The sequence below is a fragment of the Giraffa tippelskirchi genome, chromosome 2, assembly GCF_054371585.1.
Source record: "Giraffa tippelskirchi isolate mGirTip1 chromosome 2, T2T-mGirTip1v1.2.pri, whole genome shotgun sequence".
Classification (NCBI taxonomy): Eukaryota; Metazoa; Chordata; class Mammalia; order Artiodactyla; family Giraffidae; genus Giraffa; species Giraffa tippelskirchi.
In genome coordinates this window covers 219,701,314-219,989,671 of record NC_137276.1, presented here as the reverse complement: position 1 = coordinate 219,989,671, position 288,358 = coordinate 219,701,314, and the positions used below count along the sequence as shown (strand labels likewise).

Genomic DNA, 288,358 nt, shown 5'->3' with positions numbered 1-288,358 from the left:
TCTATAGATCCTAGTTTTATTTTGGGTCATCCCAACCTTCTAGGTTCTGAAGACTCCTCTGTGTAACACATTCAACAGAGAAAGTTTAGAAATACTTAGCAAATAAACCAGAACAAATTTGAAAGTGTTTTCAAGTTTTACATTGTTTTCATGTAATATATGCTTGACAATGTTATAGAAAAGTGTTCTCTTGCCTAAAATTCTCTTTGCATGTAAATTTGGTATCTATATAAGTGACATTAGTCCTTTTTTAGTTCTAGAGTCAGGAAAGGGAATGCGTTTTTTAAAAGATAATATTTATTACCAAGTTTCTTCCTCATTATGGTATGATTTAGATATTTCAAAAGGATACCTTTATTGATATTTTGGTTCTAATTGCTACAAGAAGTGAAAACATTATTTTAACCTTTACCATGATATGGTTTATGTCCAAGCTATCAAATTCATTTTCCTACTGAGTCACATGTTTCTCTGCTCCATTTGCAACACAAAGTGAAGTTTCCCCACTGCCTCATTAGTTTCAATTATCAGTCAAATATGTTTATGAGAGCTAAGCAAAGAAACATAATTTTGATCCTGATATGAGTGTCACTGGGCTTTTTTCCCCTAAGAGAACATACGCCCAACCTTGTCATCGATGTTTTAAATATGAAGTTCTTACAATTTCAGGTTGAATGATTCCTCCATACTTCATTTTCTTTTTGTGGTAGTTTTTAAACTGCTTGAACCTGTTTTCACTGGTGCCACTCTTAACATGTAGAAATAATAGAATTCTCAGTGTCCTATTTTAAGCTGAGAGAGGAAAAAACTGTATTTCTTAGAGATATAAGCAGAAATAGGCTTAAGGATCGGGTAACCTTACACTCATCCAGGTAATCCGCTAACAAAACACTGTTCAGAGCTTGTGTACTTAGAATAGTCTTTACTTGAGCCATCCTGTGACTTAGGGGGATAACATTCCATCATCCTCTGATTGCCCAACTGTGACAGTAAGAATGTTCCTATGATATTTGTTGGCAAACAGGAGTGTTGAAACAGCAAACAATGAGATCAACAACAGTGTAAGATAGCCAAGCTTCCTGGGCATTTGTGTCTTACAAACTGAAGTCCAGAACAGAAGTGCCACAGTTGTTAGGTCATTAATTTCTGAGGCTGTTTTCTGGATGGAATCTGCTAGGGGCTTAAAATGCCCTACCCTGAGAACATCAGGTTGAAGAAAAGTTTAAAGTGGAGGTCTGTGACCTCGTGAGGATGATGATGGACTTAGACTCCTCTGCTACAGTTATTGCTACAGTGAGTGTTTAGTCGTGTCTGACTCTTGCGACCCCATGGACCATAGCCCTCCAGGCTACTCTGCCTATGGGATTTTTCAGGCAAGAATACTGGAGTGGGTTAACATTTCCTTCTCCAAGGGATCTTCCCGACCCAGGGATCGAACCTGGGTCTTTCGCATTGCAGGCAGACGCTTTACTGTCTGAGCCACCAGGGAATCTGACCTGTTCCTAAACATATTGTATGCGCGCGTGCACACACACTCACACATACACACACACATACACCCGCCCACCCACACCCACACACACCCACACACACACACACACACACAGATATCTGTGTCTTCCTACAACCTATTCTTCACAGGTCAGTGACGAGTCCACAGTCCCTATATCTAGGTTTCTCGGTAGTTTTCTATTCTACTAAATTGGGAAATTCTCATTAGATTTTTGAGCTGGTATCTATGTAGGTGAGGTTCTATTTTCCTGGTTTCTTTGAGCATTTTTTTCCACAGAAATTTGGGGGAACTGAGAATTCTTTTCTTGATATTTCTTGTTGGAAATGAGGTCATCCAATCAAAGGTAACAGGACTTCTGGGAACTGTTTTGAGAAGTCTATTTAATTACAACAAATATGATTACTTATGATTTTATACAACTGGTAATTTTATTTCAAACAGAAAAAAGAAACAAAACAGGAGGGGAGAATCCTTGACACTGGTTTTACAGTTTCAAAGCTGCTAGTTTTTTTCTAGTGACCACAAAAATACTATTCATGGTTAACAATTCACTTATTTTTTTAAATGTAGCAAAAAGCAGAATATAGCACATCAGAGAATAGGATAGGAGTAAAAAACAAAGAAGAAAAATCTTAAAATGTAGAGGGATTTTCATATGCTGTTTACTCTGTCAATGGAGCAAATACCCTAACACATTTTAATAGATTTTAATAGGTAACAAACAGTTTTATAATATTTTTTTAACTTCTTGGAATTCTTATTGTTCATGAACTATATATCCAAAAGGCTCTTAATCTTTTTGCAGAATCCCTCCAATCTTTTTTATTACACTTTATTTACAAGTGTACTACTTAAATAAAATCTAATATTTTATTTTTCAATTAATTTTAATATAATTTTAAAGGTTATACTCCATTTACTGCTATTAAAAATAATGACTACATTCCTTGTGTTGTACAGTACATCATACATCATTGTAGCCTATGTACACCCAATAACTTGTAGCTCCCACTATTTTAAGTTGATAGAAGAGACTCATGAGGATAAAGGGTGAAAATGTAGCTTCTTTGGTGGAATAAGCAATAGGATCTTCCTAGCTATAATTTTTGTTGATACTTAGAATGCTGAGCATTTATTATAATTTACATGGAATTATTCAATTCAATGTTATGTTGGAATCTTTATAAGACAGCATACTTGTTAGGTATGCTTTCATCATAATTGGGGAAAATGCTTGTAATTTTAATTGGCTATTCCTATACTGGGAGGAAGAAAGAGAGAGAGAAGAGGAATGAAAGAAGGAAGGGAGAAATGGACGGAGGAACAAAGAATGAGAGGGAGGGAAAATCGAAACACATATAGTTAACCCTTGCCAGGCAAGGGTTTTATATATTTTATCTTAATTAATCATTGGAGCAACCCTATGAGATGGTCTCATCTTCTTTTTTCAGATGGAAAAACTGAGAAACAGCAAGTTTCAATAATTTTTCTAGCTAGTAAGTGACATTAGATCCATTTTACTTTATTAAAGAATGTGCAATGCTCATCTTCTGTTTATCGATGACATAGGTAAACATGGCTTAATATTGACTAAAGGGAATATTAGTATTAACTAAACCTTGATAAACTGAACCCCTCTCCTCTTCGATCATTATTGTTTCAAAGAGAATAAAGTCTTTGGTGACATAAACATATATTGTATTTCAGAAAAAAAAAATGTGATTATGGAGAAATGGATCCAAAAATTGATAAAATTGACAAACTGATGATATTAGCTATCAATACTGCTGTAGTTTAATATTTATTCCTTTATTTAACTTAAAGAAATTTAACTTAACATAAAATATCAGTCTCCAAAAACAACTGACACCAAGAGAAATAATTTTACACATATTCCCTTAAGATTTTCAATATTATTTCTCTTCACTGCATCAACATTTATGAAGAGGACTTATGTCAGCCCACAGAACCTGAGAATGAAGACCATTTTAATTGCTAAGTCAGCACCACACTCTGGGATTTCAAATGAAGCTGAATGAGTGAAAGTCAGTATATAAATCTACACAAAAGACTTACAGCCTATGATTTTCACATAGTTAAAAATACTGAAGAAAAGTTATAAATTCTTGTAATCTATTTGGACTGTTATAGCAAAGTACTACCAGTTGTGTGGCTTATGTTGCTGTTCAGTTGCTCAGTCATGTCCAACTCATTGTGACCCCATGGACTGCAGCATACCAGGCTTCCCTGTCCTACATTATCTCCCACTGTTTGCTCAAACTCGTGTCCATTGAGCTGGTGATGTTATCCAACCATCTCCTCTGTCACCCCCTTCTCCTCCTGTGCTGTGCTAAGTTGCTTTCAGTCATATCTGACTCTTTGCGACACCACAAACTGTAGCCCGCCAGGCTCCCCTATCCCTGGGCTTCTCCAGGCAAGAATATTGGAGTGAGTTGCCATGCCCTTCTCCAGGGGATCTTCTCAACCCAGGGATTGAACCCTGGTCTCTTACATCTCCTGCATTGACAGGCAGGTTCTTTACCACTAGCGCCACCTGGGAACTCTCAGTCTTCCCCAGCCTCATGGTTTTTTCCAACAAATCAGCTCTTTGCATCGGGTGGTCAAAGTATTGGAGTTTCAGCATCAGTCCTTCCAATGAACACTCAAGGTTGATTTCCTTTAGGATTGATTGGTTTGATCTCACTGAGATCAAAAGGATTCTCAAGAGTCTTATACAACAGAAGTTTATTTCTCATAGTTCTGGAAGCTGAAAATCAAACATCAGTGTGCCAACATATGTGCATCCAGTTGCAGACTGCAGTTGTCTCACTGTGTCCTTATATGGCAGAAGGGTAAAGGAGCTCTCTGCGGTCCCTTTTATAAAGACATTAATCTCATTCATGAGGATTCCATCCCATGACTTAATGCTTCCTCAAGGCCCCACTTCCTAATATCATCACATTGAGGGTCTGGATTTCAACACAGATTTTGAGAGAATATAACCTTTCAGTCTCTAACAGATGGATACCAGAAAACTGACACTCAAGTAGAATACAATGTGTCCTGGCACATAGAATAGTATGAGTTCTGATACCCAACTGCCTAAGTTCCAAGTTCAGCTCTGCCACTTACTATCAATGTGACCTTAGGCCTTTTCATACTGAAAAGAGGAGAAGGGGATGACAGAGGATGAGATGGTTGGATGGCATCACCGACTCAATGGGCATGAGTTAGAGCAAGCTCTGGGAGTTGGTGATGGACAGGGAAGCCTGGTGTGCTGCAGTCCATGGGGTTGCAAAGGGTCAGACTTGACTGAGCGACTGAACTGAACTGAACTGACCTTAGGTCACTATATAATTTCTTCATGCCTCAGTTTCCTTGTCTCTGGAGTCTGACCCTGTTTGTCCCTATTATCTTTCCATTGTTTCTGACTTCTCTCTCTTGACCAAGAGCGTAACTTCCAAGATATATTCTAGATAGATGAGGGGGCTCTTAGTAACCTAGGGCAAATCTCAAAAGGTGTAGCTGAGAGCTGTTAGTAGCCAACATGAACAAATGGGATATGGGTGCACTGGCTCCTTCATAATTTCATGCATTTTTTTCTTAATATTTTTTAAATATTTTTTTATTTGGCTGTGCTGGGTCTTAGTTGTGGCATGAGCGATCTTTAGTTGCCACATGTGGGATCTAGTTCTCAGACCAAGAATTGAACCTGGGCCTCTATATTGGGAGTGAAGCATGTTAGCCGCTGAGTCACCAGGGAAGTCCATACTGAATGAATCCCTTAAACAAAACTTATCTGTTACAGTCCTATCCTAAAGTAGCCTTGGAAGCTTTGGCCTTAGAATTTACAGATGGGAGAAATATATTAGATAAGGGCACCTGCTGACATCAGTGAACCCCTTAAAGTTTGGAATCTTATAAATGGGTGAAAAAATATACCAAATTTTAAGTAAGTTTTAAATATGAAAATTTACATTAAACACCTAAAATTAAAGGTGGATTTCTTATATTTTAGAAAACCAACCCAAACTCTCACTTTTGAAGGAATAGCCTTTAGAGATAATTAGCTGCTTCTAAGGTTTTTCCTGGGTCAGGAAGATCCCCTGGAGAAGGAAATGGCAACCCACTCCAGTATTCTTGCCTGGAGAATCCCATGAACAGAGAAGCCTGGCAAGCTACAGTCTATGGGGTCACAAGAGTTGGACACAACTGAGCAACTAAGCACACACACACACACACACACACACAGGTTTTTCCTATTATTTCTGTTGGATTTCACCACTGACTTGTCACCCACCCTTCTATATCTGGAGTAGTTTAAAGTCAGACTGATAGCCAGAACATGGAAGCAGCCTAGATGTCCATCAGCATATGAATGGATAAGGAAGCTGTGGTATACAATGGAATATTACTCAGGCGTTAAAAAGAATGCATTCGAATCCGTTCTAATGAGGTGGATGAAACTGGAGCCTATTATACAGAGTGAAGTAAGCCAGAAAGAAAAACACCAATACAGTATACTAACACATACATATGGTATTTAGTCAATCGGTAAAGATAACCCTGTACGCGAGACATCAAAAGAGGCACAGATAAATAGAACAGTATTATGGACTCTAGGGGAGAGGGCGAGGGTGGGATGATATGGGAGAATGGCATGGAAGCATATGTGAAACGAATCGCCAGTCCAGTTTCAATACATGATACAGGGTGCTCGGGGCTGGTGCACCGGGATGACCTGGAGGGATGGGATGGGGAGGGAAGTGGGAGGGGGGTTCTGGAAGGGAAAAACATGTACACCCATGGTGTATTCATGTCAATGTATGGCAAAACAAATACAATATTGTAAAGTTAAAAAATAGAAAATAAACTAATTAAAAAAAAAAAAGTCAGACTGAAGACTCAATTCTACCTTTTGTCCCATGATTTTGGTAAGACCATTCAGACTAATGAAAGTTCGGCTGTTCTACCATGAGGTACTCTTGCTGCTCATCTGATAGTTCCCATTCTCCACCTAAGGAAACTTCTTCATTGCAATAAAAATAGCAATAATTTTTACATGGTAGTAATTATCAATGGTGTACTTTTGCATAAAAACTTTCTACAAGCATTGCTGGTGGCATTTTTTCAGTCCCATAATATAAAATTTGGAATGGATCTGCACATTATCCAACCACTCTCCCGTTGACAAATAAGAACATTAAGGTTTATAGAAATGTAATGAGTTTTCCAAATTATTAATGCTACTTAAGGGTGGAATGGGAACCAAACATGAGCTCTCCTGTGAAGTAGTTTATTAGTCTTTCCACTGCACCACATCACTCTATAATTCTTTTTATTATAGACAAAATTTGAAATGATCTATTATCTATTTGCTTATCTATCATTTATCTGTCTGATTTATTTACACACTGGCTTGCTTCAGAAAGGGTTCAAATTGGCTCGCCACAAAAGACACAACATAAAAAGATTTGAGACATATATGAAGTGGAAGAAACATTAATTTGGAAAAAATAAGCTAAAGTCATGATTCAAGGTAATGGACAAAATACAAGTTGTGAGACGTTTTCACTGATGGAAGGTAAGATGTTCATTAGGATCTGAGATTTCTAGTCTGCAAAGAAAGAAACACAGATCACATGATCCCATCAGTGCAGCTGGAGTACTGGTTGCAATGGATCACAGTGACCACAAAGTAAGAATAAGCCAGGTACTTAAGAAAACAGTCAATACTTTCTGACACAATTGCTAAACTGTTTTCTTGAGGAAAATGGCACCTGTACAAAGAAATAAATTGCAAGTAAAATCATCTTGGTGCCATTGTTCTTTTCTGACCATGAATTCTGGCAGAATCTAAAAGAAAATTGAGAAGGACAATTTTTTTCATTATAGCTTTGCAAAATTATAAAGAGATCTTTTGTAACATTCTAATTTAAAATGCAAATATAATTAAACTCCACCTTACTATGACTTGTTATTGTTCAGTAGCTAAGTCGTGTCCAACTCTTGTGACTTCAGGGACTGCGGCACGCCAGGTTCCCCTGTCCTCCACCATCTCCCAGAGTTTGCTCAAATTCATGTCCATTGAGTTGGTGATGCTATCTAACCATCTCATCCTCTGCAACCCCCTCTCCTTTTTGCCTTCAATCTTTCCCAGCATCAGGTTCTTTTCCAATGAGTCGACTCTTCGTATCAGGTGGTGAAACATTAGAGCTTCAGTGTCATCATCAGTCCTTCCAATAAATATTCAAGGTTGATTTCCTTTAGGATTGATTGGTTTGACCTCCTTGCCATCCAAGAGTCTTCTCCAGTACAACTTGAAAAATCAGTTCTTTGACCCACAGCCTTCTTTATGGTTCAACTCTCACATCCATACATGACTACTCGACAAACCATAGGTTTGACTATATGGAGCTTTTTTGGCAAAGTGATGTCTCTGCTTTTTAATATGCTGTCTAGGTTTGTCATAGTGTTTCTTCCAAGCAGCAAGTATAGTTTAGTTTCACAGCTTCAGTCACCATCATAGTGATTTTGCAGCTCAAGAAAATAAAATCTGTCACTGCTTCCACTTACTATCTCTATACCAATATATTTAAGAGTAGTTTAGTGTAAAGTCACAATAGGTAGTAAAATTCCTGCCCCATGATATCATTTGCCTACTAAAGACTGAAACTCTGCCATTTTACTATGAGAAGTCAAGTATTTGGGATATTCTTAAGGAGTAAGGAGCATCAACAGTCCCAAAGATCACTGGTTAAGTCTGTAGTCACAGAGAATAGTCATCTAAAGATTATACATTTTAGAAATAAGCCCAAATTATTCATAAAATTCTGCCTAGTTTCTTTAACCATTCTTTTAATATAATTATACCTCCAAAAATCACTGAGAAATTTATAGAAAAAGAAATAATTCCAATTAAATCTGTACCATTTCTAGGTCAAGCTCACTAATGCTAAGTATGAAAGAAGATTGTCTCATTATTTATTGTGAAAACACCACTGTTTTATGAAAGCAAAGAGCCTTTAGCTTTGATTGCTCAGAAACTCAACATTATCGTTCCACCAAGAGATTGATTCAAATCAGCCAAGTTGTCATTTTGTTATATATTAGCTGTGGCTTTCCCTAGGTCTAGATTCATGTTTGAGTTTTTTAAGTTTATTTTGTCTCATATTTCATTTAAATAGTCCTTTTGGTCAGCTAAGCAAACTTTCTGTCAAACATGTTCTCTCAGAACTCATGAGATGGACTAGTGCATTCAAAAGGTACTCATGTAGGAATCATAAATTATAGATCAAGAAGTCAAACTCTGTTTTCACATCGACCTTGTAGGAAGTTATTCATTTTTCATGAGAGATAAAGGTAAATGATTTCCTTGCTGCCTCAGTCATCAATGGTCTTCCCAAGATTCCAATTTCCTTAAAATTTCCAGTTCATTCTGATGATAGAACTTGTTTCTATGTCAATTACACATGGGAGTTTTAATGAGCTGGTTAGTTCTCAAGAGTTTCTTTACAACCTTGTTGTTTAGTCGCTAAGTCATGTCCTACTTTTTGCCACCCCATGGACTGTAGCTCACCAGGCTCCTCTGTCCATGAGATTTCCCAGGCAAGTACACTGGAGTGGGTTGTCATTTCCTTCTCCAGAAGATCTTCCTGACCCAGCGATCAAAACCCAGTCTCCTACATTGCAGATGGATTCTTTACCACTGAGCCATCAGGGAATTCCTCTTTACTGCATATCAGACACTTATAGTGAGAGACAGGCAATCTGTGAAATATTCTTTACCACTTCCCCACCTTAGAAAATGATCAGTAACCATAGTCCTCTGTTTCCTGAGAAATCAGAATTATCCTTACTCCACCTATCAAGTTGTCCTCTTTGCTCCCTGCAGCTTTGGGGACTACTGCTTAAGCTGCTCTGGAATTACCCCCCTTAAAATATTGCTTCCCGGGGTAGGAGGAGCACTAGTGGTAAAGAATCTGCCTGCCAATGCAGGAGACTTAAAAGATGAGAGTTTGATCCCTGGGTCAGGAAAATCCCCTGAAGAAGGGCATGGCAATCCACTCCAGTATTCTTGCCTGGAGAATCCCATGAACAGAGAAGCCTGGCAGGCTATAGTCCACAAGGTCGCACAGAGTTGGACATGACTGAAGCGACTTCCAATGCATGCATTATTTAGAATAGTATAGAACTTAAAAAATAGTTCTTCTTTTAAGAATTTAAAATACTTTTTATTTACTAACCTCTTGGTGATGGTCTTGATACAGCTCCCCTTCTTCAAAAATTTCCTCTTTTTGGCATTCTTCTTGAATTATTATTTTTTCTTTCTCTCTAGCACTTTATTATTCTTACTAATGAAATAGAAAGAAGAGAGGTGATCCTTATACTCTTTCACCTAGTGCTAAAAGAGATTATCCCATCTGTTCTCATCACACCAGTAACTGGAAAATATTTTGGTCAAGATCTCAAACAACACAGTACATATCTGCATGTTACTAAAAGAGTTTCCATACTAACTACTGGAACTCAGATAAATTATAATTCTCTTTGCCTATCCTTTGTACACACACACACACACACACACACACACACACACACACACACACACATCTTATCTACTATTTTTAAAAACCCAGAAAATCATTACAAATGTATATGGCAAACTGCCTATTTTAAACACTTATCCTACCGTGATTGCAGAAGCCAGGAAGCATTCCCAGAAATGGAAACATGAAGTCAGTCTGTCATCTGAATCTTTTTCATTGAATCTCTGCTAATCAGGAAAAATGTGAACAATGTCAGCCTGGCTCCTTTCTGCAATCATTAAGTATTCGAAAAGTCATGAACCAAGTATCTAAAGTCACAGTAACATTTGTGCTTTGTTTGTTTGTTTGTTTGTTTTTATCATAGGACCCTTGGATTGTAATACTACAATTCTACATTTTTCCTGGTAAGAAAAGATGCCACACTGAAGTTGAGCAATTGAAGAGAGACTAATAAAGGAGTGATTACTGTGCCTTAACCTGAGGCTAGCAACAAAGAGCTGCTATCCCTAGGTCAGAAGGAAGCAGAGACTCAACCTAGAACTTAAAAAGGCCATGGTCTGGAGAAGGACTGCTGAGAGCAATTTTGGGCTCCAGTAGAGGGAAGAAGCCAAAACTCAAGAAGGAAGTCTGAGAAATACATCGCCTAATCTCACTTTCGCAGCTGTTTCTCATTGCTTGAACATAACCTGAAATCAGAGGACAGGGCTTCTGTGGTCCAGAATCAGCATCCAGGGACATAGAGTAGGATGAAAAGAGGGTAGAAAGCAGTGCTAGGTCGAATAAATGGCAACTATTCAGCACAGTCCCTACCCTTGACCATGGTGCTCATATGAGGCAACACAGCAGGCACCATAAGACACATTCTCCAGGCCAAAGCAGAAAATTTTAAGCTCTAAAATGGCATTCTAGAAGTACAAGGCTGGGAGCAGTGTCTTTGGGATTCAACTTGCAAAATCTATAATGATGCCTTTATATCAGTTTCCAAAGTGATCTGTCTTTGTATCTCCCATATGGCCGCATATAGTCACATGAATAGTAAATTCTCACTGAACTTTCATGCAGTCACTGAATAGCTTTCTTCTCATGTTACCTCCCATCGCTGCTCGCCTCTCACCTTACATGAGTTTCTGTCGGCAACGTTTCAAAATTCCAAAACACAATCATGTATCCACCTGCAGTGGTATGCCAAACTTGACCAAATAATACAGAGTGCTGTACTTTAACAGTTGTGATCAGGCAGCGCGATTGCCATTATATCCAAGAGAAGTGAGGTCGGCAGCAAATCACCTCTGTCAAATGAATTCATTTAGAAAAGCCTTGTGGAATAGTTTGCAGTTTTATTCTGGCACTGTCTGGGAGCTAAAATGATATAGATGGAAATGTTCAGGAGAATTTCAGTAGCTTTCCTTCTCAATTTGTCTGTGGAAAAAAAAAAGGTAGTATTTCCTGCCAGTTTCAGGAGGATATAGATGCAAGAACATCTTTTTCTGCTACACAAAGATGAATTACCTACAACGATTGCTGTTTGAAAACTGTGACCTCAAATATTAAGCATCCACATGGCACTTTAGAAGGCAGGTAAGTCCTGGGAAATGCACATGCTTCACCCTTCTGCAGAATATATTGCATCCAAGAAAAGAGTATATTTTTCTCTAAAATTTTAGTGCCTGCATGCTAAGTCACCTCAGTCATGTACTACTCTTTGTGACCCTATGCACTGTAGCCTGCCAGGCTCCTCTTTCCAAGGGATTCTCCAGGCAGGAATACTGGAGTGGGTTGCCATGCCCTCCTCCAGGGGATCTTCCCAACCCAGGGATCGAACCCACGACTCTTGCATTGCATGTAATTCTTTACCTCTGAGCCACCAAGAAAGCCCCAAATCTCTGTATCTCTGGTGATCTATGGGGGGAAAAAATCTGTATTAGCTAGTGCAATAGAGGCTACACATAAGTATGCAGCTGTATTACTCCTGAGACACAGAAGCAAACTCTTTTAAGTTGTAGTAGCTAATTAAGATAAAGATTTGCTTGGCATGCAATTTTGCTTCCTTAACATCTTTTATATTGAAGTCATTCTGACTCACAGAGCGTCATACATTTTAGTCGCTGACCCGAAAAGTACAAATGAGAGCTAGTTAAAAGGATAACAAAGTGCACTTGGAATAACTTGCTGGGAAATGCCTCAAACTTGAAAGACATTTTAATAATAATCACCAACTGATTCCATTAAAGACTAGAGAAGCACAAAGAGAAAATTTGAATTACACAGCTTCTCTTGCTGTAATTTAAAGATATTTCAAGCTAAATTTAAGCCTCTTGGATGTGATACCATTTTTTGAGCCAACAAATACAAGATACTAATAATAAAACCCAATTAATGATAAAGTATATTTCCATACTTCACATTTTGCTTCCAGTAAATGTCATTTATATATCAACACTAAATTTTACAATCTCTCTTCATTTAAAGAAACATACCAAGCAAAGATAATTTACACTAGTTTTATGATACAATGATGACATCTATTTTTTTGAAGAAATAAAAATCACTTTTATTTGCAAGAAATATACTTGATCACATACATAGTAAACATTAAGCAATCTTCAAAAAACAACAACTGTTGAGCTAACAAGTTAATTCAATAAAGTAACAGTACATGAGGCCAACTTAGAAAAATTGATAGTATTTCTATAAACAAGTAACAATTTTTTTAAAACTTCAAGGTATAATATAATTTGCAATTTTATATTTATTTACAAAGCATCCACACAAAAAACAATGAATGGGGATAAGTTTAACAAAAGATATTCAAATATTCCAGTCTAGTGAGCCAAAAACTAAAACATATTGCTAAAAAAATTAAAGAAGACCTAAAATAAAGCATGGAGAGGTATGCCACATTCATAGTTTAGAATATTCATTGTTGACTTAGATATTACTTCTCACCTAGTTAAGCTATAGATTCACTGCAGTCTCAATACAAATTTCAGAAACTTTTAAAACTCACAAGCTTATTACAAAATTTATATGGAAATACAAACTAAGCAAAAAGCACCTAAAAATACTGATAGACTCACACCACAGTACTTTAAGACATTATAAAGTCACAGTACTCAAAACAGTGATATTATAAGAACAGATATTTTTTAAATAAGGTTTTTAAAAAAATTGCATCAACTTCAGCCTTTTTGTCAATATCTCCTGTGGCCTACATTTTTGTTCCATCTGTGCTACATATCATGAGTTTGAGCAAGCTCCAGGAGTTGGTGATGGACTGGGAAGCCTGACGTGCTGCAGTCTATGGGGTCGCAAAGAGACTAACTGTGCTACACATACAACGCTAGCATGATCTGTGAATAAATTCATTTGTTTCTGAACATTTTTTCAAATTATAGATTTAGTTTTTGCTTTTTCATATTTTGGGGTTTCACATATATGCTAATTTCCCAGGACTTCATAACAAAGTACCACAAACTAACAATCAGTGGCTTAACCAATAGAGATTTATTGCTTGCTCATAAATTCTATAGGCTAGAAGTTTTAGTTAAAAATGTCTGCACAGCCGGTTCTTTCTGAGTGCTGTGGGGAAAAATTGGTTTCATACTTTTTCTCCAGGTTTCTGGCATTCCTTTTGGGTTGTAGATGTATTACCTCAATTTTTGTCTTTATCTTCACAGGGCATAATCCCTAGGTGTCTGTGTCCAAATTTCTCTCTTTTATAAGGACATCAATCATATGAAATTGGAGATCCACTCTAAAACCAAGGTGATCTCTTTTCAACTTAACTGATTATCTCTGCAATGATTCTAATTTCCAAATAAAGTCACAATCTGAGATTGTGGGAGTTAATACTTCAACATGTGATTATTTGGAGTGAAAGTGAAAAAAGTGTTAGTCACTCACTTTTTTTACGTCCGGTTCTTTGCGACCCCATGGACTGTAGCCCACCAGTTGCCTCTGTCCATGGAATTCTCCAGGCAAGAATACTGGGGAGGGTTGCCATTCCCTTCTCCAGGGGATCTTCCCAACCCAGGAATCAAGCCCGAGTCTCCAGCATTGAAGACAGATTCTTTACCATCTGAGCTACCAGGGAAGCAGGTGATTTGATGTGGGCAGAGCACAGTTCATTCTCTGACAGAATGTCTGATCATCAATTAATTTCTGTCTTTTTTGTCTTTTTTTGCCTAAGTCCCTATACTTTTAATTACTTTACTTTCCAGTTTATTAGTGAATATCTACAATGTTGTCCACTTTCAAGCCCATTCACTGAGTTGATTCTTGTTCTTTGTGTTACATGTTCTTATCTCTATATGTTCTTTGCTTTATCTTCTTTCTTTTCTCATTATGTTCATTTCCCTTTAAACACTTGAACACTTTGAGAACAATTATAGAAGTTTTCTTAATGTCTTTAACTACTGATTCCATCTTTTTTGCCATTTATGTCTTTTCCTTTTGCCTATTTTTTCTCCTGTTAATGGGTTACATTCTTCTTCTTTCTCTTCATAGGTCTTTGCACCTCTAGTAATTTCAGACATGGCAAATTTATAATGAAGAGGGCTGGATTTTATAGTCTTTCTTTCAAGAGTCTTAAAGTTTGTTCTGTCAAGTTTTAAAATTAATTGCAGAGCTGCTTGATCTTTTCATGGTTTGTCTAGAGAAACCATTATTCTGGGGTGTAGCCACATTACAGAAGCATGGCCCTTCCACCATCCTCATTTGATGCCCTGGATGTGGAATGACCACATTCACTCTCTCTGGTTAGAATATAGTGTCTTCCAGCCTTATTTGTGGTCTGAGGACTGTTCAGATTACATTTTCCTGGCTATTCTCTTCCCAGTCTCATGACATTTTATCGTGCATATATGAGGCTTGATACTCATCAACCTATGGGCTTCCAGGGTGGCTCAGCTGGTAAAGAGTCCATTTGCACTGCAGGAGACCCCTTTCAATTCCTGGCTTGGGACATTCCCCTGGAGAAGGGATAGGCTACCCACTCCAGTATTCTTGGGCTTCCCTGGTGGCTCAGACAGTAAAGAACCAGCCTGCAACATGGGAAACCTAGGTTCGATCCCTGGGTTGGGAAGATCCACTGGAGGAGGGCAGGGCAACCCACTCTAGTATTCTTGCCTGGAGAATCCCCATGCACAGAGGAGCCTGGCAGGCTACAGTCCATGGGGTTGCAAAGAGTTGGACAAGATTGAAAGAGTGCAGGATTGACAGGACTAAGCAAAGCACAGCCCAGCCTTCATCAACACAATCAAGGACTCCCTATGTGGATTTCTAGAGCTTTCTCCATGCAGTGCTATCCTCCCTAGTACTCTTCCTCACATGTTACAGCTACTTCATTCTTTCAAAACTGGACTCCATCTCCTCAAATCCTGGGGACCACCATACTCTCCTTATGGTTTTACTCCCTTCACCATGATCCAGAAAGTGCTTTCACCCAGAAAACCAGTGCATTCTTCCAACTCCCTTCTTTGGTTTCCCTTGTCTCAGGGACCACAGTTCTTGTGTTTTGAGTTCTGAAACTATTACATTATTTTGCAATTATTCTAATTTTTTATGACAGGAGAAAAAAATCTGGATCCAGTTACTGCGTCATGAACATAGCAGAAGACTTAGTATGTATTTCCATAAACAATATCTTTGATGGAATTTCTTTAATGTGTGTGTGCTTTGTTGCTCAGTCATGTCTGATTCTGCAACCCCATGGATGCAGCCCACCAGGCTCTTCTGTTCATGGGGATTCTCCAGGCAAGAATACTGGTGTGGGTTGCCATGCTCTCCTCCAGGGGATCTTCCTGATCCAGGGATCAAACCCAGGTCTCTCACATTGCAGATGGATTCTTTACCCTCTGAACCACCATGCTCTTTCGTCCTATTTAGTCAAAATGATGAAGGTAATCATGTTTTCCTCTAATATCTTTATTGTTTCACTTTTAACAATTAGAGCTGCAATTCATCTGATAATTTATTTTTATCAGAATTGGGTGAGTTAGATGAGTTTGGGTCAAGATCTTTTTCCCATTTGAGTATCAAATGGGATATTTGTAAAAACACTTACCATTTATTAATGAGCTATATCTGCTCTGGTGGCTCAGATGGTGAAGAATCTGCCTGCAAAGCAGGAGACCTAGGTTCTATCTGTGGGCTGGGAAGATTCCCTGGAGAAAGGAAGGGCTACCCACTCCAGTATTTTTGCCTGGAAAATTCCATGGACAGAGGAGGCTGGCAGGCTACCCTCAATGGAGTTGCAAAGAGTCTGACATGATTGACCAACTTTCACTTTCATGTCTGCTTTTACAAATAATGTGACTATATATATGTGTGTGTATATATATATAACAGATATTTGGAACTCTATTCCATAGACTTGTCTATCGGTGTATCACCACCACACTACAAATTACTATAGCTCTATAATAATCTAGATATATAGTGTAAGTTTTTCAGTTTTGTTTTTTTTACAAGATTGCATTGACCATCCTTGGCCGTTGACATTTTCCAATGCATTTTTAAATTCATCTCAGTGACTTCTGAAACAAATAGATAAATCCTGATGCTGTTTTTTATTGTGATCTTATTGGATCTTAGATTTGTGTGAGGATAATTTAAATCTTTAGCATAATGAGGCTTCTAAAACCTCATAAAATATTTTAAAATTGTATAGGTGTCCTTTCATTTCTCATTGGTTCTTGCATTTTAGGAAAAAGATTTTACACATCATTTTGATATATTCTGATGTGTCTGATTTTTTATATTATTATAACTTTATGTTATTATATTTTGTACAAGTTTTTCCCTATACATGCGTTGCTGATTTGTTTATAATCATCAGTATAATCACATTGTTCAATTTACTATGAATTCAGTAGTTTTATTGGAATTTCTATGTACATATCATCCTGTTCTACATAATGGCATCTTTATTTCCCTCTTAATTATACTTACATTTTTCTTGTCTTATCGGATAGAGACTAAATTAAAATATTGAATAAAAGAGGTGTCATCTTCCAGTTTTTAAGCTTTAGAGGATATTTTCATTATTTCACCACAATGTATAAACATACATTCTTCCTATAGGTTGCTCACTGATACTCTTTTTCTGATTAAGAAAATTCTTTTCCATTTCTTCTAATTTATAAGAGGCTTTTTGTTTGCTTGTTTTTATCAAAATTAATTGTTGAATTTAATGAAATGTTTTTTCTGTATCTTTCAATATGATTGATTATATGACCTTTACTTTGTATTCAATTGTGTAGTTTCATTCAATATGTTGATTAATTTTTTAAAAAAATATGTATTTATCTACCTGGAATTAACTCCAGTCAGCCTTGAGACAGAATGTTTTAATGTTTGTTAAAAATTCTTCTCAAATTGGTTATGAACAATTGATTATGTTGGAATTTGTCTTGAAATTTGCTACAAAGAAAGGAGCTTTTGAACATGTCAATTTATATAGTTCCTCTGGGACATACATCTTATAGAGAAAATGGCTATATAACAGTTGTTGGATTCAGTAAAATATAATGTGACAGCTAATTAAATGACATTAGGCTCTTCCTAAGATTGAACACTGTTGGAATTTTAGGAGGGGCTCTTATGTTTTTTAATGTCTATCAGAGAATTGCTGGTGAATTTTATCAGTAATGGTAATTACTTCCAGAAGGAATACTTAATCACATTACACCATAAAATTCTTCCAAGTTTTGGATGATTCTTTTAAATGTCAAACAAAAGATCTGTTTATTAACTAAGAGGGTCATGAGCAGCTATGAAATCTGCCTAAGATTTCATCCAGTTGTCTAACAAAAGAGCTGATTCACAATGGAAGTTTAAGGGATAGTGGTGGAAAGAATGAAGCTATTGTTTGCTGTGCCCTGAGTTGAGCTGATCTCTACACCATGGCACATACCCTTTGATCCATTAGTTATATTTCTAGTTATTTGATATGAAAGGATAATCATGTATGGATCACATATATAGCTACTAAGATTTTCATTGTAACGTGACATGCCAAAAATAAGTAAGAAATGAGAGTAGGTGGGAGAGGTGAAAAAGAAAGAAAATACTTCAGTGCTTTCAGTGATGAAATTACTGTGTAATTGGGATCCATCAGTAAAACTATATAATTCTCAGCAACTGCTCAAATGACTATTATTGAATGTTTCAATTAATATTAATATTAACCATACATTGTTAAATGAACAACAATAAAGCAGACTTCAGTATCATATATTCTCATTAAAAATAATGTATACACAAAGAGTATATATAAAAATCTTGTATATAGTAATGTGGAAAGGCTATATTAACTTATTTCTGGAAAGTTAGATTATTTTTGTTTTCTTCTTTTTGATGCTTTTATATCTTTCTTAAATATGCTTTAATAAGAAGAAAAATAAGTCTTATAATAATGTACTTTGTTGAGTTAGACACAAATACAACCTTCCCATATTATTTCATAAAAGTCTCTAAAACCATTTTAAAAAGGAGTTTCCTCGATATAAAGTAATTCTTTTTTCTTTTTTTAGGGAAGTGACTTTTAATATTTTTAAATTAATTTTTATTAAAGTATAGTTGATTTACAAAGTTGAGTTACTTTCTGCTGTATAGCAAAGTGAATGTCATACATATGCATATATCCACTCTTTTTTAGATTCTTTTCATATATATATATATAATTACAAAGTACTCAGTAGAGTTCCCTGTATAAAGCAATTCTTTAACATGCTTTACTGAATGTATACTAAAAGGCCAAGAGAGATATTCTATTTAATTTCTGTCTTATTTCCTGCATTGTGTACTCAGTCACTTCAGTCCAACTCTCTGTGATCCTATGAACTGTATCTTGCCAGGCTCCTCTGTCAATGGGATTCTCTGTCAGTAGGCAAGAATACTGAAGTGGGTTGCTGCTTGCTCCTCCAGGGAATCTTCCCCACCCAGTGATCAAACCTGCGTCTCCAGCACCTCCTGAATTGCAGGTGGATTCTTTACTGCTGAGCCACCAGGGAAGCCCAGTCCCTACATTGCCTTATTGAGAATAGAGTTTAGTGTGTTTTTATTTCAAGCATGCCTGCCACAAGTAGCACACATTATTTCATCATAGCCCATGGCATCCTTTGTGCAAATCTGTTGTCAAATAACCCACCAAATGCAATTTATCCAGTCCTCTTTATAGCTGCTGGAGGTTCTAGAATTATTAAGTCACTGGTCCTATTCTCCAGAGCAATACATTGTTACTTAGAATTTGCCTGTACAAAAAGGGACAGGCGTAAGAATGCAGTGGACCTAAGCGTCATCTAGTCGATGATGACAGCAGTCTGAAAAGCAGAGGAAACAACAAGTGGGCAAGTGCTTGAATGAGTCAATCAGATTCCTGCAATATGTTTGAAAAATGTGGCACCAAAACATAGTAGCCAGCTTCCCATCTGAAAACAATAGCTTCTACAGCATGCTGGATGTCCTCCACTTCTTTCATTCTGGTAGGAATCTGATTAGAAAAATTATTGCTGACATGTTCATTAAGAAAAAGATTCAGTTCAGTTCAGTGGCTCAATCGTGTCCGACTCTTTGCGACCGCATGGACTGCAGCACGCAAGGCCTCCCTGTCCATCACCAACTCTTGGTGTTTACTCAAACTCATGTCCATTGAGTCGCTGATGCCATCCAATCTCATCCTCTATCATCCCCTTCTCCTCCCACCTTCAGTCTTTCTCAGCATCAGGGTCTTTCCAAATGAGTCAGTTCTTCACATCAGGTGACCAAAGTATTAGAGTTTCAGCTTCAGCATCAGTCCTTCCAATAAATATTCAGGTCTGATTTCCTTTAGGATAGACTGGTTGGATCTCCTTGCTGAAAGAAAAAGATTAAGAATACAATAAAAAATAAATGAGTGAAACACTTGAACAGAGATTTCTCAAATGACCAGTAAGCATATAAAAAAGGTGTGAGCACTGGGCTCACGCCAGTCAGAATGGCTATCATTAGAAAGTCCACAGGCAACGAATGCTGGAGAGGATGTGGAGAAAAGAGAAATCTCCTATTCGGCTAGTAGGAATGTAAACTGGTACAACCACAGTGGAAAACAGTATGGAGGTTCCTCAGTAAAGCTGAAAATAGCATTGCCCTATGACCCAGCAATCCCACTCCTGGGCATAACTATGATTCAAAAAGATACATGAACCCTTGTGTTCGTAGCAGCACTATTGACAGTAATCAAGACATGGAAACAACCTAAATGTCCATCAATAGATGAATAGATAAAGAAGATATAGTACATAAGTACAATCAAGTATTCCTCAGCCACAAAAAAAATGAAAAAAAAAACAAACCCATTTCCAGCAACATGGATGGAGGTAGATTGTCACACTAAGTGAAATAAGTCAAAAGAGAAAGACAAATACCAGATGATATCACTTGCATGTGGAACCTAACCTAAAATATGACATAAATGAATTTATCCGTGAAACAGACTCACAGACTCATAGAGAACAAACTTGTGGTTGCCAAGAGGGAGGGGCTAGGAGAGGGATGGACTGAGAGTTTGGGATTAGCAGATGCAATTGTATACAGAATAGATAAACCACAAGATCCTACTGTATTAGCACAGGGAAGTATATTCAAGATCCTGTGATAAACCGTGCAAGAAAAGAATATCAAAAAGATTGTAGATATACATATAACTGAATCACTTTTCTATACAGTAGAAATTAACACAACATTTTAAATCAACTATGCTTGAGGAAAATAAACTTTTTAAAAAGTATTTTGGCCTCACCAATACCAATGAAATAAATATTTACTAAATGCTACTCTTACCAGCGCAAAACTAGGAAGTCAAGAGATACCTGGAGTAATAGCCAAATTTAGCTTTGGAGTACAAAATGAAGCAGGGCAAAGACTAACAGAGTTTTGCCAAGAGAACACACTGGTCATAGCAAACACCCTCTTCCAACAGCACAAGAGAAGACTCTACACATGGACATCACCAGATGGTCAATACTGAAATCAGAATGACTATATTCTTTGCAGCCAGAGATGGAGAAGCTCTATACAGTCAGCAAAAACAAGATCAGGAGCAGACTGTGGCTCAGATCATGAACCCCTTATTGCCAAATTCAGACTTAAATTGAAGAAAGTAGGGAAAACCACTAGAACATTCAGGAAATCAATTCCCTTGCAATTATACACTGGAAGTGATAATAGATTCAAGGGATTAGATCTGATAGACAGAGTGCCTAAAGAACTATGGATGGAGGTTTGTGACATTGTACAGAGGCAGGGATCAAGAGCATCCCCAAGAAAAAGAAATGCAAAAAGGCAAAATGGCTGTCTGAGGAGGCCTTACAAATAGCTGTGAAAAGAGAGAAGCTAAAGGCAAAGGAGAAAAGGAAATATATACCCATTTGAATGCAGAGTTCCAAAGAATAACAAGGAGAGATAAGAAAGCCTTCCTCAGTGATCAATGCAAAGACATAGAGGAAAACAATAGAACGGGAAAGACTAGAGATGTCTTCAAGAAAATACACCAAAGGATACCAAGGGAACATTTCATGCAAAGATGGGCACAATAAAGGACAGAAATGGTATGGACCTAAGAGAAACAGAATATATTAAGAAGAGGTGGCAAGAATACACAGAAAAACTATACAAAGAAGATCTTCATGACCCAAATAACCACGATGATGTGATCACTCACCTAGAGCCAGACATCCTGAAATGCAAAGTCAAGTGGGCCTTAGGAAGCAACTCCCAACTCCTGGAGTTTACTCAAATCCATGTCCATTGAGTCGGTGATGCCATCCAACCATTTCATCCTCTGTCGTCCCCTTCTCCTCCCTCCTTCAATCTTTCCCAGAATCAGGGTCTTTTCCAATGAGTCAGTTCTTCATATCGGGTGGCCAAAGTATTGGAGTTTGAGCTTCAACATCAGTCTTTCCAATGAACACTCAGGACTGCTCTTGTTTAGGACAGACTGATTGGATCTCCTTGTAGTCCAAGGGACTCTCAAGAGTCTTCTCCAGTACCACAGTTTAAAAGCATGAATTCTTTGGCATTCAGCTTTCTTTATAGTTCAACTCTCACATCCATACATGACTACTGGAAAAACCATAGTTTTGACTTTGCATTTATTGGCAAAGCGATGTCTCTGCTTTTCATGTGCTGTCTAGGTTGGTCATAACTTTTCTTCCATGGAGCAAGTGTCTTTTAATTTCATGGCTGCAGTCACCATCTGCAGTGATTTTGGAATCCAACAAAATAAAGTCTGTCACTGTTTCCATTGTTTTCCCATCTATTTACTATGAAGTGATGGGACCAGATGCCATGATCATAGTTTTCTGAATGTTGAATTCAAAATTTCTGAATTCAAAATTCAATCAGTTCAGTTCAGTCCCTCAGTCATGTCTGACTGTTTGTGACCCCATGAATTGCAGCACGCCAGGCCTCCCTGTCCATCACCAACTCCCGGAGTTTACCCAAACTCATGTCCATCAAGTCAGTGATGACATCCAGCCATCTCATCCTCTGTCATCCCTTCCCCTCCTGCCCCCAATCCTTCCCAGCATCAGGGTCTTTTCCAATGAGTCAACTCTTCGCATGAGGTGGCCAAAGCACTGGAGTTTCAGCTTCAACATCAGTCCTTCCAATGAACACCCAGGACTAATCTCCTTTAGGATGGACTGGTTGGAGCTCCTTGCAGTCCACGGGACTCTCAAGAGTCTTCTCCAACACCACAGTTCAAAAGCATTAATTCTTCTGTGTTCAGCTTTATTCACCATCCAACTCTCACATCCATACATGACCACTGGAAAAACCATAGCCTTGACTAGACGGACCGTGTGAGAAGTAAGAATAATATGTATCTTCTAGTTGGGGGCAGAATTTCTGGAAGGTGGTATGAAGGGGCTTCTGGGATATCTTTGTTCATAGATTTGGTCACCTTATGAAAGTTTTTATTCTGTGCACCTTACTGAACATATTGCCTTAAGTCAAAAATTTATTCAAAACATTTTTAAACATGCAAAATTCAGTATCAATGATACTAAAAACCAGAAAAGTAATGATGTTTGTTGGGAGATCTAGGCACCACTGAGGAGCAGGTCTGAAGGGAGTACCTAGAATGGATTAATGCTCTATTTCAGAACCTGAATCATGTTTACTTTAGTGTTTTCACTGTGATTTGTGATATTTTATATCTATTTCTATTAAAACACTTATTAATAATTAAGATATACATGAATTTGGGGAATTTTGTGTGTGTGTTATATTTTGTACTTCCCTGGTGGCTCAGACAGTAAAGACTCCACCTGCAATGCAAGAGATTTAGGTTTGATCCCTGGGTCTGGAAGATCCCCTGGAGAAGGGAATTGCTACCCACTCCAGTATTCTTGCCAGTAGAATTCCATGGTCAGGGAAGCCTGGCAGGGTACAATCCATGGGGTCACAAAGAATCAGACATGACTGAATGTTATATTTCACATTTTTAAACTGCTTGGAAACAATCTCACCTTAGTCCTATTTTTCATGTTGATAGTCAAGAATATATTAACTACACAATCAATATTAAATATTATCTGTGCTAGGCTAACTCTAAATATGTATATGTATAGCAACAGAAAGAGATTCTGTAGCAGAAAATATATGCATCTTTATGCAAATAATACTGAAGGTGTGATACGATGTGGTAATCTCTGGCATCTGAAATCAGAGATGAAATTTGAGCCCAAGAAATTGAGCTATTTACATTTCTATGGCTTGAAAATAAGTTTTGTAGTCTGTGACTCTGAAAGAAGGAACAGAGTCTTAATTTTTCAAACAATATGCGTGTAGCTGGATGGGGTAATTAACGGCTAAAGTCTAAATTGTAGTTTAGTGTATCTTGGTCTGCCTGGAATACTGGCGAGTGAGGCCAGCAGAGGGTCAGAGGACTCTCCCAGGGAGTAACAATCTAACTAAAAAGATCATTAACACAGGTTATTCAGATTCACATTTTCTTCTGGCCCAGTGTCCCTCATTTCTCAGATGACTAGCCAAGCTATAAAAACAAAAATTGAGTAAATATCCGTACACAAACACATACTGCAACAGAGATCCAAAATTGCCCTCTTTCTGGAACAGAGTGGGGGCTTCCCAGGTGGCACCAGAGATAAAGAACCAGCCTGCCAATGCAGGAGTCATAAGAGACATGGATTAGATCCCAAGGTTGAGGAGATCCCCTGGAGAAAGGCATGGCAACCCACTCTAGTATTCTTGCCTGGAGAATCCCATGGACAGAGTAGCCTGGCAAGCTATGGTCCATAGGATCACAAGTAGTCATGACTGAAGCGAGAGCATGCACGCATGATGTTCAGTTCAGTTCAGTTCAGTCCCTCAGTCCTGTTGGACTCTTTGTGACCCCATGGACTGCAGCATGCCAGGCCTCCATATCTATCACCAACTCCTGGAGTTTACCCAAACCCATGTCCATTGAGTCGGTGATGCCATCCAACCATCTCATCCTCTGTCGTCCCCTTCTCCTCCTGCCCTCAATCTTTCCCAGCATCGGGATCTTATCAAATGAGATTGGTGAGAAGAAATTTCTCTTTCTTTGAAACAGAGACACTGGCATGCTGAAACTCTGTCAGATGAAGACAGAAGGAAGCAGCAATATGATGAGCATTGCTGATGAATCATTATTAGCAATAGCAGCTAAAGGTGACAGCACCAGCAAAAGCTGAACATCACTGTGTTTGGAAGTCTTGATTAAACTTAGAGAGTGGTCAGAGCTTCAGCCTCCATCAGAGACAGTACTGCTGTCAGTACTTCAGCCTGCAGAGACAGCAGAGGCCACAGGAAGAGACTCAACAAGGGTTCCTTGTACATATTGACTAAATGCAAGAGATGCATGCCATTTTTATAGAGGTTGAGAGGACTTGAGTATATGAAGCTCATGTATGATGATGGGGCACTTTGAAAAAGAAAAAAAAATATGGAAAGAAATTATTTTATGAAAGTAACTCTAAAGTCTCTTAGAAATAGGTGGGGGACAATGAAATGATAGAGAAGACTTTGGAAATTCCTTAACTGTGGAGAGCTGGAAGGAAGTTAAGATTGTTAATATTAATTTAACCTTATTGAATCCTAAGGGTTACAGACTTTATTTTGGGGAGCTCAAAAATCACTGCAGATGGTGACTGCAGCCATGAAATTAAAAGACATTTACTCCTTGGAAGGAAAGTTATGACCAACCTAGACAGCATATTAAAAAGCAAAGACATTACTTTGCCAACAAAGGTCCATCTAGTCAAGGCTATGGTTTTCCCATTGGTCATGTATGGATGTGAGAGTTGGACTATAAAGAAAGCTGAGCATCGAAGAATTGATGCTTTTGAACTGTGGTGCTGGAGAAGACTCTTGAGAGTCCCTTGGACTGCAAGGAGATCCAACTGGTCCATCCTAAAGGAGATCAGTCCTGGGTGTTCATTGGAAGGACTGATGTTGAAGCTGAAGCTCCAATACCTTGGCCACTTGATTCAAAGAACTGACTCATTGGAAAAGACCCTGATTCTGGGAAAGATTGAAGGCGGGAGGAGAAGGGGATGACAGAGCATGAGATGGTAGGATGGCATCACTGACTCAATGGACATGAATTTAGGTAAACCCCAGGAGCTGGAGATGGACAGGGAAGCCTAGAGTGTTGCAGTCCATGGGGTCACAAAGAGTTGGACATGACTAAGTGACTGAACTGAACTGAACTGAACTTAGGGCTAATAGGAAAAAACAGATTATATTACTAATGAAAATGAGCGATTTGATTTTATAGATTTTCCCTGTTATCTAAACTTTACCTATTTTCTAATCATATAAATATACATTTTAACTCACCTTTCTCTTAGATATTACTCCCAATATAGTAGAATTCTTAAGCTGAAGCTTTTTAGACCTTTCTTCATTGAAATTCTTGTCAACTTTTTAAAGCTTAACAGCACAAAATAATATCAGATGTCACGTGCTCAGCATGCCAGAGCAAAGGAAGGGACTGTGTAATCCCTTCTCCAATGTACTGTTCAGATCAAACCAGAGTCAGAAATCTGTGACATAGTGGAAGCTTGGAATAAGCTATTACTCCAGAATTTGAAAACACATAAAATCTAATTAATGTCTGGGTTCCTTTGCTTTTGTTTTTGCTAACTTGGAAATCTTTTATCTTTTTATTGTTAAGTAGGCACTCCCATCTTTGAGGAGCTCTGCATGCTCAGTTGCTTCAGTTGTGTCCAACTCTTTGCGACCCCATGGACTGTAGCCTGCTAGACTCCTCTGTCCATGGGATTCTCCAGGCAAGAATACTGGAGTGGGTTGCCATTACCTTCTCCAGGTGATCTTCCCTAACCAGGGACCTAACCCAGTCTTGATGGATTCTTTACCACTGACACACCAGAAATAGGTGCCTAAACTCTAAACTTACACTTCAGTGGTTGCTCAGTTGTGTCCGACTCTGCAATCCATGGTCTGCAGCATGCCAGGCCTCCCTATCACCAACTCCCAGAGCTTGCTAAATCTCGCGGCCATCGAGTCGGTGATGCCATCCAACCATCTCATCCTCTGTCATCCCCTTCTCCTCTCATCTTCAATCTTTCCCAGCACCAAGGTCTTTTCCAATGAGTCAGTTTTTCACACCAGATGGCCAAAGGATTGGAGTTTCACTTCAGCATCAGTCCTTCCAATGAATATTTAGCACTGATTTCCTTTAAGATGGACTGGTTGGATCTCCTTGCAGTCCAAGGGACTCTCAAGAGTCTTCTCCAACACCACAGTTTAAAAGCATCAATTCTTTGGCGTTCAGCTTTCTTTACAGACCACCTCTCACATCCATACATGACTACTGGAAAAACCATAGCTTTGACTAGACAGATGTTTGTTGGCAAAGTAATGTCTCTGCTTCTTAATATGCTGTCTAGGTTGGTGATAGCTTTTATTCCAAGGAGCAAGTGTCTTTTAATTGCATGGCAGCAGTCACCATCTGCAGTGATTTTTAGAGCCCCCCAAAATAGAGTCTGTCACTGTTTCCATTGTTTCCCCATCTATTTTCCATGATGTAATGGGACCAGATGCCATGATGTTAGCTTTTTGAATGATGAGTTTTAAGCCAAGTTTTTCACTCTCCTCTTTCACTTTCATCAAGAGGCTCTTTAGTTCCTCTTTGCTTTCTGCCATAAGGATGGTGTCATCTGCATATCTGAGGTTATTGATATATCTCCCAGTAATCTTGACTCCAGCTTATACTTCATCCAGCTCGGCATTTCACATGATGTACTCTGCATAGAAGTTAAATAAACAGAGTGACAATGTATAGCCTTGACGTACTCCTTTCCCTACTTGTAACCAGTCCATTGTTCTATGTCCAGTTTTAGCTTTTGCTTCTTGACCTGCATACAGATTTCTCAGGAGGCAGGTAAGGTGGCCTGGTATTCCCATCTCTTGAAGAATTTCCACAATTTGTTGTGATCTACACAGTCAAAAGATTTGGTGTAATCAATAAAGTGGATGTGTTTCTGGAATTCTCTTGCTTTTTCTATGATCCAATGGATGTTGGCAATTTGATCTCTGGTTCCTCTGTCTTTTCTAAATCCAGCTTGAACATCTGGAAGTTCTTGGTTCATGTACTGTTGAAGCCTGACTTGGAGAATTTTAAGCATTACTTTCCTAGCATGTGAGATCAGTGCAACTGTGCAGTAGTTTGAACATTCTTTGACATTGTCTTCCTTTGGGATTGGAATGAAAGCTGACCTTCTCCAGTCCTGTGGCCACTGCTGAGTTTTTCAAATTTGCTGGCATATTGAGTGCAGCACTTTCACAGCATCATCTTTTAGGATTTGAAATAGTTCAGCTGGAATTCCATCACCTCCACTAGCTTTGTTTGTAGTGATGCTTCCTAAGACCCACTTGACTTCACATTCCAGGATGTCTGACTCTAGGTGAGTGATCACATCATTGTGGTTATCTGGGTCTTGAAGATCTTTTTTGTATAGTTCTTCTGTGTATTCTTGCCACCTCTTCTTAATATCTTCTGCTTCTCTTAGGTCCATACCGTTTGTGTCCTTTATTGTGCCCATCTTCGCATGAAATGTTCCCTTGGTTTCTCTAATTTTCTTGAAGAGATCTCTAGTCTTTCCCATTCTATTGTTTTCCTCTGTATCTTTGCACTGATCCCTGAGGAAGGCTTTCTTATCTCTCCTTGCTTTTCTTTGGAACTCTGCATGCAAATAGGTATATCTTTCCTGCATGCAAATAGGTATATCTTTCCTTTCCTCCTTTTCCTTTAGCTTTCCTTTTTTTCTCAACTATTTGTAAGGCCTTATCAGGCAAACATTTTGCCTTTTTGCATTTCTTTTTCTTGGAAATGGTGTTGATCACTGACTCCTGTATAATGTCACAAACCTCTTTCCATAGTTCTTCAGGCACTCCGTCTAACAGATCTAATCCCTTTGATTCTTTTTGTCACTTCCACTGTATAATCGTAAGAAATTTGATTTAGGTCGTATCCTATTGGTCTAGTGGTTTTCCCTACTTTCTTCAATTTAAGCCTGAATTTGACAGTAAGGGTTTGGTGATCTGAGCCACAGTCAGCTCCTGGTCTTCTTTTTGCTAACTGTATACAGTGTCTCCATCTTTGGCTGCGAAGAATATAATCAATCTGATTTCGGTATTTACCATCTGGTGATTTCCATGTATAGAGGGTCTTGTGTTGTTGGAAGAGGGTGTTTGCTATGACCAGTGCTTTTTCTTAGCAAAACTCTGTTAGCCTTTGCCCTACTTCATTCTTTACTCCACGGCCAAACTTGCCTGTTACTCCAGGTATCTCTTGACTTTCTAGTTTTGCATTCTAAACTTACAAAGAAATATAAAAGAAAACAAAATTTTGAGTAAAGCATACATCTGAGTAAGACCAGAGGTATAATATTGGCATCTAAAATTTCCCTCCCAGAACTAAATGAAAAGGAAAGAAAAAAACACATTAAAGAAGTGGAAACTTTACATTGGCATAAGAAATGACGGAAGCATCCCAATGACACGCTATGAAATGAGAGGTATATCTAGTAGAAGTAATCCAATTAGGGCTAGATTAAAAGTTTTGCCTAAAAGCCAACTCCTAACTCTCTCTCCCAAGAAAGCAAAGGAGTGAGATGACTAGTGGGATACCTGGTCAGAACTGTGGCACTTCCTAAAACATGGAGAGAAGGCTGGAGATGAGAGTGGCTGACAATGCAGTGGAGGAAAATGTAGTGCATCTTTTCCACATCGTGGATCCAAACAATCAGAAAGGGATGCCATGTGAGGTCAACTGTGGCCATGGCCATCACAGTCAATGGCAACAGGACTGTCTCCTGATACAGTAGAACCTCATCTGACAACAAGGGTCACCACTGATTGCCCCAGGAGGGAAGAAGACAGAGCCTCAGTATAAAATAAAAATGTTCCCTGGCCTTGTGCCAGATGCCCTAACGGCTCACGCTTCCAGCTTCTTCTCTATTCCAAGTTATAGACTCACAGAATTGGTCATATAAATTTACATTAATGGGTGTTCACAAAAACACTGACACCAGAATACAGCAATGTTATCCATAACAGTCCCCAACGGAAACAGTCTAAAGTGCTCATCAAATGAAAATAGATAAAGAAATGTGTTATATTCATCCAATAAAATGAAGTTCATTGAATGAATATTGACAAGAAAAATATGAACACATCCAGCATGGAAGCATAAATGAAAATATAAGCTTTATCTTATAAAAATCTACAAGCCAAAGGATGCATTTTTATGAGAATATCCATTTTTATGAGGTTCAAGGGCAAGAGGAACTAACCAAGGGTGATAGATATCAGAACAATGATTGTGTATGGGGAACTGCTTGAATAGGAGTATGAGAGAATTTGGGAGGTGACGGTAATGTCTTATGTCATGCTATTTACAAGGGTAGGTCCATTTGTCAAAACTCATTGAATTTAATCCTTAATATATGTGCACTTCAAAATATGTAAATTTCACCTCAATTTAAAAAATTACCTAAATACTATGACTCAATTTTACACCTTTCATTGCTTTAAAAATCCATGTGTGGCAACCCTCTAGTAAAATGATATTTATTAAATAGCATGTATTTTACTGTGTGCTTAAGTTTACCCTACTGGTCTCATATCCTTATTTTTATTGGATAAATTTCTTCTTTATTTTATTCTGGTGTGTGTAGAACTAAAGGGATGATTCTGGATCCATTTTATGATAAGAGACTCTTTTCCCTTTTGTTTTTCCAAAAGCAACTCTTTTACTCTTTAATCTCAGTTAGAAACACACTACAGGGAAATTACCAAATATGAACAAAAGTGGCTTTTTTGTTGACTGCACCTATCCAAAACAAGGCTGCTTCCTTTGGGCTAGACTAAAATCGCAAGATAAGAATTGTTAATTTAACTGCTTCAGTGAATTTTCATGAAATGAATTTTTAATAAACTTAGGAAGAAAAAGAATCTCTTATCTTACTATTATCTTGTTCTTGGCATTCTAAGAGACCCATTTATATGATGACTTCATGCTAAAGAAAAGAGTAAAGTAATAATTTCAATCCTATCAACCTCAAGATAAATGGGGAAAAAAGTTCCTTATTTCTTGCTCTCATTTTATCATATTAAAAGTTTTGCCCATCTTGATATCACTCTGGTAACAAATTCTGCAAGATACACATCTTCTAAAAGTAGATATCAAGAGAAAAAAATTTATGGAAAGAAGAGATATGAGTCATACTTATTGAATTTTTATGTTTAAAGAAAAATATGTCAGTAAAAATTGCCTAAAAGATCTAATATCATAAAACTAAACAGTTCCACGAAAGTTTTTCTAACCTTTATTCAGTCTTTCTGGGTCCGTTTCTAAAATATCTATAAAGTGTAAGGTAGAGTTACTATTGACTTGTCCCTCTCTGTCCCCAGAACATTCAATCAGTTGCTGTTTCCTATAATCATACTTTTGACATCTTCCAATATTCACCCCATTTTGTCCATCCCCAAAGTTGTCACCTAGTTCACATCCACTTTTCTTCTCCCCTAGATTAATTTAAAACTTCCTAGCTGGTCTCCACAGTTCTAATTCTCTTATGGCTACAGCACTAATTTGCTAAACCTTGTGCTTTAGTCTATTCGGGCTGAGATAAAATAACACAGACTGGGTGGCTTATAGAAAACATGAATTGGTTTCTCACAATTACGGAGATTGGAAAGTCAAAATCAGGGTGCCAAAAGATTCGCTGTCTGGTGAGGTCCCACTTCCTGGTTCACAGAGGGCAGCACCCACCTTTTTGCTGAATCTCTACCTAGTGAAAGGGGTGAGGAATCGCTGGGATCTCTTATACAGACACTAACTCCATTCTGAGGGCTCTTTGTTCATAATCTAATCCCCTCCCAAAGGTCCTACCTCCAATATTCCATCCTAATTGTGGTTAGGGTCAACATATTAATTTTGGAGAGACGCAAATCTTCAACCTGGAGCACATGGACAGGACAACACTGAACTCACTTTCCTGCTCAAAAATCTTCAGAAGTTCCTCTACTGGTCAATAAACTTCATCTAGTCTCCTATGACAGACGCACAATTGGCCCAAATTTACCCAACCACCTCCACACATCAAAACCCTTAAAACTCCTAATTAGAAAAGTAATATATTCTGGCCATTAAAAAGTCAAACTATAGAGCTCTGTAAAGAGACATGATAGAGTGAGTGGTTTTCCCCTTTCCTTCACCCCTGTTTAAAATGGCTGTTGTCACTACTTCACGTCTGACTCTTTGTGACCACATAGACTGCCACACCACAGGCTTCCCTGTCCTTCACTATCTCCGAGAGTTTAATCCAATTCATTTTAATCAAAATCAAATTTGAAGTAGAGGATTTCTTTGGCAAAAACAAAACTAATTCAGCAACATAGTTTCATATAAAGTTATTTGTATGAAATACAATAATTGTTTTTCATACAAAGTTAAAAAGCACATTATAGTTCATCCTGACCACCTGCCCAGTCCCCATCTCTTTGAGAGAGATAAGCGTCATCTAAATTATTTCATCTAATTGATGATTGTCATTTATGACTTTATCACTATTTATGTCTCAGGTATTCCTTTGAAAAAGCCGCATGGATTCATTATATATTCTAATACATTGTCTATAGATTATAAGATAAAGTCAAACAGGTATTTGTTGATACTTTTTAAGTTGATCTGTCTTTATATTTAGAAATGTCTCTTAATAGTAGGATTCCCAGGGTGGCTCAGATGGTAAAGAATCTGCCTGCAATGCAGGAGACCTGTGTTTGATCCCTGGGTCAGGAAGATCCCCTGGAGAAAGAAATGGGAACCCACTCCAGTATTCTTGCCTGGAGAATTCTGTGGACAAAGGAGCCTGGCAGGCTACAGTCCATGGGGTCATAAAGAGTCGAACACAACTGAGTGACTATCACTCACACACTCATGTCCATTGAGTCAGTGATGCCATCCAACCATCTCATCCTCTGTCGCCCCCTTCTTCTCCTGCCCTCAATCTTTCTTAGCATCAGGATTTTTTCCAACGAGTCAGCTTTTTGCATCAGGTGGCCAAAGTATTGGAGCTTTAGCTTCAGTGTCAGTCCTTTCAGTGAATATTCAGGATTGATTTCCTTGAGGATTGAGTGATTTGATCTCCTTGCTGTCCAAGGTTAAGTGATTAGCTGCTGTTAACATTTCAGTGTGTATTATTCCACATTTTCATAAACAAAATATACCTGAATATTGTATAGGGATTGAAATATAAACGTAGATTTACATTTGGGAACTTTCCTATCTTCCCATACAAATTTGTTACATAAATACTTGTTCAATCACTTGTGATTTACCTTATTCTTTTCATGATTGTCTTTATTCTATTAATAGATTATGGCATAATTTACTAGGTTCTTGTTAGTGAACAGTTGAACTGCTTCCATTTTTAACACTTTAATACAATACTAGACTGAGTATCTTATTATCTATATCTTAAATCCACTTGTGTAAAATTATCTGTAGAGAAATTTTCTCAAAGTGAAATAATTTAATCAAATGCCATGCTCATGTTTATTTTGAAAAATATCACCTAATTCATATTTTAAACAACCTGCACCAATTTATGCCCATTTTCCACCTTCCACCTTGACAACAATGGTTAATATAAATTAATTTAATTTAATCTCTCTAATGGGAAAGGACTGGCATGTCCTCTTTTAGTTTCCATTTTAAAAATCATGAGGGAATATGAGTATCTTTGCTAATATCAATAGGTCATTCAGTTCAGTTCAGTTCAGTCGCTCAGTCATGTCCGACTCTTTGAGACCCCATGAATTGCAGCACGCCAGGCCTCTCTGTCCATCACCAACTCCAGGAGTCTACCCAAACTCATGTCGATTGAGTTGGTGATGCCATCCAACCATCTCATCCTCTGTCGTCCCCTTCTCCTCCTGCCCCCAATCCGACCCAGCATTAGGGTCTTTTCCAATGAGTCAACTCTTCGCATGAGGTGGCCAAAGTTTGGAGTTTCATCTTCAACATCAGTCCTTCCAATGAACACCCAGGATTGATCTCCTTTAGGATGGATTGATTGGATCTCCTTGCAGTCCAAGGGACTCTCAAGAGTCTTCTCCAACACCACAGTTCAAAAGCATCAATTCTGCAGCATTCAGCTTTCTTCACCGTCCAACTCTCACTTCCATACATGACCACTGGAAAAACCATAGCCTTGACTAGACGGACTTTTGTTGGCAAAGTAATGTCTCTGCTTTTAAATATGCTATCTAGGTTGGCCATAACCTTCCTGCCAAGGAGTAAGCGTCTTTTAATTTCATGGCTGCAATCACCATCAGCAGTGATTTGGGAGCCCCCAAAAATAAAGTCTGACACTGTTTCCACTGTTTCCCCATCTATTTCCCATGAAGTGATGGGACCAGATGCCATGATCTTAGCTTTCTGAACATTGAGCTTTAAGCCAACTTTTTCACTCTCCTCTTTCACTTTCATCAAGAGGCTCTTTAGTTCTTCACTTTCTGCCATAAGGGTGGTGTCATCTGCATTTCTGAGGTTATTGATATTTCTCCCGGCAATCTTGATTCCAGCTTGTGTTTCTTCCAGCCCAGCCTTTCTCATGATGTACTCTGTATATAAGTTAAATAAACAGGGTGACAATATACAGCCTTAATGTACTCCTTTTCCTATTTAGAACCAGTCTGTTGTTCCATGTCCAGTTCTAACTGTTGCTTCCTGACCTGCATACAGGTTTCTCAAGAGACAGGTCAGATGGTCTGGTATTCCCATCTCTTCAAGAATTTTCCACAGTTTATTGTGATCCACACAGTCAAAGGCTTTGGCATAGTCAATAAAGCAGAAATAGATGTTTTTCTGGAACTCTCTTGCTTTTTCGATGATCCAGCAGATATTGGCAATTTGATCTCTGGTTCCTCTGCCTTTTCTAAAACCAGCTTGAATATCGGGAAGTTCATGGTTCACGTATTGCTGACGCCTGGCTTGGAGAATTTTGAGCATTACTTTACCAGCATGTGAGATGAGTTCAGTTGTGCGGTAGCTTGAGCATTCTTTGGCATTGGAACGAAACTGACCTTTTCCAGTCCTGTGGCCACTGCTGAGTTTTCCAAATTTGCTGGCATATCGAGTGTAGCACTTTCACAGCATCATCTTTCAGGATTCGAAATAGCTCAACTGGAATTCCATCACTTCCACTAGCTTTGTTCATAGTGATGCTTTCTAAGGCCCACTTGACTTCACATTCCAGGATGTCTGGGTCTAGGTGAGTGATCACACCATCGTGATTATCTGGGTCATGAAGATCTTTTGTTGTACAGTTCCTCTGTGTATTCTTGCCACCTCTTCTTAGTATCTTCTGCTTCTGTTAGGTCCATACCATTTCTGTCCTTTATCGAGCCTATCTTTACTTAAATGACTCTTTTTTGAACTGCTTTTTTATAGTCTGCCAGAACTTATGGAGTTGTCAGATTTTTGATTTCTATGAACTTCTTGTGAGTTAATCAATGTCACCATTTTTATATCATGTCAGATACAAATAATTTTCCTCTTGTGTGTACATTTACACTCAAATGATTTTTTGTTTGTTGTTTCCATAAAAATAGTTTCATGTCATCAGAGTTATTTTATCATTAGTTAATGGAAGTGATTCTCAATCCAGTGTACATAGGAAGCAGATATTGAGAGAGTTAGTTCTTTGGTAGGTTGATAAGGAGTCTGGGGCCCTTGAGGAGAAGAGAAGAACATTATTTTTTTCTACACCTCTTCGTCTTAGTCACATAAGACCATTTTTCTTAAGCTCTGAGTTGTAATGGCAACAATCTGTTTCTTCTAAGACTAAGTTTTGTTTGTTTGTTTGTTTGTTTTTTTATAAATTTATTTATTTTAGTTGGGGGCTAATTACTTTACAATATTGTAATAGCTTTTGCCATACATTGACATGAATCAGCCATGGGTTTACATGTGTTCCCCTTCCTGGACCCCCCACCCACCTCCCTCCCCATCCCATCCCTCTGGGTCATCCCATTGCCCCGGCCCTGAGCCTTTGTCTCATGCATCGAACATGGAATGGTGTTCTGTTTCACATATGATAATATACATGTTTCAATGCTATTCTCCCAGAACGTCCCACCCTCACCTTTTCCCTCAGAGTCTATAAAATTGTTCTATGCATCTGTGTCTCTTATTCTGTCTCGCATATAGGGTTATCGTTACCATCTTTCAAATTCCATATATATGCATTAGTATACTGTATTGTTGTTTTTCTTTCTGGCTTACTTCACTCTGTATAATGGGCTCCAGTTTCATCCATCTCAGTAGAACCGATTCAAATGTATTTTTTTAATGGCTGAGTAATATTCCATTGTGTATATGTACCACAGCTTCCTTATCCATTCGTCTGCTGATGGACATCTAGGTTGCTTCCATGTCCTGGCTATTGTAAACAGTGCTGCGATGAACATTGGGGTACACGCGCCTCTTTCAATTCTGGTTTCCTCGGTGTATATGCCCAGCAGTGGGATTGCTGGGTCATATGGCAGTTCTATTCCCAGTTTTTTAAGGAATCTCCACACTGTTCTCCATAGTGGCTGTCCTAGTTTGCATTCCCACCAACAGTGTAAGAGGGTTCCCTTTTCTCCATACCCTCTCCAGCATTTATTGCTTGTAGACTTTTGGATAGCAGCCATTCTGACTGGTGTGAAATGATACCTCATTGTGGTTTTGATTTGCATTTCTCTAATAATGAGTGATGTTGAGCATCTTTTCATGTGTTTGTTAGCCATCTGTATGTCTTCTTTGGAGAAATGTCTGTTTAGTTCTTTGGCCCATGTTTTGATTGGGTCGTTTATTTTTCTGGAATTCAGCTGCAGAAGTTGCTTGTATATTTTTGAGATTAATTGTTTGTCTGTTGCTTCATTTGCTATTATTTTCTCCCATTCTGAAGGCTGTCTTTTCACCTTGCTTATAGTTTCCTTTGTTGTGCAAAAGCTTTTAATTTTAATTAGGTCCCATTTGTTTATTTTTGCTTTTATTTCCAATATTCTGGGAGGTGGGTCATGGAGGATCCTGCTGTGATTTATGTCGGAGAGTGTTTTGCCTATGTTTTCCTCTAGGAGTTTTATAGTTTCTGGTCTTACGTTTAGATCTTTAATCCATTTTGAGTTTATTTTTGTGTACGGTGTTAGGAAGTGTTCTAGTTTCATTCTTTTACAAGTGGTAAGACTAAGTTTTTTAAAGCCCAGAACTAAATATCACACAACTAAACAACTCATTGTGCTCAAGGGTATGTTTTTCCTTAAGCTCTGTACTAATGATTATATAACAACAATGTATCTTGCTTGAGGACATGCTTTTCCTTTTTAACAGAAATTTTTCGACTAATCCTGTTATCTTAAAATGTATGTTGTGGGAGTGGGTCTGGTAAAACCTTTCTGTTGTTAGTAATGGAAAGATTATATAAGGCCTTGATAAGACTAGTGAGTGGGGCAGTCTCTGCCCTTTCTGATGTCTATATCAGAAGCTTTCTTTATCCCTTTTTCACTGTAATAAACCTTTTGCCACATGAAGCTCTGAGTGACTGAAGCCATGTCTTTGGTCCCAAAATGAAATTCTCTCCTTTGGAGATCACAAATCTGACACTGTTCACCATAAGCTATCAGGAGGATGGCTATAATGCAGGTTCCAAGAAAAGAAGAAATCAGGGTTATGCTAATTACATGAAATAATTGGAAAACTTTACATCTTACTCTAGGTTCTGGAATAGTTTAAATAGATTCAGAAGGATCTTCTCTTTAATGCTGAGAAAAAATATTCTTCTAAAATTCTTCAATACTGAGAAAGAATTCTCTTATAAAAATATCTAGTCATTATTTTCTCATTGTGTGTATTAGCTGTTTGACAAGTGTCTCATTTTCTTTTATTTCTAAGTTATTTTTACTCCTATCTGATCTCAATATCGATAGTTTGCATTTTTCTGAAAAAGCATATTTCATAAGTTTTAAATTTGTTTTCAAAGCTTTGTCTTAATTACTTTATTTTAATGTATAATGTTATATTTTATGTGTGTTTTAATGTGTGTTTTATTTTATTTACTCTCATATCTTATCTGAATATAACTGAAATACGATACCACCATTTTGCATCCCCACATATAAGAGATGAAAGTTCCAAAAGTTAAGGGTGAAAACGGACCTCTAAACTAGAGAAATAAATGACTCCATAAAAGTGGGGGCAGTTCCCCAGAGTGAAAGCATTTTAAGGTACTTCAATTGTTCAGAAAAAAAGATAAAGATGATAATAAATTTTATAAATTTTAAGCCAATATACAAGCTACAGTTTCAAGACTTACTTCCTAAAATTTAGAAATGCATATATTTCAGATTATAAAAATAGAAAAAGAATAGAATAAAAAAATTTTACTAACCCAATCGAGGTCTAGAAAAAGAATAATAAATGCATGCAAAATCAAAATAGAGAAAAAAAAAGGTAAGATGGTAAAAATAACTGCAAATATATAAATAATTATAGTGATATATATGGACTAAATGGCTTTTAAAAGCTAGATATTTTATTATTTATTTATTTATATTGAAGTATAGATGATGTACGGAGTTGTGCATATATATATATATGTATTTATATATATTCTTTTTCATAATCTTTTCCCCTGTGAACTATTACAAGATATTGATTATAGCTGCCTGTGTTATATAGTAGGTTCTTTTTGTTTATTTTATATATAATATTTTGTATCTGTTCATTGAAAACTCCCATTTTATCCCTCCCTCCTACCTTTCCCCTTTGGTAACTTAAAGTTTGTTTTCTATGTCTGTGAGTCTACTTCTATTTTGTAAATAAATTCATTTGTATCATAAATTACACATACAAGTGATATGATGATAATTGTCTTTCTGAGATATTTTAAGTATAATTTAAAAATCCAACTGTACACTATGAAACTCACATCTAGAATTTAATGACACACAAAGGTTAAAAGAAATGATTCACCTATAATATCTGATAAAAATAAATCAATAGAGTAAATAAAACTAACTCACAGTTGTAAAATTAATATATAAGACCAAATAGCAGCTATAAACTTATGTACACATGCTAAAGCCTTTGTGTTAGTGTGCGTTAGTCGCTCAGTCGTGCCCGACTCTCTGCGACCCCATGGACTGGAGCCTACCAGGCTCCTTGGTCCGTACGATTTTCCAGGCAAGCGTACTGGAGTGGGTTGCCATTTCCTTCTCCAGGGGATCTTCCCAACCCAGAGATCAAACCTAGGTCTCCCACATTGTAGGCAGACGTTTTACCGTCTGAGCCACAAGGGAAGCCCAACTAAAGCCTTTAAAATGCAGCAAATAAACTTTTACAGAATTAGCGAGAATATGTCAATCCGCATAATAGGGATTTTGCACAAGTCTCCTAGCAATTAATAAATCGAGAAAAAAATACTGGAAAAATACAGAACAGTATAGTTAACAAATTATGTCATATAAGAAGTTGCATCTTATAATTACAGAATACACATGAAATTTTAAAACTGGACAGGCAATTTAGAATTCAAGGCATATTTAAGCAAAGAAAAAAACATTGCCATAATGTAGAACATGATATTGAATTTAAAATCCATAACAAAAAATACTGTGAAAAAATGTAAAACATTTTGAAATTACAAAATATAATTACATAAATTTTGAGTTGAGGAGAGTCATAGTAAAAATCATAAAATATTTCACAATAAAAAAGTGAAGATATTCTCAACAAAATTTGTGGAATTTAGGTAACTTGATTCTTAGAAAAGTATAATAATAAATTTTTATAGAAATACAGAAAACTATCAACAAAACAATTGAAGAGATTAGAAAAAGAAGAACATGGACAAGTGTAAGAGCATAATTTCTTTAAAAATACAGAAGGAAAATAAGATCAACTCAGTAAACATTCCCAAACCCTGTTCGTTTGAAACAGCTATTTAAATAAATATACTTCTAACAAAACTTCCTAAGAAAACAAAAGCAAAGACACAAATAAACAATAATGAGTAAAAATAAAACACTGACAAAATAATACATTCAGCAATTTTATACTGATATATTGAAAATATAAGTGAATTGTAACATTTCCTAAAAAATAAAACCTGTCAAATCTGGTTGATCACTTAAAACACTCCATTGCTTATAAATTATATTTTATCACTGTCAGCTTGGGTAGTAAGACAAGATGAAGAAATAATGATTAAATGAGAAAAAATCACATCTCACAAAGATATGAATAGCTACATAGAAAATCTAAGACAAACAGAAAAATTATTAGAAATAACAAGAATCAGTGAGTTTGCCGAAAATAAAAATCTTACAAAAATTACTTGCCTCTCAGTTAATAACCAATACACATTAACAAATAACATAAGTTTTCTGGGAATAAGTGTACGAAACTCTGGAGTAGAGCAATATAGAAAATACTACAAAATTTTATTGAAGACATTTTTAAAACCTTGTAGATTAAGTGGAAACATACAGCCATGGAAAATAAGATGCAACATTGGATAAATTGAATATAGCTACAATAAAAATTATAACAAGATTTTATATAATTTAAAGAATTTATATTTTTTAATCAGGTCAAATTTATACAATACTGAAGAAATACTAATTTTGACTAGTCCAGAGGTGATTCCCTACTGAATAGCAAGGCTCACCATGAAACTGTAGTAAAACAGACTAATATAGTATTGACATATTAATAAACAAATAGACTGGTTGCACAAAATTGAGGTCCCAGAAAAAAAATGAGACTTAATAAATATTAATATTTAATGTAAGCCAGAGATTATATTAAAATTAGAAATGAAGAGGATATAATGTGACCATTCAATATATGGTGTCTGGACAACAGATTATTGAAATGGAGCAAAATAAATTCTTATAATAGTTTACACAAATGCATGCATGAATATAAAGGCTCCCCTAACGGCTCAGAAGGTAAAGAATCTGCCTGCAAAGTGGGAGACCAGGGTTTGATCCCTGGGTGGGGAAGATTCCCTGAAGAGGGGAATGGCCACCCACTTCAGTATTCTTGCTTGAAGAATTCCATGGACAGAGGAGTCTGGTGGGCTACCGTCCATGGGGTTGCAAAGAGGTTGGACATAACTGAACAACTAGCAAACACACGCATGAATATTCACATGCCCTTCCAGATGGATTAAGATTTAAAGTGAAAAACCAAGGTATGAAAATGTCTTAAAATACAAAAGAAGCCAAGATATGAGTGGATTATTTTAAGTAAAAAATGTGAAAAGACAAATTGTGAACTGTAAGGGATAAATTAGACTACATTAAAATTAAAAGCTTCTATATATCAAAAGATGCCATTTAAAAAGCAAACCTGCAAGCCCATGGCATAAAGATATTTGCAATGCAGATAACTGACAAAAGTATTTAAATATAGTGTATCAAAAATAGAAAAATTAGTAAGAAAAGTACAAACAACCCATCAGAAAAAATAGCTAAGCATGTGAAAAGAATATTCTGAAGTATGTGTTTGAAATTACACTTAATTTTACAAAACTTTGAAAAACAAATTTGAACAAGATTGAGATAACATGCAACCTGATCATCAGATAAGCAAACTTAAAAAGAGAAAAATAATTAGAAATACCTCATGAGCTCACTTACATGTAGAATCTAAAAAATTTTGAAAAAAAAAAAAAGCTCTGAGCCACAGTCTGCTCCTGGTCTTGTTTTTGCTGACTGTATACAGCTTCTCCATCTTTGGCTGCAAAGAATATAATCAATCTAATTTCGGTATTGACCATCTGGTGATGTCCACGTGTAAGGGACTAGATCTGATAGACAGAGTGCCTGATGAACTATGGACAGAGGTTCGTGACATTGTACAGGAGACAGGGATCAAGACCATCCCCATGGAAAAGAAATGCAAAAAAGCAAAATGGCTGTCTGAGGAGGCCTTACAGATAGCTGGGAAGAGAAGAGAAGTGAAAAGCAAAGGAGAAAAGGAAAGATAATCCCATCTGAATGCAGAGCTCCAAAGAATAACAAGGAGAGATAAGAAAGCCTTCCTCAGTGATCAATGCAAAGAAATAGAGGAAAACAACAGATTGGAAAAGACTACAGATCTCTTCAAGAAAATTAGAGATACCAAAGGAATATTTCATGCAAAGATAGGCTCGATAAAGGACAGAAATGGTATGGACCTAACAGAAGCAGAAGATATTAAGAAGAGGTGGCAAGAATAGACAGAAGAACTGTACAAAAAAAGATCTTCACGACCCAGATAATCAGGATGGTGTGATCACTCACCTAGATCCAGACATCCTGGAATGTGAAGTCAAGTGGGCCTTAGAAAGCATCACCACGAACAAAGCTAGTGGAAGTGATGGAATTCCAGTTGAGCTATTTCGAATCCTGAAAGATGATGCTGTGAAAGTGCTACACTCGATATGCCAGCAAATTTGGAAAACTCAGCAGTAGCTACAGGACTGGAAAAGGTCAATTTTCATTCCAATCCCAAAGAAAGACAATGGCAAAGAATGCTCAAGCTACCGCACAATTGCACTCATCTCACACGCTAGTAAAGTAATGCTCAAAATTCTCCAAGTCAGGCTTCAGCAATACGTGAACCGTGAACTTCCAGATGTTCAAGCTGGTTTTAGAAAAGGCAGAGGAACCAGAGATCAAATTGCCAACATCCTCTGGATCATCAAAAAAGCAAGCGAGTTCCAGAAAAACGTCTATTTCTGCTTTATTGACTATGCCGAAGCCTTTGACTGTGTAGATCACAATAAACTGTGGAAAATTCCATAAGAGATGGGAATACCAGACCATCTGACCTATCTCTTGAGAAACCTGTATGCAGGTCAGCAAGCAACAGTTAGAACTGGACATGGAACAACAGACTGGTTCCAAATAAGAAAAGGAGTACATCAAGGCTGTATATTGTCACCCTGCTTATTTAACTTATATGCAGAGTACATCATGAGAAATGCTGGGCTGGAAGAAACACAAGCTGGAATCAAGATTGCCGGGAGAAATATCAATAACCTCAGAAATGCAGATGACACCACCCTTATGGCAGAAAGTGAAGAAGAACTAAAGAGCCTCTTGATGAAAGTGAAAGAGGAGAGTGAAAAAGTTGGCTTAAAGCTCAACATTCAGAAAGCTAAGATCATGGCATCTGGTCCCATCACTTCATGGGCAATAGATGGGGAAACAGTGGAAACAGTGTCAGACTTTATTTTTTGGGGCTCCAAGATCACTGCTGATGGTGATTGCAGCCATGAAATTAAAAGACGCTTACTCTTTGGAAGGAAGGTTATGGCCAACCTAGATAGCATATTTAAAAGCAGAGACATTACTTTGCCAACAAAAGTCCATCTAGTCAAGGCTATGGTTTTTCCAGTGGTCATGTATGGAAGTGAGAGTTGGACGGTGAAGAAAGCTGAGCACCACAGAATTGATGCTTTTAAACTGTGGTGTTGGGGAATACTCTTGAGAGTCCCTTGGACTGCAAGGAGATCCAATCAATCCATCCTAAAGGAGATCAATCCTGGGTGTTCATTGGAAGGACTGACATTGAAGCTGATACTCCAATACTTTGGCCACCTCATGCGAAGAGTTGACTCATTGGAAAAGACCCTAATGCTGGGTCGGATTGGGGGCAGGAGGAGAAGGGGACGACAGAGGATGAGATGGTTGGATGGCATCACCGACTCGATGGACATGGGTTTGGGTAGACTCCTGGAGTTGGTGATGTACAGAGAGGCCTGGCATGCTGCAATTCATGGCGTCGCAAAGAGTCGGACAAGACTGAGAGACTGAACTGAACTGAATACTGTATTGAGTCTTTGAAATTTGCTAAGAGAGCAAATTTAAAATTTCTCATCATAAGAAAAGAAGTTATGTAAGTACATATGGTGATGGAAATTAACTAGACTTATTGTGGTATTGACTTACAATACACAAAAATATTGAATCATTATTTTTTACACCTAAAATTCATAAGCTGTTTTATGTCAGTTATATCTTAATTTTTTAAATGTTAAATAAAATAAAAAAAAAAAAATCTAATCATCGCAGCCGGGCCAGACTGTGGAGCAACTGGGATCCTCATACACTCTTGATGGGAGAGCAAATAGCCTCAGGCAACTTGGCATGCATTTTGGCAATATTTTATAACATTAAACATGTATATAGCCTGCCCTATAGTCTAACAATTCTACCTTAGCTTATATGACCTGGAGAAAGTGTGACACCTATTCATAAGGATTATTAGATTGTTCATTGTGTCACTGTTTCTAGCAAGCAAACAGAAACTAGAACTGAATATTTCACCAGCAGATAAATTAATAAACAAGTTAGGATATGTTCACACACTAAAATAATGTAAAATAGTAATCAAAAACACATGAACTGTAATGATAACTATCGATGCAGGTTACTGTCAAAATGTAATCACACCCTCCTAAAGTTAATAATCATTATTTCAAGGTTAGTATTTTGTGAGATAAAGCCATTTGATTTTATTTTGCCACTTCTGAACCAAATAACAACGTGGGTTGATATCAACCAAATATATTGATCTGGTGATTTACCTCTAAGACTGAGGCAGAAAGGAAAATTCCATATGCATACATTCTACTTTTCAATTTTATTTTGAAGTCTTAAATATCAAAGTCCCCTAACAGAGCATTGCTAAAAATTGGTATGCAGTTGAATGCTTACTGATAAAATTTTAACAGGAGATGATCTGAATTACTTCCATGTCATTAGCATTCTCTTTGCCTCTGTAATGATTCTGCATAATTTTATGTGCAGTAGCACAATTGCAAAGACTATAAATACAAATTGATAAGGAAATGCACTATAGAAAAAGTCTGCTATTTCCAATGAACAAGGTTATGGTTGTTTTTCAAGCTGAAAACACACTTTTAAAAAATGTAGCATACAAAGTAATGATTTTTGTTTTCTGTTATATGTTATCCTATTCAGAAACAATGAAAAACTAAAATAATTATTTAAGATGGAAAGTGCAGGATAATTGGCACAGCGTCTTCCTTCTATGGGTTTCTAGGTTCTAAAACTGCCAGATGCACTTTTAGCTTGGAGCTTTAACAAGCATGAAAGGTCATTAATCCAAGGTCATAATAGCAAACTTCCATGGGAGAATAATAAGTCATGTAGAAATTGTTTAAATGACCACAGAAGCACAAGCCAATTTAGCTTGGTGTTTTGCATGATCCCTGTTGACCACTTTTCTACACATGACAGCAATATTTTCAGAAAGTTCACCTCTGGAGGAGGGGAGAAACATTTTATTTTTCAAACTCTTGTTAGGTAAAAAAAATGAGGGAACCACCAAGACTACCACTAGCCACATACAACTCCTGAAAGTTGTGTGCCTGCCTTAGTTTAAAAGGCTTGAGCTTGAGATTGTCTTACTCCATTTGAGGTTATATTGTGGAGGATTTAGCTCTGTATATGTTTTTAAATTGTCCCTTATTAGGTGTATGATATTATACTTTTTCCCCTCTCTGCTCTAAGATGGAAGCAAAGATAATTACCTTTGACAGCTTTGTGATGGGAAGAAAAGCTTAATCTTTCTCCTGTAGCATATATGGAAACAATATTACATGCCCCCCAAATGGTAACCTTTTTTGTTAGAGATTGTACAAAACACTAACATGGATTGATAAATATTAACCAAATATTTTTGCTTCTTTAAACTTAGTTCAGGGCTTCCCAGGTGTCACTAATTGTAAAGAACCTGCCTGATAATGCAAGAAATGTAAGTGATACAGTTTCGATCCCTGGGTCAGGAAGATCCCCTGGAGGAGGGCATGACAACCCACTTCAGTACTCTTGTCTGGAGAATCCCATGGACAGAGGAGACTGGAGGGCTCCAGGCCATAGGGTCACAAAGAATTAAACATGACCGAGTGGCTTAGCATGCGCAAACTTAGTTCAATTTTTAAGAAATTTACTTAGGCACTGTGATCAATGAATAAGAAAGAGTTTGGGCCCTCAAAAAATTCAGTGTCTAGCAGGAATGATAAAAGTAAACATATTTGTAATATAATATAATAAATGATAAGATATAGGAATTTCCAACAGCAGGGAAACTTACTCCAGTTCAGTTCAGTTCAGACATTCATTTGTGTCCAACTCTTTGCAACCCCATGGACTGCAGCACACCAGGCCTCCCTATCCATCACCAACTCCCGGAGTTTACTCAAACTCCTGTCCATTGAGGGATGATGCCATCTAACCATCTCATCTTCTGTCATCCCCTTCTCCTCCCACCTTCAATCTTTCCCAACATCAGGGTCTTTTCAAATGAGTCACTTCCTCATATCAGATGACCAAAGTATTCGAGTTGCAGTTTCAGCATCAATCCTTCCAATGAATATTCAGGACTGATTTCCTTTAGGATGGACTGGTTGGATCTCCTTGAAGTCCAAGGGACTCTCAAGAGTCTTCTCCAACACCACAGTTCAAAAGCAGCAATTCTTCTGCACTTAGCTTTCTTTATAGTCCAACTCACACTTCCATACATGACTACTGAAAAAAACATAGCCTTGAATATACGGACCTTTGTTGGCAAAGTAATGTCTCTGCTTTTTATTATGCTGTCTAGGTTGGTCGTAACTTTGCTTCCAAGGAGTAAGCATCTTTTAATTTCATGGCTGCAGTCATCATCAGCAGTGATTTTGAAGCCTCCCCAAAAAATAGTCTGACACTGTTTCCACTGTTTCCCCATCTATCTGCCATGAAGTGATGGGACCAGATGCCATGATCTTAGTTTTCTGAATGTTGAGCTTTAAACCAACTTTTTCACTCTCCTCTTTCACTTTCATCAAGAGGCTCTTTAGTTCTTCTTCACTTTCTGCCATAAGGGTGGTGTCATCCGCATATCTGAGGTTATTGATATTTCTCCTGGCAATCTTAATTCCAGCTTGTGCTTCTTCCAGCCCAGCCTTTCTCATGATGTACTCTGCATATAAGTTAAATAAGCAGGGTGACAATATACAGCCTTGAAATACTCCTTTCCCAATTTGGAACCAGTGTTTTTACCTGTCCAGTTCTAACTGTTGCTTCCTGACCTGCATACAGATTTCTCAAGAGGCAGATCAGATGGTCTGGTATTCCCATCTCTCTCAGAATTTTCCACAGTTTATTGTGATCCACACAGTCAAAGGCTTTGGCATAGTAAATAAAGCAGAAATAGATGTTTTTCTGGAACTCTCTTGCTTTTTTGATGATCCAGAGGATGTTGGCAATTTGACCTCTGGTTCCTCTGTCTTTTCTAAAACCAGCTTGAACATCTGAAAGTTCATGGTTCATGTACTGTTGAAGCCTGGCTTGGAGAATTTTGAGCATTATTTGCTAGTGTGTGAGATGAGTGCAATTGTGCGGTAGTATGAGAATTCTTTGGCATTGCCTTTCTTTGGGAATGGAATGAAAATTGATCTTTTCCAGTCCTGTGGCCACTGCTACATTTTCCAAATTTTTTGGCATATTGAGTGCAGCACTTTCACAGCATCATCTTTCAGGATTTGAAATAGCTCAACTGGAATTCCATCACCTCCACTAGCTTTGTTTGTAGTGATACTTCCGAAGGCCCACTTGACTTCACATTCCAGGATGTCTGGTTCTAGGTGAGTGAGCAAACCATTGTGATTATCTGGGTCATGAAGATCTTTTTGTACTTAATCGAACAAAGTGATAAGTGGAAGATTTCAGAAAGTAATACTTTGCTGAGTATTGAGGGATAAATTAGAATAATCCAGATATTTTTTAAATTGATAAAGACATTCCAGGTAGAGAAAACAAGTTGAACATACATGTATGAGAAATATAAACTCTTTAGTTGAGTAACAAGTGCAAATGGTAAAACCTCAGGTATAGATAAGAGGAACAAAGCTCTTGAGATGGGCAAGGACTGGGTCAAAGTGACATTACACAATAGGGGTAGAAACAGAACATTCTTAGAAAATAATTTTTAAAGGTCAGATTTACTTGAGAGAGCTTTTTCTGGTGGGTGGATAGACTTGAAAAAAGCCAAGCCTGAAAAATGGGGGACCGGTCAGGAGTTATCATGAAAGTTCAGGTGAGAAAGACAATGAGAGTTTCAAAGAGATGTTGAGGAAGGACAAGAGTTTAGGAACCTTTAGGAAGTCTAATTGGGAGGACTTGGATGAGTGGATTAAGGGAGAAGATGAACCTAGAATGACTCTCAGATTTCATGCTTGGTGGCTGGAGATTTCTTAAGCAAAGATCTGGAGTGCAGATGGGAGAGAGAGCGAGAGATAAAGGGTTGATTTGGGCAGAGAAGATGTTGAAGTTTTAGGAGCCTGCAGAGAATCAGGATCGCAGAGTCTGAAGAAAAACAAAGAAAGAAAAATGGATGCCGTACTTAAAAAAAGAGCTCAGAGTTAGAAAAGAAACAATTTTGAGCAGAACTCTGGGGAAATTCTGTGCTGAGAAGAGATAAAACATGAAAATGGATGAAGACAAAACAAGAAGTTCTCTTATAAATTCTGAGGAATAAGAATTTTAAGAACTCAACAACATATGTTAATTTCACCCTAAAACAATTAGCATCCACGCCCTACCACTGGGCTTGCCTGATGGCTCAGACAGTAAAGAATCCACTGACAATGCGGGAGACCTGGGTTCCATCCCTGGGTTGGGAAGATCCCCAGGAGAAGGGCATGGCAACCCACTCCAGTATTCTTGCCTGCAGAATCCCCATCAACAGAGGAGCCTGGGGGGCTACAGTCCATGCGATCACAAAGAGTCAGACATGACTGCGTGACTAAATACAGCACTCCTACCATATACTTTTTCTTTAAGATTTTCTAAAGTCATTTTAATTTACCTGAAGACAAACTGTACTTAGTTGTCCTTTAATGCATCTCTTCCACGGCATATATAGCGCCATATTAGAAGTGTAAGGAGATCAAACTGGTTAATTCTACAAGAAATCAACCCTGAATATTCACTGGAAGGACTGATGCTGAAGCTGAAGCTTGAATACTTTGGCCACCTTATGCAAAGAGCCGACTCATTGGAAAAAACCCTGATGCTGGGAAAGACTGAAGGCAGGAAGAGAAAGGGGCAGCAGACAATAAGATAGTTAGAGATGGGCAGGGGCTAGGTTACTGACTAGCATCACCAACTCAGTAAACCTAAATTTGAGCAAACTCCAGGAGCTAATGGAGGACAGAATGAGCCTGGCGTGCTGGAATCCAAGGGGTTGCAAAGAGTCAGATATAACTTTGCAACTAAATGACAGAAACAAAAGTGTAAAGGATATTTTCTGTACTCCCAAGATAGTTTTTTGCTTTTGATTTCTTTTTACTAGTTTTAAATTTCTTACAGAAGTAAAACTTAAGTGAAATGTTCTCTTAATTACCTTTCCAATCCCTGAAATATTATAGGAAATATTAGGCAGTCTCACTGGGCAGGTAAATTCATTCTGTAAATAAGGAAAGAAACTGAGAGTTTAAGGTGCACATTCAACTCAACACCAGAAACAAGCATTTTAAAAAGAGCTTTCAAAAAAATCAGAAGATAAGAATTCACCGAATCTTCGGTACATGACTTGATTCATGTTCATTCAATAAAGACTGAGTGCCTCTACCCCCACCGCCCATTTTCCAGGCACTATGCAAGTGTTCTGGGGACAGAAGTTCAATGAGAACACAGGTCCAACATCTCACAGAAAGGAGGAGACATAAATAAGGAAGCCACTCATTACCATCATGGGCCAGTGGTCTAAGACATGTACAAGACACTATGAGGGCTTAGGAGAAAATGCTCAGTGATATTTTTTGTTTTGAAATATTTACTTATTTTATTTATTTGGCTGCACCAGGTCTTAGTTGTGGCACACAGTTGGGGCTGAGTCTCCTGCATTGCAAGGTGGATTCTTAACCACTGGACCACAGGGAAGTCCCTCAGTGATATTTTTATATGAATCAAAAGGGACAACATGGTAAAACTGAACACTTCATAAAGTAGGATGCTATATGAAAACAGTCAAGGAAAGGTATTTTCCTTTCTCTCAAATTGGTCATCAGTGTCTTTATAATTGAAGAAAGAGGTTCTATTTGGGGAGGTTTGGTTCTGAGTTTTGCTCTCATTTTCCTAAGTGATACAACCTGGGATGCAGAACACAGGAAGTGAAGTTGGTGTTTGTTTATGGAAGCAAATAACAGGACATCTGTTATTGCTGTAAAATTTAAAGAAAAAAATGTTATTGAGAAAATTTAATTCAGAGTATGCCATAATTTTTGTAAACTAACAGATCAAATTAACATGTTTGAATATTATTTATGCAGTAGTATTTTCACATAAATGCTGTTAAAAAGCAGAAAAATAATTTTCAAACTTCTTATGCTTTTTCTCCTTTTACGCCATGTGCACAGCAAGCATGAAAAGTTATTTTTATGAATATTCTCCATTCAATGTGTAAATGCATTCTTTTCCTTGAAAATGCCGATGTCTTATCTCCATATTTTCTACTTTGCTATGAAAAAAGATGACTGCCCTACAGATTTACATGCCTTGTTCTGCTGCCCTAGAGATGCATATTCAACAAGAAACAAAAAGATTTAGAGAATGAGAAACAGCCTTAATTCATGGGCAGTCAGAACCAGAAGAACGTGGCTAACATCAGTTTCATCGGGATTCATAAAGCCAGTCTCCATAGCAACATCATTTTCGCAAGGCGCAGAAATGCTGCATTTTATTTTATTTTTTAATGGAAAAGCCAAAGGTCAGATTATCATTTTTTTCTCATATCCCATTTATCCTCTACCCTCAAACAGGTACGGCTGCATTCAAAATGAGCTTTATGGACATAAAAGATGACTCCATATTTAAGTGGAATAATACACTTAACAGAATTTCTTATAGAAATATAGTATTAGAGGATTTGGGATACATATGAAGGGAACTACTCCTGAAATTAAGAACATATTTCTTGACTCTTACTCTGAGAGCTTGGGAGCTGGTTATTGAAACCTTACTTTGTAAACCCGACAAAGGAACTGCCTTAAGAGTCACATAAAATCCAATTCATATGACTAAACAGCTTAGGGAAACATTTGGCCTCTTTGTGTTGTTCCACTTACTTTGAGGATTAAGTTTAGAAGGAGAATGATTGTGGCTTTAATAATTTTCATTAATAACAATCTATTTATATTATCCTTCCCAGTATTGTTGCTTTTAGAGTGCATATCTTTTTTTTTCTTCATGAAAGATAATGGAGGAAGAAAAAATGGAGAGAATATTTGGGGATATTCATTTGCAGGCTATTTAAGGGATTATTTCTAGAAAAAAATAAAATTCCTTATTAATTAAGATGGTCTCTTTATAGTATTCAAACACTAAATAGCTAACATCTCTTCAGTTTCAATGTGAAACCACATTATAAAATTGCAACTGTATTACAATTTTACAAGCACATTTCAAAACTTTTTTTGGACAATTCTAAAACAAACTTTCACTCAAGAGACAGGAATAACTCCATCATCAATAAGTACCTATTTACTCAATAAACTAGAATGAGTCTCTTTGGAGCTTTCATGGTCCACTGACTAAATGCATAATTAGGTGAAAGTTTTCTGGTTTTTAAACTATTCACGCCTTGCATCAGGCAAACCACAGTGATGCTAGTGAAAATATTTTACACTAGCATATTAACAACTAATTTGAGTGCTATCCTCATTTGAATATGGACTATTCATATATAGCAACACTTGTTATTTTATTAAAGGATCAAAAATAATCAACTATTATTTATCTTAATGTATCCATTGAATGAGTGTAATCTGTGTACTGCTTAAATCATTGTAGGATAATTTTACCAGTGTAGCTTAATAATTCTAATTTTTCTTATGCCTTTATACATGTTTGCTATTTAAAACCCTCTAAGCACTTTCTTATCTTTCTTGGCAAGGAATCAAATAGAAACCTTTTTTTGTATCAAAGAGAAACTTTTTATTGCACTTACTTTTCTCTGCTGATATTTCTCACCTTATCTGTCTATTCCAACATCTATCATTTTTCTAACCCCCAGACACCATCAGTACCAGCCCAGTTTGCTGTGGGTCTTCTGCACACATTTCTCTGTCCTTCACCTATCAGCTTCTGTGTCCCTCTGAGCCCCATGTGACTTGAAACAGTATTTTTCATCCTGTCATTAGCATCCCTCTCTTCCTTTCAACAGTAATGTACATCTTATGTCTTCTGAAAAACTTTTCCCAAATAACCTTACTCTTTCTTAAATTTAGCAGCAGAGTATCCATCTATGGGACTTCTGTAATTATTGTTCATCTATATTTCTTAAGCCTTCATACACGCCTTCTCCTTCCTTTAATATTGCTAATTCTTGAGGACAGGGAGAATAAATTTATCTTGGACAGGATATGACCTCTAACAAATTTAATGTATTTAAATCATCATGGAAATTACTAATTTATAAAGTATTTCTAAATTTCCTGCAAAAGGCTGATTACTGTAATTTATAGTCTATGTAATTTTATAAATGAATTTTACCTTGAGGTTATATTCAATGAACAATTTGATTAGGCAAAAATTATCACTGGTGAAAGCTCAAGCTTATGTTTGACTGGCACATGAATTATGAATCAAAATTTTTTGTAGGATGTATATCCCAAAGATAAATTCTCTTACTCATTTTTCCACACAGATGAAAAGGAGAAAAAATAAAAACAGCTTTCTTAGACTGGAAATGATGTAAAAAACAGGGAGAAAAGAGAGAAAGAAAACTCTACTGATGATATATATAGCTGAAAAAAGGAAGTTCAGGAACAGAAAAATCTTAGGATAGCCCAAAATAGAAAGTATTTTCTGATGAAACAATGTAGATAAATAGATAGATGCATACCAAAAAGAAATATGAATACATCTTTCTTAAATTAGTGATATTAAGATATAAAACATTTAATATTTGCTATCATGGTAGTCCTCTTGTGAAGAATTGTCTTCAGATATCCAACTGAATCTTCAGAATTTATCTATGACTACTTAACCAAGGGATTTGTGTATAGAATTCAGAGGACATTGACTTTGGAAGGGTAAAAATAAATTTTTATTTTCACTAACTTCTAACTATACAAATTAGCATTACTTTTGATTATGAACATAGGTAACAAACCACAATAGTTTTAGCAATATTTATGCTTGTGTCACCAAAAAATTACTGATACTTTCCTATACTACAACTGTTTACAGTTGCTTAAAAGTAACTTCAGATTACAGCAAGCAACACACTGCTAGAACATATTATTTTATGCATTACTAGAAAGCACATTGGGCTTCCCTGATAGCTCAGTTGGTAAAGAATCCCCCTGCAATGCGAGAGACCTGGGTTCGATCCCTGTTTGGGAAGATCCCCTGGAGAAGGGAATAGCTACCCACTCCAGCATTCTGGGCCTAGAGAATGCCATGGACTGTATGGTCCATGGGGTCACAAAGAGTCCGACATGACTGAGCGACTTTCACTTTCAGAAAGCACATATATCACTATCTCAAACTACTAAAAGCTGATTATTTTGATAATTGCATTGTAAATGGTTGATCCTCTTTGTGATTCTATTTATTTTTATTTTGTGAATTTTGAAACATACTGAGCAGAGTTTCAGAGGTTTCACCAGAGAGCCAAAGGTGTTCATGGTCTACGAAAGGCTGAGGACCCCTGAACTCAACCTAATATGCAGAAGCCTGTCTTATAGTCAGTTACATTTAGCATGAAAGAATCAAACTGTAACATACACTCAGGAAAATTCACTTCCCTGTGTTCTTTCAGAAGCCCATTCAATCTATTTAGAGGAAATCTTTTTGTGATGAAGTGATTCTCATACTTCCGTAAGAGTGAACAGGATACAATGAGATTATGCCCTACACTAAATATGGTGCTATGTGCAGTATATAGTGTACATGAGACCAGGCAAAGGGCATCCACAGCCTTGTCCAGGAGACACCATTTTATATAGTTATAAAATGTAAATAGGTGATGCCTGGTCATCACAGTACAACTCGTAGTTAATGGAGCAGATGGCACTGGCAGGCATAGTTAGAGATCGTACCTGGAACCGGACTGCTAGAGCCCAGCAACCTTGCTTAGTAAATGCAGGTTTGCATCCATATTAAGCTAGTTATTTAAATGTTACTTGGTGAGGGTGATGAGCAGCTTGGTAGGCCCCAACTCAGCCTCTTGCAATCTGACAGGAATTCACTGTGGTCAGAGGGAATGCTGTAACCAGCTCCTCTCAAATGAAGACCAGGGAAAGCTCAAGGGGCTCTGATCACCGAGCATCTCCAGCCCAAAAGCCACTTTGATGCTTTGCGTCAAATCTGTCCTTTGAACTTATCAGCCAAGACTATAAATGTGTCACAGTTATTATTGGCACCAAACCCAATCATCTGCAAGATTGCTATCTCTCTCTAGCTCTGTCAGGATTCCATTCTGATATTCTTTGATGTTTAATCTAAATGACATTTTAAGCACAAAGGTGGAGGTATGTATGCATTAAATATATACAAATACATGCTGTGCTGAGTCGCTTCAGTTGTATTCAACTTTTTGCAATCCTATGGACCATAGCCCACCAGGATCCTCTGTTCATGGGATTCTCCAGGCAAGAATACTGGAGTGGTTGCCACTTCCTCCTCCAGGGAATCTTCCTGATCCAGAGATCATAGCTGTGTCTCCTGCATCTCCCACATTGCTGGTGGATTCTTTACCACTGAGCCACTGCAGAAGCCCACAAACATGCTACATAGCAAATAAAGAGATATAGACACATACCCCAATTCTAGTTCCCTTTGATAGGATAAATCACCCCAGGAATCACTACCATTTCTTTTCTCCTTCTCCTCTTTCTCCTCCTTCTTTGGATGTCATCCAGTGGCTGTAAAATCTGAAGCCGGAAATGGCCAGTCTCAATTTGAAGAAACTCTTGTGTTTCATAATAAAGTCATTTATTCCTTGATCCCTAAAATCTCCCAACAAAATTATCTCAGAGTCTAGGGACAGAAGGAACATTTTGCATGCCTGTGTAAATATGAGAATTACCATTTTCTCTTCTACCACCTCGAGGTAAGACTTGTGAATCTTATGAGCCTCAGCCCACACCTTTTTTTTTTAAATTATAAAATGAGTTATTTGGTTAGTAGCAAAGTTACATATGCTACTATGATGAAGCTTATAGATATTCAATAAGTTCAAGGATGAAGATGTTCACGGCATGAGAAGAAGCAATAGAAAATCTAAATCTAGGATGACAGCGTAAGTCAGGAAAAATAAATTATTTTCTTTAATAATGGAAGGAGCCCAAAGTCATCAACTTGGAGCCTGGGAAATTGCTGGTACACCCCCTATATATATTAAAATGGGTACCCATTAGAAAGTTTTCAGATACAAGTGACAGAGTACACAATATGATAGGCTGAGTAATGGCCCCCAATGTTACCCAAATCCTAACACCTAGAACCTGAAAATGTTACCTTTTATGCAAAAAGGGACTTTACAGATGTGATTGGAGAAGGAAATGGCAACCCACTGCAGTATTCTTGCCTGGAGAATCCCACGGACAGAGGAGTCTGGTGGGCTACAGTCCATGGGGTCACAAAGAGTCAGACACAACTAAAGGGACTTCATGCACGCAGATGTGATTTAGTTTAGAATCTTGACATGGCAGATTATTCTATATTATCCAGGCAGGTTTTAACTATAATATGATGGAGAACAGTGAGAAGGCTAGCTTTCTTCCTCTTTTCTATTTTCTAATTTTTATTTTTTGGCCGCCCCAAGCAGCATGCAGGTTTTTAGTTTCCCAACCAGGGATCAAACTCATGCACCCTGCAGTGGAAGCCTGGAGTCTTAACCACTGGACCACCAGGGAAGTCCCTTTTCCTCTTTTTATAAGGACACTATTTTCATCATGAAGGCTCCACTTCTGTGACCTAATTACCCACAAAAATCCTTACCACCAAACAAAATCACACTAGTACTTCAACATTTGAGTTTGGAAGGGACATGAAGTCCATGAAAGTGAAAGTGTTAGCCGCTCAGTCATGTCCGACTCTTTGTGACTTCATGTACTGTAGCCCCCTTGGCTCCTCTGCCCATGGGATTCTTCAGGCAGGAATACTGGAGTCGGTTGCCATGTGCTCCTCCAGGGGATCTTCCTGACCCAGGGATCAAACCCAGGTATCTTGCATTGCAGGAAGGTAGATTCTTTATCCCTCAGCCACCAGAGAAGCCTGGATCAATCAGTACCCAACTCCATATATGCCACTTCCATTTGATGACATGGTGGTGCTGGGCAGGTCCTACTTTTCAGATATGTGGATCAGATAAAATCCAGCTCATGAAGAACAAAATAGTCCTCTGGTATTAACAATCAGGGACCTTGTCACCGCCATCCAGTTTCCAGTACCAAGCCAAGAGCTGTTTCTTGAAACAAGTTATCTAACCAAGCAGGCATGACTTTGCTCAAATATTTAGAGAAGTAGCTTCCAAAAACTGTGGCCATATGATTCAGTAAGAAATGCATTTTAATTTGTAATACAGTACAACGCACTCAAATTAAAAGATGCTTGCTCCTTGGAAGAAAAGCTATGACCAACCTAGACAGCACATTAAAAAGCAGAGACATTACTTTGCCAACAATGGTCTGTCTAGTCAAAGCTATGGTTTTTCCAGTAGTCATGTATGGATGTGAGAATTGGACCATAAAGAAAGCTAAGCACTGAAGAACTGATGCTTTTAAACTGTGGTGTTGGAGAAGACTCTTGAGAGTTCCTTGGACTGCAAGGAGATCCAACCAGTCCATCCTAAAGGAAATCAGTCCTGAATATTCATTGGAAGGACTGATGCTAAAGCTGAAACTCCAATACATTGGCCACCTGATGCGAACAGCTGACTCATTGGAAAAGACCCTGATGTTGGGAAAGATTGAAGGTGGGAGGAGAAGGGGATGACAGAAGATGAGATGGTTGGATGGCATCACTGAGGTGATGGACATGGGTTTGAGTAGGCTCCAGGAGTTGGTGACGGACAGGCAGGCCTGGTGTGCTGCAGTTCATGGGGTCTCAAAGAGTCAGAGACGACTGAGTAACTGAACTGAACTGAACAATGCACTCAGAAGACCCTGAACAAAAATAAAGAAGTTTCAATAAATGTCGCCTTACTATAGGCTATGTACTCTGATATTTTCCTTTCTATTCTACCCTCTTTCATATCTTTTCAAACGCTGCTCCAGACCTGTTGAACAGATCTTACACAACTCACTAAAGGGTCACAACACACAGTGTGAAACACGCTGCCCTAGAGGGCTCAGTTATCCCCCTCCTGGGATCTGTTATAGGAACCACAGAACAATCCAATCAGCTAAAGAAAGTTTAAGTAAAATTGATTCTGCTGATTCAAAATGTCCAAACAGCAGAGCTGCTTGCCCTGCAAGACCTGCTGAAGAAGCTTCCCTTCTTCTGGACCACAGGGAAGCACAGTAGCCCACAGGGTCACCCAGGAAGTGAATTAGAGCGGTATCCCAATGTGATATCCATTGCCATCAACACTGAAGGGGCCCACGAAGCATTTTTCCTTCTCCTTAATACAAGATGCAACAACTGGTCTTTCCATTTTGAGGGGATTTAACTCCATGCAGTGAGAAAGATATGTTTCTTTTCAATACTACCTAAAGTACCATTCTTATTGGTAATCATCTTACCTCCAGGGCAGATGGGAAATGAATCCCACTTTGGGAAGTTAGAGGACAGAACTAACACAGGAGAAGTTGCTACTAGACAAAAAAAGGAAGTGACACAAAATTTCTAGGTCCCAGGTGGGGCCTAGGAAAGAGGAGGGGGAAAAAAAATGTACAGAAGGTCAGACATTCATGTTCAGGCTTATGTAATAGATTTGTTAAAATATGCTAAAAGCAGCCAGGTAAGTTGAGGAATCCTAGAGCAGTGTGATTTTGTCCCCAATGTGTCCTAGTATATTTTCATGGTAACTCAAGATGAGGGCCATATATGTCAGTGTGACTTCCAGGCTGAAAATGGCTGATTGGCATAATGAGCTGGAAGAAGATGAAAATCATCAAATTGATTTCTCTTAAATTTGAGATCAGCGTGGCTGAAATTGCTGGTATTACATGGGCCTAGAGAAGGAAGCAGGGGATTGCTCCCACAGAGGCCAACTCACCGGACTCTCAAAAAAATCTCCCAGGAAGGCCAAAGAATCCCACAGAGGGGCAATTATTTATTCCCATTCAAATGATTGGGAGGATCAGGTAGAAATCAGGCTCCACTGGATCCTCAGCTTCAAGATGCTGCAGAAAAAAAGCCTGAAGACTGTCAATGGAACCAGGGACCAGAAGTCATAGGTGCAGAAACCAGAAAGATGGAGCCCACAGAGAAACTTCCCCATGGTAGACATCAGCAGAGGAGAAACACACAGTTCACAACATAACCAGGGAAACCAGCTGTACTCGGGAAGACACAGAGTAGGTGCCCAGCTAGACAAGAGACCCATGAGAGTTCTGAGGACACACAGCAATCCATACATAGGTCTGGGGCCCTCCCCCTTCTTCATGGGAACATGTGAACTATCTTCTCACTTGCAACCTAAGATGGGGAGCAGAGAAACAGACCTGAAGGGGCATTTGAATTTTTCTTGTACTCAGTGACAATGGAAGGTTGTTAAGAATTTTTGATCAGTTATGAAAAATAATGAAACTATTGCATTTTTTATACCATAAGAGTTTATAGCTATAGATTGACCCTACTACAGCTTTGGATAGATTTGCGTTTATGAAACCAAGTGAAAGTATGTTTGGAATTTAATGTGCACCAAAATGATCTGTGGAAGTAGAGCTATAGTGAATAAGGCAAGATTCATTTTCTTTGGGAAAAAACTGAACATTGTGAATAGATAGAAAAATTCTGTCTATCCATTTAACAGACAGTGAAATGGGAGTGAGCAGTGTCATTAAAAACAATGCAATTGAAATGGGATGGAGAGCAAGGCTTAAGAGGGAGGGGATATATATATATGTGTATATATATATATATATATATATATACATATATATGTGTGTGTATATATATATATATATATATATATAACTATGACTGAGTCACACGGATGTATGGCAGAGACTACCATACATTTTAAAGTAATTATCCTGAGACAATCATAATCAAAAATGACACATGTATTTCAATGTTCATAGCAGACTGTTTACAATAGCCAGGGCATAGAAGCAACCTAGATGTCCATCAACAGAAGAATGGATAAAGAAGATGTGGTAAATATATACAATGGAATATTACTCAACCATAAAAAGGAATGAATTTGAGTCAGTTCTAGTGAGGTGGATGAACCTAGAGCCTATTATACTGAGTGAAGTAAGTCAGAAAAAAAAATATATATAGTATATTGACACATATATATGGAATCCAGAAAAATACTGATGAACCCATTTGCAATGGGGGGCATAGAATGAGGATGCAGATTTAGATAATGGACTTGTGGACATGGTGGGGGAGGCAGAGAGTGGGACAAATGGAGAAGGTAGCATCAACATATATAAACTATCAAGGGTAAGGTGGATATTGGTGAGAAGTTGCTGTGTAACACAGGGAGCCCAGCCTGGAGCTCTGTGATGACCTGGAGAGATGGGAAGAGGGGAGAGGAGGGAGGCTAGGGAGGGAGGTGATGTATGTATAATTATGGCTAAATTACATTCCAAGCATCTTTTCCGACCACAGCGCAGTAAGATTAGATGTCAATTACAGGAGAAAAACTATTAAAAACACCAACATATGGAGGCTGAACAACATACTGCTGAATAACCAACAAATCACAGAAGAAATCAAAAAAGAAATCAAAATATGCATAGAAATGAATGAAAATGAAAATACAACAACCCAAAACCTATGGGACGCTGTAAAAGCAGTGCTAAGGGGAAGATTCATAGCAATACAGGCTCACCTCAAGAAACAAGAAAAAAGCCAAATAAATAACCTAACTCTACACCTAAAGCAACTAGAAAAGCAAGAAATGAAGAACCCCAGGGTTAGTAGAAGGAAAGAAATCTTAAAAACTAGGGCAGAAATAAATGCAAAAGAAACAAAAGAGACCATAGCAAAAATCAACAAAGCCGAAAGCTGGTTCTTTGAGAAGATAAATAACATTGACAAGCCATTAGCCAGACTCATCAAGAAACAAAGGGAGAAGAATCAAATCAACAAAATTAGATGTGAAAACGGAGAGATCACAACAGACAACACAGAAATACAAAGGATCATAAGAGACTATTATCAGCAACTATATACAAATAAATTGGGCAACTTGGAAGAAATGGATAAATTCTTAGAAAAGTACGACTTCCCAAAACTGAACCAGGAAGAAATAGAAAATCTCAACAGACCCATCACAAGCACAGAAATTGAAACTGTAATCAGAAATCTCCAGCAAACAAAAGCCCAAGACCAGATGGCTTCACAGCGGAATTCTACCAAAAATTTAGAGAAGAGCTAACACCTATCCTACTCAAACTCTTCCAGAAAATTGCAGAGAAAGGTAAACTTCCAAACTCATTCTATGAGGCCACCATCACCCTAATACCAACACCTGACAAAGATGCCACAAAAAAAGAAAACTACAGGCCAATATCACTGATGAACATAGATGCAAAAATCCTTAACAAAATCCTAGCAAACAGAATCCAACAGCATATTAAAAAGATCATACATCACAACCAAGTGGGCTTTATCCCAGGGACGCAAGGATCCTTCAATATCCGCGAATCAATCAATGTAATACACCACATAAACAAATTGAAAAATAAAAACCATATGATTATTTCAATAGATGCAGAGAAAGCCTTTGACAAAATTCAATATCTATTTATGATAAAAACCCTTCAAAAAGCAGGAATAGAAGGAACATACCTCAACATAATAAAAGCTATATATGACAAACCCACAGCAAACATTATCCTAAATGGTGAAAAACTGAAAGTATTTCCCCCAAAGTCAGGAACAAGACAAGGGTGCCCACTCTCACCACTATTATTCAACATAGTTTTGGAAGTTTTGGCCACAGCAATCAGAGCAGAAAAAGAAATAAAAGGAATCCAGATTGGAAAAGAAGACGTAAAACTCTCACTGTTTGCAGATGACATGATTCTCTACATAGAAAACCCTAAAGACTCCACCAGAAAATTACTAGAGCTAATCAATGGATATAGTAAAGTTGCGGGATATAAAATTAACACACAGAAATCCCTTGCATTCCTATACACGAACAACAAGAAAACAGAAAGAGAAATTAAGGAAACAATTCCATTCACCATCACAATGAAAAGAATAAAATACTTAAGAATATATCTACCTAAAGAAACAAAAGACCTATATATAGAAAACTATAAAACACTGGTGAAAGAAATCAAAGAGGACACAAATAGATGGAGAATTATACCATGTTCATGGATCGAAAGAATCAATATAGTGAAAATGAGTATGCTACCCAAAGCAATCTATAGATTCAATGCAATCCCTATCAAACTTCCAACGGTATTCTTCAGAGAACTAGAACAAATAATTTCACAATTTGTATGGAAATACAAAAAACCTCGAATAGCCAAAGCAATCTTGAGAAAGAAGAATGGAACTGGGGGAATCAACCTGCCTGACTTCAGGCTCTACTACAAAGCCACAATCATGAAGACAGTATGGTACTGGCACAAGGACAGAAATACATATCAATGGAACAAAACAGAAAGCCCAGAGATAAATCCATGCACCTATGGACACCTTATCTTCGACAAAGGAGGCAAGAATATACAATGGAGAAAAGACAATCTCTTTAACAAGTGGTGCTGGGAAAACTGGTTAACCACTTGTAAAAGAATGAAACTAGAACACTTTCTAACACCATACACAAAAATAAACTCAGAATGGATTAAAGATCTACACGTAAGACCAGAAACTATAAAACTCCTAGAGGAAAACATAGGCAAAACACTCTCTGACATAAACCACAGCAGGATCCTCTATGACCCACCTCCCAGAATATTGGAAATAAAAGCAAAAATAAACAAATGGGGCCTAATTAAACTTAAAAGCTTTTGCACAATGAAGGAAACTATAAGCAAGGTGAAAAGACAGCTTTCAGAATGGGAGAAAATAATAGCAAACGAAGCAACAAACAAACAATTAATCTCAAAAATATACAAGCAACTCCTGCAGCTCAATTCCAGAAAAATAAACGACCCAATTAAAAAGTGGGCCAAAGAACTAAAAAGACACTTCTCCAAAGAAGATATACAGATGGCTAACAAACACATGTAAAGATGTTCAACATCACTCATTACCATAGACGGAGGAGCCTGGTAGGCTGCAGTCCATGGGGTCGCTACTGGTCGGACACGACTGAGCGACTTCACTTTCACTTTTCACTTTTGTGCATTGGAGAAGGAAATGGCAACCCACTCCAGTGTTCTTGCCTGGAGAATCCCAGGGACGGGGGAGCCTGGTGGGCTGCCATCTATGGGGTCACACAGAGTCGGGCACAACTGAAGTGACTTAGCATCAGCAGTAGCAGCAGCAGCATTATCAGAGAAATGCAAATCAAAACCGCAATGAGGTACCATTTCATGCCTGTCAGAATGGCTGCTATCCAAAAGACTACAAGCAATAAATGCTGGAGAGGGTGTGGAGAAAAGGGAGCCCTCTCACACTGTCGGTGGGAATGCAAACTAGGACAGCCACTATGGAGAACAGTATAGAGATTCCTCAAAAAACTGGAAATAGAACTGCCATATGACCCAGCAATCCCACTGCTGGGCATACACACTGAGGAAACCAGAATTGAAAGAGACACGTGTACCCCAATGTTCATCGCAGCACTGTTTATAATAGCCAGGACATGGAAGCAGCCTAGATGCCCATCAGCAGACGAATGGATAAGGAAGCTGTGGTATATATACACAATGGAATATTACGTAGCCATTAAGAAGAATACATTCGAATCAGTTCTAATGAGGTGGATGAAACTGGAGCCTATTATACAGAGTGAAGTAAGCCAGAAAGAAAAACACCAATACAGTATATTAACTCAAATATATGGTATTTAGTTAATTGGTAAAGATAACCCTGTATGCGAGACATCAAAAGAGACACAGATAAATAGAATAGTATTATGGACTCTATGGGAGAGGAAAGGGCAGGATGATGTGAGAGGATGGCATTGGAGCATGTAAATTATCATATGTGAAACAAATCTCCAGTCCAGGTTCAATGCATGATACAGGGTGCTCAGGGCTGGTGCACCAGGATGACCCGGAGGGATGGGATGGGGAGGCGTGTGGGAGGGGGGTTCTGGAAGGGGAAAACATGTACCCCCATGGTGTATTCATGTCAATGTATGGCAAAACAAATACAATATTGTAAAGTTAAAAAATAGATAAATAAACTAATTTAAAATTAAAAAAATAAATAAAAATAAAACTAATCAATTCTTTACCATTAATATTTTCATAAATGAAGCCACAAAGACACTCAGGCAAAAACAAGAAGTATGCTAATGTGTCTTCAGTATGAAATTGCCAGATAAATAACGGATACCCAGATGAGTTTAAATTTTAAGTAAATAACACATTTTTTAGTATGTGTCCCAAATATTGCATGATATATATTTATATTCCAAAAAATTTATATGTATAAAAAATAAAAAAAATAAAGAAGTGATATGCTAAAAAAATTTTTAAATAGTTAAATAAGAAATAAATAAAAGCAAAAACCAATGGAAAAAATAAATAAAAATAATGCAGTCCGAAACTGTATTTTGCAAATACTAAATGAGATCAAGAGAAATAAAACTGTGTGGACCACGTCCCACACATAGTTAATAGCAGAACAAACACCAGAATCCAATTTAGTTTATTGTTTATTTCAAAAGTTAACCGACTCCCTTAAACACTCTTTTCTGTACACACAACCTAGATTTGTAATTGGGGCATAAAAGATGGGAAGAAACACCTGTATATTAAATCTCTACTCACTACACATAAGCTGCAAAAGTGATCGCAGGAGATAAGTGAAATACTTCAATAACCTACTTCTGTATTATTCATGCATTATGCATGAGCAAAAAGGATGTATAATTGCCACATAACCTCCAAGAGGAGAATAGAGGGTAAAGAAAATTTTTCATTAAGAATCTGTGATACACAAATAAAACATGCTTTAGAAGTATAGATAATTATCATAATAATAGCTACAAGTATAAAAGCAGAAAGTTACATTAAAGTAACAGATTTTATATAAAATGGCATTTGTTTCAAAAACAGTGATAAGTTGTGTTTATAACATATATTGAACGACACAAGTGAAACAAAGATCTTAGACTAACACCACAACTTGAAATAATGCCATACATAGGAACTCTCATTGGGGAAAACCTGTCAAACATAGAAATATAGTGCCAGATTCCAACCCACTTATGTTCTGTGAAAGAGCATACCTACCTTCCTCTGCTTCATCTAATTCCCTCTTTCCTATCTCACTTTCTGCATCCCTTTAATTCCCGGATAGGGCTTCCCAGGTGGAGCTAGTGGTAAAGAACCCACCTGCCGACGGAGGAGACATAAGAGACTTGGGTTCAATTCCTGGGTCTGGAAGATCTGAAGGAGGCCATGGCAACCCACTCCAGTATTCTTGCCTGGAGAATCCCACTGACAGAGGAGCCTGGCGGGCTACAGCCCATAGAGTCGCACAGAGCCCAACGTGAGTGAAGAGACTTAGCACGCACGCACAGCCTGTCTTGACCTCTCAACTCTCTCCCTCTAGTGGGCGCTCTGGTTTGGGTCATGGATCCCTCTTCCTGGATTGATGTGCTCCTTTCCCAATACTGAGCTTTCCTTCCCCCACCCCTCTAGGTGATTGCCCTCTGCAGAAGAGATCCACCTTGATGTAAGTCACAACCCCTTTAAGGGTGTGGCCTGTTTTGCCTCTTGAGTATCACTCATGGATTTTTGCTTCAGTTGTATCTGACTGGACCCCATGGTAGTTCTGAGGGGCATGAAGGTTTGATTTTTTTTTAATTTTTTTACTGCTTTCAATTTTGATCATACCCCATGTAATTTATACTCATATCAGACCATTCATTAAAGGAGGAAGCATAAGAAGTAACAATTTTGAATTGAAGATAATAGTAATAAAGAATGTCCCTTTCAATTTTGATGATGCAGGAGATGCAAGAGACCTGGGTTCAATCTCTGGGCTACGAAGATCTTTTGGTGTGGAAATGGCAATTCACTCAATATTCTTGTCTGGAAAATTCTATGGACAGAGGAGCCTGCTGGGCTACAGTCCATGAGGCTGCAAAGAGTCGGACACACCTGAGCACCAACCACACAAGTTCAGTTCAGTTGAGTCGCTCAGTCGTGTCCCACTCTTTGCGACCTCATGAACCGCAGCACACCAGGCCTCACTGTCCATTACCAACTCCTGGAGTACACTCAAACCCATGTCCTTTGAGTCGGCGATGCATTACAACCATCTCAGCCTCTGTTGTCCCTTTCTCCTCCCGCCCTCAATCTTTCCAGGCATCAGGATCTTTTCAAATGAGTCAGCTCTTCGCATCAGGTGGCCAAAGTATTGGAGTTTCAGCTTCAACATCAGTCCTTCCAATGAACACCCAGAACTGATCTCCTTTTGGATGGACTGGTTGGAGCACCTTGCAGTCCAAGGAACTCTCAAGAGTCTTCTCCAACACCACAGTTCGAAAGCATCAATTCATCGGCACTCAGCTTTCTTTATAGTCCAATTCTCACATCCAAGCATGACCACTAGAAAAAACATAGCCTTGACTAAAAGCCTTTTCTAAAACCAGCTTGAACATCTGGAAGTTCACGGTTCACGTATTGCTGAAGCCTGGCTTGGAGAATTTTGAGCATTACTTTACTAGTGTGTAAGATGAGTGCAATTGTGCAGTTTTGAGCATTCTTTGGCATTGCCTTTCTTTGGGATTGGAATGAAAACTGACCTTTTCCAGTCCTGTGGCCACTGCTGAGTTTTCCAAATTTTCAGGCATATTGAGTGGAGTACTTTCACAGCATCATCTTTCAGGATTTGAATTAGCTCAACTGGAATTCCATCACCTCCACTAGCTTTGTTCATAGTGATGCTTCCTAAGGGCCATTTGACTTCACATTCCAGGACGTCTGGGTCTAGGTGAGTGATCACACCATCGTGATTATCTGGGTTGTGAAGATCTTTTTGTACAATTCTTCTGTGTATTCTTGCCACCTCTTCTTAATATCTTCTGCTTCTGTTAGGCCCATACCATTTCTGTCCTTCATTGAGCCCATCTTTGCATGAAATGTTCCCTTGGTATTTCTAATTGTCTTGAAGAGATCTTTAGTCTTTCCCATTCTATTGTTTTCCTCTATTTCTTTCCATTGATCGCTGAGGAAGGCTTTCTTATCTCTCCTTGCTATTCTTTGGAACTCTGCATTCAAATGGGAATATATTTCCTTTTCTCCTTTGCTTTTTGCTTCCCTTCTTTTCACAGCTATTTGTAAGGCCTCCTCAGACAGTCATTTTGCTTTTTTGCATTTCTTTTTCTTGAGAATGGTCTTGATCCCTGTCTCCTGTACAATGTCACGAACCTCTGTCCATAGTTCATCAGGCACTCTATCTGATCTAGTCCCTTAAATTTGTTTCTCACTTCCACTGTGTAGTCATAAGGGATTTGATTTAGGCAATACCTGAATGGTCTAGTGGTTTTCTCCACTTTCTTCAATTTCAGTCTGAATTTGGCAATAAGCAGCTCCCAGTCTTGTTTTTGCTGACTGTATAGAGCTTCTCCATCTTTGGCTGCAAAAAATATAATCAATCTGATTTTGGTGTCAACCATCTGGTGATGTCCACGTGTAGAGTCTTCTCTTGTGTTGTTGGAAGAGGGTGTTTGCTATGACCAGTGCGTTCTCTTAGCAGAACTCTGTTAGACTTTGCCCTGCTTCATTCTGTACTCCAAGGCCAAATTTGCCTGTTACTCCAGGTGTTTCTTGACTTCCTACTTTTGCATTCCAGTCCCCTATCATGAAAAGGACATCTTTTTTTGGGTGTTAGTTCTAGAAGGTCTTGTATGTCTTCATAGAACCGTTCAACCTCAGCTTCTTCAGCATTACTGGTCTGGGCATAGATTGGGATTATCGTGATATTGAATGGTTTGCCTTGGAAACAAACAGAGATCATTCTGTCATTTTTGAGATTGCATCCAAGAACTGCATTTTGGACTCTTTTGTTGAGCATGATGGCTACTCCATTTCTTCTAAGGGATTCCTGCCCACAGTAGTAGATATAATGGTCATCTGAGTTAAATTCACTCATTCCAGCCCATTTTAGTTTGCTGATTCCTATACTGTCGATGTTCACTCTTGCCATCTCCTGTTTGACCACTTCCAATTTGCCTTAATTCATGGACCTAACATTCCAGGATAGGCATACATAGGATGGAAGTCTAAAATTTCACTTCAGGGTAATCGTTACTAGGTCAAAATTCTTAACTAACGTCTTAAAGCGATTCTTTGAAGTTAAAAATTGATGCCCAAAGACAGAACACAAAATGGAATATCTTTATTTTGACTCTTAGCTGTTTGGAAATAGGTTTCTTAAACTAGCAAAGTGTATTGACCATGCATAATCGAATAATTTTAAGTGGCAGCTCCTGTGTTCATCTAAAAACAAACACAAAATTACCACAAAAAAAAAAATTACAAAAAGCAAGATTTTCCAACAGTATATAATAAAAGCTGATGCTATATGTTTTCATACCATAGTTCTTAATGATCCACATGTATTTGACTTCAAATATAAATTATATCTCTTTTATTATTTATTTTTAAATCACACTTTTCCTATGTAATCAAGTTAAAATAAATTAACCAGTGAATATCATTTATCATTTGAAAAACAAAGCTAAAACTTGCTTCTGTATCTTAAGAATAGTCATAAAAGTACACTAAAATTTAACCTATTATGCCAGTGTGTCTCAGGAGACACTGTTTCCTGGTATATCTCAGCAAAGAGAAGACATTTAGATGAAGCACCAGTGTGACATCAAAGAGAAAATGGAAGGCAATTTAAAGTTTTATTGCTGCTTTCGGAAAACAAAGAGAAACTATATTTTTAACTCTGAGCAAAATGTGTTAAAGTCTTTTTATCTAAGAATCTCTTTCTGTATCTTTCACAATATGGCAAGGTAGTTGCTCCCAGTCTCACTTCCCCTTCCAACCCACACCCTCAAATTTTTCTCCCTAAATCTTTGCAGTTGCTTCCATTGTCCTGATTAAGTTAGAGATTTAAAATAATAATAAAACAAGAAGGCAATGCTGAATGCTGCTAAAGCAAGAAAGGAGTCTTTCTCTCAATGTGGAGATGGGGAAAAGGCTGTGAATACTCATAGTTAATATTTTTTCTTTTATCGTTGAACTTCTATTTTCTTCCAGTATTCTTAAAAATGATGTATGATTTACATTCTATAAAGTGCACAGATCTTAAATGTACAGTTGGATAAATTTTGACAAATATATACACTTGTGTAGCCAATACTCAATGCTCAAACTATATGAAACATCTCCATTAGCCCAGAAAGTTCCTTTGCAGCCTTGTCAACAAATAATTTCCCTGTAATTAATACAGCTGTCCAATATGATAATTTCTATTTTTGTTTTGTGATTTATTCATGTTTTTCATGTAGCTGTATTGCATTCCTTTTTATTGATCCATTCTCTTTTTGAGATACATTTGGTTATTCCAGTTTTTGTCTTTCCTGCTATACTGTGTTTAGTAATATACAGATCTAACAAGTATTTACTTAAAACTAGTTTGTTAATTTCTCATCCATCATACTAGCCAACACTGAAGTCTAACAAGAACACATTTATGGGAGATTATGGAGTAGCCAAATTGCCAACATCCACTGGATCATTGAAAAAAGCAAGAGAGTTCCAGAAAAACATCTATTTCTGCTTTATTGACTATGCCAAAGCCTTTGACTGTGTGGATCACAATAAACTGTGGAAAATTCTGAAAGAGATGAGAATACCAGACCACCTGACCTGCCTCTTGAGAAACCTGTATGCAGGTCGGGAAGCAACAGTTAGAACTGGACATGGAACAACAGACTGGTTCCAAATAGGAAAAGGAGTACATCAAGGCTGTATATTGTCACCCTGCTTATTTAACTTATATGCAGAGTACATCATGAGAAACACTGGGCTGGAGGAAGCACAAGCTGGAATCAAGATTACCGGGAGAAATATCAATAACCTCAGATATGCGGATGACACCACCCTTATGGCAGAAAGTGAAGAAGAACTAAAGCGCCTCTTGATGAAAGTGAAAGAGGAGAGTGAGAAAGTTGGCTTAAAGCTCAATATTCAGAAAACTAAGATGATGGCATCTGGTCCCATCACTTCATGGGAAATAGATGGGGAAACAGTGGAAACAGTGGCTGACTTTATTTTTCTGGGCTCCAAAACCACTTCAGATGGTGACTGCAGCCATGAAATTAAAAGATGCTTACTCCTTGGAAGGAAAGTTATGACCAACCTAGACAGCATGTTAAAACGCAGAGACATTACTTTGCCAACAAAGGTCCATCTAGTCAAGGCTATGATTTTTCCAGTGATCATGCTTGGATGTGAGAGTTGGACTATAAAGAAAGCTGAGCACCGAAGAATTGATGCTTTTGAACTGTGGTGTTGACGAAGACTCTTGAGAGTCCCTTGGACTGCAAGGAGCTCCAACCAGTCCATCCTAAAGGAGATAAGTCCTGGTTGTTCATTGGAAGCACTGATGTTGATGCTGAAACTCCAATACTTTGGCCACCTGATGCAAAGAGCTAACTCATTGGAAAAGACCCTGATGGTGGGAAAGATTGAGGGTAGGAGAAGAAGGGGATGACAAAGGATGAGATGGCTGGATGGCATCACCAACTCAATGGACATGGGTTTGGGTGGACTCCGGGAGCTGGTGATGGACAGTGAGGCCTGGCGTGCTTTGGTTCATGGGGTCGCAAAGAGTGGAACACGACTGAGCGACTGAACTGAACTGAACTGAACTGAACTGATGGAGTAGCCAGAACTCATATATCCTGCTGGATGAAATGCAAATTATTATAATTACTTTGGAGACCAATTTGGCAATATTTAAGAAAGCTGTAGAGATGCATTTTCCATTATTCAGTAATTCCACTTCTACTTACATGTTCTAAAGAAATTCTCAGAAATGTGTATAAGTAGGCACTGACAAAAATGTTCATAGCAGCATTTTTTATAAAACCAAAAATTTCAAAACAGCATAAATGTGTTGTCAGCAGAAGAATGGATAGATTGTAATATATATATATATATATGTATGCTGCTGCTGCTGTTAAGTCGCTTCAGTCGTGGCCGACTCTGTGCGACCCCATAGACGGCAGCCCACCAGGCTCCCCTGTTCCTGGGATTCTCCAGGCAAGGACACTGGAGTAGGTTGCCATTTCCTTCTCCAATGCATGAAAGTGAAAATTGAAAGTAAAGTCGCTCAGTCATGTCCGACTCTTGGCGACCCCATGGACTGCAGCCTACCAGGCTCCGCCGTCCATGGGATTTTCCAGGCAAGAGTACTGGAGTGGGGTGCCATTGCCTTCTCCAATATATGTATATGTATCCTTAAACCAAATACTATTGGCAATGAAAATAACTTGGACAATTCTCACAAATATAATATTGAGCAAAAAGTTTCAAAGAACTTTATGATACCTTAAATATATATTTAAAACAATAAGATAGCACGTATATATAAAATTTATCAAGAAATATGTAAAAATGTTGATCATCATACAGATAATAACAGTTACCTCTGCGGAAACTAGAGTGAGTTTAGGTGTAAGACAGGAAGCTTCTTATTCTATGAAGGAATATTATATAGCAATGCAAAAGAATGAACTATAGCCAAACATAATAATACGTGGCATTTACAAATTTAATGTAGAGTAGAAAAAGCAAATCCCAGAGTATTATATACAGTCTAATATTTGTATAAAGTTCAAAAAAGAAAAATAAAACAATATACTGGTTATGTATTAAGGAAAAGAGAGACAGGAAGCTTCAAATAATTTCATTTAAGCTTGACTGTGGATACATGGTCACTATAATATTCCTCGTATCTTCTATTATGTTTAAAATATTTAAGTAATAACAGATTATCTTTTATGATACTAAACCACTCAGAAGTAAACACATGATTCAACATATTCTTAAGAGGACCTTTCAGAAAGTATGTTAAAGAGTTTATGCAAGAGTTTTTGGGAAACACTGAAGGGGCTGAAATTCCATGTTACTGATTCTTCAAATCAGCATTGAAAACAGTCCAATGTGATGTGTGAGGGACTGGGTAGCTACTGAATAGAATCTGGTATCTTCTCAGGATGTGAAGGTTGCTTTGAAAAGACATTTTCAGATGGATCCTTTTTACTATCTATGCTAAAGCATAACATTGGAATATACCAGAATGTATCTGCTCATATGGATAATTTGGAGACGGTGGTATGCTGGTAAATGTTGAACCACCAGCTTAGAGAAAGGAGGGCTGATTTGTAGCAGTGGTTATTGCCAAAGCTGTAAACATCCCCACCATTGTTGATTTACACTACCAATTTGCCTTTGATGAATGCAAAGTTGGGAAGAGATATGCACATCAACTGGTATGAGCTAGCCCTGGCACTTCATGGTGGGAGACAGGTGTCAGAGAAGACTTCCTCTGAGATGGGAAAGGTCTAACACAGTGGGAGTCACCACCCCTGACCTAAAATGACACTGGGATTTTCCCAATGATCAAATTAATGCTAAGTGATCCAAAAATACATTGAAGAAAGGGTAAAAGTGGAAAAGAGAACTTTATAGGAAAAGTAAACAGTATTTCTCATGTGAAGCTAAAAGTAAAAATTTGCAACCTTTGCTGCATTTCAGAAGCTAAGTCTTAATCTTCTGGAAAGCAGATCTATTTCTAATAAAATTCTCCAATGTCTTGAATACTCTGAGTTGGTGGTAGTGCATTGTTTTCACAATGAAATGATGGTGTCTGTGATAGAAAAAAAAAGTCAACAAATGCAAGTACAAGAGCTCATGTGAAGAGAAAAGATATCAAGATGTATGGACTTGGTTACATAAGGAGATTACACAGTTCATCAGTTCCCAGAACTATGGTGGGCAGAGGCAGTATGCACAGCTGTGCGTGATTTCATCCAGGAGGAGAAGGAATAAAACTAGGTGAGAGAAGCTTCTAGTGTACTCACTTACTGATTTTAGATCCTCTTGCTCTGCTTCTCACCACTGACCCGTGGTAAAGAATCTGACTACAACTGCACCTACTTAACAGGTGCATGAATCACCTGCAAGGCAACCCCCAGCAGAAGTCGGTTTTCCAGGCTATTCCCTAAGCCCATCCAGACATCGGGCCTCCCAGAGGTTCACTCCTGGAGGCAGATTAAGAAGTACCTTGTGATCAAATTAAAATCTCAAATAATGTAGGACATTCTGTGATTAAACCCTATTTTCTTTGGCCATCAATATGTTCAGCTCAGCACATTAGACACCTTAAATGATTAAGTCGTTAAATGATTCAATATGCAGTTTTTTCTTTAACCCTAGATTAAAACTGGAAAGATAATCGAATCTCAAAAGTTTATTTTTTAAAAAAGTAAAACAGGATGAAAGCCTGAACAATGTGATTTTCCTAGAGGGACTGAAGAACATGACTATATCAGCTACTTAGTTAAAGATTTAACATCAGATAAAAATTTCTAAAATTTTCAATTGGGAATGTTCTGTAAGTGGAGCTGGCTTAAAGTAAATATTGTTACACATACAGATTTTTAAAAACACTTTCATTATTTCCAGAGAGCCATAAAAATAAATTTTGCTGTTCTCACTGTTTAATAATAGATTTTTAATTACTGCTTATGTTTTCCTTGGGAATTGGGAGGTTTGTTTAATTTTCTGTCTCCTTTACAAAAAAAATAATATATTCAAAAATTTATTTTTTCAAGGATTTGTGAAAACATTCAAGAACTTGTTCCTTGTGTTTATGTGAAGGCCTCTCCATCTATCGAGGCTTTATTTAAGGAGTGCATAACACAAATAGTAATTCAAAATAGATCTGCTTTAGTCATTTTTCTCAGATGTCAACCAGTTGAGTGTTAGGTTATTTTCTTAATCTATCTTTATGCCTTCAATTGAAATATGTTTAAGAATGTATTTTTTTTTCATAAATTTGAACAGATGCCTAAAATTTTTGGAAAAAAAGAGAAGTTCTTCCCCCTAATCTTTTGGTGTGTAAACACTACTTGAAATGTCATCAAGACTAATCAACTAAAAAGTAGCCCCGGTGTAAAAATTACTTTTTTGAAAAAAAAAAAATGTGCCCCTTTAAATAATCCTTTTTTGATTCACTCAGTAATTTACCTGCAATGGGAAACTTTTGATTAATATTATAACAGCTACTTGAATTTCAAAGAGGACAAGTTGTCTGAATTGACCCAGGTTAATTAGATAGATGGAGATAATTTCTCCCAAAACAACTGGATCAGCCTAAACCTTCCATCAAAATTTATTTTTTCTGCAGTAGTCTAAAGGGGGAGGTTTTGGTCTTTCAGACCTTTATTTAAAAGAAATTTTGCTCTTTGTATCCTTCTGTATTGTTTTTCTAGATGCAAAGAGAACATGATGTTTCTGGAACAGGAAATATATATATATATATAATGTTCCTACATAGGCTAATCTTTAAGCGGCTGTCAGCTAATATCTTGATGGTGACAAATTGACAGCTGGTTGAGAACTTTATAGGTACCTTTCAAGGCACAAGTGAGACAGAAATAAAGGAGGAAGATTGTAGGGAGAAAGGCAGAGCACAAAGATTTATTCTCCTTTCGCTCAAAACACTGTCTCCAGGACATCTGTTTCAGATGCATTTTCTCATGCTGCCTTCAAGAATCTAACCAAAATGACAGTAAAGAGAGAAAAAAGGTAAAAGTCATAATCCTATAAGGATAAAGAAAGCTGTAGAAGAGAAGAGAGCGGATAGGTCCAAAAAACCTTGAGAAATGGAAAAAGAGACAGATGAGTGATAAAGGATTTAGCTGGTTGGGGAAAGCTGAAAGTCACCTCCCTTCCCAACAAGCAAATCTGTCAATCCTAAAGGAAATCAAGCCTGAATATTTCATTGGAAGGACTGATGCTGATTTTGAAGCTCCAATACTTTGGCCACCTGATGTGAAGAGCTGACTCATTGGAAAAGACCCTGATGCTGGGAAAGATTGAGGGCAGGAGGAGAAGGGGACAACAGAGGGTAAGATGGTTGGATGGCATCACTGACTCAATGGACATGAGTTTGAGCAAACTCCAGGACACAGTGGAGAACAGGGAAGCCTGGTGTACTGGTCCATGGGGTTGCAAAGAGTCAGACATGACTGAGCAGCTGAATAACAAAAGCTTTGGATTGAAAATGAATGTTGGATTGAGAATTCTTACCATAATCCATCCCCAGTTCAGTTCAGTTCAATCACTCAGTCATGTCCGCTTCTTCTTACCATAGTCCATCCCCAGGCCCAGACAAGAAAGAAGGAAGGAGAGGAGGCAAAACAATTTTACTTCCTTTTACACCCACACATGGTATAATGATGAAGTACTGAGCTCTGCACTTGGATTGAAAAAGACATATCTCTTGGGAAGCAATGGCACATAACTTGGATGAGCCCATAATTAAAACATCATTTCTCTTTAGCTTTGAACTGCATTATGAGGATAGCAGCTTTTAAATTTTTTATACATTTTCTTAATTATGTTTGCTTTGTGCAATATTAAAATTAGTTTTAATTTCCTACTGATTTTTCAACTGAGAGTGGGGAGATACAGTCTGGAAGTGGAGTGGATGCTTAAAAATGTTGCAGGCACAGAAATGGATACCTGGTAAGCACATTTCCTTCAAAAAAATGTCAGTTACCCTCAATTTATACTGGATATCAAAGTCTAACTAATAAAATCCCAGCCATCTTAAGAATCAATAACAATCAGCAGTAGTTCTAGGAATCAAGATGATCACTTAGGGTATATTTATTCCAAGTGAATAAAGCCCACTTAAATTGAGTCCACAGGAAAACAGTCATGGGCAAACTTAAATGCAAGGAATGATGTCATCTAAACCAGCTTCTTTGCCTAGATTAGTGGCAAAACTCAGGAGTGTAATCAGCAATATATACAAAATGTACGAAATGCTTTATCCCTAGTCTCGTCACTTGACAGATTAAAAGATGCACATCCCCACACATATGGCTCCATAGGTCTGATGTGATTTTTCATTATTAAAAAGCAAACAAACAGAAAAGCAGGCTGCCAAATTTTGCAAAATTATCTGTAATGGTTATCTGTCCCAAGTGGATTTTCATCTGTTCCTGTGAACTGCCAGATACGGTTGGCCATTTGCATGTTTCCATGAGCTCTTTCTCACAAAGACTTCTAAAATGTATGATTTCAAAAATTACTTTATCCCAAACCAGCTTATTTCAAGAGAGAATTCATTTATCTCCCTCTCATACCCCTTTGTCTGTGTGTGTGTCTTTACATCCCAGTTGATAGGAAGATGTTCATAGTGTGCGTGCGTGCATTAGTTGCTCAGTCATGTCTGACTCTTTGCAACCCCATAGACTGTAGCCCACCAGGCTCCTCTGTCCATGGGATTCTCCAGGCAAGAATACTGGAGTGGATTCTCATTCCCTTCTCCAGAGGATCTTCCTGACCCAGGGACCGAACCCGGTATCCCGCATTGAGGGGAGATTCTTTACCATCTGAGCCACCACAGAAACCCCTTTAAATATAAGTACCCTGGAGATAGATTAAACTTCCTATAATATAGGGTTGCCTCCATATCCTTTTCTCAGACATCTTCCTTTCAAGGATAATTCTCTAAGTTATACCTAAAGAAATAAAATATTTTATGAAGAAAGATATTATGAAAATTTTCAAATAAAATCATTACACTTTTCTTGACATTAAAGTTTGACATATCAGTGATTTAGAGATTATTTTTCTTGCTATATTATATATACTATTAGTTTCCATTTCTTTCTTTTAGAGTCACTGTTAGCTTGTTATTACTATACATATATGATGCATACACTTCTATATATATATCTGGGTTTTAAAACATGAATGAAAAACTGTAGGTAAGAAGTAAAAAACATGAAAAAAGAAAAAGGACACCAAACAGAAAACAGTGACAAATAATGTTAAATATTAATCCAACTATATCAATAATCATTTTGCATGCCAATGGTCTAAATGCACCAAATAAAAAGAGATTATTGGGGTGGATACAAAACCACAACCCTAATATTTGTTGTCTACAAAAAACCCACTTTAAATATAAAGATATATACAGATTAAAGTTAATGGATGGAGAAATAACAGTCATGCTAATGCTGATCAAAAGATATCAAGGATGGGTAGCTATGTTAATTTTTTAAAAAGTAAACTTCAAAACAAGGAACATTATAAGGGATAAAGAATGGTATCACCTAATGTTAAGGAAGTCAGTTCTCTAAGAAGACATAACAATCTTTATTGTGTACATGTCTAACAATAGGGTGTCAAACTCCAAGAAGCTGAAACTGATAGAACTGCAAGGAGAAATAGATAGATGCATGTACTTTCACAGTTGGAAACTTCAAAACTACTCTATCGGAAACAGACAGAGTAGCAGGCAGAAAATGAGGAATAACATGGTTGAATTAAGCAACAACATCATCAATCAATTATATACAACTGATATCTATAGGCTACTTTAACAACAGCAAAATACTCATTCCTCTCTAGCTCACGTGGGATATTCTCCAAGACAGACCACATGCCTGGCCATAAAACACACCTTATTAAATTTAAAAATTAGAAAACATACAATATCTGCTTTCAAACCACAGTGGAATTAAACCAGAAGTCAATAACAGAAAGACAACTGCAAAATCCCAACATACATGGGCATTAAGCAGCACACCTCTAAATAACACATGGGTCAAAGAAGAAAGCTCAAGGGAAGTTTTAAAATATTTTGAACTAAGTGAACATAAAAATGCAACTTATCGATATTTGGAGGGTATAGATAAAGCAGTGCTTAGAGGGAAAATATAAAATTCAATGTATAGAGGAGAAAAAAAGATGCAAAATCAAGCATCTAAGTTTCCACCTTAGGAAATTAGGAGGGAAAAAAAGAGCTAATTAAACCCAAAGTAAGCAGAAAGAAAGTAATAATGAGAATTAGAGCAAAAATCAATGAAACTGAATAAAAGAAATCAATAAAGAGAACCAACTAAATCAAAACTTGGTCATTAGAAATACTGCGATTAAGAAAGTCAATAAGCCTCTAGTTAGGCTTAGAGACCTAAATCTGAATCTTACCACTGGAGAAAAAGACACCCAAAAGGCAGTAGTCCCAGGCTTTCATAGAGATGGTCAGACCCATCTCTGAGTGGAAAAGGTGCCAAGGGACTTTCTCAATTTACCTTAAGGATGGTCCAGTGGTTAAGATTCTGAGCTTCCATTTAGTTCCCTGGTCAGGATCAGGAAACTAAAATTCCTACCTGTGTTGTGGTCAAAAAATGCATATTATGTGTGCTCAGTCATTTTTGACTCTTTGTGATCCCATGGACTGTAATCTGTCAGGCTCATCTTTCCATGGGATTCTCCAGGCAAGAATACTGGAGTGGGTTTGCCATTTCCTGCTCCAGGGAATCTTCCTGACACAGGGATTGAACCCATGTCTCCTGTATTGGAAGGTGAATTCTTTACCACTGTGCCACCTGGTAAGCCCTGTATTATGTATGTGTGTGTGTGTGTGTGTACATATATATATTTATTATTGGTTATTGATATAGTTAGATTAATATTATATATCTATATCTATATAAGGCTTCCCTTATAGCTCAGTCGGTAAAGAATCTACCTGCAATGCAGAACTGATTTCTATTCCTTGGTAGGGAAGATCCCCTGGAGAAGGAAATGGCAACCCACTCCAGTATTCTTGCCTGGAGAATCCCATGGACAAAGAAGCCTGGCTAGCGACAGTCCATGGGGTTGTAAGAGTCGGACACGACTTAGTGATTAAACCACCACCACCATATCTGTATATCTCAGGGGAGAAGAAGAAAAAGAATAGAGCAGGATGAAGACACTCTGGGGGCACGGATCTGATTCAATACACCCCATTCTGCTGCTGGGAACAAGGGGCTGATGAGAAAGCCATATTCCTTTGTGCAGCCACTAAATGCAATTTCACTTGCCCGCTCAAAAAAGTGTCCCCGTTATGGTCATATAATCTGACCAATCACATGAATAACCCATCTTCCTTGAGCAGGGAAGAAGGAGAGTTTCTTTGAGAGTTTTCTTTCCATCCTACCCCCAACACCCTCAACTTCACCAAACCACTCATCCTCTCATCCTGAACCAGCACCCAGCAGAGAACCATTTATGCTTTAAAGATACAAAGGAATTTGGTCTTTGCTAATGTAACTCCTTCATTTTGCCACTGTGAATGCTGAGGGTCAAAGAGATGAAGCAACCTCCCCAACCAGCAGTTTGCTGCCAATATCACCTTTACTTATTAACACTGAGGTAGCCATCTGTATTATACTTTGTATCACAATTAGAAAATCCCTTGAGGCTTCCCTGGTGGCTCAGTGGTAAAGAATCCACCTGCCAATGCAGGAGACATGGGTTCGATCCCTGACCTGGGAAGGTACCACATGGTGTGGAGCAACTAAGCCCATGTACCACAACAATTGAGCCTGTACTCTAGAGCCCAGAGACCACAGCTATTGAGCCCACGAACTGCAACTACTGAAGTCCATGCGTCTGGAGCCTGTGCTCCACAATATGAGAGGTCCCCCACAATGAGAAGCCCATGCACAGCAACTGGATGGTAGCTTCTGCTTGCCACAACTAGAGAAAAGCCTGCACAGCAAAGGACCCATTACAGCCAAAATTAACTAAATAAAATAATTTTTTTAAAAAAGAAAATTCCTGACATGGCCTCTGTTCATATGGGTTCATATAAAATCTTGAACCTTGATAATAATAAATGCAATAATGTTTAATAACCCATATCTTAGTATTATGAATTATGTTTTTATACTAAGTAATTAATCACAGTCAACACTTTTATACCTGGGATTGAAACATAAAGTATTTTTTATAAATCAATAATTTTCTGTAATTAAGCTGCATCCAGAAAGAAAATAAAGGAACCAGTTAATTATTCTTTTTATTGCCATTAGCTTGGACTGGGATTTTAATTTACCGCTGTACACTGCTAATATACTTTAGATTTTGCTGATTTTCATTTGTTTTAGGAAAATGTCTTATGATAGTGTTGTGGTCTGAACTGTGTACCCTCAAAGTTCAGATGTTGAAACCATATCCCACAACATGACTGTGTGTGGAGATAAGGCCTTTATAGAGGTAATTAAGATTATATGAGGTGCTCACTTCGGCAGCACATATACTAAAACATTGGAACGATATAGAGAAGATTAGCACGGCCCCTGCGCAAGGATGACATGCAAATTCGTGAAGCGTTTCATATTAAAAAAAAAAGATTATATGAGGTCATAAGGGTAGGGCCATAATCCCAAACGACTGGTGTCCTTATAAGAAAAGAAAGAGTCACCAGAGATGTGTGCACAGTGCAAAGGCCATGTGAGGACACTCACAGCAGGAAGGTGGCTGTCTGCAAGCCAAGGAGAGAGGCCACAGGAGAAACCAACTCTGCCAACACTTTGATCTTGGATTTTCAATGTTCAGAAGGGTGAGAAAATAAAATTTTGTTGTTTAAGCCACCAGGTCTGTGGTATTTTGTTACAGCAGCCCAAGAAGACTGATACAAAGAACTATTTTTATGTACTTATAACCACTTCCTGGTCTTCCCAGGTGGCTCAGTGGTAAAGAATCCACTTGCCAATGCAAGAGATGTGGGTTTGATCCCCGTGTCAGGAAGATCCCCTGGAGAAGGAAATGACAACCAATTCCAGGATTCTTGCCTGCAGAATCCCGTGGACAGAGGAGCCTGGCGAGTGGGTTACAGTCCATGAGCACACACACACACATGCAAAAGTTCATCACGTGGTACAAATAATGACTTAGGAGTGTATATTATATGTCTTACATATGTTATTTTATTTTACTCTTACTATTATTCAAGTAAGCAGAGAAGGTAAGAGTGCTCCTACTCCATTGTCCAGAAAATGAAAGCTCAGAGGGATAAAGGGTTAGCCATAAAGACTCACTGCAAGTGAGCATTATTCAGAATTAGAATGCTGATCTTTTGATGTATACTCTGCTGTTTTTCCTATCACAACATATTGATGTTCATTTCACTCTGCTTTATTTCTAACAAAAAAACTTACCTAAAATTATTTTCCAAATATGGTTAAATATAGACGTCCAATTTATAGCCTCTGGAGTTATTCATTAATTAAATGCTATATTTCTTCATCTTGTCTCTGGTAAATTCATCATTCCCCATGGATCACTAAGAGCACAACCATTATGTTTCACGGCATATTCTCAGGATTAGAGGAAAGACATTTGTTTTTGCAATAGAGGAGGGGAAATGAAGAAGTATTGAAGGTAATGTTTTATTATCTAGGCTTGAAGGTCACATGTCTATGAATGCCCCCAAAGTGCCTTAACTCTGAGCCTGTATACATTCTTCTAATTATATCTGCGAGTCTCCTGCGATCCTTTATTGAAATACACTGGCCTTCTCATGAAGTTGGCCACCTCCGTCCTGGTATGAGATTGCCACCTGCCAAGCTCAGCCTTCTGGGACTGGTGCTCATCACTGCTGTCACCATGCTAAGTGTGTCTGACCACATCTTCAGCCATAGAACCAAGACCAGGCTGGATTTTGAATGCCTTACTGAAGATTCAGTGATAATGGGGAAAATTACAATACAGAGAGTAATTATCAACCTCCGCTGTATATACGCGGTCTCAGATCCCCCAGGTTCACACCCATCTTCAGGGTCATACAGTATTCCTAGCCTCTGGTCACACACATACATACATGATGGCACCAACTCACACCTCTGTTCAGTGTCCTGTCTACCATCACAACTCTGAATATAGTCGCTCCTATTCCAGGACCTCAACAGAAAGAAAACATTCCTTTCCATCCCACCATGAGCTTTAACTTCTTGTCACAGCATCCCCATTTTTCCTGGTTGATTCACTGCGAGCCTATTTTCTCCCTTAAGGAGAGACCCCTCCCCACCTTCACAGAGACATAGCCTTTTCCACTGGCCCCAGGAGAAACATTTTATCTGAACACAGTAATCCTGTATCAAGTCATCTCTCAACATCCTTGTCATTCACTTAGACAACACCACTGATTAGAAATCAAAGACGTTTACACTCAGAAACAAATGTCTTTCCTTTTTCTAATTTCTTTCCAGTATGTCTAAAATTATGTCTGTGTCTTTCCTGAAATCCTCTACATCTGAGATCCTCATTCCAGAAAGCAGCTGCCCAAGCAGGAATATACACAATCTCAGGAAATAAATTACAGCATACAAGCAGACTACTTTATAAATATATTCATAAAGCAGAAGCGCATCTCTCAAAGAAGCAGCAAAATCTGTAGAGACACGGGTTTGCCAAAAACTTATGCACGCCAGTTAAAATCACCAAAGAGACTACAGAGTTTCTCAGTTTATAACATCTGCAGTTATGTTTACACATTGAGGAAAACGGCTAGGAAGAAAGAAAGAGATGTTAAAATGCAGAATAAGAGACCCAAGCAGAAAAAACTTATCTTAGAAGGACTATAACTATGAGATGGAAGTCAGAACACAAGTGGATGGAATAACCTCAGATAGGAAGAGATGCTGGTTAAGCCTTGGGAATAGAGGTTTGGGAAAAGACTCTAAACCAAAAATGAAACCTCTAATATGATCTTGGGATGGATAGGCTAAAACATTAGATTTATTTAATTCATCTTTAGCTCTTAAGCAGTTAGTAAAAAAGCTCCTTTAGTTTCCTACGTTTGAATTAACCTTATAAAAGAGAGGTATTGTTGCACCCCTGCTTACTTCTCAAATTAAGAAACAAATTGAAAATCTGTGATCATAGAGAAATGGAAGATGGCAGACCTTCAGTAAAGTATATAATATCTTGTTCATAATCAAGAGGGAATATATACAAGAAGCCTGGTATGATAGCTGTATAATTATAGATCCTAATTATAAAAATATAGGGTCATTCATTCCAGTGGACATAAGGTAGGACTTCCTCCTCATTGGCTTGAATGTCTCATAATGAAGGTAGGTTAGTCATCTGGTCTACGACATGGAACACTCCGATGTTGTGAAGCAGGGTCTGTGCATCCATTGAAGCAGAACATCACCATGTCCCTAATGTCAAGGCTGCCTGCTCTCAGGATGGTTATAACAGGTGATGGTGAAAAGAGAGTGAGTTCTGAAATCTTCGGAGCCTAGTATTCTGGATCATTTGTTTATTAGCAGTGAATTCAACATATCCATAAACTCCTTTAACATATGGTAATGAACGTGGTACTTCACAAGTTTGCCAGCTTTTCTGTCTCTTGTCTTAGTAAGGCAGCACTGGTATGAGTCACTCTAAAAGACAGAACAACAAAATCGAGGGAAACCATGATCAAAATGTCTGGAGGACCTAGATAGGATATCTTAAGCTTGTCTACGTGGGAGGAAGCACTTGGTTACCACTGGAATTAGAAATCAAAAAAAAAAAAAAAAAGAAATCAGTCAGAAACTGGGACAATGACATAGAACCTCTCACTTGGAGTGCCTCATGACTCAGTTCTTCGCCCTCTATTCTATGTATTTTCTCTCCCTGAATGTTTCCATGGAAGTCCTTGACTTTAAATTCCATCTTATTAGTTTCCTGGGGCTACAATAGCCTAGTACCACCAACTAGGCAACTTAACAGCAGTTTGTTGTCTCACAGTTCTGGAGGCTAGAAGTTCAAAGTCAGGGTGTCAGCAGGGCCATGTTCCCTCTGAAACCTGTAGGAGAATCCTTCCTTGCCTCGACTCAGGTTCTGATGGTTTGCTGGCCATTCTTGGCTTTCCTTGGTTTACAGCTACATCACTCCAGTCTCTGCCTTGTCGTCCCACGGTCCTCTCTTCTTGTGTGCCTGTATCTCTGAGTCTCCTGTTGGATTTAGGGCCCGACCCACTTCATTATGATCTCATCTTAACTTGACTAATTATACCTACAATGACCATATTTCCAAAAAAGTTTATATTCTAAGGTACTGAAGGTTAAAACATCAAAGTATCTTTTTAAAGGGCACAGTTCAATCTATAACACCACTAATATATGTGATTCCCAAATTCATGGCTTTAATATTGACCCTGAGCAATCTCTCAGTTGCCTACTTGGTATTTCCATTTGGATATCTAAATAGGCATCTGACATAGGCAAACTTTATCAACTGTCCCAATGCCCCCTGTCCCAGCTTTAAACCTTTCCTTTCTCAGTCTTCTTCATCTCAGTGAATGGGGCTAACGTCTACCTCATTGTTCAATATAAAAATCTAAAAGTCATCTCTTGCTCCTTCCTTACCCTCATCTCTTACATGTATCCTATCAACAGTTCTTTCTCACTCTTTAACCTCCATGATGGAAGTAGGGTCATCCATTTCTCTTATCTATTCTTCTACCACACAGGTCCAAATTACCATGAAATACAAATCTAGTCTCCAAAATTGTCTCCTTATATCATTGTTTTTCTAGAATCTATGTTCTATACTAGCAATCAGAGTAATTTTCTAAAAAGGTAAATCAAATCATGACAACTCTCTTCTTGAAATTCTCAAAGTCTTCCTGCCATATTTAGAACTATTTTGAACTTGCTATGGTCTACCAGGACTAACAAGTCTTGAGTCCAACACCATCTTCTCATACCACTAGCCACTTGCTTGGCTCACTCATGCTTGGGGGTCATTGATTCCAGAAACTCTCTTGTTCAAATTGTCCAGGGTCCAAATGTGGGTAGATGGGAATGAGGATGGGCATGATGGTTGGAGGGAGTGAAGCAGGAGGGAGAAGAGAAGGAAAGTGTAGTAACTGGCATTTCATGGTTGCAGAGGAGACAGGAAGTCGAACCAGTTTTAAACTTTAAACCAATCCTTCTTGTTTCATTCTTCTCCCTACTGCTGCTTTCCAAGTTACCTGATACTTCCAAGTTCTGGGCATTGCAATTGGATTATCTTTTGCTGATACTTAAGCTCTTGCCTGGGAAATCCCACGGACAGAGGAGCCTGGTGGGCTGCAGTCCATGGGGTCGCTAAGAGTTGGACACGACTGAGCGACTTCACTTTCACTTTTCACTTTCATGCATTGGAGAAGGAAATGGCAACCCACTCCAGTGTTCTTGCCTGGAGAATCCCAAAGGTGGGGGAGCCTGGTGGGCTGCCATCTATGGGGTTGCACAGAGTTGGACACGACTGAAGTGGCAGCAGCAGCAGCAGCAAGCTGAGGTATCTTTTCCCTTTACCAGGCCAGGTACTTCTCCTCAACTGACTTTCTGGCTCCCAAAATTCATAGCCATCTCTTGCCCACATGGGTCTTGTTTCTTATTCTCTTTGACCTTATGAACTGATACACTTTTAATTCTTCTTTAGTGAAGTTTGAGAGAGAGGGTACATACATGCATGTAATCGATCTACCTGGTTAATGGGAAGTATCCTTAATGGTGACTTCTCTATTTCAACTCTTCTATTAAGCGACAGAAAACCCTTCAATTTGGGACAAAGTAAACAAGTAAACACTATATCATCTAAATAAGATAAATGAATGAGATGATCATTTACAGCAATGTTTCTCAACCTCAGCACTGTTCTCGTTTGGGAATACAGAACTCTTTCTTGTGGGGAGCTGTCCTGTGCATTAGTAGGGTGTTTACAGCATCCCTGTTCACTACCCACCCTCCCAGTCATGACAGCAAAATGTCTCCAGAGGTTATCAGATGTCTTCTGTGGTGAAAGGAGATAGGGAGATTTCTCCTGGTTGAGAACCTCTTATTTAGAGATAAATTAAACTACTATTACCAGGGTAAGGAAGAGGGGGGTGAAGTACAAGAAAGATACCCTATTCTTTAATTTAAAACACAAAAAACTTGGAAAATGTTACAGAGAGACATATCCCAATATTTTGACCCTGTCAAAAATTACAAACTTTTACCTATAAAATAAATAAGACTTGCTGATGCCATACACAGGGGCTTCCCTGGTGGCTCATTGGTAAAGAACCCACCTGCCAGTGCAGGAGACATGGGTTCAATCTCTGGGTTGGGAAGATCCCCTGGAAAAGGAAATGGCAAGCCATTCCAGTATTCCTGCCTGTGAAATCCCATGGGCAGAGGAGCCTGCCAGTCTACAGTCCATAGGGTTGCAAAGAGCAGGACATGATTTAATGACTAAACAACAATGCCACCTACAGAATGATGACTATAGTTAATAATACTTATTGCATATCTGAAAGTTGCTAGAAAAGTGAATCTTAAAAGTTCCCATCACAAGCAAAACATGTTTGTAATTATGTAGGGTGATAGACGTCACTTGATTTATTGTGGTGATCATTTTCCAATGTACACAAACACCGAATTATTATGCTATACACCTGAAACTAACATGATGTTACATGTCAATCACACTTCAATTAAAAAAAATACTTTTCAGTACCATTTTTCTAGATTTGCATGGCAGGAATAGAGACACAGACACGGAGAATGGACATGTGGACCCGAATGTGGGGAAGGGAAGGGTGGAACGAATTGAGAGGGTAGCATGGACATATTTACCATGTGTAAAATAGATAGCTAGTGGGAAGCTACTGTATAACACAGGGAGCTCAGCTCAGTGCTCTGTGATGACCTAGGTGGGTGGGTTGTGGGAAGAGAGTGAGATTCAAGCAGTAAGGGATATATGTATACATATAACTGATTCATGCAATTATACAGCAGAAACTAACATAACATTGTAAAGCAATTATACTCCAATTTGAAAAAATACTTTTGACCCTAAATTATACTATGATCTCAGTAAAAACAAATCAGACTTCAGGAGAGGTGAGAAATGGAAGGAGCCAAGGAGGCTCTGAGGAACTCAGTGGTAAAAGCCCTTGATCTTCACACAAGTATTTCACTATTTATAGCATTCAGTGTCTCTCCAGCAATCACATTATACCTGTCATTATCAATTTATACTTATTGCATATTTTTTTAGCAAATATCTATATCTCACCCACAACATGTCAGGGATCATTGGGGACATGGCACATACAATAGTGTATGTGATATTTAGAGTCTTTACCTTCATGGCATTTATAGTCACATGGAGTAGTTGACAGAAAATAGTAAGTCAATCAATAAATAAGTTAACTTTGGTGGTGAAATGTGTTAGAAATGAATGGTGGGGTGGGAGGAAGAAGCACAGAATGCAAGATTTCACTGGCAAGTCAGGGAAATTCCACTGTAGAGATGACCCTGACTCAAAACCCAAAAGATAATTTGACATTAAACCTAAGCTAAATTAAAGTTTTCTCATATGAAGTTCTGAAAAGATGACTCAAGGAGAAGAAAAGAACTAGCACCATATATATGTGTGTGTGTGTGTGTGTGTGTGTGTGTGTGTGCATGCTCAGTCATGTCTGACTCTTTGCGCTCCCATGAACTATCACTCACCAGGCTCCTCTGTCCCTGGGATTTCCCAGTTAAGAATACTGGAGTGGGTTGCCAACTCTTCCTGCAGGAGATTTTCCCACCTCGGGGATAAAACCTGCATCTCTGGGATCTCCTGCACTGGTGGGTGGAGTGACTCTTTACCACTGAGCCACCAGGAAAGATCTGTGTTTCTCTGTGCTATGGTCTAAGTGATTGTGTTCCCCCAAATTTTCTATGTTGAAATCCTAATCCCTAAAAGAAATGATACTAGGAGGTGGGGTCTCTGGGAGGTGATTAGGTCATCTGGATGGAGCCTTCATGACTGGTATTAGTGCCCTCATAAAAGAGACTCCATGTACAAGGAACGTCATATGATATTTATCCATGCCTTGGCTATTATAAATAGTGCTGGCCTTATATGCAGAACCTAAAAAGAAATGATACAAATGAACTTATTTACAAAACAGAGACTCACAGACTTAGAGAACAAACTATGGCTGCCAAGGTGAAGGATGAGGGGAAGGGATAGTTAGGGAGTTTGGGATGGACATGTGCATACTGCTATATTTTAAATTGATAATCAACAAGGACCTACTTGTTGATTACTTGTGTTACTGTATAACACATGGAACTCTGCTCAATGTTGAGGCAGCCTGGATGGGAAGGGAGTTTGGGGGAGAACTATATTTAGGGCTGTCTTTGACTTCCCAGCCTCCAGGACCCTAAGAAATAAATTTCTGTTTTTTAAGAAACCACTCAGCCTATCATATTTTTGTTATAGCATTCTGAACAGACTAAGACAGTATGCACACACCTGTACAATTAAGTTTGCTTTTTCTCTACCTCCTTCCTCCTGTTTATTCATAGTTGTTCCTCCCTTGCTAACTTAGGCCAGTAAGTGGTTCATTCTACTCATCTGCTGTCTCCGAGCATCACCCTCCTCCATTTTCAGCTCCCACTATTACCTGTCTCATTATTTTGGTATTTCCTAATTTGAATTCATCTAGTGGACTAAAATTACCTTTCGATTCCAAGTAATGCCATACACTGCTTGCTAATATATGGATTCACTACTTTTGGTTCAGATGCCTTTTCTTAATCCAATCAAAAAGTCTATGGTGGGTAAAAGTCAGTTAGTACTGAAATACTTGCCTGCAGTTTCCCTTGAGCAGTATTGCAGTTAAATCAGTTTCTCTTTAAAGAGTCTGTGGGCTGGCAAGCTTCCTGACTGACATATCTCCCCAAATCACCAGGTAAATCACTCTTTGGTATGTACTCAAGGTCATTCTACCCTTCAGCTCTGCTATCATCCATGTTCCATTTATAATTTATCATCTGGAGAAATCCCTGGAAGATATCAGAAAAATCATCCTAGCAGTAACAGATGTTAAAAGCAAATAGATAAGTATACGTCTCCCTCACAAGAGTGTAAGATTAAAACTGATTTTCCCCAGACACAGAAATGAACTTGTGTTTTATATTTGTTAACTGACATTTTCTGATATGAATCAAATGACTGAACAGCCATGTGAGCCAAATCATGTTTAAAGCTTTGGATAAAATAGCCATGAATGGAACAGATGTTGCTCCTACCTTTGAGAGCTTACACTCTAGTGGGCTGTACAGTGGATATTCACCATACCTCTCTGACTGTCCAGCACTCTCTTAGCACTTCTCCAGTGTTTTGCAAATTTTCCACCTAAGCAAACCTACCTCCTCAAGGAAGATCCCCCAAACTCAATATTCTAGTCTCTCTTGCAATGAAATCACAGGCCTATGACTATAGCTCTGCTGATCACATATACTGTTGATATTAAATACAAAAGAAAATGCCAGAAAGATGAAGTCAAACACAGAACTTACTTTTTCTGAGGGTGGCATAAACCTTGCAAAGTCTTCCAGGTCAGAAAAGGATCATTAATATAATACTTGGTGCCCAAGGTGTAGAGTCAGTTAAACAGCCTCATGGTATCATTCAGGTATATTCTACATTTGTGAGATCCAGTATGGTAGCTAATACCCATATGTATCTATTGGACCCTTGTGCTGTGGCTACGTGTAACTGATAAACTACATTTTTTAATTAAAATTTCCAAACAGCCATTTCATTCCATTATTGGAAAACTTTTAAGCATATTTGGAACAACTTTGTTACGTGCATTTAGTTTTTCAACTGGAAATTTTATGAAGTAAAAAATCAGATCAGGTTTTCTGATGGAAAGTTAGTACACAAATCTAGATGGATTGTTATATAAAATACACACAGGATTTTGAAGACTTCAAATAAATAGTAATGTAAAATATCTCATTAATGATATCTTCATTACATGTTCTAATTATATTTTAGAATGATCAAAGTAAATACAATATATCCTTAAATTAATTTCACTTCTTTCATTTTTCTAAACGTGGCTATGGAAAATTTTACATATGTGGCTCATGTTATATTTTTATTGGACAGCAATTTTCTAGACCAGTGGTCCTCAAATTTTAATTTGCATCCAAATTAACTCAAAGGCACGTTAATTAGTGTTTTAATTGACAGGAACAGAGGGTGAATCAAGGAAGGAGTCTGAAGAAGTAACCTTTCAGGTGAGGTCTGAAGGTGAAGACATGGGGAGAAACCTGCTACAGAGTGAGGGACTAGAGTGAGCTAGTATTCTGATTCAAGAAACTGACTGGTACTTCTGGGAAGATCCGAGAGGCTCTTCTGCAAATCACAGTGAGAAAGAATGAAAAGGTTGTAAGAAGTGAGAAAGGCAGATGGGGACCAACTGGTGTGTGGTTCTGCAGGTCTTCATAAGGAATCTGAATTTTATTCAAAGTGCAAAGGAAACAGATGAAATACTTTCAGGGGGATCTGATACAATTTCTAAAAGATTACTCAGGCCAATGTCTGGAAAAGTGATTGAATATGATTCAAGTGGAAATGAAGGGACCAGTACAAAGGCTATGAGAACAATAAGGCGAGGTCTAAGTGAAATACGCTAAAATCAGCTAACAGAATTCTGAATAGTTACTGACAACAATGATGATGAAGACTGTACAAATCCAAAAAAGTTTAGGATACAATATTAACTGAAAAGAGAAGAACATAACATTGAAGAGATGTTATGCTTCACCTATGTGAGGTTTTGTATGCATACAAAGACTTAAATGAGACTACACCCCAACTACCTCAAAAAAGAAAAATAAACATTGGAAATATGGATAATTTTTTTTCTTTTTTATTGATATTTTCCTCCAAAATTTTAAAATAATGTAATATTATTTTACAACATAAATTGGGAAATTTTCTTTAGTTAATTGAAAGATTTCTCTTGCTTTTTCTCTTAGTAGGGTGACATATTTTTATCAGCCCAGAAGATAACATTGTTGACAATATAAGTCACATTGGCATTTACATTTATCACTGAAGAGTGAGTTTCAGTTTATTTTTTTAATACAAAGAGTCATTCTATTAGTTTTCCTACATCATTCTTTGCATTACAAGCACAAAAAAGATATCTGTTTGAAGAATTTCTAATTATGTTAAAATAAATGCATCAGATCTCCAACTGGAAAACAATGGTATCTGATTTAAACCTCCCCGTATAATATTTCAGCAACAAAAGAACATACCTTCCAAATACTTATGACTTGTGTAGTTAAATGCTTAATGATTTTTGCATGCTAATTCTATATCCTGTTACCCTTTATGCTACAAAAAGAGCATAAGTGTATAGAAACTATACAAGTATTATTATTGAAAGTGAATTTCTCTATAACCTTGGAATAGGAAAAAGGCTTTCTAATGATGACTCCCAAATCCAGATATCCACTATCTGAAATCTATCTTCTTCATTGAAGTTTTATTGTCTCTCTCCCTCAACTAGAAGGTAAACTCTATAAGATCAGCTGGACTCTCACTCATTTTCTTCATTATTAACTACTGGTTTATAGTAGATGTTCAATAAATGTCTGATGAGGAAAGGGAAAAAAATCCAAAAATTACCAAAAAATAAAATTTAAAAATCTGACTTCTGACAAATTAAAATCATTTGCACAGCATAAACACATAGCAAAATCAGAAGGGAAATGAAAAACTGGGAGAAAATAATTGAAATATATATCACTTTTTTGAAAAAGCTGGCTTAAACCTCAACATTCAAAAAACCTAGATCATGGCATCTGAGCCCATCATTTCATTGCAAATAGATGGGGAAAAAATGGAAGCAGTGACATATTTTTTCTTGGTTTCCAAAGTCACTGCAGATGGTGACTGCAGCCATGAAATTAAAAGATGCTCGCTCCTTGGAAGGAAAGCTATGACAAACCTAGACAGCATATTAGAAAGCAGAGACATCACTTTGCTGACAAAGGTCGTATAGTCAAAGCTACAGTTTTTCCAGTGAAAAGTGAAAGTGTAAGTGGCTCAGCAGTGTCCAACACTTTGTGACCCCATGGATTGTACCACACCAGGCTCCTCTGTTCATGGAATTCTCCAGGCAAGATTACTGGGGTGTAGCCATTCCCTTTTCCAGGGAATCTCCCTGACCCAAGGAATAAACCCAGGTCTCCTGCATTGCAGGAGAATTCTTTACTGTCTGAACCACGAGGGAAGCCCAGTGGTTTTTCCAGTAGTCATGTATGGATGTGAGAGTTGGACTGTAAATAAGGAAGACAGCTGAGTGCCAAAGAATTGATGTTTTTGCATTGTGGTGCTGGAGAAGATTCTTGAGAGTCCTTTGGACTACAAGGAGATCAAACCAGTCAATCCCAAAGGAAATCAACCCTGAATATTCATTGGAAGGACTGATGCTGAAACCAAAGCTCCAAAACTTTGACCACCTAATGTGAAGAGCTGATTCATTGAAAAAGACCTTGATGCTGGGAAAGACTGAGGGCAGGAGGAGAAGGGGGCAACAGAGGATGAGATGGTTAGATAGCATCACTGATTCAATGTACATGATTTTGAGCAAACTCTGGGAGACAGTGAAGAGCAAAGTGTAAGATACAGTTCGGGCCAAGGCAGAAAAGAAGGAGATGACCTCAACAGAGGTAGGTTACCTTTGTTTAGGCAAGGAGGGGCAACAGTAGGCCTAACGACCAGTCTGAGCACAAGAGGGATCAGGGAGGCTTCATATTGAAAGGGACGTTTGTGGAAGCGATAAGGGAAACATTAGTCAGGTGGGACGTTTGGGGTAATCTTTAGTTGAGATGGCATTTGTAGTTGAACAGGGGGTGGGAGGTTTCTGGACAGGGGGTGATAAGTCCCAGGTAGATGCAACTGGTTTGGAGCATCAGGGCAGGACTTAAAGTTCAGTTTTGTTTTCCCTGAAGTTAGATGATTCACCAACGGCCTTTGAGACTGTTGTTTTCTTTTCTAGGCCCCAAGACTCCTTCATTCCAGACCCTGAAATCATAAAAAAGGGGAAAGGGGGCACCCTATCTCTCTGGCTACTTCCTGCTGGAAAGGGGTGATGGTTCTGGGTCTAGAACAGAGGATTATCCTAGGGCCCAGGGTCTCCTTTTCCTAAGGTTGGGGTGAGGCTCTCGAGAAGAAGGATGGTCTTGACCTGGTCTCAAGAGATGGCCCGAATCCGTTCTTGGAGAAACATTTGAAAGAGATTGAAGAGACAGGGTCCAAATAAGAGGAATAAAATGGTAAATACCAATGATCCCAAGAAAGGGAGCAACCAAGGGAGGGCCAGTTGGAACAGGTTTTGAGGAGGTTTTGTAACTCTTATCTGCACCGTCGGATTCTGTCTCTAAGTTCTTTGACTCTGCCCTGGACTATGCCTGTTTCATTAACAAAATAGAAGCAGTCCTCTCCTAGGAAAAGGCAGGTCTCTCCTTTTTCTGCAGTGGTTCATGGGGTCGCAAAGAGTCGGACACAACTGAGCAACTGAACTGAACTGAGGAAGGTAAGAGAGAGAAAGTGGCTCCAGTGTCTACTATAAAGGAGGTCTTTTTCCCAGCCACTAGCCTGTCTACCCTAAGTTCCGAGCTCGTGTCTGGGACATGGGCCGGAGGGCTGGAACCTGGGTCCCGTCATTGGAGCAACTCTTGTAGGGTTGGACTGGGGTTCCAGGAAGAAGTGGGGATCTCTCCAGGGGCACCAGGGCATCCCTGTAGATATTCCACCCTCCAGGTCTGGGAAGTGGGGACCTCCCCGGGGGTGCCAGGGCATCCCTGGGGACAGTCCAACTTCCAGTGTTCCCATTGACCACAGATTGGGCATGCTTTTGTGGGGGGCCATGGGTTCAGGCATGCCTTTGCCCAGTGTCCTGACTGGTTGCCGGGTCCAGGGGGGCAGGGGGGTCTTAAGCCCCGGTCTGGGATAACTTGGGCCAGGATGATCTCTTCCCTTAATTGCTGCCGCCAAAAAGGCATATTTAGCTTTTCTCTCCGGAGAAGGCAATTGGCACCCTACTCCAGTACTCTTGCCTGGAAAATACCATGGACGGAGGAGCCTGGTGGGCTGCAGTCCATGGGGTCGCTAAGAGTCGGACATGACTGAGCGACTTCACTTTCACTTTTCACTTTCATGCATTGGAGAAGGAAATGGCAACCCACTCCAGTGTTCTTGCCTGGAGAATCCCAGGGACAGGGGAGCCTGGTGGGCTGCCGTCTATGGGGCCGCACAGAGTTGGACACGACTGAAGTGACTTAGCAGCAGCAGCAGCTTTTCTCTCACGGTCTTTTTCTCTCTTAGCCTCCTCCCCTCTGTTATTGAACACCTTGAAGGTTACTTCTAGAAGGGCTCTTTGGGGGGTCTCAGGGCCCTTCTCCAGTTGTTGTCTAATGTCAGGGGCGGACTGGCTAATGAATTGAACATGAAGGTAGAGTGACCCAGCAGGGGTGGTGATATCTAGGTTGGTATACTTCTGGACTGCCTCTGTGGGGCGTGCCAAGAATAAGGCTGAATTTTCATCTGCTCCTTGGGTGATTTCCCTGACTTTATCATAATTGACATGGATATGAGTATTTTTCTGCATTCCTTCTAGAAGGCAGGTAATCATATGATTGAGTCTCCTGATACCTGGGTCACTGGGCTGGTATGTCCAGTGGGGATCTAATTGAGGCAGTGCCTCATCAGCAACTGGGCTATCCCACTCTTGGTTATGTAAGTGATCAGCATGGGCTTTCGCCACTTGCCAGACACGGTCTTTTTCATCTGGGTTGAGAGTGGCATTTAGGATATACTATACGTCACTCCACATGAGGTTACAGGCTTGAGAAAGTCTCAGGAATTCTTTTCTGTATCTGGTAGGATTTTCAGAAAATGATCCTAACTTTCTTCTATCTGGCTCATGTCTGACAATGAAAATGGCACGTGGACTCAGGTGGGGCCCTCTGGTCCTGCCACCTCTCTCAGGGGAAATACGTGGCAGGGGAGGGAAGGAGGGAAGGGGATTCGGGGAGATGGGGTGGCAGGGTTGAGGAAGAGTCGGGAGAGGTTTCGGAGTCAGTAGATGAGTAGGATGAGGGGGAAGCAGAGGGCTGGCGGTGTGGCTGGTAGGGTCAAACTCCGGGGTTGCGGAAGGTCACGATCGGTGGTTAGTTGAAGAAGAAGAGCCCTTTTGCTTGGGAGGCAAGGTGCAAGAAAGACCTCATGGGTGGAGCAGACCCTGCATAGGGAGGGCCTGCTCCAAAGGGCCCAAAAGGCTTGGGCATACGGGACCTCCGACCACTTGCCATTCCGCTTAAGGAAGTTGGTGAGTTTTGAAGAATGTTCAAGTCAAATGTGCCAAATTCAAGCCAGCCGTCTTGATTGTTCAATTGGTATTGAAGCCAGATCTGTATACCCAGTTGTTTAAGTGGTTAGCTTTGAGTTCAGTGAGTAAGAGCGGTTTGAGATTTTTGAGAACACAGGCCAGAGGGGAATCTTTTGAGACAGATTGGCCAGACCCCACAGTCAAAAGGCAAGCAGAGGCTCCTATTAGGAGTTCGAGTCATCCATCACCCGTAGTCACAATACGAGTTATGAGAAGAGAGCTCTGTGTCTCTGTGTCAAGGTGGAGTGTCCCTCACCAACGCTTACAGAGTGGCCTTAGGCCGGGGGTCCCTGGGACCTTGAGAGGACTGGGTTCTAGGGCGCCTCTAGAACACCTTCCGGATGTTACCTTAATCTAGGGGCCGGCTTGAGTGGAGTGTTGCATGTAGAGAGGTCGAAGGGCAAGAGTTCCCTATTCTGGAGGTTGTCAGAGAGAGAGAGAGAGAAAAGGGGATAGAGCCTGAGGTCTGGGGGTACCTAAAGCATGTAAAGCATGAAGGCACTAGGCGTCCCAGAGGGGAACTTATGAGCCCTGGCAGAAAGTGAGCTCGGCGGGTGTTCACATTCCCAGATTCCAGGAAAAGGGAAAACAATGAGAGGGAGAGAGAGCAAGAGCGAGAGAGCCAGAGAGAGAAGAGTGCCTCGCCCTCTCCGGTATAGTTCAGGCCGAGGCAGAAAAGCAGGAGAGATGACCTCAACAGAGGTAGGTTACCTTTGTTTAGGCTAGGAGAGGTGACAGTCAGCCTAACGACCAGGCTTAGCGCGAGAGGGATCAGGGAGGCTTCATATTGATAGGGAGGTTTGTGGAAGCGATAAGGGAAACGTTAGTCAGGTGGGACGTTTTGGGTAATCTTTAGTTGAGATGGCATTTGTAATTGAACCGGGGGTGATAAGTCCCCTGGGCAGGGAGCGATAAGTCCCGGGCAGATGTAGGGGGTGGGAGGTTTCTGGGTAGGGACTGATAAGTCCCAGGTAGATGCAACTGGCCCGGAGTGTCAGGGCAGGACTTAAAGTTCGATTTTATTTTCCCCGAAGTTAGATGATTCAGCAAGGGCCTTGGAGACCATCGTTTTCTTTTCTAGGCCCAAGGACTCCTTCACAGAGGAGCCTGGAGTGCTACAGTCTGTGGGGTCACAGAGTTGGACATGACTTTGTGATTGAAAAACAGCAACATCACTTTAAAAGATCTCATATATTATAGACAAAAACTTTTAATTGAAAAAAAAAACACCAAAATGCTACAGACTTGAACATATAATTCACAGAAAGATGAAAAATTAGAGCTTATGAGTAGATGTTCAATTTCATGATAAGAAAAATGCAAGAGATACTTCCTGTCACGTCAAATTGACAGGGGCTTCCCTCATAGCTCAGTTGGTAAAAAATCTGCCTGCAATGCAAGAGACCCGGGTTCAATCCCTGGGTTAGGAAGATCTCCTGGGGAAGGAAATGGCAACCCACTCCAGTATTCTTGTCTGGAGAACCCCATGGACAGAGGAGCCTGGCATGCTACAGTCCATGGGGTCTCAAGAGTCAGACATGACTTAGCGGCTAAACCACCACCATCAAATTGACAAAACAGATAAAAATAAAATACTTGACAGTATGTTTTGTTGGTAGAGATGTGGGAAACAGGCACTAACATGCACTTCTGGGAGGAGTCCAAAGTGGTATATTCCCTTTATAAGAGAATTTGACAGTATTTAACAACCTAGCAATTTCACTTCTTCTAATTTACCCTGAAAATATAATGCCAACAATACATATTCTCAATCTATCACCCCAGATTTCTCCCCTTCCATTTCCAATTCAACAGTCCTATAATACATCTAAAATTTCTTTGCCCACTACAAAAAAGAAACTGCTCCTCTTTGCAAACAAAAAGAAACTCTCAAGAGACAAGCTAGGAAAAAATGAAGCTGGTGCCATTCAAGGCGTGGGGAGACTGAGATGAAAGGCATATGGGAAGGATCAACCTTCTCTGAATATATCTTTCTGTTTGTTTTTGACTTCGAGAAGCTCTACATATTCAAAAAACAAAATTAAATCAGCAAAGATGGGGGGAACCCAAAACAACAGTGACAACAGTAACAACCTCAAAAAACTAACATTGCAAACAAATGGAAATAAATGAATCCAACTACACAATTAAAGTTGGGGCTGGAGAGGGAGAGTTTGACTAATTCAAGTATATTGCGTGCAAAGTTGCTTCAGTTGTGTCCGATTCTGCTGAAAAGCAGGATGTTTGTAAGGTTATACATATTCCCACAGAATGCGTGTTTCTAGGGAAGGAAAAAGCAGTAACTGTATAGTAGAAATTTCCAATAAATGGACCTACACAATGAAGTATTTAGGGAGAGAGAGATATGGTGTGTGCAAATTTCAATGGTTCAGAAAAACAATAATGCATACACATTTATAGCAAAAGAGCAAATGATAAATGGGGCAAAATGTTAACAATTGGTGAATCTGGGTAAAGGGTACATGGATGTTTTTGTGCTACTCTTACAAATTTTCTGTTTGACATCATTTCCAAATAGAAAACAAAGCAAAAAATAAATTGTACACAAATGTCACTTTTCCATCATCCTCTGAGTAAATGCAAGTGCCACAAATGATAAACAGGAAAATATCCAAACAGTAATGTTTCTATCTCTCTTTGAATTAAGGGCAGATTGTTGGGTATTTTACACAAACTTAAAGAAATGATGAAACATCTGATTTAAATAGTTAAATAGGTACATTATGTACTTAGTAGCAATACTAGTATATTTCCTCTAAAATGTGAATTTCTTACACTGCAGTCTTTTAAGAACCAAGCATTTAATGCCACATAAGATAGATTATAAGAATAAAATTACTTCCCAATGGATACACTGTTAAGACTAAATTGATACGTCAAAGCATATGGCTATTGCATGAATTTCTCCCAAATTTCTTTTGCAAAGCTGGTATGGTCATATTGAGAGGGTAAAAATTCATCAGACTCAAATATCACTTTTAATCAGAAATTCTTGTGAGGCAAGGAAATGAGAATGTTTAAAAGGTGATTTGTAGGGCTGCTAATAGTCAACCATGGCGAAAAGGAGAAGATGAGAAAGAGGAGTATCTTAAAATAGGCATGAGAGCTAGAAAACAGAAACCTGGATTTAAAGCCTGCTTCTTCCTCTTAGAAGTCACTTAAGGCAAGGGGCAAAATTCTCTAAGTTAGGATTTTCTAAATCAGTGATTTGGTTCTCATTGTGGTACCTGACCAACACCATCCTCATTAACCAGCAACTTGTTATAAATGCAAATTCTCAGGTACCAACCATAACCTATAGAGTTGAGATATATCTACTGACCTGTGTTTTTAAAGGACCCTGCAAGTTTTTCTGATACTAAACTTTTGGAACCATAAGTCTAAACTACAATAAAATAATAGTAATAAAAAACCAACAATAGTAATATAGTCCATCCTAGGATTATGACAATGATTAAATGACATATTACCCATGAGGAAGTGATTTCTAAACTGTTACAAAAACTCTCATCATTAGTGGTACATTATTACTGTGTGGAATACAAGCTGGAATCAAGATTGCTGGGAGAAATATCAATAACCTCAGATATGCGGATGACACCACCCTTATGGCAGAAAGTGAAGAAGAACTAAAGAGCCTCTTGATGAAGGTGAAGGAGGAGAGTGAAAAAGTTGGCTTAAAGCTCAACGTTCAGAAAACTAAGATCATGGCATCTGGTCCCATCACTCCATGGGAAATAGATGGGGAAACAGTGGAAACAGTGTCAGACTTTACTTTTTTGGGCTCCAGAATCACTGCTGATGGTGACTGCAGCCATGAAATTAAAAGACGCTTACTCCTTGGAAGGAAGGTTATGGCCAACCTAGATAGCATGTTTAAAAGCAGAGACATTACTTTGCCAACAAAAGTCCGTCTAGTCAAGGCTATGGTTTTTCCAGTGGTCGTGTATGGATGTGAGAGTTGGACGGTGAAGAAAGCTGAGCGCCGCAGAATTGATGCTTTTGAACTGTGGTGTTGGAGAAGACTCTTGAGAGTCCCTTGGACTGCAAGGAGATCCAATCAATCCATCCTAAAGGAGATCAATCCTGGGTGTTCATTGGAAGGTCTGATGTTGAAGCTGAAGCTCCAATACTTTGGCCACCTCATGCGAAGTGTTGACTCATTGGAAAAGACCCTAATGCTGGGTAGGATTGGGGGCGGGAGGAGAAGGGGACGACAGAGGATGAGATGGTTGGATGGCATCACCGACTCGATGAACATGGGTTTGGGTAGACTCCAGGAGTTGGTGATGGACAGAGAGGCCTGGCGTGCTGCAATTCATGGGGTCGCAGAGAGTCGGACACGACTGAGCGACTGAACTGAACTGAACTGATTACTGTGTGACATAAAATTGTGGGAGAAAAATCTTAAAACCAATAGTACTTTGGGCTTGTATCAAACTGCCCTTTTGCAAAGCTTCAAAAAAGCTTAATTCCTTAAAACTTTCTACACTTGGTACTAGGTCTTGCACAGAGGATTGCTCATTAAGCTTTATTGATGCTAACTGAAATAAGTCCAGTTGAAAAAGGTCATTGGCAAGTATTGTATCTCTTGTTTTTGATATGGTCAAACTGGGAATTTTAAACTTCACCAAAATCAACCAAGTTATTAATTTTGAAAGACAATTTAGCTTCTGTGTTTAGAAGCACATGCTGTCTTTGGAGTTATGTTATTGGGTACCACTCACTGCTGTGTGACTTTGGCAAAGCTATTTACCCACACTGGGCCTCCTGACTTTGCTCATAGGACAAAAGTGATTATAATAACATTCACCTCATTGGGACTTTGAGAGTATTAATTAAAATTTTAAAGAACTTAAAAATGGCCTAATACACAACATTCAAGATTCTTCCTGTACCCTGAATGCCACACTTACTTCATTTCCTTTTTACTTCATTTTTTCCCAACTTGCTTTCTTTGGGGTTTTATGCCGCTCTGCCTGAACACTTTCTTTTCTTAGCATCTGCACATTTTCTAATGAAGATGAAGACAGGCACATATATCAATAGACACCTTAAATGTACATAAAATGTTTTTTATTTATGAATGGGTAACTATTTGAGATATATTATACTGTTCTGCCTGACCTTATAGTGAAATAAATTATTTGAAGAAAGTGTGGATCAGGAGAACTCAAAAGTAATCACCATCAAATTCAGGCCTACTCTACCATATCAGTGCTTCTCTGGTGGCTCAGACTGTAAAGAATCCGCCTGCAATGCAGGAGATCCAGGTTCAATCCCTGGGTTAGGAAGATCCTCTGGAGAAGGGAGTGGCTACCCATTCTGGAATTCCATGGACAGAGAAGCCCAGTGGGCTACATATAGTCCGTGGAGTTGCAAAGAGTGGGACATGACTGAGAGACTAACACTTTCACCATATCAGAGCAAAATCTAACATGGGATCTCTCAGCGTGGGAACCTACCTTGCCTCTAGCTGACTTGATAATTTGGCCTTAGCTTTCTCAGCTATGAAACTGGGAAGTTGATCTAGACAGTCCATGCAGTCCTGTCCTATACTAACTCTTTGGTCCTAAATAAAACTAAAAGGTAAAATTACTCAACTGTTATATATCACCTATTGCTTTTTTTTTTTTAATCATCTTCTGGCATTTAAAATGTAGGTGTAGGGACTTCCCTGGTAGTCCAGTGGTTAAGAATCTGCCTTCCAATGTAGAGGATGCAAGTTTGATCCCTGGTCTGGGAACTATATTCCATCCCAGCAGGTCAGCTAAGCCCACGCACCACCAGTGAAAGATCCCACATGCATTAGGATTACAACCAAGATTCGACGCAGCCAAATAAATAAGTTTTTTAAAAATAAAATGTAGGTGTATACATCATCCTAAGTAGAACTATAAATACACACAACACCAAATTATACACGATGTACATATTAATGCCCATTGATGAACATACATCTTCAAATTTTAGAACTTAGACTGGATTAAAATACCTCCAAAAGTGAAACCATTCAATTTTCAAAATGCAATAGCATTTAAAAGCTTTCATATTAATTGTTGGCAAATGTCCACCACTCTAATTGGTATGATCAGACCAAAAGATTAAAAAAACCCATTATCCTAATTATAAAGCAATATGGCTTTTCTGTAAAATATCTGAAAAATGTATAAACAAACATAAAGAAGTACTGTGTATTTACTAAGTTAGGATCTTAAATACAATTTTACTTCCTCCTTAGAGAGAACAAGAGCATTTTCCTGTATTTTTAAATATTTTCCAGACATGAGTTAATGACAGAATGACATTGCAAATGATGGACCTACCATTGCTTTAAAACTAACATTTATCATATTTTAAGAGCTATGTAGAGCTATATGTGAATATTTGGGGAAATTATGAAATAACCAGTAGTTAAAATTTCAGTAGTCAAATGTAGCTTTTTAAAAAGCATGTATATGCTCTTATCCCCCATTATGAAGTAGCAAAGCTTTTCAAAAATCAACTTCTCTGAGGTAAAATTGACATACACTAAAACATACACATTTTAAGTGTACCATTAAGTGTACAGTTCCATGACTTCTGCACATGTGTACACCTGTAGAAGAGTGACCATTATCAAGATATTGAAGATATCCATCATACCCCAAAAGTTCCTTCTTAATCTTCTGCCATCAATTTCCTCTCTCTACCCCCAGGCAATCATTGATCTGCTTTCTGTCATGATAGATTAATCATGCCTTTCTAGAATTTCATATAAACAAAATAAAATAGTGATTTATTTGTGCCTGGCTTCTTTGCTCAGCATATTCTTAACAGACATTTATCCGTGTTGTTGCATATACCTCAAACGTTCCTTTGTTGCTGAGGAGTGTTTCATTGTATGGGTAGATACAGCACAATTTGTTTATCCATGGATTGCTTCCAGTTTTCCTTTCCCATTTTTTCTTTAGCTGTATATCTTATGGATTTTTCCCATCATTTTAAAGTTTGGCTATCACATGCACATATCCTAATTTATTTAAATGTTCTACCTCTGTTGGACATGAAAGCACTTTACCATGTTTTAAAATGATAACAAACACTGCTATAAATATCTTCATAAACTCAAATATTAACTGAATCTGATCTGGGAATAGGATTCTTTTAATCTTTTAATGGTTTGGAAATATTTTCCCTTTTTTTAGATTTCAAGGGTACAAATAAGAAGTTTGATGTCTGCCTGCTTCTTTTTCTTTTAAAAAATCTTCTAAAAGTAAGAGATATTTTTAAAATTATATATAAAAATGTATATGATTTTAAATTTATGCAAGTTCAAATATGTCTCTGGGATATGTATGGGACGTGATTCTTTTTAAAAAAAGTTCTTGGAACCTGCTCACCATTTAAAACTTTTTTTATTGGAGTATAATTGCTTTATAATGTTGTGTTACTTTTTGCTGTACAATGAGGCGAATCAGCTATATGTAAACATGTAGCCCCTGCCTCTTGAACTTCCCTCCCTCCCCACCCCACTCATCTAGTCATCACAGAGCACACAGCTGAGCTCCCTGTGCTGTAGAGTAGGTTCCCACTAGCTACCTATTTTACACAGGATGGAAGTTCCTTAAAAAACTAAAAATGGAACTACTATATGACCCAGTAAACCCACTCTTGTGCATATAGCATGAGAAAATAATAATTTAAAAAGACACATGTACCCCAATGTTCATTGCAGCACTATCTACAATAGCCAGGACATGACAGCAACTTAAATGTCCACCGACAGATGAATGGATAAAGAAGATGTACATATACATAATGGAATATTATTCAGCCATGAAACAGAACAAAATCGGGTCATTTGTAGAGATGTGAATGGGTGTAAAGTCTGTCTTATAAAGTAAGTCAGAAAGAGAAAAACAAATACTGTACATTAACATACATGTCAAATCTAGAAAAATGGTACAGATGAACCAATTAGCAGGGCAGGAATAGAGATGCAGACATAGAGAACAGATATGTGGACATGGGGTCAAAGAAGGGGAGCATGAGATGAATTGGGAGATTAGGACTGACATATATACACTCTCCCTTTTAAGTCTGAAAATTCAGATATTATAGCTCAGAATTTTAAAAAAAATCTCTTTACTCATTGTTTCTTCTAAAACTGCTTCGAGCTTGCATATTATTCTCATATTGGACCTCCTCTATGTGCCTTGATATTTTTAAATATTTTTATCCATGATTTCCATATCTTTGTATTCATTCTCTGTGTTACCAATATGTTCTCTGTTGCTTGAATGGTCTAAGCTGTTTTTGAAAGTGAGCGTTTTATAATTTTTCTGTGATTTAAAAAAAAAATCTCACATCAAATTTCCAGAAACTCTTCTTTGCCCTCCAATGCCATGCTCTTAAGGTTTCTTATTTCATATAAATTTGTGTATACATGTATATATACATACACTTAATATAAATATATAAATATATCTATATATATGTACATGTATATATATATATATATCTACTTTTAAAGTTTTTCCTTCAAATCCTCTTTTTAAGCTACTTCATTTCTTTAAATGGCTTGATATCATTCTTTGTCTTTGAATGTCAATTGAGTAGGGCCTCCTAAGCACCTTAGTATTTTAAGGCAGAATTTCTTTTGCAGTAGTGAACAAGTAGGCAAGCATTATTTGGTCAATTGGTTGAACTGTATGAAGAGAAAGCTCTTTCTTCTCAAAAGCAAGCTGGGAAAGGCTACTCTGACCTTCTGGCAGCAACGGCAAAACCAGCCCCTTCCAGAGTGTATGCAACAACCAGGCAGGTGTAGGTGCCTCTTCCATCACCAGCTGCCCATTCCCAACCCAGAGCTCTGGGTCCAGCCTCATCTTGAGAATTAAGCATCTTTCAATTTCAAGAATCCTTCATACCATCTCCAACTCTGCAAACACTGACATACACCTGTACCTTCTTTTTTTAGAACTCGACATCCTGTATATCTGGGATTTCCTCTAGGCTCCAACCATTCACCCAGTTATTTAAGTGTTGTGCTCTTTGGCAGAATGTTGAGACCAGATAGAGACCTATTGGACCAAGAGATGAAGTTTCTCAAAAATCAAGGATTAAATGTTTGGATTTTAACTTAAGGTCAACAAGAATCCACTGAATTTTAAACAAGTGAATGAATGTGATTGAATCTGTAGTTTAAGAAGAAATAATCTAGCTTCAGTCTGTCTCATATCCCTGGGGGCAGGAAGAGTGGCTATAATGGAGAGTATAAGAGCCTAGATTAGGGTAGAAATGGAGGCTAAAATACAAAAACAGCTGAGTGGGGATTTAGGTGTACAATCAGTAGTACCTGGTGGGAGACTGGTTATTGGGGCTGGTGCAAAAGGAGACATTGACCAGGTTTTTTGGTGAACCTGGTGGATGATTAACTCTGCAATGATGCATAAAACACAGCGGGCCATATTTATTTTGGAGATGATGTATCCTTGCATCCTCTAATACCCATGTAGCAGTATATTTATAAATTCCTAGAGAAGGACTGACTAAAGAGTGTATGCATTTGAATTTTGATACATGTGGCTACAGTGTTCTCCTTTAAAACTGATTTGGGGGTGGGGGTTACCTAATACATGAAAAATGATGTCTTGGTGTCAGTTTGATTTTTACTTTTGTAAAAATTTTTTGAGAGTAAGAATGAACCTCTTCTAAATATTTGGAAGACTAGAAGACAGTTATCCATTAATCTCCCTGCTCAATTTTCTATCGGTGGTTTTCTTTTCCTTATAATTTTTAAAAGCTTTTTATCTAGTAAGGAGATCAGGTCTCTGTAGCCTAAGCATTACAAATATTTTTATCAGTTAAATACCTGGCTTGTTATCTACAGAATGTTTTAATTCTTATGTAATCAAATTGCTCAATTTTTTCTTCTGTGGTTTCTGAGTTTTTAAATAATGTTTAGAAAATCTTTCTCTATTCCATAGTTATTTAAATGTCATCCTCTTATTCTTTTATCTAGTATTTTCATAATTGTATCTTTCAGCTTAAATATTTAATTCATATAGAACTAATTTTGATGAAAGGAGAAAAGACTTCACAGATGCCTACTCATGACCCTAAAACATTCACTAAATAACCCATAATTTCTTCCTTTATTACTTTAAAATAATACTTTTTTTTAAAGCCATTAATTAAATTTCTGTGTGTATATCTCTATTTTTGAAATCTCCATTCTGATCCATTGAACCTGTCTATTTTAGTGTTGATCAAAACTGTTTCAGTTACTGTGATGTTATATTTATTATGTATTGAGGCTTATTCCATTCATCACTTTTTTTTTTAATAGATAGCCTTACTTGGTTATTTTCTAAATAGACTATAATTAGACTGTTTTGATGGAGAAGGTAATGGCAACCCACTCCAGTACTCTTGCCTGGAAAATCCCATGGACGGAGAAGCCTGGTAGGCTGCAGTCCATGGGGTCGCTAGGAGTCGGACACGACTGAGCAACTTCATTTTCACTTTTCACTTTCATGCATTGGAGAGGAAATGGAAACCCACTCCAGTGTTCTTTCCTGGAGAATCCCAGGGATGGGGGAGCCTGGTGGGCTGCCGTCTATGGGGTCGCACAGAGTTGGACACGACTGAAGTGACTTAGCAGCAGCAGCAGTTAAGAGCTTTATAGGTGACTGTCTTTGACTTTCCACATATAAAAGCAATTCATTTGCAAATGATAATTTTCCTTCCAATTTTTATGATTTTTTCCTCTTTCTCTTATCTAATTGCATAGGCCAGTAACTCCAGAACAGTATCAAATAATAGTGATGACAGTATGCAATCTTGTTTTGTTTTCTCTGACTTTACTGGAAATATTTTAACAAATAACAAAAGCTTTACCAGCTTTCAGCAGGAAAAAACCATACACTGTTTCTGTACTTTCCAGTTCTCCTAGGTTTTCCTCGTTGGCTTTCTTCGTCTAACATCTTCAACATTGGAAACTCCGTCCATTTGTGTAAAGACAAATTACAAAGTTTTGGGAGCATCCATTACTCCAAAGGAAAAACTGTAGAGTGGAGGGCAGGGCGATAAAATAGCTTGTTGAACTTCATGCCGATAGTCAGAGCAAAAGGTTAGAAAAAGTTCCTTTAGGACAGGGCCAAGCTCTGAGAGTCACCCTATAGAAGGAAGAACTGGAGCGTGGGGAGGAGTCGGGGCCACTCCCGCCCCCAGCCTCGCGTAGGTGCCACCCGCGGAGATGAAATGTGAGCCCGGGTGGCCGAGGACGCTGGATCCGCTGCTCAGCCTGCCGCCAGACCGCCCCGGGGACAGACAAAGAGACCTCGGCCACAGCGCGGCCGCCTGGGCTCCCCACGAAGGCTCCCAGCGCGATGGCCGCGTCACCGCGCCACCCCGTTTACCAGAGCGCTGCCCGCTCCATCTGATCGCCCTCCGGCGCCCCCATCCCCTCCCGGTGCTGGGCTCGCCCTTGGCTCCCAGCCTTCTCTACAGATCGGTTCTGTTAGTCCTTCTGTCCTGGCGCGCCACCTCCGGCCACCGGCTTGGATGGACGCGCGGAGGGTGCCCGGGTGTCCAAGGGTCTTGCTTCCGAAGTTGGTCCTGCTCTTTGTCTGCGCAGGTCGGTGACCTAGGGCGGCGGGAGCGGGGGGACTGGGGCTCCGGGCGGCGCAGGGGTCACAGTCCGGGCAGCGCGGGTTGAGCAGGACGCGGTGGGAGGTCAGGCTGGGTGGTCCTCGCCGGCGGGTGAGAATCCCGCGCGCGCCCGCCCGGGGCTCGACCTCCACGCGGTTCTGTCTTGTCCCTTGCCTTCCACGTGTCCTTTTCTCTCTCTCTCTCTTTGCCTTTCTCTCCACGGAACAACTATTAATAACCCCAACCCCACATTTAAGGGATTTTCTTTTTATTTTCTGGATAGGATGAGAGTGGAGACTGAGCGGTGGAAGGAAAGCATTTTTTTTTTCCTTTAAGCACCTGAAGTTCAGAGATATCACTAAGATTTTCAGATAAACTGGCCACTTTTCAGTAAAGGCTACCAATGCCTTATTCCACCTCCACATGCTGAATATTCCAGATTTTTCCTTTCAGAAACCAACCCCAAAAATCCATAGACTGGTGTTTTCATTCTTTAGAAGATGATTCTCAAGTGTGGTGGACAGGGCAACTGGAAGCTTTGAGTTGAAATATACGGTTTTCAAGAGGCATAAATTCATCCAGCGTCTAATTTATTTTTGCTGAGCTTGTTAAGCCCTTGTTTATAGATGAAGAGTATCTCATTTCCCTCATCCTAATTTTTCTTGGCTAGAATTGCTAGCTAATATTTGATGTAACAAAGCGGTTTTCTTGTTTTGTGACTGATGTGAAGCCCAAAATGGTCTTTCTTTAGTTATTCAAGTATAAAGTTAATTGCACATGCAGTTTTCCATCTGCTTCATATTTTTAAAAAACAGGATAAAAGCAGAGTTTTTGTAAAAGTTTTCATGTCTCTGACTCCCTATAATAAAAGCCACAGGCTTACCTATGACCTTGCAATACTAAATTTATATATAGTACCGTGATTTACCTTTTGATATTTGCAAAAATAATGGCACCTGAAATGAAGATGGTCTTCAGTATTCTTACATGAACATCAGCAGAATTGAATTTCTCATTCAACCTTGGCAGAAATGAGTCATGATAACTCCTATAGAAATTTACACTCTGTTTTTTAAAATGTAAATCATTGACCATCTATGACTTATTTCAAAGTTATTTTGTTGTAGGGAAAATGCTGACCCTCAAATACAAAATGCATAAAATAGGGAAAGTACTTTCTATTTAATGAGAGTCCACATCGTGATGTGTTTCCAGCACTTACTTCTTTTACTTAAGTCCTATAAAGTTTGCAGAATTTGAGAGTCTAACAGAATCAATTGCATTAATATCCATTTTATATTAAAATCTTTTCATTAGGTAATTCAGAGCTGTGATAATTCTTTCCACTTCCACTCTTTACCAAAAGAAAACAAAAATGAGAAAATAGAATACAGCAAGTGAAATTTTAATACCTTCATTCATCTTCAACCACATCATTGAACAACTTTTTCTTGTTCTTTTGTCTATTTTATTCTCTTTGGTGAGCTAAAAGCTTCTGATTTTCCTTCCCTTCTTCCTGTTCCCCCAATGTTAAGTGCACCCCCCACCCTACCACCCCCAGGCGTCAGGGAACCCAAGCAGCTGGCCAGCAGGGAGCTTGATCAGTGTAGAAGTTTTTACACCATTCATTCCTTCTCTCCATCTGCATCCCTCCTCAGTACATTACAAAGTCATAACTCACCAGTGCTAGGTCAGCTTATCACCTTTGATAAGAAATGATTAGCTAATGCACTTCTGGTATTAATTCCTGAGCTCTTTATTTCAGAGGCTTCTTTATGCTTGCAGCATTTACTCAACTTCTTTTTATTGAGTGAGGTATGTTGAGTGATGCCTAAGACAGAGGTCATACTTTGAGTCTTGTCTGGAAGATAAACTGTGCCCGTTACTCTAAGTTATAAAAAGCTGTATTATGGAAGAGAGACAACGGTGTACTTTAGGTATTCAAAGGAGGAGACTTTACTGCTGATTTAGGAGTATATGCTCTGTGAAAATGATGTCTGTTTCATTTAGCATAATATTCTCAGAGACTAACACAATGCCTGGCCCATAAGAGGAGCGCAGTAAATATTTTCTCGAGAATTTGAATTGAGGAGGGTTTTTAGGACCTAAACCTTTGAAGTATAGGGAAGCCTTGGACATAAGATGAAGTAGGACAGTGTGTGAACAAAGGCAGAAATCATGAGAAGTGTAAAAACAGACCATACAGTTGGGTTGGAACTGAGATAAGGCTGGAAGTGAGGATTGGGATGAGATGGGGGAACACTACAGAAATAGAATTAATACAGAAATGAAGTGCAGTGAAGTCGTTCAGTCATGTCCGACTCTTTGTGACCCCATGGATTACAGCCTACCAGGCTCCTGCGTCCATGTCATTTTCCAGGCAAGAATACTGGAGCTGGTTGCTATTTCCTTCTCCAGGAGATCTTCCCAACCTGGGGATTGAACCCAGGTCTCCCATATTGCAGGCAGACACTTGACCATCTGAGTCACCAGGGAAGTCCAGAATTAATCCAGACACCTTTTTAAATGAATTGCCAGCTTTAACGGGACAAAAACCTGTCAGTGCACTGTCCGTGTGTGTGTGTGTGTGTGTGTGTGTGTGCACGCACACGCGCACATACTCAGTCATGTCCACCTCTTTGCGACTCCATGGACTGTAGCCCGCCATGCTCCACTGTCCGTAGAGTTTTCCAGATAAGAAAACTGGAATGGGTTGCCATTTCCTTCTCCAGGGGATCTTCCTGACTCAGGAATCAGACCCATGTCTCTTAAGTCTCTGACATTGGCAGGCGGATTCTTTACCGCTGAGCCACCTGGGAAGCAGTCCAAAACCTGAATTATTTTCCCCAAAGAAAATATATTAAATACAGGATCCATTTGTTAGCGAAATAAAAGCAAGGTTTCTATACCTGAAGCATTGTGTTTGACTTCGGAGTCACTTTTGGAAAGAAATCCACCGGAGTGTTTATATTATTATCTAACTCCCATTGCAGGCTACAAAGACAGGATTTGGCCAAGGTTTTAACCTTCCTGGCCTGTGCCAGTGATTTCTGTCCCCACCCTTTCCTTCCTTTTTGATCCTTAGTTGTAGATTACAAGAGCCAATTCTGAGCAAGTGCTTGGAGCCAGATGCTTTCCTGTTCTACACATTCCTTGAGAAGGGAGTGGGGAAGCTTCTTTCAGGTTCTGCCTTTAAAGTCACTGAAAAAAATTGGAACTGGCTAATTTTCAAGAATATTAACTTGAATATTAGTAGTAATATTATTTATCTTCTGAGGGCCATTGGGATGTTCTATGCTCTTCCAAGTGAGAAGTTGTCTCCGTATTGTCCAAACTGTGATCTTTATAGGATTATTTTCAAATGAACCAGAGAAAACAACTAACATCTCAGAAGAAGTTTGAGGTGTGATTGACATCCAGGTTTGGGAATGTTGTGATTGTGAGTGTATTTGTCATGCTATTAAATCTTCCCTTTTCAGTTATTTCAGATCCCTGGGTCAGGAGGATCCCCTGGAGAAGGAAATGGCATTCCATTCCAGTATTCTTGCCTAGAGAATTCCATGGACAGGGGAGCCTTGCAGGCTACAGTCCATGGGGTCACAAAGAGTCAGACACAACTGAGCGATTAACACACACTTTCAGTTGTTTAATTCTGGGAAGCAGACAAAAGTGCTGGAAAATGCCATAAAAATAATGAACAGTGTGTGACAGGATCTAGATATTTGCTGCAGGTATAATCCAACTTCTTGGCTACAAGACTTGGGGCTTGGCTTCCTGAAACATTGGCTCAAAATATTTTGATAACACTGTGTCCTTATAATAATAGTAATTGAATCTTTGATAATCATGGAGAGCTTAATAAGATGTCACTGTCTTGGGCGTGGTTCAAAAAGGATCCCGTGAAGCTACTAAAACATTACTTGTCCTGCTCCACCAGAGTAAGGTGGGGTGTCAGCTCTCCCACTATCTGAATGGCTTTTAAGTGCACAAAGCAGAATATCCCAGCTAAGTGCTTAAGATAACTGAGCAGTCTAAATATTTGAATTAAACAGTACTAAAAATGAGAGCTATAGAAATTCCCTGGGAAAATGGTAAAATAAATTGCAAAAGGCATACACAGCATGTTAATGCAAAAAGCATTAATGTCAATAAATCATTAGATCATGTTTCTGTCTTCAAAATTTTAAAGTGGATTAAAGTAGAGTTACTGAATCTTACAAAAGTAATTATTTTCCCCTTTCATGCCTTCTTACCACATCCTTGAAGAAAACATTAAGGTGTTTTTTCATTTATGAAGTAGAAATAAAATTGAGGGAAAGAAAATATGAACTTTTCACTTGTTCCACAAAGGTCATGCATTATTGATAGAGGTGAATGAACTTTGCTAGTTTTTGATCACATCAATTTGTAAAGAATCATTTTGTCAGGGAGGTGATTTAAAAGCCAAATCTATATTTCCTCTATAGACAAATCAATCGCATGGACCTGCAGGCATAAATATAACATTTGAACTTTTATATTATGACTTTGACAGGAAAACAAAAGTCTTATATAATTTTGATAAGAATTATTGCCTTCAGAGATTGAGTTGGAAATGACCTGTTTTGTGATTCTTGAATGTGTAACTCTAATTATCAGACTATACTTACACCTGTTTTCTTACATGTACCTGAAACTCACATATCAGTTATAATTTATACCACTGATTATAACTGATTGTAACTAAAAGATAGAACTTCCCAGGTGGTGCTAGTGGTTAAGAACCCACTTGGCCAATGCAGGAGACATAAGAGACTCAGTTTTGATCCCTGGGTCGGGAGATCCCCTGGAGAAGGAAATGGCAACCCACTCCAATATTCTTGCCTGAAGAATCCCATGGGCAGAGAAGCCTGATGGGCTACTGGAGTTGGACGTGACTGAAGTGACTTAGCACACACATAACTAAAAGACAGCCTTCACTTGTTAAACATAAATCATTTAGATGAAATAAAGAATTTTTTTTTACAGGTAGGGTAACTTTTGGTATAATGTTTGGTATAATTTTCCTTGCCAAAAACATGGAAAAAAGACAATAATTTGGTTTTATCAACTCCTGTATGTCCTTTTTAATCAGAAAATACTTACCCCCTTCACATAGCACTGTTTCGTAGCTTATTAATTCTTAAATCTGACATTAAATAAACTCTTAATTATTCACCAGTTAATTATCTATAGGAACTTTTCCCCACAGCTGACTCTAAATGGATTGACAGGCTATGCAGACTCATATGTGTTACCTTATGTATGCACACTGTAATTATGAAGACAAAAATGGTAGAGAAAAGCATATAATGCACTGTCATGAAAAACATCCATTATTTTAAAATGATTTCCAGTTGTTATTATTCATGTCAACACTTTCCATCAAATATATTTAGGATTAACACTCTGAAGTCAAAAGACTATCATTTATTGTAAGAACTTTGTTGACAAATTGAATGTCTGATTGTTTGGATCATTCATTCCTCCCTTCATTGTCTCTTTCAACCCACTCTGACTACCAGTTATGGTTCCTGATGCAGGAGGTTCCAAGAATGGTCTTTGCCTTTTCTAGATTTATGTTTGATAAAGAGGAAAGGAGCTTCCCAGGTGACTCAGTGGTAAAAAAATCTACCCGCCAGTACAGGAGACTTGGGTTCGATCCTTGAGTCAGGAAGATTCTCTGGAGAAGGAAATGGCAACCTCCTCCAGTATTCTTGCCTGGGGAATCCCATAGACAGAGGAGCCTGGCGGGCTACAGTCCATGGGGTCACAAAAGACTCAGACATGACTTAGCGACTAAGGAACAACAACAAGGAAGCAAGACTAGTTTAAATGTTTACAAATGTTTTAGAATTCTGAGCACTTTGAAAATCTAAATGCACTAAAGAGTGGTCATTGATCAATTAAGATGTAAAATAAAGTAATTTTTTGGTAAAGCTGCGATTTTAGAATAGTAACTATGTGGATGTGGTTTTTATTTTGTAGAGGATTGCCTTGCTCAGTGTGGCAAAGACTGCAAATCTTACTGCTGTGATGGAACCACGCCTTACTGTTGCTCTTACTATGCCTATATTGGGAATATTCTTTCGTGAGTATTAATCACATTTGGCAATATTGATACTCTTTCCTTTGCCCAGTTATGTTTTCAAAAAGTGCTAAGTTATAGTTTTGAGTAGGAAATTTTAAGATTGGTTGTTGACATAAAATCCTTACTGGAGATTCTAAACACCCATCACAGTCTAATATGTCATATTTTTTTCACTAAATGTGTAAATTAATATACAACGTAAATTGCTTTTATTAGAAGTTTAAAAGATATTCTTTTATTGCCTAGTTTGTATTTATGATAATAGTAATAATAATGTCCTAAGTAGAACATATTCATAATATCGATCCATTTTTTAATATTGTAAATGACATGTTTTTGTCTGCTTTGTTGAAAGATTAGAATTTGTCATTTAATGATAGCCAGTTTATTTTGCCACCCATGTTTTTGTCAGACTCATCCAATAGATATCAGGGGAAAGAGACTATAAATAAAAAACAATTGAGACATGAAATGTCAGTTTTCTACCTAAGCAACTTCAGGCAACAAAATTAGAGCCTAAGAAAAGCTAGGTGGCAACAGTGTAACCAGATAACCAACTACAAAAATCAGTGAAACATAACACAGAGACTATGTTAAGCATTTGTCTATAACTAATTAAGAATTTATTTTAGAGATGCTTCTGGGTAAGGGAAGTGGACAAGTAGAAGCTGCCTTCAGGGTTGTATGTCTGAGAGCTGTGCAACTCTGTCCTTCTACACACACCTTCAAGTTGAGAAATAGAAGACAGAGAATTAGGAACATATGAATTCCACCCATGGGTGATCATCACTCAAGGCTTTCAGGAGTCTGCTTCTGTCCTCCTTACTTTGTATTTTTCAAGTGACAATCAGGATGATTTGAAAACTGTTGTGACTTAGTCTGCGTTCTCTGAAGGTTTAAGTAGAGCCAGGAAAGATCCCTCACTGAGTAATAACGTGCCTGACCATTTTAGGCATCTGTCTGTTGAGAAGGTCTGTAAATAATCCTCTGTTTCCTGAGAACAGAAAACCTGGCATAGTATATACTTTCTAGACGCAAAGTGGGGTTGATCTTAGAGGTTATGTCTCTCTGAATAAGGCCAGAAAGAATCAGAGTTCAGGATATTTTTGAAGATTGTCATGGCGATGGAAGAAATGTCAGGTTGTCATAAAGACTGGGGAGCCTGGTGGGCTGCCGTCTATGGGGTCGCACAGAGTCGGACACGACTGAAGCGACTTAGCAGCAGCAGCATAAAGACTGAATTTAAACATTCTTTGAGGTACATATAAATTCTAAGTAAAGTGTTTGAATTTTTCCTCATTGAAGACTTGGTAGAAAAACATTAAGTCCCCTTACATTTAGAGAACTGTAAGAATCAGTTCAGAATACCTTAAGTAAAGACAAATAATGATGTTTCACATTTGTATATCACTTAGTGCTTTTTAAGTAAATTAAAGTACTTGATTACTAAATTCAAATTTGATTTTTGGGTGATCTTCACATGCCAGAGGCTGCTTGTGCCAGGTAGATGTGTGAGTGGGCCTGATAGGTGGTATAGGTTTGAGCAACCTGGGGTCAGAATGCCTTTGTGACTCTTTGGTCCCCTGGCACCCAGCCCAGGTGTCTGCCCACTAACTGCATCACGGCATGCATTGTACTCCTATTTCTCACCTTGTAGGTACCTCCACCCTGATGAATATATATAGAAGACATAAATACTTATTAATCAAAGTACTTAAATATTTTTAAATTTACCATTGGGCTTTACATGTTTTATATGTACAATCAGATTCTTCTCCTTTTTTTTTTAATGGTACCTGTCCTTTGAACTAATTTCATCACTTGGTGAAGAATTCATTGAGTTATATATTTATCTAGGTTTTCAGGGCCATGTACTTGTTATGTTTGAAAAATAGAATTGTGTTCTGTGGATGGCGGAAATAAACACAGATGGCATAATATTTCAGGCAGTTAAACTGAATTTTCTGTTCAAAATAGAAGCCACCAAGTAATTCTCTTGCTAAACAATTCTTAGAGAAAAAAAAGAGCTTTAAAGTGTTTTCCCCACTGGATAAAGAATACATTTTCAGGATTTCCAGTTATTGTTTAAGATTTGAAAAGAGTTAACTCCACCCAAAGCTTTCCTTTTTTTTTTTTTTGAATTAGGGTGGGGGGAATAGAAAAAGAGCAAATAATTCCAAGAATGCTTACAAAAGTTCTTTCATGCACATGTTTTCAAATATTGCTATTTTGGAACTCATAAACTCTGCTTCCTCTCTTGCAAGCATCTAGGCACACTCTTAGTAAAATCATTTTAGTCATCCTAACAGAAAATTTAATCTATGTGGTCATCAGTAAGATAATAGGGAAGAAAGCAGTAAACACACTGGAATTTTATGTATCCTAAATGAATAATTTTATAAATTGGTTTTAATTTGGTTTCTAGTCTTATTTATTTTTAAAATAGAAAATGTCTTGGCTTAGCTTAAAATGAGCTAAAGAAAATATAAAATACAATTTGGGTCATTGCAGACTGTGTATAAATTGGTAAGGTAAGGCACACTTGATCCTTCTTGCTGAGATCTCTCCCCAAAATAATCGAGAAGAGATATTTAGCCCTTAATTCTGCTTACTTCAGCTATCCCTTCTAAGCTTTTTTAAATTAATCATTAACACTTGTTTTCAAATAGATCCCAAAAGCTAGCATTCAATTTACCTTTTAGTTTGAAAGTATTATTTGACTCAGATCTCTCCCTTTTACATATTTTATATTCTAAATATGAGTTAATTTTGACAAATAAATTCAGATCTACCCCTTTTTTCAGTTAGAAATTTTTAAATTCATATCTTGTGAAAACAATTTAAAAATTAAACTTCGAAAAATACTTTTAACAATCAAGATATAATTGATGTGTAACATATTGATTTCAGATGTACAACATAATGATTTAATATTTGTATATAGTGCAAAATTATCACTACAGTAAGTCTATTTGACATAAATCTATTTAAATGGCATGCCTACTTTTGCTCATTATGGTCATGGATATTGACTTCCATATAGAAAAGTAACAATATTAGTTTTTAGAATTTAAGGATAATTTTTGCAAAAGCGAGCATATACTATGCAATCAGTTATTTACAGATATATATTGAGTACCTGTTACCATGGCAACATAGGATCCAAAGATGAATAAATGATGTTCCCTGACCTTTATGATCTCTCAATCTAATAAGAGAAGAAAATGTAGACAAATAATTCTAATTCAGTGAATTAATCTATGAAGTGTTATTGAAGGGCCAAGAAGAGGGAAAGCAATTAAGTGTGTGTATGTGTGTGTGTGTCTAGAAAGAGATGTTTAGAAAAAGCCTCAAAAATATGAAATTTGAACAGAGTTTTAAAGAAAGAGTAGATATAAGTGAACAGCGAAGAGAAGGAAGTGGATTCCAGATAGACAGAGTCTGCACTATAAAGGCAAAGATTTAATAAAATAAATGGTTTGGGAAAACCTATGTTGGTCAGTGTTGCTAGAAAAGGAAGGTTAAACTTTAGGTAAGACAAAAGGTAGATACTTACTTTTTTAGACTTTTATTGGTAGATTACATAACCTTATTGGTCATGTCTAACAAAACTAAAATAAAATAATTCAGTATTTTTCTGGAAATAAGATAGCTGGTTTCATGTAGAAAGGACACATTCTTAGATCTCACTAAGTGAAAATGTTAGTTGCTCAGTTGTGTCCGACTCTTTGTGACCCCATGGACTATAGCCCACTGGGCTCCTCTGTCCATAGAGTTTTCCAGGCAAGAATACTGGAGTGGGTTGCCATTGCCTTCTCCAGGGGATCTTCATGACCCAGGGATTGAATCCAGGTTTCTGGCATTGCAGGCAGATTCTTTACCGTCTGAGCCACCAGGGAAGCCCCTTAGATACCACTAAGATTAGGGACAAAGGTGAGAAGCCACCAAATGAAGATTATTTTTATTTATTCTATAGAGAAAAGATTTAGAGTGAACACTTTGAGATATTACACTTTTTAGTACCATTTATGATAGAATGTATGACTTGGGAACTATTGGTCCATTTTTGACAGTTTTAAAAAATTTATTTATTTTTTATTGAAGGATAATCGCTTTAAAGAATTTTGCTGTTTTCTGTCAAACCTCAACATGAATCAGCCACAGGTATACAGATATCCCCTCCCTTTTGAACCTCCCTCCCATCTCCTTCCCCAACCCACCTATCTAGGTTGATACAGAGCCCCTGTTTGAGTTTCCTGAGCCATACAGCAAATTCTTTTTGGCTATCTGTTTTACATATGGTAATGTAAGTTTCCATGTTACTCTTTCCATGCATCTCACCCTCTCTTCCCCTCTCCCCATGTCCATAAGTCTATTCTCTGTGTCTGTTTCTCCATTGTTGCCCTGTAAATAAATCTTCAGTACCATTTTTCTAGATTCTGTATATGTGCATTATAATACAATACTTATCTTTCTCTTTCTAGTTTACTTCACTCTATATAATAGGTTCTAGGTTCATCCACCTCATTAGAACTGACTCAGTTGTGTTCCTTTTTATGGCTGGGTAATATTCCATTGTGTTTATGTACCACAACTTCTTTATCTATTCATCTGCCTATGGACATCTAGGTTGCTTCCATGTTCTAGCTATTGTAAATAGTGCTGCAGTGAACAAAGGGATACATGTGTCTCTTTCAATTTTGGTTTCCTCAGGGGATATGCCTAAGAGTTGGATTGCTGGGTCGTATGGTGGTTTTATTTCTAGTTTTTTAAGGAATCTCCATACCGTCTTCCATAGTGGCTGTGCCAGTTTACATTCCCACAAACAGTGCAAGAGCATTCCCTTTTCTCCACACCCTCTCCAGCATTTATTGTTTGTAGACTTTTTGATGATGGGCATTCTGACAGGTGTGAGGTGATATCCCATTGTAGTTTTGATTTACATTTCTCTAATAATAAGGGGTGTTGAGCATCTTTTCATATGTTTGTTAGCCATCTGTATATCTTCTTTGGAGAAATGTCTCTTTAGGCCTTTTTCCCACTTTTTGATTGGGTTGTTTGTTTTTCTGGTATTCAGTTGTATGGGTTGCTTGTATATTTTGGAAATTAATCTTTTGTCAGTTGTTTCATTTGCTATTATTTTCTCTCATTCTGAGGATTATCTTTTCACCTTGCTTATAGTTTCTTTTGCTGTGCAAAAGCCTTTAAGTTTAATCAGATCCCACTTGTTTACTTTTGTTTTTATTTCCATTACTCTAGGATATGGGTCATAGAGGATCTTTGTTTGATTTATGTCGTCGAGTGTTCTGCCTATGTTTTCCTCTAAGAGTTTTATAGTTTCTGGTCTTACATTTAGGTCTTTAATCCATTTTGAGTTTATCTTTGTGTATGGTGTTAAGAAGTGTCCTAATTTCATTCTTTTACATGTAGCTTTCCAGTTTTCCCAGCATCATTTATTGAAGAGGCTATCTTTGCCCCATTGTATATTCTTTCTTCCTTTGTCAAAAATAAGGTGCCCATAGGTGCATGGGTTTATTTCTGGGCTTTCTATCTTGTTCCATTGGTCTATATTTCTGTTTTTGTGCCAGTACCATACTGTCTTGATGACTGTAGCTTTGTAGTATAGTCAGGAAGGTTGATTCCTCCAGTTCCATTCTTCTTTCTCAAGACTGCTTTGGCTATTTGGGGCCTTTTGTGTTTCCATATAAATTGTGAAATTTTTTGTTCTGGTTCTGTGAAAAATGCCATTGGTAATTTGATAGGGATCACATTGAATCTGTAGATTGCATTTGGTAGTATAGTCATTTTCACAATATTGATTCTTCCTACCCAGGAACATGGAATATATCTCCATCTGTTTATGTCGTCTTTGATTTCTTTCATTTTTCATTTTGCCTCCTTAGGTAAGTTTATTCTTAGATATTTAATTCTTTTTGTTGCAATGGTGAATGTGATTGACTCCTTAATTTCTCTTTCTGATTTTTTCATTGTTAGTACATACAAATGCAAGTGATTTCTGTGTATTCATTTGTGTGCTGCAGCTTTGCTAGATTCACTGATTAGCTCTAGTAATTTTCTGATACTATCTTTAGAGTTTTCTATGTACAGTATCATGTCATCTGCAAACAATGAGAGCTTTACTTCTTCTCTTCTAATCTGGATTCATTTTATTTCTTTCTTTTCTCTGATTGCTGTAGCTAGGACTTCCAGAACTATGCTGAATAATAGCGGTGAGAGTGGACACCCTTGTCTTGTTTCTGATCTTAGGGGGAATGCTTTCAGTTTTTTACCATTGAGAGTAATGTTTGCTGTAGGCTTATCATAGATGGCCTTTACTATGTTGAGGCAGGTTCCTTCGATGCCCATTTTTTGAAGTTTTAATCATAAATGGGTGCTGAATTTTGTCAAAGGCTTTTTCTGCATCTATTGAGATTATCATATGGTTTTTACTTCAATTTGTTAATACGGTGTATCACATTGATTGATTTGTGTATATTGAAGAATCCTTGCATCCCTGGAATAAACCTAACTTGATCATGGTGTATGAGCCTTTTGATGTGCTGCTGAATTCTGTTTGCTAAAATTTTGTTGAGGATTTTTGCATCCATGTTCATCAGTGATATTGGCCTGTAGTTTTCTTTTTTTGTGTTGTCTTTGTCTGGTTTTGGTATCAGGGTTATAGTGGCTTTATAGAATAAGTTTGGAAGTGTTCCTTCCTCTGCAATTTTTTGAAAGCGTTTTAGAAGGATAGGCATTAACTTTTCTCTAAATGTTCGATACAATTCTCCTGTGACGCCATCTGGTCCTGGGTTTTTGTTTTTTGGGAAACTTTTGATCACAGCTTCAATTTCAGTGCTTGTAATTGGGTTTTTCATAATTTCTATTTCTTCCTGGTTCAGTCTTGGAAGACTGAACTTTTCTAAGAATCTGTCCCTTTCTTTCAAATTCTATTTTATTGCCATATGGTTGTTCATAATAGTCTCTTATAATCCTTTGTATTTCTGCATTGTCTATTGTAACCTCTCCTTTTTCATTTTGAATTTTGTTGATTTGTTTCTTCTGTCTTTTTTTCTTGATGAGTCTGGCTAAGGGTTTGTCAATTTTGTTTTATCTTCTCAAAGAACCAGCTTTTAGTTTTATTAATCTTTACTATTGTTTCTTTCATTTCTTTTCCATTTATTTCTGCTCAGATCTTTATAATTTATTTCCTTCTACTAATTTTGGTTTTTTTGTTTGTTTGTTTTTCTTTTTCCAGTTGTTTTAGGTGTAAAGTTAGATTGTCTATTTGGTGTTTTTCTTGTTTCTTGAGATACAATTGTATTGCTATAAACTTCCCTCTTAGGATTCCTTCTGCTGTATCCCAGAGGTTCTGAGTTGTTGTGTTTTCATTGTCATTTGTTTCTAGAATTTTTTTGATTTCTCTTTTGATTTCTTCAGTAACCTGTTGGCTATTTAGAAATGTGTTGTTTAATCTCCATGTGTTTGTGTTTCTTACAGTTTTTTTTTCTTATAATTGATATCTAGTCTCATAGCATTGTGGTCAGAGAAGATGCCTGATGCAATTTCAATTTTCTTAAATTTACTGAGGTTTGATTTGGACCCAAGATGTGGTCTATCCTGGAGAATGTTCCACGTGCACTCTAGAAGAAGGTATATTCTTCTGCATTTGGATGGAATGTCCTGAAGATATCAGTGAGATCCATCTCATCTAATGTATCATTTAAGACTTGTGTTTCCTTATTAATTTTCTATTTTGATGATCTATCCATTGGTGTGAGTGGGGTGTTAAAATCTCCTACTATTACTGTGTTACTGTCAATTTCTCCTTTTATGTCTGTTGGTGTTTGTCTTATGTATTGAGGTGCTCCTGTATTGGGTGTCTAGATATTTATAATTGTTATATCTTCCTCTTGGATTAATCCATTGATCATTATGTAGTGTCCTTCTTTATCTCTTGCAATCTTCTTTATTTTAAGATCTATTTTGTCTGATATGAGGATTGCTACTACAGCTTTCTTTTGCTTGCCATTTGCATGTAATATATTTTTCCATCCTCTCACTTTCAGTCTATATGTGTCTTTAGGTCTGAAGTGGGTTTCTTGTAGACAACACACATATGGGTCTTGTTTTTGTATCCATTCAGCCAATCTGTGTATTTTGGTTGGAACACTTAATCCATTTACATTTAAAGTAATTATTAATATATATATATATGTTCCCTTTGTCATTTTCTTAATTGTTTGGGGTTGATTTTGTAGATCCTTCTTCTCTTGTATTTCTTGACTTTATAAGTCCCATTAACATTTGTTGTAAAGCTGGTTTCGTGGTACTGAATTCTCTTAACTTTTGCTTTTCTGAAAAGCTTTTTATTTCTCTATCACTGTTGAATGAGATCCTTGCCGGGTACAGTAATGTTGGTTGTAGATTTTTCCCTTTCAGTACTTTAAATATATCCTGCCATTCCCTTCTGGCCTGCAGAGTTTCTGCTGAAAGATCAGCTGTTAAGCATATGGGATTTCCCTTGTATTTGTGTTTAGTCTTTGCTAGTTTTATTAGTATGTGTCTTGGCGTGTTTCTTCTTGGGTTTATCCTGTATGGGACAGTTTTTGTGCCTCTTGGACTTGATTGACTATTACCTTTTCCATGTTGGGGAAATTCTCAACTATAATCTCTTCAAAAATTTTCTCATACCCTTTCTTTTTCTCTTCTTCTTCTGTGAAGTGAAGTCACTCAGTCGTGTCTGACTCTTTGCAACCCCATGGATTGTAGCCTACCAGGCTCCTCTGTCCATGGGATTCTCCAGGCAAGAGTACTGGAGTTGGTTGCCATTTCTTTCTCCAGGGGATCTTCCCAACCCAGGGGTCAAACCCAGGTCTCCTGCATTGCAGGCAGAAGCTTTACCCTCTGAGCCACCAGGGAAGTCCTCTTCTGGGACCCCTATAATTCAAACGTTGGTGCGTTTGATATTGTCCCAGAGGTCTCTGAGACTGTCCTCAGTTCTTCATTCTTTTTACTTTATTCTGCTCTTCAGAAGTTATTTCCATCATTTTATCTTCCAGCCCACTGATTCGTTCTTCTGCTTCAGATATTCTGCTATTGATTCCTTCTAGAGTATTTTTAATTTCAGTAGTTGTGTTGTCTGTCTCTGTATGTTTATTCTTTAATTCTTCTAAGTCTTTGTCAATTGATTCTTGCATTTTCTCCATTTTGTTTTCAAGGTTTTTGATCATCTTTACTATCATTATTCTGAATTCTGTTTTAAATAGTTTGCTTGTTTCCTCTTCATTTATTTGGACTTCTGTGTTTATAGTTTGTTCCTTCATTTGTGTAATATTTCTCTGCTTTTTCATTTTTTTTTTTTTTGACTTGTGTTTGAGGTCTCCTTTTCCCAGGCTTCAAGGTTTAATTCTTTCTTCCATTTGGTTTCTGCCTTTCTAAAGTTGGTCCAGTGGTTTGTGTAAGCTTCATATAGGATGATCTTTGTGCTGAGTTTTTGTTTGTTTGTTTTTTGGTTTGTTTTCCTCTGATGGGCAAGGCTGAGTGAGGTGGTCATCCTGTCTGCTGATGATTTGGTTTGTATTTTTGTTTTGTTTGTTGTTTAGATGAGGTGTCTTGCACAAGGTGCTATTGTTGGTGGGGTGATGCTGGGTCTTGTAGTCAAGTGGTTTCCTTTGTGTGAGTTCTCACTATTTGATACTCCCTAGGGTTAGTTCTCTGGTAGTCTAGGGTCTTGGAGTCAGTGCTCCCATTTCAAAGGCTCAGGGCTTGATCTCCTGGATAGGAACACTGGTCCACTGCAAGGTGCAGTGGTTGGGAGCTGGAGTTTAAGGATTGTGGAGCAATCCCAGGGCAAGGGCTGCTGTTGATGATTTTTCCATGGTTCTATACATTCTTTTCCACTGGTCAGGTACTCCTGTCCACTCTCAGCTGGTGTTCTGCATGCACTTCTGTACCTGAAGGTGTATTCCTGATGTATCCTTGGAGAGAGGTGTATGCCACATCCACCTACTCCTCCACCATCTTGTTCTCCCATTCCTACCTCCATTTTTGACATTTTTGATCAGGGAGTTAAGTACTTGACAATTAGAAACCTCACTGTTTCAAAATGAGAACTGGGCCAATTTACAAAGTAAACAATTTCTCATCATACTTGACTCTCAGACGTTTCATCCAACCACTTTTCTCCATGGAAAATAAACATTCTGTGATGAATATGGAAAGCAGTGTTTCAGTTTTGCTGCTGATGAAATTGGACTGACATTTCCTGGAGATAGAATCCAACATAAAGATGTGGTTTATTGAGTGTTCCTTAGAATTAGTAGAATTTGAAGGATCAGAGGATGCAAGTGAGTAGCTAATTACTGTTAGTAATGAGGCAGACTAAAAGCAGGACTGTATTGAAAATAAAGGAAAACTGCTATGTGAGTAAGAGGAAAACTGTATGATATTGAACATAAACCAAATGACTGGGTTAGACAATGGGTTGGACATAGTGAGCCAGATAATAGAAGATGGAGGAAGAACTAATAATAGAGATCCTGGTGGGATTCAGTTTCTTTTCTTCTCAATGAAATGTGGAAGATGTACTGCCCCAAGTTTTGCAAAGACAGCTAATAAATATCAAAGCTGTGGTGTTAGAGCCATGTTATGCATGAAAGCAAAACTGAATTAAAAAATAGAGGTTTCACATTTCCAAATGGCATTTGAGGTCCTGTACTAATGAAATAGCTGAGCATTCTGAATAAAACACGTGAAGCTGTTCAAATAAGGACAGAAACATAATGCAGCTTGAAACCCCTTTGTCAGTGGCAAGAACATCATTTGAATTAAATGAATTAAAATGTTCTGAACACTTAGATATGAAAAAAAACACCTATGAAAGGTACATACTGAGCAAATCTAAGTCTGTAGGAGTCTTATTTTTGTTTTAATGATGATAGAAAACTAAATAACTAATATAATGTTAAAATAAATATAAACTTGATTTTAATGTTAACGAGGTGACTTTTGGAAAGCACTTGGGGGTGGGGGCTGGTTGTCAGGGAAACCAACCCTATGATTAAGGAGTTGGAACTTTCAGTCCCAACCCCTGAACCTGTGAGGAGGGAAGAGGGAATGGAGACTGAGCTCAGTATCAGTGACCAGTGATTTAATCAATCATGCCTTTCTAATGAAACTTCTATGAAAATGCAATAGAACAGGGTTTGGAGAGCTGCCGGGTCAGTGAACACGTGGAGATTTGCAGAGAATGTCATGCTCAGAAAACATTTTTTTTTTACTTTAAGTAATTGAATTTTTTTTTTCTTAATGTAGTAACAAATTATGTTTGGCCTTCCCGGTGACACAGTAGTAAAGAATCTACCTGCCAATGCAGGAAAACCAGGTTCAATCCCTTGGTCAGGAAGATCCCCTGGGGGAGGAAATGGCAACCCACTCAGGGGTTCTTGCCTGGAAAATCCCTTGGACAGAGGAGCCTGATGAGCTACAGTCCACAGGGTCTCAAAGAGTCAGACAAAACTGAGTATACACACAGAAAATAATATTTGCTTTAAGAAGGTAGCCATTGTTTCTCAGAAGACATGTATTATATGTATTACGTAAGCACATTTTATGTATTATTAAGAGCAAATATAAATATGTAGATATCTAAAACTTTTTTGAGTCAATTCTATTCAATCATAATTGCCTATGTAAATTAAGCTTCATTGTGAAAAAACATTGTTTTTATGAAGGGCTACATGAAGTTTCTAGAACATGTTCCCAGCAGTTTATTTTTATAATATGTACAGAGATATTCTGTGTTCTATACCAGGTACTAGAGGACATAGCTGTGAATCAAACACAGTTCCTGCTCCTGGATGGCTTATAAGCGACTGGGAAACACATTTTTTACATGTGTGCATGCTCATGTCTGACTCTTTGCGACCCCATGGACTGTAGTCCATCAGGCTCCTCTGTGCATAGGATTCTCCAGGCAAGAATACTGGAGTGGGTTGCCATTTCCTCCTCCAGGGGATCTTCCCGACCCAGAGATCAAACCCACGTCTTCTGGGGCTCCTGCATTGGCAGGCAGATTCTTTACCACTGTGCCACCTGGGAAGATGCTTGGGGAACATAGTTTTCAATTTAATAGGCTGTGGAAAGGATTCAACACAGTTAAATCAGAGAGGAGAAGTTTTTAGTCCAACTTTAGGGTGCTAAGAAGACTTCCTGAAGGAGAGTAATTCTAAGATGATCCTTGAAGGAAACAGCAATCAATGAAATCCATCACTCAAAGTTAAAAATAAACAAAAAAACAAAAATCTTAGACTAGAAATAGAGAGGAAAGTCTCCTAACCTAATAAAGATCTCAGGAAACAAACAAACAAACAAAAAAACCCTACCTCAGACACCATACTCGATGCTATGATGTTATAACCCTTCCCTTTAAAGGCAACTGTAAGACAAGCTAGCATCTTCGCGATCCCATGGACTGTAGCCTGCCAGGTTCCTCTGCCCATGGGACTTTCCAGGCGAGAATACTGGAGTGGGTTGCCATTTCCTCCTCCAGGGGATCTTCCCGACTGATCAAACTCCTTTTTCCTGCAGCTCCTGCACTGGCAGGCAGATTCTTTATCTCTGAGCTACTGGGAAAGCCCAAGCTAGCATCTAACACCTCTCTATTCAGCATCCTGCTGTCTTGGTCAAGACAAATGAAAAAGAGATGATACAAATTGGAAAGGAAGGAACTAAACTGTTATTATTTAAAGTTATATGATTACCTATATTCCTCAGACTATAAAAGTGAATGAAAAAATTCATTAAGATGGCAAGATGTAAGATCAGTGTATGAAAATGAGTGCATCCCTGTACATCAACAACACTCAGAAAATGTGATAAGTGTATGCATGTACACAAATCTCATTTACAACACCAAAGACTGAGTACCTAGTAAGAAATCCATTAATTTATGCATGGCCCTTATGGAATAATATAAATATATAAAAGTTTCAAGAGATGAAAGAGAGACCTAAAGAAATTGAGATACCAAATTGCTGATAGGAGTATAAGGATGTCAATATTCAGATATGTCAGTTCTTCCAGAACTGTTCATAAATTCAGTGAAATTCTAATCAAAACCCACAAGACCATTTATTTTTTGTTGAGTTTGACAGTTCGTAGATAAACTGATAGGATATAGAGCTTAGAAATTGACTCGTGTATCTGTGGAACTTGTTAGGTGACAGAGATGGCATTACAAACCAGTAGAGGTGGATGTATTATTTAATAAATAATGCAGAGAAAGTAGCTATGTGGATAAACATCAAACTAGTCCATCACACTACACCCAAAATGGACTAATTACATAAAAACAAGAAGCAAACATTAACAACATTTAAAAAAGAAGTAGAATGGCATGATCATATCAGGACAGGAAAGATTTCTAAAATGAAAGATGAAATGCACAAACAGTGAAAGAAGAGATATACTAAATCACTGAACTCTGTACTTTAAAATAATGATAATATGGTATGTGAATTATATTTCAATCTTTAAAAATGTCCTTTTGAATATGTACGCACATGCTCAGTTGCTCAGTCATGTCCGACTCCTTGAAACCCGTGAGCTGTAGTCCACCAGATTCCTCTGCCTATGGAATTTTCCCAGTAACAACACTGGAGTGGGTGTCCATTTCCTACTCCAGGGGATCTTCCTGACCCAGGGATCCAAACTGCGTCCCTCATGTCTTCTGCATTGGCAGATGGATTCTTTACCACTAGTGCCATCTGGGAAGCTGTTCTTTAATTATGCAAGGCAATAATTCCATAGGCAAATTTCCCACTTGGAGAACTGCAATTCATATTATTTAAAAAGATTAGTGTCCAGAATGCCTTACAAGGAAAATGGACAATGTGTCGCTCAAAGAGAATAATTGAGCAGAAAACCGGAAGGGAGACGCTTCCCCTAGCTAGCCAAAGCAGGAAGTGCAGTTTATAGCAGCACAAGACTGTCCAGAGCTGTCAGGCTGTCAACACTCTGTAATTCTGATAGCACCAAGCATTGTCGACAACGTGAAAGGGAACTCACATTGCTGGGGAAACACAAAACATTATCAACACTTGAGGAACAATCTGACCACATGCAGAAAAGATGAAGATGGGCATCCTTTACGACTCAGCAATACCCCTTCTACATATCTTCCCTAGAAAACTACCAAATATATACTAGGAGACATTTTAATACTGATTGGCGTATTACTTAAAATAACAAAAATTGGAAGCAACATAAATTCATTTCAGAGGAGAATGGATAAGTAAACTGGAGTATATTCATGCAGTAGAATGGGATATAGCAATTAAATCCGTGCATGTTAGTGTATCATTATAGTAAATCTCAAAACGGTAATGCTGTGTGAAAAACAGTGAACAGAAAAAGAATGTGGCAAACATGGTACTGTTTGTGTAAAGTTAAATGCAGAGAATACTTCTGTTGATTAAGAAACATGCATATGTGGTAAATGTGTAAATATGGGGGAAGCCCAACAATACTGGAGTAGGTAGCCTTTCCTTTCTCCAGGGGATCTTCCCTATCTAGGAATGAAACCAGGGTCTCTTGCATTGCAGGCAGATTCTTTACCAACTGAGCTATCAGGGAAGCCCCTGAGAGGGCGAGGGGGGGTGGTGTTGGGAAAAGTATTAAAACATGCTTGCTCCTTGGAAGAAAAGTTATGACCAACCTCAGTCAGTTCAGTTGCTCAGTCATGTCTGACTCTTTGCGACCCCATTAACTGCAGCACACCAGGCCTCTCTGTCCATCACCAACTCCCGGAGTTTACCCAAACTCATGTCCATTGAGTCGGTAATGCCATCTAAATATCTCATCCTCTGTTGTCCCCTTCTCCTCCTGGCTTCAATCTTTCCCAATATCAGGGTTTTTTCAAATGAGTCAGCTCTTCGCATCAGGTGGCCAAAATATTGGAGTTTCAGCTTCAACATCAGTCCTTCCAATGAACACCCAGGACTAATTTCCTTTAAGATGGACTGGTTAGATCTCCTTGTAGTCCAAGGGACTCTCAAGAGTCTTCTCCAACACCACAGTTCAAAAGCATCAATTCTTATGTGCTCAGCTTTCCTTATACTCCAACTATCACATCCATACGTTACTACTGGAAAAACCATAGCCTTGACTAGACAGATCTTTGTTGACAAAGTAATGTCTCTGCTTTTTAATATGCTATCTAGGTTGGTCATAACCTTCCTTCCAAGGAACAAGTGTCTTTTAATTTCATGGCTGCAATCACCATCTGCAGTGATTTTGGAGCCCAAAAAATAAAGTCAGCCACTATTTCCACTGTTTCCGCTTCTATTTCCCATGAAGTGATGGGACCAGATGCCATGATCTTAGCTTTCTGAAAGTTGAGCTTTAAGCCAACTTTTTCACTCTCCTCTTACACTTTCATCAAGAGGCTGTTTAGTTTTTCTTGACTTTCTGCCATAAGGGTGGTGTCATCTGCATATCTGAGGTTATTGATATTTCTCCCAGCAATATTGATTTCAGCTTGTGCTTCATCCAGCCCAGCGTTTCTCATGATGTACTCTGCATATAAGTTAAATAAGCAGGGTGACAATATACAGCCTTGGTGTACTCCTTTTCCTATTTGGAACCAGTCTGTTGTTCCATGTCCAGTTCTAACTGTTGCTTCCTGACCTGCATACAGGTTTCTCAAGAGGCAGGTCAGGTGGTCTGGTATTCCCATCTCTTTCAGAATTTTCCACAGTTTATTGTGATCCACACAGTCAAAGGCTTTGGCATAGTCAATAAAGCAGAAATAGATGTTTTTCTGGAACTCTCTTGCTTTTTCGATGATCCAACAGATGTTGGCAATTTCTCTGGTTCCTCTGCCTTTTCTAAAGCCAGCCTGAACACCTGGAAGTTCATGGTTCACGTATTGCTGAAGCCTGGCTTGGAGAATTCTGAGCACTACTTTACTAGCATGTGAGATGAGTGCAGTTGTGCGGTAGTTTGAGCATTCTTTGGCATTGCCTTTCTTTGGGATTGGAATGAAAACTGACCTTTTCCAGTCCTGTGGCCACTGCTGAGTTTTCCAAATTTGCTGACATATTGAGTGCAGCACCTTCACAGCGTCATATTTTACGATTTGAAATAGCTCAACTGGAATTCCATCACCTCCACTCGCCTTTTTCGTAGTGATACTTCCTGAGGCCCACTTGACTTCACATTCCAGGATGTCTGGCTCTAGGTGAGTGATCACACCATCATGATCATCTGGGTTGTGAAGATCTTTTTTGTATAGTTCTGTGTATTCTTGCCACCTCTTCTTAATATCTTCTGCTTCTGTTAGGTCCATACCATTTCTGTCCATTATTGAGCCCATCTTTGCATGAAATGTTCCCTTGGTATCTCTAATTTTCTTGAAGAGATCTCTAGTCTTTCCTATTCTATTGTTTTCCTCTATTTCTTTGCATTGATCGCTGAGGAAGGCTTTCTTATCTCTCTTTGCTGTTCTTTGGAACTCTGCATTCAAATGGGTATGTCTTTCCTTTTCTCCTTTGCTTTTCGCTTCTTTTCTTTTCCCAGCTATCTGTAAGGACTCCTCAGACAGCTTTTTTGCATTTCTTTTCCATGGGGATGTCTTGATCCCTGTCTCCTGTACAATGTCACGAACCTGTGTCCATAGTTCACCAGGCACTCTATCAAATCTAGTCCCTGAAATAGAAATCAATCTATTTCTACTTCCACTGTGTAGTCATAAGGGATTTGATTTAGGTCATACCTGAATGGTCTAGTTGTTTTCTCCACTTTCTTCAATTTCAATCTGAATTTGGCAATAAGGAGTTCATGATCTGAGCCACAGTCTGCTCCTGGTCTTGTTTTTGCTGACTGTATAGAGCTTCTCCATCTTTGGCTGCAAAGAATATAATCAATCTGATTTTGGTGTCGACCATCTGGTGATGTCCATGTGTAGAATCTTCTCTTGCATTGTTGGAAGAGGGTGTTTGCTATGACCAGTGCGTTCTCTTGGCAGAACTCTATTAGCCTTTGCCCTGCTTCATTCTGTACTCCAAGGCCAAATTTACCTGTTACTCCACGTATTTCTTGACTTCCTACTTTTGCATTCCAGTCCCCTATAATGAAAAGGACATCTTTTTTGGGTGCTAGTTCTAAAAGGTCTTGTAGGTCTTCATAGAACCGTTCATCCTCAGCTTCTTCACTGTTACTGGTCTGGGCATAGACTTGGATTACTGTGATATTGAATGGTTTGCCTTGAAAATGAACAGAGATCATTCTGTCGTTTTTGAGATTGCATCCAAGTACTGCATTTCAGACTCTTTTGTTGACCATGATGGCTACTCCATTTCTTGTAAGGGATTCCTGCCCACAGTAGTAGATACAATGGTCATCTAAGTTAAATTCACCCATTCCAGTCCATCTTAGTTTGCTGATTCCTAGAATGTCAACGTTCACTCTTGCCATCTCCTATTTGACCACTTCCAATTTGCCTTTATTCATGGACCTAACATTCCAGGTTCGTATGCAGTATTGCTCTTTACAGCATCAGACCTCGCTTCTATCACCAGTCTATCCATGACTGGGTGTTGTTTTTGCTTTGGTTCCATCCCTTCATTCTTTCTGGAGTTATTTCTCCACTGATCTCCAGTAGCATATTGGGCACCCACCGACCTGGGGAGTTCATCGTTCAGTGTCCTATCTTTTTGCGTTTTCATACAGTCCATGGGGTTCTCAAGACAAGAATATGGAAGTGGTTTGCCATTCCCTTCTCCAGTGGACCACATTCTGTCAGACCTATCCACCATGACCCATCCATCTTGGGTGGCCCCACATGGCAGGGCTTAGTTTCATTGAGTTAGACAAGGCTGTGGTCCGTGTGATAAGATTTGCTAGTTGTCTGTGATTGTGGTTTCAGTCTGTCTGCCCTCTGATGCCCTCTCTCAGCGCCTATCATCTTACTTGGGTTTCTCTTACCTTGGACATGGAGTATCTCTTCACGGCTGCTCCAGCCTAGACAGCATATTAAGAAGCAGAGACATTACTTTGCCGACAAAGGTCTGTCTAGTCAGAGCTATGGTTTTTCCAGTAGTCATGTATGGATGTGAGAGTTGGACCATAAAGAAAGCTGAGCGTCAAACAACTGATGCTTTTGAACTGTGGTGTTGGAGTAGACTCTTGAGAGTCCCTTGGACTGCAAGATCAAACCAGTCAATCCTAAAGGAAGTAAGTCCTGAATATTCAATGAAAGGACTGATGCTGAGGCTGAAGCTCCAATCCTTTGGCCACCTGATATGAAGAACTGACTCATTGGAAAAGACCCTGTTGCTGGGAAAGTTTGAGGGTGGGAGGAAAAGGGGATGACAGAGGATGAGATGGTTGGATAGCATCACTGACTTGATGGACATGAGTTTGAGCAAGCTCCGGGATTTGGTGATGGAACAAGCCAGGGAAGCCTGGCATACTGCAGTCCATGGGGTCGCAAAGAATCAGACAGAACTGAGCAACTGAACTGAACTGAACTTAGAGAAGTACAGATGAATTTTGGCATTGCCCAGAACTGAGGGGTTTCCTGGGGTGTAAGACTTTCAATGCTACAGTTGGGAAAATCCTGGGACAAGTCGGTCACCTTGGGCAGAAGAGTAGGATGGCCTTCAACTCTAATATTTTATCACTCTAATAAAGTATGCAATTTATTAAAAATTACAAATCTGAAATGTATTATAAATTATTAACGTGTAGTTAGTGTATATAGTGAGTATGTAGGTTTTTTATATTAGTATCCATAATTCTTTTATTTTTAAAAATGCTTATGATTAAAAGAAGGAAAGCAAGGACAAAGTTTGATGAAAACAGTAAAAGATTACCTGTGCTTAGTCGCTCAGTCATGTCCAAGTCTTTGCAACCCCATGGACTAGCACACCAGGCTCCTCTGTCCATGGGGATTCTCCAGAATCCTGGAAGAAAACGGAGGGGGTTGTCATGCCCTTTTCCAGAGGATTTTCCCAACCCAGGGATCAAACCCAGTCTCCCACATTGCAGGTGGATTCTTTGCCGCCTGAGCCACCAGGGAAGCCCAAGAATACTGGAGTGAGTAGCTGCCTGCAATTTCAAGACCAATTCCATGGTGTGGGTTTTCCAACACCACAAGCAGTTAACTCAATTCTGACACTGTGGACCTTGGGACAGCATCAGATCCACAGGTTAAGTGTCCAGTCCTACATGACTGTTCCCCCATTCCCCAATTTTAGCCACCAATTGAAAGTCCAGATTGTCACCTGAGATTCTGAACTGTAGATTAGAGTTTCCAATGACCCTTGGGTTTGATTAATTTTCTGGAGTACTCACAGAACTCAGAGAAACATTTTACTTACTGGAATTAAACAATGTAACTCAGAAATGGGCTTCTCAGGTGGCTTAGTAGTAAAGAATCTGCTGCAATGCAGGAGACTCTGGTTTGATCCCTGTGTCAGGAGGATCCCTTGGAGAAGGAAATGGCAACCCAACGTGCTCCAGTATTCTTGCCTAGAAAATCTCATGAGCAGAGGAGCCTGGGGGCTACAGTTCATGGGGTTGCAAAGGGTTGGATATGGCAACGCAACTGAATACACACAACACAACTCAGGAACAGTCAGATGAAAGAGCTACATAGGGCAAGGTGCCGAGAAAGGGATAGAAGCTTCCATACCTTCTTAAGGTGTGTCCCTCTCCCCAGATCTTCAACCCAGGTAGCTCTCTGAACCTTATCCTTTTGGGGTTTTATGAGGGCCTCACTAGACAGACATGACTGATTAAATCACTGACCATAGGTGATTGAACTCAACCTCCAGCTCCTCTCCCCTTCCTGGAGAAAGAGAACAGCAAACCAACCCATGAAAATTCATCAATACACTGTATTTCTCCCCTTTTGCATTCCACTCGCCTCCTGCAAAGTGTTCTACATCTATTTCAGGTTCCCTAAAAGTGTTCTTCATCCCTTCAAAACTCCTTCACTACCAGAATTGATCTGTCCTTCATCAACCTGAATTCACTTTCTATGGTGGTGGGACAGTGAATACCTTAATTTTCTTCTATATTCTTTTTGTGCTTTATATTATGTAAAAGATAGGATTACTGATATCTCAGTTCATCCTGAATTGAATATATTGCCATAACAAAGCAGTTTCTGTGAGGATGCATCTTTATTTTTTCATCCATGGGATTGTGCTGAAAACAAATCACAGCTGGTCATATATTCCAAGTAGGGGCCACTTTCATTAGATAGAAATCAAAGTTGTATTTTATAAGAGAAAGAGTGTTTTGTGATGGGAGAAATTACTAGAGTGAAAGGAACTATCATTTATTTAATGCAATCTCTGTCCCAGAAGCTTAAAATATATTAGTTTATTAATCTTCAGACTAGCCCTCATGACCTGGGTTCTTGTCTATACAGATGAGGCATTGAGAATCAGAGTTAAGTAATTTGTCTAATTTCACACAGCTAGCTGGCATTTAAAACTACCTGTGAGAACATTTAAGTCTTTAATCCATTTTGAGTTTATTTTTGTGTATGATGTTAGGAAGTGTTCTAGTTTCCTTCTTTTACGTGTAGCTGTCAAGTTTTCCCAGCACCACTTGTTGAAGAGTCTATCTTTTCTTTATTGTATATTTTTGCCTCCTGTAAGTTCCCATAGGTGTGTGGGTTTATCATTGGACTTTCTATCTTGTTCCACATTGTCTTGATGACTGTAGCTTTGTAGTATAGTCTGAACTCAAGAAGGTTGATTTCTCCAGCTCCAATCATATATTTACACATATATATGGACTCTAGAAAAATGGTACTGATGAACCTATTTGCAGGGAAGGAAAGGAGAAGAAAATGTGGAGAACAGACTTAGGGATACAGTAGGGGAAAGAGAGGGTACAATGAATGGAGAAAGTAGTATTGACATATATACACTATCATGTGTAAAATAGATAGCTGATGGGAAATTGCTGTGTAACACAGGGAACCCAACCTGGCACTCTGAGATGACCTAGAGGGGTGAAATGGGGACAGGGAAAGGAGGCTCAAGAGGGAGGACATTTGTACATATAAATATGACTGATTCACAAATCCCTTACGATTATACAGTGGAAGTGACAAGTAGATTCAAGGGATTAGATCTAAGAGAGTGCCTGAAGAACTATGGACAGAGGTTCATGACATTCCACAAGAGGCAGTTATCGAGACTATTCTAAAGAAAAAGAAATGCAAAAAGACAAAATGGTTGTCTGAGGAGACCTTACAAATAATGGATAAAGAAGAGAAGCAAAAGGCAAAGGAGAAAAGGAAAGATATACCTATCTGAATGCAGAGTTCCAAAGAATAGCAAGGAGAGATAATAAAGCCTTCCTCAGATCAATGCAAAGAAATAGAGGAAAACAATAGAATGGGAAAGACTAGAGATCACTTCAAGAAAATTAGAAATACCAAGGGAACATTTCATGCACAGATGAGCACAATAAAGGAGAGAACTGGTATGGACCTTACAGAAGCAGAAGATACTAAGAAGAGATGACAAAAATACACAGAACTATCCAAAAAAGATCTTCATGACCCAGATAACCATGATGGTGTGATCACTCACCTAGAGCCAGACATCCTAGAGTGTGAAGTCAAGTGGGCCTTAGGAAGCATCACTATGAACAAAGCTAGTGGAGGTGATGGAATTCTAGATGAGCTATTTCAAGTCCTAAAAGGTGATGCTGTGAAAGTGCTGCACTCAATATGCCAGCAAATTTGGAAAACTCAGCAGTGGCCACAGGACTGGAAAAGGTCAGTTTTCATTCCAATCCCAAAGAAAGGCAATGCTAAAGAATGTTCAAACTACCACACAATTGACTCATCTCATACACTAGCAAAGTAATGCTCAAAATTCTCCAAGCTAGGCTTCAAAAGTACGTGTACCGAGAACTTCCTGATGTTCAAGCTGGATTTAGACAAGGCAGAGGAACCAGAGATCAAATTGCCAACATCCATTGGAACATAGAAAAAGCAAGAGAGTTTCAGAAAAACGTCTACTTCTGCTTTATTGACTATGTCAAAGCCTTTGACTGTGGGGATCACAACAGACTGTGTAAAATTTCTTCAAGAGATGAGAATACCAGATCATCTCACCTGTCTCTTGAGAAATCTGTGTGCAGGTCAAGAAGCAACAGTTAGAACGAGACATGGAACAATGGACTGGTTCCAAATTGGGAAAGGAGTACGTCAAGGCTGTATATTGTCACCCTGCTTATTTAACTTATATGCAGAGTACATCATGCAAAATGCCGGGCTGGATGAAGCACAAGCTGGAATCAAAATTGCCGGGAGAAATATCAATAACCTCAGATACACAGATAAGACCACCTTTATGGCAGAAAGCGAAGAGAAACTGAAGAGCTTCTTGATGAAGGTGAAAGAGGAGAGTGAAAAAGCTGGCTTAAAACACAACATTCAAAAAACGAAGATCATGGCATCCGGTCCCATCACTTCATGGCAAATAGATGGGAAACAATGGAAACAGTGACAGTCTTTATTTCCTTGGGCTCCAAAACCAGTGCAGATGGTGACTGCAGCCATGAAATTAAAAGATGGTTGCTCCTTGGAAGAAAAGCTATGACAAACCTCTAGAGCATATTAAAAAGCAGAGATATTATTTTACCGACAAAGGTCCATCTAGTTAAACCTATGGTTTTTCCAGTAGTCATGTATGGATGTGAGAGTTGGACCATAAAGAAAGTTGAGCACTGAAGAATTGACGCTTTTGAACTGTGGTGTTGGAGAAGATTCTTGAGAGTCCCTTGGACTGCAAGGACATCAAACCAGTCAAAGCTGAAGGAAATAAATCCTGAATATTCATTGGAAGGACTGATGCTGAAGCTGAAGTTCCAATACTTTGGCCACCTGATGCGAAGAACTGACTCATTAGAAAAGACTGTGATGCTGGGAAAGATTGAAGGTGGGAGGAGAAGGAGACGACAGAGCATGAGTGGTTGGATGGCATCACCGACTCGATGGACAGGAGTTTGAGCAAACTCCAAGGGTTGGTGATGGACAGGGAAGCCTGGCATGCTGCAGTCCACGGGGTCGCAAAGAGTCAGACTCAACTTTGCGACTGAACTGAACTGATGGAAGAAACCATCATAGCATTGTAAAGCAATTTTCTTCCAATTAAAAATATATAAAAAGAACTACTTGTACCTGACATTTTCCAGTACTTCCCATTGGTTGGTGCAGAATTGAGGATTTCAAGATGGAATAAATGAAAATTACTTATTACTATGAGACCTAGTGAAAATCTAAATATCATATTTTGGTGGGAGCCTTTTCCTATGCTCAATCTGGATTAAATTCCCTTCTATATGCTGCCATAATTGTATCCTTACTTTACCCTGCTATTATTTGTCACTGCATTCAAGTTCCTAAATGAATGGTTTGCTCTTCCACACGCTAGACCCCAAGAGGACAGGAAGTTGGCCAATTAACCACTGAAGGTACAGGGCATGACCAACTGAATGATCCGGAGTGGATCATGTAGACACAAGTAATCCTCCACTGAAGCATGAAAAAGCTGAATATTATGTGAATTCTAAATAAATATGTTTAGGTAAATATTTTCTTAGAACAGTCAGATCATAATTCAAATATGTTATTGATTTCAGAGAATTTCTTTCATGGAGGACAAATCAGCTATCATTACAAAATAAAAGGAATGATTTCTAGGGAGTTGGCCATCACTCTCTTATCACACTGTTTGTGATAAATTATAATCAGATGATAGGAATTAGAACTCAAAAGGCAATTTGATTAGAGTAATTTAACTTCTTGTCATTTTTCATTGTAGAGCACATATTTTAATGTGCTCTATCAATGCTCAGTGCTTCAGTGGAAAAAATTGAAAAATGGTTCCACTGCAGAAGGTCTGGAACCTAAAGGTAGAAGGTGCTTTGCTCTAAATGCTGACTCAAGCATACAGTAGGGGGTCTAGCTTTGGTCCTACCTACCTCCCATCCAGATCTGCTTTTGCACAATTCACATATTTGAATGTGTTCTATCTTTCCATGAGACAGTATGATCTGTCAGTCTGTGACTCTAAAGGCAATGGGCTCCTGTACAACTCTTCACTTGCATAATTGTTGGAGACAAAATGTTTTATTGATAAAATTGAGGAGGCAAGAATTATGCACACACAATGATTTTTATTCCATTATATTGGAAGAATTCCGGCAGGCAGCTGCTGGCCTGAGCACACTATCTTTCAGCTGTCTCTCCACTGCCAAATGTTAGGATGAACACACCCATAACTAATGAAAATTTCAGAGGCAGATGATAACCTCATAAAGTGTAATAGGATTCCAGCAGAAAATGCCATGGGTGAAAGCCTTGGCTATTTAACCCCTAGTAACTCAGAGATAAATAGAATTTGTAGTTTAGATATTCATTCTTAAGGAAAGAGAAAGAAGAAAGTCTTACAGGTAACAAGAAGAATGCTTTTCTATGCCTTTGCACAAATCTGACAGAAATAGAGAAAAACGACAAATTACTTCAAACGTACTTAGTAGGAATTCACACTGTCAAAAAGATGAACAGAGTATCTTTTTGTGCTTCATTTTGCAAAAAATAAGTGCTACCCGTGGTTGCAAATGGCCAACCATACATGTTGATACACTTTTCCTTTAAAAACACCGGGAATAATACAAGGTCAACTTACAACATATTGCATGTAGGGAAATATTTGAATTTATATTATCAAATACATGGTGAAGACTCTTCTTTCCAGTTTCAATCTCAAGCTGTACCCAGCCTGTATTAAGTAAATAGACTTTCTTGCCCTCTGTCAGGTGAAATTAAACATAAAACAGCTCTCTGTGATTCTGTTCTTAATTAATAGTAGTTTTAAAAATAAAGGGTGTAGAAGAACAGCTGAGAAAGTTTGGATTCACCAAATTGGGTTTGAGCTCCTCTTCTTTCATGCTGTGTAAATTTTTTTCTTCTAATATTGAACCTCTGTTAACTTGTAAAGAGGGAATAATAGTAACAACTTGCTTATCTCACAGAATTAGATGGAAGGATATATTTGCACATAAAAGTACTTAGAAGAGCTCTGAAATATGCTCCTGTCATTAGTGAAAACACTGTGCTTTGAAAACATATGGAGTGTGGGCAAAGAGGGAGAAGATGGGAAACAAAATGACTTCTCCAAGGTCATTCAGTAAGCCCGTGGCTGAGTTGCAGAGGGAGCCGTCAGGTGCGAGGCTATCTTCCTGGTCCTCTAGGCTGAAACATGGGCGTCTCTCCTCAGGAGAGCTTTCTCAGCCTTGAGTGAAATAAACAGCCTTCTTAATCAAATGTGATCGCAGTCTGATAACTGCAAAGGCAGCTAATTAAGTACTCTCTCCTGCTGCCCAGCAGTTGCTGTAAGCAACAGACAGCCCCAAAGTCATGTGCATTAAGTAACAAATTTGCCATGTTGCCCCAGGCTGGCCTGAGAATTAGAGAAGCTGATCTAAAACAGGGTAATCAAGTTTAAATAAAAATATATAAATCAGGTTTATGAAAATATCGTATATGTAATATCAAAATCAGAGGTCAATGATTTTGCTCTACAAAAGGATTCATTACAGAGTTCCAGTTAATTTCCTTTTCATAATTTATTTTATTGGGGTGGCTGAAAGTGTTAGTTGCTCAGTCCTGTCTGACTCTTTGCAACCCCGGGGACTGTAGCCCACAGGCTCCTTTGTCCATGGGATTTCTCAGGTAAGACTACTAGAATGGGTAGCTATTTTCTTCTCTAGGAGATCTTCCTGACCCAGGGATTAAACCTGAGTCTCCTGCATTGCAGACAGATTCTTTATCATCTGAACCACCAGGGAAGCCCCATTTTATTCATAAGTTTTCAGAAATATATATTGCACATGTGGCTGTCTCATCTCTATTGCTATTGTTCAGTCCAAGTCACGTTCAACTCTGCAATCCCATGGACTGCAGCAGGCCAAGATTCCCTGTCCTTCACTATCTCCCTGAGTTTTCTCAAATTCATGTCCATCCAGTCAGTGATGCCACCCAACCATCTCATCCTTTGTCATCCCCTTCTCCTCTTTCTCTCAATCCTTCTCAACATCAGGGTCTTTCCCCATCATCTCTATTGATAACATGTCAACAATTAATGCACAGAACAGTGTCCTAACTGATAGTCATTTCAATGGACTGATCACAGTATTCTCCAGATTTGAGCATGCCTTTGCATGTAAAATGGAAAAGGAAATGGCAACCTGCTCCAGTAATCTTACCTGGAAAATTTCATAGACAGAGAAGCCTGGTGGGCTACAGTCCATAGTGTCACAAAGAGTCGGACACGACTGAGCGACTAACAACAACATCGCATGCAAAAGTTTACACTTGCCCTGATTAGACATTTTTTAAAATTGTTAATCAGCAATTCTGTGAATATGTCAGTGCTTATAAAACATATAAGAATGAAAAAGGCAATAACTTGGCCTCTGATGGTATTGTAGATAACCTACATTTGCAACAATTGCCAGACTGAAAGTATTTTCAGTGCTAGCAAATAAATGCCAGATGGCATGCTGAATACAAAGTCATTGATCATAGCAAGGATCAGCTGAGGTCTATCAGTTCTAAAATGAGTTTCCTTTTATTCAGCTTGTTGGCTTTAAACAACTTAAGCTTATTATACATTTGCTCTGTGTTCATGGTAAAATTGTTTTTGTCTCAGTACCTTTCACTGGGAACAATGGTTCCAGTTCTGGTGCACACAGAGAGCACACTCCACTCTCTGCCTCTCACTGAATGCAGTTCTAGAACTTGGATGTAATGTATGGAAAAGGTATTTCACGTAGATGAAGAACCAGAGCATATGCAGATTAAGGAACAAAACCAAAATTCAAAGTGCTACCAAACTAGCTATGAGTTTACCAGGTTGTTCCCCAGCCATTTAGTCTGGCTTCCCTGGTGGCTCAGGAGTAAAGAATCCACCTGCCAATGCAAGGGACACAGGTTTGTTCCCCCAGGTCAGGAAGATCCCCTGGAGAAGGAAATGGTAACCCACTCCAATATTCTTGCCTGGGAAATCCCATAGACAGAGGGTCCTGGAGGGCTACAGTCTATGGGGTCGCAAAGAGTCGGACACAACTGAACAACTAAACAGCAACAAACATAGCCCAGAGTACATGAGTACTCAAGACATGGACAGAGAGCGATACAAGGAACCTCTCTAGTTCTAGCTAAATAAGCTAGGTCTCTTCATGGTCACAGACAGGAGTGGAAGTCTCCCAGTGTTTTTCTTTGTTCTCTTGAGCAGCTTCTAAGTGATCTTCTGGTTCCTGCAGCAATGGCAGCAATAGGACCTGACAGGAGCCTGCAACTCTAAGAATAGGAAGGCTTCCTTCCTGATCAGAATGATGTAACACCAGCAGGATAGGGTGAATCCCCATTGCTTTTTTTTTTCTTTCCCTTCCTACTGTTCAACCCTGGAATGAGCCCATTTGTATAAGTATGAAAAAAAGCAGAGTAAATAAAGTCCATCTTCCTGACCAGAGATCTGCAAAGTATGGCCTCAGGGAACCAGATAGTACTAGGGAGATCATCAAGATAGAAGAACTCAAGGACATGACCCCTAAAGTTGCTTGTGAACCCCTGGGCTCATCTCAAATTGCAGATGCATGGAGCTGATCCTAAACAGTACACCTTAAGAATTGAATACAGGATATACGGCCACCCAAGTCCTAGATTGACAGTTGAGTGGTGTACACATGGGACAGGTCCAGACATGCCCACAGAGGCTTTGAAAATGAAATTTGCATTGAAACCACAACCCACAGAAGGCATAAAAATCAAAAGGAGAGATTAAAATTTTGATATTTGGTTTTTATAAGTAGCAATAAAAAAAAAAAAACTGATTTTCTTTGTTGAAACTAACCTCCAAAGGGAAAAATAACAATATGTGTATATTGATTTACATGGATGGTTAAGTGACATTATTTACATTTTCTTTTTCTTCATTTTTCATTATGAGTCATGTCAGTGAATTACAGACAATAGCTTGGAAGCTTATATTTACTCTATTCTAATTTTAAACCAATCTGGAACTTGACAGTCTGTGGCATTTTTATGTGTAAACACCTCAACTAGGAAATGAGATCTTTAAGGAAATGGCCCACACAAATGGCACCAAAAAGCCACTGCAGTGGTGGTAGAAATATTAATTTAACTTGCAGGAAGGAGAGGGTCCCCTGTAGGTGACAGAGAATAAAGACAAAGTCAAGAGCAACAGAAAATTTGTAGATAATTAAATTTTGTGATGAAAATTACTAAAATAATTAATCTCAACTTAGATTTGTTAAGACAAATATATTGTCTCATGAAACCTGGAAGAGAATTTTGAAAGGGAAAGGAATGTAATATTAAACTTGAGACCCTTTAATCATTGGCAGGCTTTCCCCACTATGTTCATACATTTTTAAAAATTCATTAAGGTTTTTAAAAGAATGATCCTGGCTTTTTTCTTCTAATCTAAATATTTATGAGAAGGGAGAGCTTACTTAGAATGCAAGACCCCAAAATTTGCTCCTTTCTGGGTACAGGCAGGAAGTCATTCACAAGAGAAAAGAGCTTACCCTGAAACAATTAATCCAAAGCCAGTAAAATCTGTTCTTCTTTTCAGATTATGTTATTAAGAAGACTAACCTCCCAGGTGGTTCAATTAATCAATGATCTGATTTAAAGATCTGCCAAATCTTGTAGGTTTTTTTTTCCTGTACTGCATCATTTGCTTCAAATACCAGTTTTAAGCCTATATTAGCATACAAGAAACAAAAACATATTTATTCATTTCTTAAATCACATTCAAACTTTTAAATATCTTGCAATTATAAATATCAGACATTAGTTATGTTTGTTCACTGGAAAGCAGAGATTTCACAGCATTTAAATTACTTTAAATTAGGGGTTTCCAAACTTTATATGCATTATAATCATCCAGGAGTGCTTGCCAAAAATCCATTTTCTCAGAATATAATCTAGAAATTCAGGTACAGTTGGTCCAAATAGGGGCAGTAAACATATTTTTATTAACCACCTCCCACTAGGAACTTCTAGAACAAATGGCCCTTGGACCACACTAGTCTAAATAAACCATGCCAAAAAACCATTCCATTTTTGAATTCTTATTATCCTATTTTCGCGTGTGCTAAGTTGCTTCAGTCATGTCCAACACTTTGCAACCGTATGGACTATAGCCCGCCAGCCTCTTTTGTCCATGAGATTCTCCAGGCAAGAATACTGGAGTGGGTTGCCATGACTTCCTCCAGGGAATTTTTCTGACCCACAGATTGAACCTGCCTCTGTTATGTCTCCTGCATTGGCAGATGAGTTCTTTACTACTAGTGCCACCTGGAAAGCCTCACCTATTTATATCCTGTTTAGTAATCAAATTAAGAGATATAACTGTAATTTCATAAACTATTAATGTTTTGCACATACATAGACATATAAAGGGTTATTTCATATGACTATGGTGAATATATTCAGGAGTCTTAAAGTCCTATAAAATTTATGTTTGATCAAAGTAATTGAATATGGGGGGAGATCAATGAGTTCTCAGTGAGCTATGGACAGTCAAATTTACAAAGCTTTTAGCACAACCAAAAATAGAGTGGTAAAAGGATGAGACCATTAGAATCTGTCCCTTAAGTGGCTACAGAAAATAAATTAGTTAATCCTTAGGAACCACTTTAGAACAGTAGCTGGTGCTCAGGAGTTACTGTATGTGTGCATGCGAGCTCAGTCACTAAATTGTGTCTGACTCTTTGTGACCCTATGTAACCCACCAGGCTCCTCTGGCCATGGGATTCTCCAGGCAAGAATACTGGAGTGGATTGCCATGCCCTCCTCCAGGGGATCTTCCCCATTCAGGGGTCAAACTGGCATTTCCTGCTAGGCAGGCAGATTCTTTTCCACTGGGCCACCGAGAAGCCCCAGTAGTTATTAGCTACCATCTGCTCTTTTCCAGTGTACGCTTCCATTACATCAGTTATCTCATACATGATAGGAAAATCAGGCATGGTATTTGGTGCAACAGGGAAGTTATGCTGGTTGACACATGATTTTTTCATTGGCAAACGGAGTCCAAAAAACGTCAGAAAAGAATTACAGTCTTCAGCCGGAAAGGATAATACCCTTAGTTTAAATGCTGTACAGGCTAGATCCTTTCTTGTGCTATTTTAAGAAAAATAAAAATGAGTGCTCACACTTGAAGACTCCTTAACCCCCAAAATTGCACCCTCAGCCTTACTCAGCTTTTGACGCCTACCTACCGTCTGCCTTGTCTCCAAGCTGGGAAGCTGGCATTTCCACTAGATTGTGTTTGTGCCTTTTTAATATCCTCTGAGGCAGCCTCAGGCCACAATGAGCTTCCTCCTGGAGCTGAACAAGTTATTTCCTGAGTACCCATCCATAATTGTTGCTGGACTACTCTAAATAGAATCTGTTGTGATGTTAATGAAGCTTTCTCCTCTGGACTCTTATCTTGCAGGGGCCCCTACATTGTATCTAAGAGGTGCACTGACATGGTCCTGCATTTTTGTAACACAAAGTATGATATTTTGACTACCTCTTTTAAAACCACAATCTCTTTCCCCTTCAGTTTCTTCACCAGCAGGGGCTTTGGAATAGCTGTACCATTTGGGGGTTCCAGATTGGAGAAATGAAACTGAGGATGCATTTAGTCTAAGTCTAGTATATATTTTAGGTGATTCCTAGTCATGTCCATGTGTAGCTAAATTATTGCAAGCCAATGTCTTTCTCTCATTTATTTCTCTAAGCAGAATACCCTCTAGGTCCATCCATGTTGTTGCAAATGGAAAAATTCTTTTTTATGGCTGAGTAATATTCCAGGATTTAGAGTAGAGAAATTATGTTATTTAACGTGTTCTGGGACATTTAACCTGTTCTGAAATGGTTTTGGTGTTTAAATTATTTTTTATGTTATTTTAAAAGTATAATTTATCTTATTCTCTAAGTATTCAAACTCAAAAGCATTCACATCTCTGTAAAATAAAAAAATATAGATAGAATTTTGTGTTTATAAAAGTATCCTTTAAATTTATTTAAATAAAAAATTTATTTAAATAATTTTAAACAATTTTAATAAAAGTATCTTGCTGATATTATTATTAATCAGCGTGTCCTAAGCATCATCAGCATACCTCACAATGTCTACTCACCAAAAGTGTCATTAGAGAAGGACCACAGGCTTCCCTAGTGGCTCGGATGGTAAAGAATCCACCTGCAATGTGGGGGACCTGGGTTCAGTCTCTGGGTTGGGAAGATTTCCTGGAGAAGGGAACAGCTACCCACTCCAGTATTGTGGCCTGGAGAATTCCATGGACAGAGGAGCCTGGCAGGCTACAGTCCAGGGGATCACAAAGGGTCAGACACGGCTGAGCAACTTTCACTTTGATGACAAAAAAAGAGTTTATAAAATTTAGTTTTGTAAGTCAGGAAAAAGATTTATAAACATGGCATTCTTACGATAGACATTTTGCTAATAAATCCTAAATAAGTCTTGATTTATAAATTCTTTTATTGCCGTTAGGATTCAAGTGACTGATTTATGACTCAGTATGTTAAAATCTACTGTTTGATCAGGCACAAATCTTATTTCTGTTTTGCCATGTAATTCATAAATCCTGGTCAGTGTAGGTTTTTAGTTTTCTAAGTGCTCTGCATTTAGCAATGGGTTTTGTAAGTATATATTTTTGGATGTCAATTAATGACTGATAATTTGTACATAACTCAGTTAAAAACTGCAGCTAAGGAGAACTTTCTCTGAACTCTAGTGGGTGCATTGGTAGAAGTGAGCTCTAACTTATTGGTGATTTCAAACTTCAAGAACAGTAAAAAGTTTTCCTCTGGTTTCTTGGACTAAAAGCAGCCTCTGAAGGAGGAATCACTCTTTTCTCAATTTGAAGCAACATCAGCTGTATAAAAAGTGTACTCACTGGCCAGATCAAGAGGACATCTCCCAAGCTGGTTCTGTGAACATCAGGAACTTTCAAACATGATACAGATACCTCTGCTGACCGGGAGAATATACCAGCTGTGAGAAAACACAGAAGCAGTGGGTGGCAGCTTGGCTAGCTGGGGCCGGTGGTAAGACGAGATCTGAGTGGGTGTGCTTTCATCAGGAAAAAGAGAGGGAACAGAAATAGTTCAGAAGTGGAACAAAGGGAACTTAATGCGGCTCTTAAGACACCCTAGGTCGGGGGATGGGGGCTTCCCTGGTGGTCTAGTGGTAAAGAATCCACCTGCCAATGCAGGGGACATAGGTTCAATCCCTGGCCAGGGAAGACCCTGCCACCATACCCCTGGCAACTAATCCAGTGCGCCACAACTATTGTGCCTGTGTTCTAGAGCCCTGGGAACCCCGGGAACCACAACCACGTGCTCTATAGCCTGCAACTCCGCAACAAGAGAAGTCACTGCAATGGGAACCCCATGTACCACAGGGAAGGGTAGCCCCTACTCGCCGCAAGTGGAGAAAGCCTGTGCCCAGCCACGAAGACCCAGTGCAACCAAATCAATACATAAATAAATAATATTTTTTTTAAAAAAAGAAAAAGACATCCTGGGAACCAACGAATGAGCTGGTTATAAATCTAATGCAGAGTGAAGCAAGTCAGAAAGAGAAAAGCAAATATCGCCTATTAACACATACATGTGGAATTTGAAAAAAATTGGCATGGACGATTTTATTTACAAAGCAGAAACAGAGACACGGACTTAGAGAACAAATGCATGGATACCAAGGTGGAAAGGGATGATGATGGAATGAATGGAGAGACTGGGGTTGACATATATACACTGCTGATACTGTGTATGAAACAGGTTTCAAATAGATAACTAGTGAGAACTGACTGTATAGCACAGGGAACTCTATTCAATGCTCTGTTGTGACCTAAATGGGAAGGAAATCCAAACAAGAGCAAATATATGTATCTGTATAGTTGATTCACTTTGCTGTACAGTAGAAACTAACACAACATTGTAAAGCAACTCTACTCCAACAGAAATAAAAAAAATACTAATGCTTCTCTTTTTAATACAAAATTTAATCTGTCTTGAAAAAAAGAAGAGTAAAATATTGTAATGGCAATGATTATTGACTGTTGCTGCCAGCTTGGGACTGGGTACATCAAAACCCACTAGCTGCCTTCTAATATCCAATCTGTCTTTTGCTATAATAATAAAAATTATTATTTAATTTTCATGGAGCACAATGTCTTCCCAAGATAAACACTACATTTGGCAGCCTTCCTTGCAGCTGTGTGATCATGTGATTAACACAGCTAATGGTGTATGAGCACAGGCCATAAGTATGACTTCAGTACATATCTGGGGGCAATGCATAATAAGTAGCTTAGTTCCAGAGGGGGAAGGAAGGAGTGTGACCTTTGACATGAGGGTACCATCCTTTGATCTCTGATGAACTTATACCACTGAACTTATACCACCACCGATAGATGAGGAAGAAAACAACTTCTCATATTTAAGATGTCAGTTTAAATCTCTGTTATAGCAGACAAATGTTCTTTCATTTTTCAACAAATTTTATTAAATGTGTTCCTTGGCAGGGACTCTGCTAGTCACTGTGGAAACAGAGGTAAATGTGATTCAGTTCTTGCCTTTGTTAAATGTATTCTTAAGTAGTCATTTGTTTCTTAACTCATGAATACATAAGAATTGTTTTTAATTTTGTTTTCTGTTTGCAGCTAGTATATAAATATAATTGGTATTGTGTATAAATCCTTATGCAATCTTGCTAATTCACTTAGTACTCCTATTAATTAGTTAGGATTTTCTGGGTAAAAAACTGTCATCTTCAAATAGAGTTATACTTCTTCCTTTCAGATCTATATGCCTTTTATTTCTTTTTCTTACTTTATTTCCCTGTAAATATTGAATATGAGTAATTAAAGTAGACATCTTTGCCTCATTCTGGAACTTAGGAGTAAAAATATCCCATTAAATTATCATAAACGTGATTTTTTTTTGTTTGTTTATCCTCTTTGTCAGAATGAGAAAGTTCTGCACTGTTCCTAATAATTAGGGATTGAATTTCATCAAACACCTTGTTTTTTAACATCTATTAAAATGATCATATGTTTAGTTCTCTTGTGAATTATATTGACTGGTTTTCAAATTTTATGCTACTCTTGAATTCCTGGAAGAATTTCTACTTAGTAAATTATTTTTTAATTTCTAAAATATATTTCTAAATTTAATTTGACAAAATTTTATTATGGATTTTTACATTGATGTTCATGAAGGATCTTGGTCTGTAATTTTACTGCCTTGTAAATGTTTTTAATTTGGTTCTCAGTTACACTAACTTCATACAACAGCCAATGAAGTGCTCTTTTTTCCTCTCTTTTCTGAAAGAAAATGTGAAATTGATTTATTTCCTCCTTAAATGCTGGTTGGAATTCATCAGTGACTTCTTCTGGGTTTGGAGTCCTTTTGAGGGAAATATTTTTGATAATTTTAATTTTAAATTGGTATGAAACTATTTAGATTCTCTATTCCCACTTTTATATTTTTCAAAAAATTTTTTCATTCCACCTAAGTCTTCAAATTTAATTTTACTAAGTTCATAATATTCCCTTATTATTCTTTAACATTCTAGGATCTATGGTAATAAATCCTCTTTTATTCCCAGTATTGCTAATTTGTATTCTTGTTCATTCATCCTCTCTTTCTTTTTTAATCAGTCTACCTTATCTAGAGGTTTCTTGATTTTATTAATAGTTTCAAAGAATCAACTTTGGGCTTTGTTGATGTTATCTATTGTTTATTTTCTAAGTCACTGATACCTATCTGTTCTTTGTTATTTCCTCCTATTTATTTTATATTTGCCTGTTCTGCTTTTCCTCTTCTTAAAATAGAAGCTTAGATCATTTAATGTCAGATCTTCTCTAATATAATCATTTAAAGGTATAAGTTTTCCTCTAAGCCGTGTGTAGCTATATCTCGCAAATACTGCTATGAACTTTCATAATCACTGATGTGAAAATCTGTTCGGATTTCCTTTATGATTTCTTTTTTGATTCATCATTTCATTTATTTAGAAGTATGTTTCTTAAATTTCAACTATTTGGAGTTTTACTCTATATCTTTATTATTGATTTCTAATTTAGTTCTGTTTTGGTGGAAGAACATACTCCAGAATATTTCAAATTTTGGACTTTAATGAGATTTGTGTTTGGCCTAACATATGGCCTGTTTGGAACATATGGGTGCACTTGCAGAGAATGTGCCTTCTGTGTTCCTCAGGTGTAGTGTTCGATACATTTCAGGTGGTCAAGGTGGTTGACAGTGTTGTTCAGATGGTCTTTATCCTGACTTTATATGTAGTTGCTATATTAATTGCCAAGAGATGTTGTTAAAATTCCAAACATAACTGTGGATTTGTTTCTTCATCTCTTTAATTCTACCAATTTTTGTCTCATGGATTTTGAAACTCTTTTTGTTCCTAAGTGCAAATGCACTTGTGAATATTAAGTCTTCCTGTTGAATTGACCTTTAACATTATGGAAATATTTATCTATTTTCTTTACAGCCTTTCAGTGAGTCTTTGAATTCAGAATGAATCTACCTGAATTTTTGTATTTAAAGTATCTCTCATGTAGACAGCATATATTTCATGCCTTTTAAGCTCTTCTGACGGTCCCTGCCTTTTTATTGGAGTGTGTACTCTCCATTTGACGTTAAGTATTGATGTAGTTGATTATAGGTTTATCAGCTTTCTCTCTGTTTTCTATTTGTCCATCTTTGTGTATGTGTTTCTCTATCCTTTTCTCCTGTCATTTTGAGTTCATTGAAATTACTTTTAGAATTTGTTTATATTGTTATTTCTTTTTATTGTTATTTTAGTGGTGTTCTAAAGATTACCATATACATCTTTGATTTTCAGTCTGCTGGGAGTTAGTGTCATTAACTATAATAACTTTGCAATCTTTTAGGGTTTTTTTTTTTAAGTGGCATCTTATAGGCTTTTTACTGTCTATAATTTGTGCTATAGATTTCATGTTTGTTACATAAGATGCAATGTATGCATCATTTCACTTTAAAAGATCATAAATATGTTAGAGAAGCTAAAATATGAATTTTTACCTGGAATCATTTCCCTTTGACTTAATGAACTTCCTTTAGCTTTTCTTTTAAGGAAGGTCTGCTGGAGAATTATCTTTGTTTTATTCATTTGAAAATGCCTTTATTTCACCTTTATCCCTCAAAGTTATTTTTGCTACAGAGAGAATTCTGGGTTGACAATTTGTTTTCATTTGGCACTTTAAAGATGCTGTATCATTGTATTCTAGCCTCCAACCTTTCTGCTGAGATGTCACTGGTAACTTGTATTTTGTTTCTGTGTATATAGTGTGCTTTTTTTCTCTGGATGCTTTTAAGATTGTTTTTCACATTTCCAAGATGGATTTTTTTTTTCTAGTTATACTATGTAGAATTCCCTGAATTTTTTTAATCTGTAAAATTTTGCCCATTGTCTCTTCAGATGTTGGATTTACTCAGTTCTGTCCCTCATTTTCTAAAACTCTGTCTATATTTGACCTTTTGATATAGCCTTACAGATCACTGAGAATCTATTTTTTCCCTGACTTTCTTTTTCTCTGTTCGCCACATTGTATCATTTCGACTGGGTTATCTTCAAGTCACTGACTTTTCTTTCACTTGCAATATGCTATTAAGCTCATCCAATGAATTTTTTGTTTTGGATATTGTAGTTTTTTGTTTGTTTCTAGAATTTCTATTTGGTTCTTTTTTTAATAAAAAATCTCTCTCTGCTGAGATTTTCTCTTTATCCATTCATTACAAATATATTTTCCTTTGTATCCTCCTTGGTCATAGTTAACATTAAAATCATTGTGAGCTGATTCTAGCATCTGGGTCATCTGAGGATTAATGTTTTTAATTGTCTTTCTTCTTGACTTATGTATCTAGTAATCCAAGATGTATCTGAAGCATTGTGAAAACTACATGGGGGAAATTGGATTCTGTTATTTCCTTGTGTTGATTTTTGTCTGTTTTGTTTATTTGTTTTATCAGATAGTTAACGTGGCAAGACTTAAGTCTCAGTCTTTGTCACCAATGCACTGGGTAGCTGCTATCATTTCTGCTCAATTCTTTTATCTGTGGCTGGACTGCTGTTAGTTTGAACCATGCATGCATGATTCAGATATGATCCTGAGATTTTCTCACAACTTATGTGCAAAATTTAATGTCTTTGTTACCCCTATAGTTTCTCCTTTCCCTGATTTCTCCCTCACTTTCCATCTACTTTGATAGTACTAAACTCTGTCTTCCGGTTCTTTAAATCAGTACACTACAAGGGTTTCTATCTAAAATTTAGCTAATTTGCTTAATCTGATTGGGCATGCCCTTAAACAAAAGGTCTTATCCACAGGAAACACCCAACCCCATTTCCTTCTTGCAAGTTTGACTGTCTTCCAACTTATTCCTGTGTTTGGTTTCTCTTTAGTGACTTCAGGAAGTTGCTTTTTGTATTTTGTTAAGAATTCATAGCTGTTATCTGTGGTAAGGTTGGACCCATAGGAAATACTCCACTTTACCATTCTACTGGAAGCAGAAACTACCCACTCCCTGGTTGTTGACTTTGAGGAACTCATATTCTAGTGTCCTAAGCTGAAAGGCTAAGGGCATCTGGAGAGAGTCTAAGAAAATGTCTTTAAAGAAATGATTTTCTTAAAACACAGAGGAGATATCTTCTTAAAGTGGCATTGCATATCAACTTACTTTTATATTAAATCAGAAAGGAGATACGCTCTTATGAGGGGGGGAGGGAGTGAATCCCAGACAATAAAATGCTATTTATGAATGCATCAAAGGTTCTGATAATACAGCGTTGAATGCAAATATCTATTTCCTCCTGAAGCCTCACAAAGCAATGACAGTAAAGAAATTAAGAAGGAAAAAAAAGAACAAACTCACAAGGACAAAAAGAAGACAGCAGACAACAAAGTAACATTTTTGAAATCTGGGGAATCCTCTAACCACTGATAACTGCTTATCCTAGAGAAAGCAGTGATCTGAATCTGTTGAGGCAGAAAGCCCAAAAGCCAGTCATTTCCACACAAAACTACAGAAATCCTGAGGGACTGGAAACAACTAGTGCTTGAAAGGCAGGTGTGCAAAAAAAAAAAAAAAGAGAGAAAGAAAACTGGCTAGTGGACTGAATATCTTGAAATGAGAAGGTTGATCCCCATATTCCCTCTCCACCCTTGCTTCATCAGGAGAAAACCTGGGGTCAGTTTTTGGAGAGGTTTCATCTGTAGCTTCTGGGTTTGGAGACAGCCAGTATAGTTGAGATTGGAGGGTGAGTTACTGTGCTGCAGCAGAGGGATTATGGGAAAATCTTCCCACCGCAGAGAGATTTTTCTTCACCTGGCTCCTAAAAAGCATACAACCAGGTCTACATACTTGAGGTTGGAGATTGGTGAACTGTCTTCTTCTTCCAAAAAAAAAGATCCCAAAGTAAAAACCTCCTGTAAGAATTTTTAACCATAGGATCTATGAACATGAATGAGAACAGTAATTCATTTTGCTTTCCCCAACCTCTGAGGGTTAGCATTTCTCTCATTTCTGAGTGTGGCCAAGAAACCCTTGGAGTATTATCAGCACCTGTGACTTCATCATAAACAGGAATCACAGTTATTTTCTTACCACATAATTCACTGCATATATCTTGAAAGAGTATTTACACTCATCATTATTTCAACAGTTATTAGACATAACTCTAAAGCTTTTTGCATGATGCATTAATAAAGAAGCACATAGTACTATATCAAGTACATGCCATTCTATCTGATGAACTCTCCATAGACCTTTTCCTATACTCCTCACTTAACTAATTAACTGTGTTCACCCATCCCAATTCTCTCCAACATCATTTCCCAGGAAAACTTGTCCAAATCCAGATACCATGTAAGGTCCCCAAACTTTATGCTCCTATACTTGTATTTTTCCCTCACAATGCTTACAATGATCAGAGCTTACAGTTACAATTTTTTTTCTTCTTTGTAATTTGGTCATGCTGGGTCTTAGTTGCAGCATGTGGGATCTTTGGTTGCATCATGTGGAATCTAGTTCCCTACCCAGGAATCGAACCCCGGCCTCCTGCATTGGGACTGCAGAGTTTTAACCATTGGACCCTCAGGGAAGTCCCTACTGTTACAAATTCTTGGCTCTTTTGCTTGACTTCATGAGTGCAGAGCCTCTGTCTGGGTCTAGCACGTAATAGGTGCTCAGTAGAATGAGGAAGCACATTTAAGTAGCACCCAGAAAGCTGGGAATAAGTCTGCAGAATGCAGAAATTATGCAGTGTGAGGAAAATGCAGAAATAAAGATCACAGCACAGATGAAAATAGAACCAGTTCAGGGCCTGCAATTTAGTGGTGCCCTGGTGACATCAAGAAGAAGATCCATTTCCATTCTGGTGTCTCAGGGCTGCTAGTGTTATAAAAATAGTGGCAAAAAATCAAAGGGAAAAAGTTATCATTTTCTTTCTACTTAAGTATTGAATTTTAAAAGCAAAGCTTCAGGCCCTTTCTAGTCACATTAGAGTGACTCCTGCCATGCTTTTCTGAAATGAAAACCTCTGAAGTATGGAGAAAATGGTGCTTAAAATGTACTAAGGTGACTTACACTTCCCAAAAAGAGTCTTAAGTTCCTGTCATATCCGATTTCAAAATGTTATAATTTGTCATTGCCTTCCTTTGATAATGCACATGATTTCTTAATTCACAAAGACTATACATATACCCATTTGTTAAAAGCATAATAGCCATGCAGGGCTTAATAGTGCTTTCAAGAATATATCACTTTTGCCTTTTTCTTCATGTTTCTCTGGCAACTGAAGTCTTGTGTGGCAAAGGAGATATACTAACCCACCAGTGCTCTATTGGATAGGCAAGTTACAAATATCCTCCAGTGAAGGTGTCTCAGAGTTCACTCGACTCTTGAGCCTGATGGAGAAACTGAGGCAGCCCTTGGAGGGCAGGATCTGAGAGCGGCTCCTGACTCACCATGGCAGCACATGCAGAGAAGAGAACCCTCGCAACGCAGCCACTGTGAACAAAACAAATGAAATTAGAGTCTCCTGGATTTTAGAGACAGCTGTAATAAAACCTAGTTGGAAATTTACTGACCTCACTCTACAGCTATTGAGCGAGGTACTAGTAGGAGTTTCACAAGTCTGTCCACGCTCCATCCAAATGAATAGAAGGAACAAAACTTCAACAGAACTGATCTTTATTATAGCAAAATTATCCTGACCTGAAATACCTCCTTTCCTCTTATGGCTTCCCTCCCCTCTCTTTTTGTCCCCACTCAGCAAAGAGCCCCTTTCAACTGTCTTATTCTTTTATCCAGCAGAGACACCCACTCTGGGCCAGGCTGTCTCCGGCCTCCCCTGCTCTGACAGGTGCTATACCTCAGCCGTTGCTTTGTCAGCAAACTTCCCATAATTTATTGGGAAACAAAAAAGGAATGGATGAAAATAATAAAAGATACAGGTAGGATGTGTTTCTATTATAGCTATTCTGTAAAATGGGAATAGTCTTAGTTTCTTTGCAAGTGTATGGAATAAAATTAATTACATAAGACCTATATGGTTTTTCCAGTAGTCATGTATGGATGTGAGAGTTGGACTATAAAGAAAGCTGAGCTCCAAAGAATTAATGCTTTTGAACTGTAGTGTTGGAGAAGACTCTTGGAGTCCCTTGGACTGCAAGGAGATCCAACCAGTCCATCCTCAAGGAAATCAGTCCTGAATATTCATTGGAAGAACTGATGTTGAAGCTGAAATTCCAATACTTTGGCCACTTGATGCAAAGAACTGACTCATTGGAAAAGACCCTGATGCTGGGAAAGATTGAAGGCAGGAGGAGAAGGGGATGACAGAGGATGAGATGGTTGGATGGCATCACTGACTCATTGGACATGAGTTTGAGTAAACTCCGGGAGTTGGTGATGGACAGGGAGGCCTGGTGTGCTGCAGTCCATGGGGTCGCAAAGAGTTGGACATGACTGAGCGACTGAACTGAACTGAACTGATGCAAGCAGCTGGTACCAGACAAATTCCCAGAAGAAGACAAACAGCACACTCAAACTGGAAATTGAAGAGAGTTTAGTAGAAGTATCTTTCATAAAGGTGCAGGCAGGGACAGGAGAAACCAAGAAAAGTTGGTTCAGGATTATGGACTTCAGCAGCCGAGAGCCTGTACCATCCCTAAGCAGAAAGGGGCAGAGGAGGGAGCAGTTACCAACATCCAGAGAGAGTAGCTCCCACCAGAACTATGGCTGTCTATGGAAGGCAGCCAACTGGTAACTGACTGGATGAGAAGCCAGGACATCGTGGATCTTATCCTCACTCTCCTCTCAGCCTCCAGGCTCCTGCATCAGGCTTCCATTGGCCAAACCCAAACAGAAGGCAGAGGGCATGTTGATCACCTATGCAGTCGCTGTGGGTCCGCCTTCCTGATTACTGAGCAGGGTGGAAGAGGGTGGGGGGATGGCTCAGAGGCACACGAAGATAATATCTGGCACATTGACACATGGTGAAGACTCAGCGCATGGCCACTGATGCTGAGGCTGAGAAGTGAGAATCGATTCACTCATATAACATTAACCCTTTGTGAAGACCTTATGTAAAGGAACGCCTCTAATTCCTGTGAATACAAAGAAATAAGATAGTGCTTCCGCCTTGAAAGAGTGTGATGAAGAGATCAGATACGTAAACAGGCAAATGACAGTAGATCATGGTGATATTGGTGAAATTATTGGCAAAGTCTTCTTCAGAAGTCATTATTTTGAGATTATGGTTGAGTAGTTGGTTAAACTGATTTGAAATAAATACTGACGCAGTGCCAGAAATACTGGTGAACGGCATGCCATGTGTGCTCGGAGCTCCAGGTGTATGGCGATTAGAGGTTGATCCTGAATTTTATATCATAGAATCGACCTTAAAGCAAATACATCTTAACAGAAGCTTCTAGGCCTTTTGCCATGAAAGAATCAGCGGTCTTGCCTGGCTATGTTATGTACACCAGGGTTTGCTGACATTCACTTTTACAAGTCTTTCACTCTCAGAACCACTATGAAGCGCTGAACACAAACACATACACACACACACACCCCACCACCATGCACAACAACAATGCTAATAGCAACAGCCTAGTCAATACTTTGTGATGAATGTGCTGCCTGTAATGTGGCCAAAATAAGAGGCCACTCAACTTTTGTGTGCCCACTGTGTGCACAATCACTCAGTTGTATCTGACTCTTTGTGATCCCATGGACTTCAGACTACCAGGGATATAATATTGCATTATTGTATATGTATCATATATATATAATGTGTATATTATATGTCTATTTTATAGCATTATTTTATAATGTTTTATTATGTATTTATATTATATATTAATTTTTATTATCTATTTTAAACTATTCTGTAAAATGGGAATAGTCTTACTTTCTTTGCAAATGTGTGGAATAAAATTACGTAAGATCTATGCAAACAGCTGGTACCTGACAAGTTCCCAGAAGGAGACAGACACCACTTTCAAATTGGAAATTGAAGAGAGTTTAATAGAAGGACTTCCTTCTGTCCATGGAATTTTTTAGGCAAGAATACTAGAGTGGGTAGCCATTCCATTCTCCAGGGGATCTTCTTAATCCAGGGATCAAACCCATGTTTCTTGCATTGGCAGCTGGATTCTTTACCACTGTGCAAACTGGGAAGCCCACTCAACTTTTAGATACCAATAAAATTTCTCCATTAAGAAAACATAATTTTATTATTATGAAATAAGCATGCAGGCTGCTATGACCTGCTGGATTCCAAAAGCAGCTTTTCAACCTCAGTGACTTCCATAACACACATATAGAGGCAAACTGACTAACACATTTGAGCATCACAGCCCATCCCAAATCCTAGAGTTTGGGTTTGCTCTAGCCTCTGATGGAAGAACTAATTACTTACCACAGCCATGGCCTTGCTCACTGACGTTAACAAGTCAGCATTCCTATTGATAAATATTAGTGTTGCTTGAAAATGTGGGTTGGACACAATAATATAAAATTGTTAGCAAACTTTCAAAGATCCTTTGTTTCCTTCATTTTAATGATCTGCTGTTAGCAAATGTCTAACAGCTAACTCCTTAGCTACTCCAGATAAAACTTTGCCCCTCAGTCATTCCAGCAAACAAATTTAAATACTTAGTAAGATAAAATACAATACTGTAGAACCACAGTGACCTCTATCAAAAACAAGCTACCTACAGCTGAGAATTTTAAAATCAGTGAAATAGAGACTAATGATATTGCTTATGACTGTGCAACCCACATTCCCCTGTGCCTTCAGGATCTGTGTATGGATGTGCAGTACTATTGGTCTTTCCATCCTCCAAGTCTGCAATACTGTGCCCTTATTCCCAAATCATGATAACAGCTGCTGTTAGCTCCAGCAAAACCATGTTTTATATAAATTCAGTTCATTTTAGGCAAAGCCAAGAGGGACTATTTGTATTTAAAATATATGTTTTGCTGTGATTTTGTTCAGTCGCTCACTTGTGTCATGTCCATTTGCGATTCAATGGACTGAAGCACACCAGGCTTCCCTGTCCTTCACCATCTCCCGGAGCTTGCTCAAACTCATGTCCATTGAGTCAGTGATGCCATACAACCATCTCATCCTCTGTCATCCCCTTCTCCTCCTGCCTTCAATATTTCCCAACATCAGGGTCTTTTCCAATGAGTCGGTTCATCACATCAGATGGCCAAAGGACTGGAGCTTCAGCTTCAGCATCAGTCCTTCCAGTGAATATTCAGGGTTGATTTCCTTTAGGATGGACTGGTTGAATCTCCTTGAAGTCCAAGGGACTCTCAAGAGTCTTCTCCAACACCACAGTTCAAAAGCATCAATTCTTCGGTACTCAGCTTTCTTTATACCCCAACTCTCACATCCACACATGACCACTGGAAACACCATAGCCTTGACTAGACGGACCTTTGTTGGCAAAGTAATGTCTCTGCTTTTTAATATGCTGTCTAGGTTGGTCATAACTTTTCTTCCAAGGAGTAAGTGTCTTTTAATTTCATGGCTGCAATCACCATCTGCAGTGATTTTGGAGCCCAGGAAAATAAAGTCAGCCACTGTTTCCACTGTTTCCCCATCTATTTGCAATGAAGTAATGGGACCAGATGCCGTGACCTTAGTTTTCTGAATGTTGAGCTTTAAGCCAATTTTTTCTCTCTCCTCTTTCACTTTCATAAAGAGGCTCTTTAGTTCTTCTTCACTTTCTGCGATAAGGGTGGTGTCATCTGCATATCTGAAGTTATTGACATTTCTCCTGGCAATCTTGATTCCAGCCTGTGCTTCATCCAGCCCAGCATTTTGCATGTTGTATTCTGCATATAATTTAAATAAGCTGGGTGGCAATATACAGCCTTGATGTACTCCTTTCCCAATTTGGAACCAGTCCACTGTTGCTTCTTGACCTGCAGACAGATTTTTCAGGAGGCAGGTAAGGTGGTCTGGTATTCCCATCTCTTGAAGAAATTTCCACAATTTATTGTGCTCCACACAGTCAAAGGCTTTGGCATAGTCAATGAAGCAGAAGTAGATGTTTTTTTTGGAACTCTCTTGCTTTTTTCGATGATCCAACGGATGTTGGCAGTTTGATCTCTGCCTTTTCTAAATCCAGCTGGAACATCTGGGAGTTCTCAGTTTATGTACTATTGAAGCCTAGCTTGGAGAATTGTTAAATACATATTTTAAACACAAATAATATTTAACCTATATACGTTAATATATGGATTTCCTCAGTGACTCAGCAGGTAAAGTGTCCACCTGTAGTGTAGGAGACACAGGAGATACAGGTTCAGCCCTGGGGTCAAAAAGATCCCCTGGAAAAGGAAATGGCAACCCACTCCTGTTTTCAATTTTTTCTATTTTTTTCTATTTTCTATTTTTTCCTGTTTTCTATTTTTTCCCATTTCTCCTGTTTCCTGGGAAATTCCGTAACAGAGGAGCCTGGTTGACCACAGTCCATGGGATCACAAAAGAGTCGGACATGACTGAGCACACACACACACTTGTTAACATATGGCTCAATCTATATAAGGTAATTTACATTCGGTTTATTAGAAACTCAATTATTTCATCAAACTCAGTATATCGTGTTAAAAATATGCAAAGGTAAACATATGTAAGAAAATCTGATGTGATAGACACATAATCGGCTTTGGATTAAGCTAATAGAATTTGAATATTTCCACTCAAATTGGCAAAAAGATTATTGCCACCTCTGCCACTTATTAACTAGATGACTTTGGGCAAGTTAATAAGCCCCTCTGAGCCTTACTTTTAGGTTAAGTAACAATTACAATACACATCTATTGGATTGTTGTGAGAAATATGTAATATACGTGACATGTCTGTGTAAAATATCTTTGAGAAAGACTTAATAATTGATAATTTCACTTATGCTCCTGTGTTTGCTCTTATTGATGGATGAGGTGTGTGTGAAATAGATACTAAACCAGTGAAACTCTACAGTGTTATCTTGCCTGCTCCAGAAAAACTCTACAGTGTTATCCTGCTTGCTCCAGAAACCCTTTGTTGAAAAAGCTCATCAGAGACTCATTTGAATGTTCCTTTTTCTCTTGCACATTTCCTCCTCCGATGGCCCATGTAATCAGTAACCAAGCGCCTCAATAACTGTAGGTCAAATTGATTTCCGATCAGGAAATTACTTTTCTCTGAGTATATAAATAATGATACCATCACAACAGATTGAACTGAATCTTAAGATTTTACTTTCACTTTTTCCCTCATTTTAAGTTCTTTCCAAAATTGCATCAACAAACTTTTGGAAAATATTATTTAACAAGAACATCTGAAAAAAAAAACACCAAAGCCTTTTAAATGTCAACCTTTTACTCTAAAAGCAGAAATTTAGCTATTTATCAAAATGATAGTATTTTGGCATAAAATATTCCTATTTCTATTGTATCAAAATGTTTTTTCTGTAATGATATTTATTTCTTTTTGATTGACAGTTGACTGTATTTCTAACACAGCATTTCTAGATTTTTACTCACTTTAAGTGTTGCTGAATTTTTTCCTTTATCCTTTCTTTATAGAATTGCTTGAGTTTATTTCTTGAACATTCTATGTGCTGTTTTTATAAAACAGTTCACTCTTTAATTTGACCTTTATTAAAAAAAAAAAAGATAATAATGCCTTAACCTTAATTACCTCTGATTTTGTTGAGTATCATATTTCTGGAGGCCCAGCAGGTGAACAGAACTTCTGATCACTGGGCTATTATATTATTTGAACAAAATATTCTCCTGGGACCTATAAAAGATTCTGATACCTCAAACCTGAATTTAGCTTTGAAGCTGGCAGCAGAACTCTTTGTAAAATAGCAGTGTTCTGAAGGAGCTGAGCTTTCTTTGTATATGATTCATCTGGCCATATTCATGCAAAATAAAAGAAATGTACAGAATCAGTAATCAAACAAAGTATACTCATTCCAGCATAGGCCATTTTTACTGGATGATGAAAACAGATCTATTCAACAATCCAGTGATTATTATAGAATGAAAGATTCCTAAATTTAGGGAGAATATAAAAAGCTACTTATGAGATCTTCTTTTGCATTTGGCTTTCTAAACTTTGAGTTTTATACACCATTCACTGGGAAAAAGGAAAAGTGATTTGACTTTATGTGGTTGTGTAAGTTGGATTATTTTACAGATTTAAAATATGCTGAGTTTACACAATTTCATGCCTGCAAAATCAAAGCAAAAGAGAAAGCCATAATATTTCAGAAATTTGGTTAATTCCAAATTCTAAACCCTGGTTTGATGACAGGACTGGTTGTCTTAGTAGCATTTTGGCCTATGGAGAAAGAAAAGAGAAAAATCCGGCAGTCTTTCTGGCCTTTACTCTGGCTCTAATTTGCTCCAATTGTCGACATGTCCTATTGTACATTTCCTGGACAGAAGAGAGTTGAGAGGAGCCATGCCCTGACACTGATCCTTCATGTTATGAACACCCTAGTATATTTGCAAGGAAAAAGCTAGAAGAGTCCAAAGCCTCTTCACTGTTAGGATCAACTTAGTTTATTGTCTAATTCATTATGAGTGATTGACCTGAACCCTTGGTTTCTTTTATACAGAGATAAGAATGCTTTATCTCAGGCAGATTTTGAGAATTAACAAAGCTATAGTGTTTGGAGAACACATGATGTGTTCTTAAGGGGGGTTCCTGGATTTTAAAATGTGTTCACCTTTCTTTTTTCCTTTAAAACCTAGAACTCTGAAGTAAGAACTGGAAGTATTCTACTACATCAAATATAAAAACAAATAAAAACCAAGAATTGAAGAGGTAAAGAGCCTTACATAGGATTTACATAGTCCCTTAACTAATAGAAAGTTATGAAAGTGAAAGTTGCTCAGTTGTGTACCACTCTTTGTGACCCATGGACTCTACAATCCATGGAATTCTCCAGGCCAGAATACTGGAGGGGGTAGCCGTTCCCTTCTCCAGGGGAATCTTCCCAACCCAGGGATATAACTCAGGTCTCCTGCATTGCAGGCAGATTCTTTACCAGCTGAGCCACAAGGGAAGCCCAAGAATACTGGAGTGGGTAACCTGTCCCTTCTCCAGTGAATCTTCCTGACCCAGGAATCAAACCCATATCTCCTGCATTGCAGACAGATTCTTTACTAGCTGAGCTACATGGGAAGCCCAATGGAAGGTTATAGTAGTGTTCAAAAATAAGATAAATATCTCCGTAGACAAAAAAAGGGATACAAGCTCATAGGTATTAGTCAGGGCTGAAGCCACTGGAAAGGGAGCAGGCAAGGATAGCTAGATTGCTGATCTCAGATGGAAACTTAGTTTTCCTGAACCTTACACTGGGAATCCAAGATGAAATATATGTTTATGGAATCCTGAAGTTGGAACTGGATTTTTTTTAAAATTTGAGATATTTGTAAATTATTTCAAATATAATCAGAATTATCATATTCATCATATAAATTATAAATAAAAAATGGCTGTCCTGATCTTAACATGGAGGTCGCCTCTACATTACAATAAGAGGCTCAAATGTAACTTTTGTAAAACAGTTTACCAGTAAACTAGCTACTGCCTATAGTTAACTTTCAACAAGCTAAAAATACCTATAATATAAAGTTAGAAGAGTAAAGTGGTTTTAAACTATAGGCAATGATTATAGAGGTTAATGGGGGTCAGACAGCCTAGAATAGCTTTAATGAATAAGTGGATCTCTTTAAGAAAAAATCCTTCCATTTAATATATTGCTATGAATTCACTCATTAAATCGTTCATACACACATTAGAATAACATTTTTTTAGAAATTTAAATGTTGTAATAGGGCTCAGAAACAGAATAAATAGCTCTATGGATAAAAAATGAATAGAAACACACAGATGTTAGTCAGAGCTGGAAACTTTCAGAAGAGAAGCAGGCAAGGATGTCTGGGAATTTCTTGTCCCAAAATTCTGCACTCATTGTGGAGGTTACATGACTGGGGTCTGAAACAACTCACTGCTTAAACCTGCAGGTGCTTATGGGGTTGAAATAAACTTACCCACCTTTCAGAGAGGCTAACATAGTTGCAATAAAATAACATGCTGCTGCTGCTGCTAAGTCACTTCAGTCGTGTCCGACTCTATGCGACCCATAGACGGCAGCCCACCAGGCTCCTCTGTCCACAGGATTGTCTAGGCAAGAATACTGGAGTGGGTTGCCATTTCCTTCTCCAATAAAATAACATGACAGAGCCATTGAAAATAGTTCAGAATAAAAGTTTCTTAGAGTTTCAATAATATAAAGGAAGAAAGCCATTGAAAATTTTGGAAGAAAAACAAAGAGAAAAAATGTGAGGAAGGTGAAAAAGGAGGAGAAAGAGGAAGAGAGCCTGGTGGGTAGGGGAAAGAAGCAATAATTGAAATCCTGCAAGTTAAAAATGTGGCATTGAGATAAAAGAAAAATTTCACAGAATAAGATCTGTGTATGGTTGAAGACGGAGAAGGCAATGGCACCCCACTCCAGTACTCTTGCCTGGAAAATCCCATGGACGGAGGAGCCTGGTAGGCTACAGTCCATGGGGTCGCTAAGAGTCAGACACGACTGAGTGACTTCACTTTCACTTTTCCCCTTCATGCACTGGAGAAGGACATGGCAACCCACTCCAGTATTCTTGCCTGGAGAATCCTAGGGACTGCGGAGCCTGGTGGGCTGCCATCTATGGGGTCGCACAGAGTCGGACACGACTGAAGCGACTTAGCATAGCATAGCATAGCATGTGGTTGAAGAGAGATTTAATTAATTGGAAGATTGTTTTGAGAAAGTTATAAGGGACATTAGAAAGGAGATGACAGATGGAATATTCTAAAATCTTCCCATGTCAGTTATCAATTTATTGCCTCTCAGCTCCAGATTCACCTTTCAGAATATTTTCAGAGAAAACATGGAATTTCGTTAAACTTTGCCCTTATAAAATGAGCATGACCCTAACTAAGGTTTCTCAGTGAGGGCATTGAAGTACAAGGAAGTGGGAGAAGGTCAGCAGTGTGGATGTGAAGACATCAGGTGGAGCTCTGCTCCAATCACCCACCCAGAACACAAGATCTCAATAACTTTGCAGCTTTGGCCTGACAATAACCTTTCTCTGGGACCCTTTAACCATGGAATCCAGAGCCCTGAAGCTTTCTGCCTCACCAAGGGAAAAACCCCCAACTTGAAAATGGAGTACAAATGTGTGTGCATTTACTTGTCTTCCTGTCAAATCTGGACCTTAGACCTAAGATTCTAACACACAGTTTTTGCCAACATTCCCTGCTTTGAGTCCTTGCTAACCAAAGCAACAAATGTTAATGAGAACTTTGTGTGTTGGTATCTTAATCAGCTTGAGCCTTGATAACAAAATATCATAGCTCAATCACTTAAACAACAAACATTATTGCTCACAGTTCTGAAGGTTGGAAATCCAGCATCAAGGTGCTAAGCAGATGTGGTTCTTGGTGAGGACACTCTTTCTGTTTTGCAGAGGGCTGCCTTCCTATGGTGTCCTCACTTGACAGAGAGAGCAGCTCTGTTGTCTCTTCCTCTTCTTATAAGGACACTAATTCCATCATGTAGACCCCACCCTCCTGACCTCATCTAAACCTAATTACTTCCCAAAGGTCCTTCCTCCAAATACCATTGCACTGGGGGCTAGGGTTTCAACATATAAATTTTGGAACATGAGCATTCAGTCTCTAACGATTGGCTATTTATGTGTGAAAGCTGATTATTCTAGAATCCTAGAGAATTTTTCTTTTTATTGAGTAAGGCACAGGGTTTTAATTAGTTTTTGTACAATGTGTAGCCTCTTACAATGAGGTCAAGTTGAGAAGGTGGCAGTGCTTTGCATTTTCCATTCAACAATGTGTTCCGCAAATATTTACCAGCTCTTTTTGCAACGGTGGAAATGTTCTGTCTCTGCTCTGTCCAATATGATAACCACATGTGGCTCTTGAGCACTTGAAATACTGCTAGTGCAAATGAGGGACTGAATTTTTAATTGTGTCTAATTTTAATTAATTTAAACTCACAGTTGAATCGCCACAGATAGCTGATGATTACTGGGTGGGACAGCTCCGTGCTCGATGTGCGGCCAGAAAGAGCATGAAACAATTCAGTCAAGATACGCTGCTTGTTGTGGAGGATGCATGGGTCAGGCAACAGAGGGAGAAAGGTAGAGATATCAACATGCAAACGATATGTTGTTGCCTTGTTGCGTGGGTGTGTGCTCAGTCCTGCTCTGTCTTTGCAACACCATGGACTGTAGCCTGCCAGGCTCCTCTGTCCATGGGATTTCCCAGGCAATGATCCTGGACTGGATTGCCATTTGCTATTCCAGGGGATCTTCCTGGACCCAGGGATCAAGCCCGAATCTCCTGCTTTGGCAGGCGGATTCTTTTCCAATTCCTGGGAAGCCCCTGCACGTGATACACAATGCATCTATTAAAGGCAAAATGCAGTGATGAGACTGGCAGCTTCCTTAGAATGAGGAGTCAGCCAGGCTTTTCTGACAAGGGGACGTTTGGTCTGGAACCTGGAAAGTGAGCCATGGGGGAAAGGAGAAGAGCATTTCAGGGAGAGGATAGTCAGAGAAGAATTTGGAGTGGTCCTGGTATGGGAAGAACGTGGCTGTTGCTGGAGCATCATTACTCCATGCAGGTCCTAGGGATTGAGAAGGAGATGCAGAGCCCATGGACCCAATCACGCAGGGCCTGGAAGACCACAGTCAGAAGTTTGGATGTGACTCCTAAGCCTAGTGGGCGTTTTCAACAAGGGAATTAAATGATTTGGTGTGTATTTTATTTTAAAGGTCCTTCACTGCCGTGTGGAGAATTGTGAGGGACAAGAGTGAGCAGAAATCAGGGATCAGGAGAGAGAGAATGGGGGCTTCTCCTCAGCTGATGACGTGGGAATAAAGAGAAAGGGGCAGATTCTGAATGTGTCTTAGAGGTAGAATCAATGTAATCAGATGGAAAAGAAAGTTAAGTCGCTCAGTCGTGTCCGACCCTTTGTGATCCCATGGACTGTAGCCTACCAGGCTCCTCCGTCCATGGAATTTTCCAGGCAAGAGTACTCAAGTGGGTTGCCATTTCCTTCTCCAGGGGATTTTCCCAACCCAGGGGTCGAACTCTGGTCTCCCGCATTACAGGCAGACTCTTTACCATCTGAGCCACCAGGGAACCCCAAAGAAGGTAGAAAAAGAAAACTTCTAGACCATAGGTTTTCTGGACTTCTGAAAAAAAGAGGAACAACTGTATTTTTTTATTAATATAACAAATTGTCTCTTTTTCCAGCAGCTTCCTATTTTCTTTTTACTTTTATTTATTAATCTGTAGTTGATTCACAATAGTTAGTTTCAGGTCTACAGCTTCAGATTCTTTTCCATTATAGGTTATTATAAGATATTAAGAATAGTTCCACATGTTATATGTAAATTTTTATTGTTTATCAACTTTATATATAGTGCTGTGTGTCTATTCATCTCATACTCCTAATTTAACCCTTTCCCACACCTTTGTTTTCTATGTCTATGAGTCTGTTCTAGGGCCCTTTCCCTTTCTTGAAGTAGGTGATTGGTGAGGAAGTAAATTGAACCATTGGTTTGTGTATCAGAAGGCTAAGCTTTAGGCAGATAGCACTCTGAGAGCATTTTAAAGTGTGAGTTACAAGGAATAAAGTAGCATAATCTCTGCAAGAGATGAAAGCAGTAGGTTCAGGAAGTTAGTGTCCTGGACATCAGTGTCAGGCGTCTAAGTGTGGATCTCAGCTGGTTGCAGACACTTAGGTGCTGATTTCTGCTTTCATGACCCGGAGTCTGTCTTGGCCTTGCCCTCCCAACATTTGAAGTGAACCCTTCCTTTTTAAGGATCAGTGTCTTCATCATGGCTATGTAGATACTGAGACACAAAGATTCAGTGATATTGTTGGCCAAGACCTCAAAGCCATGTGAGAGGAACCCTGATAGCCCTTCAGGTCATGGTCTGTTCAGGCTGCCATAGCAGCCATAGACTGGGTGGCTAAAACAACCATTTATTTCCCACATTTCTAGAAACTGGAAAGTCAAAGATCAGTCAGCATGGTTGGACACTTGATGAGGGCTCTTTTCCTGGTTTACAGACAGCTACTTTCTTGCTGGCTTGATGGAGGGTGAGGCAGAGAGCAAACCAGCTCTCTGGTCTCTTTTTGAAAAGGATACTAATTCCATCTTCACCCTCCTGACCTCATCTAAACCTACTTACTTACCAAAGGCCCCAACTCCAAATAGCATCACATTGGGATTAGGGGCTCAACATCTGAATCTTGAGAGGCACGAATATTATTCCACACGCAGTCCCCAAGAAATACCTGTGTGTACTGTTTGGAAATCTTCTGGGGTCTCTTAGATGTTTAATGAAGAATTACCTGGACTTCCCATGCCCCACACTCCCGACCTTCTACCTCTGCCAATATACCCTATTCCTTATCTGAATCTTCTCATTTTAGACAAAAGAATAAAGAGAAAAATATTTTATATAAACTAAATATACTTCATGGATGAATACATTTTCTGCTGCATTTTTCTTCCAGTTGCAACTCACTTCTGGAAAATAATTAGGTTTATCTGACAGCAGTACTTGAAAGATTAGAACTAATACCATATTAAAGCTGCATATAATAACATGAAAAGTAAAAAAAAAAAAAAGATTCTAGAAGGAATAGATTCAGATAATCCTAGTACAGGGTATTCTATTTCTTCCTTGTAATTCACTTTATTGATAGGTACATATTTTTAGCCTTGATCATAGTCAAAATTATAATTGGATAGATTATCCTAGTGAATTCTTAAATATTGGATAAACATTTCTTTTATTATTCCCTAAAATCCTTTCATTACTTACTTGTTGAATAATTTTAACAATAAGTTAAGCAAAAAATATTGAAGCAAATATTCCCTTGAATATATAATATATTCTAGAGGCCAGTAAGTGGCTTTATAGTTAACCATTATCATACATAATATACATAGCTCCTATTGTCTATTTGCAGAGATAATTAAAACTAATTATACTTAAGGAAGCCTCTGTAAACCTACCAAAGACTAGAGAACTTATCATCCAGCAGTATTTTAGTTTGGTATTCTACCCTCAGTATTTTTAAGGTGCAGTTTTCAGAAGAATGTATTACATACTCTTGGCCTCAATAATGGTGAATTTTCTTGTAGGCTGTGAATTCAAGATTATTTCTTCATCATTTAGCACCCTTTGGTTATCCATTAATAAATGCACTGTGCATGCTTAGGCGCTCAGTCGACTCCGACTCTTTGCAACTCTTTGGGCTATAGCCCGCCAGGCTCCTCTGTCCATGGGATTTTTTCAGCAAGAATGCTGGAGTGGGTTGCCATTTCCTCCTCCAGGGGATCTTCCCAACCCAAGGATCAAGGGCAGCATCTCTTGCATGGCAGGCAGATTCTTTACCACTGAGTCATTGGGAAAGCCCCAAAACAAATGCACTAATATTTATCAGGAAGTCAGTCCTGAATATTCATTAGGAAGACTGATGCTGAAGCTGAAACTCCAATACTTTGACCACCTGATGCGAAGAACTGACTCACGGGGAAAGACCCTGATGCTGGGAAAGATTGAAGGCAGGAGGAGAAGGGGACGACAGAGGATGAGATGATTGGATGGCATCACCAACTCAATGGACATGAAAAAGTGAAAGTGAAAGTGAAGTCACTCAGTCGTGTCCGACTCTTCGAGACCCCATGGACTACACCCTACCAGTCTCCTCCATCCATGGAAGTTTCCACGCAAGAGTACTGGAGTGGATTGCCATTGCCTTCTCTGTACTTGGGCAGCTAGACACTGAATATCCCCCCAAACAAACGAGAGGTGAAGTTAAGGGGTGTGTCATCACCACATGGAATCAGCAACGGGTTTGGAACTAAGGCAGGATGCCTCAGTCACGACGTTCCCTGACACTGGAGGATGTGAAGCAGCAACAGGGATCAGGCGAGGGTCAGGGATCGACTCTGGCTGCACGTGGAGGGTTTCCCTGGGTCTGCAGCTGAGGATCCCCAGACCTTCCCCACAGGGCATCTGCAGCGGCCCCAGCAGTGGTCCTCCACTTCTCAGTGAGGATGGCTCATGAGTCTGAGTAAATCCCAGGAGTTGGTGATGGACAGGGAGGCCTGGCGTGCTGCAGTCCTTGGGGTCCCTAAGAGTAGGACAAGACTGAGCAACTGAACTGAACTGAACTGAACTGAATATTTATCAAAGGAAATCAATATGTCCTAAGAATAAGTTTTGCCCTCTAACCCAATTGGCTGTCAAAAGACCCTTGTGAGCTATCAGTATGTCACAATGATATAAATTATGTAGTAAAAGAAATTATGCAGTTATTTACATAGAACTTCTTGGAAGAATATGTGATTGTAAGATACAAATCAATCTATTTCATGAAAGGCTTTGAAAAACAGATTGTATACCAACAGGCCTGCACATACTATTGGTACTAGAAAGTATTTTTAGACTTATATCCTCACATTGACTTTGCAAGTGGTATAAAACAAAGTCTACTATAAAGCCATAGTTTACTTTCAATACCAACTTTTACTTCCATTTCATACAACTGCTCATTCTACAGAATTCCAGTGACCAGAAAGATTGTATTAGCTGGAAAGAACCAAGTCAAAAATAAGGGGGCAAAGGAAAGTTCTGAGAGGAATATCACTGACACAGAGGAGCCTAAGAATGTGAAGTTTCATTTACACATTATTCTTTAGTACTTATATATTTTTAAACACCTCTTTTGTATAACTGACACTATCAGGCATTGTGGGGGATAAAAAGATTTTATCAACTCTGAAGTTCATAGAATTTATAGTAGACACACAAGTATTATTTCAGATTAAATATAGAATGATATAAATGGTATAGATGGAAATGCTCTAAGAGTAGGGGAGAGAATGTGACAGACCACTTCTGAATAAAGAGATCAAGGCAGGTTTTATTGGGGAGATATCATTTAACATAAAGGGCATAAGGTGTGCAGTGGTTGATTGGAAGACAGTAAGTAGCCCAGGAGGAATGAGCAAAATATAATAATCCTGGAAAGAAAATTTATACTAGTCTGTGAAAGGCTTGGAAGGCCAGAAATCCAGAGCAACCAGAAACCTATAGCAATCAATATGTTCTTAAATTAGTTTATGTGCCTGTTGGTACGTGGGACACAGAATCCATGAGTTGTGAATTCAATGGGCTAGCAACAAAAGATACAAAAGCTGCCTAACTTACCAGGAAAAAAAAAACTAGAGAAAACATGGGGGAAGAGATTAGTACTATCATGGAAGGGAGAGATTAGTACTTTCATACTTATTTACTACATTGAATTGTAAAAAAGACTATCCTTTCATAGTTTTTCTATCCTCGCTATGAGTGAGTGAAGTCACTCAGTCATGTCCGACTCTTTGCGACCCCATGGACTGTAGCCTACCACGCTCCTCTGTCCATGGGATTATCCAGGCAAGAGTACTGGAGTGGACCGAGGGATCGAACCCGGGTCATCCGCATTGTAGACAGACTCTTTACCATCTGAGCTACCAGGGAAGTCTTCTGGTAGATATCTTCTGATAGTCTATCTTCACTGTACATTTAATATTTATTTAAGAGGCATGACGTAGTGGTGGGGACCAAGGGGAACTGATTTGGTTTCATTTAGACCTGCTTCAGATCTCAGGAGCACTAATTACTGTCTTTATGAACCACAGTTTCCTCTTTGTAAAATGGGGATAATGTGGCTTCCTTGCAGAGCTCCTATGTATGTCAAATGAGGTATTACAAGTAAAAGACTTATTGTCACAAGATCAGAGGTGTACTTAGTGCTCAAGAGAAGTTCTCTCCAACTGGGCTTTTCCAGGGCTCTGTTCCTTACCTTTCTGTGTTTCTTGTCTTCCCCCATAGCTAGGGCCACTTAATCCTTCTGTATAGGCTTTTCTGTCCTCTAAACCTAAGCAAGAATCATGGAAGGGACCCCCTACCGAATATTTGGGACTCCTACCATCCTCTTAGTAGGAGTTCAGCTCTGATCTTGTTTTTATGTCTTTGACCTTTGGCCCAGTCACCTCTTCAGAACCTCAGTCTTTCTAAGACCCAGTCTCTACTTTCTTGCCAAATTCCACAGCCTCCACTGTATCCCCTTTTCTGTCGGCTCTGTTGTCCTGGGCCCTGTTCTGGTTAATTGAATTTGCTACTTACAACGTTTGCCACCCATGTTTAGGGCCTGACTGGTCTTCAGCTTGAGATCATCTGGTTGTCTGTTGAGTCCTAGGCTTGTGCTCTTCAAAGCGCTTGTTTGTTTTTTATGGAACTGAGCCACTCCTCCCCACAGAAGCTTTATTAGAGCACTGATTTGGGTCTTTTGCCACACCACTGGAATTTCCCTGGGACCCTGCCACCTTGAGGAAGTATGTGATTGCGTGTGTACTCAGTCCTGGTGTGGTTCCTGGCACTAGTCCCTTGGTCTACGGGGATCTGTACCAGGCCTGTTAACATCCGCACCATTCTTCAGGGTACAAGGATGAGTACAACAAGTCCTATACTTCAGGATCACATAACAGAGTAGAGGAAATGAGGCAAGTGTATGACTAAGCTCATGATACTTAGAACATGGTAAGTGTGTCAGAGAAGCAAGAATTCTTGAAGAAATCACATTAGGTGGACACATTTCTGAACTGCCTTGTTGAAAATGACATTTGAGGTGGTCTCTGAGTGTTGGGCCTCCCAGGTGGCTCAGCAGTAAAGAATCTGCCTGCCAATGCAGGAGATGTGGGTTTGAACCTTGGGTCAGGTAGATCCCCTGGAGAAAGAAACGGCAACCCACTCCAGTATTCTTGTTTGGGAAATCCCATGGACAGAGGAATCTGGTGGGCTAAACTCCATGAGGTCGCAAAGAGTCAGAAAACACTTAGTGACTGAAAAACAAAACAAAACAAAACAAAAAAATTGAGTCTTAGATATCAATTGACAGATAAAGAGGAACGCATAGCTAGAACAAAGAAGCAACATGGACAGAAACAGGGTACCAAGGAAAGAGTAAGTAGTGATGTGAATGCAGAGAGAATCTGATTTAGGCTGCATTATGGAAACTCTTGAGTGCCTGGTCAGGGAAAAAGCACTTAATATGATGAGTAGTAGAAATCAGGGCTGAAGTATACAGCCACATCAGCTATTCACTGCTTAACTCCACAAGGTCCAATTCTTACATGTGGCGAGTTGACAAACTTTTTCTGTTTTATCTCGCCAGAGAGGAAAGATTTTAGGCTTTGCAGGCCATGGAGTCCTTGTTGTAACTGCTCAGCTCTGCCTTCATAACTTAAGAAGTCACAGACGATATGTAAACAAATGAACATGGGTGTGTTTTTATAAAAGTTTATTTATGGACATTGAAATTTGAATTTCACAAGATTATTCTTTTGATTTTTTTTAACCATTTCAAAAAGTAAAAAAAAAAGAAATGTTCTTGGTTAATAGGCATACAAAAATAGACAGCAGACCAATTTGGCCCTCAGCATATAGTTTGCCAACTCTGAGATTCAATGTGAAGGATACTCCTGCGACTGTAAGACACGGTGGCCATGGTGGAAAGCCATTGTTGGTGTTTATTAAAGACAAATGTTTTTCTAGATTCCATGTACATGTGTTAATACACCATATTTATTTTTCTCTGTCTAACTTACTTTGTTCTGTATGACAGACTCTAGGTCCATCTACATCACTACAGATGATCCAATTTCATATCTTTTTATGGCTGAGTAATTAATATTCCATTTTATATATATATATATATATTCACTCACATCTTCTCTAACCATTCATCTATCAATGGACATTTAAATTGCTTCTATTTGCAGATAGTTGTCAATAGTTCTAGAAAAGTGGTACAGAAAACCTAGTTGCAGGTCAAGAATAGAGACACAGACTTAGAGAACAGACATGTGAACCCAGAGGGGAAGAGGGAGTGAGATGAATTGGGAGAGTAGAATCGACATATATACGCTGCTGCTGCTGCTAAGTCGAGTCAGTCGTGTCCAACTCTGTGTGACCCCATAGATGGCAGCCCACCAAGCTCCTCTGTCCCTGGGATTCTCCAGGCAAGAATACTGGAGTGGGTTGCATATATACACTACCATGTGTGAAATAGATAACTGGTGGAAAGCTGCTGTATAACACAGGGAGCTTAGCTTGGTGCTCTGTGACAACCTAGAAGGGTGGAATGTGGGGTGGGAGGGACTCTCTAGGGGGAGGGGATATATGTATACATATGGAAAATAGAAAGGGGAAAGCAGTGACAGATTTTTTTTTCTTGGGCTCCAAAATCATTGCAGACAGTGACTACAGCCATGAAATTAAAAGACACTTGTTCCTTGGAAGAAAAGCTGTGACAAACCTGGACAGTATATTAAAATGAAGAGACATCACTTTGCCAACAAAAGTTCACATAGTCAAAGCTATGATTTTTCCAAGAGTCATGTACTAATGTGAGAATTGGACCATAAAGAAGGCTGAGCACCAAAGAATTGAGGCTTTCGAACTGTGGTGCTGGAGAAGACTCTTGAGAGTCACTTGGACTTCAAGGAGATCAAGCCAGTCACTCCTAAAGGAAATCAACCCTGAATATTCAATGGAAGGACTGATGCTGAAGCTGAAGCCCCAATACTTTGGCCACCTGATGCGAAGAGCCTACTCATTGGAAAAGACCCTGATTCTGGGAAAGACTGAAGGCGAGAGGAATAGGCAATGACAGAGGATGAGGTGGTGAGATAACATCACTGACTCAATGGACATGAATTTGAGCTGACTCCAGGAGATAATGGAGGACAGAGGAGCCTCGTGTGCTACAGTCCATGGGGTCTCAAAGAGTTGGACATGACATAGTGACTGAACAACAACAACAATAGCTGATTCACTTCGTTGTACAGCAGAAACTAACACAACGTGGTAAAGGAATTATACTCCCCCCCCCCAAAAAAAAAGACAAGGATGATACTGTCAAAGCTAGATAAGAAATAGAATCGTGGCAAAGAGATGTGAGATAGAAGGCCAATTCTTTCCTCTCTTCTTTTTTTTTGTTTTTTTGAAAAGGCCAGTTCTGAGGCTCCTGTGGTAATTCCAGCTGTGTGTATGTGTGTGTACACGCACGTGCACTATTTTTGACACTTTTTTGAACTGCCACATAGAAAGCGACATTTGACCTAGACTTTCTTTTGCTGCACTCTCTGTTCCAAAACAACCATACAGTGTGTGACCATCAACCTGACACTGTGACCAGCTCTCTGAATGTCTTTTATAAAAGAGAACAGCAGAAGTGTCTAAAAAGAATAAATGAGAAAAGCAGTCATTCTCAAGGTTGTAACAGTGAGGGAGGAGGGCACCCAAACCCTTGAGTCAAAGCAGCTGTATAAGCTGTCAGCCAGAAGAAACAAAGGAACATTCAACGTGAACGATAACCTGGTTGTGTTTTATCACCACATCACAAAAAGCATGTTACAAAATTCACTGCTTTCTGTTGCTCTCCATTTGAAAAGCCAGCATTTGGGCAGGGGTCAGAAATCTTGGTTCAATGACCTTCTGCTTCAGAAAGCTTTATCTCATTGTGGCTGTGCTGTCAGCCTTCTAGCATGTGGCTGTTGATATCTATTTGTGGCTGGCCTTATTGGATCCATCTTCTGTTGTTTATCACAGCAGAGTTATGTGGGCCACTCACTAGGGCAGGAAAGCTCCATGACAAGGTTCAATTAGGAAATTGTCCTAGGGATGGTTTTTAATGTTAGTTACAAAAATCACTGCAGATGGTGATTGCAGCCAGAAATTAAAAGATGCTTACTCCTTGGAAGGAAAGTTATGACCAACCTACACAGCATATTAAAAAGCAGAGACATTACTTTGTCAACAAAGGTCCATCTAGTCAAGGCTATGGTTTTTCCAGCAGTCATGTATGGATGTGAGAGTTGGAGTATAAAGAAAGCTGAGCACCAAAGAATTGATGTTTTTGAACTGTGGTGTTGGAGAATACTCTTGGGAGTCCCTTGGACTGCAAGGAGGTCCAACCAGTCCATCCTAAAGGAGATCAGTCCTGGTTGTTCATTGGAAAGATTGATGTTGAAGCTCCAATCCTTTGCCACCTGATGTGAAGAGCTGACTCATTTGAAAAGACCCTGATGCTGGGAAGGACTGAGGGCAGGAGGAGAAGGGGACGACAGAGGATACGATGGTTGGATGGCATCACTGACTCAATGTACATGAGTTTGAGTAAACTCCAGGAGTTGGTGATGGACAGGGAGGCCTGGCATGCTGCGGTTCATGGGGTCGCAAAGAGTCAGACACAACTGAACTGAGCTGAACTGAACCTTAATACTGACTGGTTTATGGTCTTTAATATTTCAGACTAGAAGTCTATGATAATCAAAAAATAGTAAAGATGTTCCTAATGTTTAGTATCTGTGTGTACAGTCCTGTTACTAGCAGCAGTAATGGATGGAGGTCAAACCTAAGCAAATATTTGATTAATATGGGACATACTTTTCTCTCAGAGATATATACAAATAGAATGAACCTTCTTGTAGAAAGAGAATACGATACTAAGTTAATAAGAAGTTCTCCTTAGAGACAATTTGTTAGGATACTGAAATACTTGACTTGGACTCCTCCTATCCTAATGTTGTAGGATTCCACTAAGTTTTCCAGAGAACTCAAGGCATATTTTAATAGTAGAATCCACATCTTTGAGTATTTTGCATTTAATGTGTTTAAAAGATGACATTTGCTATTTACAACATTTCTTTGAATATAAGAAATGGACAAATAGAATATCATTATTAACATTACGAATATTGTATCATCAACAACAATCTTGAGGTACTAGCAAAATAATTGTGTATAAATTCAGTATCTTTTTGAAGTCTGAGAATACATGTACTCATTAAGTACCCAAATCTATAAAAATCTTCTAAAAGATTTCAATAAATCCTTAAATACATTCCAGGGAAATTTTTCAAATAGCTAATAGTCAGTCAGTATTTCACCTTCTCCTAAATATTCATCAACCCTTGGAGCCTAGACTTGATGTTGTCACCCTGTAACTGAACCAGGAGAACGCCCTCTGGGAACAGAGCATAAGATACCACACAAGCTGCCAATTTGGATTAATTCACTCTTGATGACACAAAAGTGATAACACAAAGGCATCTTCAGGCTCCAATAACTCATGCTTTTGTAATCTTTAATATTTGATATATATCTGAATTTCCTTAGCATTTTCTTCATACCCCCTACACAAAAAATACACCAATGCTAATACATAAACAGCTCCTTACTTCTCTGCTTAGATGTCACAGCTGTTAAGCCAGAAGGTCTGGAAATGATACCGTTCTCTATGGCTTTAACAGTGGGATAACTTTATCAATGTTGATGTGAAATAGGAGCATAATTCATTTTATCTCACCCAGGCAGGTTTTCTGTGTTTCATACTCCATTATTTATGTACACTACTTGCATTTGAATGGTAACCTAGATTTGGCAAGTCTCTTTGCAGACGTTTATGTGACTCAAACCCCTCTGAAATAAGCAGGATATGTATTATTTACCTCATTTTGTGGATCTGAAAACAGAGTCCCAGAGATGATACCTGACTTAGTTCAAATGGTTCAACCAAATCTTATGCTCAGCCCTTATGAATCTTACTCCCATGTTCTCTCCATCACATCACCCTGCATCTTAAGTTCCTTCCAAAGTCAGCTACTGTGGTAACTCTAAGGAGTGCCCACCAATATCCTGGTTATCTGTCCTTCCAGAGCCCTTAGAAGACTACACTCCCCTGCCAGCCCTCTTGTAGTCAGTGGACTTTGGAATGGCTCTGATCACTGGACCATAAATAGAAATGTGTGTTGCTTTTGTATGGCTTTATTAAAGCTTCGATAGGACCTTCCAACTATCTCTCTTCCCCTTTGGCAGCAAGTATGGAGGCCACACATGGAGCCAGTGGTGCCATAAAATACTGAGAGCATGAATTACTTAGTCACTCACTGTATAGAGGAGAGCTGCCCTGCTGAGTCATCTGACGTAAGGAGACTTCCACTGAGGAACAGATAAACTTTGCCATTTAAGCCACTGAAACTCGGGGCTTGTTTGTCACGATAGCATAAGCTCAGCGTATCCTAACATAACTCATCTAGATCTTTTCTGCAGCTCCTAGCAACACTTTACCATTCCATCCCAATATGCCATGATCTCCAATTAAGATGTTTAAAGAAGGTACAAAAACTCCTTTTGGTTGCTATGGAGACAATAAGGCAAGAGAAGGTGACAGGAATTGGTTCAGGCCCCGGTGCCTTTAGATGTTACTTTGAGTTGGTCAAGGAAGGACTCACTTAAGAGATAAAATTTGACCAATGATTTGAAGCCATGAAGGCAATGGCAACCCACTCCAGTACTCTTGCCGGGAAAATCCCATGGACGGAGGAGCCTGGTAGGCTGCAGTCCATGGGGTTGCTAAGAGTCAGACACAACTGAGTGACTTCACTTTCACTTTTCACTTTCATGCTTTGGAGAAGGAAATGGCAACCCACTCCAGTGTTCTTGCCTGGAGAATCCCAGTGACGGGGGAGCCTGGTGGGCTGCCGTCTATGAGGTCGCACAGAGTCGGACACAACTGAAGCAACTTAGCAGCAGCAGCAGAAATCTTCTGAAAATTGCACTCTCAGCAAAAAGAGAATATTCAGTTATCTGATGCTTTAAGACAACTGTCCCCAACCTTTATGGCATCAGTGACTGGTTTCGTGGACTACGGGAAGCAATGTGAGGCAGCAGAGAAGCTTCGCTCACTCACCCTCTACTCATCTCCTGCTGATCTGCAGCCCTAGGGGTTGGGGACCCTTGTTTTAGGAGAATCAAAGAGGCCAGTGTAGCTGAAATACAGTGACTGGAGGAGGAAAGTAATGAGAAATGAAATTAGAGGGGAAAAAGAGAGAAAAACACATTATACAGGGCATCGTGGGCTGTTATAAAGACTTTGGTTCTTACTCTGAGTGAAACTGGAAGCCATTGGAAACTGTGGTGCAGTGTAGTGACATGATTTGGTTTATATTTATCAAGAATTGTCTTCTAAAAGTGTGTTTATGACACTAAAAAGTTATTTACAATGGATGCTGTTGTTGCAATATAATCCTGGCTTTACTCATGGGTCATCATGATCCTGGAATATTCTCACCAATCCAATGATGATCGTGTTCACATGCAGTGCAAACTATATCGATGATGATCAGACTTCCATCTTAGGTTAATACACTAGGCTGCATCGCCCCGATTTGAATCACTGCCATAAAGCTATCAAAGAAATCTTTGCAAGAGTTTTAATTTCCTGAATCTCCACTGTAAATTGTCAAAAAGAGTTGGCTATAATTTCATAACATATGAAACCAGCACTTGGAGTATCCTAGATAGTGAATATGTTGACCCCACAAACTATTTTGTCAATTCCACCTGGATCTCCAAAAGAAATCTTTGGCTCAGTATATACAAAAAAAAAAAACCAAACAACCCAAAAAACAAAAAGCTATTGCCACATAGCTCAAGTTAGAAACTCTAAAAATCGATAACCATTTCTAAAAGTTCTTTCTCCCATACACCTTTCAAATCCACCCTTTTACCTTTCTACCTCAGTTCAGTTCAGTTCAGTTGCTTAGTCGTGTCCGACTCTTTGCAACCCCATGGACTGCAGCACACCAGGCTTCCCTGTCCATCACCAGCTCCCAGAGCTTGCTCAAACTCATGTCCGTTGAGTCAGTGATGCCATCTAATCATCTCATCCTCTGTCGTCCCCTTCTCCTCCCGCCTTCAATCTTTCCCAGCATCAGGGTCCTTTCCAATGAGTCAGTTCTTTGTATCAGGTGGCCAAAGTATTCTTCCTCAGACACACCTTCAAATCTAGCCCTCAGTCCTTCTCATGTGAACTGCTGAATCAGCCCCTAATGCATCTCTCGGGTTCCATCCTCTCATTGCACATTGCTAAGCATCTTTCTAAAACACGAATCTGGTTGTGGTACCGTTCTCCATGTAAAGAATGAACTAAACTGGGATTTCCTTAGCAGTTCACTGGTTGGGATTTTACCTTCCAGTTCAGGAGCTAAGATTCCACATGCCTTGAGACTAAAAGGCAAAATATAAAATAGAAGCAATATTCTAACAAATTCAATTAAAGACTTAAAAATGGCCCACATCAAAAAAAAAAAATCTTAAAAAAAAAAAAAAAGAAAAGAGTGAGCTAAACCCTTTGGGCTTAAAAGATTCCTGACCATCAAGTTTCTGCCTGAATTTTTAGCTACATCTCTTGTCACATCTAGATTGCAGTTTTTGCAGCAGCCACACAAACCTGCTTGTTGTTTTCCAAACGTCTGTGACTTTGCCTATGCCCTCTGCTGGAATATTTCTTCACCTTGTCTAACTGCAAAATTGCTCCTGCTTTCAGCCTCTGCTTATATGCTATACCGTTTGTGAAATCTTTCTTGACCTCCCCTCCAGGGCCTCTCATATGTAACTTTATCTCAATGGTGACTTTGAGCTTGCATCTGTCAAGCCCACGAGACAATTCTGTGCCTGCCAAGCCCCTAAGACAGAGGCAGAGTAGATACATGGTAGGTGCTCAGTCCAAGCTGAGTGAATTAATGCTCCAAAATGCTGGTCTGGTTCTGCTGCCTGGCATCAACATAACAAAGAGGATGCCATGTCTTTATCCCAATATCCTATGATGTTCAGTGGGTAGAAGGGCTTCCCTGGTGGCTCAGATGGTAAAGAATCCACCTGCAATGCAAGAGACCCAGGTTCCATACCTGCGTCAGGAAGATCCACTGGAGAAGGAAATGGGCTACCCACTCCAAAATTCTTGCCTGGAGAATTCCATGGACAGAGGAGCCTGGTGGGCTGCAGTCATTGGGTCACAGAGTTAGACACTTCAGTGGGTAGAAAGTGGCGTTATGTTGTCACATTCTTTGAGGAAAATATGGTAATTTCTTTCAGCAGTTTGTTGGGTAAGTTGAACACAAATAATATTTTAAAATTGAGCCTGTCCTTACTTAGGGTTTTTTTTCCCCCCCTGGCATTTTATTGTTTCAGATTGATTTGTCTTTGTAAATTTCTAGCTTGCAGCCGCTGTTATTAAATGATTACCATTCTTCTTAGGGCTGACCTCATTTTCTTGTTCACTGGATATTTTGGCTATGTAAGGGAAACCTGTTGATAAAAATCAACCTCTGGTTTCTTAGTTCATATGCAGATCTGAATTCTGAAATTTATGTAAAAATAGATTTTATTTAAGAGCAACTATTCTAAAATTAATCAAATAATGGAAAATTTAAAGATGCCTGATTTTTTACAAAAGTACATTTCAGTGATAGAGCATTGTTTAGTATTTGTATCTGGCTCTTATTTTTTCTTATTACAGAGCAGCATATGTTCTGAGTTGGGACATTACTGTTTTTGCCTCATCAACTTGAAACCCCTCGCTAGTCAGCATAAGGCATGTTTGGTTGAATACCGCAACAATATGCTGTATAACTGGTGGCTGAGTCATCGGTTTTTATAGGATTGGTACTGTAAAGAGCTGAGTCATGTGTCTTGTGTCAAAATTGAGTGAGTTTTAAAGCTAAAAGCAAAATGAACCCTTGAACATACTCAAGTGAAAAATCACAGCAACCTGTGGGCTGAAGGCTATCATGGCTACTATTTGATTTTTTTTTCCAAGCTGCATCATTATACTCTGTATTTTCATGCAGCAAGTAGAAAACTCCAAGCTCAGAGCTCACTATTCCTGTTATGAAAAGGATGATATTGGAAATGATGCTAGTTTCTCTGTGATCAGCTCTAAGTCTTGATCATTGGCTTATCACGAGCTTATTTGCTTGAAGTTTCCACTGGCCAAGTGCTCAAATGAGGAACCAGGGTCATTTTAACACGTAGGCAACCACTGAGTTTGGGTAGTGAGCCCTAGAGGTCTCAGAACTTTCTTTTTTCACATAAATATCCAGAAGTGGAATTGCTGGATCATATGGTAGTTCTAGGGCTTCCCAGGTGGTCTTGTGGTAAAGAACCCACCTGCCAATGCAGGAGACGCAAGAGACGTGGATTCTATCCCTAGGTTGGGAAGATCCCCTGGAGGAGGGCATGGCAACCCACTCCAGTATTCTTGCCTGGAGAATCCCATGGACAGAGGAGCCTGGCTACAGTCCATAGGGGTCGCAGAGAGTCGGACATGACTGAAATGACTTAACACACACACACACACACACACACACACACACACACACACACACAGTAGTTCTATTTTTAATTTTTTGAGGTGCCCCATACTGTTTTCCATAGTGGCTGCACCGATCTACAATCCCACCAATTGTGCACAAGTGTTCCCCTTTCTCTATGTTTTCACCAGCTTTTGTTATCTCCTCTCTTTGATGCCAGCCATTCTAACGGGCATGAGGTGATATGTCATTATAGTTTTGATTTGTGTTTCCTTGATGATTAATGATTTTGCATACCTTTTCTTGTGGTGGTGGTGGTGGTTTAGTCATTAAGTCCTGTTCGACTCTTGCGACTCCATGGACTATAGCCCACCAGGCTCTTCTGTCCATGGGCTTTGGAGAAGCCTATATATATATATATATATATATATATATGCTGTGCTGTTCTGTGCTTAGTCGCTCAGTCATGTTTGATTCTTTGAGACTGAATGGACTGCAGGCTCCTCGGTCCATGGGGATTCTCCAGGCAAGAATACTGGAGCAGGTTGCCATGCCCTCCTCCAGGGGATCTTCCCAACCCAGGTATCAAACCTAGGTCTCCCGCATTGCAGGCCGATTATTTACAAACTGAGCCACTAGGGTAGCCCAAGAATACTGGAGTGGGTGGCCTATACCTCCTCTAGGGGATCTTCCCAATCCACGAATTGAATTGGGGTCTCCTGCATTGCAGGCAGATTCTTTACCAGCTGAATTCCCAGGAAGCCCATATATATGTATACATATATATAGCTATTGAGTTGTTTGAGTACTTTATATATTTTGGATATTAACCTGTTATCAAATAGATGATTTGCAAATATTTTTCTCTGATTCCATAGGTTTCCTTTTCATTTTGTTGATTTTTTTTGTTGATATGGAATTCTTATAGCTGCATTTACTGTTTCCACTATTGTTAACTTTTTTCGCAGTTGTTCTTATGCCATTTCATTGAACTTGCTATTTAAAAGTCTTTTGGGCTAAAGAGAATGTTACTAGACAAACAAAGCTTAAAATGCAGATATTAGAGACTTTTAGAATAATTTTGAAAATTAAAATGGATGAACAATGATGGGGGGCCCTGAAAGGTTTTCTTTAAAAAAAAAAAAATTGAAAATTTACTTTTTTTGTCCCACCTGCCTTTGGCATGGATTTGTAAAATTTAGAATTTTCCCGAGATTTTTTTTTTTCCTACTTTGCACCCAATACTTTTACTTTTATGACCACATGAATGGGTAATACCCAGAAAAATGTTTATTGTGACCTTAAAAAAATATCAGTTGATGGGGAGCAAGCTAAAGATTTCTGTCAGTTCCTCATTAGAAGTCTTAAATCTCCAAGAGGCCACAGCAGTGAATGTTCTTCAAGAGTGGTCTCCAGGCAACGGGATTCCAGGCAGATACTTCAGAGGACACAAAAGTGAACAGAAATAAGATGAGACACTGAGTTTGGAAAAAGGAAGAATTCACAAAAAATGTAGACGCATTTGAGAGATACATGTTAGAACATTCTAGTGTCTTGGAGAGAGGAGTTAAAAGGTGGCATTTTAACCCATAATTAATTTCTTAGAATATGGGATTTTAAAATTATTTATTCAGGACTTTAATAACATTTGAATTTTTGTCAATAGAATGTAAAGCTTATTGCTGTTGTTGTTCAGTTGCTCAGTCATGTCTGACTCTTTGTGACCCCGTGGACTGCAGCGCGCCGGCTTCCCTGTCCTTCACTATCTCTCAGAGTTTGCTCATACTCATGTCCACTGGGTCAGTGATGCCATCCAACCATCTCTTCCTCTGTCACCTCCTTTTCCTCCTGCCCTCAATCTTTCCCAGCATCAGAGCCTATTCCAAAGTCAGCTCTTTGCATCAGGTGGCCAAAATGAAAGCTTATTAACATACTTTTAAATAATTTAGGCTCAGTTTTGATCACAGACCTCAAATTACTATTTTCTCTTTTAAAGAATGAAATCAGTGATTAGGAAAGCAGGACTTAAATATTTAAAGTGTGTCTCACCACTGAAGAAGATGCTCTAAATTATCTCACTAATATCCTAAATAAATGAGGCCCCTGAATATTCTTTCCATTATAATAGTACTTTTAATGGTGATGAAATGACCCTACTGAAATTAGACTTAATATCATGGAGACTGTTTTTTGTGGACTCGAGTGGAGCTCTAAAATTGAACTTTGTGAAAAAAAGTAAAATCTATTATGTGTTCCACCTACTCTTATTTTCCTTGTCCCACCTGCCTCCAGAATCAAGTATAAAATAGACACTTTTGACTACAGCATATACACTCAGTCCATATCTCTAGGGAAGAATATTAACATTTGGGCAAAAATAAATATCAACATTTGGGAACATGGGTATAAGGAATACAAAGAAAAAAGTCATCATCAAAAATATTCATCTACAGGAACAGAGCACCACCTGTTTCACACATGTTTTTAAAGATAAGAAATTAAATAAAATGTCTTAGCTTTAACATTAACAATAGCTCACTGGTGTATTACAACATAACAATATGAAATAGAAAATATATTTGGAGTTAAATATATTACAAATAGACTTAGACACCTGTTTTATGTCTACAAGGAATCAAAAGAGCCTTCTAAAAAGAAAAAACAGACACTAATATAATACCTTGTCCTTGTAGATACAAAGACCAAGAGAAAGTGAAAGGGCCAAGATAATGTAACTATTCTCTATATGCTGGAAGGTTTACTGCCTGAAATAATTAGTATACAGGAAGAAAACAGTGACTTTAACTTTCTTTTAAAATGTTTAAATTCATAAATAACTTGTCCTCTTATTGCTTTAGAAATGTATCTTACCTTTCTTGTCAAACTTGCTATGCATTTTCATCGGCTCCCTGAATATCCTCCAAAGCAAGCCACATTCATATATCCTTTTCATCTCTTTTTGCAAGACTGGAAAAAAATGCAGTTATCAAATTTATACACAGCGAATGAATTCTGCCCATGCTGCATTTTGAATTGGGGAGGAATGTGTTCTTGATCACATCGCCTTGGCTTGATTTCTGAACATTTCTGCCCTTTGTCCTTTGACTCTCTATACAGACTATTCTAAATTTCCAAGACATGTTGCTTGATTTTATTATATTCTGGATGCATACATCAGTGCTTTATTTTAAAAATCCACCTGGATTTTTTAGGGTGCAAAGAACATTTTATTGTGAATGGGTTTAGGGTCTTGGAATGTCAGGTTTAGTTATTGCTTTTATTTTTCTACCTAGAACTTATGCATATTCCTTTCTACCCTAAGGCATTGAAGTATTAGGGCAGGTAAGTCAAGATCCTCTGATGGGTGTTTTTTTCCACATTCATTAAAATATACTTATCGGTTGACACTTTTAATAGTTCTCATCAGCTTTCTCCCAGGATGTGCTGTTCGTCTTCAATACATTTTCCCAGCCATCATTAATTCTTACAACACTTCAGAGAGGCACATAGGTGAGCATCACTTGTCGGATTTTCATTCAGTCTAAGTGTGGGAAACCTTCCATCAAGATAACAAAATGACATTGGGACCCATTATCTCCACTGTACAGATGAAGAAAATGAACAAGAAGATGAAGTGGTGGAGGAAGGGAACAGAAAGAGAGGCTGTGTGAACAGCGTGCAAACGCTTTTTCAATCCCAGCTCTCAAACCCTGGCTCGTTTGTATTTGATCTTGTTACAAATCTCTCGCTCGACTGCAGAAAAAAGAGACAGAACTGGATGGCATGCTTTAGAAACTTCTGCATAAAACTTTCCCTAAGAATTATGAAATGATACCATTAAAGAAAGGCTTTCCAGGTGGCGCTAACAGTAAAGAACCCACCTGCCAGTGCAGTTAGACGTAAGAGACACAGATTCAATCCCTGGGTAGGGAAGATCCCCTGGAAGAGGGCATGGCCACCCACTCCAGTATTCTTGCCTGGAGAATCCCCTGGACAGAGGAACCTGGCCGGCTGCAGTCCATAGGATCACAGAGAGTCAGACATGACTGAAGCGCCTTAGCATGCACACATGCAGCACATAGTTAAAGGAAAACCAATAATCACACCATGGTTTGTGATCCTCAGTTGAGAGCTAGGCAGTTGGGTGGCATCTGTTCAGAATGGGCCTTTGCCACCTGACTGATCTGGTTCTGAGGGGAAAATCATTTACTAGGATTTCTCTGGGGCTTCCCTGGCGGCTCAGTGGTAAAGGATCCACCTGCCTAGCAGGAGAGTTGGGTTTAATCCCTGGGTCAGAATGATCCCCTGGAGTAGGGCGTGGTGACCCACTCCAGAATTCTTGCCTGGGAAATCCCATGGACAGAGGACTTGGTGGGCTACAGTCCATCCTGTTGCAAAGAGTCAGACACGACTTAGCGACAACAACTAGACGTATAGTCACTAGAGCTTTCTCTCTCTGCCATATGAAAAGGTAGTCATCTGGAAGACAGGAAGAGGGCACCTTGGCCTTGGACTTCCCAGCCTCCAGAGTTGTTTGCTGTGTTGTTTAAGTCATCCAGTCTATGGTATTTCTTATAGCAGCCTGAGCTGACTAAGACACTGCCTTGTGTTTGGCTGGAGTATAAGTTCCCCAGACCCATCTCTTTAACTCTCCTTCCCTGTATTGCCGTAGACCTCTCCTCTGGCCAGAAAATATTGCATTCTGTTCATTTGCCCTCCCTTTCCAATTTTCCTTCAAATTACTCAAGACCATAATTCTTCCCCTTCAGCCACTCTGGCACATTTACTAATATTTGGCATTCTGTGTGCTTCCAGACCCAGCAGTTTTTCACTAATACAACCTCCTGCCTGTCTGTCCAACTTCATTTCCAGTTTTGCTCATGATTGCCCTTAGTTCCTGCTCTACTAGACTTTTGCAGGGTCCCAAATGGCCTGTGTTCTCTGCCTCCTCCTGTATCTGTTTCTTGCTTTGCTGTATTTGTTTTTAGTAGCTGCCATAACAAATTACCAAAAACTGTAGTTTAAACAATAGAAATTTGTTCCATAGTTCTGGGGGCCAGAAGTCCCAAATCAAGGTGTCAGCAGGGCTATGTTCCCTCTGGAGGCCCTAGAGGAGAAATTTTTCTCACCTTGTCCAGTGTGCAGTGTTTGCTGACATTCCTTGGCTTGTGCTCAAACTTCTGCCTCCGTTGCATTGCATTCTGCTCTTCTGTCAAAGCTCCCCAGTGTTCCCTTCAATAGATACTTGACTCTGGAGTTAGAGTCTACCCAGGTAATCTAACCCAGTTAGAGTCCAACAGGGGCTTCCTTGGTGGCTCAGATGGTAACGAGTATGCCTGCAATGCAGAAGACCCAGGTTCAATCCCTGGGTCAGGAAGATCCCCTTGAGAAGGGAATGGCAACCCACTCCAATATTCTTGCCTGGAGAATCCCCTGGACAGACAAAGCTAGTGGGCTACAGTCCATGGGGTTGCAAAGATTTGGACATGACTGAGCAGCTAACACTTTCCCACTTTCCAGGTAATCTAGGATGATCTTTTGATCTCAAGATCCTTCATTTCATTACATTTGCAAAGGTCCTTTCCAAATAAGGTGATGTCCACAGGATCTGGGAATTAGGACATGGGCATGTCTTTTGGAGGAATGCCATTGAAACCATTATGCTTGGCAGTGCCTTTTCTTACCTCCCAGTTGGTATCCCTGTCTACACTCTTGTCTCAGGCAATCTCTTTTGTCATTATATCCACATCCCCCTGAAACACAACTGTCTTCTTGTTACTTACACCCTTACTTTATGCTCTCCTTTTACCAGGGTTTTCAGGGCATGAAAACCTTTCATTACCTTATTGCTAGTTAGCTCCTCAAGCCCATCTGCAACTATTAGTCAAATACCTTCCTGCCATCAAAGCTGTATACAGTACTTGCTTTACTGATCTTTCTCTTTTAAAATATTCCTTCTCTCTTCTGATTTCCCATAGGTTGTTTTCTCTTCCTGAATCCTTTGTTTCCTTCCTCGACTAATTCACCTTTCAAATCTCATTTTAATCACCACTTCTTAGTATTTCTAAATATTATCTATTATGTTCTAACTTATTATCTGTCTTTCTTGCATGGTAGAGGTCAAGGCAGATGCTTTCTGGATCACTGTTGTGTCCTCAGCTCCTAAGCAAACACCTGAATAGGTATTTCATCACACTTGATGAATATATGAAGACATATGTTCTTCACTCTCTTTTCAATAACTTATCAAATATAAGAAATGGAAATCTTGTCAAACTGATTTCAAATTTAGCTGCTTGGAGTTTAAAACCAAATGAAAATATATGATAGGGATGAAATGGGAACTCAACTTGAGATCCAGTTTTTGTGAGATCCAGTTTATTTGCTCAGTTGTGTCTGACTCTTTGGGACCTCATGGACTGTAGACCACTAGGCTCCTCTGTCCATGGGGATTCTCCAGGCAAGAATGCTGGAGTGGGTTGCCATGCTCTCCTCCAGGGGATCTTCCCAACCCAGAGATCGAACCCAGGTCTCCCGCATTGCAGGTGGATTCTTAACCAATTGAGCCATGAGGGAAAAACGAGATCCAGTTTAGACATTTTAATTCAGGGTGATTGTACTCCATCGCTCAGTCGTGTCTGACTCTTTGTGACCCTTTGGACTGTAGACTGACAGGCTTTTCTGTCCATGGGATTTTTCAGGCAAGAATACTGGAGTGGGTTGCCATTTCCTCCTCCCAGGGATCTTCCTGACCCATCAAACCCATGTCTCTTATATCTCCTGAATTACAGGTGAATTCTTTACCACTGAGCTATCAGAGAAGCTTTTTTAATTCAGTGGTCAGCATAAAATCAGAATTTCATGTGGGTTTCCTAAAAGACTCATGTTTTGATTGTCTTTCAGTGTAGAAAAAAAATGTGTATTTCTAAGGTATTTTGAAGCATAACATTTAGGAGCCTTGATTTTAAATTGATTTCCCCCAAAGCAATTAGTTCCACATTATCACAGTATTGTCAGAGACAGGATATATGATGCTTTCTGAGGTTGGACACTTCACTGAGTTCATGGCATTTTAATAACTTGAACTTAAAATAGTAAAAGACCAAATTGTATTTCTTAGCTCCATGTGATGCTAGAAATTCCTTTAGGGAATATTATAAAAAGCAAATTAGTAGCAGAAGGGAAAAATAAAAGTCAAGATTTATAGACAAGAACCCGAAGGTTCTGTGACCATTCTTCTTTATAGGTATACTTCTCATAACCCTCTTGCAGGCTGATTTTCTTTAAAAAAAAATGACCTTGTCTTTCTTATAAAATCAAATCCAAATTCTTGTTAAAGGGTCTACTTTATGTTCTTTGACCTGAGTAATACAAGATTGATGCAACAGTCTTTGAAATCATGAACTGCTGAGTTGATTGACATAATCCCAAACTGTGTACATAAAATAAGTTATTGGTGTAGTTCACTGGAATTTTTATGATTTAGATTTCCTGATAAGGGTAGATTGGTGGGAAAGGGCTCATTTGCAAAGTGTGGTTGATGTTATTCAGTCGCTAAGTCACATCTGACTCTTTTCGACCCCATGGACTGCAGCACACCAGGCTCCCCTGTCCTCCACTGTCTCCCAGATTTATGCTCAAATTCATGTCCATTGAGTCAGTGATGCTATCTAATCATCTCATCTTCTGCCACCCCCTTCTCCTTTTGCCTTCGATCTTTCATGATTTGCAAATTAAATCTGAGCAAATGTGAGAATGTTTTAAGGACTAGTCAAAATTATTAAGATTGTTGCCTTTGATTTCAGTAAAGAAGAAAAAAAAACCTTGATGCCAGTGAAACTTCAGTTCAGTTCAGTTCAGTCGCTCAGTCTTGTCCGACTCTTTGCGACCCCATGAATTGCAGCACACCAGGCCTCTCTGTCCATCACCAACTCCCGGAGTCTACCCAAACCCATGTCCATCGAGTCAGTGATGCCATCCAACCACCTCATCCTCTGTTGTCCCCTTCTCCTCCTGCCCCCAATCTTTCACAGCATTAGGGTCTTTTCCAATGAGTCATCTCTTCTCATGAGGTGGACAAAGTATTGGAGTTTCAGCTTCAACATCAGTCCTTCCAATGAACACCCAGGACTGATCTCCTTTAGGATGGATTGATTGGATCTCCTTGCAGTCCAAGGGACTCTCAAGAGTCTTCTCCAACACCACAGTTCAAAAACATCAATTCTGCAGGGCTCAGCTTTCTTCACTGTCCAACTCTGACATCCACACATGACCACTGGAAAAACCATAGCCTTGACTAGACGGACTTTTGTTGGCAAAGTAATGTCTCTGCTTTTAAATATGCTCTCTAGGTTGGCCATAACCTTCCTCCCAAGGAGTAAGCGTCTTTTAATTTCATGGCTGCAATCACCATCAGCAGTGATTTTGGAGCCCCCAAAAATAAAGTCTGACACTGTTTCCCCATCTATTTCCCATGGAGTGATGGGACCAGATGCCATGATCTTAGTTTTCTGAACGTTGAGCTTTAAGCCAACTTTTTCACTCTCCTCTTTCACTTTCATCAAGAGGCGCTTTAGTTCTTCTTCACTTTCTGCAATAAGGGTGGTGTCATCTGCATATCTGAGGTTATTGATATTTCTCCCAGCAATCTTGATTCCAGCTTGTGTTTCTTCCAGCCCAGCATTTCTCATGATGTACTCTGCATATAAGTTAAATAAGCAGGGTGACAATATACAGCCTTGACGTACTCCTTTTCCTATTTGGAACCAGCTAGTGGACCTAAATTGAGTACTTTTAGTAACCGTCTTACATTATCAAAACTAAGTAATTAATAAGTTAGTGTCCAATAAATGCCTTTCATTACTAGTAGATACTTTCAAGTTTGTCATTCCACTGGACCTTAAGGGTCTAAAAACAGTTAAGAGAAATTTGAGGAATAGTTAAAAATGACTAAAGGAAATTAACATACACATTTCCATTAAGAGTCACTCACATCCACTAGGTAATTGATCTTTCTTGCTGAATGTGTGTTAGATCAGCAATAGAACAGTACATTGGATAAATAGGGATCTGTACAAACTGGCAGTTTCTGAACGAATAGTTGCTGAACTAAATTTCCTCCTTATTTCGGAAACACTGATATGTCTATTTTCATGGAGCCAAACGTATCAGTTATTCAGTTTCTTTATTTCTGTAACATTTTGTTAATGTTTGCTAGTTTTTTATATTACGCCTCAGAAACATTTTTCTATGTTGAATATTCACAGCTGAATATTCACTGTGTACACCATGGTATCTTCCCATATGTTAAATGCATTTAGTAGTTTAAGAATATGAAATAGAATGAGGACTGAACAGAAAATAACAGTAATATTCATAATGTTATTTATCCATGTAATTTCTGTAAATGGAAATGTTTTGACTTAAATCATTATCTCTTTTTTGTTGAGCAATTGCTTCCACATATCTGAGTCCACTTGGTGTTTCTTTCCTCTGAGCCCCATCCTTCATCTCCTGAACCAATTTCAACTGAGACAGAAAGCTTTTAGGCAGCTTTAGAGTTCTTTGTTACTCCAACTCATTGATTCCTAACTCTTGCTCTATATTAGCACCATCAGGGTAATTTTAAAAATATAATATCTGCATATCATCCCCAGAGATTCTGATTTCATTGAGTTGTATTTTGGACCCAGGCATCAATATTTGTATGTGTGTGTGTATGTGTGTGTGTGTGTGTCTGTGTGCGTGCTCAATCTCTCAGTCATGGATTGTAGTCCACCAGGCTCCTCTGTCTGTGGGATTCTCCAGGCAAGAATACTGGAGTGGGTTGCCATTTCCTTCTCCAGGGAATCTTCCCAACCCAGGGATCAAGCGTGAGTCTCCTGCATTGGCAGGTGGATTCTTTACCACTGTGCCACCTAGGTGTGACTGAATTTAAATCTAACATGAAGACAGATCTGAGGACCAGTCTTCACTCTGAGGCAAAATGGGATTGGGTCTCATATTCTTTACCAAATCAGGCACTGTAGGGGGCCCATTCAGCTCTGTACCTCGATACGTCTGAGATCCACACCTGATTCCTTAGAAGTTTCATCTTGGAAGCTTCATCCAGTTTTAGGATGTAATATTTCCAGGGGCGCACTCCACTGCTGGACTTAAATTCTGTCTCCTGAGTTGAAACCACTTATGACATCTCATCCTTATAATAGAATTCTTGCCTCAAACTGAAGCTCAGAGACATGAAGTCACAGAGCTCATTAGCGGTGCGAACCAGATTTACGCACTGGTGTGTTGAATCCACATCCTGTGCTCTGAGTCACAGCACCAATGCATTAGACAGGACAGCTAGGCTGTGCTGCAGAAACAGATAAACCCTGAAATTTCCGTGGCTCAACCCAATGCCATATTACTTCTTGATCATATCAGCAGCTCACTTGTGTGGCTCTCCTTGAAGCCATGATCAGAGACTCCACCTCCTTCCATATTGTGGGCTCACCATTCCAGAATCCTTTGCTTCCATCCACCTAGGCTGGGCTAGTGTTAACGAAGTTCATGTTCATGGGCACATGGAGGCCAAACAAACTGAAACTTCATGGAGTTTGGAGCAGAGGAAGGTTTATGGCAAGGCCTTGCAAGGAAACAATGTGACTCAAGCCCTAAAATGCCTCGAGTTCCCTTAAGTTTCAGCATTTTTAAAATCCAGGTGAGGGAGGGGTACCTGATCAGACCTGCACAATTCTTGTATTGATAGGAGGGAACAGGGTGGTGTCCCAAAGGTTAACATTACCTGTCCTTAGGCTCCAGGATGCCCAGGGCTATGTGCTTATTGTCATCAAGTACTTATATTGCATTGGGGGGGGGGGGCATTCATGTCTGCAAAACAACACAGGCAATTTGCATCCAATACTGTTATTGATCCATCTAGTCAAAGCTATGGTTTTTCCAGTAGTGATGTATGGATGTGAAAGTTGGACTATAAAGAAAGCTGAGCACCGAAGAATTGATGCTTTTGAAATGTGGCATTGGAGAAGACTCTTGAGAGTCCCTTGGACTTCAAGGAGATCCAACCAGTCCATCCTAAAGGAAATCAGCCCTGAATATTCATTGGAAGGACTGATGCTGAAGCTAAAAACTCCAATACTCTGGCCACCTGATGCAAAGAACTGACTCATTTGAAAGGACCCTGATGCTAGGAATGACTGAAGGTGGGAGGAGAAGGGGACAACAGAGGATGAGATGGTTGGAGGGCATCACCGACTCAATGGACATGAGTTTAAGTAAACTCTGGGAGTTGGTGTTGGACAGGGATGCCTGGCATGCTGCAGGTCATGGGGTCGCAAAGAGTCGGACATGACTGAGCAACTGAACTGAATGACTGTTATGTAGGTGCTTCAGAGAGGAGCTAAAGCAGAGGATATGGGGGAAGGCCTGACCTCAGAAGACCCCATAGGGTCCAGCTTGGTTACAGTAGTGAAAGGTGGTAAGGAAAGAACACCAGCTATCAGCTGATCTTAACAAGAAGCAATGCATCTTTTCCTTTAATATTCTGTTGGGGAGAATCAGTCACATAGCCCCTCCCTTACCAGATGTGAGGAAAGCTGGAAAATGTAGAACAAGAGCAGGTAACTCTTACTATCGCCATAGCAACCCTGCTGCCAGCACTCACCTGCCCTAGATGGATCTGCAGAGCTAAAGATTGGTGTAGTGGGTTAGTTGTTAAGTCGTGTCTGGCTCTTGAGACCCCATGGACTGTAGCCCTCTAGGCTTCTCTGTCCATGGAATTTTCCAGGCAAGAATACTGGAGTGGGTTGCTGTTTCCTCCTCCAGAGGATCTTCCCAACCCAGGGATGGAACCCATGCCTCCTGCATTGAAGGCAGCCTCTGCATTGGCAAGTGGATTCTTTACTGCTGAGCCCCCAGGGGTTCTCTATTGCTGTGTTTCTTCTTGGACCCATCTCTCTGCTCAACCTGCATTGATTTGATCAGAAGAATCTTTGTGTTTTGTTGATGACTCATGACTTGCTGTTCCGCCCATCCACACAGGCCATATAAGTTACTGAAATAACCTACTGTTTGCCTCATCTCTCTAGACTACATAGCTTATGTTGGCTAACTGTTTTTTCCCCAGTAAGAGAGCTGTTATTTTTGGGGGCCACTCTTCCAATTTGACTGTGCTACTAGATGGAAAAGGATGAAATCTGCCTAGTTTAAGAGACATACAAATAAGAGACAAAACTGATGTTTTACCACTCTGGTGGTTCAAGTCAGGCCAAATGCCCTGCCTGTATGTTGCATGGCTGTCAGAGTAGAACCCTAGCCCATTGGAATGTCAAAGAATACAGTGAAACTTCCAAGCACATTATAATAGCTGTTCCTAAAATTGCACTGAATTCATCTGATTTTTAAATCTTTTATTCTATTTTAAAAAAATCATATAAAATATCTCCCACACCAACTGTTGTATTATAGTATGGCTATTTTTGACAAGATCTTTGAGGTAAAACTATGACTTTCCAAAGTAGAAATAATAAAGAGCTGCCTTGATACTATGCATGAGTACATACAGTTATAATTACTTATGTAAAATAATGAATACTACCTTGATGATTTTTACATCTTCACAGACTTGAGATTGTTGCTCATATTGACGATAAATGAGATAAGATTAATGAGAAGAGATATTCTCTTTCCTTCTTAGAAATGGAGGTGATGTTGTGGAAGAGATTTGTGTGCCTAAATAGAGCTTAAATTACAATGAGCCAATATTCATTTTCTTGGACTGTAATTAATTATCACACTGAAGGTTAACTCTGTTCTAATCTTTCTTCTGTGTTCATTAGGTTGCCATTTCCACCTCTGTTCTGCTTTCCTTTCTTGACCTGCAGTAGCTGTATAATTAAAGTGGAATTTCTGCTAATTAGCTGTGGTACTGGGGAGCTAGAGGGGACCTGGGGCATCATCTGATCCAATTAGATTCTAACTGCACAAAGACTTGGATCAGAAGATCAGACTGCAGAAGCAATCTAAGAATAACTCAAAGACTACTATTTTTAATTTATGTTTTACCGAGGTTTAAGGACATTGGTTTCAGAGAAGGGCAATTAAGAGTTCATTGATTATACAAATAAAGCAAACTTCCTATCCAGCATGCCCATTATGCTAAAAGTTTATGTAATACAATATTAAAGGGTACATATGCTTTTTCATAAACATACGCATCTTTGGAAAACACCCTTGGTTGAAATGAGACCAGTGGACAACAAGGGTGAGCAACCTGCTCTCTGACATCTTCTGACCCTGATACTTCTCTTCTTTCCTATGAAAGCTCCAAGCTTTCCCTCTGCAGAGGTCCCTTCTGTGAAAGAGATAAGAGATCCAGTGAACTAAATCTACTGAAGTGTCACATACTTACAGGGAATTATTCACTAATGAAACAGATGCCTCCGGACATTGTGACTTTTAAGTGCTGGGAGTGTCCAAAGGCTTTGGGTGCCTAGGGATAGCACAAAGTTATAACAGTCCTTTAGGAGTTAGAATTTGATGACCTGAAGACGCTGTTAACTTCACTTTCTGTGTTCTATGTTATGTGTTTTTGAACTCCCTCCTCCCCAACTTCTTCTCTGCCCCATTTTCATGGTCAAGTTCAGTCTTTCACCATGTTTTGCCCAGAGAATGACAATGGCCTTTCAGTAGGACTACTTGGGTACAGCCTGGTACCCATCAAATCCACTCTTCACATTACTTGTAGATTGATCCATGCTGTAGCTTTTCACTTGTTTTTCCGTTATCGTCAATACAAAAGGTCAGGTTCTTTACATTGTTATTGAAGACCCTCCTAATATCCCTCGCCAAACCCCTGCTTATTCTTCTGTCTCATCTTCCTCTTTTCTGTTTCAGCAGCTCTCAAATTTTCATGGTCCCTTAACCACATCACAGCATCCTATATCCCTATGACATTTATATTTTGCTCTTCTGATCTGAAATGTGCTTCTGCTCTAATCCCCTCAATCCCCTTTGATTAATTCCTCAACTTCCTTTAAGATTCAGGAGAGGTTACCTCCTTCAGGAATCTATCCATCCACAAGGACCGCCCTCCAAAAACATGCATATACACCTCCATCTTCTTTCAATGATAAACCTTCTCTCACACACCCCATCTCCACTCACCCACACACACTCACACATTTGCTGTCCTCTGCTGTCATAGAACCTTTTCCATGCTTATCCTATTTGCAGTCAGTGCTGTGTGTTGTAATTATATGCATGCAAACGCGTCTTCCTCAGGCTCTGTCTTCCTTGAAACTCCCAACATAGGTTGGGAATGTGCAAATATGATTAGAGTTATATAATCTAAGATTCTTTGGGACCTTCCTGGTGCCCCAGTGGCTAAGACTCCATGCTCCCAATGCAGGAAGCCTGGGTTCGATCCCTGATTGGGGAACTAGTCCCACATGCCACAAAAAAAAAAAAAATCCCCTGTGCTGCAACTAAGACCCAGTACAGACAAATAAATAAATCAATAACTTAAAAAATATTCTTTGAAATATTGTCTTTCAAAACAGATGGCCACTAGAAAGCCTTGTAGTCTCATACCTCTGTATTTGTCTGAAGTTGTCCTTCTGATTTTGTGGTACCACATGTATATTTAGATGAAGGATGAACAGAACTGAGATTTGGAGGCATTTGCCTCTGTCCTTCAATTTTTTTTATAATCCTAGCTTACATCCATGAACTTGGGCTTGGAATCCTAACGTCAACTATATAAAGTTATTGTGCCTATGAATTGTCTCTGTCATTGTTTGCCAAATTCCTGTCACTGCTTCTGAATTAATCACCTCTGTAAAGAATCTGCCTGCAATGCAGGAGAGGCAGATTCATTCCCTGGGTCAGAAAGATCCCCTGGAGAAGGAAATGGCAACCCACTCCAGTATTCTTGCCTAGAGAACCCCATGGACAGAGGAGCCTGGTGGGCTACAGTCCATGGGGTTGCAAAGAGCTGGACAGGACTGACCAACTAAACAAGAACAGTGATGTTTCCCCGGTGTGTTTCTGCATTGGTTACATGGAACAGATCTGAGGACAAGCATTTCCCTCAAGTTGGCCTAACTGTGGTATTCCAGGCCTTGGACCACCTGAGCCAATCACATTCCTCCTCTGGGACTGAATCTACTGTACAGTAAGTCCCCCACATGTGAATGAGTTCCATTCTGAGAGTGCATTCATAAGTCTAATTTGTTCGTAAGTCCAACAAAGTTAGCCTGGGTACCCAATTAACCCAATTAGCTATGTAGTACTATACTAAGTTTATAATACTTTTCACACAAATAATATATAAAAACAAACACACAAAATAAAGAAAACATAATCTTACACTACAGTTCCTTGAAAATTATAGTAGCATAGTACAACAGAGCTTCCGATGCGGGAGATGCAGGTTCAATCCCTAGGTCGAGAAGATCCCCTGGAGAAGGTAATGGCAACCCACTCCAGTATTCTTGCCTGGAAAGTCTCATGGACAGAGGAGCCTAGAAGGCTACAGTCCATGGGGTTGCAAAGAGTCAGACACGAGTGAGAACTAGCACACAATACAGCAGCTCGCATACAGGGGCTGGCATCAAATGAACAAGGCAGGAAGAGTTACATGTCTAGGCATCTCATCGTCCATCCACGTCTTTGAAAGTTCACAACTTGAAGGTTCTTATGTAGTGGATTTACTGTAATGAGACATGGTTGAAATCAGTTTTCCTCTCATGGCATAAAACTCAGAAACTCTATGGAGCAATGTAGAGGTAGCCATCTACATTGAGAGAGAATGACACTGATGCTGTGATGAGGATGTATTGTTTGTGCGTGATCTTAAGAATCATTTAAGTGAGTATAAGGCCAGATCCTATAAAGAAGCAAAGTGGGACAGCTCTGATCTACCACATTAGGCTGGTGCAGGTGAGATTGTGAACAAGACTTCCAGAGAGGTGAGAGCAGGCAGCCTGTCTTGGGGCCTGGGCAGCCTTGAGCTGCGGGAGCTGTGTGCAGATAATAAATGTCAGAACCCAGCAAATCCCTGGCAGACCTCAAACGGAAACCACCCCAGCAGATGGTGCCCAGTCACAAGTTTGTCTCAACCAAGGATGGGGACTTGCTAGGGTCCACAAAGAGGACCACAGGTGTGTTTGGGTGGGCTGGGTGCCTTGTAATGTGTATAGTCTAACAGTTGACAGAGCCACCTGTGAAAATACTGCATTTGGTGGCACATGGGCTCATGGCCCAGTGGTCCATTACATCATCAAGGTCTGTTAGGTTTAGAAGGCAGAAGGCAAGGAAACCTGTGTGCAGTGGCTGTGTCTGCTTAAATCTGGTTTATAACTGCATGTCTTATGTATTCTTCATTTCATGACATCTTTATGAACTGTATATGGTACAGCAAGGGGCAGTCATCCGCATAGAAAGTGCTCCACACTCTTGTCTCTCGTGTACTACCCAATTCAATCTGTCATTGGGCTTCCCTGGTGGCTCAAACAGTAAAGAATCTGCAAGCAACGCAGGAGACTCAGGTTCCACCCCCAGATCAGGAAGATCTCCTGGAAAAGGAAAGGGCAACCCACTCCAGTATTCTTGCCTGGGGACACAGGAGCCTGGCAGGTGGCAAAGAGTCGGACATGACTGAGCAGCTAATGCTCAATCAGTCATCAGGTCTCAGGGCTTCCATTTCCAAGATATTCCAGGAATCTCTTCTCCCCTCTTCTTTGCTTCCTAAGAAGATTTTGTTCATCTTTATCTGTCTATTGCTCACGAGAGGATCTGGAACAGCAGAGAGACTCCATAAATGTGTGGGGAGTGGTTGAAAAAATAAGAGCAAGGCAGTCCACTGCCATATAAACAGCTCTGGGATGAAAATTAGGACTGGTTAGCTTTGTTCCTTACAGCAAAACTAGCTAGAAGGTGGTTATTTTTGACTCTCAAGGATTTGATTTTTTCATCTGCAAAAAGTGAGTTGGCTTTTATTTCACAAAAGCATCCTCTGGGTCAAAAAAACTCTTATATGCAACTAAGAAGTAGTAAGAAATCATTACTATTCTCTTGAGTTGATTGTATTCATTAAAAAAAAAAAAAGAAAAGAACGGTTGTCTTTTGCTGAGTATGATCAAATTCTTTGATTATTTTATTGTCTTTAAGCTTATATGCCTGGAGATAGTTGACCTTCAAAATCTCTCTCTTTTTTAAATTAATTTTGATCGGAGTATCATTGATTTACAATGTTGTGTGAGTTTCTGCTGTATAGCAAAGTGAATCAGCTATACGTGTACATACATCCCCTCTTTTTTTGGATTTCTTTCTCATTTAGATCACCACAGAGCACTGAGTAGAGTTCCTTTAGCCATACAGTAGGTTTTCATCAAAATCTCTCTTTTTGTTTACTATCCCATACGTGCTTCTAAAATCCTTGGAGGCAGATACCACGTATCACTCAATTTTGTATCCTGGCACCCAGAATAGTGCCCAGCACATGGTGATAACCTATATATATTTCCCAAATAAAACAATGACTCTTCATTATGCAGCAATTGCAATTCAAAATTACAGGCATAGGCACTTACCTGGTGCCAGAGTGGATAATAACCACTTGCCAATGCAGGGGACAAGGGCTTGATCCCTGGTCTGGGAAGATTCCACATGCCAGCGGAGCAACTAAGCCCTTGTGCCACAACTACTGAGCTCTAGAGCCTAAAAGCCGCAACTACTGAAACCTGTGCGCCTAGAGCCCTATGCTGCACAATAAGAGAAGCCACCAAAATGAGAAACCTGTGCACTGGCACGAAGAGTAGCCTCCACTCACTGCAACTAGAGAAAGCCCAGGCAAACCAATGAAGATCCAGTGCAGCCCAAAATAAATTAAAAAAGTTAAAAAGTAATACATTAATCGATTTGAGGGAATAGCATTGAAACATGTATATTACCATAGGTGAAACAGATCGCCAGTCCAAGTTTGATGCATGAAGCAGGGCACTCAAAGCAGGTGCACTGGGACAACCCTGAGGATGGGATGGGATGGGGAGGGAGGTGGGAGAGGGCTCAGGACGGGGACACGTGTACACCCGTGGCAGATTCATGTCAATGAATGGCAAAAACCACTACAATATTGTAAAGTAATTAGCCTCCAATTAAAATCAATCAATCAATTTTTTTTAAAAGTAATACATTAAAGAAAACATTTCATGTCTATAAATAAAATAAAATAGCAGGCATAATGACTGAGGAATAAATCAAACATTTCCAGACCATGACTGGAAATTTCAACCAACTTGAGTGTGGGTCAATTCTATTTTTCCAAATATTATTGCTAAATAAACAATGAAATGAATCACATTTGTGAATATTGCACAAAAGTGTTCTGGAAACATCTGTAATTATGAATGACTGTGTTTAAATTTTGACTTACAGCATGTTATACTTTCTGTCTCAGGGCTAGACTGACAATGAGTCAGATCATGGCATTTGGTATGTACACAGTGTACAGAATATGTCAAGTAATGTAGTTCTTCACTCAGATTCCTATTTTTCTAAATTAAAGTTAAAAGGTTCATGTGTTCATATGCTCAGTCATGTCTGACTCTTTCGCAATCCCATGGACTCTAGCTCACCAGGCTCCTCTGTCCTTGGGATTCTCCTGGCGAGAATAGTGGAGTGGGTTGCCATTTCCTCCTCTGGGAATCTTCCCAACCTCGGGATGGAACCCCAGTCTCCTGCATTGGCAGGCAGATTCTTTACCACTAGTGCCACCTGGGAAGCCCAATATGTTCATATATGATCATATACATGTGATCAAACAATTAATTGATATTATTAATATTATTTTATTATATAGATTTGGTCTTCACTGAACTCACTTTACAAATCTAACATAGGAATTGGGCACTTGTTCAGAAAATTGGATCAGTGGAGATAAACGCAAACCAAACAATTCTCAAAGGGTACTTTTTGGCTTGAGTTATTCTTGCTTTCTTCATCAATCAAATCAGTTAGTACTGATCTCTAGTGATAAAGCTTGATCATGCAGGTCACCCTACCATTCACAACACATCAAAGATCATTTTTTATTCTCATTTTGTATATATCTTTGACATGTAGTCAATGAAGGGATTCTTTCAAAGCTCTCTCAGTGAATCATAAAAGTTTAATTCTACATAAGACGGAAGATGAATAATCTCACTTTAGTAGAAGGGAATGCAGGCTCATGCGTTCTTGGCTCTGGTATGGTTTTATGGAACATTTTCCTGGCGATGTCAGAGTACCTGTGTGCTCCTAGGAACTGCTATTTGCACGTTAGGTATTTCTTTTTGTTTACCCAGTGTGCTTATTGTGGCAAAGGAGTTTTATTAGGTAAGATTAGGTCAAGTAGTATATCTCTCTCTCATACACACACACTTTAAAATAATAGAGGTTTTAATAATTTTTTTAAAATAGTTTGCTTCTGTCTCATGTAAAGAAAATCTAGAGATAGGCAATTGGGAGTGATATAACATCTTCATGTAGTTATTAAAGATGCCTACTTCATCAAATTCATACCTCCCCCATCTCTAGGTGAAATATCCTCATGGTCCTACATGGAGACTAGAACTCAGCCATCACACCCACATTACAGAAAACAAGATGGCCGGAAAAATAAGGAAGAAGGGGCAAAAAACCCAACCTAGCCATCTTTACGGAGGTTTCTTGTCTGATTTCACAAAACATTTTACTTACAACGTTTTTCCAGATCTTTACCACATAAAAAGACTATTTTTAAGAGTATCTAGAAAAAAAGTATTTATTTCAGCATGTACCCAGTTAACTTACATCAAGAGTTCTTTTATCAAGAAAAATGTAGAGAATAGATATTGAGGTAGACAAATGTCTACCACAGGGACTGAGACAGTAAATGAAGTAAATTTAAATGTTTAGGGGAAAAAATTAGTTTCTAATTTTATTCTGAGGACAACAGAGAAGTTACCTGTAAAGCCCCAAGGAAGAGGATAAGTTGAATGATGTTATTAGAGAGGGGGATTAAAATGAAAAAAAAAGGCAACATGAACATCTTTGGTGTGTCTGAATTTTACAGGATTTTTTTTTTTGCAAGTAATATGGACTTATTGGGAAAATCATATGAATTGGTGTTTCTACTCTTCATAAGCATTTTATACATTGAATTGTAACAATATTTAGCAATAACTTACTGAAATTATAATCATCTTATTTTACATATATATGTCTATGTAGATAAATAGATACAGATATAGATATATTTAGTTCTAGAGTTCTATTGTTTTTAATAAAAGGGACAGAACTAAATACTCTTCACATTGAAAACCATACTCCATTGAGCTTGTTTTTCTATTCTTACTCTTCTATATTGATTTATCAAAGCAACAAGGAGGAAAATGTACATTTTTAAATTAAGCAAGTTTTTCTGAAGTTATATGCCTTACAAACTGCAGATAGGAGTAAAATAAAATATGAGTTTTGAAGATTTTGAGCATGAAAATGTTGTATTACATATTTTAATGCTCTGGCCAAAAGAGTAATTATCAAGCAAATAAATGAGTCAGAAGAAAAATTTTACCGAGTTTTATCCTTCTCATGTGTGCTTTTTACTTTCAGCCCAGGAGTTGGAATGATTTGTTTTCATAATTTAATTAATCACTTTGTGCATAAGTTCCCTGGTGGCTCAGTGGTAAAGAATCCTCCTGCCAATGCAGGAGATGCTGGTTTGACCTCTGGGTCAGGAAGATGCCCCAGAGAGGGGAATGGCAACCTGCTCCAATATTCTTGCCTGGGAAATCCCAGGGACAGAGAAGCCTTGTGGGCTACAGTCCATACAGTTGCAAAGAGTCAAACAGGACTTAGTAACTAAAAAAACAAAAAGCAAATTAATCTTATGGATTATTATACTATACTAATATAATAATAATATTATTATTATTATTAAGCTTATGGATTATTATAAACAGGATTATTTAATATTTCCTTCTTTAATAGAAAGATAAAATGCTTTTGCTGCATTTATGACTTATTTTTCATTATAATAGGAAATTAACTCATCTTAAGTTTATTCTTTTGAAGTTGTAGTTAGTCCAGAAAAATCTCTTTTAAAAGTTTTCTCTCTCACTTAATGTACTTCTTAAAATCTCTTATGTTCATTTGAAAAGTTTCTCCTAATAGTAATATTCTATAATTCTGCCTGCATCTTTTATAAACATCAAATATCTCTGTGGCTTTTTTTTTTCTTTTTTCTTTTTCTATTTAATAGGACGTGACACGAGTTGGTTGGTTTCCCTGGTGGCTCAGACGATGAAGAATCTGCCTGCAAGGCAGGAAACCTGGATTCGATCCCTAGTTTGGGAAAACCTGTAGAGACTGGAATGGCAACCCACGCCAGTATCCTTGCCTGGAGAATTCCATGGCCAGAGGAGTCTGGTGGAGTCTGGTGGGCTACAGTCAATAGGATCGCAAAGAGTGGACACAATGGAGAGACTGGTTGCTCAGTCGTGTCCTGTAGCCCCCATTGCATGGAACCCAGCGAGCAGATTCTTTACCGTCTGAGGCACCAGGGAAAGTGAAAGTGAAGGTGAAAGTCGCTCGGCCCTGTCCGACTCTTTGTGACCCCATGGACTATACAGTCCATGGAATTCTCCAGGCCAGAATACTGGAGGGGTAGCCTTTCCCTTCTCCAGGGGATCTTCCCAACCCAGGGATCGAACCCAGGTCTCCCGCATTGAAGGTAGGTTCTTTACCAGCTGAGCCACCAGGGAAGCCCAAGAATACTGGAATGGGTAGCCTATCCCTTCTCCACAAGATCTTCACAACCCAGGAATCGAACCAGGGTCTCCTGCATTCCAGGCAGATTCTTTACCAATTGAGCTATCAGGAAAGCCCCGAGTCACCAGGGAAGCCTCTATTTAATAGGGACTGATGTAATTAAATTATTGTGTGGAATATTCGTAAGTCTTTTATATTATGCTATTTTATAAAATGAATTTGTAAATTGGTTATGTCAGAGAAAGAAGAGAAATAATCTAATGGCATTCTTTTCATATTTACTATTTACTTTAAACATTAATTAATAGTAAAACCACAGTAAGATATATGTATTTTTAAGTTGCTGCATAGCGGTACTGAGGTTAAAATGTGTTGTAAATATTATTGTAACAATCGTAACATTATCAGTATCATTTTTACTTATGAAGAGCTATTTGTGGAATAAAATATATTAACTCTGAGCCTTGTTATAAACCCCTGTCTCCCAGTACATTAGAGCCACTACAAGTATATATGATATCTTGATTATAAAGTCTCATTTTGGTACACATTTCAATCGATAATTTTCTTCAAAAATTTTCCGTTGTCAGCAAAGGGTCAAAAATCATCCACGGAGCTAAACAATCCACACTGATACTTACATGCATCTGCAAAGATTTTTGGAGAACAGAGAAGAAAGCTTGTGGGATGTCTTTCCTCTTGACACCAGCCAATTCTCATATTAACTGGAAGGTCCTACAATTCTTTAATTCTGACACCCATCACCCAGCAGTCTCATCAGATTGCCCTCCTTGCAGATGTCAGTCGCAAGTGTTGAGTCCCCCAGGTTACCCACACTTCCACCCAACTTGACTACAAAGTCAGGGATCCCCACAGCCCCCTCCTTCAGGTTTGACTAACTGTTAGAACAACTCGCTATTTATTACCAGTTGATTATAAAGGATACAACTCATGAACAGTCAAAGGGGAGGGATGTGATGCATAGAGCAAAGTATTGGGGCAGGGGAAGTGGACTTGCAGAGCTGCTGTGCCCTCTCCAGGCCCACCACCATCCCAGCACCATGATGTGTTCACCAACCTGGAAGCTCTCTGAACTCCATTAAAAAGGGGATTTTAATAGAGGTTTCCTTTGTGGGCACGACTGATGAAATCATTGTTGTTGTTCAGTCATGTAGGACTTCTTGCAATCCCACGGACTGCAGCACACCAGGCTTCCCTGTCCTTCACTATCTCCTAGAGTTCGCTCAAACTCATTTCCATTGAGTCGATGATGCCATCCAACTGTCTCATGCTCTGTCATGCCCTTCTCTTGCTCTCAATCTTTCACAGCATCAGGGTCTTTTCCAATGTGTCGGCTCTTCAAATCAGGTGGCCAAAGTATTGGAGCTTCAGCTTCAGCATCAGTCCTTCCAGTGAATATTCAGGGTTGCTTTCCTTTAGGATGGACTGGTTTGATCTCCTTGCAGTCCAAGGGACTCTTAAGGGTCTTCTCCAGTCATTTGTTGAGACGTGGATGGACCTAGAGAGTGTCATACAGAGTGAAGTAAGTCAGAAAAACAAATGTTGGGTACTAACGCATATATGTGGAATCTAGAAAATGGTATAGATGATCCTATTTGCAAAGGAGAAAGAGAGACACAGACATGGAGAACAAGCATATAGGTACCAAGAGGGAAAGGGAGGGTGGGAGGAATTGAGAGACTGGGATCAACACATACAGACTATTGATACTATTTCAAATAGATAGGGACTTCCCTGGTGGCTCAGACAGTAAAGCGTCTGCCTACAATGCGGGAGACCCGGGTTCAATCCCTGGGTCGGGAAGATCTCCTGGAGGAAATGACAACCCACTCCAGTATTCTTGCCTGGAAAATGCCACGGACGGAGGAGCCTGGTGGGCTACAGTCCAAGAGGTTGCAAAGAGTCAGACACGACTGAGCGACTTCACTTTCACTTTTCTTTAAAATAGGTAACTGATGAGAACATACTATATAGCACAGGGAACTCGACTTAGTTCACTGTGGTGACCTGGATTGTAAGTCCAAAAGGGAGGGGATATATGTATATGTATAGCTGATTAGTTTTGCTTTACAGAAGAAATTTACACAACATTGTAAAGAAACTACGCTCCAATAAAAATTAACTCAAAAAGAAAAAAAAAAAAACATTATTTACCACTGGTGATTAACTCAATCTCTAGCCTCTCATCCCTTCTCTGGAGGTCAGAAGTAGGACTGAAAGTTCCAACCCTCTAATTATGCTTTGGTCTTTCTGCAGACCAGACCCCCTGTTTAAGGTATCAAGGGGCCACCAGGCATCTCATTAGCATACAAAAGACACTTTAGTCACTTCGGAGATTCTAAAGGTTTTAAAAACTGTGTGTCAGGAGCCTGGGACAAAGACCAAATGTTTATTTTTTATTTATTATACCACTCATACTCTGTGGTGTAATGAGTCTTCCCTGGTGGCTCAGACAGTAAAGAATCCACCTGCAATGCGAAAGACCCAGGTTCAGTCCCTGGGTTGGGAAGATCCTCTGGAGAAGGGAATGGCAACCCACTCCAATATTCTTGCCTAGAGAATTCCATGGACAGAGGAGCCTGGTGGGCAGTTCATGGGGTCACAAAGAGTAGGACATGACTGAGAGTCTAACACTTGCACTTTTCAGTACAAATTGTCTTGCCTATGCTAGTGCTTGCTTTGCTACCACTTTGTTATTGGCATGTTTCAGAAAACATCATCTAGGGAAAGGCAGCATTTATTTATCCGCAAGTGAATTAAATCAGAACTCAGTACACTTATTCTATAAAGCACAAGATGGTAAATATTTTAGGCTTTGTGCCCATGTGGTCTCTGTCACAACTGCTCAGCTTTGCCATTCTAGCATCAAAACAGTTAATCAACAGGTCAGCAAATGATTTGGCTTTGTTCCAATCAAACTTTATTTACTGAAACAACTAGTGGGCCCCATTTGGTCCATGGCCATAGTTCACCTTCCCTAGACTCAACTGAGTAAAAAAAGTCATTCGCTATAATAAATAACTATAATGGATAGTTTAAAAGAAGAATTTGTTCACAAATCTTCGATTTTTTGCCTGGTGATTCTTATAACTAATTAACTAAATGCTTTTGTTTAGTACCGAGCTTGTGTGAAATTATGAAAAGCACGAAAGCATAATTACTTGTGAAATTGTAGAATTCATAAAAGGTGTTGCAGTAGTCCCCTGAAAATAGACATTTCTCTTTGCATATGTAAATATTTACATGAATTATGCTTTATAATCCAAAAAGCCATCAACTAAAATTAAAAAGAACAACACCAAAAAGAAGTTATATTTCTTTCTTTTCCCAAGAAAAATGCCCTTTCAGGTTTGATCTGAATAAGGGATTAACAGGTGCCTTTAGGAAATACTTTCATTACAGAGAAAGAATTTTGTGGATTAGTCCCTAATAGTTTAATAAGTGTGGGTAAGGTTAGGGGCTTCCCTTATGGCTTAGCAGGTAAAGAATCTGCCTGCAATGTTGGAGACCCAGGAGGCAAGGGTTTGATCCCTGGGTCAGGAAGATCCCCTGGAGGAGGAAATGGCAACCCATTCCAGTATTCTTGCGTGGAGAATCCCATGGACAGAGGAGACTTGGAATGCTGCAATCAAAGGGTCGAAAAGAGTCAAACATGACTGAGTGACCAAGTGCAAAAGTTTAGCTTAATTTGTGTTTAAAGATTTTGGACCAGTTTTAATATGTATAGGAAAAGCTCAAAATCATAGGATGTATATACATTATATATAAATGACACAGATTTTCCCCTAAAAACCCAAGTAATATTGAAAACTATGTTTTTAAGGATAGTCATCCATTTTTAATCTCTTCCATAAGGATGTTTTTATATTGTTTACAGTTTTAAACAATACTGTGTATTGCACTATTTTGGTTTTTTTAGCATAGATGCACATTTCCTTATTCCTTTCTCTGAGTACTTTAAAACCCTTGATATTACATATAAAACAAACAAGAAAATTCTGAAAGGAGAAGAAAAGAAGGCAGAGCAGCCAGGAACCCCATGGGCTGAAGACCAACACAATAGTGGGCTCCCTGGGTTTTCTTTTCGCCTCATTTCTCCCAGGTTTATAGGTAAAGAAACTGACAACCCATAGATACCGATGGAAGCAGATAATAAAAAGCCCAACAAAAGCCTGATCTCTTCAGTCAAAGGACCCAGAAAGAGACAGTCTAGCAAAACAGAAAATTCTTAGATAGTAACGACTGGACTAATTTAACTATAGCCAACATCATAAGGAAAACAAAACAAGCAAACAAAAAATAACATTCCACCCAAGTGCCTATCAGGAAAGGCCAAGTGTGAAGTCTAGACAGAACAGAAAAGCTGCAAAATGTATGGAGCAAAACACATAAGAGAGAAACACAGAAACCCAAAACTATAGTTGGAAACTTCAATATCCTTCCAACAATTAGTAGAACTAGACAGAAACAAGGATATAGAATTGATTAAGAAGGATATAGAAGAATTGAGCAATATCATCAACCAACAAAATCTAATCAACATTTATAAAACACCCTATCCAGCAACAAGAAAATATACAGAGCCCAAAAACACTCCCAAAGAGCAAGGGCAACTGATTTTTGACAAAGGTGCAAAAGCAGTGCAATGGAAGAAGGATAGTGTCTTCAGTAAATAGTGCCAGGGTAGTTGGATATCAATGGGCAAAATAAACTAAGCTCAATCCAAATCTGACACCATATACAAAATTAAGTCAAAATGGATCATAGATTTATAAAACTATAATGAAACATAAGAGAAAATTTTCAGAAACTAGGGCTTGGAGAAGAGTTCTTAGACATGACAATAAAAACACAGTTCATAAAAGAAAAAAATTGATAAACTGGACTTCGTTAACATGAAAAACTTTCACTTTTGCCAAAGACTATAAAAAGGATGAAAAGGCAAGCTGCAAGCTGGGAGAAAATACTTACAATTTACTTACTTATCTGAGAAAGGACTCATATCCAGAATTTACAAAGAACTCTCAAAAATTCAACAGTAAAAACATAAACAATCCAATAAGAACATTAGCAAAAGATAGGAAACATTTCACTGAAGAAGATATAGAAATGGCAAATCTGTTCATTAAAAAATGTTCAGCTTCACTAACTAAAGGGAAATGTAAATTGAGGTCACAATGAGATATCACTGCATATACCTGTTAAAATAGCTAAAATAAAAAATAATGGCCATGTCAAATGCTGGCAAGGATATATAGAAACTGGATCTCTCCTACACTGCTAGTGGGAATGTAAAATAGTACAGTCACTCTGGAAAATAGTTTGGCAGTTCTTTTAAAATACAACATATGCTTGTATATCCTAGCAGTCCTACTTGTGAGCATTTATTCTGGAGAAATGAATACTAGGTCCACATAAAAACCAGTACGTAACTGTTCATAGCAGTTTTATAAATGGAAAAGGCAAAACTAGAAATAACCAAAATGTCCTATAATAAGTAATGGCTTAATAAACTGGGTTATAGCTATACTATGGAATATTACACAGTAATAAAAAGGAATGTACTGCTATACATGAGGGCCAAGATGGCTTCCAAGGACATCATGCTGAGTGAAGAAAAGACCATTTTAGAAAGTCACATGCTATGTGATTCCATTTGTATAACACTCTTGAAATGGCAAAATTTTAGAAATAGAGAACAGATTAGTGGTAGGGGTTATTGATGGTGGCATGTATGTGTATGACTATAAAGAAGGAGCACAGGGAAATATTTTGTGGTAATGGAAGAATACCTTGCTTGCTGAATTGGTTGCATAAATCTATGCATGTGTTAAAATGACATAGACCCAACCATGAAAGTGAAAGTCACTCAGTCGTGTTCAACTCTTTGTGACCCCATGGATTATACAGTCCATGGAATTCCCCAGGCCAGAATACTGGAGTGGGTAGCTGTTCCCTTCTCCAGGGGATCTTTCTAATCCAAGGATCTAATCCAGGTCTCCCACATTGCAGGCAGATTCTTTACCAGGTGAGCCACCAGGGAAGCCCTACACACACTTTATACCAATTGCAATTTTCTAGTTTTAATGCTGTATTTTGGTTATTTAGGGCTTCCCTGGTGGCTCAGAGGGTAAAGAATCCGCCTGCAATGCCAGAGACCTGGGTTCGATCCCTAGGTTGGGAAGATCCCCTGGAGAAGTGAAAGGCTACCCACTCCAGTGTTCTGTCCTGGTGAATTCCATGGATAGAGAAGCCTTGTGGGTACAGTCCATGGGGTCAGAGAGTTGGACACGACTAAGCGACATGCACTTCTCACTTTGGCTACCTAAGATGTAACCTTTGGGGAAAAGGAGGTGAAGGATACACATGACCTCTCAGCACTACTTTTGCAACTTCCTGGGAATCTATAATTATTTCAAATTAGAAGTTTAGAAAAGAAAAAATATGCAAACCTTGTAATACGTTCTTTCAAAAAAATACATTCCCTAAATTTTTCAAGGATTTTATGTCAAATTTCTCAACTTAATAGATCCTCTCTTTCCAACAGTTGACTAAACCAAATATTTTATATACTGGAAGGGTACTGTTTATTTTTAAAATTAATAACAGTAAATAATGCTATAAATTTTATACTTGCCATGTCTTAAAAGACTAATTTATAATTACTAATGGGTATCAAAGTATCAAGGACATGAAAATCATGATTTAATCAAAAAACCTCTTAACACATTAATTGCAACCTCATTATTGACCTCAAGAGCAGGCACTTTTGCTGGAGCTGCTGACAAGAAAATAAAATGTGACTGATTTTCTACCTTTTTCTATTTAAAGAGGAATTAATGAGTATAAATATGCTTCAATTTGATGTCTTAGCTTCCGTAGCACACACTTTGGAAACTCTACGCCTAAATAATTGGTCCATTGATTATTTCTGGGACACAAATTAAGCCCTCCAACTTAATCTTATTTAGACCTAAAAGTTACAGTGAAAAAGAGGTTTCCAGATCACTTTTTTTTATTTCACGTTATCTCCTTTGATAAATCATTTTCCTTGAAAAGATTTATTTACTGAACTACTAGACTCTGTCATTCTTTAATTGCTAATAGCCCATCCAAATAGCTCATGTTCTACTTTCATAATTTACTAACAAAGTTAAAATTATGTAGGAATAGTTTAAAGGAGTGTATCGGAATGCATAATGGAGTATTCTGTTTCTGTTTGTTTGTTTTTTTTTAAGTGAGTGGGTGAAAGTCATAAAGAGATGATTTTTACTGCAAAGTGTACATACAGATAGGTCCACAGTTCCTTATCTGCAATTCTGAAATCCTTTAAAAAAAAAAAAAAGAACCTGAAAAGTAAAGGTTTTATGCAATACAATTGGTGGCAAGACTGGACCTGAATGAACCTGGGATTTTTTTTATAGCTTCCATGTAATCCAAGTGTTAATATTCAGAAGTGTTCATGTGTTATGCTGGCTGTGGGAGTATCATACAATATACAGTATATGTATATTCCCTTCCCCAAATCTGAACATTCCTGGCTTATGAACACATCTAGTCCCAAGGACTTGGGATGGGAGATCATGGACCTGTCCTAGAAAAGTACAGGATAGCTGTTTATATAGCACTTGAGAATAGGACCTTATTGATGTGACCAATGAATCCAGGAGCACAACTATTTCATGACATTGAATTCGGGAAGAGAGTCAGAAAATCACCAAGCTGACCTTTATTTCATTAATAAGCAAACTGGGCCATTGAGCAGCTTGCCCAAGGTTACCCAAGGATACAGTTGGAAACATGGCAGTCTGGCTTTAGAAGTCATGCTTTTAAAGCACAAGATTTTGTTACTAAAGACTTATCCTGAAAGCCTCCCCCATCACAGCAGAATGAGACCGAGTCTCTGACATGAAAACCCGAGGATTTTTTTTAAAATTCATACCTTTATGGATAAAACTCTAGGCTTGAGGAAACTGGCAGACAGCCCAGTTCATGTTCCCCAAGTATGAAACTGGAGGATCTTTTAAAGAGTAAAATCTACAATCCAAAAGAAAAACAAAACTATGAGAACTGACCTCAGTTGATCCCCTACTGTGCGGTTCATCTGTCCAGTACTGACTTTGCACGCTGAACTTCCAACCTGCAAATTTTAACATAGGAGTAGATTCAGGAACCATTGAGCAAGCCCTGGCAGATATTGGAGGACAGAAGAGCCTGGCATGCTGCAGTCCATGGGGTTCCAAAAAGTCAGACACAACTTAGTGACTGAACAACAACCACAGTAGACATTTAAGGAAAATGTCAAACACAAACAGATCAAAGTAAACAATCAATAAAAAGGAGCCTAGACAGGACAGAGGAAATAGAAAAAATAGTCTTAAAGAATATATCATCATGAGTACTTTAGAAATTAACAGAAGAAATTGCATCCACAAAAACAAAAAAGGACACTATGAAAAAAAGGAAGTGGAATAAAGGATAAGATACAGCACCTGGAAATGAAAAATATGATCGCTGAAATTCTAGAATTCAGTAAAATTTTAGAAGATAAAGTCAATGAAATTCCCCACAAAGCAGTTCAAGAAAATAGGGAAAAGAAAAATTAGAGAAGTTATCCAGGAGACTCAGAGGCTTATTTCAGAATAGGTTTCCAGAAAGAGAAGCAGAGAAAATGCTAGAAAGGAAATTATTAATTTATGGAATGGTTTCAAGAATTGAAAAACTTGAGATTTTTTTTTTTTAATATTATTCTTAAGAACGTTTCTAAAAGAGCACTTGTCATATAGTCATGGAGCTGTATTTGAAAGGCTGAGGAATGCGTATGAGTCTTTTAAATAAATGTACTTTTGCTTTTCTTTTATAGGGGCACAGCAATTGCTGGCATAGTATTTGGAATCGTGTTCATCATGGGGGTCATTGCTGGAATTGCCATATGTATCTGCATGTGCATGAAAAACAACCGTGGGACCCGGGTGGGTGTCATCAGGACCACCCACATCAATGCCATCTCCTCCTACCCTGGTAAGCAATACTGCTTACTCATTCTGAAGAGTCAGATTTGTTAGTTATGCTCTGGTTCTGGGAGAGAAGAGTCATTAAAGATTCTCACTGGAATAATCCCCATGTGGGATGTTTCTTAGTTAATGCAGATTGAAGCTCTAACTTTCAGTGGAGGTTACTTAGATCTGCATTATACTATCTACCTCCTATCTGAAGATATTAATATGTTCATGGTTGTCTTATTGACTACAATTGCCAACCTGTCATCTTTTGTTAGTTCTCCGTCTTCTCCAATATCTCTATGTTAGCGTGCCTCAAGTCTCACTCTTGTGTCTTCTATCTTGAATCCAGGCTTACTTCTTTAGTTATATCAATCAGCCTCATGGTAGTAAGTACCATTTATATGTTAAATGCCTCCCAGAGTTACACATCTCCATTCTAATTCCTGAATTTCACATTCATTTGACCCCACTGCCTGTTGATCATATCCACTTGGATGTCTAACGGATATATCTCAAACATAACATGTCTGATTCTGTACTTCTGATCATCTCCCCAGAGCCTCCTCCACTCACCCTTTACCACCTTAACTGATAGCATCTCCAGCCGTCCAGCAGTTCAGGCCAAAAACCTTGGCATCATCCTGGACTCCTCTCTTTCCCTGACACACGCATGCAGTCTAGCAGGAAAACCTCTCAGCTCCACCTTCGGAATATAAACAGTATCTGACTACTTCTCACCATTCCTTCTCTGGTGGGAGCCACCATCAACTCTCATTTCCATGACTGTGATAGCCTAGCTGCTCTGCCAGCATCCACTCGTGCCCCCTAGGGGTCTATTCTAAACACAGTAGCAGACTGAACCCATTTAAGATGATTAAATGTCAGATCGTATCACTTCTCTGCTCAGAATCTTTCAGTGGCTCCCCATGTCCCCAGAGGAAGAGTAAAAGTCAGTGGTTTCTCATTTTATCCAAAAAGATTCTTTACCAGGGCCCTCAAGGCAGTGCTTGAACTGGCTCCTCTTTTTTATTTCTCTGATTTCACTTCCTTCTCCCTCTTGCCACCTGGCTCCACTCACACTTTTTCTTGCTCTTCCGTGAACACACGAGGCACACTGTCATCTTAGGGTTTACCTAGAACACTGACTCTCTTACTTAATTCAGTTCAGTTCAGTTCCTCAGTCATGTCCGACTCTTTATGACCCCATGGACTGCAGCACACCAGGCCTGGTGAACATCCTCACAATGTCCTGGCTTCTTATCCAGTCAGTTACCAGTTGGCTGCCTTCCATAGACAGCCATAGTTCTGGTGGGAGCTACTCTCTCTGGATGTTGGTAACTGCTCCCTCCTCTGCCCCTTTCTGCTTAGGGATGGTACAGCTCTCGGCTGCTGAAGTCCACAATCCTGAACCAACTTTTCTTGGTTTCTCCAGTCCCTGCCTGCAACTTTATAGAAGATATTTCTACTAAACTCTCTTCAATTTCCAGTTTGAGTGTGCTGTTTGTCTTCTTTTGGGAATTTGGCTGGTACCAGCTGCTTGCATCAGTTCAGTTCAGTTCAGTCGCTCAGTCATATCCAACTCTTTGCGAACCCATGGACTGCAGCACGCCAGGCCTCCCTGTCCATCACCAACTTCCGGAGTTTACTCAGACTCATGTCCATTGAGTCGGTGATGCCATCCCACCATCTCATCCTCTGTCGTCCTCTTCTCCTCCCACCTTCAATCTTTCCCAGCATCAGGGTCTTTTCCAATGAGTCAGTTCTTCGCGTCAGGTGGCCAAAGTGTTGGAGCTTCAGCATCAGTCCTTCCAATGAATATTCAGGACTGATTTCCTTGAGGATGGACTGGTTGGATCTCCTTGCTGTCCAAGGGACTCTTAAGAGTCTTCTCCAACACCATAGTTCAAAAGCATCAATGCTTTACTTAATTCAAGTCTTTGTTAAAGGTCACTTTATGAATGAGGTCTTCCTCAGTCACCCTCCTTAAGATTGTAAGGTGTCTCACCTCCCACATGAACCCATCCTTACTCTACTCCTTGTCCAGAGTGCTTCATTTAACCTTCTAAGATATCATATAGTTCACCTAATGGTTATGTTTATTATTTATTGCCCATCCCCTCTTTCTAGAACACTAGCTCCATGAGGCAGGCATTGTTGTAATTTTATTTAGGTCTCAATCCCAAGCATACAAGACCAGAACTGGCATGTAACAGGCACTCAGTAGATATGGCTGAATGAAGGAATATCATGACAAAATCTGATTTAATTGTATTAATACCTAGACAATTAACCTTAAATTCTACCCTGGAATATACTATACCTTTTATTCACTGCAAAAGCAATTCGCAATTCTGAAACTACCCAATTTACTAATATGGTTAGGGTTAATATGACAATGTTAAGACTATGGTATAAGGAAAAAATAGGGGGAATTTTTTTTTTATTCTTCAAATCTCCCCATTTTTACTGGTAAACCCATAACTCAAGAGAAGAGGAGAGTCTGACAGAGACATTAAACCAAGAGAAGATGAGGAGAAACACCCTGTAGATAATATTCCAGATTCGCTTTCCTTGATAAAAAAGTGTCATTAAAATTAATTTTTAAAACATTTAAAAATATTCTTTATAAAATTAGACTAGAAAAGTAGAATATTTTACTGTGAAGTTCTGCGTTCTTGGGTCTGAGATTTCTCTTCCACCCATGGAAATGTGTTTTTAAACACTTTATTCTACTGGCATTATTTATACTGGCAGATCACAGTGCCACGTTGCCTTTTCAGTAAATGCGTTGTTCTGGGAACTGAATAATGCAGAAAACATAATAAGCCTTATGGTGGACGCATTTTCACTGTAAAAAGACTAGGCCTTCAAAAAGATAATTTGCTTGATTACTTCTCATTTACTTCATCAAGTCACTAATTAAGCTTTCACTTAAAGGATCAGGAAACAACACAGAGTAGTATTGAATGCTTTTCAAAAATCTCTTATTCAGTGGATATATAAAATGATTTCACCCACATTAATTAATTTACCCTGTGATAATTGAATAATCCCTTACGTTATTACATAGTCCTACAGCCGGGAGGCCCCATGAATGAGTAGAAAATGATTTAGTCAAAGGTTAGTGTATCTCTTGTGGAAAGTACTGAGTGGGGAACCCTACAGTGAACACTATTACTCTGCATTGGGAGGAGATCACCAGGGAAAGGTGATCGGCCACATCTAACCTTTTGTTGCACTGTAACCTTTTGAAATGGTTTTGTATTCCTGCCACCTTGGGTATCTTGAGCCATGTCCTGTTTAATTACAACTATTTTAAAAACCATCAGTGTGAAAATAAGAATTATTTATCAAGTCTTAAATTTCCATGACTTTTCAGAACCTCAGTATAAACAAAAGAAAGTGATTATGTTAACCTTTCAAAAAATGGGTTTGGATGATACATATATGAAAGGAAATAATATGGATATAACATAAGAAAAAGGCTTGTCAAAGATATAAAAATTAAATGCCAATGAAAGGAAAACTAGGGATTATAATGCTATCAAGAAAATAGAGATTTGAAGCATCAATACATTTTAGAATCCCTAAAGGCAGTTAGGTAGGTAGATTATTGTTTCACTGATTGATTGATACATGGTAGATAGATGGATGATGACGCTGATAATGAAGTTAGATAGATAGATAGATAGATAAACAATTTTCTTCATTGTGACTCATGTACTCAACAAAGGATTTGGTGATATGAGGATGGTCTCTTCTGATTGTATCTATTTTCTTAGTGAAATCAGAAGTAAGTTTTATGCTGAAAGTGAATTTGAGGAGTTCTTTATAGTTAAGGAGAAAGGAAAAAAAAATCATGAAACAGTAGTCTCAGAGAATGGAGGGGTGGTGAAATGCCTAATGCACAATTTCAGAGCAATGCCAAGGGCTTCCCCACTTAAGAATATAGTCATGCATTTAAAGTGAGATCAGTTGGCACAACTGTGCGTTTTTCTCTAAGCATATTAAGCTTCTAGATACAGATCTAGGATAGCCAAAATGTTGGGTTGGAGTTTTGTCAGGCAGTGGGGAAAGAAGGAGATAAATTTGATGATAGGTGCATAGAGATCATTTTATTGATGGACCATAAATCTAAGCTGAATGAAGAAAGACATGAAGACAGGAAAGCAGTGATGTCAGTTTAAATTAATCTCCTTAAGGCCATCAGTAAATCAGAAATCCAGGTGAAAGTGAAAGTTGCTCAGTTGTGTCCGACTCTTTGCAACCTCATGGACTGTACAGTCCATGGTATTCTCCAGGCCAGAATACTAGAGTGGGTAGCCTTTCCCTTCTCCAAGGGATCTTCCCAACCCAAGGATTGAACCCAGGTCTCCCACATTGCAGGCAGATTCTTTACCAGCTGAGCCACAAGGGAAGCCCAAAATATATTAGGATGTATACTCTAGAAAGATAAGAAGTGTTGGTTAGATTACCATGTGGTACCATCATTGGTTACAATAAAAGTGAGAAAAAGACCTTTGAAGACAAAAGACCCAAAGGACTGAGAGGCAGGATTGTTGTTGTTCCGTGGCCAAGTCATGTCAGACTCTTTGTGACCCCATGGACTGCAGTACACCAGGCTTCCCTGTTCCTCACCGTCTCCCAGAGTTTGCCTGAGTTCGTGCCCATTGAATTGGTGATGCCATCCGTATATTAAAAACTGATTAAAGAAGACAATCTAGGTGATGACTTTATTTAACACTTCATGAATTGGAAGGTTTTCATGGGGAGAACAGTAAAATGGAAGAAAGGTAAGAAGCTTTTGTAGGATGAAGAATAACGAACAAAGAAATGTAGAAACAATCTGATTGGTTGGGGCCACATAGTCAACCTTGTTTGGGTGAGAAGGAACCAGGAAGGTGAGTATAGAGCCCAGAGTAGGCTTGGTGTTTGGGATTTTATGACTGGATATACTGAGTTTCGGATATACCGAGGTTTACAAGGACATGGATGTAAGTTTCAGTTTGCCGATATGGGAGCTCAAGTGGGAGTGGTTATAAACTCAGTGGTTTCTGGGGCTAGAAATTTATTTCAACAAAAGGATATTGAAATCACCAAGAGAATGATACTATTAATAGAAGCTGTGATGCAAAGAAAGGCAATGAGCCTGATACTAAATCTTCAATAGATGAGATTTTGGAGTAGAGAGCACCACAGATATGGATAACAAGGAGGAGCAGAAAGTAGTATGATCTCTTAGAATGTGCTACAAAAGAGCTCAGGTTTTTAAAGACAGTTGTTTAAAAATGGCTCTGAGGGGAATGGATCAAGATGTGGTACATATATACAATGAAATAATTACTCAGCCATATAAAGGAATGAAATAGTGCCATTTGCAGAGACCTGGATGGACCTAGAAGCTGTCATATGGAGTGACATAACCCAGAAAGAAAAAAAACAAATGTAATATTGCTTATAGGTGAAGTCTAGAAAAATGGTACAGATGAACTTATTTACAAAGCAGAAATAGAGTCCCAGACATAGAGAACAAATGTATGGTTAGCAACAGGGGGAAGGTGGGTGGGATGAACTGGGAGGTTGGGACTGACATACATATACTGCAGGTGTGTGTGCTCAGTAGCTCAGCTGTATCTCATGGGTGTGACTCTTTGCACACCCATGGACTGAAGCTCACCAGGCTCCTCTGTCCATGGGATTTTCCTGGCAAGAATACTGGAGTGGGTTGCCATTTCCTCCTCCAGGGGATCTTCTTGACCCAGAGATCAAACCCGTGTCTCTTGCATCTCCTGCCTTGGCAGGTGGATTCTTTACAACTGAGTGACCTAGGAAGCCCTTGCTTACATAGACCCCATGGCATTAGAGCCACATCAATCTAACAGTGTAACCTATGCTCAGTTGTGTCTGACTCTTTGCGATCCCATGAACTGTAACCACCAGTCCATGAATTCTCCAGGCAAGAATACTGGAGTGGGTTGCCATGTCCTCCTCTGGGGGATCTTCCCGAGCCAGGGATTAAACCCGAGTCTTCTGCATTGGCAGGCAGATTCTTTACCACTGAGCCACCAGGGAAGCCCATATCAATCTAATAACCTCCTTTTTACATTAATTTGACAGGTGATAATCATGTTGCAATATATAAATTTATCAAATCCACACATTGTACACCTTGAACTTACACAATGTTAAGTCAATTATATCTCAATTGAAAATATTAATTTTTTAAAAATCTTAAAAATAAGCCATGAAACTTCATCTATCCTACCAGATATTAAAACCATTTAGAATCAATAATAACTAAAATTGGGTGTTTCTGATAAAAAAAAAAATGATATGCCTTGGTCATTCAGACAGAATAAGTAGTTTAAAATGTCTATGTGAAATTTCTATTAAAATTTCTATATGAGAGTCACTTAGTCATGTCCGACTCTTTGCGACCCCATGGACTATACAGTCTGTGGAATTCCCCAGGCCAGAATACTGGAGTGGGTAGCCTTTCCCTTCTCCAGGGGATCTTCCCAACCCAGGGATCAAACCCAGGTCTCCCACATTGCAGGCAGATTCTTTACCAGCTGAGCCACACAAGGGAAGCCCAAGAATACCTGAGTGGGTATTCTATCCCTTCTCTGGAAGTTCTTCCCAACTGAGGAATCGAACCAAGATCTCCTGAATTGCAGGTGGATTCTTTACCAACTGAGCTACCAGGGAAGCCCACAAACTCTATAAAAAAGATAACAAAACAATGTGAAAAGCAAGGATTAAGAAGCCACTTTTCAATGATTTGATTTAATCAAAATTTTAAATAGAAAAAATGATCACTGATGCAAAATACATGAAATAATGGAAGTAAGTATATTAATTCACATGGAAAAATTCAGAAATAGGTTGGTTATGAATCAGATATCTGAAAAGACAAATTTTTAAGCTTGGAAACAACATAAAAGAAAGATGAAGAACCATATATTTTGTTAGATATATTTTAAACTTCAGTAAGTCAATAAGGTAAAAATAACATAACTTACCATTTTGACAAACACTTATTTTAAGAAAGGTATAGAAAAGATAAATAACTTTGTACATATATTTATATCTTGTTATCATTGAGTTGGTGATATTTGGATGGCTTCATCAACTCAATGGACTTGAGTTCGAGCAAACTCTGGGAGATGGTGAAGGACAGGGAAACCTGGTATGCTGCAGTCCATGGGGTTGCAAAGAGTTGGACATGACTGAGCAACTGAACAACAACAATCTTAATTATATCTTAATTCTCTTAAAGATCCCAGTGTGTAAATTATCAGTCCAAACAAAGAAAATCACACAATATGAATTATAAATAATAAATAAGATGTAAAACTATCAAATAAATATAAAATTAGAGGGTATTTTAACAATGAAATTTGTTCACTATTAAATTGCTAAAATATTAAATCATAGCCAGTTAGTTGATTCCTGGAATTTCATTCTAAAAAATGAATTTAAAGTAATAAAAAGTCTATGTGTGAGAAGATATTTTCACTCCATTATTTATAATAATAAAAATTGCTAATAAAAAAATAAGTAAATAGTCAGTGTAATAATGTGAAGTGTTACCAATAAAGTTAATGAAAAATACGTAACATAATGAAAAAGACTAATTTACAATACAAAGTGAAAAGGTATAAGACTATTTTTATATAAATATACAAATGACTAAAAGAGAGTATATAAAGACATATGCTCAGCTGCTCAGTCGCTCAGTCCTGTCCAACTCTTTGCAACTCCATGGACTGTACCCCACCAGGCTCCTCTGCCCATGGGATTTTCCAGGCAAGAATACTGGAGAGGGTTACCATTTCCTTCTTCAGGGAGTCTTCCCAACCCATGGACCAAACCTGTGTCTCCTGCATCTTCTGCATTGGCAGGTGGATTGTTTATTAAATTTTGGTGACAAAATCATGGATGATTTTACTCTGTTTCCAATTTTCTAAAATAATGTTGTACAATTTTGATAACACCATGCATCTTTCTTTACATTTGCTTTAGAAATGTTGTCCTGGGTGGATAAAAAAAAACCATTAACTTTCTGCTATGAATTTCTTAGCATCCCTGAATTTTGTGAAATTCTAGACAACTATACTGACATACATGATAAGTGGCATATTTTCAGTGCTTAGAGAATTGGAATTACTGGTTATGAAAGAATTTCAAAAGTGCATTTCCAGCTACATCCATGTATCTTTTAAAGATGATTTGACTTTAAGAGAAAGAAAAAAAAAAACCTATTAGAGTTAATCAGGAATTCTAAAATTGATACCCTGAAAAGTTTATTTCCTGGTGAAACCTTTTTATCTGCATGAAAGAAAGATAGCACAGTTCACAGTTACACCAGTATTATTTCACAATGTCTTCCCATAGGCGGTACTGTAAAAGATGTGCCATGTTTATTTCATGATGGATATGGTCTTCAACATCCTCAAAATGCCATTCTTCAGCATTATATTATCACTTTATCACAACTCAAAACCTATATGAATGAAAGAACATGGCTTCATATCTTAAATTTTCATGTTCAACATGAAGCTGTATAAACCAGAGGGAATGTCACTGAAATGTCCTCCAGCAGTGTTTATGCAGATGGTAAAATATAAATGCTTTGTTACCGAAGCATAAAGGCACACCATGGCTCCATGATCAAGAAGGATGCAGAGTCAATCTGTAGATTCATCTGGTGTGTGCCCCTCAAGTGGGAGGCAGAGAAAAGCTTCAACATAAAAACAACTTAGAACCACATACTTACATGAAACAGTTCAATGGGAATCCAGCTGCAACTTTCTGTTTTACGTGGAGGGTGCATTGCTTGGCTTGGAGGAAGTTTATTATACATCTCTCTGTCTCAGTCCTCCTGCATATAATGAAGCAAAGGAGTGGACGTATGCAGAGGGAAGGTGTGTTTAGACTCAATGGGAGTTACTCCATTTTGTTGTAGAAAACAAAGCTTGGAATAGCCCAGCCTCTGAGGGCCTAACGCAGCCTTCTCCACAGAACTGTGTCCTCTGCTGTGAGCCCTGGCCTGCTCAACCCACAGGAGAGTTCCAAAGTCTTTCCTCTCCAGGGCGTCTCTCAGAGGACAGCCCACTAAGTCCTGCATCTCCATCTTTTTCTGTGTCAGGTGACTCAGTTCTTTCCTAAGCATAGGTAGATCAGTAAATCGTTTGAATCACCAAGCTCCTGGTAAAGCGAGCCAAGTTAAAGAGATGTAGATGGGAAAAGAATCTTTAAAAGAAGTGAATATATGTATAACTAGGGCTTCCCAGATGGCTCAGTGGTAAAGAATCTGCCTGCCAATGCAGGAGACGCAAGAGATGCAGGTTCAATCCTTGGATCAGGAAGATCCCCTGGAAGAGGAAATGGCAACCCACTCCAGGCTTCTTGCCTGGAAAACCTCATGGACAGAGGAGTCTGGTGGCTACAGTTCAGACATGATTCAGCCACTGAACACAAGATATGTATAACTGATTCACTTTGCTGTACAGAAGAAACTAACACAATATTGTAAATCAACTATATTCCAATAGAAATTAATTAAAAAATTTTAAAACACAAATACAAAATAAAGAGATGCCAAAGAAACAGTTTGTGTTTGCACATAGGGTGAATTCCAATGTTTATTAATACATGCATCTTGATCAGAATACTATCATAGTCTTATCAGTAACAGTACAATTGAGAAGACATGTTGAGGTTTGTTGAAATGTTACTTGTTCTTCTCTGCCATCTAAAAGTGAAAGCTTGGCTATTTATTCACATTATTATAGCACTAGTCTGTGGTTTAAGTTACATTCACAGGAAGCAATTAAGACATGTCAATTTCCAACTAGAATTGTGATCTTGATGATAAGTAAAAACTACTGGCAAATCACCAGAAAGGTTGCTCAGATGTTTCCAAGTGATTTGGTTCTTGAAGACATGGAGTGCTCAAGGAGTACCTCTTTTCCAACCCTGTAGATGGGATGGAGAGCACTACAAAATAGATGCCCATACATAATCATAACAAATGTGATTTTATTATATTAAACATGATTTTAAAACACACTGAAGTATATTACAGTAACTAAATTAAAGAAACTTTTTTTAATGAGATTTGAAAACGTTTCTCCAGCCTCATTTGCAAACCTGTTTGTCTTCCCTTTTGTTTATTTCTTATTTCTATAATGACTCCATGACCAAGTTACAGGAGTCCATACCAGGCACCCAATACCTCCATACCTTCTTGCTCTCTACCTCTTTTCCAAACACCCAGTCATCACTGAAGCTCTCAGATGCTCAAGAGCTCCTAATAATCCCCATCACCAGCTTCCATGAGTCCTTTATAATCCCTCACATATGCTACTACATCATCTCACCTTTTCTTTGGTCCACCTGAATCCATATCGCTGACAGTCATCTCCCTAAAGCATACTCATTAGCATATTCAAAAAATCTCTAAAAACTGCATATCACACACACCTTTTGTGATAGTCCAAGCCCACCGTGATGCTGATACAATTAGATTCCTCAGTATCTTTTCCCATGTAGCTTTGGCTTTGAATAAAAGTTTTCTCCTCTTTCAGAACTTTTGCTCATCTTGAATTATCCTTTAGTCCTTTCTCTGTCTGTCACTTCAACATCATCTTTCCAAGAAATTTGCCTTAAGCCACCAATTCTAAATACTTTGGTCAATAGCACCATCTTTTATAGCACTTGACTTTTCATACATGTGTGTCCTCAGCCTGATAAAACTGATTATTGAAGGCAAAAATTATGTGGTTGTTCAGTCACTAAGTCGTGTCCGAGTCTTTGTGACCTCATGGACTGCAGCATGCCAGGCTCCCCTGTCCTTCATTATCTTCCAGAGTTTGCTCAAGTTCATGTCTATTGAGTTGGTGATGCTAGCTAACCATCATATCCTCTGCCTCCCTCTTCTCCTTTGGCCTTCAGGCTTTCCCAGGATCAGGGTCTTTTCTAGTGAGTCAACTCTTTTTTTTTTTTTAATAAATTTATTTATTTTAGTTGGGTGCTAATTACTTTATAATATTGTAGTGGTTTTTGCCATACATTGACATCAACCAGCCATGGGGGTTTACATGTGTTCCCCATCCTGAACCCCCCTCCCACCTCCCTCCCCATCCTATCCCTCTGGGTCATCCCATTGCCCCAGCCCTGAGCATTTGTCTCATGCATCGAACCTGGAATGGTGTTCTGTTTCACATATGATAATATACATGTTTCAATGCTATTCTCTTAGAAAGTCCCACCCTCACCTTCTCCCTCAGAGTCCATAAGACTGTTCTATGCATCTGTGTCTCTTATTCTGTCTCACATATAGGGTTATCGTTACCATCTTTCAAATTCCATATATATGCATTAGTATACTGTATTGGTGTTTTACTTTCTGGCTTACTTCACTCTGTATAATGGGCTCCAGTTTCATCCATCTCAATAGAACTGATTCAAATGTATTCTTTTTAATGGCTGAGTAATATTCCATTGTGTATATGTACCACAGCTTCCTTATACATTCATCTGTTGATGGACATCTAGGTTGCTTCCATGTCTTGGCTATTGTAAACAATGCTGCGATGAACATTGAGGTACACGTGAGTCAACTCTTTGACTCAGGCCAAAGTATTGGAGCTTCAGCTTCAGCCTTAGTCCTTCCAATGAATATTCAAAGTTGAGTTCCTTTAGAAGTGATTATTTTGATCTCCTTGCTGTCCAAGAGACTCTCAAGAGTCTTCTCTAGCACCCCAGTTCAAAAGCATCAATCCTTTGGCACCCAGCCTTCTTCATGGCCCAACTCTCACCTCCATACATGACTACTGAAAAAAACCCTAGTTTTGATTATAGGAACCTGTGTAAAAATGATGTCCTCCCCCGAAGTACCCAGCCGAGTGTCTCAAATATAATGGACGCTCTATCATTGCTAAATGCTTGATGTCCTTCTCATTTTGTTTTGTTTTTCAGTGGCACCACCCCCCTATAATTATGACCATGAGATGGAATACTGTGCAGACTTGCCTCCTCCATACTCCCCAACCCCAGTACAGCGTTCTCCACCCCCTCCGTATCCTGGAAATTCAAGGAAGTAATCCTTCTCCTGGAACAGAGTATGTGCCAACCAGCAATCTTGCCTAGAATAAAATGCCTCTACTCAGAAACAGACAGGAAAAGATTGCCCTAAGGAACACCCTTTTGGGTTGGACAATATGTCGAGTGGAATGTCCAGGCTAAGAGAAGAGACACAGGATTTCTACCCTACTCAGAGCTGATCCCATCTAGGGTATTATGTTGGGTTTACAGGGACCACATTTGAAGAGGTCTACTGATCAACAGAAGCACACTCAGATAAGAGTAACGCATAGACAAAACATCGGAAATTCGTGTTGCATAAGGAACAGGAGAAGAAAATTGCAATATTCACCCTGAAAAAGAGAAGATTTATGTGAGATACGAGGATACCCTGGACTACATAAGGAAACGACTATCTTCTGTAGCTCTACGAGTCAGAACTAGAACTCTTCAGCCTTTTTGTTCATCCACAAATGCAGATAAGTGCCCGAAAGCCCACTCTGTGCCTTACACTGTTGGAAACACTGGGTGGAAGTTGCAGGAAGAGAACTCAACATAAGAAAGGGCAGTGGGGTTTTCTTATTGACTAGATTGCTTTGTGAAGCTCCCTGTTACCAAGACTCCTAACAGACCCTGTCTGACTACCCGGGAGAGACACGCTCGAGAAGGGAGAGCTAAGTCAAATGGTAGATGGGTTCGGTGGGCCCCCAAAGCTCTACTCATGTTTTAGATAGAAGTGAGGTGAATTTCTACGTCACCAAGAATGAAAACAACAAGGGTAGTTGAATCTACATAATTGGGACTTAAAACATAATCCAAAGGGCTCAACAGCTGCTTGAAGCCAAGAACTCTTCACTGCTAGCTATTGCCACCTAAAAATCATCTGACTTTATGTAGTATATGATCATAATGGTAATTCCAACTGTGAAAAAAAATTCATACCAAGTTCCACAAGCAACAAAAACTTCACTTCAGATTAAAAGATAAGAAGCCAGAATCCCATGGGATTTTATATCGGGGAGTAAAATTTAGAACTTGACCAGGAAGCTATATAGCAGTTTACAAAAAGAAGAGGGAAAAATGAAGCTTGGATTCTGTTTTGTGTAATTCCACTCACATGCAACCTGGACAAATTTCTATGTCTCTTGTAATGTTTTAATAATCTAGTCTCTTGAAAAGTTATACAGTTAATGGAAAAGTAAGATATTGATGTCAAACTGTTGCCTTTTGCCAAAACTCAAATTTTATAAAGTGCCTACCTTTAGGTGTAAAAGTTTTTAATAAATAATTCTAATATGCCATATTCATCGCTGCAGGTGATCTTAATATTTCTATTTTCATGTATTTAAAGTTGTATGTTGAGAAAATATTGAGAATAGATCATGAAATTTGTGTGTCACTTTGCAATTAAATCTAAAATGTTTAATCCAACATTATCAGCATAATTCAGTGAAATCCCAAAGTGATGCTAAGAGTTTTGCTGAATAAAACAGTCAAAAGAAATGTCTTAAAGTAAAAATCATAGTTAGGAAACTCAGTAACTCATATAAGTAGCATATTTTACTTTCAAAGACACTGACTGAACTGAAATACAGTCTAACTGCCAGTGAGATCTGAAAGCTAAATTTGTTTTGAATGACTAGCTTGATTTTCAGGCACTGTGATTTTCTTGGTTATGAAGATGGAAACCATTCAAGCATTCCAGACTGTCCTACCTAGTAACTGAGATTTTAGCACAATTTTAACAGTACATATGCTTTAATTTATCTCTCTTCTGCAAGTGTGATCAGACCCAATTACACAGTAGCTATACAATTCAAAGTGTCAGAGCCTCTGTGACATTCAGAGTGATGTTTCCCAATGCACCATATATTCCTTGAGAAAAAATGGAGAGGGAAAGTCCAGCAGTAATTGAATTCTCATCATCTTTGCTGTCAATAAATGTTTACTGCATACCTCCTATGTTCTGCAAACATTACTTGCATAGGAGCTATTACAATCCATACCATTTCTCTTCTCTAAGTTGCTTTAAGGCCTCCCTTAAGGCATATCACAAACCCATAGACCTCCAATAGATGAGCATTTTTACTTTGTATTTAGTGTCACAATAGCGTAAATGTGCACAATGTCAGTATAGACTTTTGGAGTTCACTGGTTATTTTCATAGATGACACATTTTGGGGGGAAATACTATACGATGTGAAAGCTTTGAATTATAATTATTTAAAAACTAATGTATTTGCTGTGGCCAAAGTGTTTACAATAAGCAATAAAATGAAATAACTCATTATAACAAGAGTTATATTTTAAATCATCTTGAGTCTATTCTGCTTCATCCTCCATTTCTGCAGATTCAGCCTCCTTCATCTATACAGGAGACACAGGACTGGAGCCAGATAAACTTTATTTATTTTGAATTCTGTCTCTTGCCTGTGTGCTAAGTTGTTTCAACCACATCTAACTCTTTGTGACCCTAGGACCTCATATGCCTTGCAGCCAATGAACAAAAACATAAAACAGAAGCAATATTGTAACACATTCAGTAAAGACTTAAATCCTAAATGATAAATAGAATCCCTTAGTCTCACCAACCACATTTCAAATGCTACAGAGTCTCATGTGTCCAACAGCTGCCTTATTGGGCAGTGCTGCTCTAGAAAATCCTCTTTGCAAAATGCAAAGAGGTAGCAGGAAGGAGCTGAACTAAGAAAAAGCTGCTACAGTCATCTTGTCCAGGAGAAACTGTAGTCTTTGTCAGTTAATTGCACTATCTTTCACAACTGTGTGAGGCTGTTGCTATGGAAGTAAGGCTGTGATCTATAAGAGACCTGTGAACAATGAGAGGCTCACTGATGCTTTCATCAGGACCAGGGCTGATGGTGGAGGAGAGCCCCTGGACCTGGTCCAGGAGTGGATGATACAGGACCACGGCCTATTGGCGTCCAATCAACTCTGCAGCTGCCTTGCTCAGCTCTAGAAGCCATTACAGGAATCTCTAGGACCACACACGTTCCAAAGATGCAGCATTGAAGTGGGTTCCTTCATTACTACATCATCTTGTTCTCACTACTGAATGAAAGCTGCGCTCACTACACATCCACTTCTTCCCAATTTGTCCTTATTTAGCCAGACCCATTTTGCCAATTTGGGGCTGTAGGTGAAAGAGGATCTGCCATATCAGACAAGCTTGTGACCATCAAACAATGGAATTCTGGGTGCTGTTCTGTTATTTTTTAACTTAATTTAAACCACCCAATACCAACATGCTAAAACCACGTGATCACCTTACTCATCACCGCAGAGGCTTCAAAGGACTACTGGATCCTCAATCAGAACCTACTTGAAATGTACAAGTTTTATATTCTACTTATTAGTCCAAGTCACAAAGAATGAGGCTGCACTTGTATAAGTTCAGTGCTCTTCTGGTACAGCTCCGCAGTGTGGTATAGTTTGGCCCAAACTGTGCCGGAAATTAAAGTAACGTAACCAGCTTGAAAAATGATCTAGAGGTGATTCTGATTTCCACCCTAATCCCAACCCTACTACTGCCTCTTATGACTGGCTAATGTGAAAGAACTAAGACTTCAGAGTAAGATTCTAGTTTCTCTCATCTCTGTTACCTTCTAAGCTATGTGTCTGAGCCAAATAATTGAGTTTCCATTACCTAAGTTTTGTCAAAAACATGCCCACACCCCCTTTGCCAGGATGTTGTTTTTATATACTGTCTATATAAAAACAGTATATAAAATATCTGTCATAAAGATTCGATCTGTTGGTGACTCAGAAAGACACAAATATATGTACCTATTCTCTTTCCAATCTTTGTCCCCACTTTCAAACCTTACCACTTCTGTGTGTGTTAAGTCACTTCAGTTGTGTCCAGCTCTTTGCAACTCCAAGGACTGTAGCCCGCCAGGCTCCTCTGTCCAGGGGATTCTCCAGGCAAGAATACTGGAGCAAGTAGCCATCCCCTCCTCCAGGGGATTTTCCCAAACCAGGGATCGAATCCACATCTCTTAAGTCTCCATTGGCAAACAGGTTCTTTACCACTGGTGCCACCTTCAATAAGCAGGTGAAATAGTTATGCATCTCTGTGTAACAAATTAGCTCAAAATTTGGTGCCTTGAAACAACATCAATTATTATCTCGGTTTCTATAGGTCCAGAATCTGGGTGCAGTTTAGCTGGTCTTCCAGCTTAGGGATTCTCACAGGCTGCAGTCATCTTAATGTGCAACAGAAAAAAAGATCTGCCTCCAAGTTCAGTCACTTGCATGGTCACTGACAGGAGTCTGTTCCTTGCAGGCTTTTGGACTAAGGGCCTCATTCACTCACTGGCTGTTGGTTATCCCAATTCCTTACCATATGGGCCTCTCCATAGGGCAACTCAAAATATGGCAGCTTTCTTCCCCAGCGCAAGCCAGCAAGAAGAGCCATAGAGGGAAAGAACCTGCTAGCAAATCATAGTGCTAGCCAGAGGAAAGTCACACACTTAAAACCTAATTTCAGAAGTGATATCCCATCCTTTTTGAAATGTCCTGTTCCTTAGAATCCGCTCCCGAGCTCCACTCTGCACAAAAGAGGAGGAGGAGAGCATTTGGGGCCGTCTTCATAATCAGCCTACTAGAGCAGGGATATTTCAGCTCACTCTCTTTAAGTTCACTATTTGGAGTTTAGGCAATCTTCCCTCTAACAGGAATGTGCCAGCTCAACAGGCAGAAGAATACCAGGGCCATGCTTGGCTGTGATCAAGTTGCTTTTAGGGACCCGGCAGGGGTAGAATGGAGCCAGCAGCATTCAGAGGCCCAGGCTAACTGGATAAGCGCTGCATTCCTGAGGAATACTGAAAGGAGACACTACGTTTGCGTTTCCATGAACTTCATTTATGAGCTGCACTAAAGCCCATCACATTTGACAGGGAATGAAGTAAACACATACCATGTACCTTGTGAACAAGTCTTAACATGGTCCCAGTTCTAACCTCTGTTTTAACTTTGTTCCAAAATAGTTCATCTTCATCAAGAAAATACTTCCAAGACAAGTTTCCAGATGAGTGTACAGTGGATCAAGTTGCTACCTAACCTAATCCTGAATACCTTTCCTAAAAATGGAAAACAAACCCTAAGAATGTTTGGAACTGCAGAAACATGTGTTGGGAATGTTTGCCTTCTCTGGGTGCATTCAGGAATCACTGGCTTAAAACAATGAACAATGAAGCACAGACTCTTTTTCAACTCTTACTTCAGCTCTGCGCCCCCTCTTTTTTTGGCCCACACGATGCAGCTTGTGGGGTCTTTGTTCCCAGCCCATGTGCACTCAGTCACTTCGGTTATGTCCGACTCTTTGCGACCCCACGGACTGTAGCCCGCCACGCTCCTCTGTCTATGGGATTCTCCAGGCAAGAACACTGGAGTGGGTTGCCATTTCCTCTTCCAGGAGATCTCCCTGACTCAGGGATCAAACCTGCGTCTCCTGCATCTCCGACTTTGCAGGCCGATTCTTTACCCACTGAGCCACCTGGGAAGCCCACTTTGTTCCCCGACCAAGGCTCATCCTGGGGCCACGGCAGTGAAAGTGTGGAGTCCTAAGCACTGAACCACCAGGGAATTCCCTCTGCTCCCCGTCCGCTACCCAAGTCATGAGCAGCTTTTCAGTATGTACCAGCAGCCACTCCTTAGTGAAGAAGAGGCAGAGGAATAACTTTCTGAATGACATCTGGTAGTAAGTAGTAGGTGAATAGGAGATCTCATACTGTTTCCATGGCCTGAAAGATGGATAATTTTTTTTTTCTGATTAAAGTCCACAGAGAACCAAGTGATTTGATTTCCCCATTTTTACATCTTATAAGTCAATATCTTCATTATCACATCTTGTGCATTGTTTTCTCTGTTGACTGGGAACAGCTTGAAAGCAGTTCAGTTGAAATAGTTGAAGTTCAATTCTTTGTGTTTTACATGTGAAAACACATTTGGGAACTCATCACCTGAGCATACAAACTCCCTTACCTCCTTGCCCGGTAAAACCCCTGCTCATCTGTCCAGATGTAACAAAAGGGCGTATACTTTGAGGTGAGGTCGGCTCATTTCTCCAAGTCAGAATTAATTGATCCCCACCTTTGCCTCGTTTTGTACCTATCTTCATACTCCAAGAAATGTTTCTTGGACATCTGTAGTCCCCCAGGGGTGACTCTATGATATTTGAAATAAATGACTGAAGTATTATTAAGTCAGCAAATACAGTTGTCAATAAAGAAAGTTCAAATAACTTTGAGAATGAAAGGAAAAGAGTTTATAGTGAGCAACATGTTCTAAGGGGCCTCTCGGGTGGCACTAGTGATAAAGAACCTGCCTGCCTGCAGGAGACATAAGAGGTGTGGATTCGATCCCTAGATCAGGAAGATCCCCTGGACAAGGAAATGGCAACCCACTTCAGTATTCTTGCCTGGAGAACCTCATGGACAGAGGAGCCTGGTGGGCTATAGTCCATAAGATTTTACAGAATCTGACATGACTGAAGCAACTTTAGCACAGCATATTCTAAAAGGGGTCCATAACTCAAGATATGGCTCAGGGAACTGGACAAAAGGCTACAGTTTTGTGGGGTTTTTTTTTAATCTATTTTTTTACTTTACAATATTATATTGGTTTTGCCATACATTGACATGATGGTTCAAGTCAATCCAGAAACAGCTGGATTGTGTTTTTAAGTACAAGTGAACACATGCTGGCTCAAGTAATTGCACAAGCTCATCTTCGCTGACTCAAAACAAGACAACACGCCGATATGGGAGAGGCACTTTCATAATTCTTCACATTAAAATTGAGCTTCTCATTTTTTTACATAAAAAAAATACCAATCAAATATTAGAAAAGAATGGTCTCATAAATCACATTTTTACAGAATGCATCCTAATATAGTGTTGACTTCAGAAGCAGTGTCCCAAGGATTCACTAAAGGCAAGATGCCATAGTTTTCACATTACCATTCCTTCAAGGTATGTTTAAAAACCACTGAATATTCTGAAATGAAACAAAAAAGGCCAAAACTGCTGGAAATGGGTAATACAATAGCCATCAGCTTTTGTGCTATTACTATTTAATATAGAAAGAGAGCAACAGAGTGTTTATTCAGATAATACCATTATGAAAAAAAAAGACTGTTTCTCAAAGGAATCTTTCCTAGAAATACCTTACCTTAAATCTAATAATAATAATAATAGTTTGGGGTCAGTATAGGTGCCAAGCACTGTGGTAAGCACTTTATATTTAATTACATTTAATTTTTCAGTCCCACAATGTAGGTATTATTATTATTATTATCCCCATTTTGCATAAACTGTAGATAGAGCAATTCATAATATATTTCAGTGAGGATAAACTTTTAATGTTGCAACAAAATATATCCATATCTGTTCTGTGCTTGTAGGAACTACCCGTGGCTATCTTGGAGCCGATTGTAGAAACTGCCTTTTCATGAGTTCCAAGTGGATGACTGTACATATTTGAGCAATACTGATGACTCATATCCTTCACTTTGTCCTTCTCTTGCAATCCATCACTTAGTCTCCATCAGTTTCACTTCTTACAGTACACCGTGGTGAGATAGAGAGAGACAGGACTCTTTGGTTTCTGATATGGCACCTGGTCTCAGCAGATATCTTCACTCAGTTCTCTCTTAAGTCATGACTTTTCACCTGTACAGAAACTACTGAATTTCCTGGGGATGCTCTGTATTTTCTTTTGACCAAGACAAAGGAATGAGTCAACGAGGCATTGAGGGAGGTTGTTATTATTGTTGTTGTTTAGTCATTAAGTCTTGTCCAACTCTTTTGAGACCCCATGGACTGTGGCCCACCAGGCTCCATTGTTTATGGGACCACCCAGGCAAGAATACTGGAGTGGGTTGCCCTTTCCTTCTCCAGAGGATCTTACAGACCCAGAGATCAAATTCACATCTACTGCATTGGCTGGTGGGTTCTTTACCACTGAACCCCCAGGGAAGCCCATTAAGGAAGGGGACACCTGCAAACTGATGTGAACTTTTAATTAATTTTGAAGGGATAGTCACAAATATTGGTAACAATGAATAAAAACTGTAAAAGTTGGTGCCTACATTGTACAGAGCTAATATTCCTATGGAATTGCTTCTTGATTTTCTGTTGCACACTCTTTTTTTCAGAAACTCAAGATCTCTAGAATTTTAAGGGAAAAAATACATATAAGCAAGAAAATATTGAATGACATTAATAATATGTTAGCATAGTTAGGGAAGAATTTTTAGATGAGAAAAAAGCAATAATAATAACCTTCCAGATAATTCTGCATAAACAGAGCTCTATATTAATCAAGAAATAAACTAAGTTTTGCCCAGCACACTGCTATCTATGCCTGAATGTCAAAATTAAAATATTTATGAAGCCTGTGTTTCTCCAGGCCATAGTAATCTAATAAACTATATTTCTGCATCTTGGGTCTCATTTGCTACTGTAGGACTTTCATACTCCTACAAAGTACAGCCTATAATTATATTTGGGAGTCCCCAGAGGATATACCTTATGGCCTTTAAGTTACCAAGCTGTATCTTCCAGTTTCTTTTTCTCTAGGTTCCCTTTACTGCTGTTATTAGCTAGACATTTGCCAACCACTAGAGTGCATAAGGTCACATGCCACTATCCTGCTGTTCAAGACCCCTGTTAAGACCTGTGCATTGGTTTGCTGTGCCCAGACACCAGTATTCCTATTATTTCAGGAGCTGCCATGTCACAGTGCAACTGCCCACCACGGCAGTGACTAAGCTATCATGAAGAATAACCCACGGGCTGTATCTGCCTCCAGATGCTGTTGAAGGCTGTTGGCTCCAGAGGCCATTCGAGTTTGGACAGACACACACCCTGAGGCCTGGGCCTCTGAAAGGACTGATGCGGAAGCTGAAGCTCCAATACTTTGGCCACCTGATGCGAAGGAAAAGACCCTGATGCTGGGAAAGATTGAAGACAGGGGGAGAAGGGGATGACAGAGGATGAGATGGCTGGATGGCTTCACCGACTAGATAGACATGAGTTTGAGCAAGCTCTGGGAGTTGGCAATGAACAGGGAAGCCTGGTGTGCTGCAGTCCGTGGGGTCGGACACGACTGGGCACCTGAACTGAACTGAATAAGAGACTAATGTGTCTTATAAGGGACTGACAAATTGCTATGTGGCAGCTCTTAAGATGAACAAGCTAATAAAAAGAATTGCATAGACTCAGAGCTATAAGGCACCATAAGAATATTTTTATGTAATATCTTTATTTCTAAAGTGAGGAAATAGACATAGAAAAGAGAAGGAAAGAAAAGAAAAGAGAAGAGACCTGTACAAAATCACTAATGATGAGTCACCTTGGTGGTGGCAACTCATAAGCCCCAAAGTCTTTGCCCTTACCCAGTGTACCATGCCACTTCTCTACACAGCTGTTGGTTCTGGTTGTTATTACCATTCCCTTTCCAACCTCAGGGCCTTTGCACCTGCTGACCCTGTTTGTCTCATTGTTCAGATCTCAGTTTAAAATATCAAGCCATAATACAAGGCTTCCCTGACAACCCAATCTGAAGTCTCCAACTATCCCTTACCATTACTCTGAGTCACTATTTCCTGTGTGTTACCTTCTCTACTCTCTTTCCATACTCCCTGCCTTCATGGGCATGATCCACAATGAGGGGCAGTGGAAGAGGAAGCAACAGGCCTGAGGCTCACACCAGTTAACACAGATGAAGTAGATGAAATCTTCATCTACACATATCACAGGACCACTAAAGGGCAAAATATAGCCGTGTTTGCACTTTACTTAAGGTCAGGCCTACAGTTGACATCATTATCACTACTACCCAGGACCAGGGGATCTCTGGAACAACATGGTAGCATTTCAGTTGATGCAATGCCTATAGAGATGCTACTGGCATTTAGTGTAGCACAAAAGACAATCCTGAAAGGAACTAAATTGGATCATTTGTAGAGAAGTGGATGGACCTAGAGACTGTCATACAGAGTGAAGTAATCTGAAAGACAAATCCTGTATATTAATGCATATATATGGAATTTGAAAAAATTGGTATGGACGATCTTATTTACAAAGCAGAAAAAGAGACACAGACATAGAGAACAAATATATTGATACCAAGGGGGAAAGAGGGATGGGATGAATTGGGAAACTAGAACTGACCTATTTGTTCTATTGATACTACATATCCCAGAGGAGGAAATGGCAACCCACTCCAGGGTTCTTGCCTGGGGAAGCCCTTGGATGAGGGAAGCCTGGTTGGCTGCAAGTCAGTGGGGTCACAGGGAGTCAGACACAATTGAAGCGACTTAGCTCACAGGCACGATACTATGTATAAAATAGATAGGGGGCTTCCCCGGTAGCTCAGCACTAAAGAGCCTGCCTGCCAATGCAGGAGTCCCAGGTTCAATCCCTTGGATGGGAAGATCCCCTGGAAAAGGGCATGGCAACCCACTCCAGTATTCTTGCTGGGATAATCCCATGGACAGAGCAGCCTAGTGGGCTATGGTACTTGAGGTCGCAGACTCTAAGTGACTGAAATGACTGTGCATGCATGCATAAAATAGGTAACTAGTGAGGACCTACTGTGTACCACAGGAAACACTACTTAATGCCCTGTGGTAAACTAAATGGGAAGGAAATCCAGAAAGGGGGATATATGTATACGTATAGCTGATTCATTTTGCTGTACAATAGAAACTAACATCACAAAGGAACATCACATTGGAAAGCAAAACAAAGAATTGACCCACCCCAACAGCCAATAGGTGCCAATGTTTTACCCCAGATTTTCTTTCCTCGAGCACTTCAGAGTCAACCCAAAAGGTAAAAATCCACAATTACATATTGCATCATTAATTTTGAAATGTTTCCAAGAATTAATGACCTCAAGACATGCCATTAGCAGTGAATTGCTCCGCTGACTGTGCTGGTCTGAGGAACAAGAAAGTATTAATAAATCTACCTCCATTCTCTACTTCAAGCCTCAGAGACATGTGGTAAACAGCAAGAATATCTTAAGTAGCTTTCTGGCCTCTCTGAGTGCAGTTTTGTCTTGACAGCTGTGTTTCACTCAGGTCACGGACACATGTTGCTGCCTCTCAGCAATGGATGCAAATGTCCACTGTTCAAGGCAGGATATATTTCTACCTGAGTGCAAACTGCATTCTATTCAGAACAAAGCTGCTGTGTTTTATTGTTGGTGAAGAGGCAAGTGGTAACTTGTGGAAGTATAAGTTGTTGAAGTACGCATAATTGATGTTGGAAATAAGTCCTTTTTATGGACTCCATTCATTAGGGGAAATTCAATCAAGAAGCCCTGTTTTTATGATACCAGGCATAAGGTATGTCTTTGGATGAAAAAACATTGGCTTCTTACATATCCTAGGCTTGGGTTTAAGTAAATCAGGTCCTGTAACCATGAGATATGATGGAAATTAAAATGTTAGAGGCCACTTTTCTACTTATATAAGGAGAACAAAACAAAATTACTAAAATGGATCCACTGATCTAATGATATCTCCAGGTCTAGGTTTAAAATAAAACAAAGTTGGTAGATTTCACAGGAAGGAGATGATATTTTTCCAGGAAGTTACCAAAAATTGTGAAACTGTGGTGCTAGAGAAGACTCTTGAGAGTCCCTTGGACATCAAGGAGATCAAACCAGACAATCCTAAAGGAAATCAACCCTGAATACTCATTGGAAGGACTGATGCTGAAGCTCCTGTACTTTGGCCACCTGATGCGAAGAGCCAACTCATCAGAAAAGACCCTGATACTGGGAAAGATTGAAGACAGGAAGAGAAGGGGATGACAGAGGATGAGATCGTTGGATGGCATCACTGACTCAGTGGACATGAGTTTGAGCAAACTCCAGGAGATAGCAAAGGGCAGGGAAGCCTGGCATGCTACAGTCCTTGGGGTGGCAAAGAGTTGGACACAACTTAGTGACTGAAGAACAGCAAAAGCCTGGAACATTTGTGGATACTTTCTTTAAAAATCACTTTCATTCACTCATTCATTCATGAATTTGGGCAATTTCTTCTTTCTTTTTTTAATAATTACTTATTTATTTGGCTGGGCCTGGTCTTAGTTGCAGCATGTGAGATCTTTAGTTGTGGCATGTGAACTCCTAGTTTCCATATGTGGGATCTAGTTCCCTGACCAGAGATTGAACCCAGGCCTACTGCATTTAATTTATATTTAAAGTACATCATGAGAAACACTGGGCTGGATGAAGCACAAGCTGAAATCAAGATTGCCAGGGGATATATCAATAACCTCAGATATGCAGATGACACCACCCTTATGGCAGAAAGTGAAGAAGAACTAAAGAGCCTCTTGATGAAAGTGAAAGAGGAGAGTGAAAAGTTGGCTTAAAACTCAACACTCAGAAAATGAAGATCATGGCATCGGGTTCCATCACTTCATGGCAAATAGATCAGGAAACAGTGGAAACAGTGACAGACTTTATTTTGGGGGGCTCCAAAATCACTTCAGATGGTAACTGCAGCCATGAAATTAAAAGACATTTGCTTCTTGGAAGAAAAGTTATGACCAACCTAGGCAGCATATAAAAAAGCAGAGACATTACTTTGCCAAGAAAGGTCCATCTAGTCAAAGCTATGGTTTTTCCAGTAGTCATGTATGGATGTGAGAGTTGGACTATAGAGAAAGCTGAGTGCAGAAGAATTGATGCTTTTGAACTATGGTGTTGGAGAAGACTCTTGAGAGTCCCTTGGACTGCAAGGAGATCCAACCAGTCCATCCTAAAGGAAATCAGTCCTGAATATTCCTTGGAAGGACTGACGCTGAAGTGAAGCTCCAATACTTTGGCCATCTGATGCAGAGAACTGACTCATTTGAAAAGACACTGATGCTGTGAAAGATTGAGGGCAGGAGGAGAAGGGGACGACAGAGGATGAGATGGTTGGATGGCATCACCAATACAATGGACATGAATTTGGGTAAACTCCAGGAGTTGGTGATGGACACGGAGGCCTGGCATGCTGCAGCCCATGGGGTCACAAAGAGTCAGACATGACTGAGTGACTGAACTGAACTGAACCGAACCACTGCATTTGGCAGCACGGAGTCTTAGCCACTGGACCACCAAGGAAGTCCCTTTGGGCATTTTTTTTCAATCAGTACAACTTTCTTTTTAATAGCAAACCTATTTTGTGTCAGGCACTAAATTCTGGGTTGATAGCAATAAAGAAAATGGACAAGGTCTCTTACTCACAGAGATTACAGCAGTCTCTATTTGCCATACAGGAAAAATATCAGTCATGACAAAATCCATTTATCCACTCCAATTATAGGAAGTTCTGTGAAGACAAATTAGTCCAAGATGCAACCTTAGAAGTCATTAACCTCGACTCCATTATCTCAAAGATGGAAAGGATGAAGCGGAAGGGGAAGTGGCTTAGATAAGCCTAGACAGAGGAAGAGGCATGCCGGAGGCTCACACCAGTTAACACAGAAGAAGTAGAAGTGACTTTCATCTATGTAGAAGGCTAACAAGACCACCAATAGGCAAAATATAGCTGTATATGCACTTTAGCTCTAGTCAGGCTCATAACTCATGTCATCTAAAGAATCTTCCTTAGGAACATTTGTCTTCTAAACCTGAGAGTTCTCTTTTTTTATTTATTGTTTTAATGTGAGCAACACTGACTGCTTTTATTTAGTTTTGCTTAATAAACCTAGATTTGTTTGACTGTCAGTTGACTGGTTGGTTGGCTATCTTTAGCAAGGCTTAACTACTTCACAGGTGTAAACAGTTTTTTGTATCCTCTTAGGGAGTTTGGGCTTCCCTGGTGGCTCAGCGGTAAAGAATTTGCCTGCCAATGCAGGAGATGTGAGTTTGATCCCTGGGTCAGGAGAATCAATCCCCTGGAGAAGGAAATGACAATCTATTCCAGTGTTCTTGCCTGAGAAATCCCATGGACAGAGGAACCTGGTGGGCTACAGTCCATGGAGTCACAAAGAGTCAGACACAACTTAATGACTAAACAACAACAAGATAAATAAAATTTTCAGAATTGGGTCACTGCTTTGGATCTTGAAGGGGCAGGGAACAGAGTTGGGCTGTTGGGTAGCAGTTGGGAGTAGCTCACAGAGAGATGGTACTGGAATAAAATTAGGATCATTTCAAAGTGGAGAGCAATGGTTCCCTGAAGTTTTTTTGATCCCTAAAATGTCCCCTAATGCTTGGAGAATACTGGTCGAGCTCTACTCAGCCCTTCCTAGACTGCCCACCCGAGGCACATCCAGAAATAAAACTTCCAAGTACAAGATTAGGTGTCAAAGGTTCATTTTCATTTGAAGAAGCCCTTAGGTCTTTAGTCTGAGATGTTCTACCACCCGATTTACAGTTTTCTGGACTGGAAAATCTGGTTGCTTGTGTGGTTCTGCCTATGCTTCTGAGTGTTTACTATCTCTATGATATTACACAAAAATACACAGAAATGTTCATGGGCGGTGAGCATGTACAGGAAAGGTTGTGTCAGATAATTAGAAGTATAAGAAGCAGTAAGCCCTTGATTCTTTATATATGTATATATAATTTTATTTATTTGTTGGCTGTGCTGGGTCTTTGTAGGCTTTGCTCTAGCTGCGACAAGCGGGGGCTACTCTCTAGTTGTGGTGTACGGGTTTCACATTGTGGTGGCTTCTCTTTGTTGCTGACCACCAGGCCCTAGGGTACACGGGGTTCAGTCATTGAGGCACGAGGGCTCAGTAGTTGCGGCTCTAGAGCACAGGCTCAATAGTTGCGGCACTTGGGCTCAGTTGTTCCGCAGCGTGTGGGATCTTCCCAGACCAGGTATCGAACTTGTGTCTCCTGCATTGCCAGGCAGATTCTTTACCACTGAGTCACCAGGGAAGCCCAGTCCTTGGTTATTATGAATGTTCTTTTGCTTTACCACTTTTTTTTTGCCAGAACTGCCATGTAACGTGGGGCCTTTTACTTCCCAAAGGTATTGTAATTTACAAAATACATTTAACATTCCTTTATGCATGTTTTGGGCAGATAGGAAGTGAAAATGAGAAATATGATTTGACCATAAGTTCCCTCTAAAATGAATTTAAGGAGGCCGTACACTTCTGAAAGTAGAAACTTTTAGTTTATTGCTATGAATGTTTAATAGTCTTTACATTTTCAATGATGAGTAATTTAGTGTGTGTCTCATGTTCACTTAAGCATTCATAATAGCAGATAGATATGGAGGTGATGTCCAGAGAATCCATCATATATTTATGAATATGAATCACTTTTCATCCCCAAATTAGTCCATTACAAAATAAAATTTACAAACCATTCAAATGTTTCCTATATCAATTATCAGATTTTAATCCCTTACCTACATAAAACATTCAAAGGACGACTTCAAATTTGAAAATAACCACAGTGGTTCTCAATGTAAGATTAGCATTTCCCTTGAGTCAATAATTCATGGCATTTTCCAGTTTTCTCTGAAAGCTATCCTTGTAAGATGAGTCAAATGAAAGAAGACAAATACGGCATTTAAAGAAAACTGCTGTCTCTGCCATCAAAACTCTATTTTTCTGAAATAATGATGCTCAGAGCCAAAACATGATGATTTAGGGGTTGAATGATTATATTCTAATGAAGTAATGCCATTTGATTTCTGACTTTTTTAATTCCCATTTTATATTTCTAAGTGGGCATGAAGGAATGCACAAGCTCCTTGGTACATACAGAATAAAAATGAATCGATCTGCATATTGAAATTGCCAAAGCACTCAATGTCTTAAGAGGTAGCCGATCAAAAGCAGAATATTCTAATTTCCTTGAAAAGAGGAAATAGGGTGAGGAATTTATAAAGCTCTAAAATGTGTATATGTATCTTTTATGTATGTATATATACCTATATGCTGCTGCTGCTGCTGCTAAGTCGCTTCAGTCGTGTCCGACTCTGTGCGACCCCACAGATGGCAGCCCACCAGGCTCCCCCATCCCTGGGATTCTCCAGGCAAGAATACTGGAGTGGGTTGCCGTTTCCCTCTCCAATGCATGAAAGTTGAAAAGTGAAAGTGAAGTCGCTCAGTCGTGTCCGACTCTTCGCGACCCCATGGACTGCAGCCTACCAGGCTCCTCCATCCATGGGATTTTCCAGGCAAGAATACTGGAGTGGGGTGCCATTGCCTTCTCCATATACATATATATATATTGGGCTTCCCTGGTGGCTCAATGGTAAAGAATCTGCCTGCCAATACAGGAGACATGGGTTCAATCCCTGGGTTGGGAAGACCCCTTGAAGAAGGAAATGACAACCCACTCCAGTATTCTTGCCTGGGAAATCCCATGGACAGAGGAGCCTGAAGGACTACAGTCCATGGGGTCAAAAAAGAATCGGACTCAACTTATGACTAAACAACAATAGTGAAATATACATACATATATATCCTATGGTTCTGTTTTCTGGAGAACAGGGACCAATATACTATCTCATGGTGTTGTTATAATGATGCAAGGAGAAGTTCCATACGGTGCCAGAATATTGTAGGCTTTTAACAAATTTTGGTTTCTTGCCCCACTACTCCCCAACCCCTTCCCTCAAAAAGTTACAGGGAGTCCACACATAAAACAAGTTCGAAAGCAACTTGGCATTGTCCTCTGGGCTTTATAGGAGAATTGGGGAAGGGGGCAGAGGGAGAGAAAGTCAAGAAAGATGGTCTCTCCCACAAGGGATGGAACTGCCCAGGACCCAAAAATTCGACTCCAGTGTGTCATTAGCTATCTCCTGGCCCAGATCCCAGATCCAGCCCCAGACTGGGTGTTGTTCCACTGGAGGAGAATGTTCTATGCCCAGCTGGAGTCACTTTAAATGAGACCTGTGGGCCTCCTTTCTGGAAACCCTTTCACTTCAAACCCAGAACCAAACTGTGCTTCACCTGGGCTCTGGCATCTCAAAAGCAGATGAAGAAAAAGAATTCAAAAATAACTCCATCAGAAGAAGCACTATGAAATAAGGCTACATTTTCTCTGTCACCGAATGTGATAAAAATAATGTAATACCTTCAGTATCATCACTGTTCTTTATCAGAATTTCTATGGCAGAAACTTAAACCAAAGTCAGGTAAGTTATAAAGTTGGTACTAGTCTCATAAGGTAAACTCATAGAGTCACATCTCTCAACAACCAGGCATATGATTCACTTTCATCTCTCTCTGGACTCCCAGACTAACTTCTACAGTGGATTGAACTGATTTCTTCTGGGAAGATGTTGAATTTTATGGTTGTCGTTCAAGTCGACAGAATCACAAACTTTCACAGTCAAGCTAAGCCAATTCAAGACTTTAAATTTTGGGTGGTCTTCAAAACGCATTGAAAAAAACTTTTTCCAAAGATATGTGTCGAACAGAGATGTGGGGTACAGGTAAACTTGTACCCTATTAGAATGTAAATTGGGCAGATCTTCCCGAAAAGCAGTCTGGCAACAAACACCGAAAAGCAAAATGTGCTTACCGTTTGATTTCATGTTTTCACTCTGCGGAAATAATCTAAAAGAAATAATAGGACAAACACGCAAAGATGTATACATGAAAACTATAATTACAATGTTGATTATAAAGATAACATAATATCAATATAATTATGATCCAAGAAGGTTAAATACATAATGATCATTCATACGGAAATATTCCACAACTACCACAAGTGAGTCATGCAGAACTAATTTACATCTACATTATATTAGGCAGAAAAGGGAAGACTTTGAGTGTGCTGCCTTTAACAAAAATACTATCTGTATATAAAGTCTAAAATATTATATACAAAAAATTAAAAATTGTTGTCTCTGGATTGCTGTGGGAAAGGGTAGTACTATTTTTCTTTCTTTCCTTTTACTTTCAAGAGAAAAAGCCCATTGAGTTTTATATTAAAAAAAAGATAGTTATTTAAAATTCTAACTATTGAAGGTGGGAGGAGAAGGGGATGACAGAGGATGAGATGGTTGGATGGCATCACCGACTCAATGGACATGAGTTTGAGTAAGCTCTGGGAGTTGGGTGATGGACAGGGAAGCCTGACGTGCTGCAGTCCATGGGGCTGCAAAGAATCAGACATGACTGAGCCATTGAACTGAACTGAACTGATAGACAAATTTTGCTTTCACGTATTTTAAGGAAGGTTTTTAATTTTTGAAGTTTCAGAAAACTGGTCAATAATTCTTAATGTAAGGCAGAAGTAGAAGTGAGTTTTTTCAGATTCAAACAAAACAATTCTCTGAAAGCCAAGGAAAACACAAGAAAATATTTAAATGCTCAATAATCCTGCAATTAAGAATGTAGGCTGAGATCCATGGTAATTATTGAAAAAATATGTTTGTCAGTGTCTCTAAATCTGCAAAGAAGCAGAAGCGGCTTGTCAATAAATGACTCAGGTATTGTGAGGATGAACTCCAAGCCCTGTCTATCATTGACTCTATTATGAGCAAGTTGACAAAGCTTTTCTTATCTTCTCAGTAGGAACGAGTTTTACATTGTAAGTTTACATAGCAATTTCTCTCTGGGTATCTCTCCATTGATTCTCAAAACAAGCTCATTTTAAAACAAAACTCCAGCAGAATAAGGTGTAACACGTGTTCAGTGATAAAGGGAGATCAATCATTTTTGAGGAGGGATAATGTGTAGAACAGGAAAATATATAGTATTTGTCTATCAAAACAACAAAATAAAGGGAGTAAACTGACCTTCTGTCCAAGGACTCTGTGAATACAGAGGTGTGATGAGCCCAGTTTCCTCTAAGCTGCACAAAAGGGGTGACAATAAAATAAATAATAACAGTAATAAGTAATCACAGCTAATACAACTTAATAATAGAAAAGACAGGTTCTGGAGTGGAGGGGAGGTGGGAAGTATGTCCTGCAGAGGAGAAAGCACAGGGTGGGAGAAGAATTTGGAGATCTAAGAACAACACCTATTTGTTGTTGTTCGGTCGCTATGTCATGTTCAACTCTTTGTGACCCCATGAACTGTAAGATGCCAGACTCTTCAGTCCTCCATTATCCCCCAGAGTTTGCTTAAATTCATATCCACTGAGTCAGTGCATGCGTGCATGAATGCCTGCTAAGTCGCTTTAGTCATGTCTAACTCTGCAATCCTATGGACTGTAGCCTGCCAGCCTCCGTCTGTCCATGGGATTCTCCAGGCAATAATACTGGAGTGAACTGCCATGCTCTTCTGCAGGGGATCTTCCTGACCCAGGGATTGAACCTGTGTCTCTTAAGTCTCCTGCAACAGCTGGCAGATTCTTTACCACAAGGGCCACCTGGGAAGACCCACTGAGTTGGTGATGCCATCTAATTGTCTCATCCTCTGCCACCCCCTTCTCCATTTGCCTTCAATCTTTTCCAGCATCAAGGTCTTTTCCTATGAGTCAGCTCTCTGCATCAGGTGGCCAAAGTATTGGAGCTTCAGCCTCAGCCCTTCAAATGAATTTTCAGGGTTGATTTCCTTTAGGATTGACTGGTTTGATCTCCTTGCAATCCAAGGGACTCTCAAGAGTCTTCTCCAGCAACATGATCCAAAAGCCTCAATTCTTCCGTGCCCAGACTTCTTTATGGTCCACCTCTCACATCCGTACATGACTACTAGAAAAACCATAGCTTTGACTATACAGACCTTTGTGGGCAAAGTGACGTCCTTATTTTTTAAGATGCTGTGTAGATTTGTCATAGCTTTCCTTCCAAGGAGCAAGGGTAGGGGCTTTACAAATAGCTGAGGAAAGAAGAAAAGCCAAAGGCAAGGGAGAAAAGGAGAGAGATATGCCTATTTAGCAACTAGTATAAAATTATTTCCATATTTCAACCATGCTGCATCCCCTTGTAATCTTTGGATGCAACTGGCATTGGGATTAGTTCTAGACATGATGTGCTAAATCAGGGTTTCCCTACATGCACTCTCTTAAGCTAGTGATTCTAAAAGATGGGCATTTTTGCTGCCCCCTCCCAGGAGATTTGGTTATTTCTGGGGACATTTTTAATTGTGACAACTGGGGGAGGGAGCTACCAGCATTTAGCAGGTAGAGACTAGGAACAGTGCTAACCATTCTACAGCCCCATGATAAACAATTATCTGACCTGAAATGTCAATAGTGCCAAAGTCAAGAAACACTGCCTTAAGCACTGTATACAAAAGTTATAATGAAGTTTTCTAATAATATTCCTTGAATGGGTTAATTTGATACTTCCAAAATTTGGCACTTCTTATAGTGATGAGTAAAACGATGGCCACTTCAAATTATTGTTGCTCCTGGAAATTTTCAGCCATTTCTGGGACTCTAGAATTCCAGATATGACACCATCTTTTAGTGATTTTCATTCTATAGATCTTCAGAAGGCAAATTCATGGAAAGACGTCAAAGTCTTTTAATACAGCAGGAGTCTAAATGAGAAATAAGGCATGAAATGGCAACTTTCAACATGAGCAGAAATTTGAAACTGCCTACCATGCCTTTCTTCTACAAAAGCTTATGAGGTCGCATACAACAATGTGAATGTACTTAACACTATTGAATTGTACACTTAAAAATGGTTAAAGTGGTAAATAGAATTCATAAAAAACAAACTTGTGGTTACCAAAGGGGAAAAAGAAGGATAAATTAGGTGTTTGGGATTAATATATTCACACTGCTATATATATAACAGATAACTAACAAGAACCAAGCTATATACTTGAAATGGTAACTCAACATTGTAAATCAGCTATACTTAATTTTTTTAAGAAAGGGCTCTTTCTCTCACCTTCTGAGATGGCCCACCCTCTATCTGTAAAGTGTGTTTCTCTCTAAGTAAATCCAATTCTTACCTATCCAAAAAAAAAGAAAGAAATAACAAGAACCTACACTTCCTTTCTTCTTCTTTCTCACGAGATCTTATTCGTGGGATTTGTTGTATTACCACCACTGTTACTGATCCACAGAAATATCTCTTCTGAATTTCTGAAACAGATTTACACAAATTATTCACTAATCGTCTGTGATTATACATGTGTATGTGTGTGTCTTTGATATTTAAAATTTTTTAAGTTTTAGGGAATTCCCTAAAAGTCCAGTGGTTAAGATTCCATGCTTCCAATGCAGCGGGCACAGGTTTGATCCCTGGTCTAGGAACTATGGGCTTCCAGGTAGCTCAGTCAATAAAGAATCTGCCTGCAGTGCAGGAGACTCAGGTTCAATCCCTGGGTCTATAATATCCCCTGGAGAAGGAAATGGCAACCCACTCTAGTATTCTTGCCTGGAAAATCCCATGGACTGAGGAGCCTGGTGACCTACAGTCCATGGGGTCGCAAGAGTCAGATACGATTAGCAATTAAACCACCACCATCTGGGAACTAAGGTCCCACAAACTACACAGTATGGCCAAAAACAAAAACAAAAAAAGCTAAATTTTATGTTATGTATATTTTAACACACACACACACACACACACACACACACACACACACACACACACACACAAATGCCTACAAGGAAAGTCTAGTAGGACAATAAACTCATGGAGTGAAAAGTCTCAAGATGAGTCTCTTTCTAGAATTATGTGAATGTATTAAAATCTGAATCCAAGCTAGAATCTCAGTATCACCACCTCTCCTAAAGTCTGATGGACTGTGCATACTCATGCCAAAATGGTCAGTGTGTTGGACATCTCTAGAGCCTTTTTTCCTGTCCTCTTGGCTCTACTGGTTTACTGTGAGTTATTGCTCAGGAACCACTTTGGGTAGCCCCTCAGCCCCTCTCCATAGCCATGCCACCCACTTATCACTTTCTGCCCTAGGGCTTCTCTGCTGTTGCTACTGCCTGGGACAGCTGTGGAAACTACTCAGCCATTCTGATGCATGCACAATGTGGAAATATGAGGGCATTAACATCACCTTGGAAATCAGGTAACTTTGGGACACATTCTACATGGCTGATTAGAAAGTCCCCAGCATACCGTCTATTTATATCTATGTTGCTGTTGTTTAGTCACCAAGTCGTGTCCAGCTCTTTTGTGACCCTATGGACTGTAGCCCACCAGGCTTTTCTGTCCATGGGATTTCCCAGGCAAGAATACTGGAGTGGGTTGCCATTTCCTTCTCCAGGGGATCTTCCCGGCCCAGGGATCAAACCCACGTCTCCTGCATTGGTAGGTGTATTCTTTACCACTGAGCCACCTTGTATATGAAGCATAGATTCTTCTCTCTGGAAGAATCCCCAAAGAACTACTGACGGGGATTTTCCTACAGTCCAGCGGTTAGGACTTCCCATTGTCACTGCTGAGGGCTTGGATTTGATCCCTGATCAGGCAACTAAGATCTCACAAGCCACATGGTAAAACCAAAAATAAAAGAACGAGTGGCATTGTTGTCTTCAGGAAATGAAACTGGGTGGCCGAAGAAGGATGGGGTGAAGAGAGAATTTTCAATGAACATTCTTTTATGCCTTTTGAATTCTGAATCATATAAACATAGTGCTTATTTAAGAATAAAACAGAATCTAAACTTAACTAAAATCATTAATGTGAGAACATCTTATTTGATGTAAGACTAAGAAGACCTAAATATCCAGATTGACTCCAGTCCTATAGATTGGCGGAAAAATAGATAAGTTGTGGCAAGATTGTCACATTAAGAAATTACCTTAAAAAATCAAGCTTCTCATAGATTATCTGCTCATAAAGGGGGCTTTTATAGAGGAAATAGCACTCGTAGTTCAGAAAGCAATCATCATATTATGTTGGTCACATTTTAGACAGTACGCGTCAGAAATGTTGGAATGAAACTTCTGGTTAGAAGACATTTCTGGTGACTTCAAATTGATTATATATCAAAAGTAATGGAAAGGTATGTACCATACATCAGACTACTAAACGAACTGACAAAGGCATTTTACTTTTCTGTGATATTTTAGCAATAGCCTTGGTCTAGAAGCACATTCAGGTGAATCCAGACAAATTATGTGATACCATTTCAGAGGAAGAATTCCTTGATTTTGTCAGATTTCTCAAAATGGCCCCACCTGCTTATAGTTATATCCAGCTTAGGCTACAAAATAGATTTTCATATCAAAAAATCTGGAAACTCGGTGTACCTTCACTAAGTCTATTATAAACACAGTGACTTCCTTTAGTGATGGTTTTTGCTACGTTTTAAACAAGCATGAGAGATAAAAAATCTGTTTTATAGGAAGATTAATCCATGACATTTCCTAAAATCAGTTCACCTAGTGAATTTAATTTTCTATTCACATAATATGGATTTACAATGAAAACTTTCAGGAATATTTTTGTGCATAATACATAGTTGTGATACCAACCAGGGATCTTAGTCTTCCCCATGCAATAGACATTGACTACAGGCCAGACAAGAAATTCAAGTAAGACATTACTGGGGCTACTGCACCGGCTGCAGGAGGGAGCAAAAACGACTAACAGGATCCCTTCCTCACTTCCCCTTGTTGTTGTTTAATCGCTGAGTTGTGTTCAACTCTTTGTAACCCCATGGACTGCAGCACACAAGGTTTCCCTGTCCTTCACTGTCTCCCAGAGATTGCTCAAATTCATGTCCACTGAGTCGGTGATGCTATCTAATCATCTCATCCTCTGTCTCCTTCTTCTTTTGTCATCGATCTTTCCAGCATCAGGGTCTTCTCCAATGAGTCAGCTCTCCGCATCAGGTGGCCAAAGTACTGGAGCTTCAGCTTCAGCATCAGTCCTTCCAATGAATATTCAGGGTTGGTTTCCTTTAGGGTTGACTGGTTTGATCTCCTTGCAGTGCAAGGGGCTCTCAAGAGACTTCTTCAGCACCACAGTTTGAAAGCACCACATCTTTGGCACTCAGCCTTCTTTATGGTCTAACTCTCACATCGGTGTATGACTACTTTCCCTCTCGGTGTTCCTTTTATGAGGTGAGGAGAGGGGTATATCCAAAAGGTCAGGCAGGAGGGGTGGTTTAGGTGGTTTGCCCACCCCTTTGTGGTGTTGTGTTCGGGGGGGCAAGCACAGTACCCTGCTTTTGCTCCCTACACTCAGTTTTTGTTCCTGGGTCTTCAGAAATGGCAGTTGGATTTCTTTGTACTTTTTATATCTTTTGGTCCAGAATCTGCCCCAACTGTGCTTGTTCAGTTATCTTTAGTCCCATACAGCTTCTTTGTATTTTGTTGCTGGAGGAGAGGTGTGTCCAGGTGCAAGCACTGCGGCATTGCAGTGAAGCATCCCAGGTCCCAGCCTGTCTCGGTTATAGTATTTTATATTACTTTAGATAATCATGCTAACTCCAATTTTTCCATTTTCACACATGGGAAAACTGAGGCTAGGAGATGGATTTGGCTTGCCTTCCTCACACAGTATGACAGCACAAGAAAATGTATACAGGTCCTCAACCTCTATTCTGTCTATGCAGAAACGGTGCTTCTCATTTGCACAGGGAAAAACTATGAGCTATGTTCTCCCTACTTTCTTTCTGTGCTTCATTGATTAGATAGGGATTTATTCTTGATAAGATTACAAAATCAAATGTGAGTTGGATCAAACTAAGGAAAATGATAAAAACTAGGTATTTTAAAGCATAACAGCAAAGCAAAAGAACTACTATGCAATGTGACTGCTTTAAAAATTATTCTGTTGGTTGCCATCCCAATGTTTACTCACCATAATTCATGGGAATTACTCTCACATGCTAGGAGAAAGTATAATTAAGGTTGCCTGCTAGCATTGCATTACATAATATCATTACATAATATCATCTGTTTATTCAGAAGCTCCACTGTGTCTTCCAAAGGTTGATTCAGGAGCTTCTTAATCTGACAAGATATGTTTTATTATGCTTTCCTTTGTAATGAATATTGGAATAGTTAATGCAGGGACTGATTCCTTATTGAAAACAATATATTACAGAGAAAAACTTTTACTCCCTCTGAGAAAGCAATCTCCCAGTTCCAGTGTTGGCATATTAACCATCTAAATTTGATCTTCTCATGAAACTAAGTTTTAATTGTCTTTAACACTACATGCTAGGTCTTATACTAGAGAAAAAAATAAGGTGACTATTTTAAGCTAAATATTTATTAAGTAGCAAAAGCAATGAACCTCACTTAGTTTGTATTTAATAGGCCTTATATTTACTGAAGCCTGAAACTCTGGTTATTACTACTTACGTAACACTGAACTTGGTGCTTTCGTAAAAGCATGATAGAGGTGATATTAACCAAATTAAACAGAGAAAATGTCCCATGAGAGATTATCTATTCATCATTAAGGGATATTTTAGAACTCCCTAGAGATTTTTAATATTAAGGTTAGCTTCTGGGGTAATTCAGAAAAACTTCCCTAGAATTTTGAGGATGAACCATTCAGTTTTGAAACACCAATTTCCCTTCCTGTAACTGAGGTTATTATGGAAGAAAACATTTTTAGTCCCACATATGTAGCTTCTGGACCCTGGTCACAAATGTTTTCTTTCTTTACCACTTAAAACATCCACAGTTTTCCTGGGAACAATAAGTGATATTTTGTTTAATTTTTTTTTATAAAAATAATACATATTTTTAAATTCCAAAGTAGTCAAGGAATTGTCTGGGCAAAGAAATCAACCAATTCAACCCAAATTAAATCGATGATAGCATGTAAACAAAAACAGAATCCTTGGTGATGATAATTATTTAACCCATCATTTAGTAGCTTCATTGGTTTGAGAGTCAAAAGATGAATCTATATTTTCAACTTGAACCCAGATCTAACTTACTCTCAATCCAACGTTGAACAGGGCCAGATGAAATACCAAGGGGCTATTTCAAGGCTAGTCTGCTAGTGTCCATTTTAAGGACTGAAGAATCTGGACTGTTTTTTCTCCCAAACTCACCTGAAGCACTTTTAAAGTATATACACATCTTATCCATGAACTTGTTCAAAACATCCTTCTGCTTGTGCTTCTCAGCAGCAGACATTTCCCCCTGGAGCTGCTCTGAACATGTTCAACACGATGGACCTGCCAATACATGGAATGAAAAATGTCAGACTGACCCTCCAGTTGGAATCGATCTGTTCCTCTCGACTTTGAAGTTTGAAGAGTTATTTGTCATTTTCATTCGCTCTGCAGGTATGGAATTCTCTCGTAACGGTTTATGGGGTCGAGCTTGGGTGGCTGTGCAGTATTCGATTTCTTTTCGTACTTGCAGGAATGCGAGGCCTGAATATGACTTATAGCCCAGGCAGTAACCAAAATGACAACATATAGGAAAGAGTAAATTGACTGACCCCGAAGCTAAGTATCTGTCTCAGAGATTTGTGGTAGGGACTTTAAAGAGATACCCAGGAGCCAAAAAGTACTGCTGGATCCCTTGAACTCATAGTGTTCTTCCCTTCAACCCACCTAAGAAACTGGAATTAAACCACTGGCTCATATCTCCTCTACTACAGAAATGGTGGCAATGGTATTCATGTTATTTGTTTTCCACATTAATAACTGTCATAGAAACATTACACCAACATCCTTAGACTTCTATGGTACATTTTACCAGAAACTTGTGAAGAAGGTTGAAGTGAAGTGAAGTCGCTCAGTAGTGTCTGACACTTTGCGACCCCATAGACTGTAGCCTACCAGGCTCCTCCTATGGGATTTTCCAGGCACGAGTACTGGAGTGGGTTGCCATTTCCTTCTCCAGAGGATCTTCCCCACCCAGGGATCGAACTTGGGTCTCCTGCATTGCAGGCAGACGCTTTACTGTCTGAGCCACCAGGGAAGTCTTAAAGGTTGAAGAAATATAACTAAAAGAAGAACCACTAGACTATGTGTGATAAAAGCTCACTTTTTTGGATCCATTTTATTGTGATATAATTGACACACAGCACTGTGTAAGTTTAAGGCGTACAGCATAATGATTTGACCTTCATATATTGTGAAATGATGTCCACAAGAAATGTAGTTCACATCCATCATCTCATACAGACAAAAATAAAGAGGTAAAAAATGTTATTTTGATCATAATGAGAGTCCTTTGGATCTTTTTTTAAAGGCTCTTGACAACAGGAAAAGGGAGGAATCTTTAGGTGATGCAGAAAAAAATTGATGAGGCCAAGCAAAGAATTTGGACTCCAAAAAAATGTATGCCCTTAAGGAGTTATACAAACTTGAGTTATTCAATCTTTCTGGCTCTCAATTTTATCATTTACACAATGAAAAATTAAATGACATCTAATTTCCATCTCAATTTTAAAACTCAGATTCTATTATGAAATATGTCAGTAAAAAGTGAATATTACTCACCAAAATTATTTCTAAAATTACCACATTTCATAAAATTACCACATTTCATAAAGTACTACATTAAACATTTTGCATAAGGATTTTTTTGTCATATTTAACCCTAAGCAACACTTGAGGAGGCATTTGACCAAGACTATCAAATACATTTCTTCATGGGGTGACCAGAAGTTAAAACAGGACTCTCAGTTTTGCAACTCAGAGGCCCATGTCCCAGGAATCCCCTCAGGCACAGGTAAGCCAGGAAGGCTCTTCACCCTATGTCATGATCACCCTATATTAGTCCCTCTCTTCCAACCCCTCGGCAGCTCCCTCCTACAAGAATCAGTTCCTTCAACTGTCAGATTCAGTCCCAACCAGTTACTGATTCAGTCCCAACCAAGAAAGACCTTCTATAAGGAACTATAATTGAGAATTGTCTTGGTTCTATTTCTCAGGCCCCATTTAATAAGCCTGGGAGAGCCTTGGACAGCTGCATGCCTACTGAGAATTTATTCCTGTATCTGTGAGAAATCCTGCTCTAATAATCTAACCTCTCATCCACGGCCTTGACAACTTGCCATCCCCTTCTCCCACTCCCATGTGGGAGCAGTACCTGCTCCCTTGATGCAGGGATACAGTACCTGTATCCCTTGATGAAGGTCTGAGTCCTTTTTTGAAGTGATTTAACTTTCCACCTAAAAGCTTCCCTGATGGCTCAGTGGTAAAGAACCTGCCTGCAGTGCAGGAAACTCGGGTTTGATCCCTGAAAGATCCCCTGGAGGAAGAAATGGAAACACACTCCTCCCATTCCAGTATCCAGTATGGATGAGAGAGTTGGACTATAGAGAAAGCTGAGCGCTAAAGAACTGATGCCTTTGAACTGTGGTGCTGGAGAAGACTCTTGAGAGTCTCTTGGACTGCAAGGAGATCCAACCAATCAATCCCAAAAGGAAATCAGTCCTGAATATTCATTGGAAGGACTGATGCTGAAGCTGAAACTCCAATACTTTGACCACCTGATGAGAAGAACTGACTCATTGGAAAAGACCCTGATGCTGGGAAAGATTGAAGGCAGGAGGAGAAGGGGACAACAGAGGATGAGCTGGTTGGATGGCATCACCAACTCGATGGACATGAGTTTGAGTAAATTCCAGGAGTTGGTGATGGACAGGGAAGCCTAGCGTGCTGCAAGCCATGGGGTCGCAAAGAGTCGGACATGACTGAGGAACTGAACTGAACTGACCAGTATTCTTGCATGGAAAATCCAATAGAAAATCCTACTTTCTGGTAGTTGCTTGGTTTGCATCACTGCAAATTTCACGTGCCATTCTCCCCCTGCATGCGTGGGACCAAATTCCCCCCTTTTATAAGGTTACCAATTATATTAGATTATGGGCTGCCTTAATGACTTCATTTTAACTTGATTACCTGTGTAAAGACCTTGTCTTCAAATAAGGTCACATTCTGAAAGACTACTAGGGTTAAGATTTCAACATATCTTTTTAGGGGGCACAATTTAATCCACAGCACATGGCTTATACATTTGTCACAAGTCATAGAACTGTGCACTTAAAATGTGTGTATTATACTATAATCATAATTCAATAAAGTCAATTGTAGAAAAGCTTGACATTGATGAAAATTTTTGTTGTTGTCGTTGAGAGTTATATTTTATTCAGTGGGAATTTTTAGGGCCTCAAACCCAGGAGGCAGCATCTCATGTAACCCTGAGAGAACTGCTTCAAGGAGGCAAGGGGAATAGGAGTTTTGCAACAAAAGGCAGGGAGCCTGAACATCAAAAGAATATTGTTAATTAAAGAAGATCAGATATGTCAGGTTAAGGAATTTAGCACTTTTGTATGTATGGGAAGATGCAAGGGTCTGGGCTCACTGAAATCTTTCCTTTGATAAGCACCTCAGCTATCTGGAGCCAGTATCCTGTGTTTTCACATTGTGAGTATTCTCAGGGGAAATCTGACATGTAAAATGCATAAAAAAAAAAAGAGAGAGAGAGAATAGAACTCACCCTCCATCTCTGAATGCAATAGTGCATTATAAGGCACTTGATTTTGTCCTGCATTTTCCCCAACTATATTAAATCCAGCATATCAAACTCAGCAAATAGATAGCACTTGTCCCATTCTTCCTCATGTAAGACATTAACCAACTCTTACTGAATGCTGCTTATACCTTACATAACTCAAGTGATTTCCTAATGAAGAATTGACTTTTCAAATACAATGATATGAATATAGAGTGGCAAAAATTTAGGATTCCAAGTGATTTTAAAACTTGTTACTTTGATCTCATCAGTGGAGTTCAGTGTTGAAGAGTGTATTTTTTCACTGGGAGGAAATTTCACCCTGTAATAAATTGATATCAACTTTATAAACCAGAGACTTGTAAAGTGAAAAAACATAGTAAAGGTCAACAAGAATACCCTCTTTTTTGGAGACATGGAGAGGTTAGTGCTGTGCTCAAGATCACACAGCTAGAGACTGGAAACCACATTTCCCGACAACTCGACTCAGAACCCTTCCAACCTCAGTTCTTGATATTTTCTGTGTGAAATGCAAAAGAGAGAAAGAAGAGTCTAACACAACTACCACAGGAAAAGGAGGAAAAAATTTCATGTCCAAAAAAGTAAAGCTCTAATTGCTTTGTTCATGGCAAATAGATGGGGAAACAGTGGAAACAGTGGCTGACTTTATTTTTGGGGGCTCCAAAATCACTGCAGATGGTGATTGCAGCCATGAAATTAAAAGACACTTACTCCTTGGAAGGAAAGTTATGACCAACCTAGACAGCATATTAAAAAGCAGAGACATTACTTTGCCAACTAAGGTCCATCTAGTCAAGGCTATGGTTTTTCCAGTGGTCATGTATGGATGTGAGAGTTAGACTATAAAGAAAGCTGAGCACTGAAGAATTGATGCTTTTGAACTGTGGTATTGGAGAAGACTCTTGAGAGTCTCTTGGACTGCAAGGAGATCCAACCAGTCCATCTTAAAGGAGATCAGTCCTGGGTGTTCATTGGAAGGACTGATGCTGAAGCTGAAACTCCAATATTTTGGCCACCTGATGTGAAGAGCTGACTCATTGGAAAAGACCCTGATATTGGGAAAGACTGAAGGCGGGAGGAGAAGGGGATGACAGAGGATGAAATGGTTGGATGGCATCACTGACTCAATGGACATGAGCTTGGGTAAACTCTGGGAGTTGATGATGGACAGGGAGGCCTGGTGTGCTGTGATTCATGGGGTCCCAAAGAGTCAGACACGACTGAGTGACTGAATTGAACTGAAGAGCTTTGTATGATAAAAATGCAAGAATAAAAAAACCAAAGTTCACTAAATTCACTCCAAAATTCAATAAAATGTCTTATTATGTCTTTATTGTGGATATGCAGTTTTTCCAGAAATTTCTGTCATGAGGAGTTGATGTGTAAAGGCTTGAAAAACACAGATAATTCTGTCTTAAATGGTTCTATCATCTACAATTTAAATATATTTGTAAAAGTTCATACATGTACGTGCATGCATGCCCAGTTCTGTCGGACTCTTTGAGACCCCATGGACTGGGGCCCACCAGGCTCCTCCATCCATGGGATTCTCCAGGAAAGAATACTAGAGTGGGTTGTCATTTCCTTCTCCAGGAGATCTTCCTGACCCAGGGATTGAATCTGAGTCTTCTGCATTGTAGGCAGATGCTTTACCACCTGAGCCACCAGGGAATTCAGTCTCCTGCATTTCAGGCAGATTCTTTACTGGACCAGTTAATTAAAATACACTCTTATTTTTCTTAGATTGATAGAAAGTTATTTTGCTTTAAACCTAGTGAAGACATAGAGAAAGACGGTCATAATCATTTTACTACTTAAAGCAAAGTGAAATTATTTTGCTTCATTAAATAATATTTTTAACCAAAGAGGCATAGTTACTGCAAAATAAATTATCTAAAGATCTAGTAATTTGAGATGTGATCTCTATGTAATTCTTTCATTTCTTAATTCATTTATTCAACAAAAATTTGTTGAGCACTTATTATGGGCCTGTCTCTCTACTAGGTTTAAGACATAAAAATACAAAATGTTCTTTCTGTTTCCTTATCAGAAATAGTTACTTAGACGGTAACAACTGTTAGAACAAGATAACTGCACACCATCTGTCAAATGTTTACCATTATCAAAAGTCTTCCTGGAGGGAGTTGCAACTTTGGCTCACCTTATCAGCAGTAATTTAATTTTTCCAAGTTTCAAAGTGTTCTAAATGCCTCAGACACAGCAGAGAAATAAAATAAGATTCCTGACTCTGGTAAGCTTACATACCATTGGAAAAAACAAAAATAAACAAATAAATATATAACATAACATCAAGTAGTACAGAGTTCAAGAAGAACAACGAGTGTAGTAGAAAGATAGGGAGAATGTGGGGTGCTGGGGGTGGGGGGGATGACTTATGGGGGAGGCACTGCTATTCAAATAAGATGGTCCAGAAAGTCCTTTCTGAATAGATGACATTTGTACAGAGACCTGAATAAAATAAAAGCAAGGCTGTGTATATCTTGGGGGAAAGCTGTTTAGTCAAAGGAAACAGCCAAGGCAAAAATGTGATAGAAAAATATTTAGTATATTAAAGCAAGGAGACGAGTTACAGCAAGGATACCAGTGTGGCCAGCTTCCATGGAAAGGGGGAATGTGAGAGAAAATGACTAAGAAATGTAGACCTTTGTCTTTGCATTTTAGAGTCACTGTGATGTAAGTGTTCTGGAATAAGAAAGGGCACAATCTGATTGGCATTTCTAAAACATCGCTTTGTTTTCTGTATGCAAGTTAGGCTCTAGGAGAACAAGAGTAGGAGATGAGTTGTAAGGATTTTTGGTGGCTGTCCAGGTGAAAGCTTGGACAACGGTGATAATGACGAAGCATGGCTGAATTTTTGACATATTTTGGAAGTAGAGCTAAAGGATTTACTAGAGTATTCTGGGTATAAGGAAAAGAACTGTGACGGTTGGGGTTGAGTGACCGAGTAAATGGTGGTACCTGTCACTGAAATGGGAAAAACTGGAGATAGGAAGACATCAGGGTCCAGCTCAAGGGCATTGGTAAGTTTCAGGTGCTCACTAGACATCTAAATGGAGATGTCAAATAGTTCAACACTTGAGTCGGGAGTTCAGGGAGAACTCACGGCTAGAAATAAAGATTCAGAAACCACCATCCTATTAACAATTTTTAAAATCGCAGGATTGCATGCGAGCAACTAAGAAAGGAGTGTCAATTGGAAAAGAGGAGGGCCAAAGACTGACTCCTCAACATTTTATGGACCTGAAAGAGGAGGAGGAGTCTGACAAGGAATGGCCAAAGGAGACTCAGGAAACCTGGAGAATGTGGGATTCAGGAAAACAGCAGAAGAAAATGTATCAAGATGGAAAAAATGATCAGTTGAATCAAAAGTGGTGAGAGAACAAGGTAAAGACTAAATGGTGATCACATGGAGATGAAGATGGGGCTAAGACCTTGACAACTCAGCCAGTATTAGTGATCTCCATGAACACCAGCAGTGACTCCTGAACGAAGTAGGTGGAAAGGGAGTGGAAGGTAACAGTAATGTAGCCAACACGTAGTAGAAATATTTGCCAAGAGCTGTGCAGGGGGGTGCCAGTGGTAAAGATCCATCTGCCAATACAAGAGACATAAGAGATATGGGTTCAATCTCTGGGTCAGGAAGATCTCCTGGAGGAGGACATGGCAACCCACTTTAGTACTCTTGCCTGGAGAATCTCATGGAGAGAGGAGCCCAGCGAGCTAGTGTTCACTGCGTTGCAAAGAGTCGGACATGACTGAAGCAACTATGCATGTGTGCACGTGCTATATAAAGCAGGGGTCCCCAGTCTCCATGATCTAATGCTTGATGATTGAGGTGGAGCTGATGTGTTTAGTAATAGAAATAAAGTGCACAATAAATGTAATGCTCTTGAATCATCCCCAAACCATCCCCCCACATCCAGGCCCATGGAAAAATTATCTTCCATGAAACCGGCCCTGGTGCCAAAAATGTTCGGGACCACTGCAAGAACAGAGATCAGTGGTAGGAACTAGAGGAGAAACCCTTTCATATATTCTAGATTTTCTAGTTATACTGTAAAATAGTTTCTGCCCTACAAACAATTTCATGTTGCTGGGAGTTTCTACATGCACAGGCCTTTTCTTAAATTATAAATTTTAATTTTCATATTGGCCATGGTAAAACAAATTTGAGTTCAAGATGAACTTTTGATATCTGCAAATGTTCAGCAGGAAAAATGCTGAGAAATGTAAAGCAATATTTAGTTTCATTTAAGCCACCCAGCCAACTCTGGGAGTTGGTGATGGACAGGGAAGCCTGGTGTGCTGCAGTCCATGGGGTCACGAAGAGTCAGACACAACTGAGAGACTGAACTGAACTGAAAACCACCCAGCATCTGAGATTCTTCTGAATTTCCCAGAGGACATAACCATTGCCATGCACACCAAAACTCAATAAATACTGCTGCTGCTGCTAAGTCGCTTCAGTCGTGTCTGACTCTGTGCGACCCCATAGACAGCAGCCCACCAGGCTCCCCTGTCCCTGGGATTCTCCAGGTAAGAACACTGGAGTGGGTTGCCATTTCCTTCTCCAATGCATGCATCCATGCTAAGTTGCTTCAGTCATGTCCGACTCTGTGCCACCCTATGGACAGCAGCCCACCAGGCTCCTCTGTCCATGGTATTCTCTAGGCAAGAACACCGGAGTGGGCTGCCATTTCCTTCTCCAAGATAAAGCTAGATATTAATGAACCAAATCACCCAAATGAAAGAGCAATAGATAGGGGCAATTTCTCATGTTTTTATTTTACCCTTTGTGTTTTACAGAACAGAAATAAGGACTGAGTTCTTTCCAAAATGTTATATTAATTCTCCCTGTAATCATTAGAGATTTTTTTTCCCCTGAGTTGGGCAGTGTTCACAAGATCATTTCCTTTAATTAGAATGATTTTGACTGTGTGCTCTGGGTTAAACATCTCCTTGCTGTGCACTCAAGACACCATCCTCAGGAGAGAAGAGACAGCCTCATGTCTCCAGAATGAGACCACCCCTCCCTGGCCTTCATTCAGGAGCCCTGAATGATGTATGAAGGCTCTGACTTCTTACTACCTTTCAACATTCAAAGAATCCACCTTGAGGCCATGAGGATTCACCTAATTATGGCCCATCCCACTAATTATATGGGTCAACCCAAGAAGCTCTAAGTGACCTTCATTGCCTCTAAGCACCCCCATCCTGTCCTATCCCTGGCTCTGTTCCAGTCCCTGACTCTCTCCTGAAACTGTTCTGCTGTGCCCTCTGGGACTCGAGCCAGACATTCTCAGAGCATCCAATCACCTCACCTCTCCTCTGGGGCTTTACTGCCCTTCCTAAAGAAAGATAAGGAAAGAAACAGAAGTCTCTCAGTCATGTCTGACTCTTTGCTATCCCATGGACTATAGCTGACCAGGCTCTTCCATCCATGGGATTTTCCAGACAAGAATACAGGAGTGGGTTGCCATTTCCTTCTCCAGGACTGCCCTTCCTAGTCCAACAGATAACTGGGTCTCCCCGAAGGCAAGCTGTCCCTCAAATCCCCTCAAGAAGTGGTTACTTTCTCCCACTGCCTCACACCCTTAGCGGGGAGCTTAGAAAAAGTCTTCTTGGGTTTTCACTTCCACACCAGTCTATCCTTCCTAAAGACCTACCTTTGCATTCCTGTTGTATCTCAAAAACCTTAGCATCCAGCTCACTGCCTTTCCTTCTCCATTTTTTTTTTTTAATATTTATTCATTTGTCTGCATTGGTCTTAGTTACAGCATGTGGGATCTAGTTCCCTGACCAGGGATCGAACCTGGGCCCCCTGCATTAGGAGTGTGGAGTCTTAGCCACTGGACCAGTAGGGAAGTCCTGGTCCCAGTGATATCTTTATTCATATTAATGATGTTCCCAGTATGCCAACTCTTTGCTTATGAAACGCCTCTCCACCATAATCTTGATCTGAACAGTTCCTCAATCACAGGCTCCCCTGGACCTTGTCATAATGAATAAATACAACCCCTCCTTAATCTCAATTTCAAAAATTCTATTCTCTAACAAACAACTATCCTGCTGCGCCAATAAAAAGAAAACCTTCATTCCTTTAACTCCACCCCCTTTCTACTCACACTTCTCAGGTCTTCCTTTTCTCTCTGACCCAAACTTAAACACCATATCAATCACTGTAAACCCTCCCTGGTGAACACTCTCAATCTCTTGCTCCTCTACCACTTTGTAACTCATCTTTAGCAAAACTTGAACCCTAGTCAAGCTCATCTCTCTACCATCTCTACACTTGATCTTTGCAACTAAATGTGGCAAGAGTAAAATGGGGGCAAAAAAAAAAAAAACAAACATGCTGTTTGGTCTCATTTTAAATTCATGACTTCCCATTTCAAGTGGTCTCTGTTCCTGCCTCCAAATCATGCTACATTCCCTTAGACCACCCACTCTGTCACTTACAAAATGACCATAAGTTACTTTCTCCTCTATCCTGGTCTTCCCTGTTGGCTCAGATGGTAAAGAAGCTGCCTGCAGTGCAGGAGACTGGGGCTCAATCCATGGGCTGGGAAGATCCCCTGGAGAAGGGAATGGCAACCTACTCTGATATTCTTGCCTGGAGAATTCCATGGACAGAGGGTTACAGTCCATGTGGTCGCAAAAAGTAGGACATGACTGAAGCGCCCAACACTTTCACTTTCTTTCCTCTATCCTGAATCTTTGATGACATCGTTCCAACCTTTCATCACACTCCTAAATAATAAGCGTCCTTTTTACTTCACTGAGAATATTCAGATAATCAGACGAGAACGTCCTCAAGTTGACTCACCTACCTTCATTGGCCCTCACACACTATAATTTTCTCCTGTTACTATGATTAGCTATCCTTAGAGAGTGGTCCCCAGCCCAGCAGCATTGGTATCACCTGGGATATTAGAAGTGCAAATTCTCAGATGGACTCAGATCTACTGAATCAGAGACTCTGGAGGCGGAACCTAGCAATCTGTATTCTACCAAGTCCTTGGAGTGACTTTGGCACATGCTAAAGCTTAAGAGCCATCTGGGAAACATTTTGCTTAAAAGTCCTCCCCCAGAAACTGTTTTTAAATTTTAGGGGATAAGAGATGGATGGCAGAAGTTGTAAAAACTCCTCCAAGTGATTCTAATGGGCAGTTTTGAAAATCACTGCTATGACTCAGTAGTCCACACTCATATCTAAGGACAACCTTTCAATATGATCAATCGCTTCCCTCACCAATGCCTTCTCAAAGACATTTCTCCAGCAATTTCTTCTCTCTCTTGCATCTTTGATTTTTTTTTCCTCTGCTAGAGCATTCCTGTCTCCCTAAAACATGCTATTCTACCTCTTGCTAAAAAAAAAAATTCTCTTGACTCTATCTCCAGTTACTGCCCTATTTTTCTACTTATTTTTATAGCAAAACATTTTTTAGAATGAGATCTTTTGGATACTTTTTTGATACAAAGAACTCTTGAGAGAAACCTATCCTAATTATTTCCAATGCATATCTTTCCATTCCCATTCTCATCAAACTCACTCTAATCAGCTTGTTTCCCCACCATCCTAGGAAATCTGGACTTGCCAAAGACACTAATTACCTCCATGTTACTCAAGCCAATGGTAAAGTCTCAGTCCTCATTGTACTTGATTTATCAGCAGAAGTTGATACTGTTGAGCATTCCCTCCTACTGGAAACACTTTCTTCACTTTCTTTTCAGGCAACCATCTCCTCTTCTTTTATCTTTTTTCTCCTGGCTGTGTTGGCAACGCCTTCTCTGTCTCCTTTGTTGATTTCTCATTAGTGATAGGGTCTCCAGAACCTTCTTTGGTCCCCCTCTCCTGTCTCTCCACACTCACTCCCTTGGTGATCACATCTCATATAATGAATTTAAAGACCATCCAACACTAGCATCTACAAAATTGCTATCTCCCAGTAAGACCTTGCTTCTAAACTCAAGACTTATAAAGCCATCTGTCTATTTACCATGTCCCAACAGCCACAGGACTTCCCTGGTGGCTCAGACAGTAAAGTGTCTCCCTACAATGTGGGAGACCCAGGTCCGATCCCTGAGTCGGGAAGATCCTCTGGAGAAGGAAATGGCAACCCACTCCAGTACTCTTGCCTGGAAAATCCCATGGACAGAGGAGGCTGGTAGGCTACAGTCCTTGGGGTTGCAAAGAGTTGGACACGACTGAGTGCCTTCACTTCACTTCTTAACTTCAACAGACACCTCAGACTCAAGTGAACTCAACCTCAGACTCATCTGAACTGAACAGACACCTCAGACTCAACATGTCCTCAACTGATTGCTAAGCTTTCCTCCAAACGTGGTGCTCCTTCCACAGTTTGCCCCATCTCAACCAATGGCTACTTTATCCTTCCAACTAGGAGTCATCCTTGGTTCCTTGACTTCTCTCTTTGGTTCACACACACACACCCTATTCAGTCTGCCAGCAAATCTTGTTTGCTCTACTTTTCAAGTTTATTTGGAAATCCAGTGTTTTTTATCATCTTCACTGCATCCATCTATAAACTATCATCTTTCTTGTCTGAATTAGGCAACAGCATCCTCATTGGTCTCGCAAGTCCATCCTTGTCTTGCCACAGTCTATTATTAATTAACCCAGCATCCAGAGAGGTATCTTTAAGATATCTCAGCCCTGGTCACCTTTTCACACAGAACTCTCCAACAGTTCCCTCTCTCATAGTAAGAGCAAAGGACTTAACAAGTCCCAACAGTGCCATCCAGTTCTCCTCCGATGTTTCTGGGACTCACTTCCTGGAATTTGTATTCAATCACTCCTCCTTAATCACTGGGAGGTCCTTGTTATTCCTCTTCATGTCAGCCAGGATCTGGCCTCAGAGCTCATGCCAAATGTCTGCAGTCCACTCCTACCCCAGACCCTCTCTCCCTGCTCTGTACCCTGGAAGGATGAACTCCATGACTCCATGACGCAATGGTGTCCCTGGCCCTCTGCCTCCAGGTGGACTTGGCCAGTGGAGACCGCAGCAGAACATCTGAAGGAAGGACAAGGGTAAAGTTAGAGTCTCCTTTTCTCTCCTTGCCGTCGCTTCCTTCCTGCACTGTTGGTGCAGGCCCTGCATCTCTCAACCTAAGGTCACAGCTCCCATCAGGCAGACTCTCCGCACAGCTGTTTCCTACTCTGGGTTCCAAAACCATGGCCCAGTCACTCCCTCGGGCCTAGTGATGTTTACAGGGCCCCACAACCTCTAGTTCCAAGAAACCATACTGTCCTTTGTCATTTCTTTATAGGTGGCCCATAATGTTTTTTAATTGAAATATAGCTGATCTACACAATATTGGGTAAAGTGCAGTGTTCGTTTTGGGTGTCAGTTTCAGGCATACAGCAAAGTGATTCATATCTGGGTAGCCATTCCCTTCTCCAGGGGATCTTCTAGACCCAGGGATCAAACCCGGGTGTCCTGCATCGCAGGTGGATTTTTTTTAAAGTCTGAGCCACCAGGGAAGCCCACAACATATATGTAAATATAAATATGTGTTATTGTTAGTCACTAAGTCATGTCCGACTCTTTGCGACCCCGGGGACTGTAGCCCACCAGGCTCCTCCTGTCCATGGAACTCTTCAGGCAATAATACTGGAGAATTTCCTTCTCCAGGGAATCTTTCCCAACCTAGGGATTGAACCTGGGTCTCCCACGTTGCAGGCAGATCCTTTACCATCTGAGCCACCAGGGAAGCCCTTTATAAATAAATATGAACATTTCTTTCTTCCAATTCTTTCCCCTTATAGTTCATTACAAGATAGTATGGAGGGTCCTTTAAAAACTAAAAATAGAGTTTCCATATGGTCCAGCTATCCTGCTGCTGCTGCTGCTAAGTCACCTCAGTCGTGTCCGACTCTGTGCGACCCCATAGACGGCAGCCCACCGGGCTCCCCCATCCCTGGGATTCTCCAGGCAAGAACACTGGAGTGGGTTGCCATTTCCATCCCCAATGCATGAAAGTGAAAAGTGAAAGTGAAGTTGCTCATTCGTGTCCGACTCTTAGAGACCCCATGGACTGCAGCCTACCAGGCTCCTCCGTCCATGGGATTTTCCAGGCAAGAAGACTGGAGTGGGGTGCCATCGCCTTCTCCCCAGCTATCCTAGTCCTGGACATATATCCAGAAAAGACAAAAGCAATAATTGGAAAAGATACATGCACCCCAGTGTTTCTAGTAGCATTATGTACAGTAGCCAAGACATGTAAGGAAACTAAAGGGCCCACATTTTTAAGAATAATCACTTTTTGTAACTCTCTCCAAAACATCAGATTTGACTGTATCATCCTTCTGCTGCTCTGACTGAGGCAGGGCCTTTGCCCTTGCTGATTCCTCTGCCTGTAGAACTCTTTTCCAAGATACACACATCATAGGATATTCCTCATTCTCTGGCTTACTTCATCATTATTTGGCTATCCTCCAATATAAAATTAAAAATTAAAATCTCGGGGCTGGTGCACTGGGATGACTCAGAGGGATGTGATGAGGAGGGAGGTGGGAGGGGGGTTCTGGAAGGGGAAAACATGTACACCCATGGTGGATTCCTGTCAATGTATGGCAAAACAATTACAACAGTGTAAAGTTAAAAAATAGATAAATAAACTAATTTTTAAAAAAATAGAGGCTTTTAAAAAATTGTTTTTAAAACACCACAATTAAAAAGGATAGGCTTTTTGACATTTCATTATAAAAAAAAAAATCAACTCATCTGATTCTTGGGGAAAGAAAAGATACACACATCACTCATTCCCAAGCCTCTTTCAAGACTTCACTTAAGTGCCACCCTCTTAGCAAGACCCACCCTGTTCTTCTGATTCAAAATTGCACTTCTCCTCACCCTCGTTTCCCTGTACATCTTCCCTACTTTGCTCTTTTCCATGGCATTTATCATCCTCTAACATGTCAACTTGTTTACTTATTGCTTTCATCTCTCCCTCTCCCCAGGCTTCCCTGGTGGCTCAAGCAGTAAAGAATCTGCCTGCAATGCAGGAACCACAGCAGATGAAGGTTCCATCGCTGGATCAGAAGATCCCTTGGAGGAGGAAATGGCAACCGGCTCCAGTATTCTTGCCTGGGAAATCCCATGGACAGAGGACCCTGGTGGGCTACACTCCCTGGGGTTGCAAAGAGTCAGACATGACTGAAGTGAATTAGCTCCTAGCCACTCCCCCCACTAGAACTGAAACTCCCTGAGGACAGGAATTTTTCTTTGGTTTTATTCATTGTTTATATCATGAGCACTTGGAACAGTGCTTAGCTGCATAGGGCCAGTATGCAATGGAACGTGTTTTTTTTTTAGTTTATTTACTTATCTATTTTTTTACTTTACAATATTGTATTGGCTTTTTTTTAATGCATTCAAAACAAAAAACAAAACCAGAACAAACAGAATAGCCCTCCTAAACTGCCAGGAGTTTAACAGAACTTGAAAATCTTGCCCAGTTTTAGTAATGCAATCTGTTTAGCTTTATCCAAACCCAAGTGAATCTCTAACTAGAGATTTAATTGAGTTTCACCACTGGTGACTTAAGATTCCTATTCAAACAGGTAAAGTCTAGCAAGACAGAATTGCCTTCACATCGCTCATTGAAAGTGAATGTTATAAATGTTATAAAGTCTATAAATCATTTCAGTTGCTTAATTAGACAGAAAGCCAGGTCTCAGAAATGTATAGCAGAAACAGCTTTAGTCTGATATATGTGATTAGTCAGTGTTTTCTATCTGCTGGCAGTATACTGATCCTCCATTTTGTGAGTTTGTAGGCGAAAGTAATTTTAACTCAAGCAATTTTGCATGGATGAATTCTCAGCACGTCAGTGCCCTTATTCCTGGCATGTGGAAAAGCCCAAAGCCCTGCATTTCTCTCAGCCTTTGGATCTATAATTTGCTCTATAATTTTCTTGCTCCCTTAGTTCATCTTCCCCTCACTGAAATTAGAAAATTTTATTCTTTTGTGAATGAAGCCCTCCTGACACCAACCTACCCCAAATTCAGGTAGATAACCCATAAATAATTTAAAGTTAAAAGGACTGTCACTCTGAGGCTTTCACTTGAATATTGTTCTTAGAAGCTTCCTTTCATGTGAGGATCTGAACACTTTTTTACCAACATTATTGGATGATGATACTTGACAGTCTTCCTGCAGGTACCTAGGCCTGCTTTGAAAGTCTCTACCGCTGCCTTAAGCCTGCCAGGAGGACCGCATTGTTTCCAGAGAAATAAAACGATGCTTTGTAAAGTTTTTCCATTGTGGTGGTTGATATCTTTCCATTGACCCACTGGAATGTCTTTTATACTCCAGTAGAAATGTAGGACACAATTAAAGTAGGCAGTATCTAAAGTTGATGCCCATTTTATATACCAATATCAAAATTACAAATATAAACTGATGTGGCAGAACAATTATTTTCTTTCAATTAACAGGAGGATCCATAACTCCTCGATTTATTATGATGGGATGTGTTTACTTGGTAGAGATCTGAATGTGATAATCTGAAATGGATATTTAATATGGACCTAATTGCTCAACAGGTAAAATTAGTTGCCATTCCCTTCTCCAAGGGATCTTCCTGACTCAGGGATCAAACCCAGGTCCCCTGAATCGCAAGCAGATTCTTTACCATCTGAGCCATGAGGGAAGCCCTCATAACAACTTATATTTCTTTTCTGATTAAGAAGTCACTTTTTAAAATAATTTTATTTATTTTTAGCTGCACTGGGTCTTCATTTCTGCGTGGGCTCTTTTCTATTTGCAGTGAGCAGAAGCCACTCTCTAGTTGCAGTGCCCGGGCTTCGCATTGCAAAAGCTTCTCTTGTTAAGAGCACGGTCTCTAGGGCACTTGAGTTTCAGGAGTTGCAACATGTGGGCTCAGCGGTTTCAGCTCAATAGTTGTGGTGCCTGGGCTTAGTCGCTCCGTGGTATGTGGGATCTTTCTGGATCAGGGCTTGAGCCCATGTCTCTTGCATTGGCAGGCAGATTCTTTATCACTGAGCCACCAGGGAATCCCAGTCACTTTTATTTATTCTTAGAAATGTGGAATACATATAAATGCAAACGAGTCCCACGAGGCAGTCATGGAGATGTGTCACTCAGATGCCTGTTCAAAGAAGGAGTCATTGCCCAGTCTCCAGGAATGTGCCTGGCTGACCATCTCCAAATGTTATCTCCTTTGGCATCCACCTCAGGTTCCCAAAGGAAGTCCTGCTTATCTCAGGGCAGCTCCCAAACAGGAACCAAGTAAGGCCATGGTAGCCAAATTTATGGCAATCAAAGTTAAGGAAATGGTTAACCCTCCACCTTCCAATACAGGGGGCATGGGTTTGATACCTGATCAGGGAACTAGATTTCATATGCTGCAACTGAAGATCCCGTGAGCCACAACTAAATAAATATTTTTAAAATATTATAATTTTAAAAATAAATAAATAACACTGCTATGGACATGGGTATGTAAATGTATCTTTGAGACATTGTTTTCAATTCTTTTGGACATATACCCAGAAATGGAATAGCTAGATCATGTGGTAAAAATATTTTTAGGTTTCTGAGGAAACACCATATTGTTTTGCATTCCCCTCAGCAAATTCTCCACATCCTCATCAACACCTGTTATGATTTAATTTTATTTTTTGATAGTAGCCATCCTAATGGATTCGAGGTAGTATCGTGTTGTGATTTTGATTTGCACTTCCTTAATGATGAGTGACGTTGAGCATCTTTTCACATGCTTATTGACCATTTGTACATCTTCTTCGGAGAAGTGTCCATTCAAGTCCTTTGTCCATTTCTTTTTTAGTTGGATTATTTGGGGGGTTTTGTGGTTGAGTTGTAGTTGTTTATATATTCTAGACATAAACCCTTTTTCAGATATAGAGTTGGCAAATATTTTCTCCCATTTCATAGGTTATCTTTTTGCTCTGTTGACTGTGTCGTTTGATGCACACGTTTTTAATTTTGATACAGTCCAATTTATCTATTTTCGTTTTTGTTGGCTGTGCTTTTGGTGTCATATCCAGGATATCATTGTCAAATCTGACGTTATCAAGCTTTTCCTCTCTTTTCTTCTAAGAGTTTCATAGTTCTAAGTCTTATATTCAGGTCTTGGATCATTTTGAATTTAACCTTTTAGTATATGGTATGGGACAGGGGTCTAACTTCATTCTTTTGCATGTGGATATGCAGTATTCCTTACACCATTTGTTGAAATCCTAACAGTCCTTTTGCACTCGTAACTTTGTCGCAGTGTCTGCTTCCCAGATAACCCAATTAGCACATCCCTGAATAGGATACAGTAACTGCTAAAGTTCTGTATCTATCCTACCAGTCCTTCATTATCTCTCCTCTTTCTCTCTCCCTACAACTCTCTCTCTCTCTCTCTCTCTCCATACTGCTGTATATACTGCTCTTTAAACACAATGATATGTATATGTTTGTTTTCTTAGGTATTTTCAGCACCATTAAATTTAAAAACTCTGTAGTGACTCATTGTGTAGAGGCATCATTATCTGCTTAAGCAATGCATTATTTTAATGACCATATTTTAAAAGATTGCTTCTTTTTTAAAAAAAATTTTGTGTTTCCTTTAAAAAATTGACCTGTGAAAAAAGTATAGGCTTGAATTCTCTAGGAAAAAAAACTATCCAAAATGTATGACTATTGTTTCAATTATTCTTTTTTTTTTCTTCCTTTACAGACTTTTGTGTAAAATCTGTAAAAATAAATATCTAGGCTTCCATCCAATGGCAACCCACTCCAGTATTCTTGCCTGGAGAATCCCAGGGACAGAGGAGCCTGGTGGGCTGCCGTCTATGGGGTTGCACAGAGTTGGACACGACTGAAGCGACTTAGCAGCAGCAGCAGGCTTCCATACCTTACCTAAAAATAGAATTCACTATAACCTTCATATCATACACCAGGAGATCTAAAAATGAATTTCATCCAAGTCTGGCTGGAACTGATGGGATTTTAATTCCTTGAGGCAGAAGATGCCCTGAGATGGCAAAGCTACTTAGTGTTCCTTTTATTGCATTTGATCAAGTCTGACCAATGCTACGATACCCACTCTCCAGCAACCTTCAAGCTCTCTTTGCCTTGGATCTCCTTATTCTAACTCCAAGAACCTACTGACTTCACTGGCTGCTAAACCTCTGACAGGTTCCTATTAATGACAACAAAGCAGGAGTAACTACAAGCAGAGGAATGCCCTGGAAGACAGGAAATCAAGTTCCCTTCTGGCCTTCCACTGGCTCTGTGACTCTAGTTACATCACTAACATATTCTGAGCTGTGTTTTCCCCATCTCTAAGTTAGCAATGGTAATTACCTTCTGTTCAAAATTGTTATGAGCTGCAAATAAGGTAACGTGGGGACGTAATTTATAAATAGAGGACATGATAAAGATTTTAGCAGTTTTTCTTAATAATTAACGAGTATGATGCTAGTGTGTAAGTAAACTGCAATGTCAGTTCCCTGGGCTTCTTGAGGAAACAGGAGGGCAGGCAAATCTCAATGTTCATAGGTAACAAGCAACTTCACTCATCACAGCTTGCTACATATTTGTCAAGCTGAGCCAAGGCTTCCAAACACTACTCACTGATGGACTGATTTCCAGCTTTCAGTCAACCGCAGCTTTCTAACCACCACTGAGAGTATCTGTAACAGCCAGCAATGAAGATTTTGTTGAGTCCTCAGACATTCTGTGGTGCCCCGCAGGTCTAAGTCCTTCTCACTGAAACATATAGAGGCTCCAGGGAGGGTTGGCAATCCCATGGAGGAACAAGAAAATTCCATTCGTTCCAGGCCATTTGATACTGTCTAAGAGTGATGTCACTGAAACTCAGAAGTGAAGGAAGTGCAGACTGCCTTCCTGACTCTCGGGAAAAGTTAAATCCTCCATAAAAGTACCAAAGGGCAGAGCCAACCTGGAATTCTACATCCTCCAGCATCCTCAGTCTCTGAGGTATAAAAAACAACTCCACCTGAGGAAGTTTCCACATCCATTTGACTCCTCTTCACTCCCTCCCCTACCCACCCCCATTGCAATCAAATGCTTCTGAAATCAATGGACTCCACTGTAATCAAATACTTTGGAAATCAATAGACTCCAACTGATTTTGAATACAGAGACGAAGAGAACGTTCACCGTGGTCCCTCTCTGTGATTAGAAATGCCTGTAATTCTACTTTAGTCAAGAAAGGAAGAAGCTGTTTTCTGCTTCTTATATTGAAACATCTGAAATATGACCCTGTTTAATCTTTCAATCAAAAGGAACTAAAACTGGAATCAAGGATTCACTCTGCTTCTGAGGGAAGGATCAAGACTTCAGCAAACAGAAAAATCTGTTTGACATTGTTGAGAATTCAGGATACATCCCTGTGTTAAGCAGGCACCCTAATTCAGTTCAGAATCTTCCCCTGGCAGCATGGTGGCAGGGATTGTTCACACGGGCTCACTGAAAGAAAAACATTTACCGGTGGTGAATTAAAATCAGAACTTCTGTTCCCTAAGCTCCTGTGCTTCAGTAGGTAGAGAGAAAGAGGCGAAGAGGGAAAAAAAGGAGAAAAAATATTTTATACTTAAAAGAGTTAGCAGTATCCGTGTAGGTTGTGTGTCTGAAAAAAGCTAAAAGGAGTTATACAAATAGCGTCTCTCCTCACACGCATATTTGAAAGAAGTCAAAAGTCTATTTCTTAAGTCTCTCAGAATAATTCTTCAAGAATAATCGTTCCACTATCATGTGTAAAGTGGGTAGGTAGTGGGAAGCTGCTGTATAGCACAAGGAGCTCAGACTGGTGCTCTGTGATGACCTACAGGGGTGGGATGGTGGTGGGGTGGAAAGGAGGCTCAAGAGGAAGGGGAATCTGTGTATACAAACAGCTTATTCACACTGTTGCACAGTAGAAGCAAACACAATATTGTAAAGTCACCAGAGAAGTTGTAAAGCTACACCCCCAAATTTACAATGTATTACTGTTGGTGGGAATGCAAACTAGGACAGCCACTATGGAGAACAGTGTGGAGATTCCTCAAAAAACTGGGAATAGAACTGCCATATGACCCAGCAATCCCACCGCTGGCCATACACACTGAGGAAACCATCCTTGAAAGAGATACGTGTACCCCAATGTTCATCGCAGCACTGTTTATAATAGCCAGGACATGGAAGCAACCTGGATGCCCATCAGCTGATGAATGGATAAGGAAGCTGTGGTACATATACACAATGGAATATTACTCAGACATTAAAAAGAATACATTCGAATCAGTTCTAATGAGGTGGATGAAACTGGAGCCTATTATACAGAGTGAAGTAAGCCAGAAAGAAAAACACCAATACAGTATACTAACACATATATATGGTATTTAGTCAATCAGTAAAGATAACCCTGTATGCGAGACATCAAAAGAGACACAGTATTATGGACTCTATGGGAGATGGCGAGGGCGGGATGATATGGGAGAATGGCATGGAAGCATGTAAATTATCAAATGTGAAACGAATCGCCAGTCCAGGTTCAATGCATGATACAGAGTGCTCGGGGCTGGTGCACCGGGATGACCCGGAGGGATGGGATGGGGAGGGAGATGGAAGGGGGGTTATGGAAGGGGGGTTCTGGAAGGGGAAAACAGGTACACCCATGGTGGATTCATGTCAATGTATGGCAAAACAAATACAATATTGTAAAGTTAGAAAATAGAAAATAAACTAATTTAAAAAAAATTGTTCCAACATTTACATGGAGTCAGTCCCCTCTCCCAAGTTCTCCCATTCACCTCTAACCACCATCCCACACCTCCTTCAGCCTCTACCTTGGCTGCTCCAATCCAATGGAAAAGTTCTTTAAATTTCCATTTCCTCAACTCTAGGATGAGCCTAATTATACTTTTATTAGAGGCTTGTGAGGAGAATTAAGTGAAATACTATGTAAGTAGCTCTGAAACAATGCTTGGCACATAAAAAGTCCTCAGTAAATACAGAAACTATTATGTTACTTTATCATAAAAAACTCTGATTATTTTATTTTCCTGATTATAATCCTAAAATTACATTCCAGAGCACCCAGAATAAGTTCAGACTTCTCAGTTTAGCCTGTATGAACTTCATAATCTGGCTGCTGCCTACTTTTAGCCTCATCTCCTTAACCATCTCAAATGCTACATCTTCCCTAGACACGTGGGACAACTGTGGCTTCCAGCACATACCATGCTATGTCCTCAGCATATCCACATGGCTGGCATCTCTCTTGAATTCCTTTATTCTTTTTATGAGCTAGAAGGTTCCTATGCATCCTTTAAAATACAGATCACATCTCAGAATTGGATGGGAAATTTCCTTTCCCCACAATTGTACCAACATCTTTGAGTAACAACATCAGAGCTTTTGTCATCTTGTTCTATTTGTGCTTCTTAGCTGGATTCTCTATCTCTGCCCCCTCAATCCAGTACCATAAATTCTATTGGTACAAGGGTCTTGTCTATGTCTTCGCATCTTCCTATGCCTGTTACACACCCAGTGGTCAATGAAAATAGATGAAGGAAGGACAGAAGGAAAGAAAGAAGTGGGGGTAAGACAGGAGCAAACAGGAAAATAAAAGTAAACATGAAAAAAGGAAAACCAAACCTATTTCTTACTATGCTAGAGTCCCATGGCATTAGTTCTTCAGCTTCTGAAGAAAGCTCATAGACGTGCATTTTCCTGCAGCAAGAGATGTTATAATCTCCTATGTAGACAGTTCTGATCTTCATCTTCCTGCAAACAATCTCCCAGGTGGCTCTGGTTCTGTGCTCTTTATTCAACTGAATCCTTGCCTCCAGCTTTTTTTTTTTTCTTTTAAACCCACTGTGATCTGCTGATCTTCATCCTAACAAATGATCTTTTATTAATTCTGGAGAGATTTACCCCTTTGACTTTTTACAGTGCCCTTTCAATGATGGGAACAAATGGACACCCTGTGACAAGAGCTAGAGGCAGAAGTTTATGCTTTACTGGTATTACATCCCAGTAACTCAGGGACTCACTGAACAAAGATATATTTGAGCACCTGCTCTTTGTCTGATAGTGCATGATGCACAAGAAATACAAAAGTTGATAAGTGATGGTCCTGGTTTGGCAAGAGCTCCCAGATGAATGAATTCTTTCAGCTGACATTGTTTTGAGTGCCTCCTGTGTATCGGGCACTGTACTTGGTGCTGGGAAACAACAGTGAACAAAAGAAAAAGTTCCCCTTTTCATGGCAGTGACACCCTAGAAAGGAAAGCAGACAATGAACATTCAGGATGCTCTGAGGATAAATGAATGAAGAGGAACAAAGGTGAGCATTCGGAGATCAATTATCTACTTGAAGGTGACCAATCAAGAGGTGACTGTACACTTCTTGGAGTAGGGTGGCAATCGTGGTTAAAAACAAACAAACAACAAGTACTGAACTCTGTAGAGTCAACTGAATCTGCTGACAGATTTCTTTTTATTTTTAAGAATTCTGGCTGTGCTGGGTCTTCGTTGTGGCACATGGGCTCCAAAACTTGTGAGCTCAGTAGTTGCAGTGCAAGGGCATAGTTGCCCCACAGCATGGGGATCACAGTTCCTCGACTAGGGATCGAACCCATGTCCCACTAGACCACCAGGGAAGTTCCCATGCTGACAGATTAAATCCAAGTTATTAAAGAGAAACATGAGTCATCCTAACTCGTAGATATTTTGGACTATGTATCTGAGAGAAAAAGAGCTGCCTTTACTTGAGTTGGAAAAGTCAGCAAGATGAGTAGATTTTTTTCAGTGAAACAGGAAGCAAGATCATGAACAGAGAGTAAAGAATAGAGAGGAAATGTGGAAAAGAGAGGATAACTGGTTGTCTGGGAGAGTATTTAATTGTCTATCCCCTCTGAGCTTTGAAGTTTAGAGGAAGATGAATGATAAAATGTTTAACGTTATGCAGTATGCTTGAGATGCCTAGAAAGAATAATAGCATTTATATATAATCACTGTGAGATGTAATCACAAAAAGACATACGGTGTACATTTCAATCAGGATGTGTTGTGTTGGTGGAACTGTAATAGTGATATAACTTATCACAATAGGGCTTCAAGCCATCATTCTCCTGCGTTAGAGTTAAGACGGGAACATTTTGTATTTTAGGAAAGAATTGTTTTATTCTTTGTGAATTAGGACAAAGGACCACCAGTCCTTTAAGAATATGATGCTTCTTTACGGCAGGAGAAGTTATAGATCATGAGTAATGGCTTATGTTACAGAAATAAATGAATATTCACCAACAGCAGAGAAGAGAATGGTTAACTCCTCTCTGCAAGGACACTAACTTATTGCATGTCCAGCTTTGTTAAATATTTAGCCACAGTTGAAAACCTGTGAAAAGCAAAACCTTCAAGTCCGTGCATTAGAAGAATTAGAATGCATCTCAAAGTTTATCATCTGTATTTCAACCAAGGAACAGTAGGTGGATTTTGGTAGTGCTTTATGTAGGATATACTGGGTTCTTATATTTCAATAAATAGAATTTATCCCCTGTTTACATGATAAAAAAGTGTTTTAAGATGGAATAAATAATGAACAGTGGCAAATTTTACTGTTGGCCAAAATAAAATAAAGGCTGAGGTTTACCTTTGAAGTTGACAATTTTAGAGTCATTGGTGACCATGACAAGAGCAGATTTTGAGAAGTAGGGGGGAAGAGAGCCTGATAAGAGGAGGTTTCAGAGAGGATAAAAAGAGAATAAATGGAAATACAAATATAAGTAAACCTCTCCACTAAAGGGTTTTCTCCTAGAAGAACAGAAAGAGAGAGTCATAGCTGCAAGAGCATATAGGATAAGGGTGGGTTGTTTAAATGGAAGAGCTTTTCCTTTGAAAGCTAACAGAAATGACACAGTGTGAGCAGAAGTGATGGTACAGGAAGAGAGAAGTCATTGAAAAGTAGAGGGAAAATGGAAACTAATGATGAAATAGAGGAATTGGCTTTAGATAAAATGAGGGAGGACAGATCAACCATGGTCACTGGAGACTAAGGCAAAGAAAAGATGTATTAGATTTACTAAGGGAACACATCAAGTTCTTTTTTAGATTGTTTTTTATTTTTCAGGGAAATGCAAAGCAAAGTTGAGACTGAGAAATAGGGAGATACTGGAGGCTTGGGAGAAAGCAGAAGGTATAAACTAGTTAGTCACCTGGGACAGTTTTTAATTGTCCGTCCTCTCTGTGGAATGTTTCCTGCAGAAATCCCCCATCAAATCCACAAGAGCCTATGTCATGGCTGCAGATGGTGATGGAGAAGGGAGCCCTCATTCTAAATCTGGTTAATTCCATCTTCTCTAAGACCTCAACCTTCTGGATAAGCCTAGGAATGAGGACCTCACACAAGATAGATGAATACTGATTCCTTCCATGGGAGTTTTGGCCCTGGAAATGAACGAATCCGTCTCCTTCTGGAAAGTCTTGATTGGTGGAAATGCAAATCTTTATTTCATGTCATGGAAAAATGAGAAGCATATCTGTGGGGGGCAAGGCTGGGGAAAAATAAAGTATATGTGCATAAATCACAAAGTGAGAGAATCCTGAGTGCCTTGTTAACCCTAATTTTAGGCATTCCTAAATCCTAGGCCTTCGATTGCAAGAGAATCCTTAATAGCTCTTGTTGTTGTTCATTTACTAAGTTGTGTCTGACCCTTTTGAGACCCCATGGACTATAGCCCTCCAGGCTCCTCTATCCATGGGATTTCCCAGGCAAGAATACTGGAGTGGGTTGCCATTTTCTTCTCCAGGGGATCTTCCCAACCCAAGGACAGAACCCGAGTCTCCTGCTTTGGCAGGTTGATTCTTTACCACTGAGCCATGGGAAAGCCCCCCTAATAGTATACCATACCCCTTTTGGCTTGACATACTTTGACTTTGGTTTCTATCACATGCAACTGGAAGATTCCAAAGTAAGCCATGCTTCAACATGGCCAAACTTGTGAATAAACAGAATAGGCACTAAGAGTATATAATGTGAGAGATTCAGGAACGTGAAACTTCTTGAGAAAAGCATCTTCCCCCAACTCACCAACTGTGATTTATGAAATTCCACGATGAGAGTGGAAGAGAATTACTATTTACAGAGCATTTCAGGAGTCTAACCCAAAGCCAGGTGTCTTAAAGAAGATATTAATATTATCTCATTAAGATAGTCAGTCCTTTGGCACTGGAGAAAAGCTTATTCTTCCAGAGCCCATGGCAGAAATATCTCTTCCTAAAATACATATATATATGTATCTAAAATATTATTGCATATGCTATTGTTCTAACTTAAGGTGAGAGTACATTAATTTTGATACTTATAAATATTGTTTTTGTTGTTCAGTCACTAAATCATGTTCAATTCTTCGTGACCCCATGGACTGCAGCATGCCAGGCTTCCCTGTCCTTCACCATCTCCCAGAATTTGCTCAAACTCATGTCCATTGAGTCGGTGATGCCATCCAACCATCTCATCCTTTGTCCCCCTCTTCTCCTCCAGCCTTCGATCTTTCCTACCATCAGAGTCTTTGCATCACGTGGCCAAAGTATTGAAGGACTTTAGCATCAGTCCTTCCAATGAATATTCAGGGTTGATTTCATTTAGGATTGACTGGTTTGATCTCCTTGCAGTCCAAGGCACTCTCAAGAGTCTTCTCCAGCAGCACAGTTCAAAAGAATCAATTCTTTGGTGCTCAGCCTTCTTTATGGTCCAACTCTCACATTTGTACATGACTACTGGAAAAAAACACAGCTTTGACTATATGGACCTTTGTTGGCAATGTGATATCTCTGCTTTTTAATATGCTGTCAAGGTTTGTCATAGTTTTTCTTCCGAATTTTAAAATTATGATTAAATGATAAGAATCAGAGAGGTAAGAAAATGTGAATTCTTGAGCTAGAGACCAAGACATTAAAAGTAAGATTACACTTGACAGAGGGCTGGGAGTGTAGTGGCAGCCATAAAGAACACAAGAGCAGACAGAGGTAAATCAGGCATAAAATGAAAAGCTGTAGGCAGTTGCTGAAAGAAACACGTCCAGACATATAAAAAAGTATTTTGGAAGGAGAGAGACTGGTGTGTGGCAATGCCTATTACTGGAATCAGTTATTGCTCAGTATGTCAGGTGAGCATTCTCCACTGGATTATAAGGTTGGAAGGGATTACACAAAAAGTAATGTCCTTAGTTATCAGAAGTTCTAAAGAGAAACATCCGCCTGGATTCAGACTGAAAGCCAGCCGTGGAAGAAGTATGTGGTACAAAAAATAAATGTCCATAAAAGCCAACTCTATCTCATGGAAAGCTTTTTATTTTCAGTTAGAATAAATAACAGGATGTTGCACTTATTGAAATTTAGCCACCAAACAGAAAGATATCCAATGTATATACAATATATATATGAGCTAGATATTGGATATTTCTTTGATTTGGTAGCAAAATTAAAATGTACAAATATGAATATAAATAAATATGTATATTTAGCATACTTTATAAATATTATTATAATATTATTAAGGAAGAATTCCTGGGAAGGATTCAATGTCAAAGGGGCAAGGCTGTCATTTGAGATAGATAAATTCTTTAGCAATGAGTTCCCTGCAGATAAAAAGGTCAATAGTAGAATTCTTACACTCACCCCAGGTTTGGAACTAGGAAATCTACCTATTTAAACTACTCATCGGATAGTTTAAATCTTTGTTCTAGAATTTTGCTTTTCCCAGCATTCAGGCCATGCTGAAGGAGAGCTGTTCACAATCTGAGAATGTGTGTGCTAAGTCACTTCAGTTGTGTCTGACTGTGATCTCATGGACTGTAGCCCACCAGGCTCCTCTGTCCATGGGATTTTCCAGGTAAGAATACTGGAGCGGGTTGCCATGCCCTCCTCCAGGGGATCTTCCCAGCCCCGATATTGAACCTGCGACTACATCTCCTGCATTGGCAGGCAGGTTCTTTACCACTAGCACCACCTGGGAAGCCACAGTCTGGGAAAGGTTCATCCAATTATTCGAGGCTCAGTTCGCCCTTCCCAATTTTCTTTTCCTATCTGAGTCTCATTTGAGAGACTTCTCCTTAAGCAGTTCTCTAATCAAGGTGTAGAAAAAATATTTCTGAACAAAAGGAATTATAATGCTTTTCAAAATGGCATATCCAAATGTGATTTGAAAGGAATAATCTGAAACATTAACATTTTTCCCATTATCACAGAGACAGAGAATGCTAGATCTGAAAAGGAATTTAGGAACCACTTCATACAAAATGCTTATTTTGTTCATAGGTAAATTAAGGCCCAGATAGCCAAAAAGACAGGACCGTGTTCACAGTGACCTGACCAAACAGTTAGAAGGAGATCAGAGATGTTCCACTCACAGTGCCAATTTCTTCTGAAACACACCTTCTGGAACTTTTTAAGAACTTTCATAAACTGCTGATATCATTTGAATCTACACATTAATAGCTAACATAAAAAAGATCACTAAAAAGATGATTAACTAATTAAAAAATCTCAATAGCACATACTCTTTGTGAATGAAACTAACCAATTCATTAAAATTGGAAGTGGGCAAACTGTAAACCATAAAAGTATGCTCTATAGTTAAATTTATCCATGTACTACATAGATGATCACCATAAAGTTACCCCCCAAATCCTATTTATTACAGAGTGACCAAAAATGGCTCTGGAAAAAAGATTAGCAGTAACCTAGAAGGAGTGGTTACTGACAAAGAATATCCAACTGATGGTCTTTTTTCCATCAAAAGTGTTGGCAGCAGAGCACCAGATCTTCATCCAAGAAGACAGCTGAGGAAATATAGACGAGCTGGACAGCACAGCAGAATCAGGAACTTGATTAAATTCAGGAACTGTCCTGAACAGAAAAACATAAGAATGAAGGCATTGATTAAATAGTCAAATAGGGTAGATTTCACTGAAGTCACTAAAGATTCAGGGAGGTACTCACCCTAGCCTAATGTTCCCTTCCCTGAGATGGGGCAGGACGCAGAGACAGAAGATGTCAGCCAACTAGACAGAGGTCCAGAAACTCAGACAAGGTCATTTTCAGGGCCGTTAAGGAAGGGTGGAAAGAGAGGAAACTCAGGAAGAAAGGTAAGAGACGAACTCTGAAAAAATGTGAGGAATACGGGAATAAAGTTGAGGCAGGCACCAACAGAGAGTCCACCAAGAACACAGATTGGGTGAGTATGTTACTGGGTCATGATCGGACCCACCCAGTGGACAAGAGATGCTCTTAGGCTCAGCTGCCAGCTTATTCTGTCTTAACAGACCCTTTGATGAGACAACCTGGGGACTTAGCCTAACCCAGTGACCATGAATCATGTGCTTCAACACTAAGCCATTTTAACATAATGCCAAATGGAAGTGAAGAAAATAGGGTGCCTGTCCAAAGAAACAGAAATAATGGGCCAGCTCTCCCTTTGGTGCATTAACCTTCAGGGGAGAAAAAGAGCTTTAAGGACAGAGGAAGCAGCAGCTTCTCAGGCATTAAGAAGATTAAGGGAAATAGTATTGGACTGAAGCAGAGAAGAAATGGTTTGCCCGTCTCGGGACGGGCATTTCTGTTGCCATTGCCCCTATAAACCATCTTCACCCTCACTTCCAAATCAGGCTGGGCTGATGGGATTTTTTGAGCCAATATATCAAATTAGTCCTGCTAAGGAGACTCTGGAGGGAGGCCTGGAGCCAAGGAGTGCTGTGAAATTTATCTAAGTGACAGGACACTTATAGGTGAAAATGGAGCTCCTAGCTGCCACTGTGGACAACAAAGCTAAAATGATGCTAATTAGAAAGCCTGCACCTTTAGCTCCAGGAAGAAAAGAAGATTCAGAGAGCAGACCAATGTCCACCTAAAGTCTTTATTACCAGGCTTGAACTTGGGTGAAAATGTCTTGAACACAATCAGAAATTCAGAGATTTCCAGCACCATTAGGAGGACATGAGGGCTATAATGATGCATTCTTTCCCCATTCACTGGATTAAGAATGATCAAGGTCACACAAATATTGCAAAAGCAAATAAACTGCCTACTTAGCTTTAAGGCAAGAGGATGTGGGAAGATATTCAGCAGCTGAGTAAACCCTGAGAGGTCCTGAGGGAATCCCTTCAGTGTGGAAAGCTTCCCTTCCATCATCCTCAGGATGTAGGAGGCATAAATTGTGCTTAGCAAAGCCATAGGGATCATCCAAACTTCTCACTGTAATGTGGTCACCTTCAACAGACCAGAGCCAAACACATTCTACTGATTTATGCTCTTGAGCGTTCACAGCAAGTTCATCTTCTTCATGTGGACCAGCTAAGCCCTCCCTCTCCCCAACCAAACTTCTCTATCTCAAATAGCATTTCTCAGGAAGCAGGCTCTAAGAGTTTAATGTGCAGAATGTTTACCTAGGAGTGCCTTAAGTTTCAACACTGGAGCAAAGAGGGAAAAGAAGCAAGAATCGGCCGAAGTTGAGTCATGACACAGACTAGGACAACTTCAGTCAATGTCACGGCAGTTCTGACGTAAGATGTGTCTTCAGAGTTGTCCTGAGCTGGGCCAAGATGGCCAGGACTTTAAACCCTCCCTGATTAAGCCAGGACTTTAAACCCTCCCTGACCAGTCACTGGATGTGGGCTACTCCAGGAAAGGGTACGATCGACAGGCAGGGCAGCTTTTTGTGGCTCAGCAGCCTCTGAGGAGCTGACAGCTGAAGGCTGATACTGACAGCATCCCAGCAGCTAGAGCAGTAGATTCTTCCTTAAAGGCAGACCTAGATATAGCACATCACGTTGTCTGTCACATACTCTCCACGTGTTTCCGAAATTCCCACACAACTCCAGGAAGTGAACACGGAATTGAAGTTTGAACTTCCCCAACCTTTTTCAAAGCAGAAACGATAGGAGGAAAAGAAAAAAACGCCAAGCACCTCGAAGAATTAAAGTAACAGCCTCTGGTGTTGCAATTATGAGACAAAGATTGAAAGGTGGCTTTGCTTTAAAACAATGATGGCATCACCGATACGATGGACATGAGTTTGGGTAGGCTCCAGAAGTTGGTGATCGACAGGGAAGCTGGTCCCATTGCTGTAGTCCATGGGGGTCTCAAAGAGTCACACAAGACTGAGCGACTGAACTGAACTGGATGTCTTCCCTTTGTCCCCCTTCTGTGAAATGTTCACAAGTTTCACTCAGTCAGTGACTTCCTGTTGAGGGTCTGCTATGTGCTCAGCATTGCACTAGATCCAGCTGTGGGAGATGCTACAGAAACACTCAACAGGATCTCTAACTTTGAGGACGTTTTGGTCTAGATGGGAAGGGAGCATAAATGCACAAGGGAGAACATCTTTTTGTTCAACTACAAGCTCTTGGCAGGTTGAGACAGCATAGTATAACGTGGTATAGCAAAATTTTACTTAATTACAGTATGAACTTTCTCACATTATTGATGTGACATTGATCAAGGCAGTTACATCTCTAAGGACAAGTTTCCTTTTTTATATTGAAGTATGGTTGATGTATAATATACAAATTATAGGTGTACAATGTAATGATTCACATTTTTAAAAGCTTATACTCCATTATAGTTATTTTAGAATATTGGCTATATTCCCTAATGCTATACAGTATATCCTTGTAGCTTATTTTATACCTAATAGCTTGTATCTCTTTTCCTCCTACCCCTATACTGCCACCCCCTACCCCCATCTAGCGTACTTAGCTTACCAGTGTGTTGTGAAAATTAAATAATTCAGAGGTTGTAAGTATGCTTTGTAAGTTATGAGAGGCAATGCAGACATTTGCTGCTCCTTTCATACCCAACTCTTAGTATGTCAGAGAAGGAACAGAAAAATCGATGAGCTGGAGAAGTTAAAGAGATTTCAGAGGAGAGTCGAACATTCGAGCAAGGGCTGCGAACTGGCTGCTTCTGTGACGTATTCTGGGTGATGTTAGTCTTGTCTCTTCTGAACACCTTTAGAAGGGGTGAATCATTCTAAACATGTTCCAGGTTCAAGCTAGGCACATCCTTCCCACTGCCTGTAAAGCCCACTGATGAACAAGCCCTGGGAACAGAGCTGGGTTAAAGAGTTTGTTACCGAACTTGCTGCAGCAGCACGGAGCGCACGTGGGAGGAACTTCCTACGGAAGTGGGCCTGTGTGGGCGGAGTCTGAGGAGGACGGAACCAGGACCCTGCGGTGGACTGGAGGCTGTCGGGAGGTGGGTGTTTTCATTACTGATTAGCTTACTACGCTTTATCGAGGAGGCGGGAGTGTTAAATTGAGGTTTAGAGTTGTCATAGGTAACAGTGGAGTGGGGAGGGGAGGAGGCTTAGTCATTCTTGTATGGGTACCATGGCCCTGTCTCCTCCTAAATGTGGTCACAGTGCAGCTCTGTCTGAACACTGTATCTATTCTGTGAACAGGTTTATGATCCTCCAGAAAGGTCACAGCTTTGCTGGCAGCAAAGCCATTGTCTTTATTTCTCATATCTTCCATACCACCCCACGTACACATCTGCATAACTCTCTGGGTTTCTTTAGATGCCTGAATTTGCTACTCTTATAGGCAGAATTGTGCCCCTACAAAATGCATATGTTGAAGCCCTAATCCAGTATGTTAGACTGTGACTGTATTTGGAGATAGGGCCTTTAGAGAGGTGATTGTGTTAAGTGAGGCCATTAGGATGAGCCCTAATCTAATCTGACCGTATCCTTATAAGAAGAGGAGAGAAGAACACAGAGAGAGACATCACTGATGGACCACACAGAGGAAGGATCTCATGAGGACACAGGAAGAAGATGGTCATCTGCACGCCAAGCAGAGAGGCCTCAGAGGAAACCAAGCCTGCCAACACTTTGATCTTGAACTTCCAGCCTCCAGAACTGTGAGAAAATAATATCTATTGTTTAAGCCCTTCAGTCTGTGGTACTTTGTTATGGAAGCCCTAGAAAACAAATACAGTTACCCTCCCTTCATTGAAATAGGACATCTTGTGAGTAACAGTCCAGGCTGAGAGAAGCCTAACTCAGCCAGGGGGAAGCTTTAGAGGAACTGATATGAAGAATGGTCTTGCTCCTTGGAAGAAAAGCTATGATAAATTTAGACAGCATATCAAAAAGCAGAGACATCACTTTGCTAGCAAAAGTCCTTATAGTCAAAGCTATGGTTTTTCCAGTAGTCAGATACAGATGTGAAAGTTGGACCATAAAGAATACTGAGCACCAAAGAATTGATGCTATCATATTGTGGTGCTAGGGAAGACTCAAGAGTTCCTTGGACTAGAAGAAGATCAAACCAGTCAATCCTGAAGGAAATTAACCCTGAATATTCATTGAAAGGACTATCACTGAAGCTGAAGTTATAATACTTTGGCCACCTGATGCAAAGAGCTGACTCATTGGAAAAGACCCTAACACTGGGGAAGATTGAGGGCAGGAGGAGAAGGAGATGTCAGAGGATGAGATGGCTAGATAACACAACCAACTCAAAGGATATGAATTGAGCAAACTCCAGGAGATAGTAAAGGATAGGGAAGCCTGGCATGCTGCAGTCCATGGGGTCACAAAGAGCTGGACACGACTTAGTGACTGAAAAACAACAACATGAATCGCCAATTAGAATATGGCCAGCAGAGAAGGAGGAAAGAGCATGCTTATGGCAGAGAATCTGGAAGTGTGGTCCCTACACCAGCAGCATCAGCCTCATCTGGGAACTTGTTAAAAATGCAAATTCTCACCCCTTTCTCACACCGACTAAATCCGAATCTCTGGGGTAGGGCTCAGCCATCTGTATTCAACAAACTCTCCAAGTGATGCTGTTGTTGGCCAGGGTTTAAAAACCACAGCCCTACGGTAGACAAGAAGGCTCCCAAGTGCAATCATGAATAGTTCAGTGTAACTAATAAGTACTAGCATGACTCAGAAAGATTTAAAGAGAAAAGTGGAAAAGATTGTGGGAAAGAAGTGGGAAAGATTGAGGCCTTGAAAGAGGTAGAAGGTGGGTGGTATGAGGAAGAGGAGAGGCAGTCGGGGATACAGAAATAAGGAGTGGAAGCTCTTGACTATGGCTTAATCCTTAGCTTAGGACTTGAGGTCTAAACATTGCAGTGCCCTAAGGTGAACATGACCCTAAAATTAAGATGCTTAGGACCAAGGGCACATTATTCTAGATATTCTACCACGACAAAGACTTAATGAAGCACTTCTTCAACAATCATCTGAAGTGGTGAAAAACACTTAAAACAGTCTATCCAAAAAAGTTAAAAGTTCTCAGGCTGAGAATTATGGCCATTGGAAGAGATATTTTAAAGCCAAATTGAAGAGGATGTAAAAGTTGCATTAATCGTCCAGAAGGCATCCTTTGTGTGGAATGCAACCTCGGCTTATAGGCTTTTAGTGAAATTAAATCTCTTCACACCTCGCCAAACTTGTGACTTTCCCGTATGAGGGAACTGGAGCCCACCTTCCGGAAAAGGGTTGCCGCAGTGCTCATCTGCCAATGTTTTACTGGCTAGGGATGGGGATGGGGTAATTGATGCAGCCGCCAAAGAACAAAAACCATGAGCCCAGTGGAGGAAAGACGATCTCCATCATGATACTTTGGACTTAATGAAATTTGCTGTTAGCAAATGGAGTCATTCAAATCTAAGATTGGAAAGTTGTAATCAGTCTTGCATTCAGGCTGGGTTGTTTCTGTTCTATTGTGTTTACAGAATCGATCTGAGTTGCTTTTGCTTTCCCATGCCACACAAATGCCTCTGACTAATTATTCATCCTTTCTGCCCTCCTGATGGGGATGAGTTTGTGTGCTGTAAATCATCATCCCATTCAGTGTATTTGCTTGGAACCTGGACTTCTGTGTTGACAGTGAGTGACTAATTTGCATGCTTCTGTCTCCTCCCTTGCTCCTACCTTCCACAGATGTGATCATTTATGCTTTAGCTTTTTGCATCCCTTTATAGCATGAACCCGTTTCTTCATGTTCATTTAACTGCACCCTGGGAAATTATCTATCCACATACTTGGTGGCAAAAGGCAAGAGCAGATGGCTCCAAAACTGAAATGGGAGTTCTTCTGAAAACTCAAAGGAAAAGATTGTGTTCAGAGACTGGATTATGTGTATTTTGCATTTTTTAGTTCCCATAAAAAAGTTGACTTCCTCAAATCAGATATAGATTTGACTAAACCATTTATTCAGCAAAGGCTTTTTTGCCCCTAACAGTGACATAAAATATTTGAGCATTTTCTTTCCTCACTGATAACAAAACTATTCAAATGTACTGCCATGATATTTATTTAATTAGCTTGCTGAAATCTTTCTATGGAGAAATAAATTCAACTTTACTTTTTCTTTTTTAGACATAAAATGAAGCTGACTTCCAGTGCTACAATATTTTACTGTGATCTGAGACTCCCAAAGATGAAACCTGTAAAATACAAATTTAAAAGGCGTCTCATATAAACTGTACTTTTATTTTAATCAGCACTTCTATTCACTTTCTTTTTCTTTTTTTATTTGCCAGCTTTCCTTCTGATTGTATCATAATAACTGTCTAGACAGTGTCCCCAACTGTGATGGATTTTAAGAGACTGTACAAATGAGACCAGAAAAAATAAATTAGCAGTACTGTGCATTAAAGTGCCTCAGTTTAAAGCATTATGAATAGAAAAATCACCGACCACTTACATATCAGCTAAGATAGCCTACTATCTATTCACTTTCTTCAAGGTTGTGATTAGAAAGTTCTTATCCAACTTGCTATCCAAAGGTGTAATAAATAATTATACCTGTATTATACCCATGTTATTTATTATAATAAATAATAATAACTGACTTACAACAGTATGTTTCTAGGTTCCCATTTAACTTTTTGTTTTATACTAGATGCATGGGAATCTAGATTTGAAGGTTAAGTTACAACTTCAGTTATAATGGTCTTAGAGATTGGTCTTAGGAGTTTCTGACTTCTTCGGTCACTTGCAGGATTGTCATCAGATTCAAAGCCACAATTACTAAGGTTTTACTTGAAGCAACACAACAATAACAATGACAATAAATAATGTCAGAAACAATTCTCCCAGTCGATACTTAATCAGTAGGAACTGGCATAATCATAATGAAAGATTTTTCAGCAGATTGAAAATCAGCTTATACCTTAAGCATCCCCTAATCCAGGGTCTTACCATTCCTCTTCTGCAGCCTCAGTCCCTTCTCTTAATGACCTGACACCTAAAGTTTAACACCTGGCCCAGTAGGGCAACTCTATTCATGGTACGTTCTGGTTGGCTATTACTGATTAATAAGTAAATATGCTATAAGTATTTTTCATGTCATTCCTGATTAAACTTTATCATTTACTATCTCAGCTAATGTTAGTATCCAGTACAGTCAGATAAAAAGGGGTCTCAGAACAATTCCAACATGTGTGAAACAAAAGCAAAGGAGCTAGAAGAAGTCATGAAGGGGGGAATAAAAGAGGATGCATTGGGAGAGGATTTCTGATGTGAAGCTTCAAGAAGACTTCTGTATTTGCAAGCAAATCTCTATTTTAGCATTCTCTTTCAGGTCAACTTATCTTTGCCAATTACCTAATTGCTCTATAGGATTTTCTCAGAGATAGGATGACTTGCTGTGTTCTGCAGTATGTCACAAGATATATTCAGTCCCCAAGGTTAGAATTTGGGAATATTCGTAGGTGGGCAGGATTCTACCTACAAGCTTATATGTATTCAGTAGATGGTACCCCAACCAGATCTCCTTTACTGAGCCAGGGCACCCATCCCCCAGCAGCTGGTGTTAGTTTCTAGTGGTTCACAGATGCCCCCTCTTATAGGTAATTGTGTCAGCCATGGAGAACACCCTTGCCTGGAGATGCCTAGGATATGTTCTTCCACCACAACCAGCATATCTTGCTCCCAAGGACAGAGTCTGGGCTTCTCAGGCGGCCCAACAGGTAAAAAGTCCACCTGAAATGCAGGAGATGCAAGTTTGATCTCCAGGTTGGGAAGATTCCCTGGAAGAGGGCATGGCAACCCACTCCAGTATGCTTGCCTAGAGAATTCCATGGACAGAGGAGCCTGGTAGGCTACAGTCCAAAGAGTTGCAAAGAGTCAGACACAACAGAAGTGACTGAACACACAAGGATAGATTCTCCCTTTGCAGGACAATTCTGTGGTACCATTTATGCTCCAGAGCCCATCATGGAATCAGGCTGAGCTAGACACCACACTTTGGTTTAGCTTCTTCTGCTGCACTACCCTGCTCTCTCTGTGTCCTTGAAGACTTGTCCTAAATCAGTCTCTTAAAGAATGCCCGTGTCAGTCTCCACTTTTAGACAACCCAATACAACTTTTTTCTTGGAGGCAGAATTAAAGACTTTTTTCCTAAATATAAATGACAAAAATATATTTTTAGACTTTTACCCAGTCTTATTTTTAGACTTTTATCAAATTTGAGGGACATTAATAATGTTTAATATTTATTTTCTACTGATTATACTATGACAAATCTAAAATAGAACATAGTTCCAGGTTTTATGCTGTTGCAATACTTTGTTTTCTTTTTGTGGGACTTTCATATTTGAAACTCATGTTTTCCCTGTTTCTGATTATCCTGCATATACAGACATAAAGGAAAGTGTCAATACTTTGTAGATTACAGTTAGCACCTCAGCTAGTAGAAGGCAGCTGGGTAGTTTTGGTTTGCACCCCCCATCCACTCTCTAGCCTTCTCCATCCTGCTCTGAGCCCCCAAGACTCTAACTTCTGAGGACTTCACCAACAGCCTTCTTTGCCCTCCAACTTTCAGTTCAGCCAATGGAAAACATTCATCGAGAAATTGAAGGATTAGTGAAGAATGAAAAAAGCATTTTTATTCCAACAGCTACCTTCCTGCCAGGTCATTACAGGCAGACTCTGACCCTCTACCCAAGGCCCCCGTTTCTATGGAGCAGCCCTTTTCATTGAGCTATTCTATGTTCTGGTAACTTAACTACTCCCCACCCAGACCTCTCAGAACCCCTGCTTTTGCTGGCCCTAGGGATTGCCCTATCCTTTGTTGCTTAACCCTGCCCACTTCATTGTAAATGCTCTCTTCATTAAACTCCCTTCAGCGGTCCCTTTGAGAGTGTGATATTATGCCTGGGCACTGGGTGAAGCAATAGGATATCCTAACTTGGCTAACACTGGAATAGAAAATATTTCTTACTAGGGAAAAAAATGTATCTGGTAAAAATATGTAAGTCATTCCTAGGGTATCTGATTACTCAGGAACTCCAATACTCATTGTTACCGATTGATGTTTTGGGTTATAGTCATTCAATCATTCTTGTTTTCATTTATTCCATAACCAGGTATTGATCACCAGCTAAGATTGATGCTCTGTGAGCTACTGTAACCATGCAGAGAACAGAACCATAGTGTCATGCACAACATCATAAATTTCTCCCTGTGAATGATGCCCAGGTTACCTTTGAACAGTGACTGTAGGTGAAAGAAAATGCTAAAGAATGGAAGCAAACATTCTGACCTCTGTTTGGTACTGAAATGAGAAAGCCCAGGGATTAAAGGAATGAAAGTGATTTGTAAAACAATTGTTCTTAAAATAAGCAACTGGAGTACCGCTCTGGAGAGGTTTCAACAGATGAAGAGGTAATCAACCCTTCGTATGGAAAAGTCTGCGCCCTAGAAGATGCCTGGTAGCTAAGTGGGTTATCTTCAAGCTGCGCTGAAAATTGGGGTGAAAAGAGCTGTGAGTCTCAAATGCTTTGGAAACAATTTCCCAGGCTTGTCTTACCTAAGGGGCACATCGTTCAACAGGGACTTAACAGTCAATTTAGTGAAAGTCAGTCAAATAAACTGTTTGATATTCTCAGGACTAAAAAACCAATTGTATGACTGAGGTTTTCATTTTTCAAGGCAGTCATTGCAGAAAGGATGCAAATTTTTCAGATGATTGCTTTTAGCATAACACTGATGTTTAGTCTCTGAGTCTTTCCACTACAGACATCTTGAAACAGAGGAAATAAATGCTGCAGAGTCAAAAACAAGTCTTCAGGGCAAAAACCTGGCTTAGGGTACCTCTTAAAAAACATCTCTGCATTTTGCTGCATGTTCTATATTGCTGAATCATAGCTCAATATTTCTCCCCCCAAATGTATTTCTTTAAATGAAAAGAGCTAAAGAAATGCGTATATAATCAAGAAAATGTATTGAATTTAACAAAAGTATAGAGGGTGGCTTTCATTCTTAACCCCTACTGCTTGATCCAGTTTCTGACACTTCTGATTATGCCAAGCAGATTGTTGTATGACTAAAAACAACAGAAGTTACTTGTAGATGACAATAATTCTATCTATGTATAAGAAGATAAAGAGATATCTGACAGATACTGACCAGTGTTGCAATTATTTGAGAACTGTCTGATCCATGTCATATAAATTTACTTGAAATTATATTACATGTAGATATGTAAGTCCATGTTGAAATATAAAGATTTGCTGATGTTTTTGTGAAATACAGTCTTATTTCTAGTCTACGCTCATATTCATCACACATGCTATACGTATTTTGAAGACATTGATGGGGAATGGAAAGCGTTATATGCCCCAGGTACAAATTGATCTTCAAGAAGAGTGGGATTAATTAGTGAACACTCTTTTGGCTAAAACAGTCAACAATGGCACACTGTTGGTTGGCCGAGCACTGTCACATACAAGGGTTCCCTCGTAGATAAGAAATTTGGGAGTGAGGCGGGTTGTCAACACAGGGTTTCTGAGTGCCTTGGGAGTCGAACTGTATGCCATTTATCTTGATATTTCAAAACCTAGGTCAGTGTTTGGCATATGCTAGACACAGTATGTAAACATTGGTTATAAACATTTGAGGGGTGAGTCAGTGTGTTTTGAGTTTTAGTAAAGAGTAACATTCACTGCACCTCTCTAGGGCATGAAAGTGTCAAAACAATAAATGACCTCATTTGGCAGGGTAGGAAACAGGCCCACAATTTGACATGGAGTAACTTCGTAAGAGATAAACATAGTAGGCATGATGTATTTGTATTCCTAAAAAACCAATGGCTTCCCTTTAAATCCAACCCAAAGGGTTCCATTCTTTATACATAGCCCTCAGTTGTCATCTGTGATAGAGATGAATTTGGTCCATACTGAGAGAAATATCACATTTTTATTTTCTTAAATCAACTTAGTTCAACTGTGACCCATCTTTGAATTCCCACCCATGCTTGACCCCAGACTCCAGTGCCCACTCCCCCAAGTGTGCATGAACATAAGTGTGCATGAACATGTGTGTGCAAGTGCACATACACACACACACACACACACACACACACAGATGAGGCTCTGGTGAGGCAAAAATAAGAATAAAACCAAGTTCTCATCTTTGGAAAGGTCCTTCTAAGATCCTTCAATTTACTACTTTCAAGTATGCTTAGCATGGTCCTTTGTGTCTTGTAACCTGACCCTGGTCACACTTAGGGTGTATACGGATTTGGGTGAGTCTGAGGAAACAGAGCCACTCATTTCTGAGGACATTCCACCCTGCTGGTGCTGTCAGACTGCAGGGCTTGAGTCCTCAACACCAGCAGCCTGTGGTCCTTTCTCCCCTTTTCATTCTAACTTAGCTGTTTCCCTGCTTCCAATCATCTCCCTCATTCCTCACCAGCTCTGGCACTCCATTATTTCTAAAGGCTGAGATTTTTTATATAAAACAAAAAAGAAGCTTTGGGTTTACTATGGCTTGTGTTTTCTGCCAGGCTAACATCATCCATGCAGCAACAAATTTCAAAGCCCTGGATTCTGCCTTGAAACAGAGCAAAGAAAAAGCAGAAGTAGAACAGATATGATTGAATGTCTTAAATGTTGTCTGCTGTAAAACAAAGCCAAAGTGTTTTTGGTGACATTTTAGGGGATGGTAGATGGATATTTGCAATAACTAAAGTCGGCTAAAAATATAGGTTCAAGAAAGATGAATTTCTAAACCGTATTTTAGAAATTAGTTGTTAGTCAT

The 288,358-nt window shown here is 39.2% G+C and overlaps 2 protein-coding genes, 1 long non-coding RNA gene and 1 other non-coding gene across 11 annotated transcripts; 3 read left to right on the top strand and 1 right to left on the bottom strand.

Annotated features, from left to right (window-relative positions):
- The first annotated feature begins 79,275 nt into the window (after nt 1-79,275).
- On the top strand, nt 79,276-79,384 carry LOC145539972 (U6 spliceosomal RNA). The gene has a single exon (XR_014078109.1). It is a non-coding gene; the product is annotated as a U6 spliceosomal RNA (small nuclear RNA).
- Nucleotides 79,385-105,516: 26,132 nt separating this feature from the next.
- On the top strand, nt 105,517-224,219 carry CYYR1 (cysteine and tyrosine rich 1). 3 transcript variants are annotated; one of them, XM_081557765.1, is made up of 4 exons: nt 105,517-105,901; nt 111,922-112,024; nt 209,701-209,858; nt 221,825-224,219. In XM_081557765.1, exons 1-4 carry the CDS (start codon nt 105,829-105,831, stop codon nt 221,947-221,949), a joined length of 459 nt encoding a protein of 152 aa, XP_081413891.1. In that variant the 5' UTR covers nt 105,517-105,828; the 3' UTR covers nt 221,950-224,219. The 3 variants fall into 3 exon arrangements, with proteins under 3 accessions (XP_081413891.1, XP_081413899.1, XP_081413884.1); XM_081557773.1 differs by lacking the exon at nt 221,825-224,219 and adding an exon at nt 211,967-211,974; XM_081557758.1 differs by lacking the exon at nt 209,701-209,858.
- Nucleotides 194,394-279,483, bottom strand: LOC145532511 (uncharacterized). Of its 5 annotated transcripts, XM_081557787.1 has the most exons (12): nt 279,060-279,217; nt 276,063-276,207; nt 261,364-261,443; nt 258,908-260,328; nt 247,828-247,953; nt 242,834-242,929; nt 241,612-242,373; nt 240,681-240,736; nt 239,456-239,490; nt 216,442-216,559; nt 208,913-208,977; nt 201,719-202,335 (listed from the first exon to the last, which is right to left on the bottom strand). In XM_081557787.1, exons 7-11 carry the CDS (start codon nt 241,663-241,665, stop codon nt 208,938-208,940), a joined length of 303 nt encoding a protein of 100 aa, XP_081413913.1. In that variant the 5' UTR covers nt 241,666-242,373; nt 242,834-242,929; nt 247,828-247,953; nt 258,908-260,328; nt 261,364-261,443; nt 276,063-276,207; nt 279,060-279,217; the 3' UTR covers nt 201,719-202,335; nt 208,913-208,937. The 5 variants fall into 5 exon arrangements, 3 of the variants coding, with proteins under 3 accessions (XP_081413913.1, XP_081413923.1, XP_081413930.1); XR_014073313.1 differs by lacking the exons at nt 208,913-208,977; nt 216,442-216,559; nt 242,834-242,929; ... (1 more) ...; nt 261,364-261,443; nt 276,063-276,207 and adding exons at nt 199,543-199,907; nt 218,619-218,723 and having other exon boundaries at nt 201,895-202,335; nt 241,612-241,707; nt 242,070-242,373; nt 279,060-279,483; XM_081557797.1 differs by lacking the exons at nt 258,908-260,328; nt 261,364-261,443; nt 276,063-276,207 and having other exon boundaries at nt 279,060-279,265.
- LOC145532523 (uncharacterized) lies at nt 279,325-286,847 on the top strand. Of its 2 annotated transcripts, none has more exons than XR_014073322.1 (4): nt 279,325-279,552; nt 283,533-283,604; nt 284,167-284,286; nt 285,685-286,847. It is a non-coding gene; the product is annotated as an uncharacterized LOC145532523 (long non-coding RNA). The 2 variants fall into 2 exon arrangements; XR_014073319.1 differs by lacking the exons at nt 283,533-283,604; nt 284,167-284,286; nt 285,685-286,847 and adding exons at nt 280,057-280,218; nt 282,046-282,199; nt 282,692-282,811.
- Nucleotides 286,848-288,358: the final 1,511 nt, after the last annotated feature.

Bases quoted from the DNA above. Each gene is read 5' to 3' on its own strand.
- CYYR1 (XM_081557758.1), top strand. From the start codon at position 105,521: ATGAAATGTGAGCCCGGGTGGCCGAGGACGCTGGATCCGCTGCTCAGC. The intron at 105,902-111,921 runs GTCGGTGACCTA...TTTATTTTGTAG, and splicing joins CCTGCTCTTTGTCTGCGCAG to AGGATTGCCTTGCTCAGTGT. The intron at 112,025-221,824 runs GTGAGTATTAAT...TTTGTTTTTCAG, and splicing joins TATATTGGGAATATTCTTTC to TGGCACCACCCCCCTATAAT.
- LOC145532511 (XM_081557797.1), bottom strand. From the start codon at position 241,665: ATGACAAATCTACACAGCATCTTAAAAAATAAGGACGTCACTTTGCCC. The intron at 239,491-240,680 runs GTCAGTTTACTC...TATTTCTTTTAG, and splicing joins ACAGAGTCCTTGGACAGAAG to ATTATTTCCGCAGAGTGAAA. The intron at 208,978-216,441 runs GTATTCTTGGGC...TAAAATTTGCAG, and splicing joins GGGATAGAATACCCACTCAG to GTTGGAAGTTCAGCGTGCAA.